This window comes from Sceloporus occidentalis, unplaced genomic scaffold (genome assembly GCF_023333645.1).
Source record: "Sceloporus occidentalis isolate IW3139 unplaced genomic scaffold, rSceOcc1.0.p SCAF_34, whole genome shotgun sequence".
Lineage (NCBI taxonomy): Eukaryota > Metazoa > Chordata > Lepidosauria > Squamata > Phrynosomatidae > Sceloporus > Sceloporus occidentalis.
In genome coordinates this window covers 8,026,179-8,291,424 of record NW_028317014.1, presented here as the reverse complement: position 1 = coordinate 8,291,424, position 265,246 = coordinate 8,026,179, and the positions used below count along the sequence as shown (strand labels likewise).

Genomic DNA, 265,246 nt, shown 5'->3' with positions numbered 1-265,246 from the left:
TACTAGAGCCTTTAAAAGAACTAGGAGATTCTTTACTCTATTTGTAACAAAGCTTTAAAACAATCCCATGTCAGTCTATTTCAAATCACCATTAAAACTTATAAATTCAATATGATATGCAATACTAACACCCAGCCAGTCACTGAATCAACACATGAATCACACGTATCAAAACACTTACCTGTGTGTATATTATACACACCTACACTCTAAAAAAAAACCTACAATCCAAAAACACACAGAAAGATAAGATCCTAATTCACTCAATCTAGATTTCCTTATCTATCACAATCAAGCGATATCACAGGTTTTCAGTTAATTTTAAGTAATCAATGTTGGCTTTAACGCTGCAGCTCATGTCCACCATATCTAGCTATATGAAAAGATCCCCCATACTTTGTACAGAACCGACCTGTTTCTTTATGGCCGTGTTTGAGGTCCTCTAAGATTCTCATTGAACAGTGCATGTTGTACAACACTGATCCTGCTTCTCAGGCAAAGATGCATAGTTCATTTGCCTGACGATCTCGGCAAACAGTTCATCCACCATTGTCTTGCTCTTGGCCGAGGTCTCCATGAACGGACAGCCCCACTCCTGTGCTAGAGATCGGCCTTCTGCTGCCATGACCTCTCTCTCAGACTCCAGATCTACCTTGTTCCCAACTAGAATGAGTGGCACCTTTTCATACCGCTTGACTCTGACTATTTGGTCCCGCATTGGCTTGATGTCCTATAAATAAATCAGAAAGTGGAAATAAATATTGTAAGTGCCAGGTATACAAAACCCACGTTGACTTATACATACAATATATACATAGCTGGAGATGAAAAAGCTGATGTGAGAGAAAAAAAACAAAAACCCTTTCCCCTTTGTTAAATACGGAACTTTGCCTCTATAAGAATCACTCATTGACACCACCCTCATTACCAGTTTTTTTTTTTTTTTACTTCAATATTAACCCCTTAATGACAAAGCCCGTACATGTACAGGCTCAAAATGCATTGTTTTCATTGTCCTTTAATGGAAAGATGTGTATGTAAACGTTTAGCCCTGCTTAATGCAAAGTTAAATTAGCAAAATGACCTCCACTTGTTTACTAAGCATTGAGGTCAAATGAGAAGCTCACTGAGGCTGGACTTTTATCACATTGTAGCCAAATTCTTACATATTTATAGGACACATTTTTATTTTATTTTAATTAATATAAGTACAAAAATGACCTATTTTCAGTAGTGCCAAATAAGAACTTTAAAACTGCTTCCTCAACTTGAGATTTGTGTTTAAATGGCACAAGTCACAACACAGATGCGGCCTAGGATACGGCATTTTTAGATTGCCAGGGACTTCGTTTCTAACACCGGGCCGACAAACTCAAATGAAGGACGCACAAACCCAGTGATCGCATTAGAAGAATACTACCACTCCTTGTGGGACGAATATCTTTTAGCTAATTAAAGAACTGGGTTATCCAACCTACCGATACACAATTAGAACAGAAGTACTGTAAATATAATGCAGTACAAACATGACAAACCTATAACGTCAAGAAAGTTTCTTCCAAGTCCTAAAATGTCATTAATTCATCTACAAAGCCTAATGTTCTTTGTCCCTTACGGTCAACAACATTTTGCTACTTAAAGTCCAGGGAGCATTTTATGTGCAGGCTGATACAATGCCTTGTCTTCTGCGCTGAATGTACGATCTCAAATCTGCAGTAATTAGCAATTAGTTCAAGGATCTCTATGGACCCCGATGCACTTACTATTTTAGTGGATAGCATTAAAGCAGATTAAAATGCATGCAAAAAACATGTGGGTCAATAACAGCTCCTAGCATTATCTGCATACATGTTTTTCCTGTTTTGCTGTAAAGGAAAACACTGGGAAAAAAAATTATAACAGGAAAAAGGGAAACTTTATGAAGGAGCCCTAGTGTCGGGTTTCTTAGAGGCTTCATTCCAGATGCTTCACCCTTTGTTTGGAAGCACTGACTGGGCAAACTCATAGCACATACCTCCTAAAACTACTATATCTTCCTCCATGTGAGTCACCATTTACCTACACGCATTCTGTCCCATAACATGTTTTAGAAGGGTGTCTACAGACTGCACCAAAAATAAGCCAACTTAGGTGGACGCCTACACATGTGCACCTGTATTAATAATCTAAACCTCATTACGTACATTGGAAACAAGCAACGTATATATATTCTGTAATAAGTTATTAAATGTCTGATTCCATTTACAACAACAAAGAATGGCTTGCAATAGAAACCCCTATTTGGCATCCAAGTGACTAACTGCTGCCGGTACCCTGTCCTGTTTCACTGGGTTCCATTCCAGTGATATGGGAGCTGCAGTGGGGATGAGCATTTAACCCAGAAACAAGGGGCAAAGCACAGGAAACAAGAATGGGAATGTTTCAGATACCTGGTGGTCCTACCTGCCTTCTGTCAGTCGGCAGCCAGAGTATGCAAACGCAGTGTATCTCACTGAAAACGCTACTGGAACCCGGGCCGATACCCAAAAAAAAGATCTGTGTTAACTACGGAGGTCTGCAGTGGCTATGGGGTCCTTGTGAGGTATACCGACATTTACTGATAGAATGCACATGCCTGTAGGTATATATTATGCATGTAGTACAGTGTGTTCCCCAACAATCCACACAAAATAGTGTATAGTATTACACATTTTGTTTCCAGTGTAGGGCTTTCACTCCAGCCATTCAGCTCATTTCATAATCTGTCCGATAGCTTTACTTGGGAGTCAAAATGTGAGGCATAAAGTTACATTCATTTACATCACACTTTGGGTTCTGCACCAGACTTACACTGTATCCATAACACCCTTAATGTTTGTCTCTAATGTATATTGGGAGTTTCCAAAGTTACATCAGGAAGAGATTCTGCTGTGTATTTTGTATATTGTTTAAGCCTGTGAAACCAGCAACACATAAAGCAATGTAATGTAATAAAGTTAGAGACTAGTTTATGGCCCACATTAAGATATGCCAAAGCACATTAATCAGAGGCTCTCCATATAAAAGAATGGTAGTGCAATATACCCAATGGCCTTACCACCATAGTAACCAATGTGACGGTGCAGCGACTAGGAACATTCCGGTGGCTGAAGAGGTGATTTGAAAACATTTAGAACTTTGTACCAGAATCTTGTTTTTGCATAACTAACAATTTAATAGTCAGAGATAAAACCCACTGGCAACGCTACACAAAATATTGTCTGCAGATCAATGCTCTTGTGTGTATGTAAATAAATAAATCACGGATTCCAGCTGTCATCAATGGCTCCAACGCACACACAAAATGTATTTGTGTCATTCAAAAAAAAAAGGCTGTTGAAAATAGCTTACACAATCCTTTGCGGTATCAGACTGACTCACCTGGAACGACTGCTGATTCACCAGACTATACACTAGGATGAACCCCTGGCCATTCTTGATGTACAGGTCCCTCATGGAGGCAAATTGTTCAGTACCCGCTGTGTCCAGGATCTCCAGGACAGAGGGTGAAGAGTCCACCTCAATCTCCTTACGGTAGAAATCCTCAATTGTAGGGTCATACTTCTCTATGAAGGTGCCTGTGACAAACTGTACAGTCAGAGCCGACTTTCCAACCCCACCGCTGCCCAACACCACCACCTTGTATTCCCTCATGGGCCCGGAAGCGTGGGCTCACACAGAACATGCACAACAGAATGGAGCGTGGAAGGTCGTTACAGCGTAGGCTTGAAGTTCAGCGTGTTCATATCCTCCTCCGAGGGTCTGCTGGCAAGACAATGTTTCTCGAGGATCTGGTGGCAGGGGAGAAACGCAGGAGGCCTGTTTCATACACGAGTGACAGGCTAGGTACTGCTGTTTCGTGTCCAGTAAAAGGGTTTGGAGATATGTCCACAGGAATCTTTCGAGGAGTCCTCCAGACCCCCACAAGATCTACTAAATAAAACAGAAGATAAGGCAAGTAAGAGGATGTCTCATAGAAATATGAACACCGCACTTTACGTTTGATTAACGCAACCTCATCGACAAAATGCCATCGGATTTATGATTCTAGAAAGAGAACGCACTGCTCTTTGACCCAGTCCCCCTGATTTTATTCACAGCTCTATTTTTGGGGTTTTTCCCCATAGGGCCATTTCAGAATTCGGTTAAAAAAACAAGAAACAAAACAGTAGTATTTCTATCATCAAGGTATTTTGGAAAAGAGATGGGCCTAGAACTTTCCTGCAGTCACCATAGATGTATCAAGCTGTCAGGCACTGCAAAAGCACCCACCTTACAGCGCCGCCAAAAGTATAACGTTATTAAGCCACCAGGCACTGGGCATATTAGCAAGCATGGCACAAGTGGGCACACACTAAGAAGTCAGTGCTCCCACAGGGAAGAGACTGGGCAGTAATGCCACCGGAATAATATACCAAAGGTGAAACCATTAAAAAAGGCCACGGAGCCCGTGTGTTATGTGACAGGATAAGGTGAGCAGCTTACAACACAGCAGAAAGCAAAGGGGGCAATAAAACGCTTCATTCCCATAAACACTCAGCTTGGGAGGGAGGCCATTACCGCCTCACAGCCCGGTGACACAAACGAAGACCTCAAAACCGCCCACAGAATTCGCTATGAAAGCTCAATAACCCTCAGCCGAGGTGTCTGCGGACGGCAATGTCTGCGCTTTCCTGGAGGGCCACACATCACTAAACCGCTATCGGCTATACCTGGGAAGCCAAGACACGATATGCCAATTCGCCGCCTCTCCCTCAGCCTTCGCCTCCGATACCGGACACTGTGCTTCGTGTCGCCTCCCTGCCTCTTCCTCACCTTGCAGCTCAGGGTGGTTCCCGGATCCACCACCGAGTCCGGAGCCTCCGGAAGGAAGTAGAAGAAAAATTCTAAAAGCGGATGAAGACAACCGGCGGCGGAAATACACATCCGGAAGTTGTTAGAAACGCTTCCGGTCCGCTGGGAGGGTGTGTAAGGGAGGGGCACGCGTTACAGTATTAAGGTTTCGGGCAGGGTTGTGTTATTGTTGTCCGGATATAAGGGCGGATTCACTAAAACAGCGGTGTCTGGAGAGAAATACATCCGTTCTAAAGAGAACTCGGGCAGGAGGTGAGAGGTGGCTCGCCTCATCCACTATGCGTTCAGAGGGTAAACCCACCGCCTCTACCATGAGGGCATCTTCGTTAAAGGGAGAGTTCGTGGAGCAGAGGAGTCCTTCGCTTCCTTTTAATAAATATGATCCTGAGCAAAGAGTGTGGCCAGCCCTGTGTCATGTATAGTTAAATGATTTAGATTTCTTCAGCCTCCTTGCCCATTGGCTTATGCATTATACACGGCCAGCTCAGCCCTTAATACTGGTGATGGCCCTCCATAGCGAACAGTAAAAAAAACTCCTGGCAGCTGCCCCTTTAGTGAACAAACCTTTATGAGCAGCACTGCTGGCCCCCACAATGCAGCGTAACACCAGTGAGATGACATTTCTCATTGTTAGTGAATAAACCCTTATAGTGCAGTGCTATGAAACATGGTGGCAGTGAATAAATCAATACATTGCTTCAGGTTTGTTTACATTAGGGAGCGGTATTCATGTGCAGAGGCAGTGATATTCGGGCCCGCTGTCTTTTTCTTGCAGCGCCCACCAGCAGACCTTTTTCCACAAAAAAAAAATTAAATGGCCGCACATCTATATTACCTCATAACATCGATATAGTGTTATGGAATTTTCCATCTTGCTAGTCCATCTTAGGCAACAAGTTAACACTACCGGTTCCACATAAAAAATACTTTGTTGCCCTGATATTCTTTACACATTTATGGCAATGAAGCGGTAGAGGCCTAAATTCTCAAATACTTTGTGTTCTTTTGTAATTTCTAAGTGCTGTATTAATGGATTACTCACTAGATCACTTCCTGCAGGTGTCAACAAGAGATACACAGTCCTGGTTACGATAATGATGCCCTGCCTGTAATCATTCATTTTCTTCAGTTACTTGTTGCCATTGTTCTTTGATATTTCATACATTTTACAGACAGTGCCACGTAAGGCGTGTTTGGCTCTTTACAAAGTCAAGCCTAAGCATTGCTTCAGACCACAAAGCGACTCTCTTTGCTTGTCGCAGCTCTACATTGTCCCCACCTGTGCCGGATTACTAAGGATCATTATTGCCTATGCTTCGGCTGCACGTTGTTATCATATGCTTTATGTAACCGTAAACGCCATAGCAGAGTTTGTTCCGCTGTTACTGTATGGCAGGATTATTACTCGCGATGCATTGTAAGACTCAAGAGTGCTAATGCATATTTAATACACTAAGTGACTGCACAAAAATCCATTACCTTTAATTATTCTTGTGGGCTAATGTTAAGCAAACCTTGTATCGATCTGTCACAGAGCTTCTTTCTCCCACATCAATCAATAGTAAAGTCAAGAGAGCCAGCCACACGACAAAAGCGTAAGAAAGCTAGATGTTTCTGAGCGGAAATCATGTTATTGTATAATCCTATTCCGTGTAAATGGGGAAATGCAATCTCAAAAGGTGTGTTCAGCTACAACACATTGATTAGCCAGCAGATGTCAGAGCAGTATGTGTAACACTTATATTCACAATGGGAAATAACCTCAAGCCCCAGCTTGTGCCAACACAAAAGCCGCCTGAGTATATGCAGCTAGCTGGCTGATCTTCTTGGGAGTTGTAGTGCAGCTGCAAGTTTATTAAACACCTTGGATAGTAAGGTAATATTTTTCTGTTGCTTGCTCTGAAATGCAGATTACATTAAAATACAGTAATTTTATATGATTTTATCTAAATACACTAATATAGGATTACTGGATGTGCGAGTAATTAAATAGGTTTGGTAATGGCTTGGGGTTAATGGGCCTTTTGTATGAACGGAAGGTTCAAACAAGTCTGGTGGCTTTCAGCTACTACTCAGAGCGATACGGGTGTTTTATGTATCACTTGTCTGTATCCGCCCTGTTTAAAAGGAGTGCATTCTTGCCTTTAAAGCTGTGTGGTTTTGACGCTCATCAAATCACTCCATCAAAGGCATGCATTATCTCGCTTAACTTGCTCAATATACGCTTTAAAGGAGTTTTGAGTCACGCTGTGACTTAAAGAGGCAAGAAAAAAATGATCAAGCACACATTGCTTTTATCAAAAGCAAAGTTTTACGAACCAAAGAGTTTGTAAGAAAAAAGCCAATCTACTTGCCTGCCAGGGCTCACCCTGCTTACCTTTTTCAGGTCTTCCAATGATCCTCGCTGTGACTGCACTTCTTGGACACAGCCAGCTCCTGTATGATCAGAAAGCAGCTTCTATAGAGAAGCCCAGGGACACGCGGAAGTGAGCCTCGGCAGGTCAACAGACACTTAAATGGACAGTCTAATGCCCCCAAACAACATGACCAAACAGCAATGCCTATTAAAAGTAAACACTTCATAAGTTACCAAATATAGAACTTACCTACTTTAATGTTACAGCGGGTTTTGGGATAGGAAAAACGAGCTGGGGGTAGGGAATATGCCAAGTGTATGGCAATTACAAGATAACACCCAACTATTATATTCATTACGGTGCATATACGGGCAATACATTTTAAGAGTTTATATATATATTATCACAGACACTTTAAGGATAGAAGCATGTTACTGGACCTAACAACTATGGATTTTATAAACTGCAGGTAAATCTGACAAATGCTGCCCACAGTATGTTGAATTTATTCACTGCATTCAGGGTTTGTGAAGGATATGTGTTTTACATACTACCGGCAGCAGTGGCCAGACCGACCGGCAACAAGTTGAAATAGGTGGCAATTTTGTAAATGACTGAGGCAGCAGCTCTACTCATTCTGTGTTTAATCAGCATTAACATGCAAATCAAACACCATGTATTGTGGAGTCAGCAGGTCATAAAAACCTGCCACATCTGAAATGAAATTCAATTACTGTTTTGCTAGCCAATCTAAGCACTGGTAGAATTAAAATCAACTCGTAAAATGTGCTATAAAATTGAGTAAAAATCCTCAAACCCGTAACATGAACATGCATTTGAACCACTCTTGTGTGATATGCTGTGTAGGGAGAGGCCATGTATGTAACAAGCACCTGGCTTTTGCTGGATAATATTAACAGACAATACCATAAACACCGTGGATGCTTCAGAGATGAGTAGAGTACAAACACAGTAACCAAGAATTTTATATACTTTATTAAAAGATCAAAAAATAAACAACAATATAGAAGAAACATACTAAAATGAGTAGCATTATGCACATTTCTAAAGCACATACAAGCACTACAGCAATATAATCTGGCAAAAAAGAGAAACTGACAAGCATTTATCATGATGGTAGCAGTTGAGGGAATGAATGTTATTACATTCTAAATCTGAAGTACACAATTGAGCTGTTTGTAAATGGTTCTTTATCACTTTCAATAAATACCCCTGGCTGTCAACCGTAAAGCGCATTTTGCTGGTGACTAGAAAACCCTTCCATGTCAGGTGGACCCATGCTATCATCTATGCTAGTGTAAGGATCAGAGCCTTGCTATAAAAAAGGATAATTCTTGTGAATTGACTATTTTGATTCTCCCACAGAACTGCTAGCATGATTGCTGAAGCCCTGCAAGTTATAAAGAAATGGCTCCACATACAAACCCATAAGAACTGTCCGTCTGTTTCCTAGAACAAGGTGCTTTTTATTATTTGCCTTGCTTTTTATATCGCAGACAGTCTACACACTTGAACACTCAGGCTGATTATAAAGTAGCATCATACGGCTTGTTCTACTGCTGTGAAGCTCTGTAATGCTTAATAGCATCAATAGGGCACTTCACACCCAAACTCCCATTAAAGACATGGGGGGGGGGGATATATTAAAAAAACAAAACAATTCTGGTGCATATTGCTTCGCACCATAATTATTTTACATATACCCTATAGTTCTTACTGGCAGACACCAATAAATAATGTATACCGCACTATTGCATCTTTTATAAGTGGCTGCTGTAACACCAATTAATAATACTGGAAGCAGCAATGGATGCATCGGTTATAATGATGCATGGCTGCACAACTCTACAGCTGTGTCGCTTAGATGCACAGTGGAGGAGGTTTACGAACGGTTAATTGGTTTAATGTTGTCTTTGATACAAATCACTCCAGTTTGCACTAATGTGTCTACAATTACCACTTAGTAAAATTACCCTAAAAAACGGAATAGCCAACTTTAGTCACACAACCAATGTGCCTTGGTAAAGTAAAGCCACTACATATTGAGTGGTGGGACATGGCCAGTGACTTTTCACTACTTTAGCCGAGTGTCCCATATTGAAAACACTAAGGCAGGTTTGTCAGGCTATGTCATACCCCCCCCCCCCCCATGTACTTATGGCTTTACTGCAATTTGATAAACATGTTTATAATCCCCTTCTGTTTCTGCAGTGAATGATACTTCTGTTGACTTCAATGCTCCTAAATACTACATGCTTTGCCCATTTTATGGTATATGTTCCATACTAACTGACCAATCATACCCTCATCTGCTAGGACACAAAGAGCCGCGGCAACAAACACTTATGGATTCCATCACTATTGTAGAGCTGTTTTTTGGTGTACAGTAGAATATCGCTAGAACCTTAGAACATCTGTGTCAGATTATCTCATTTTATTGTGAGGTTGAAAGAAAGAAAAAAAAGCCAAAGCTTTTTCAGCAATTGATGTTTTTGCGAGTCCTGAAACACAGCGAGATGTCTTTTTGAGCACAGAAAGACAGACCGTGAATATCAGTAGCAAAGGGGGTTAACCAGAAAGCATTTGGGGTAATAATAGTGCAAAATGATTGTCATGTGGAGGCTTGATAAATGGATTTTTTTTTACAACGGCAATAATTGTAAGTTAATTTTCTTAAGAGACATTTCCTGTTATCTTGGATAATTCTTTAGCATTTCTCCAACATTTTTAATGGTCAGCCGGACACCTTTGGTTTCGGGGATGTGGCTAGTGGCAGCGGTTTGACTTTTTATGCGACTTTGTGTCTCTATAGTTATTTATGTAACAGAGTAAGGCATTTAGAAAAATAAGTGTATTTATACCATGTAATTTATACACATTTCTCCCTGTTTCTATACACATTATTGTAACTATGTTTTTGTAAATAATGTTCTTAATTTAAGGGCTTATCACTCCTATTGTTTTTTTAATTGATCCGTTAAGTATACTATTTGAAGCGTTCCTATACGAAGGATGGAATGTGGAGGGATTTGGCTTTTGTTCAAGACCCAAGAGTAAGGTTTTATATAACCGGTCACTGGCCGTTTCATAGAGACCAAGGGACATTGATGGCATGTATTTAGGAAATGGGGGGGGGGGGGGGGCTCACAGTTCTGGCATGTAACAGGCAAAATCCTATTCTTTCAAGACAAAAACAGCAGCTGGGAGGTTAAACATTTGCTAAAGATTTTCACGTTGGTTCTTCCATTGTACAAATCCCTAGAATGACCTGGAACTGTATTCCTAGCAATAGAGAAGAGATCATCCATGTAAATGAAACAGATCCCACTTACAGGTAATGGTTTTTACTAAATGTAATACTAATCTGTATGTTTAGAGTCCTTTAAAGATCCTTGGTAGAAGTCTGGCATAATGGCAGATGTGCTTAGACCGCCAGCTTTTTAGATCTACCCCAGGCAGAGGCACCGCTTCAGGTTGGCTCTACCGGTGTCTGTTTTACCCGCACCTCCACTCTTCATGCCCCAACCAAAAGTATTTTAACATTGTTTTATTTTATAGCATAGGGTACAGTGGTCTTCACGCCTTGGTATGCCTGGCATGTATATATACATATCCTTTCTAGAAAACAGGATGATCTTCTTCCTCAATTTTAGAACTACAGTTTTGCAACACAGGACATTAAAAAGGCCTTTATGCAACAAATCTGGATTTACCAGACGCTGCATAGTAAGCTATGGCGAGCTACAAAGCTTTTGCAACAGCAAAGCAACAGCATGCTTTTTGATATTTTTTCCCGTTTTTAATAGTAAAACGCCTCCTTCGAAGCTTTAGTAATACCTATCTCTTTACAAACATTTCCTGTTTTTATGGATTTTTAATATTCAAAATATGTTCCAAGATATATATATATATTTTTTTTTACCGTTTATGGACTATGTACATAAGTGCAAAAGAGTTGTGTCTCACACATTCGTACACTAACTGAATCAGTTCAACTGCAGCATATTGTATCTTCAACACTGTTGAAGCACCATTTCATGTATAGGGAATAAAAAATATCCCTAATATACATATTATACATGCAGCATCTATTAGTTATAGGGCCCGAATTATGAAGAGAAGAAAAAAAAAATCAGATTATGCTATTTGCTCCAGTTAACAGGAAAAATGCATAACATGTTTTCTTCCTCAAACACAAATAAAGGCCCATTAAGATTAATTATAATCTTCTACAAAACCCCATTTAAAAAAAATAAAATAAGACTAAAACCCCTTGTCAGATCTTTTATATTGATTTTTTTCCCCCAATTGATGTATTTTTGTTGACTTCATTTAGGAAAAAGGTTTGTAAATTCATGGTACTTCAACTAGTTCCCCTTCACGGAGGATGAGTTCAATCAGCGTGTTTACACACCTCACTCAAATAAATTAGTATTAAAATATTTTGTTTTCTTTATATTGTCATTTTTTCAGACAGAATTAGAACGTACACACGAGCCAATGTAAAGATAACCTACATGAAAAATTAAGGCCTATTTGTGGAACAACCCTAACCATGTCAAATGGTTCTAGAAGCTCTAGACCCCGACTTCAAGGCCCATAATTTAACAGCCCCTACAAACTGTTACCCTAGACACCCCTTGAATAGGAGTTCAATAAAATATCACTTGAAGGTCAACACCAGGTGTGGACAAAGAGGGTCTTTTCGCTGAACCGTTCATGAAAACCGAAACCTTGAACTCAGTGAAAATCTATGTTTATGAGGAGTTGAAGGGCTGGGCATAGTTATGGACTACCTTGCAGTTTGCATGTTTGGTGCAGAGTTTTTGACCGGAAGCCATTCAATTCTTTATATGCCCAACTTGATGTTTCTCAGGAATGGCAAAAAGTGCCCTTCTTGTCTTCATCCATAATTTGTAAATGTACTATTCAATACAATTCAGAAAGACCATTCGGTTACCTCTAGCCTTATTTTGGAAGTAATCCGCTGATATTATCTAATAACGCAAACCTCTCCTGTGATGTTCTGTTTAATTCATAGGTATATCACTGGGGTGGCTTGTGGGTCTTAAAATTTATCTAACCTTGCCAAATCTATCCTATTTTCTTGTTCCAGGTAACTTGATCTCCCATTTCTGGATGTTCTGCATTTTATTACACCCAGTGCCCTGTTCCTATACGACCCACACAATTAAAGTAAAGAGCTCTGAGACAGAACCTTTTACATGAGCTGCATTAGTTGTGTGCCCTCAGTTCATGGTCAGTGGGACTAAAACTAGATCTCTGGGTCTGGAGAGTTCCTAGCTATGTGTACCTGATTGTGGTCTCCCTCCCCTTTTGGCTCCAATTCCAGGGTGCCTCAATATACACCAAAATAGTACAATTTATTCAGAGCCAAAACTGGCAATATTTCGTAAAGTAAAATTTAGCATTCTGTTAATAGAAACTTAGGGGTCTAAAAGCAGGCATTCCAATAAATCCAAAACAAGACTATAGTTGGAACCAAAGAAATCCAAAAATACTAGCTACACAGTGAACTATATACCTTCAGAATTCCGTAAAATATTTTCGTCCCTATTTTTTCTGCCCTCAAAATAGCAAACTTGGTGAATCTTGATTGAATCATACATTATAGAACACAGAGTTAGTCTACCGAGATGGAGGTGTCAGATACAACAAAATGACCCGTTCACCTGCAACAGATACTACTGGTTAAAGCCATCAGAGGTGGACGTGGAGCTGCAGGAATCTTTAAAACCGTAAAGCTATGCCATCTTTTTGATATTATCGAACTGCACATCACCAAGCTCATACTGTTACACCTCACTTAAAAGAATCACAGCTAGTGCATACAAAAGGTAGCTCATGTTGTAGTCCAGCTGCTATTGCAACAACCATTCACTATAATTATGTATCAATGAATCTAGCCTTGTAGAATTTTACATAAACATTAGATTTTGTTCTCAAACTCTTAATATAATCTACTTTAGGATCTGTTATCTACATCATGCTTCTGCGTGGATCTGTCGGTATACACACAGGGAGTTTATGTGAAATTACTTATTAAACCTTAAGATAGTGCCGCTTCTTCAACAATTCAAGAATTTCATTGGTTAATGAAACAGGTATCCAAAAGGAGTATGATTAAATATATTCTTAACAATATGCAAGTAAAAATATGCATTACTATATTACCAACATATAAATTTAATGTTTACACTTCACTTAAGGTATTAACTGACCAACGTATTAACTACATTCTGCTCTCAAGTAAAAGATACAGCTTATTTCTGAATAAAAATACATTTCCAGTTTGGAGTAAATACAGCGTTCATTCATGGAACTGGGAGAGTGGTGATGAATTGCGGTGAGTTTGATTTTTTTTTTTAAGTCACCCAACATCATTTTGCATTTTAGGGGGTCAATCTGAATACTCCTGAAGAAGGGCTCTGTTGGTCCCATATCATGCATAATTAAACCTACTAGTGTTGAGTGAATAAAATTGTATGTTTAAAAAGGTGACCAGCAATTTTTTTTCCAAATCGCTTTCATATATTATGCTTTATATTTACTGTTTTTTTCATTTGAAAAATATGTACGTATGGCTGGGGTCCTGGATAGCGTGACAACTCTTGTTTCTGGAAAGAATGTATCTGAAAAGTTGGCACTGACTTACAATGCAGAAATTCCAAAATAAATAATGGATATATTGTATATGTTTAAAATGTATGTATGTTTTCTGATATCTTACAACTGCAAGCTTAATTTGCTAAACGTCATGTTATTGGACCAAAGTCTGCTGAAATTGTCTTGTCTTGTTTAGCTCCAAAATTCTCCACTCTTGAGATTCCCCTTTGACTTCTTAAACTCGGGGAAAATTCTCCCAGTCCATTGGTAGGATTTCACTGTTGAATTACTGGGGAGAAGCCAGAAGAGCATCAACCTTGGCTGGGTTAGAGATGTTAAATCACCTACCTCCAAGATTTTGTCTTAATGCCACCCCAAATTTTAAGCGAGAATTGTTAGGGTTAAAAGAATAAATCCCTGTGTAAGAAATACAGGATACGATAAACTGTGACTAAGCAACAATGCAGCCACTGTGGGGTTTTTTTTTTTTTTTGCATGCCAGAATAATTGGTAACAAATAGTTAACAGGCTTAAGACTAGTCAGTTTTAATATCGGAGATCTTGGTATCACTGCTAATACATCCTGAGTGTCGGTGCTGAGAAGCGGAGATAAGGAAACTCCTAGCAGTGAAATATCCCGCAGAACGTGTTTTCTTTTATACAAAACAGCAAAACAATTCTCGTAAAAAGTTATACAAATTAGGAAACCTTTGGTTCTGTTGTCAAGTGTTGTCAACAGAGCCACAGTCATCAAGCTCATCTCTACTTCAAAGACCCTAAAATATGGTACGTTAAGGCCTCCGAGTCTCATTTGTAAGGCAAACAGATTTCTGTTGGAGCACGGCATAACCTTCAATATAAAAGTTTCTACTTTTTTGTCCCATCCACTGGAGGCTAAATTATATATAAGGGAACATACTGTGGATATACCAGAACAGCTGCGTAACTCAAATGTTTTAAGTGCTTTCAGCTACGTATACAAAATGAAAATGATTATTTAAGACTAGAAATGTACAAAACACGAAACACTTCCAAAAAAACCATATCTCGGTCTCTAAGAGAAAATAGCATTCTTTCCTCTCACGATCGCTATTATTGGTCATAGCAAAAAATAATGTTTTTTCAAAAATTATTTAAACTGCTTTTTTGTTTGCATAGTGATGGCAAAAGTGTCACCCTGAAGCCGTTGGTGCATTACATATCCTATGACCGCCGCCGACAATCCCAAATTTGTCTGGACAGTCTTGATAACTGGGCTTATGTTTTGGCTGTGACAAAAGTCACATTTACCGGAAACTGCCAAATGAATTGTGCACTGCTTATGACAAGATATGATGATGATAAAGAGTGTTCTGTGGGCAGAATGCCACATCAACTCAACTCACATAATGGCGTGGGCCCTCGTGTGACATCATATCCGCTTCAGTGTCCTGTTGTGGTACATTGTAAATTTGGTAAGTGTGGTATCATGATGCTTTCGTAGCCATTTGAAAATTACAGTGTCCACGGTTCATTAACAGCTGGAGGGAAACACTTTCACCATAACTTCATACCTTACAATAACATATGGGTACATGTAGAAATCAAGAAAAAAAAATACATGGCTGATTATGACATCACATTTCACAAATTAAAAAAAAAATACTGTTTCAAAACATTTTTTTTTACTCCCTCCCTCTTATTTACCTATATCATCATCCAGAAGCAGACATCTTAACCACACTTCTTATATCCTTATAAAATCATTTAGTTTTTCCCTCCTTAAGACCCGTTATATCCATGTTTCAGCTATATTGCATAATGTTTGCGTAAGGCTGAGAGAACTGGACAAACAGAAATAACTTTGGATAAATAAAAATATGACAACATAGGTTCATTAACACGGGAGATTTTTTTTTTTTTTTTTTTTTAACACATAGCACTTTTATCAGAAAACCTATACGTTTAGAGTCACCGGTTTTGTGACTATTAAGCGACTATAAATGCTCGTTAGCGGTGTTTGACACCATTTTTGTTTAAGTTTGAGCCATTACACAACCTGTATTTATAGTGCTACCTTAACAAGGCATTTTCTTTTGCCCGAATAGTTTCAAATTTGGTGAATAATTTAGTGCTTTGAGCTTTTCATTCTTATCTCAAAAAAAAAAAAAAAAAATCAAAAATAATTCTGACAGAAATATATATATAGATATATGGAAACATATCCTGTAAAGCTCCCAGCAAAGCTACCCTGAAAGTTCATCATTAAAATTCTCTCTTGAAATCATAATATTGTTGTAGGTTTTTGCAGGTTAGTGCCCCCTGAAGAAGGTCAAAGCCCCGTTTTAATCTTTGACAGGCCTAGGGGGTCTGTTTTGTTATAAAGGTGCATTCATTTGGAAAGTATCAGGGATATCCAAATTAACCTAATAATGGAATTGAAATGCGTTGAATACACACGATCATGTATAAGCCATGCCTCAGCCAGCTGCCACTGAAATTGGGACAACTCCCCCCCCCCCCCCAAAAAAAAATGTCCTCCGTCATATGCACTTTAACGCATATAATCGCCGAGTGGTTCCTTTTTTTCCCCCATTTTCTTGGTGACCCCTTGCAAATACATGGGGATTCTGCAGAATCTGCATTTGCCCCTTTCCCTGTCCTCCAGCTATTTGCTGTGCTAACAACCCCCCCTGTGTGTACACAATCATCTCCCGCTGATTTCAATGGCAGTGCTTCAAGCAGACCAAAGTGGGAACATGAAAGAAGCATTTCACCGCCACTTCTCAATAAATTCTTTTTTTCTAGGTTAAATCATTTAAATATAATAATTTAAATATCCATTCTTCTTTTGACCCAACATGATGCACTTAAAAGTACATTTTTTTAATCTATACACTTAATTCATAACCCTTCCAGAATTAAATATTTCCATGAATGAATGCACCTTTAAAACAGGAGGAATATAAAAGGCATATTCACAATACTCATCAATCTATACCTGGTCACACCAACTGGAGACCATTAACAGCCATTGTGGAATAAACCCATTACGTTACATTCTATATATACATCTCTGACAGATGTTTAATATATATATGTGTATATTTATATATATATATATATATATAAAAAGATTACAATTATGTGTCAGAATATACAAAAAAAAACAAAACTTTTTAGCACTGAAAGAAAAGATCCAACATCCTTTAAGTTCATAAAGCCATATACCGTGTGGATGCGTCGGGTCTCGTACAAACTACATCCCATTCTTAATGAGGCACTGGCACACACTGTGCAAAACTCATTTTGATAACACATCAATTTAAACAGAAAAACACTCTAATCAGTTCACTTTTTACAGAAATCGTTGCAGCATTTTGGAAAACAGGAGCCAAAGTGGATGAAAATGAAGCCTTCTTAAATTTTGAAAGTAATTCAAGTTATGTTTCTCTATGTTTACATCAGACAATTGGGGATCCCTCTGATGCAGAGCTAGTAACGTGCTGTTGAAACATAATTCTTCAGACTATCTTGTCCCCAGGCGTCGCATTGCAAACAAACAGTCATGGACCGGGCCAGCAATTACATATGTTGAAATCGTAAAAGGCATATTCATTTCTTAAATAAACGGGGGATTCACATCATGGGACAATCAGAGCAGAGAACCCGGCAGATTCAGTTACCCTTTTTATAGAAGCTCTAAAAGGAACAATGCAGTCAATACGTGCATGTATGAATACATTCATATAAACGCTGTGGGGTATGTGCTGGAGTCAAATGAAAAATGAAGCAGGGAGGAGTACAAGAAACAGAAAAATGGAACAAATATTTACAACTCTTCAATGTAATAACATAAAGAAAGGCAAGACTGGTATTCAATTCTTTCCAAGGGTTGCAATTAAGAGATGCACTTGCTTATGTCAGCATCCCAACCCTGAAACTGTTAACAAGTTTGTAGATCTCCAGATGCATTTTTAAACAGTGTTCAAGGTGGACTGCTAAGCTTGGTGGCCAGAGGACCATTAGGGCCTTGGGACATGGGCACTACGCACGCTGCATACACTGGCAGCCTTTAATGGGTCAAAGGGATGGGTTTTTGCTTGAAAGGAGCGGTTCGATGAGGAACATCAACAAACACAACATGTGGAGCTCTTTCAAGTGCAAAGTAGGAAGTGCTAAAGTCTGAAAAAAGGAAGCTGAATGGCATCGGGGGGGAAAAAAAAACTTGAAAGAGAAAAAAGGGGTTTTATGGGGATGCAGCCAAAAACACTTTATTTCTAACACCGTTGTTTTGTAAAAGTGCTGGTTGCCACATTTATATGAATCATTTAAGTTCAGCTTTTTCTTTCAGTATAAAATTATATTGAAGATAATAATAAAACTTTAGAATTATGGATTTGCAATTAATCACTTTATCTAGACACAATCCAAGACCAGGACTGAATAAGGTCTGAACTAGAAGAGCCAAATGGTTCTTATCTGCCGTCAAATTCTGTTTCTAATCCGAAAACTAAAATGATGTGTTTCGCTCATTTTTATAGATGGGTACGAATAGTCACAATAGTTATTTGTTAATTGTTACTTTAAAGAGAGCGATAGGGACTTGCCAAAGACATGGCAAGTCCCTGAAAGCATATTCCAGGCCTGTTTCCAAACCACTTTGTCTCTGTTTTTCAGAATACAAAGAATGTTAAACAAACAAAAAACGCATGTAATAATCACAATGAAAAAAGATCGTGTCAAATAATTGATAATGATACACACTTAAAATGAATTAACTATGATGTAAACAGAAACAGTAAGATAACACTTTAAACCATGAATCCATCAATAATATGCAATAATCCTCTTTAAATGGTACACACAGAATGATTACATGTGTTAAAAGTAAATGTGTTACAAAAGTCTATTATAATATCCTACGTGTATAACTGTTTTTAAGAGCTATGTTTGTATTTTTTTCTGTAGTTTTTAAACTTTTTTTTTTATTTTTTCATAGTGCCGTTTTCAGACATTCCCATTATTTAGTTTTTTTTGGTTAACATGTAGGTTGCAGCAGGCTTACTGTCGAGGTGGAAGAGGAAGCCAGGAGAGGGTATTTACAGAAAGGCCATGTATAACTTCCCATGGATAAATTCTGAAATTCCACAATTCTGCTGTTCAAAATTTCAACATGGTCTACTAGAAAGGGGAAAAGAAGAACAGAGTGAGGAACGTTAAAAAACAAACGAGAAGCTTCATGATTCAGAGAGGAAAAATAAAGGAATATACATCTGATGCTAAACTTAAATAAAAAAATACGGTACATAATTGTTTTAAAACACAAAACGGTTATTTGTTTAACGTATTTCAAGACATAAAACATCAATGTTTAAACCTCATCATTTAGATTTATCGCCTATAACACAAAGTGATATGGCTATTCTAGTATACAGTACAAAAAAAACCAAAACCCAAATGTTATTTTTTAAATTGACTTTTTACGTTCTTTCCGCCTCTTTTTGTTGTCGGAGAATCTGTACATTTCTTTCATTAATAACTGATGTCTAAGAGAATGGGGATTTCTGGTTGTCATTGGGCTACAATGCCCAACACATACCGACACTGTAAAAATGTTTGGATTACAAAACATACAAGGTTGTGTTAAAAGTGGTCTTTTTAGACCCTTATCTGTCCAGAGATGGGGCGTGGGCATGAAGAAGATTACCAAGAAAGAAGCCAAGTCATGTATGTATGCGGGGATAACGACTGCAAGCTAAACTCCTCTGCTTTAAATCTACTGTTCTGTTCTAATCGAAGCAAAACCTGTTTCATGGATTACTCATTGTGTTTGGAACGAGTTCTTTAATAGCAGGAACAGGGCACCCGGAAATGGATGGTCAACTTGTAAATAGCCACATGTTGTAATATAACAATTCCAATGTCACTCAATCAACCATGGCTGGATGATCGTCGTGGCCACAATACAATACAGACCTTAGACCACAGACAAAACATGGAGAAACTGCCAAATCAAACTTACACACCTACATTTCTTCTAAACTTTCAGATAAAACGACACTTGTGAAGAAAGTACGTTTAAGAAACATTGTAAAAATATCTGAAGTCTAAAACGTGCTACGAGGTTCACGCATGGAATGCAACATGGAGCAACACAGTATGAAAGCAACATTTTGCAGAACTGACAAATAGCCTATTTTGTAGTATTTTAATTCGGTTAGCAAAATATGAACAGAAACATTGCAGAGGTTCATAAATTCCATAGACTGATTTAATATGGATGCATTTGGGTTGAGTAAAGGTATTCTCCCTGAAAGAAAATATCTAGTAACAGTACATACACCTATTTTTTCTTTAATTTGAAAGCGAAAATATCTGTGATTCTACAGATTAGACTGAAGCTGCGTTAGGTGCGTTAAGAGGAAGCATCCTAATACGCGCGTTGTAGAGTTACTCAGTTTAAAGCTAAAGATTTAGGAAAAAGGTTGCAGCGCAGGTCATCATTTTTTAAATGAGACTCCTAACGCCAAGCAGCCTTTTCGGGCAGCTCCGTCATCCTTCTGTTCAATGAAGAACTTTGTTCTGTGACCACTATCTCCACGGAAAGCAAGGTGGAACAGCACTCAGTAGAACTCTACAACAGGTATTAAGATTTTATAATTTGATGTACATCCTCAAAAAGTGTGTTTGTAAATTGAGATGAATACTAGAAAGAAAAACTTACTGTTCTACTGGTAACAGCTGTGATACGTGTATGGTGCTATTCAGTTCATCTATTGAAAATTGGGATATCTACAGTGGGAGAGACTTAGAATTAAAACACTTCCCTGCAGGTAGTTCTACTACGGTAGTTATGCCACGCATGGATGGCTTATATTGGAGAAGTCGGCTGTACGCTACCTTTCTTATAAGTAATATAAGTTAAGGTAAATGACTGCTGGCCTTCTCTGCTTCCTTACAATTTCTAATACGGCTACAGAAAAGCATACGTTTATCGATTAACTTGATCAATAGAACTTGATCTTATCTGACATATCTTACTTTTTTGGACTTTTCAGGTACAGTAAGATTATGTCTTAAAAAGTACATTACTAAATATGTTTACATTTGTTAAATATTACACATAGGTCCGCGGAAAATAATAATTAAAATGTCCCCATATATCTTGTGTTTTGTGTCCTTAAATTTGCTGGAAAGTGACATATAGGGAAATAGTGAGCTCTATAGCAGGTAACAATTCATTGCTAAAAATATCACTGAACAATTTTCCTAAAATATTACTCTCATGTTCTGTTGGTTAAATAGTAAGTTTTCTCCAGGTGGCTTTTCTCTGTTAAGTGGGAATTGAGTAACATACAGCAATATGTAGGTTGATTTATAAAAATTATACAGAGAATAAAAACATTCTTTTCTCCCCAAATCTGCTGTTCTGTTTCTATTTAGAACATGATGGCCCTGAATGTCTGACGACACATAAAAATTGTAACTGTATCTCACGTACAAAAGGCACTGTTGCTGTATCATTACAGGATGATTTCATTTCTGTTTAGCAGAAGGAAGAAATTGCCACAAGCACGTACCATATGCATCCAAGGACAGGTATGATTTGATAATTTCAAGTGAGAATGACAATACTGGACATTCTTTATTTTGCTACCTCCAAAATAATTATATATCATGTATATATAATATAAACACATGTCTTAACTTACATTAAAAAAGTATAATTTTATATTAGGTGGCAAATGATACTACTACTTTCCCCATCCAAAGGGTGCATATGATGTTCTATTTGTACAATATGCCAGGATTCTACATATGAAATAAAGCTATTTAAAGGCCAAACCTGATTGGCTGTAGCTGTTGCAGCGAAGGGCACGCTGGTGGCAGGTGTTGTTGCTGCAGACACAGTGGTGGGCGTAGCACCGTGCATCATGGGAACTTTCAGGAGGGAACCATGGAAGCGACATACAGGAGGGTGGAGGGTTAATGGTAACCATAGCAACATACGGTGGATTGGAGGAGCGTGGTAGGTATCACAGCAGCAAGCCATGTGACATCACCATGAAGGTTACACCGGGAGCAGCATGCAATCACAGTGCAAAGCAAGACAGCGTTATCAAAAGAAAAGAAAAAAAAAAAAAAGAGAAAAAAGGGAAAAGCTAATTATAATTACGGAAACTAAAACATTTCAAAACACAGTACATTTATAAGCACAGAAATGATGTGTGTCACCCTACGATCGGGAAAATAAACATAACTGTCACTCTTTATTCCTCTGGGGAGCAAATTAAAGGGGTATTCCTCACTATACTAAAGAGAACCACCTTTTACTATTTATTGCACTATTTCTTTAAATATGGCAATGCTATTTTAATACAGATTCTACAGATGGAAAATGGCTTTATCTTAGAAACGACTTATCTGATTTATCTTTAAAGTGTGCTATCGTAAAAATGGTTTGGAAAATTAAAGCCATAGATTAATAGTGTATACAAAAGCCACAAAGTCACATTTTTTTTTAGCACTGTGTTATAGAATACTGATAAACAATTATTCACATGCGTGCTTCTTACTTATCTGCCTGCAAACAATTCAGTATGATTTATTTGGTTATCAAATATTCCACAGTGAGCTCCATTTACAATCTTATACTGTGTCGATATATAAGGACATGTACCAGCAATAATCACATTGTGGACTTCACTAAATTTAACTTGAGCCCAAATCATCTGAGACCCCCAGCACCTTGACCATGGTTTAACTCTACTAAAACATGCCTCATGGAAAGAAGTTGTTGTAAATTCCCACTAAGTATACATCTTACTTTGTACAGTAACACATATTGACACACAGCTTCACAACATAAATAATACAAATAAATACAATACACAAGCATGTCTAATTTCTTTTGAAGATTATGAGGTTAATCCAGCCTGGTGAAACTACAATACGACTTTTGCAATTATTTTCTTTTATCTATTTTTTATATGAATATTATGAATTATATAAAAATCACTTATATAGTGCCAGTAATTTACCCAGAGGTTCTTACTGTACATAAAATCAATATTTTCATGAAAAGGTTAACAATGTGGCAGTGTCATTATAGTGCGTGGGAATGTGAAGGATGTTGCTATGACAAACTATTGAGTCCTTATGTTGACCACGCACAATGATGTAGCTTAGCGTTTCAGAAAAATAGAGAATCCCCCCCCCCCCCAAACAGAGTGAGATGATAAAAAGACAGACAACAGGAACAGATAAGCTTCATTGTCAACAGTAGGTTCTGAAGCATACAAATATTCATTAATGTAACTGAAGTGTAGCAATGGGGAAAAACACAAATTCTTTTAATATACAAAATCCACTCGATTTTCAGTGATCATATTTACACAAGGAGCGAAAGTTAATGTTTTGTTTGTTTTTGGCTCTGTCCTGGTACAGTAGCCCACAATAAAAGTATCTGCTGAAATCCAGATGGCCTCGTTTTTGTATTCCAATTTGATTAACATTTTAACCTGGACTCTTATATACACTTGCACACAGCTCCGAATACTCGGGTGAGAATGGCAAGTATAATACATACTAAAGATCACCCAGGTTAGTGAATGCTGCTCTTGAATTGAAGTCTGCTGAACAGTTTACAACAAATGTGAAGACTATAAATATAACTCAAAACTCTCCAGGTTGAGCACTGCTTCCTTGGGCTGGCTCTCTCTTTCTCTGGGCAAGGCAGTGGTGTTTGGCCACACCCACTCCCCACCCATCTCCTCTTCTACTCCCAGACTAGTTGTGACTGTATGGGGCTAGCCCCGCCCATCACAAAGCCACTCCCTCATAAAGTGGTCGTGCTCTGGGAAGTTCCCAGGGATGATTATGGAGTTCATGTATACAGAGCGTTTCTAGAGCAAATGGTAAAATTGGTTCAACTGCCGTATAAAGTAAAGGAATGTGTCTGCTCATTGCTCCACTGTTACCATTTGCACCAGAATTTCTCTTTTTTTTTTTTTATATGCAGAACGTACAGTTTTACGCAGACAATACAATTCAAATAGTAGCATTACTGTTTCTCTTGAAGAAATACATTAGGAAATTGCTATCCATCTAAAACTTAACATTACTTCTTAAGTTGTGTTAAAAAATATATCTTTGTACGTCTGCAGTTGGAATACTTTTTGGTCTTTTTTTATGTGCTATATACTGTGCAATGGCAAGAAAAAGTAAGTGAACCTTTTGTCATTACCAGCATTTATGTAAAAAATTTGTAATTCGATATAATCTTCATCAAAGTTACAATAATGAACAAACACAATCTGGTTTAATTAATAACAGATTATTGTTTTCTTCTTGCCGATATTGAATACATCAAACGTTCACATTGGGGGGTAGGAAAATGTACGTGAACCCACAGACCAATCACTTCAACAAAAGCTAACTGGAGTCAGGAGTTAGCAAACCAGGAGTCTAACCAATGAAACAGGATTGGAGGTGTGTTTTAGAGCTACTTTGACGTAAAAACACTCAAACATTTTGGGTTTGCTTTTCTCAAGGAGCATCTCCTTGTGTCAACCATGCCTCCGAAAAAAATCTCAATAATTGTTGATTTGCATAAAGTTGGACAAGGTTACAAAGTAATCTCAAAGAGTTTACAGCTATCAGTCCACAGTTATACAGACTGTTTATAAATAGAGACAATTTAGTACTATACTTAAACTCTTCCTAGAAGTGGGCACAATGCAGAACGCTCAATAAGATAAAGGCTTCAAGGAATCATTGGAACAAGTTAACATCTCTGTTCATGAGTCAACCATATGCAAAAAACTGAACAGGCACTAAGTTCCTGGCAGGACACCACAGAGGAAGCCGCTGCTCTCCAAAAACACAATGCTGCATGCCTGAAGTTTGCCAAAGATCACCTTGACACTCAACAATGCTACTGGGAAAATGTTATGTGGACCGATGAAATTTTATGTCGCCATCATCAAGGGGGAAATTAAATTATCACGGTATCATACAGGACAATGTAAGGCTGTCTGCCAGCTGAAGCTCGGTAGAAGTTGTGTAATGCAGCAGGACAATGACCCTAAACATCAAAGTAAATTTCTATAGGATGGCTTAAAAAAATGAAAATCCTCAGAGCCCAGACCCTAACTTATTAGAGATCCTCAGGAATGACCTCGAGAGAGCTGTTCACACCAGACATCGTATAAGCAGTTCTGTAAAGAAGAATGGTCTAAAGTTCCTCCTGAATGTTGCGCAGGTGCGATCTGCAGCTACCGGAAGCGCTTGTTTAGGGTTATTGCTGCCAAAGTAGGTTTGACCAGTTATTAAGTACAAGGGTTCACTTACTTTTCCCCTCAGCACTGTGAACGTTTAATGGGTGGGTTTCATAAAGAAATGAAAGATTATCATTATTCGTGTGTTACTAGGTTAAGCACATTGTGCGTTTATACCTGTGACTTAGATGGAAATCAGATTACAACAGTACTTGTGATGATGCATTTAGCTATGAAAGGGTTACATTTTGCTTCCTCTTCCTTGTAATGATTGGCACTGCGAACTGTACGTCTGACACGCAGTCCTCGTCACTGAGATGAAATGCTAAACAGTGTAGTTCTTGCTTATGTTACTTGTACAGATTTACAAATCTTCACCCATGTGTACACAGACAAGTCAAAAATACATAAAAATTATTAAATAAATAAAAATGTTCTCTCAGTGTCAGGTTGTCATTTAGGATAGGTAATAAAATGCGTTAAATCAGGGCTTATGGGGAAAAATGTTTGAACGCAGTATCAGAGGTCAGATATTGATGGAATTCCTCTGACAATGTTGAACACTGGGATGTGGCGTACAAACATTGTAACCGGTTAACATCAAGAGTCTCCCAAATGAAAAACGAGAATGAGATGCGGTTGCGAAAAGATGGGGCTTTACTCGATTCCATATTCAGAGGTCCCAAATACTGACTTTTCTTCTCTATGCCACCCCATAATGGGGGGGGGGGGGGGGGAGAATACTTTGTAGCCTCTTACACAGTATTAGGTGACCTGCCATACCATGACATAACAAGGCTCCAGTAGGCTCTGGTGACTTGAGCAGGAACCAGCACAATACTGCAACCGTGTCAAGGTAGATAAAAGAATACCGTTAATATAGGACTGCCCTACGGTTGCTTTCTTCTGAAATATTTTTTGTATTACTGCTGAATGAAACCAAGTTTCTCCATTATAGCGTCTCTTACCTGTGGGGATAAATGTAGGTTGTTGTAACTGCATATTAGCTAGAGCCTGTTGGTAGTGGAAAACAGATGGGTTGAACATTGTGGTAGCTCCGTTGCTTTTTTCAAGTGCTGGCCTCTTTGGTAAAGGTTGAAGTGCTCCGGGTTGCAGCGCCTGCAATGGATTGAGAAAGAAAGCATGGAGATCTAACCAAACACAAAGAATATGCACACATCTCAAAATCCGATGTACGCAACCACCTGTGATCGAATCATTGTCCCAAGACAGGAAACAAAAGATCAGCCGAATAAGATAAATTTAAGGTAAAAACAATCACAACTGCAAGGGGGAAAAAAGGGTTACTATGAAGGAGACATCAAGAAGATTGAGCACGCACACAAGGAATTTTCCAGGTTTAAGATACAACAAGATATTGTGGGCAACGTGATTTTGACAGCAATATGAAGAAGTTTTGATGTAAATAATTCATGTTAAGATAACAAAAGAATGCCAGAATTCATTCACCTAGCGAGCAAACGTTGTTTTATTATTGCAATAAAATATGGATATAGAGATATTGGCTCAAGATATCTCATAAGCTGAAATGGACATAGGCGAGCATTCACTAAGATAGCTTGGGCAAGGCAGCAGTCGTTTCATGCAGAATGCAAACTAAATGTTGAAGATTTGCCGTTTAATGGTTTAAGCGGATTGTAGATCATAAAAATACAACCCAACTCAGGCAAGTCTGACAGAATGAAAAATGGCAATGGGAATTATGTAAAAAAAAAATAAAAAAAATAATTATATTATATTTAACCTATATTTAATGAATAATGTAATAAATTAAATCCTGTGGCCCACAACCTTACTTGTTTGCAACTCTCACATTGACAAAACTGAATTAAAGTCTGAGAAAAAGCGCAATGCTTGTGAAGAAGAAAAGGTCTCCGCCACACAGCAGTAATTGAAGCAATGGAAACTAATGCTACAGCTTAAAAAAAGAAAGAAAAAACAAAACTCCGGTTTGCAGCCCCAAAATGGTCTCGTTTCATAGCATCTATTGGTTTCTGAAGGATTTTCCGGTGCGTGCCACTGGTACGAAATTATATAAAAACGCTTGACAATTTTTTTATTTTACGAAGAGGCATTTGGAATTCTGCTTCCAATGGCAGTAGCTGTAATAAACTATAGTACTTAAGGTATACAAAATGAAGTACATTGTCAACACCATTTAAGAGGGCAGAAAATATAAGCAAATCTACAGGACAGCTGCCTGAAAAACTGTGAGTGAAAAAGTATTGGCAAACCGACACATCCTACTTGCCAATACTGCTTTGTATTACTACATGTTTTATGCATGAATTATTTAAATGGATTATTCCTTGACAGTCTGGTCTCCAATTCCTTTACACAGGGCAGAGAGATGAAATGCCTGATAATGAATATTTGGTGAACTCAATTAGAAGTTTGGCAAAAAAGCTGTTAATTACTGTATCTACCATATTAGTAAATAATAATAATATATACTGTTATCACTTAAGTAGATCTGCTAAATTGAGAGGGCAGGCAGACAGACTTGACACAGATGGGGGCTGCAAACCAAGAGTTGACATAAAATGTAAGTGAATGAGTATCAGAGGATCACATGCAAAAGCAAGGTTGAAGGTCCAAGTACCAGGTGAAGGGATGCCTTGTGGGGTCGCTTCAGTGATCTGACAGCTGGCTGACTCTTAATTAGCAGGCAGGGAGGACATGATGGCAGTGGGTCAAAAGGGATCAAGTGCAACAACAAAAACAGCAAGCAGAGGTGCGTCGTAAGGAGAGCGACAATATGTGGACAGGTGAAGAGAAGGGAAAAAAACACATTATATATCAAGAAAGACAAAGCATGCGTGTGTAATGGAAACTATAGTTATTTGAGTGTGACACAAATAATGAGGCTTAATTCATACAACCCAAAGCAGCAACCCATCCTAGTGAAATTCAGTCTCTTTTTAACATTATATAAAGTCCAGCACGTCAGGAAGCAGTTTTGTCCTGGGGCGTAAGGCTGAGAGAAATGGCTCACAACTGCTGGATTGCCATGATTTTTTTTTTCATTCTGGAATATGGCTTCTGTATATTTATATTTTCTGATAAACTGTGCATTACAAACAATAAATAAAATCTAAAAACAATGAACGTAGATGAAATCACGATTGCTGCTTTAAGGTCTCACAAAAGTAAATCAGGTTAATGAACGGCCTGTGCTGCGGAATGTGTGCGCTGCCGCCTGATGAAGGATAATGGAGATGGGGTATGGGACATGTGCTATTTTTGTTACTGTATGGCACGAACACTAGATTACCAACGAGCATTGAGGAAACATAGAAGAAAAGCCTGATCCCCTTAATTTCGAAATAGGTAATCACGACACTTTGGGGTTGAAAGAAGAGTTGTTACTCCTTGACTTCACTATACATTAGGAAGGTCCAACCTCACCGAGCTTCTGAAGCAGGAAGCTCTTGACTGGCCTTGTAGAATGTATAGATCAATCGGTGATAGTTATACAGTCTCCTCACACATTACGTGCACATTTTGCAAAGCCAGCTCAAAATGTACCTGCTGGAATGAGGTACCAGTGTTGGGCTTTCATAATGAATAGCGAAGGAGATGAAACCATAAACCTCTAACACTCAACTTTTCAGGTGCGAATCGTGTTAAATGGCACAACTGCTAAAGACTGAAGCAAAATATTAACAAAATGTCTCTGTTTTAGTTAAGCCAATAACACATGCATAAAGAACACAAACAACAATTTTATAGTATGTTAAGTATACATATAAAGGAACTTATAAAAAAAATATTAATCTTTACTGTCCACCTTTCTAGAAAAACCTACTTTATATGACCTGTCTTGTTTCTGTTCTCACTAATCTTCTTTAACTTCAGAGGAGCTGGACACATTTATATAGAGTCCTAACCCCAGCCTTGTTAAACAACCTGTCAAAGGCATAAATGCCCAGTTGTGAGAGTGCCCACAAATAAATGTATGGGGCTGGTTGTAATAGGCAGTACCTCCAAGGCATTCACCATGAGAAACAGAAATGTGTACAAAGCTCTGGGGTAAAAATAAAAGCCCAGTTGGACACCATCAAGTTTAATCATTTTATTTTCTTCCTTGTATCTACAAAAGGTAAAATAAAAGTATGTAGAAGAAAATCCCTTTTCGGTGACTGAGCATGATGGCAATTATAATCGGTGGCAGCTGCACTATGAGAATTTGCATTTCCCGCGGCCAACAACAGGTATCTTGAATCACTTTTAACGTGTCCAGAAATTGTTTCTTTGTTATGTGCTGTATCTAGAATTAGGTGTTGGTTCAAACCACCATCCTACCATCCCAGAAGGGCAAAAAGCATTTTAATTACCCTCCAGACACTTGCACAGATGCTAACAGGGTATGCCCTTACCATGGCAGCTGCAGCTGTTTGGTTCACCTGGTGCTGGGCTGCCTTTATTTTGGCTTGCAGGTGTGCTGGGGGGTGAAAGTACTTGCATTTCTCCCTAGAGCACCGGCCTTTGATGTAATCCATACAAACTGTTACAGTGTTCTCGTTCGTGTCGATCATGGCAATATCTATGGGGTGTGCGTAGCGACAATCATTCTCTCCACGAGTACAGTTGCCACGCTGGAACTCTCTGCAAACCTTAAACAGAGGTAAAAGTTGTCTGAAGCTTTTTAATACGGAATAAGAAACAAATAAACCCAATTGTGTTCTGTACATAGACTCTTTTTGTGTTTATTTCCTCCTTTTCTGTTTTTAAAGAAGTCCTCCAATCCCATTGTCATCTTAAATGTATATTGAAGTACATTTTGCATGAGCTTTGAGGCACTTCATTGCATGCAAATCGCTGAAGGCATTCTGGGTTAGAAAATGAGATTTCTGTATAATGTAAGCTCCTCCCCCCAGCTGCCCCGACCAATACCAGGGAGCATTCATCAGTGCACATGTGGCACACGCTCCTATGTTAGTCAATTAGCAGCATCCAATCACATGTAAGCTATTTCAATAGTGGTGTTTTGCTAGAATACATGCAGTATTGACGAGAAATGATTTACAATGTGAACGAGGAATGTTAGGACAAGACGTTGTAGTCTAAAACTAGAGGGTCAGATGCTTAGATGCAAAATGAAGGACCAAATGAGTTGGTCCCTGCCGCCCCCTGGGATAGATGATCGTAGGGATAAATATAAGTCCCAACACCCAAGATAGATGGTCGTAGGGATAAATATAAGTCCCGACATCTGGGATGTGCTCCCAATTACCTCCAATTTGTCAGTGCGCACAAGCTTCTGGGCCACAGAGCCTCCGGGTACTGTAACAGCTGGATTACCAGAAACCAGGACAGGCGTATTTGGTAGAAGCTCTGCAGGAACCAAACCCATCCCTGGAGAAACATGGCTCAGGTACGGGCTAAAAGCCATTGAAGGACTCGTTGCAAGAGATGGGGTCACAGAGAATGTAGTCTGTTGGCAAGAAACAAAATACCGCATTATTTCAGTTTTTCCATTAAACCCATTAATAAATGGGAATCTATATCTAGAAAACCATTACATTATTAATAAGAGATGGAAAATGGACTGCTGCAAATGTGTTATAAGCACCGTTAGTAACAAAGCTGCATCATCCAGCAACCAAAGCAATACTAAGGCAATTGGTACAGCACATAACATGTTCCATTATTATTATTATTACTATTAATCTTTTATTTCTATAGCGCCAACACTTTTCAAAGGGCTTCTTACAACACAAATTCAAAGAGTACAAACCTTTACGGCTAAATGTTTATTTTTTAAAGAATTCAACAAAAATTTTATTTTCTTATCACATATTTCAAGGGTTGATTAAAAGGCGCAGTCTAGTCTAGGTTAAAGCATATAGGAGTCAATTTGGCATGAATTCTAATGCATTTTACTGCATCCATCCTTTAGTTAATGGAGTTAGACAACGAGACTGTCTCACTTCACGTTGCCTTTATCTGCTCCTCCTGAATCCAGGAAGAGTTAACAGGAAGCATACTTAAGTTCATTTCCTGAATACGGTCGGTTCTGCTTCCACTGAAGTGTATATCGGAAGACAATCACGTGGATGCTATATGCGTTTTGTGAAAATACAGGGCTGGAATGGTCCTTTAAAGACAATTCAATAACAATGCACACTTGCACAGTATACAATTAAGGAATAATACTGCATTCTTCCACCCTAAGAAAGCGAGGAAATAGCTCATTGGCCCTCTTGCACATATTGAATTAATACATTATTTCTTATTTCTGCAGATCGCCACCAAAAAAAAACCGTTTGCTTTTTATATTACACATACAATCCATTTCCTCTCCATCTATTTAAAGTTTCGCTGTCTGTAATATCTTAATAAGCAGTACGCTGTTATGTCTCTGATTCCTAACATATGCTGCTGACTGCCAATTTTTCAGATTACAAATGTTTATGTAAATAGATTAGGAGTTGTTATATAGATACGTGTATTCCTGATTTAGCCGTGCTCGCCATAGGTAAAGGAAAATGTCCTGCTCGCTCAAAACACACAAAATGTTACTAAAATAATTCACGTGAAACCAAAAATAGGTTGCCATTTAAAGTGCACTAGTCATCATAAAATGCATTGAATAAAATGTTAACTATGCACCGTGCTAGCAAATGTATGGATTAGCTATTACCCTGAACTGATATTTTCTATGCCATCTAGATAATGGCATTGAGATATAAAAAATATTGCTGTTGGGTGAGCAGCATGCGCGCCTAGAATGCTTGTGTCTCAGAATTCATTTATTAGGACATCCAACAGATTCTGCAGATCAATGAAGCATGACCACAATCTATATAACCCATCTATCATGTGACTTAGACCGATTAAAAGCCAGCCAAGGTGATATAAGCACCAGCATGGTATAAGCTGACATTAATGGATCTTGGAAGAAACTTTAAACTTGACAATTAAATCCTCTTTTAGGCTTGTATTCTGAAGAAAACCCTTTCCTTATTGTACTAAGTACCTGAAAAACATAAGCCAAGAATGCATTGATCTGTGTGTTAGTTTAGATAAGGGTGTGAATAACCACCTGTTGTGCTTGGAATGGAGGTTCCATAAATTAATTGCATATGACCAGGTACATACTGTATTTATTAAAGGGACACTACAACCATACTTCAGGCGTATGATAAATGAATGTTTCCTTTAGGTTTTCTTGGTTTCCCCTGTAAATACATGGGGAAATTCAGCAGAATCCCTTCGTATACTTTTGCCCCCAGTCAGTTCCAGCGCTTCCACCGCGATTGTCACAAGACCTTTCCTGCAACGGATTGTCTGCTTCAAGCGATAATTGTTGGACAAGGAGCTGCAGCTTCCCCATAAGTACTCAATAGTTCACCCTAAATGTTTACTCTAACATCTCATCATCCTATCCTGAAAACCAGAGCATGGTTACACAAACGGGCTCCGAGAGGCAACAGTAGGAAGGTATCTATAGAGGGTATCTGACTGGCGCGTCCGTACCTGATGGTATGAGTTAATACTATTGAAGGATGTCACTGTGCTATCTGACACGAAGGTGCCATTCCCAAATAGCACTTTTTTCCCCATCACCGTGCTTTTTTTTGCAGTCCTTCATGTAATTAGCTACCAGACAGCATGTCTCCAAACCCCTAACATAATTAAAGTCATGTTCCCTGGGGACAACAGAACGAGAGGGCAATGTCAGATGAACAATGTCAATGTCAACGGGGGGGACAGACATCTGTACACTGTATTGGTTTAGTAAGTCTGGCCAAAAATGCATACTTCCTGAATACACATTGTAATACACCAACGATTAAATCAACATAACATGATTAGTAATCAATGTAATTATCAGAGCAATTATCATCCCTAACCTTACTATATATTTCAAGACTCCACCTTCTATTAAGTGGGAAGTCCCATCGTTATTGTTATTATTATCAGTATCATATTAAAATACATTTTATTTTTTTAAACCAGCTCTAGCTTTTGCATTTTGTAATGTTTCCGCCAGCCGCATATTAGCTATTTGTAAGTTTGTTCTCGCTCTGTTATCTTAGCCCAATCTACTAAACAAACACCCCCACTCCTTATCATATGGCTTGCGCTAAACTATAGAATGGGTCAGTCTTAATGAATCATGTTTGACAAACTGATTAATAAATAAATTATGGTGGACAGCATTCCCATAAAGAATAAGCTTGATGCGGTGCTTCAGTAGGGAAAGTCACTCAAAATATCACATGACTGATAACAACGGCCGCCTCGAGGTCTGAAGTTAAAGGAAGTTTACTGGAGCAAAATGAAGTAAAACCAAGATTTGTCAACGCGACCCTACTTTACTGAATACAGCTCTGTATTTTATCTTCAAGGAGAAAAATATTTTCCTTGAGACTTCCCCTTTAACAGTAGATAATAGAGATTCTCCAGTTCTATTCCTGAACCTCTGTATTGTTACAGGTCAACTATGTGACTATTCTAAAAAAAATTTATTAAACAGGAAATAAATTCTATTTTTTATATTGATTTATTTGCTCTTGTGGGGAGTCTGGAGACCAATCTTGGCCATCATAGAGGTATGTGGCGTATTCCCAGAGCCGCTTACAAATAGTTTAATGATGGGCTATTTGTTGTCCTGGTGCAGTTGGCTTTTATTATAAGGAGAATAGGATTTATTTGAATGCCAATCTCAGAAATGCAGAGTGATAAATTTATTCAGCCGCTGATAATTACAAACCTGCCGTACAAGTAACTTAGCACTTAGTGACATTATCTTAAATTGCTGTTTTCCCGGAGCCCTTGTTCGGGGGTCTGATGAGTTCCGAGTGCCAGTATTTAAAACTAATGGAGAGCGCGCAGAAAGGTTTGAGGTTAAATGCAATGTATGCGCCCGGTGATTCGTGTTAAGTACAGCCGTGGCAAAGAATTATTTTCCTCACTCTTATTAATTCTTCAGACGTAACCTGCCACGATTCAACGTACAACATGCAGGCCACGTAAAAAGAGATAGCAAAAGACAAAACACATTGGAGGTGTGTAGACATTTCAGGCTCGATGGGGCCAGTATACAGGGTCATATATAAATTGTATGCGGCACAAAACGAAGAGATCGTGCATTTGGAAGATTAGTTAACCCCTAGATTTTAGGGGATGGATTTTACTCTCAGCCATTTCTTAAGTCAGATTCCCCCCCATGTGCCATCAGAGGCGCGAAACGCATTAAGCTTCCGTCACCTTGACTTTTTCTTTCCAACGGATGTTCACGTGAGCGTGTTCTATACACAATAAATCTTTGAAGCAAGTAACTGCTACCTTGGCTGCACTATTTTTCTTCTGAGCAGCCTTGTTTCATTATCTGTGCTTCCTAGCATCAGACTAACGCTTCTGACCAGATCAATCTGTATCGTGCCCTATAATACTCACAAATGGAATAGTCCTCTAGGTTACTTACGATTGGTTGTAGCTGTGTGCCGGGAAGCATGAACTGCATCTGCTGCGCAAGCATGGCGGCCGCTGTCTTCTGCTGTATAAGATTGTTCCGTCCGTTGATTTCTAGCTGGGTTTTTAAGTGTGGGGGAGGATGGAGATATTTACAGTTCTCTCTTGTACACCGACCCTATAGAAACAAAAGAAAAAGATTTTAGTCTGCAAACTGAAGCATTAGGTTTCTTATAGTTAATTGAAAAATCCTTCCAAGTCAATAACACTGGCCTTGGTGGGAATATAAATTCTGCAATAAATGGCTCCTTGTAGGATACCAGTATTGTGGTCTCTTATCTTGTAGGTGTGCCACCAAATAACTGGATCAGAACTGCAACCAATTTAATGATATCCATTAAACTTGTTATCATGGTTGTTTTACACCAAGACACTGTAAATTACCGTCCTTTAGCAGTGAATACACTGCAGTACTTCATTATAGACTGAGCTGAGCTTACAATTTAGAAATAAAGGGTTTCTGAATGAATACAGCAAAAAACAGCTTTTAGCTTGGATGGTCCTCCCCAGTAACAGGTCTTGGCTGGGCTTCTTGTTAAAGCTCGAACTGTTGAGTTCAATGCCATAATTGGTTGGCATCCGAGGTTGGCTTGAATAAAGAATCCAACACTTGGATATACAATGGCACTTCTGTTTTATATATCAGTGTCCTGGAAAAGCAGCTAGAGGAACAACAGTTTAACCTTTTAAGAGCTACAGCACATCAGTTTCATCAACATCACAAGATGTTTCTATGTTTATCGGAACACAATGGATTGGCAATACAGTATTGTGTTTTAGGCGCCTGTAAAAAAAATGCTTTTAAAGAAGAATGCTTTAAAAAAAAACAAAAAACAAAACAAACAAAAAAAAACGTTAATAGTTTATTTTTTTATCATTTAACAAACTGCAAAGTGAGTGAACAGAAAAAAAATCTAAATCAATATTTGGTTTGACCACCCTTTGCCTTCAAAACATCAACAATTCTTCACTTGTCCATAAGTCAAGGATTTTGTAGGCATTCAGTTATGTGTATGATTAAACAATTTAAGAAATTGGTTGACAATCATGAAATGAAACAGAAACAGCTGTAGTATGGATAAAACTGGTTGAGGAAAAGCTAAACTCACTAACAAAGTGAGGTTGCTGAGGACCAAAAGTCATATACCATGAATAGACTGAGCACAGCAACTAGACACAAGGTGGTTATACTGCTTCAGCAAGTCTCTCCCAGGCAGAAATTTAAAGGCAAAAAAAAAAATGGTTTCCAGGTCTTCTTTCCAAGATCGGAAGATGTCCAGCAGTGCCGTAAGCTCAGCATTGGTAGCGTTTCATCCTCGGACCCAGGCATCACAATGCTTGCTGAATACCCGCAGCCACAAGCTATGCTCTTACACCTTTGTGGCTGAGTTTGTAGGCAGCGGCCGTGCGCCAACACATTGGTTACATGAGCAGAAACAAAGGTACATGGGAGGAATTTCACCGGTTTAGGCCTGTCCAGCACGTGCACAGGAAATCAAGACCATTCTGCATTAGCAGCTGGTTCAGGGTTGAGCAAGGAGGCTTCATATAGAGCTAGCCAAGTAAAAAAAAAAAAAAAAAGACAAAAAACATCACAGCTACTCCTTAAAAGAAGAGTTTCCCAAAGTTTCATGTACCACACAGGTGTGGATCTGCATACCATACTAAGCATTTTTCTTTTAACCCTGAGTTTCAAGTAGGTCATGTGACACTGAATTATAAAGAGCAGGCTTCTCCAGCCTGTGGTATGCATACCTCATAACCACATGGAACTCATCCCATCCGCCTTCAATTTAAGAGAAAGGAAGCACATAATGCTATGGGGTATACTTGATAAAACATAACTCCAATCATTCATTTTTGAAGTGTCAAATGCTTGTGTCTGTCTTCTGAACCTGATATCTTTTAAGTTTCTTTAATTTTTTTTTACCAAGCCATATATATTTCACATTTAATATGCTGCCCTACATTACATGTAATATATAAACTCACAAAAAGGAGTCACTCAGCTATACATCCTGTAATTTTTGCTCTGATGAAGACCATCCTTGCTAAAACTTTGTCATACGTTATGTTTCTCATTGCTAAACCGTTTGTGTGGTATATTTTGTTTTCTTTATCCTACTGCAATACGATTGGGACACAGGGATTGTTCCTTTGACCAGCGGCAACTAAAGTGTTTTTTTTTGTCTTAGCTTTTTTCAACAGATGTGCTTTTTCTACTCAGCTATACATCCCACATACTGCCAGGCAATAACACATAAAATGCATATGTGCTAGGAAAACGTGGCCTATTTAATGATTATACATTCAGTTACTTAGGTTAAAAAGTTGGGTAACTGTTAAGGATCTCTTCTGACCAACCCAGGAAGCTGTAAAATAGAGGGAGGTCTGGCTACTGCAAGACCTCTAATGCAGCTTTTATGTGGCCTTGCAGTGGTCCCACCTCTAACCACGCCCCTCCTGGGTGTAGCCACACCCCTGCTCACCTGAAGTCACACCCCAACCTCACAAAAAAACATTCCCCTAGAAGAGGGAGAGCTCCAAGTGGCCTAATGTGGGGAAAATCTCGTCTCACACTGTAGTGTGATGACCGTGGCTCATAACACCAGTACTGCAATGCCTATGGGGCTAACTGAAGCTAAAATTCCCACTCTCTTATCAGTATGCATTATCAAGGGCACATCCCAGTGAGCTTCCCTTGCAAGAAGGGCTAAGCTGGCCCCGTATAACGAACTTTGCATTATGCAGGACCACAACCACCATTTCTGCAGGATAGGCTTGCCGGTTTACCCTTGATGATGTATAGTGATAAAAGGCGGATGTGTTCAACTCCCGCTTTAGTGAATAGACCCCTTTGTCTAACATTGTGTGGCTTATCCAGTTTCTTTGGACAAAGTAAACCTACAAAGTTACAAGCCCCTGTAACAATGCTTAACGGATTAGGAGGTTGCATAATACTTTATTTTTATAACTCTGCCGACAAACTGTAAAATACCACTAGTCTTACTGCAGGTGGTAGATTACCTTCAGGAGTTTTTACATACCAATCTGACATAAGTGGACCTTTCACATAATTATGAAAGAAACGAAAAAATGCATAATCTAGTAGGAATCTGTTTGTATTCCTCTCACCCCACCCTTGGACATGCAGTAAAAGTGCTTTCATTGTAAAAGGTCATGAAAGACATCACATTTGGAAGAACAGCCATTCAAAGAACTTCTTGCATATAAACGTGCATTTGTCTAGCTTTATGTGGCTTGTACGCTGTTACTGATAGTGTTGTCTTCCGATTTTTATCATGCAATTCACTCGACTTTGTATTCTATGTGTAGAAATAGACAGATCAATAAAGTGATATTGAATTAGGCATGATGAGCCTTTCCAGATCTGATCGCTGAAGATGAGATCCATTTGGCCCATCTACTGTGGTCATTTTCTAGATAATGTATAGCCCTAGACTCTATTTGATTTAAACCTTTTTATATTAATTTATAAGGCAAGATGACGACCTTAACAATTTTAGTTCCATACTGTTGTGCCCCCAGGATACTGAAACAGACCGAGGGAAAGTACGCTGCAAACGTTTTCCTGAATGGTGAGCAAAGACACAACAGGATGGAACTGAACTTGTTAAGGAGATCATCTGGCAGAAGAATATAAAAAATCAAAGAGTCTAGGACTACACATTATCTAGAAAAGGACCACTGGGCCAAATGAATCTCACCTTCAGATTTGATGTTTTATATAACTTAATGCAGTTGGATCTTATGTTATCTCCAGGTGAACTATTTTTACCATGGGTGCTAGACCTGATGGACCTGGTGGCAAGACCAAGTGTAGTCTACAGAAGCCAGATCACAGTTTCAATGTATCCTTTCCAGTCTGCATAAAAACCCAATTTTAAACAGTATTGTGTCCCCACATTCTATACATATGTTGATGCCAATGGGTTTCATCACTATTTCTTCTAGAACATTTGACTGAGTTCCTCCAAAATGTACCAAGCTTAACGTCAGATATGCCTGTGGCACTTCCAGGCTGCTTAAATCAGCTAACGCATTGCTAAAACAGTGTGTGTGATCAGCTTCATGTGTATTAATACCGTATTTGCTCGATTATAAGACAAGGTTTTTTTCAGAGCAAATGCTCTGAAAAATACCCCTTGTCTTATAATCGGGGTCGTCTTATAATCAGACCTCAAATAGGTCTGACTATGAGACGACTAAGATCCAGATCCCCCGTAGCTGCAGGGGACCTGGATCCTCCTGTCTCCCCCCGCCCCACTTACCGGTACTTCTGAGTCCCCGGTGTGTAGCTGGGGCAGCGTGCCGGTGCCGGACCGGTGCGGGGAACTCTGATCTCTGACAGCCGGGGAAGGTCTGCGCGATGGACGCAGACAACCCCCCGCTGCTAGCCACACCTCCTTCCGGCTACAGCGCAAGTGCGTGGGATCTACACGCTGCCCAAGCTACATGACAGGGAAGTCAGAAGCACCGGTAAGTATGGGGGGGGGCGGGGGAGTGTTAAATGGGGGGCATAAGGCATTTCTGGAGGCAGAGTGCTCTGTGAAATGCCTTTTAACCCCCTTAATGCCACTCTGCCGTCAGAAATGCCTTTTTAACCCTCTATACGCCACTCTGCCTCCTGAATGCCTTAAACCTCCCTATATGCCACTCTTCCCCATAATATGCCTTTTAACCCCGTTAATGCCAGTGACATATAGGGGTATAAGGCATTTCTGGAGGCAGAGTGGCACATAGGGGGTCAAAAGGCATATCATGGGGCACAGTGGCATATAGGGGGTATAAGGCATTTGTGCATAACTGGGGGGCAGGTTGGAAAATAGAAGGAAATAAAACCAAAATATTTTTCTCAATCATAGCTTTTATTAAAAAGATAGTTTAGATGAATTAACATTTACTGGTAAAACTTTTTTCCTATAGGGTCGTCTTATATTCAGGCTTTTTCTTTTTTTCCCCTAAATTAATATTCAGATTTGGGGGGTCGTCTTATAATTGAGCAAATACGGTATTTATTGGTCTATATAGCGCATTCATATTCTACAGTCCTGTACAACGGTTTAAAAAAATTTCAAGTAGCGTTATCCTATAACAATTTGGACAAAAAATTAACAATGCCCTGTTGAAATGGCCATATATATATATATATATATATATATATATATAATGTTTGTGGGAAGAGCTTTTAAGGTTTTTTCACCCCCTGTCTTCAACATTTGTTTTACTCTTATTTCTCCCCATTCACGTTAATCTGGGAGTTCTGGCCTTCAGCGTGTGATATGGTGTGAAATGAATGAAACAGCTGCATTTCCCAAGGTTTGTCCCTAATGTTTGAGCAGATGGCCTGCTTACATTGCAAGTTATTATTAGACAGACTATTAGTGCTAATAAGGTCATTCCGAGTTGAATATATACACTGGCTGTCTGGGAGGGATAAGGGAAAAGAATAATTCTAGTTGATAAACGTTAATGAGAAAGATCACACCCTTTAATGAAAGATTTCATATATACGACACTGCACACATTTCTGGAATCTTCCACACGTCTTAAAGACACAGTCAACTTTTGTATGCAAGTTTTGACCCATTGGAATTCTGATATAGTGAATTTAAAGCAGAAGGAGTTCTGTCTGTATTCAATCGTCTTAAAATGACCTCTCACGTTAAGAGAGTAGATGCCTTAACTTACTTGATAAAAGAAATGTACGGTGACATGAAATATGTGGAGTTGTGAACGTAAACTTGGCCTCAACTGTACAAAGTCTCTCATGTTTTATGTTTGTTAAGCTTTGTTCCTAATATGTTTACATGTCTACAACTAGACTTTTTGTAGAACATCTGCTACCAATAGGTAGAACTATACAAACTCCCAAAGCAGCTATTGCAGGCACATCATTTCATGAGAATGTTATGATGGAGCCAACTTCCACTAGCCATGGCGCCAAAATTCTACAAAATGCCAGCTTGGAAAACTGGAATTGTAAAACTAAAACAAGTTATCTTTAGATCATAAACATAGGATCCACCTTGTCAAAGATGGAAGCACAAGGTGACAGCCTCAAGGGTTTCAGTGCACAAAGAAGTCATACGTATATTGGATTCTCCTGGTGGCAGACATAATAAAGGAACAAGTCCTCATCTGTAGGGGAAAAAGGGTGTTACGTCCTCTGAAGAACAGCCTATTAACCTAATGACATTTTAAAAACGTTGGATTACATAGAAATTCATAGCACGAATCCAGTAAAATTAATCTAGGCCGCAGCCCTGTTGACAAACCCCCTGCACTTCAAATTCATCAACTAGAACATAAATCAGAAAATGGATTTATCTGTAAGATTAATAGTCTATAACGTGCATTCATACCTGCCCACAGGTAACACTCCTGTATATGCTAATCATAATCTCCACTAAAATACTTAAATTTACCGCTAAATGTAACGGACTGTGACCAGCACTTGCAGAGTCCTCATTTAATGGGAATTCAATAATTAATATGTATGTTCAATTGTACATATATGATGCTGTGTTTTTAAACATATGACTCACACATTGCATTTATAGAGCGTCAGCAAATTCTCTAGTACTAACAAAGCTGGTCACACTTAGATAAAAAAAATGGAAGACTTATTAAGAAATATCCCTTTAATATGACAGGTTTCTCTCACTGAACTCCAATGCCTCTAGGAAATATAAATGTAAGACTTACATCTTATAGATGACCAGTAAGGTGTGTTTTCTAACCCGTGACTCACTATACAATAACAGCATCACTCAATCACTTCTCATGGAAATACAAGTCTATAAACGGAAGCCCCATGTATAAGCAGAAGTCTTGCTTCAAACTTCAACCACTCCAATCACCTTAGCTAATGATACACCTCATTACCCACGGGACATCATCAGGAAACCTAAGCTTATGTGATCCTAAGTGACAGCCCACAATTGATTTCTTTTGTGTGTAATGGATATATGAAGCAATATTAGATTTTTATATGGTGACCCAAATGGGATCCTATTTTTTTTTTTTTTGATATGCCTAAACGTTTCCAAGGTTTTTTCACACGCTCATTAGCATTCAGATCTAGGCTGCCTAGAACCAACGTGACATTGAGATGCCCACTCCTTGCTGGGGGAAACTAGTGGTGGGGCGTTCTGTCGTACAGGAAGTGAGGTCTGAGTATACTTTCTGATTCTACTTTACTGAGTAGAAAGCATCTTGACCAACAGAGATTTAAAGGGTTATTTACCATAAAACGTATATATTTGAAGGCATCTCCCCTGCATTGTTTTTGTAATTTTGCATCGATAAATCCAGCTCTACCGAGTTACAGAAAGCCTTGCAATCTAAACTATTTGTGTCTTCCTATCTTAAGGTTGATTTATATAACCACACAACAGATATAACCACCCTTATCCCACCCTATGCTTCTTTTGACTTCTGGTCATTCTGAAGGTGATAAAAGGTATAGCGCAAACTTGCCTCTCCAACACTAAAAGTTTGACAATGGCTAAAGGTTCAAAAGGAGCATCTGATTATTGTATCAGAAGAGACTGCTTGATACTACTACTTTATGATTTGCATATGCATTGGCCTGATCCATCTAGATGTTGACAGAAATTAACTGTGAAATGACAGCTTTCCCAGGGTTTCAGTGTGTCGGACACAGGGGAATATTACACCTTTAATTAAAAAAACAAAAACACCACTTAAAAAGGCTTTGTAAACAGGACACGTGCAAGAGATGGGTTGGGTATGGATCAAAGGGGCTGTAAATATTTAAAAGTTTATAGGGCTCGGTAAAACGTTGGCGAGGCCTGCATTGTATGAATAGGGGTCTTCCACAGAACCCATGAAAGCTGGAGCTCAGACACATACCTGCTCTGCCTAATGAAAAACACGTCCCTGACTGTAACAACCCGCAAGAAGCCGTCTAGAGCACAAATCTCTCTCACAAACCCTCTATGTCCTGCTTGATTTAGAGCTCATTCAGATGGTCGGAGCAAAGCGACTTTAGCAATACCAGAAAAGCCAAGCAACGGTCTGCTGTATTGATTTTTAAATGGAAGCTCTTATGACATAAAGCGCCTAAAATCACTCCCATAAAAAAGGTTAAACGTTGTAGCAAAGAAGCAGGCCTTTTCTGCGTTACATTTAGAACACGTTGGCCAACGGCTATGCGGAAATCTGGAACATACGCAGGAACGTACCAAGAAGCATGATTTCCAACCAATAACTGCGGTCAACAATATGAGGGGTATAATGTAGAGGGGTACATCGTGGGTATCGCAGTAGCTGTATTCAGATTATTACTGCTTTATTTAATATGATCAACACAATTACAGAAATGGATGAAACCTGAAACTTTCTGAACGTATGTTCTCCTGTTCCATTTAAAATTTTGCTTTGCAGTGCCAGACCACAATACCAAGTCAAATTTGTTGAGCTTACAGCAATCAGGTGAGCCATAGGGTGTGCTTTCACAACTATTAAAGTAAACATTAAATTATTAAAATGATTAAACAAAATTATGGACAGAATATTTTTTCTTATGTTTTCAGAAACATTCCATGGTTAGAAATCATTAAAAAAAATTGCAATTTCCTCTGATTATTATTCCAATACTTTAGTATAATCATTGCACAGTAAAGAATCCCACAGGTACACACTACAATCCACAGCTCCACTGGAATTGAAAGAGTTAACCGTGCGTGGCCCTTCATCGGATCCAATCAAATGGGAAAGGGAGGGGGGGGTCCGACTGAACAATGACAATGAGTGTTCTGTAAAACAATGTTACCCTATGTGGGTCTAGGCGCAGCAGTAGCTATAGCAGCTTTGAACACCACAATGGTTTTCGCCCCACAATATAAATGGACTTTATGTACTTTATTGTACAGGGAATCGTGACGAGATCTGGGCCGAGGTTAAACATTCCTGGGTGATCCTCCCAGCTTCCTGATTAAAGAAAAACAGCAGCAATTCAGGGAATAGTGAAGACCAACAATACACATTTTTTATCTTTCGTATGAAATAACAAATAAGGGGAGGAAGAGCCAGGATAGGAACGCAGGCACCGTTCACAAATATTTATTTGCAAAACATTCTTCACATATTCCTGCAGAAACAGTAAAATAGATTTTGATTGGCTCACATAGTTTTACTGAACTGTAACAGTGCCCTCCAGATCTAGTCCCCTAGATCCTCATTAAACTCCCCCCCCCCCCTAATAAAAGAAGGAAATCCCGCAGCCAGCGGCTTCCTATGGGTTTCAGTGGCATTATGGTGACCCATAGCCAACGTGAATTCTATGGTCACCGATTCTTCAGAATTCAGTGGTTTGTGGAGAAAAAAGTAAAAAAGTCAAAGAAACTACATGTCAGCTCTTTAATACAAGGGTGTTCCATCACACGTCATTCGTTTTCTGGAAATACTTTTGCCAAAATTCTGCTGATGGGATACAACTGTGATTGTTTATTCTCTCTACACATAGCCTGTGCACACATAATATATATATATATATATACCCAAACCTAGAAGTTAGTTGCATGTTGGGGTCAGATAGTATCCAAAACTAGAATCCAACATCACCTATATCACCACAAGGTGTTTGGAAGGGTTTCAGGAAAAAAAAGGCCTCTACGCTATACTCCAAACTCAACGGTCTTCAGTTTGCGAGACACCACTGGAACTTCAAACGGGATCGGGTTCTATGGTCAGATGAAACAAGAATAGAGCTTTATGGCAATAAACACCAGAGCTGGGTTTGGTGTACACAGAGAGGTAGCCACATGGTAAAATATCTCATGCCCACAGTTAAATATGGCGGTGGCTCTAATGTTTTGGGTCTGTTTTCCTGCCAGAGGACCTGGACAATTTGTTAGGATACATAATAATATATCTCTGGATGTTTTTTGTGTGTTTTCTCTTAGTCATAGCACATTTAAGAACTCTTGAAGAAAATACTTTATTTTTTTTATCATACCTGCTATGCCTACGGGTCATAAGTACAGCTCAAAGTAAACCCATTAATCTTATTTCAATTGAAATATTCAAGCCAACTCTGGACCTAAATCAAATGTTTCAAGGGTAAAGGCATGGCTTTTTCTTCCAACATGTTTTGCAATCCAAACTTTGGCAGGGTGCAATGTTTGCTCATACAATACTGGAATGAAATTGGCGTTTAGACTCCACATACTGGATCTCTGTTCAGACAAAGCTGCAGGAGCTTGCAAAGGGGTTAATAAAGCGAGTGCATTTATCTCCGCACATCCTGTTGGCAGACTACATGGGTCATAAAACATTTGTCTTTACAAACTCTTCTGAGGCTTCCGACCAGCAAAATATTTACTGCCAGACCTGCAAACAAGCCGAGATATCAGACTCTTTGTAAATAGGGGCAGGCTGGCAAACACTTTGGCAACGTGATTTTTTTCAGTGTGTGCCACCCTAGCCATTAATCTACTTTACAAGAGTTTCACACTTTTAAGCGAGCATCAACCAGTGGGAGGAACCCAGAAAGTATTGGAGCAATAAGTAATGCAACATAAAATGCTGGTACTCAAAGGGTTATTATCTCCTATTGGGAGTTATCTACTAAGTGATTCCAGCACAAAGCTGGTGCACTCTTTTTAGGGGCATTACAATGGTTGCCACAATGGTCAGATCACCTCTCAGGTGGTCGGTTTTTTTTATACAAAATCCCCGCGCCCATACATTTTACTAATCCACAGATTTAAGTACAGATATATCATCCATACTGAAGAACGCCAAGGCCAAGTTATTTCTGGATGCGTATTAGAAACCGCAAAGCTGCTAGGATTCACTTGGATCTCAACTCTCTGCCCCAAAAGAGACAGCTAATCTAGGTTTTATGCAAAATAAATACAGCAGATATTCACATAAACCATCCAATGTTTTAAATATGATTTATGTTCCAAGAACTATTTTACTTTAAGTTAACGTCATTTCCCTGTTGTGGCATAATTGGTAATCGCCCCAAGTAGGGTTTTTTGCCTACTTCTGGATCAACGTTAGAAGTGGGTATATGTGAGAGGTTGAACTTGATGGACTGAAGTCTTTTTTTTTTTTTTTTTTACTATACTATACATAACATTGTTGCCAATACGGCTAATTGGGTTCCATGTATTGGTAATACATTTTTTTCATTCTTTGAGTCTCGAAAGGTGGATGTTTGGCCCCACGTTGCTGTGGATCATGTGCAATTAGATTTCAAAACTTCCAGAGGTCTACTTATTGGCCAGTCACGGGTTAGAGAATACGACGGGCCTTTCTACTGAATAACCAAGTCAATACCCCCCCCACACACAGAACTGACACAAACCCCATCAGTTTGAACATATTACTTTCCCCTATACAATACTTTCATGTCAGCTGATCTGTTCAATAAAACGATGTTTTGCGCATTAGATACTATGTTATTGCATTTTACGTGTATCCAATGCGCTTGCGATATTAGTCAGTAACTTTTTTTGTGTTATAATCACATGAATGCGAATGCTTTTCAGGGACAATTACAATTTAATGTAAAGTGTCACAGAGGCACACACAAAGACTAGAACAAGTAAAAGGAACTTTTAAACAAAAAGAAATCAGCATGGACTCTTATCGTTAATAAGGTTGGTGGAATTTTTGCGACAGAACAGATCCAGCCAGCGGAACGTTTGCCCTTACCTTCAAGGAGTCAAAGCAGGCAATGACGCGTCCATTTTCCACGTGGCAACTCCGTGAGGGGTGGGCAAACTTGCATTCTGCGTCAGATCTCGAACAAGTGCCTCTCTGGAATTCCCGACACACTTCCAGCGTCAGCCATTTAGTGTCCCGCACCAGGGAAACATTAATAGCCATGATGTAGACAGTCTTCCCAGTTGGAAAGGAACAACCCTTTTTTTTTTTCTGTTACAATCTTTCTTTTTTTTAAAAACAAGGGATACGGGACAAAGGTGAATTCAAGTTTAAATGAATAAAATAACTCCCAAAGCTTTGGTTAAAAACAAAAAATCAGCACTTATTTTTTTTTCCTTTTTTTTTGAATGTCAAATTATTATTTGTCGAAACAGGAAACATAAAAAAGTTTTATCTAATAAATTGGAAATAAAAATAAATTTAACTATAGAGGCCAGCTCTTTAAAAAGTGCAAATGTCAAAATTCAAATGTAGTCGCTTTTTTGTGCCACTTTTAAAATCACAGGGGTGTGACACAATTCTGAGCTCACAACTTAATGGCTCCACTTAATAAAAAACAAACAAAAAAAAAAAAAAAACCACCCAATCTGCTATCGTTAGTTTATATTTTAATTTAATGTATAAAATGATGCAATATTTTATAATTTAAAAAAAAAGTTTTTTTGGGGCTATGAGTTAAAAGGAAAAATAGCTGCAATGATTTAGAGCCAATGTAAAAAGTTTTGCGATTTGCGGCTTGCAAGCTACGGGCAAACTTACAAAAAGCTAAAGGAAAAAAAAGCGAGGGAGGAGAAAACCGACCATAGGGAGAGGCAGCACTACAGAGAAATCCAAGCAGCGTTAGCTTCAGGAAAGGCACGTGTCAGCGATCTGAAAGAAGAAGGGAAAAAAAAAGAAGAACACATGAAATATATTCACGCAAAGAAACAAATGCCCTTTAACTTTTTAGAACACGCAGTTAAAACATTTTAAAAAAAAAATCAATAACGCTCTTTTGTAAAAGGAAAACCTCTAGATACTAACAGTGCAGCACAGTGCAGTCAGCCATTGTAGATTAAAAAAGGGGCATTTCCACCATGACGCTGCGCATGGTGAAACTAAGCGGCCAATTACATTTACTGTAGCTATAAAGAACTGGGCTCCTGCCCAATAGCAAAGATTGGTTCATATTGGTCTATTTTGGCAGGCAATTTTTTTTTTTTCTGGTGCCCGCTGCACGGAGCCGCCTCGGGTCTGGCATATAAAACGCGTGTTTATTAGAGCCGTTATTTTGTTAGGGTTTTCACACGGGTTGTACGAGGAAGGCACGGTGTGGCTCACACAGGACGGGAATCTCGGTAATGCCGCGAGTGTTTTAGCTGGTGGCTGGGTGCCACCGGGAAGCATACAGCTAATGCTGGCGAGATATTAACCCCGAGTCTTCCAGAGCAGCTTTACATATAGAGACATGCTTCACAGTAACCACTACCAGGATGGGTTACAAGAATGGCAGGACCAATCTTTACAGCTTCTTCAAATAAATCTACTTTAATGACTTGAAAGGGAACGAAATGTAGATTGCAAGCTTGTAAGATCAGGGCCCTCATCTCCTTCTGTCTTATTAAGCGACCTTATCACGCAGATATAAACCAGGCATTGGCACAAAATCAACATTATAACAAAGGAAAGTTTTTTCTTCCACTTAGACAAGACATTAATCTCGCTATGTAGCATGTTAAACTAATAAACCTCAGCAGATCTGCCTTTGTATTCTGAACATTCACATAAAACAACTTAGAAACTTGTGCAAAGTCATAATTATTTTTATAGCAACAGCCTATCAATGCCTGTTTTGGTGTCACATGACAATTCAGCACTCCCTAGAATAATATATGATTTAGGCAAAATTTGACACAATAAATAAAAAAAAAATTCTGGGAAAGGCGAGGACAACCAACAGTCACAGGAATGATGTCTAAATAAATTCATCATGGTAGTCCCTGCGGTAACCCTTGTTCAACTGAGCATGAGGGCAATTTTCTGAAATATGAGAAATAAAAAATAAATATAGCACAGCATAAGGAGCATAACATATTCAGATTCCTAGGTTACTGCTAAAATAATAATGACCAATACGAACACTAAACAGAGCAGGAAATCAGCACATACCCAGTGAATACAATTCCAAAAACACCTAAGGCATAAATATTGGGGATTCTGTCACACTATATGGCAATATATGGCCGTATAGAGCAATGGCGTACCCAACATTTTTGCCTTAGATAGCTGGGTTTTTTTTGTTTGTTTTTTTAAACGTATTCCCCGGTTATGTGCTGAATTCTTGCTCTTGTCTGTGAAATGAACCCTGTTATTTTTATCAAAGGAACTGCCCCCCCCCCCCTGGATTGTAAGCTTGCTAGCCAAGCCCTAATGTGTCGGTTTGTCTTAGTCTGTCAGTTCTAGTTTTGTCTGACCCTTTGAATATATGCATTGTAAGAAGCGCTGCGTAAAGTGTTGGCGCTATATAAATAAAAGATTATAATAATAATAATAATATGGAAAAAGAGGAAGTGACATCATGATTCCAAAGACAACAATGTAGTCTGCTACAGCTTGAACATCCCTAGGCCTTAAAAGAGGAAGGAGTCATTCCCTTGGCAATGTCCTAAGAGGTTCCGTTAGCAAATACCCAACACAAGCTCCGGCTCACACATGATCCCAGCTCCTTTCTCCCTGCCAAACGGGTCCAGAATTGGACCTGGTGAGGCCCCGTCCAGGCCAGCAGCGCGGGACCATGTGAGACAAGCTGGGGTTGCAGGGAGGGAGGGGGTATGGGTAAATTCAGATTTCCATGGCACTTAAGACCCGACGACACATAAAAACACGACAGTTTAGTACTTGAAGATCCAAATGAAATTTCCTAAACCGCAAAATGGCATAAAGTTAAAAACAAAAACAAAAACAGATAAAAATATATATTTGTACTCCTTGTAAAGCTACATTTATATGAATAGGAATACAGCGCTGGGACGATAGCAGCAAGGTTATTTTCTGGTTGCAAGTATTCTACGACAAAGTATTGGGCCCTGCACCTCTAGCACGTTACGTCCCGTCTGCTCACACGTTCCATTTGTCAGAATAGCCTTTCAGGGCAGCGCTTCTGTGATTGATTCCAAATAACGGGGCAGTTACATATTAACTGCCACGGCCCCGCAACTCCTCCACCCGAAAAAGCGACCTCTGGCACTAAAGCGGATTCAGACTCCGCAGACCCTAGGAGGGGGCTTAATCCAGACCTGACCCCCGATAAGGAGTGCATGGTGATTATGCCAGGCCCATTACTGTGCTAGGACCCCAAGCGGGGACCCTTGGTTATCTGTGGCTAATCCTCCTATGTCCATTCATAACAACTCCCATGTTGCTCAGTTTGCCTCCAGGCTCCTCAGAATCAGACACGTTGGCAGCACATTGAAGGCTTCCTGGCACCGTCGGCGAACGCACATACTTCACGTGTTGTTTGAGAATCCTGTTTTTATGCAAGATTACACAATACAGTGCGGAGGGATCATGGGTTCTTGGCACACATCGTCAGAATCTATGAAAAATATGCTTAACACCTTAGTAGCTGTAAAAACAAAGGCCAAAGGTATATGCCGTGTTCTCCATGTCACAGAGACGGCATGAAACTGAAATGTTACAAAAGAAAGCAACGCTTTGAAAAATACACAGCTGCCAATATTTCCACCAAAATATACCCAGCTGCCTGCACCATACGCAACAAACCTAAACAATTACTGAGAGTAATGTCAGGGCCTGAGAGTGGAGACATAATTGCAAGAACATCAGCATTATGGCCCTAATCCTGTCCTTAAAAGAATATTTAACATCTGACTCCAAACTCTGCATGTGGAAGTGTAATGCGTGTAATAATTATTATTTATTGTTTTATATAGCTCCATCAAATTCCGTAGCGCTGTACAATGGGTAGACAGGACATAACAAGTAGTATGTAACATAACAAATTGACTTAGAGACAACAGGCGAGGAGGGCCCTGCTCATACGAGCTTACAATCTAGTGTAATGAGGCCCAACTATGTCCATGTTGGCCTGAATACTCAACTATAAAATGCCTGCTTCCTCCTACAACTCCCTTTTTTACACTTATAAGTACATATTTACATCTGAGCAGACGGAAATCACATAATTTATATACCATTGCTGCCTATTAAAAAAGAAACCAAAAAGGCGAGATATCATACTGTATATCCTTTTTTTCTGGTCTGTCTTATTGTTTTGTTTCATTTTTGGTTATGACCATTGCACACAGTCATTATGAAAATTAATAACTATTGATTTACAATAAAGATTCAATTAAACAATAAACCATAGCTTTTTAGCTTAATTGCTTATTACATACACTATGACATCATTTATGGAGAACCATGAAACAGAACGTGCATTGAGAGGTCCGTGCCGAAGGAAAGGGTCTCGCCTACACAGATAACCCCTCTCCGCAAGCCTTCGTTCTGGAATAATACTGGAAGCTCAGTATAGATTTCTGATTAAGGTTAAACTGGCAGGGGGAATGTGACGGAAACTCAATGATGATGGATCTGAGACAGATGGGTGAAAGAAGGATACATCATCATGTATTTTGGGCACGATTTACAAACTCTAAAGTTTCAAAATCTGCTGTAAACACGCCTTTTCGGCACGATGACGCCGCGCCCAGCCCAAGACAATCCGCCTCGCTCATCTGCTGTTGGATGCAACAAATCTTGGGCAAAGTTCAAAATGTGGCGCAATCCCCAAGGAAACCAATGGAACATCCCTGCACTTTTACAACGAGGAGGCACATTTTTCTAATTCAGAATGGGTACATATGGGGAGATTCAGAATGCTGCTTGTCGTCGCGTGATCACATTTCTTCACTCTTGCACGTGCGGAGAAGCGCCTCTTCTTTTTCCTAGATCGGGGAAAGAATTTAGCGCGCACGTTTAATCTAAAGGGGCTTTGTTTGGTGTAGTACGCTAGCATTGGCAGTAAAGCCAGTATAAGTCCACTGCTTGACAAGGGAGCAAAGACTCGGTTCTGAGGTGCGATTGCTATCCCTTAAAGCAAAAAAAAAAAACAAGGAGGTCAATTTAGACGAATGGTGTTACATGAAGGCACATTTAATGGGGTCATGTTAGTGAGATGCTTGGGGAAAACCTGGAGACTACGGACTCTACGATGTCATGGCAAATAAAAAACGCAGGTACAACACCCAACAAAACACCATCTATAAAAAGGGTGTTGGTTAACTGACACCATTCTAAATACAAACTGGTAATAATGCGAACGTAAACGTGCAAAAACTAAATAGTCATGTAAACTATTTTTGCCCAGTTATGCACATCTCACCCCCAGCTTGCCTCTCTGTCCCAGAAATGCCTTATACCCCCTATATGCTACTCTGCCCCTATATATGCCTTATACCCTCCTATATGTCAGAGATGCCACTGTGCCCCCTTATACCTCCTATATGCCACTCTGTCCCCTTATATGCCTTATACCCCTCCTGATATGCCTTATAGTCCCATATATGCCACAGTGCCCTGATATGCCACTGTGCTCCCCTGATATGCCTTATAGCCCCCTATATGCCTTTTACCCTTGATATGCCACCATGCCCCCTGATATGCATTTTACCCTTGATATGCCTCCATGCCCCCTGATATGCCTTATAGCGCCTTCATGCCACTGTGCCCCCTGAAAAGCCTTATAGCCCCTTTATGCCACTGTGCCCCCTGATATGCCTTATAGCCCCTTTATGCCACTGTCCCCCCTGATATGCCTTATAGCCCCTTTATGCCACTGTCCCCCCTGATACCACTGTGCCCCCTGATATGTCTTATGCCCCACCGACATAAGAAAAACTGACATCGCTAAAATAGGTTTTTTATATTTATATTTATTAAATATAGACAAAAAAATACACAATACAATATAAATATATATATAAATACATGGACAATATAAACAATAAATCAAATATTACAGACATCAAAAAATAAAAAAAACACAAATTAAAGAATGCACATAGTTAATAGATCCCGCAAAAATTCTACCTGCCCCACCAAGGGTTAATATATCAACAGAAGAAACACAGGGCAAATGAGCATAAAAATAAAGATAATACTTACCCAGTGCTGCTTACTTGTCCTGTTTTTCTTCTGTTGATATATTAACCCCTGGTGGGGCAGGTGGAAGCGGCAGTGAGATGAAGTACCGGAGGTTGCGCACATCGCACACTAAAATCCAAACCCCCTGCAGCGGGACCTGGATCCTCTACAGGCCCTCCGCTTCTCCCCTCCCTCCGCTTCCGTTGGGGCTTCCATGATGGAAGCCGCACCGGAAGGTCACGTGACGCCGGGTTCAGTAATAGAAGTCCCGGCGGAAGTGGAGGGGAGAAGCGGAAGGGGAGGGGAGGGGAGAAGCGGAAGGGGAGGGGAGGGGAGAAGCGGAGGATTCCTGCGCGTTTTGCACAGACCCTCACCGGGTGGCAGAGAGGATCCAGGTCTCCTGCAGCTTTGCGGGGGGTCTGGATTCTAGAGTTATAATCCCATCTCTATTTGAGATCGGATTATAGAAGGGAGTTTTTCAGAGCATTTGCTCTGAAAAACAATTTTATAAAATCGATAAAAATCGATTCAACTAATAGATTATGAAAATCGTTGATAACGATTTTCATAATAGATTATTATCGATTTTATCGCTTCGTTGTTGCAGCCCTACATACAACCTACTGGCACAGAAGCAGACGGGGGCTCTGTTATTAATAACAATAAACATAAAGGTGTAAGCGCACAAGCCCCAATACACAACCTTACAGAAAATCTGTTTATATACTTGCATAAAATGTGGTATAGGCCTCTCTTTTAGCCCTGTAACTAGAGACGCAGAGAGATCATAGTGTAACCCATAAATGCAGTAATGATTGTAATGGGGTATAGAATAGACTCACATGGGATAGAGCCGTGAACAGGCTCTATATAAACAGCTCCGGGTCCCCACTTGGGGTGTAAACGAAAGGATGCCTTCCTTCTGAACCCACTCCAGGTAGTAAAAGGATCCACACAGCTCTGTTATTATTCACGCTCTTCGAGTGTACCCTCTTTGTTAGCAGCTACTTTCAGTATAAAACCCCACTAAGACATGCCTGCTGTACTGGCATCAGAGCCAGGCGAACAGGATAATGTGCCATATCATTGAAAGGGTCGACGCCAAGCAAATACCCTGCAGGCCACGGAGAGGGTGCATGGTCTTCCAATTTTTTTTTTATTTTTTTGTAAGTGTAAAAAGTTATTTTAAAAAGGTTTGAAATAAACACAATGACAAATACAAACTAGTGTGCAAGCAGCCTTATTACGCACCTTCTATACAGGTATGGGGGTATTGTTCTCATATAATCCTAAATCATTTGGTGAGTATCTGAAATGCATTAGATAATCTCCCAAACTACAGAACTGAAAAGCAACAAGCTAAATCCATCCACACTCGTGAAAATGAACGAAGCTCCTCTAACAAGTTAATGCAGGCGAAACAGGTGGGGCCTCCTCTTGCTTAATAATTTAAACAAGAAAATATCCAAGTAAAAAGCTTAAGTATTAAAGAAGGGGTCACTTTGAAGGTGTTACGTGGCGTTGAGAAGTACAGGTTCCCTGTTGGTCTAATGGTCTGTCAAGTATGGTCATTATCTAACATTTCAAATTAATCATATCTGCTCTGATGCAGGTTAAATAGCTGTTTAAAAGGTTAGAAAAACTTTTTTTTCCAGAAAAATACTGCTTGACTACGTGGCCAATGACTGCCTCTTAAGATTAGTGAATGAGGGTCTAGGAGTAATGGGCTTCATACGCTTTTTCATAAGGAAACCATTATATTTCTTGGTAGGGATGGCACTCAAATATTCTATGATGTTCAAGAGCTGAATAGTATGAAACATGACAGACACGTCACACTGTCAGACTACTTTCCCTCATTAACTATTTTATGTTTCAAGGGACACTGCAGTGTCCCACAGAGCCCCATAGACAATCAATTAATATGAAAGTACTTTGTAAGTACTTTCATATGTACTTAAGGAGCTTGTGTTAGAGAAAGAAGCTCCATGTCCAGATGTTCTCCACCACCGCTTAGTGGTAGGAAAGCATTTCGACTGAAATCAATGGGAGCGTCTTCCACACGGGGGTCTTTTCAGACCAGTGCTTAAGCCAGGGGTGCTCAAACTGCGGCCCTCCAGCTGCTGCAGGACTACATCTCCCATACTCCTCAGCCAGCCCCTTAGCTGAAGGAGCATTATGGGAGATGTAGTCCTGCAGCAGCTGGAGGGCCGCAGTTTGAGCATCCCTGGCTTAAGCCAACAGTAAGCACTGCAAGAGGACAGGAGCTTTTGCAAGGGGGGGGGCATTATGTAAACTTAAAGGGACCTCTCATGTAGGGTATATAATGGCTAGTGTGTCTCTTTAAAGACAAGTAATTAGTCTTTAATACTAACTAGGATAGAAATGTAATAGTCCACATCGCCCTTTGGAAACCGGCTGAAAGAATCGTACTGGCAGAGGATGTCTAGGCGAAAAAAGGTGCAACCTAAGAACGGAAACATTAGATGAGACGCGATTACAGAGAGAACATTGTGGCATCAGCCCTGCAGCTGCAAAATCAAAAAAAAATCTGATCAGGGTTTTATCTAATTTACTCTAACAATGGTTAGGAATAAATGACTAATTTCCATTCCATTATTTAAATGTCCCTGCAAGCCCACTAGTCGTTTTAAAAGTAACCAAGGTTTCGAGAAAAACACGCACAAGTACCCACAAAGAGATATAATAGTCGATTCTGGTGCAAAGCCCCACATGTTGCCTTTTCACTAGTGCAGCCAACGAAATGGTCCAATCAGAAACCCCAAGCATGTCACAAGCCACAAATTACACTATAATCATACAAAAAGTATACTTAAAAGCAGTCTTATTGCATACAGGCCAGAGGTATCCCATACACAATACATTCAGTCTCCCGGCTCAGGTTTCATAATTGTATCCATTCACTCTGTGTTTATTTGCTTAGACCTTGTTCTAGGTCTCTGTGTTCGGCTATCATGTCCGCAATGCAATTTTTTGAACCTGTCTGCACCCCACCTTCCTGTTTATTTTCTTTGCCTCTTTTGGGTAAGCTCCGTGACTCTTCATTCTCCCTGCCTTGGCTCAGGTTTATGTCTTAGCTCAGGATTAGTGTAAGACTTGCTGTGCCATGAAGTTGTAGGAAGCAAAAAGTGGACCTGTTCAAAAAGGTGTGGCTGGCACTATCCGCTGCAGGCACATGTAAAACATTATATGTACATTGTCAACGCTGGTTCCAGGGGACTCGCAATATGGCTACCCGTTTGCCATGTGCGCATTCTTAGCGCAGACAACGACATAATGGGTGTAAACTTTAATATTTGCGATATCATGTCATCTATACATGCCCTAGCTGATTGGCTAGCACGATAAATAATTATAAAGTACCCTCTACAAAGTGACACCTTGTAATTGTTCAATGACAGGTGCACCTTACCATTTCATGTTCATAAGCTTGAACGAAATCCTTATTTCAGGGCTAAGTGTAGGTTAGGAGCCAGAAGCCTGGGAACCAACTTGATAATTGCTTAAGAGCCGGAAAGAGTTGCTTATGGAGATCAATATAAAAGGGCACAAAAAACGACGAGCCAAGTCTAAAGTGTCCTTTGCTCCGTGATCATTAGCATCTTGTCTACATGTGTAGTTTCTGTTCAGTGGTGGCCAGTCTTTTACTCCCTTGCATTAAATGCCTGATACTTCCACAGCGGGCCACACAAACCCAAATCTTGCCAGTGGGTTGCCCAGCATGACCGATGACCCTTGTGGTCTCATTCAGAAAACTATTTACATGGAGACCCTGTTCTAACTACGGCATTCCATTTTACAGAGCCTTGGATAGATTTAAACCTACTTATATGGTTTTCCGTGAGCAGAAGACGCAGGAAGAGTGCGACAGCTCAGCGGAGGACAATGGCAGTCAGAGGCTCTAATGACACAGAATCTAAAAGTTAGAGGCCTTTCTGACTTCTCTGTAGGGACCGGTGACATTAACAAGTAGACCAGTAAAGTTAAATGGCAAATTTAAGCTTCAAGGGAAAAAAACCTCAAGTGCTATAAAACCGTATGATTGTAGGGAGAATTATTTTATTAATTTGACAGGGTGTACTATCTTCTCATCTGCCTATTAAAAAGTCCCTCTTGACATATGAAATTAGTCATCTACTGAAACAAGATCTCGATGAAGGACCCAAAGGACGTAAGCTTAAAGGGATAAGTTAAATTAGTGAAAAAGCTAACTTATTTTTGTTAAAGTGGCATGACTGTTATACCTGTGATGCTGACTACATGGAGGATGAGCAGAACTCTAGTTAGTATAATTGGAGCATTATATATGGATTATTAACGTCCAATTCATCCCTGCGGTTAGCAGAGAGAATACAGACAGGAAGGTTCTGCTTATTTCCTTCACCTATCCTCATGTGGATTATTGCCTGTTCTGGAAGCTGTCAATGGCTTTGACTTCATACCTTGCCCATTCTAAAATTCTTTGTGCTTAAGACAGTAATACATCTTATACATTCATTGCATAAGATTTTTACTGGAAATATATTAATCAAAATGTAAACTTGCAGGGGCTTGTGGAAGGTATTTAAAGTGACAGTAAAGGGCAAAGGCAATGGCTTCAATAGGTGGGGCGAATCCTATCTTTGTGCAACGCAAATCTGTAATGAGCAACTGTGTGATGAAGGGAATGAATGAGTATCTGTAAATGAATGAGTATGAGTGTGTGGGGAGGGTGGCATGGCATAGGGAACCTGTAATCACACTCCTATCATGCCTAGGTTTTAGCATGTGCTGGCTGCCTGGGCATGATAGGATTGTGATTGCTATTAGACATCATATGTAATATTATTGATTTGTTTGGTGTGTTAACCATTTGTATTAAAAGTAAGTAACACACCAATATTGGACCAAAAAATGCAACAATCATCATATATATATATATATATTATTGTAATTGCATTTTTTGTCCCATTTTGGTGCGTTACTTACTTTTAATAAAAGTGTGGTTATTTTTTTTATATTATTTTTAAAGGGGGGGTGTCTTTTTCAGTTTCAGCCAAGTGACTCCTGAATTTTTGGTTTCAGTCCAGAATTTTCATTTCGGTGCATCCCTCGATAAGACATGAGATGCCACATGTGTAAAAAGTATCTCAAAATTAACTGGTCAGCCAGCTTCTTAAAGACAAGCCCCAAATAATGGTCATATGTAAGATTGGGGACCCTAACCCTTTACATATTTACCATCTTTATGTAGCTGTAACAATGCAGGTCCAACCAAGCATGAACTTAAAGGTTAAAATGTATGGGAATACCGCACACACATGTACAGGAAGCCAGATCTTCATGTTTAAAAACTGCATCTTTGGCATTAGATGGAGCAGCAAGACATGGACTGCTGTATAACCTTGCAATCCAATGCATACCTGTGCCGCTTCATTCAAGATTTCAGGATCAAGTCCCTAAGCCTCTGACGAAATATCTGGTGACACACAGTAATCGTGGGAATGATGAGCATGAGCAGTGGTGTATACTAGCTTAGGCCAAATAGACTGAGGGAGGAAGGTCCTGGGTGACAAAATCAATTGCAGATTGGCTTTAAGGGATCAATCAATGGCTCAGCTATATGGAAGACCAAAAACCACCCCATTGACACTACTGAGGACTATGGCAGCTGACCAAGCACCCTAAGAAACAGAGCACCGGGATATGATATCAGCAGTAGAGACAGAGTCTTCCAAGGGACTGCTGGAGGTGCTGCCCTGGGTCAGGTCTAGGTCAGTGGCCAACATTCACTACATTCTTCAGCAACCTCATCCACAATGGGCCTGTATCCCTTATTCAAAGCCAGACCATTCTATTGCAATAATATTATTTATTTATAAGATGCTCACATATACCACATCCCTGAGGCTGCCGTACAGCAAAGCACTACACAAGATAATAGGTACACATGATAACATTTAAATATTTAAATTTTTCATACACCTTTCAGTTCTATTCTAACCTCTTAAAGTAAAAATCTATAGTGGATGGCACTGCAACAGCAAGCCACAAGCCCTTAAATGCCCCTAGGCCTTCTTTGTGTAATACATTACAAAAAAGATTGCTTGCAACATGACCCTCGCCATTCCATGTAAAGCAGGAAGAGAATGGCTACAAAGTTTCCAATCATGTGCCATAAGAAAAACAAAGTAGCACATTTATGGTCAAAAGTCTATACTATGATTGTGAGAATTGTAAATGGGAAAAAAAACATTTGTGGCAGTTTCCTTTTTTTTTTTTTTTTTTTTTTTTTTTTTTTTATTCAGAAGTACTGAGATCCCATCCTTTCCATTCAGTTTCCGGACACCAACTTGCAGAAAGATCACTTAATAAGCTCAGGCTAACCGGATAACAGACAGAGGTCAATAGATCATGGAGTGATCAAAAAGGGCTAATAGCTTTCTAACTGACATCCTTGCATTCCCACTGACTTCCCATGTCAATAACAGAACATTTCAACTCAATACAAGTATTCTCTTATTTTTTCTAAATCTATATTTTATCATTCTATCTTCAAAATAATAAACACTGTTCTAGACATCTGGAAATAAAGCAAAATATACAAATACCAACAGCCAGAGAACAGTTTCCCCAGCCTAAAAATGTATTGATCACAAACATTACTGAAAATATCATAAAATGCTTGCTTCAAAAAACTTGATAACTGATAATTGAACTGATTTACAAGTGCAGGATAAAACCAACAGACAAAAGCATTAGAATAGCGGGAAGTGGAACACAGTCACCCAGCTGTGGCCTCACTGCGCACCTCCAAAAGATTTGTGTGCGCGCGCACACACACACACACACACACACACGCTCGGCACTTCCCCTCTGCCTAAAACACATGGCTTCACTTCCTTTTTCTCAGTAATTTTGTACACAGAAAAAAATAAAAAAAATTTGTTTTAGCAGCGATGGAAATACAAGCCTTAACCCATTCCAAGCCAGAACTACCTGAAGCACAATGCATCCAATTCACAACAACACCTCTCAGTGTGTTAGCCACGAAAGTCTCCTGCACAAGAGCCTTAAATCTGCAGATATAGACCCAAGAAACAAGAGGTGCCACAACGCAACTGATTAAGAGCACATATCCATCTATTACAAGCAGTGTGGGTATAAAAAGTGTGATAAGCTGTATGGCGCCGTAAAGTCAATACTGCGCAATTTAACCCTTAGAGACCCCTCCACAATACTACAGTGTACTAGATACTGGCAGTCTCTGTTGCTTGAAGCTGACAATCACTTGCAGGTAAGCGCTCTCATCTAAATATATGGGAGTTTCTTCTGCTCAAGCAAGCAGGGGGTCTTATGTTAGCGTTAGGCTGGCTGGTGTTGAGCATACTGTAAATACGCACTGGTGAGATGGAGGAGCATGCAACCCGAGGGGCCGGGGGCACATGGATAGGGGGGATTCCGATGAATCCTTCAATGCATTTACATAGGGGAAATTAAAATGCATGTCTGGAGATTCCCGTCATGGAGGGTATAATGTACATTAAAAATCCAGCATCCATAAATACACAGACAGGGAGGGTGAGAACAGGTAGTGTAATCCCTCCTGCCAGATCACACATCAGACAGCCGATAAAAAGGTTTATATGTATCACAAGCACAAAACATCACAGTTACACAGACCCACAATGTAACGCAGCTGTCTGTCTTCATACACTGCACTGTACTTAAAGCTGCAGGCACGCGTAATTAAACACCCCACAAAAAGTGATTTGCATCGTATGTGCCTGTATTTGCCTATCCCTGGCCTGCTAACTCTCAGCATGTGTGCCCTGTTTCGATATATGCTTTTTGAAAGGGGAAAAAAAAAAGGTTCCATATGCTTTCTTATCATCCCCCACGTTCCTTCCTTCAGCAAAAGGGCACATATTTTACAAATGAAGCAGAGACCTGGTCTTAAAAGCTTGCAATCTGCTATACAAATGTACTCTCTTTCTTTCTACGGCTAACACTGTACAAAAGTGTATACTGTCAGTTAACATCATCAAAAAAAAAAAAATCCAGAAAAAAAAGGAGAGGTTCCAGTCTCTAGCATTAAACAAAATCACTGCCTGGTAACGTGGAGGCTTTCTATATGTAAGCACAGTCTATACGTGTCTCTTAGAAAGAGATTTCTATGCATGAAGGGCTGTGTCTGCGATTCCTTCGATACTAGACGCTGGCTAGACTAGTAACTTTTCTCTGTCGTTTTTACGTTTTTCAATAAAATTAACAACGCCGAGAACGTGGTGATTGAACCGGTTGCTCAAGTCATAAAATGTGTCTGTATAATGGGTTAAACCCTCCAGGCCTGACTAATAAGCATTTCTCAAGACATTTCTCTGATGCACACAGTATGTGGCGCCAGCGATGGCTCCCGCGCTCACACACGCTCACACACACACACGCAAAAAACACACGCGCACACACACGTAGTGCTACTGTACCTCATTCTCTGCGGTGCCTGAGAGCGTCTCGCTAGCCGAAGCTGCATTTTCTATGGGTTTTCAGGTTTCGAAACACAGACCCTCCATAGGCTCGTCGCACTTTAGTTTAGAGAAAATAGCTACGCCCGGGTATAAAAAGCTATCGTAATCCGAGAGGCAGCAGAAAACGAGCGGCAGTCAGGAAATCGGTCAGTCAGAAGTGCCGCCAAAAAGCAGGGCTGTTTTCTAAAGAAAGGCCCTCCCTAGTAGAGGCTGCCAATCAAGCGCGGGTCACGAGGCTGTACGCACAGACCCAATAGACTTCTTATTGACACAGCTTATGTCTGCAGCGTGCGATCCTCAGCCAGGCTTTCAAGAACATATCAAATTACACACGCTTTCCCTCGGAGCTTCACAAGGACAGCCTTAAATTGCAATCTGTCCAGCAATGCATTTTTAACATATATGTGCCCATATACAATATATACAAATACACACACACGCATAAGCAGAGAATTCAGTCTAAAATGTCCGGAGCACCCGTAGGGTTAATAAACTGAAAATGTATTAAATGAACTTGCAGAAAACTTCACAAATACCACATTAACCTTTTGAGAGCTACATGGCTGACAATACTGCAAAAAGCAGGGGGTGTCACCTTTAACGGGGGGGGGGTGATAAAAGAATTATCTGGCACAGAACAGGTTAAAATATCTATTTATTGTAAAATAATGGAGCTATTTCGTGAAAATTCCCTTATGCTTGACTCATTTTCCTTAGACAGATGGAGAGAAGGTCTCCAAAAAAAAAAAAAAAAAAAAGTCCTCTTTTGCCTGAGTCAATATTTGCTGCATCTGAAAGAAATTTCTTAGACCAGAAGGGATTTAATGATTACATTATTGTGCAGATTGGAGCGGGAGAGCTGTGAAGGCCATAGCACTTCCGTTAATGCACAGATAACGAGAAGTCAGCTCCAGTCGGCATGTGATGTATCAAGGTCATCCTGTGACTATAGCCATCTATAAATTCCTGGCATCTCGCATGTGCACAGGAACATTCAGGGTTAAATACTTAACATTGGTTTTGTGGACATTCACAGCAAAGTAAAAGCAGGACTCTACACTAGAAGGGGTTTTCAGGTAGAAGGTCAAAAAGAGCATAGCTACCAATATACATTTAATTAATACACATCCCATCTGCACTGTCATACGTGAACTGCTTATGTCATAGTGAGGTTCTCCAACATCATAGTGCTGCCACCGCGGTAGACGCTGACACTATTTGCCGCATAAATATTTAAGTGGTTATGCGGCACGCCTCGTCTGACGTAATCGGTGCCATGTCCCTATGTCCGCAAGACTTCCATTTGTGAGAACTAGCTTCAGAAATAGCAGAGGATCGTGGGTAGGAGAGTAATCGCAAGAAACATAGAAAGAAAAGAATAAAATAAAAATCTACTATTTATTAAATTTTTTTGTAAATACCCCCCCCCCCCCGCTATATATTATGGGAGGAAATCCCCTACATTACATCCCATATCAGCCTAGATCAAAGATTTAGGGGGTGGCTACAGTCAAGCAAAGGCTGGCTAGTACAGATTATATTGTGTGTATAATATATATATATATATATATATATAATGTGCAGCAGTTTATAGATATTTATGTAACAATTTTTAATGACAACATTGACATATTCGAAGTGTCATTTTCCTTCCAAAAACAAATTAATAAACGATGTGCTTTTGTTGAACGCATTACATCACAGGACAAATGACACACTTGACAACAAACAGAGAAGTGCTTTGTTATGGAGGGTCCGCAGAAGTATCTGCTTTGATAAATGAAAAGCATTGCCATGGAAACCTTGTCAAGTATTGAAAATACTGCCACGGAGAGCCGGTTAACCTTTTCTTGTACATCTTTGCTTCAAGTAAGGCGATTGTCTGGAGACCTATTGGGAATGGGTTAATGTCCTACTCCAGCTATCATATGCACTTTAACGTATATGATAGCCGTGCCCCCTTCCGAATGCATGGAGGGATTCTGTAGATCCTTTCCCCAACCCTTACCCATTTTCTAAGCATGAGATGCGTTTGACGAACATGTCTCCGTGCTTGCGATATACTTCCCACAAGTAAGCTGCAGCTAATGTGGGTCGCGAGGCTGCCCGCACAGCCTCATGATCCAGGATTGTTGGGTCACTGAGAAGCCCAGCTGCAGCTTCTTTCCCTTTTTTTCTGAGAATGCATATTAAAGTACCCCTTTAAGTAATACGCATTCTTGGCAGGGCGGATCAAGGCAGAAGATTTCTCTAAATGATTACAATGTCAATGCTCCACTTATTTAATGACAAGCAGTTATTAGACAACTACATCTAACAACCATTTGCGGAAAGGTTACTGTGCATGACAAGCACTCTCTGTAAGAAGCACACAAGGAGGATGCGAAGTTTGTTAATTAATACAAAGCACTGCTGCCAGCAGCATCATTATATGAAGACAGACTAGTTTTGCTTCAGACAATAAATAAAATCATGTGCTATTAAACAGTTTGATTTTAAAGCTGCTATGCCGTTTTCTGGAGGTAATGGGAGATGAGGAGAAAGAGCACAAAAAGAAACACGGAACCAACACGGATTTGTACTTGGCTTTTCAATGTCACCTTGGATCCATAAGATACAAACATAGAACTAGTCACCCAACAGTCTTCCTTTAGCCCCGATCATTTCATTTGGTCTGTATACTAGAGCTCTTTAACCTAGATATTGCTGCGCCCTGAATGATGGCCATTTTGTTCAGTAAGTTGCAAAACATTCAATTCTCCATGGCTGTCCTCAGCGTCTGTGTTCCAGTGTGATTTACAGCAGTAAATCCAGAGATCGCTACACTGAACGTCGCCTTTCCCAGCTGGACCTCGGACACTTAAGGGGTACCGGCCTGAGCAGGACTCGGAAGAGTCATATGCCAAGCCACATATTGGCGCAAATAAAAGACACATTTTGCTATTTTTCCTACAATATGCGACATGTATAAGGATATGTGAGACCGTTTGCCGCATCACTATTTACACAATTATGTTGCACGCTGTGTCCAACAGGCTTCCAGTTCAGAAGAACTATCGTCACAAATAGCTGAGGATCATAGAAATAAATGATACTTTAAGTTACTATTTATGAGACGTTCCGCAACAATTATTACATATATGTGTATATTCCTTTATTCCAATTACGGGACATACACGTATGGTTTGGACGTATAAATCTTTAATGTGTACTCTTTATTTTAGTTGTAGGCCTCACATCACCAGAATGAGATTATGGAATTGCACAAAATTAAGTTTTGGGGGAATTTAATAAACATTATGATTTTACGTGGTAGCCGAGAGGTGACGGTGGAGAGATAACTATGTGCAAAACTTTTCAAGGTCAAAACAATCTTCTCTCTGGTGACCTTTTAAGCAGGATTGCCCAGAGGACACAAGTTCATCCCGTGAGACTGTTTGTGAAACATCATCAGCAGCAAATGGCATGTATACAGTGAGAGAGACATTCTCCAGCTATATTAGGTGGGTTAGCAGATTCAGTAGAAGGTATAGTCCGCCATACCACTTGGTTAGAAGAATCAAAGAGGCAGTATAGGGGTTTGTATAGCTTATCTCTGTCTCATCCCAGCTCAGCTTTTGATTAGGGATCCAGACTTACAGCTTTGACGTGCATATTGTTCTGCCAGCTTCAATGCTCAACGTAGCTGCTTGAAGGAAACGCACTGGGAGTGCACCATGCTCCCCGTCGATGCTGTCAAGAACATCTAGAGAACTTAGAACCACCTCAATGTTTCTCATTTGAACAAAGCAGAGAACTTAAAAAAAGAACCGGTGTCCACAAACAAACCCCCCCCCCCCACGTCTTGAAACTTGTTCTACCGGCATATGCTTTGATACAGACTATACTGCATTATGCTCTTTATTCCGTTTTTTCCATTGTGAGGTTCTGATCCTGTGTGAAGGAGAACCGATCTTGCTAATACACAGTCTATTTTAGATTTTGCAGTGTATTTACTGTTGGACGTTATTTAACGAGCATATTTCGAGTGCCCATCCTCACTTTTCCATTTTGGATAATTTACTAGCCTATAATCTTCCTCCAGCCTCACGCATCGGTCATGATGGTTGTGGTTTACAAATATAAACCTGTGCCCGCCCCCCCCCCTTTCATATAAGTTAAGGAAGAAGAACAAAGGTCTTTTTACTATTCCACAGCTTTATTAACAGGTACCAGAGACCTACAGTTGGTATAAAAGGATTAGTTTAATAGAATGTTAAGCTCCCTGTTATTGCGTTATCTTACAGTCATAAGTGAATTTATTCTCGCTACCAGCGCAGGCAGATAATGCAGAAAATACAGATATCAACTCTCAGAGCACTGAAAGGATAAAAAAAAACAAAACAAAAAAATAAACCATATTCACCCGAATATAGGCTGCACTTTTCCCCCCCACTTTAAGTCTTTAAAGTAAGGGTTCGGCCTATAATTGGGGTTTAGCGCAGGGATGCGCAATTCGTATCGCCCGACGCCCGGGACATGCAGTTCCTGGTGCGTGTTTTTTTTAAATTTTTTTTTAATCTGCAATCAGCAGGATTAGGATGCAGATCCCCCGCAGCGCTGCAGGAGACCTGGATCCTCCTCTCTGGCAGCCAGTGGATGTCTGCGCGATGCGCATAGACAACCTCCGCTGCCCCGTTATAGAAGCTACGGCGGAAGTGCCAGCAGCAGAGGTTTGCGCACAGAGGTCAGCCAGCTGGACACCAGGGAGTCGGGGGGGGGGGGACAGAGTGGCATTATCATGGGGCATAAAGCATATCATGGGGGGCAGAGTGGCATATCAGAGGAGCAGAGGGGAATATCTATGTACTAGTGTATTTTTTCTTTAAAAATACATTTTTCTTTAAAACAGCACCAAACTTTAAGGGTGCAGCCTATGATCGAACCAATACGGTAATAATCCTTTAGAAAATGTTCACATTGACCAGGAAATCGTGCTTCTTCCCTTCACCAAACATAATTACAAAAAAGGCAGGCTTATAAAGAACACATTAAAAAAAGATCAATGGCTTGTGATTTAACCCTTTGTTGATTTGATTACAACAGCTTACATTCTAAACTAATCATTTGGGTGAGGACTGAAAGGCTCTTGTGGGCTGTGGACACATTAACTGGACATTAACACATGACAGTCATTTCTGAACAGTTCCTATGTGTCTAAAAGTAATTTTTCAAATGATTTTGATGAGCTTGCACAGGTTTTAATCAATTCAACAGAATTTCTGCAACCCGGATAACCAAATGATGACATGTGACGAGATCAATCACACGCTTGTAGTTGAAGGTACTTAAAAGTGAAAAGGGCTAAAGGCTCTGTGTAACAGAACCCAGAAAATAAAGGAAAAACATAAAAAAATCTCCAGAGTTAATATAAAAAATAACAAGCTTTATTTTGTGCTTTGAAAAGTAAAAACACTCTACCAGCAGGTTTGTTTGTTTTTTGCAACTACTTATCAAATTTCAAGGAAAGCTCAACAAAAATAAAGCAAATAAAAGTCCATATAAATTCAAATCATCTGCAAAAAAAAAAAAAAAAAAACACCCCAAGGAATCTGTAGATGCGTCCCAAAGGAACTGTTTTATCTCACAGATGCACCAATTTTTGATAAAGTGATAGAATTTGATATCTGGCTAGCATTATACTCACCTCCTTCTCGTATATCATCCTTTTAGATTGCTTACAATTTTTATCTGTGCAGAATAGCGAGTTGTTGGTTTCTATCACTTAACTAAGACCGGCATCATTCTTATATTGGAACGCCAAAATATGTCTGCACAATGAGCTGAATACGTGATTTTGGTTTTATATTTTTTGTGTTATCATACCTGGGTGCCGGTTAGCATGACATGGAGTACTCGGTTTACTCACATATATTAAGGACATGTGAAATTCCTGCAATGTTAATTTCACAGGATTTGCCTAAAATATGCTAGGGTTTTTTCCTACAAAACAACTAGCATGATTGTCATAAATATTAAAGACGCATCCTGTAAACTTTTCAGATCAGCAGACTTGGAAAATGTTTCCGTACATCAGGTAGCTATCGCTGCCAGAGGTGCAAGACATTTGATCGCGCCATCATGGAATGCATGGCTGGTTGACTCTAATTACAGGATCAAATCCCATGTTGAACATGTACAGTAATTGACTCTTATTTGATATGTAAACTGACCTTTAACCATTAGGAGTCCAGCTTCCTAATAGTGATTGCAGAGATACACCGAACCACATTATCTACATTTTTCACAACAAATACCTTGAACTTCCAACTTTTTCTACTTAAGCTTCCTTGCTACAAAAATGACATCAACCATGTAACCATGAACCAAACATAGCAAGCACCAGCTAAGTACTAGTACATACTAATCTTACTAAATCAAATTCTATTTACAGCTAAAAGAAACTTGTTTTACTGTCACATATGTTCTGGATAGAACCCCTACATGTACGCCATGGTTCACCTGAGACCTTAACATGCTGCCATCAGTGATAGACCTACCTGGGACATTGCCCTCCACCTGTAGCAGGGCTGCACCCCCAGCTACCCCATCCTCATCCTCCATCCTCACTGCTTAAGGTTGGCATATGACACGACGCAGCGACTTTTACTAAATAATATGGATGCTGTGCCTATTTGGTGTAAATGGGCCAAATAAAGAGATCTCCCTTTACAACGTCTTATTGAGCAGCAAACCATCAGAGGGCTGATCACCTGTAAGTGGGATCTGCCCCCTGGTTTTGAGAAAGATGGACTACCAGTCCAGAATATATCGATGGTTGCCATATTGCTACACGAGGATACGGACTCCACTGTGGCGATGTCACCCAAAAAGGTATAGAACGAAGAAAGCCCCAACTGATAGTCTCAGCAAAAAGTGTCTCTTAAGTCATGTAATACTACAAGAAGCAAACGTAAGTCTGTTCTATATAAGGATACACATTTTATATACATTACAGAAGGGCAAGTGAACTTGAGGGATTAACAAGTTTCCTGAACCTACATTATGATCATCCAAAAAAGTTGGTAATTTTGTTTGAATTGTCTAAACTGAGAGTTGAGTCCCTATTGCTTTCAACAGCTGCTCAACTCAAGCAAGTCTTAGGCATACTTGGGAACTCCGGGTGAAGCACCGCTTCTCCGGTTCCTTATAAAAATGAATAGCTCCCATTAATTATAATATTCTACTTAGAAAAATGGCTGCAGACGCCAGCAGAGAGCAGACATCTTGGTTTTGTTGCAAATATCATAGGAGGCAGCTCCTTGTAAACCTAGGGAAGCGTCACCAAAATGCTGGTTTTCACTTTAGTACTTTATTACCATTCTTATAACAAAAAATATAGCAATAACAAAAAAGTAGCTTTTCCGAGAAACTATATTTTTGTAGGTTACGTTCTCAAAACAGAAGAAAGCAACTGCACTGCGGTCAGAGACCCGATGTTACAAAAACCTCAACTTATTACACAGAGATCCCGAAAATAAACTTTATTATGCATAGTGATTAAATATTATTTTATTTATCTCCACCTGTACTATAGAAATAACTATTGTTTTGGGTCTTCGCGAGATATACCATTTTCCTTTTCGCTTCTTGATGTCTTTAAGACACCCCAGCACACGAGGTGTTAAAAATAAGAGGTTAAAGTAAAGGACAAAGAATTTTTTTACGGCTGTGTTTATCACAGAACAGCCAGCCTCCGGAAATAACCGTGCAATAAAGATATATCACTCTTTTACACACAGACATGTGCAAGGTGTCACTATACGATCTTTAGGTAGAGATTATAATGTGCCCGTCCCACTACTAGCCGGCAGGTGCTTCCCTGGGAGCCGCAACAATTCACATACGTAATGGGTCATATTTATAACGAGGAAATGTGGAGCACCGTTCTGAAAGTGGGACAATCTCCATGGACACCAATCAGATGCTGCCTTTGATGGTATAATATGCCTGAAGAAGAGACCTACATTGTCCTTAAAGCTTGCAATCTTCTACGCCACATATTTTCAGAAGATATAAAGAGTAACAATCAGAGATCAATACACAACTGCACAAAATCTTGGTAGCCTATCCTAAAAATCTAGGAGCCCTGGCTACCTGGCTCCTGGGATTTGTCAAGCCATGCCCATTAATGATATCAATATGCGCCCGGTACTACCCTGAACATACATGACTTAAGATAAATAAAAACTACTTTTTAATCCAAAATAAATAAAAATTAACAGGAACACAAACAACTGCAAACTGCTTGGGGTAATTTAAAGACAAACAATATCATGACTTAATAGAAATTTTTTATTTATTTTTTAGACTGGCTACTTTCGGGTTGTTAGCGATAATAGCGAGTTGTACTTCGAACTATCAGGATCCCCAAAATAAAGCCCATGTTGGTGTGCCGGCTTTCCATAAACATAACCTCATAAGTCATTGCGTATGGCTGCACCGAGAAAATACACAGTACAGCAGGCTGACAGAGGGTTAAATTTAAATTCCATATGTACCCCCGTAGAAAAGCGTACTAGACCCTATATTGGAAAGCAGAACAAACCGCACCACATGTGCAAAAACTCATCCTTCAAAAAAATATTAATAAGCTTAATGGTTTCGACGGGTTGGCCTTTAGACTCCGCTTTCCTGACCAGAAGGTGTGCAATTTACTGCGACCTCTCCGGCACACAAAGGACTTATTGTATACTTAGACCCCATCTATATAGCACTTCCGTAATAAAGATACCCTTTGCAAAGCAGCATGGCTGACATGTGTAAAAAAAATCTTTTTTTTTGTTTTGTTTTTTTAATTTCCAGGGTAACGTTTCTTCTTCTTTTATTTACTTTGAAGTCTGTCCTGTTAAGTTTATCAGCATCGATATAAATGGAGTTCTAGATAGCAAGCTCTAAGGGGCAGTGCCTGCAAAAAATGTAATAGAAAATGAATAAAATAATTGGATAAAAAGAATTAGCCGATCCCTTTCTAAATATTTATCGAACGCTTGAGAAAACCACGAAGCTTAGTTAACATGTTAAAGGCCAGAGGTGTCCTCTAGCTATCAAAGCTGAATTAACTAAACATTTTTTCCCCAGGCTTTTCGGCCCCTTATTTTTAATAAGGCGCGTGATATGACACTACGGTAGCACCTCGACACACAAAAAAGTGACACCAAACCGCAGGCTTAGAATGAATCAGCAAAGGACGGGAGACCTTAAGCAGTTCACTACCCAAGAGAGCTTTGTAAGGGGTGGCAGTCTCTCCTTAAAGCTACAGTACTGCATTTATCAACAGACGTCTATTGCATACGCTCACATATAATACACACCATTGTGCCTTGTTTTAAGTCATTTAAATGATGTCCACGATAACACGACCTGCAGCCTTATTTATATATCCGACATCAGCATTATTACTATTATTAACACTATTATTTACGCTTATGACACACACACACAGCCGGTCTGCTTGAAAGTGAATTGCAATCTATTTTATTTTTAATGTAACATTTTTTGAAAAGGTGTCAACCTCTTAAAAAAAAATAAAATAAAAAAAAAAAAAAAGTGAAACAGTTTCTTTCTGAACCTCTTTTAACCCTCAGAGCGCTAAAGGACTTTTCGGCACATTGCAATGTCCTAGATCAGCCTAAAAGGTCACCACGATCCACACTGTCTCTTTGCACCTTTTGGCTCAGCCTTCTTTATCGCTATTAGACTGTAAGCTCTTGAGCAGGGATCTCGGAAGCCTTTCTGTAAACGCATACTAATAATTGGTTTGTAAGCTCACAAGCAGAGATCTGAATTACTTTTTTTTTTCCTGCAATGTCAAATCCATAAAATCGAGCACTTAACAAACACTAATAATGCTAAAACTTATAATAAAGTAAAAAAAAGATTGCGTTAACCCTGAAGGGTGTACAGTTTATTTAACATAAAGGTTTATACTATGAGCTTTTCACATGTTCACAAAGTCAGAAGAACTGATCTAAATTAGCCTCATGTCACCATAGATTCATACGGAATACACATTTAAAGGACACTCGGCTACATTGGGGATTCTCTATAGTATTAAAAAAGAATATGCAGCCCTGCAGAAGCCTGCACCATCTGCCCCACCACTGCAAAGGCACTCACTTGACAGGCGTAAGGGGTTAATCAATGCAAGCATCACCTTAGTCAGGATCCAATGCTTTGTTTCCAGGCAGAATACAGTGCAGATGTGAGACTTGCCGTTCTGCGCATGTGCACTCCCAACTATGCACAAAAAAAAAAAAAAAAAAAAAAAAGACTGTCTATTAAGCGATTATGTAGTTTCAGTGGCTTTCCCATAAAGTTAGGACATGTACGCATTTTGATGTTTTAATTTATTAAATTTTATCAGCTGGCATCTGAAGCGTAAGCTAGTCATAGACAACACCTAATTATTACTCACGTATAAAATGAAATATTTAATATTTATAGAAGAGGGTACAAACCTTTATGCAGCTGCATATCCAATATCACTATACAAACCATTATATATATATATATATATATATATATATATATATATATATATATATATATATATATTAGTGTAAATCCAGATAATAAACCAAGTAAATGTTTTAGTGAAAAATTTTTAAAGGGCCACGACAATAACAAAAAACTAAAAGCTTTTAAATAGTTTTTTTCCTTTGCCTAAAACAATGTCGTAGGTTAAGCCGTATACATGTTAAAATCAGTGCAGTAGACGTTTTTACGGCTGCATGCGATATAATATTAATTTATAAAATAAAAACTACGCAACAACACATTCTACGGCTCGTCAAGAGAAAAAAAAAATGCAGAATATACACCCGAAAATAAAAATTAAAATTATCCGGAGGTTTCAGGATTTCAGCAGGGTATTGCCATATTGTGTGCGACATAAAAATGAGTTTAATAAATGCAGTATTTGTACCTTAACAGCACAGGACCCCGGCAAGTTGTTCTGTAAATGAGATCCTCTGTGTGCATGCAGCATGCCGCTCACACCCATCTATTAAGTGAGAGCAGTTCCCAAATAAGACAGGGGCGAGTGATAAAATAAGTACACGCCACGCTCTTAGGGGGGCAGGTTCTGAGGCAGATAATATGAAGTTAGGGAGAAGTCTTTACCGTGTGCTGTATGCTGATCCAGAAACCCAGCGGTCGCAGTGTTCAGCTGCAGAATGGCATATGGATGAAGCAGAAGAAGCACTAAGCGCCACAGACAGGGTGCTGGGTGAGGTTTTAGCATGGGTGTATAATGAATGCCGCCATTTTAAAGCCTGGCTCTTGGAATCACTAGGCATAACCACATTTAAGCACGCCCCGCGTACACAACTTCATTGCCGAGACGTGCAACTGGGATGCAGCTATTCCACAGCGGGGAGTGAGATATCAACTAAACGGGGATAAATCTGTGCTTCGGGCTGGGGAGGCGGGCCGAGCATAAATTCCAGGAGTAACGGAGTTAATCGTTTTGGTTTTTTATGTTAAACAGGTCGGTTGGGAAATTTTGCACAGCGACTTGGTAACAGCAGCAGTTTTGAAGTAGCTAAAACTGCACGTATTTCATTTCAACCGTTTCCTGTCTCCCTCTGCCTGACCGACTTGGTACAGCCCGCAAAACACAGCACCTAATGGCCTTTGGGAGCTGTGTCATACGCTGTAAGCTCTGCCTGGCTGCTGCCATGGCAACGCAGCTAAAACCTACACTTGTGCTGCACGGTACATCTGGAATTGCAATAGAAAGGGTGATTAGTGAAAATAAAGTGAAAACTGTGCATCCTCCTTATATATAAAATAATTAAAAATGATTTTTTTAAAAAAATTAACCCCTTAAGTACTTGGCCTCTAGGAACCAAAGGGTTAACCCCAAAAGTCCTTGCTTTCTTTACGACGTGAAAAAAATGTATTATGGCTTAAAATGCCATGATACCCCAGACCCAGCGGACACAGAACACACGGTGTGTCACTTTGTCCTTATTTTACCTATAAGCCCCGGGCTAGACGGGGAAAAAAGCTTTGGACTAACTGCATGACCTTTAATCATACTCTGTTACTCGTGTACAACACGGGGAGGTCATTAAATAACACATTGTAACGCTGCAATAATCTTCCAGCATCAGATCCATACAGCTTGTCATCCTGAATTTATACATAGCCAGGCGAGACATATTCTGTCGTTACAAGATAAGACGTAAACATAACTGAGAATAAAAAAATTGGTCTGCCGACTGTAACCTAGTTTACCGAAAGTAATAGGGCGCATTTGGCGCGTAGGTTGCCATCCCGCAACATGCTGCGTGTAAACAGAAAACTTTAAAAACAAATATCATGTCATCTGCACGTGAAATATTTATTTGAACGAGCGAGGAAGGTTAATTTGTATTTAAATGAAAAGTGCACATTGGAGGTTATTAATAAAGACTAATTCCAGTGTGAAGCGGTAACAGAACAACCGGCACAAAAATTCCATTTGTTTCTATGGCGATTACACCACTTTTACACAAGAACGGTTCCCTATATGTTTCACTAATCCCAAAATTTAACTTCTGCCCAAAAAAACACCCCAGCCTGGCAGAGCGCCACAATATGCTACCTGTCCACTTATCTTGTTTTTAGCAAAAATAAATACATTAAAATGTGTACCCTCAGTACACCTTCCTTTTGGCATTGGGAGTTTATTAACAATAATGTTACCATAGTCTATAGGAAGCCTATGAGCATCTACTTTTTGGGGAAGTCATATTTTCTCCATACAAGTTCAAAATTCTGTTCAAAGCCCACTTTGCAAATTAAATGTCAGCCAGGTATATGTTGTACACAACGTCCAATCCTTTTCCAGAAACAATCCTAACCATGAAAAATTATACTTCATTCATAATTTTGGCGGGATCACTTATCATGTGACGCAAAGTCAGCCACTGAAACTAAAAAAAGCTTCTTAAAAGTTCTTTCAGCAGACTGAAGCATGCAATCAACGTTAAGTGGAACAGCACCTTTAAAGCAGTATAGAAATGTACAGAAATGCCTCTATAGACCTCTAAAGGCTTCTAGAGATCACACCACACCGCGCACTGTCAGCACTAACTGGATTTATCGGGATCACCCGATCTGTAGTTTGAATAAATATTGCGTCGCAGTCACCTTGTCCCAGACACTCGTTCAATACATAAACCTGCAGATTCCACGACGCTGGGAAAATGTGTTAAATGCGGGCTAAACCACGTAATTCTACGCAGCCCAGGGATAGCCACGCGGTGTTTTTCATCCCTTTGGAGGGTGCTGGCTGAGCAGCCCTTCCCTCTACGATCTAGAACAATGCAGGTACTTCGAATCCATTACTGGCTATTTTTAGTAGCGACGGCGCGTGGTGAAAAGCTGACATACCCAAGGTCATTGGGAACGAAACACCGAACTTCCCTTTTGGATATCCCACATTAAAGCTTAGCATTTCTTCTTTACAGAGAAACACATATATAATTATGCCACAGCCGATAGATTAATGAAACCGCTAAGGGAAAAGTTTTTGGCATTTCGCAATTTATTAATACTTTACTGGAGTCCCCACACAAGGCTCCGTTATTGGGTACTTAAAGAGACCGTTTAATGTCACCGACCACCTCACTATAGAAGAATGCACATTCAAGTACTGTGTGTGCTTCACTATGCATTCTTCAAAATAAAACAGATTCCCTCCTCCTACTATTCTTGCCACCGATTGGATGCTTGAAGAAGCCAATCAGCGATTGGAACGCATTCCTACTGATTTTATTGGGAACACTCGATTCCCAGAGCCAGCGCTGGAGCTGACTTGGGGGGCTGTATCAGGTGCAGGGAGACGCATTCAGCTGAATGCAGAAGGGGGGATTCTGCAGATCCAAAACGGACAACACAGCTATGCATTAACGCGTAGAAGATGTCTGGAGTGTTCCTTTAATATATACTGTAGTCTGCAGAGCTTGTAAGCTAGTAACAATAATGCTTCACATTGCACAATAACATTTAACACTCATTGTTTTTAATAATTTTAAAGGTGAATTCATCGTATTAATTACGTGTCTTAGGCACCAACATATTACTGGGCCGCTGGCTGGTCTTGGGCTAAAAAGTTACCTGCCCTCCGCTGTAAGTGCACATCAGAAATGTATGAGATAATATCGGGGGGAAAACCGATTGAAGAACACTGTTCCTTATGCAGTGTGGCATACTATAGGACACAGTGTTAGGTCAAGATAAAAAAAACTTTTAGTTTCCACCCAAACACTGAAGTCATAAAACCAGGTTTTTTACAATGAGCTCCATTCTTAAGTAGGCTGCCAGTTGTTGTAGGTGAACCCAGCAATTATCTGACATGGCGTGCTAATTCCTCTGCTCCGATTCAATAACAACTTCTCAATAAAGCGGGTGATTGGCAACCATACCACGTGTCAGCGCTTGTAGTGACTGTGAGCAGTGTTCTCAGGATACTAGACATGTATTAGTTGTGTCTTAGTTGTCAGAGTATCCCAACTACACAGCCCTTGAAACATATTCTGAAACTTCCCGAGCAGAGTAACTTTGCCCTCGAACGCATTATTAAAGGGACAGCCCACTCCTCAAAGTGAATTACATGTTACTTCATATAGGAGTGCATGGATGCCAATCAGTTTATTGTGTGCAAATCCACGCATGCATTAGCTGGAGTTAGAAAGCAGGACCTCGTTCTCATTTTTCTTCCCACGTCTCTACATGGAATGCACTTAAATACTTAAGAAGTCAGGAGTTAAAACTGCAGCTCTCCTGCAAACACCTGCTTTTGTAAACAAACTCCACATTGTGTTTATGTTCTTTTGATAAAAGCAAAGTCTGTTTTTTGTTTTTTTTTGGGTAACTGCATTAATTTCGGTAAATAAGGTTAACGTCGCTTACAACAGACATTGGGGCTGAAATTCCAAAAGCCAATGTGGAGCGTTACCGTTCTGTCTGCCCCTCTATTGCACTGATTGTAGTAATCATTAAAAGCTTTATACCTTTGAACCTGGTCGATGTTATACACAATAAGTAGTAATTTCTTCCACTATTCAGCCTGAGCCCAATGGCAGAGGTATTTAATGACAAAGTTATCAAGGCTCAAATTTCCTCCTTATAAAACATGTTAGGGCGTATTTTCTCTCGCTAAATACATTTTTTGGCATTAGTTGCTTAAATATTTATGCTTCTGCTAGGGTACAAAACATGTACTAGGCATTTAGAAATGACCATAATGGCCTCCGGCTTCATTTAAAAATTCTGATCACATGAGAAAAAAAAAAGAGAACTCCTTCCAGAAGAACAGAATGGAATCATTTGAGGTTAATTACAGCAAAACAAAGTGGGTCTTTAGAGTAAGTAAAGTGCAGTCACGATACAGCAACCAACGAAGTCTTCTTCTGAGCGCACCTCTTTTGACCAGAACTGAACTTTAAAAATAACCCCTGATACTTGGGCAGTTGGTATATTTGAAAATAACATTTGCACAGAAAAGGGTAAGAATATGGGACAGTGCAAAGCTCTGGAAACCATACTTTTTCAGGACTTTTTCTGTACACTGCTGTAATATTTGACTTTATGAATATTAATAAAGCAGCTGGTGTGTATATATTACACAGGTAGTTCTCATGGTATGGCACCACAGAATATGCTGGGGAAAAGTAACACAACTAAAATTATCACTGCGTAAAAAACATAACATGCGTAAAAAACTTCACATGTTCCACCAAATCTATTATAGACTTAACAAAGAAGTCCATGTGGTTGATCTCCATTCTACAAAACGTACCTGATCTGTTGGCCAGAGGAAAGCCGCGGTTTCACCTCCGTGACGGGATATGCCTAGGCAGCCATGAAGCGGGTTTCCAGGGGTTATTTCTTTGAGACAACACTTCTCTGCCATTATATCGCGTTGTGTTGAATGCCATGTGTCAGCATTCAGGTTTGAGCGATCAGGCAATTCATTTTGATGGACAGACTTCTGTGGGGACAAAAGAAGCAACAGAGCTGGAAATACCTTTAGCTTTCGGTCCAACATAAAATGTGCTCAGCTAAAAAATACTTTCTAAAAGAGAAAAGTCCCCAATCTGAGGTGTCTCTCAGCACTGCGTGGGATCCTAAAGGTTGTAAGAGATTCCACAAATACCCCTCATCTTCTGGGGACAGACACTGACATAATGCCCTGGCAAACAGGAAGGACTGGCATGGTTTGAGTTGGTAACTGCTATAAATACAGAAAAAAAAAATCTATGTTCTACCCTAGAAGCATACTTACGAACTAATGTCCAATATATGGGTGGCATTGCTCATCCCCTAGCATTCACAGTGCTGAATTTAGCTATCCATGCAACGTACTTTGACATGCATTCTTCATTTGTGGGGCAGTATGGGACACCATCTTGTCCCTTTAATTGGGATCAATTACCATTATATTATATTATATTGTTATTATGATTAATATAAGGAACAACCATTAAAATAGACACAAACAAGGTTCTGGAAATGGCAATCCTCACTCTATGAGTGTTTAAACTCCACATGTAGGTCCCAATATAACATCACAATACTAATTGAGTAAAATAACCGCAGATCACCATGATGCCTAAACTCTCTGACTCCAGCTGCTGTAGGAAACTGCCCCCCAACATGCAATCTTAGACTCCAGGCTGGACGTGCATCATACCAACTGTATCTACCAGCTGCCTATAATGTGATAGAATCTTAGCAATCAAACATCAGTTCATGTTACGATTACTGCTAAACCAGTACTTTCTGTGTTTTTCTTTCTATAATTTATACCAGCCATTTCCATACTGCTTCGCAGCATTCAGGAACCAAGCCCAATTTAGTTAATCTGCCCCATTTCATTTTAATGGCTGGAATACGGTTTCATTGCAGTCATTAGACTGTTCCAATGAATTATTTACAATAAGACATTTAGAAGACCATTCCTATTTGAAAGCATTGAAACTTTGATACTGTGCCCTGCCTACTTCCAATCACTACAGCTCAATCTTCCTGGAAATACATACAAAGGATTTTCAATAGGCCATGCAGCTGTCATTTGGTTATACAGTGTGCAGGCCAGGTAATAATTCATACCAAATCACATCGAACCTGCTATAAGCAGATGGTCTCTCTGGCAGCTCTCAGCCCCCCTGTAGACAGAACCTATAACAAGTGCAGCAGCAAAGCACGTGGTCTGTATCTGTTTCTACCGGAAGTAGGGGGGGCACTTAAAGCAAAAACATCCTAAAATCAATTCAATACAAAACCCAGCTAAACACGTGCAGCATAGTTTACAAGCCAGACAGTTGCTTTCCTTTTTTATTACAACGAGTCATTATAACCAGATTAATGCCACAATCAGATATACAACAGGAAGTGTGGGACCTGTTTCCGGGTAAGCAGGGTTTAAAGGGGCTCTATAATGTCCCTGGCACCCACTATGGAAGAATATACATTAAAGTACTCTGTGAGCAAGCATGACCCCCTGTGAATACTTTAATATGCATTCTTCCCAGAAAACGTAAAGCTCTTACCTGAAATAGAAGAGGCACTGAGGCAGCCCTGTTGCAGCAGCTGCACCTCCTCCTCCATGATCCAACTGTTTTTACTGCTGATTGGTTGCTTAAAGCAGTCAATCAGCGACTGGAAAGTGATCTTATTGAGGCAGCACTTTTTGGGCCTGTCCAAAGGGGTCTGAGCAGAGCTGCATGGAGAGTTAACTGAGCCAGGCTGGAGCTGAGAGCATCACATGCAGAGAAATGTGTTTGGGAGAAGAGATCTCCTGCATGGCATTTAGATGGGGGGGATGGGTAAATACATGTGGAAATTCCCCCAAGCATTTGGCAAACAGCCCCACAAAAAATGTAAAGGGGTCATGTAGCTTTTATATACATTACATGGCTGGAGTTTCCTTTAAAGCTGGGTGGCCCAAGCTTACCCCTCACCTTGTAGCACCGGGGCAGATGCCCCTCTTGCGCCATGGCAGTTCCAGCCCTACAAATCCTCGCTGTTAATCGAGCAAATATATTGATATATTAATGCAAATACACAACTTAACGTGTAATAAGTCAACTCCATTCAGTGAGTGTGAGTCAGAAAACAAAAAGTAGAGGGGCAAAATTACAGGCCAGAAAAAAGAAAGGTAAACAACATGTAAACACATAAATGGGGACCAATGCAGGTTACTGCATAAACAGCTGTGAAATGCCTAAAAAGCTAAGTTATTGTTGTTAACAGTGAATAAATGTTTTGTGTGGAGCTTCCTGTTTAATAGATAGGAATACCGGATTGATGTACACGTTTCACTGGATCCAATTTATAATTGCATTTTTTATTTGTCCAATAACAGATGTTTGACTTTTTGTTTGGATATCCTGATCATCCTTATAGTCACTGCCAAGGTTTAGTGTAGGAATGTACACATCTCACCATATGTTCCCTAAACTAGATTTCCACAGAACTTATTACTTAAAAAGGCTAACTTAACAATAGAAACTTAGAATTTGACAGCAGATAAGAACCATTTGGCCCATCTAGTCTGCCAAAGACTCAAACTTCAATCACTCCTCATCTTAGGTTTCAGGATAGTCATATTCCATGCATGTTTAAATTCCCTTACTGTGTTAACCTCTACCACGTCTACTTGGAGGCCGTTCTATCTATCCACCACTCTCTCAGTAAAAAAAAACCTCTACATTACATTTACATCTAGGTAGAGATGGCCATCGAGTTAATACCTTAATGCGCGTGTCATTTTTCTTCTGTACTCAAACAGATGTTATTCAAAAGTGATAGGGGTTCCTAAATAAATATTAAAAGTTCTATTTTTTAGAAGAATAGGGACCACATCTTTAAACCTTTCAGTGCAAACCACACGTCCGTTACATAAACATTGTGGTCCATGCAGGAGGCAGTGGCATAAGTACAGGGGTCACAGCTGCACGGAGCCCATGCCTCTTGCTGTGGCGACCCAAGCGACCACTTGTTCCTGTCTCCCTGTGCCATTTCAAAATAGATTAGAAAGAGCCCTTCCAACTAAGATAGGTCGGAAGAGCCCTTTCTAAACTAATTTAAACTGGCACGGGGACACAGTAACGTATCAGGGATATCTGAGATAGATATATACTCAAAACACAAGATGCCATGTACACACAGATTACCAGTTTCAAGTCTTATAATAAATATAATATGGGTTAAAAAAAAAAAAAACAAGCCGATGATGGAGACATACATTTGCTTGCAGCCAAGTAAATATTAATTCAAGTAGATGCAGAAGATGGCAAGCAAAAGTATAATATTCCTCAGCAAACATAAACAGGCAAACATTCTGTAAGAGTCAGTGTCTGCATCTACAAATTTCCCTCTCGCACTCTCCCTTCCATTGGCATGCTAACCTGATCATAGAATTGGGTCGGGGCAAGGGGCTCTGCTTTGTTTCATATAGAAGCCATAGAATTGGGGGTCAAGAATCCTGGGAATAGCCTAAGTTTAAAAAAAAAAAAAAAAAAGTTTACCTTTTTTCTTTCAGCTACTTTATGGATTGTAGCTGGCATTAATAAATTATTTATTGCTCATTTTGTGCTGTTGACATTTTAGGAGGCCATTATTATCCATCCTGAAGTATACAGAACAAGGACAGAAAGCCTATGGCACCTTTTTTTTTTTTTTTTTTAATTTATGCTGTTTGTGGAATTCTTTTTTACTGAGAGACATTAATTGGATTGGGGTAAATATCTGACAACCTTTACCAAGAATTTCTTGAGTCTAAGAAATCTATGGAGTGTGTCAACTGTGAAAAACAAATCGTTCCTACTACATCTCTACCTAGTACCCTTCATTTTAAAAGCATTCCAGTTATGGGTCATCAGTTTACCCCAAGAAGGAGAAAGGAACTTTCCTAATGCGCAACATGGTATGCAGCTGATGTTAATTAATTAGTGATACATTTGCTCTGTGAGTTAGGCATTCCATTACACTAGTGTGTTGAATTTAATCCATTCATGTTATTGTTTTAATCTTAAATGTATAAATTAACAGGGGTAAGTAAACTCACTCACTACAGTCAACCGTCACGTGTATCTCTGTATTATTAGTGTTCATTTATAGTATGATAATTTTGTTGGTATTTTAATATTTGTATTTCTTCTCCAAGAGGTCAGCCCACAATCCCACATCCACCACCGGAAAGCTCAGTCTTTAGGGACCCGGCAACACTGTGGCATTTCCAATGAGCGCCAGGTGTAACCCTCATCCAAAAACAAACACATGTGGTGAGTGCCCAGGTGTACCGAACCTGCGGGCTTCTTAAAAATTTGTCAGGCGTCCTTGCATCCTCAGCGTTACGGCCAGAGGATCAAGCTATTTCTCTTACGGGTACCCATGTTAGCCAAAAAATGATGATGATGATGATGATGACGACGTACAGTTTGGTTATGCAGCGTAACAATGATCCAAACCGCACAAGCAAGTCCACCTCTAAATAGCTCAAAAAGAAATAAAATTGAGATTTTGTAGTGGCATACTCAAAGTACTGACTTGAATCCAATTGAGATGCTGTGACTTTAAAGTGGCATTTAATGCTCAAAAACCCTCCAATGTAGCTTAATTAAAAAAAAAATCCTCCACAGTGGTATAAAAGACTCAGTGCCAGCTATCACAAACATTTGACTGCAGTTATTGCTGCCAAGGGAGATGTAACCAGTTATTAGGTTTAGGGGACAATTACTTTTCTTTCAGAAATTGGGAATATGGCAAACACTTTTTTACAGCACTGTAGAAGTCTGGGCGCCATGGAAGAGGTGAGAGGGACAACGACACATTCTCCGAGGTGGGAGCTCAGTGGGGTTGTGTAGTGCAATGTTATGTGACCCTCCAATAATAGTGTGCAACTCACACTGTGTGTAAGCAGCTATGAAGATAGACAAGGTATGTGTGTCAAAGTGAGTGCGCGTAACTGTGTGTTTTAGCGTTAGTATATGTTAGTTACTGTACAAGTGTGAAGGTGCCAGTTAGTAGCCCTGCTCTTCCAAGCTTACAATCTAGACTGAGGTAGTTGGGGCTAATCTTTACCACCCCTGCTATTGTAAAATAAAGTTCTCATATTGCACAGGTACATGCTGGTCTGTAACTACTACTACTACCTGTCATATCATTTTTCCAATTAATGGGTAACTAACATTTGCCTCCCACCAGCCAACAAAGGTAGGCAAATGGGATGAGGTAAGGCGGTATTGGGGTGGGAGAGGGTAAAGGTGGGGAGGATATCTTGCCACCTCCCTGGAAAAAAATCCTGTGGCTGCCCATGATGACTGAGTTTAAGAAAGATGATGTCTGGACTCTGGAGCGTTACATGTGCAGATGAGGTTACGAGAGCAAGAGCAAATCTGTACCATTTGAGAAACCAACAGGTAAAGATACTGCCAGAAGTTCTAAAGTTACTCATCAGCGGGCCAATTAGAACATTACAGACAGGTTAAATCCTTTAAGCCAGTATTGTGTGGGAAAGAGGTGTGGTTTTATCTGGATGGCTTCCACAGAGAAACACAACTCGTTGGAGTATAAATAGTATTGATATCACTATCCCAGGTGTCTTGAACACCTGGTGTAATTCTCCCTCACCTTAATCCCAAGCAATATTGAGCTGCCCTGTGTTTTTTCAAATAGTTCCAGGTTTTTGGTTTTGTGTTGTGTGCAGACAAACGGTTTCAAACAGTTAGGAAAGCAACAGGTTTTATTCTTATTTCAAGTAATCATATCAACCCTTAAAACACTAAACAAATCCCAAAGCAAAATAGTCACTTTTATTGATCTATTTAAAAAAAAAGGAAAATAAAATGAGCACATCTTAAATTCATAATAATAAATAAAATCACATAAAACAAATCAGCAAAAGTTAGCAGTAGTGAAATTCTCAATCGATTGCATTCAGCATTCATGTCTGCAATGACTTCCTAAAAATAAAAAGTATGCAACGTTAGACACCTAGCAGTCAGATGTTCAATGCCAATGATTTTAAATGTCCCCAACACCTCTGACACATTGTGATCAGCTGGGAGAAAGATCTTAATAGACGTTAAAATACATATAAAAAAATTAGGAAATCCATTAATGTTATGATGACATCATCAAGAGTGTACTTTAGATATAAGAGAGTTTATAAGTACAGAGTTTATGAAAAACCTAAGGGCTTTTCTATTCATGTTAAACTACTTTACAATAAAGAGCAGGGCCGAATTTATAGTATTTCAAAATTTGAATCATGGTTGAACAAACATACAGTAAACATATGGTGAAAAACTCTGGTCCTTAGGGTATGAATTACCCCAGGTCAAGTGAATATCTCCAAAACAATTACACCAAATGAAAAACAAAAAGCAGACGCTGTAGATAGCTTTGAAATGTGAATTTTATTTATTTCAATCATTTTTAAGGTCCTTCTTTAATATAACCATATTCTTTTAAATTAAAATCATGAGTTGGCCCATGCACAGCCCTGAATGATAATCACAGAATGTTCAGAGACAGATGTCTTTAAAGTCCTACCAGTAAGAATGAAGTCACAACTTATCCCTAAACAAGAGAAACAGCGCCACCTATGTGTGGGTGTTGAATACAGATATCACACTCGGAAAAAGAAAATGTATTTACCAGTATAAAGAAATGCAAATATTTATAATTTAATATGTTGATAATGCTACTGCAGAACATGTTAAATATGCACCTATATAATTACGTCTATATAGTTACAAGGGTATGTAACGGTATTCTAATTACCTACGGTTCACTGCTTATGATGCAACCACTGGGTATTCTAGTTTCTAACATAATAACTAATACTTCCATGTTTCTAGATTTTTTACTGTATTGCTATATTATTGATGACCCATACTTTATTTGGTGAAAAGAACATTCTCTGACTTGAAAGCTAAGAAAAGAAAATACTTTAACATTTCCATATATAAAAAGGCAGGTACTATTGTTATCACTATATTATTTTAATATATACTGCAATGGACACAGCACTCTACATACATTCAAAGGGTCCGACAAAACTAGAACTAACAGAAAAAACATAAAACAAGAAAAGGAACCATGACAATTACACTTACTGGAATCACTATTCCAGTTCATAATTTTAAACCAATCAAAGCCAGGTAGAAATGAATGTTTTACTGCAGTTCTCATCTATAAGCGTTTCTATGAGTATCCTTTGAAACTTAAGAACAATGTGACTACAGGGGCAGATCAAATTCTGTGTCATTTCCATCATTTGGTTTTGTGCCATATGGTTTTTTTGGGCTCCTTTGCTGCTGAAACAGCATTTATGAGTTGTTTTATTATAAGTGAAAGTAGGTCACCTGCAGAAGTCCTCTATTCTACTATTGTCACTAAAGATCCATTCTTGTTCATATCATACAAAACAAATTTGAGATGCTCAACTAAAAATGGATAACAGCTTCATAGCCTGTCCTATGGTGAGTCCCTGACAGTATCTCAAGTCTTAGTTCTCTTGTGCCATTACAGAGAAAAAGCCTGCATCAACATATCAGTCTGATCCTGACCCAAGCGCAGTCCGGAACCAAAACGTGAGGCTAATTTCCCCTGCACGACCAACAAACCCAGACATACGTTTCAGCCTCCACAGGTCTAGTCAGTGGGGTAGGGTTGGTATCCCTCTAGGTCCACGTCTTGGTTGAACATTGGTTGAGCATTGAGTTGGACCTTCTTACTCTCTTGTGCCTACAGGGATACCAATGATACTCCACTGGCGAGGTCAATGCTTATCGACATTCTGTTTTTCCGAACGGTTGTTTATTGATACCATGCTTATTGAACAATAAATATTCAATAAAAAAGACTATGTCTGGGGTTGTTGGTCCTCTTGTGAAGGAGAAATTACCTCACATTTTGAGGCTCCACTTGAGGCAGCGTTAGACTGATATGTTGGTAGAAAGTTTTTCTCTCTATCAGCACAAAATAGCTAAAGCTTGCCTACTAAATATGTTTTTCTTTGATAATAAATATTTTTGGAATAACATTTATCTTCTAATACAATAAGTGTCTGTCAATATTTCACCCCACTAAATTAAATTTGGAACTTGTACTTTCACTTGCTGGTATTGACTTATACCAAGCTGAGAGAACACTTATATGTCTCATCAGTTTTCAATGCCAAATGCACAACATTTTGATCAAACTATGTAACCGCATTATAATACTAATTTTAACAATTGCCCTGTAATTCTGTTATACTCATTCCTGTATTTTCAGAATACAAACAAGACACTTTGCATTGCAGTTTTCAGCATAAGCTGATTTGTTGCATCTATGGATACAAACAAAATGGTTTTGACATATGATGAAAAAAACAGTGATGCAGGCTGTTTTTACACTATTGCCGACAACCTGAAAAATAAATATAGAACCTACCAACCATATGGTGATTGAGCACGTAGAAGCCTCTATCACAATGCAGACAATCGGACTTATATAACAGCCGGATCTCTGGTATCCAGGATGCTGGATTGGGCTAAAAGTGAGGATGGAGGTCTGGTAGTTCTCAGAGATGGAACTTTCATAATACAGAACAGAAGTGTGTCAACTTGAGAGTTATTGAGAACTTGACAGTCCCATATAAAACAGCACAGATCGGCTTTATACCAAAACAAGTGTGTATCATTTGTGCTAGAAAACAGATGTGTCCAGCGTGAACCTCTGGAGCTGATGTTGAACCAACATCTGTGATGCTTGGCCAGCCTTTGAGATCCTCCATGATATTGTTTAATATGGAGATTTTATTTTTTTAATTATTTTTGTATTTAAGTTTATTATACAAAACTGATTATGACAAAACAGACATCAACCTGTTTTAGCAGGAATACATAGATCAGTAATATTGGTAAAGATAGACGATAAGCAGTACTGCGACGCAGCGCAGGGCAATACACGTTACAGTACGACTTCAGTTTACGGAAAGCTCAGTAGAAGCAGTGTACAATTACATTCCCAGACATGGCACATATGGTTAGCACTTTAGAGGAACATAACCTGGGGAAATGGTGGGAAAACCATATATTACCATATAGTTTTCAGCTTGCAAGAAGGAGAATTTCCATTCAAGGCAAAAAAAATAAATAAATAAATAAATAGATATAGATATATACCTATATATACCATAACATATGTTATGGTGGGTAAAGGCTTGTTTTTCCCTCAGAAATCTCATGGTGCTACCACAACCACAAGGGATTCTGGGTAGGCACATGCAGATACAGCTAAAAATTATCACCTTTGTCTCTATATCCACTTTATACACAGATCCCTTGAAAGTAATCGCCTGCCGTACAAGACAGACTTTAGACACTCCTGGACAGTTTTAGTTTTTCTTCTTCTTTCTTCTTCTTTCTTCTTTCTTCTTTCTTCTTTTCCCTAATGGGACTCATCAGCATGAGGTTTTGATACTAGCTTAATATTTGAGGCTTGGGGTAACCAAGAAATACCATTACATAAGTTATGGTGGGTAAAAGTGATGGAAACCCTTCCACTTAAATTTAAGGGGTATGTAGAAGCATTACACTCATCTACAGACAAGCCAGAAGGTGCTGCCACAAGGGATTCTGGGTAGGCACATGCAAATAAGGCAAACAACTATCACCTTTGCATATATATATATATATAAATGTGTGTGTGTGTAAGGATGTTGCTTCCCTTAGGCATTAGGTAGACTAGATGGGCTTAATGGTTCTTATCAGAAACAAATTCTATGTTTGTATGTAGTGTGAGTGGGAGTATATTGATATGCTGATATACAATATGCTGATAGGGGTTCTCTAATATCGCAAGTGTGATACAAATTAAGATTTCCATAAGCAGATGCTCACTGGGGGTAAAATGCTTGGTGTAGTCTGTTCTACTTTCTTGACTAACCAAGCGTGTATTTTAGAATACTTGAGTACTTCTCACTACGTCAAATGGCAGTCTAGACTTGCCATATGGATTGCAAAGTTACTATGGAAATGCATGTCACAAAAAAGAAGCAGCAACGTTAGCAGTTAAGGTTTTAATTAATTAAAAAAAAAAAAAAAAAAAAAAACATTAAAAAGTCTCTGTAGCCTAATGGCTAAGGTGTTGGATTTGGTGTCTTGAGTTAAGGTTTTAATGAATGAGTTATTTTTTTTTTTGCTAAAGGTTATGTTTATAACTAAAATGATTAATATGTTTGTTGCATTGATTTTTTTTTTCTAAATGTCATTGTTAAATAGCAGAAAAAGAAACATGTCACCTTAGACATAAAAACTGATTCGACACAGAGTAACTGCACACATTTCATTATTCATTCTTTTTAAGTATTTGAGCCTCTTTAGATTCACAATGAAGCTCTTCTCTCGTGTAGAGCAAATATGCTGCAGGGAATTATTGGTTTTGATGCTGCTACCTCCCACACATGCCCTACGACGTTTCAACTTGGGAACCTGAATATTAGTAGGGAAGCACTTTTCGTGTTTGTGTTCGTGTTCGTGTTCGTCTTCGGGAGGGGGGGGGATCTTCGCGTTCCACAAATATTCACCTGTTCCTGTGTTCGGTTCGGGTGAATATTCGTGTACATTCTTCGTGTTCGTTTTTTTTCTTAGTTTGGCTGATGCCAGAGGAGGCCCCTCCTACTTTAATTACTTCTATGTTGCCAGGTCCAGACAGACTTTGGTAAAGATGTGTAAAGAACAAGTTGCTGCATTATGCTAGTGATATCATTAAGGTTTGGTTTATTTTGTAGTATTCAGTAGACTTGTGCATTCATCTTCGGGCGAACATGAAAAGGAACACGAAGAGTCTGTTTTTTGGTCGTTTCGATGAAACGTAGAAGAGAATACAGTGCCGGTAAAACGTAGACGAATCTTATAAAGAATCTTCGTGATCGTCTTCGTCTACTAAACCTCCCCGGTCCCTTCCCCATCTAGCCTACCTTATCTTCACGGCATCGCAGGAGTTGACGGAAGCGGAAATCCGCAGGTTCGCCGTCAATTGGTTGATGCCAGAGGAAAGACCCTGCAGGTGACCAATAGGCTCACTCGCACGGCCTTTTTAACTCCTGATTTCCGCTCCCGTTAACCCCTGCGATGCTGCGTTGGATAACGGGAGCAGAAATCCGTAGGTTAAAGGGCCATGCAAGCGACCAATAGGCTCACTCGCACGGCCCCTTATCACTAGTTGCTATGCATAATAATAATAAAATAAAAAAAAACCTGGGACCCTGCTGCAACAGTTAAATGTCCGTGCCAGCGACCAACAAAGTCACTAGTACGAACATTTAACTGAGCATAATAACTTATAACTTCGGGCAGAATGCTGCCCTCTATTGGTAAGATACATTGAGTAGCTTAATAAGTTATTATGCTACTCAATGTATCTAACCAACAGAGGGCAGCATATTGTCCGAAGATATATTAGCCATATGTGGTAGTGTGCTCATTTTCATTTATTAAATATTTAAATAAAATATATTCCCATGATCCACTGGTCTCCCCGCTGCAACAGTTAAATGTCCGCACTCACGGACATTAATTCTGTCGAACTTGCAAACTCTTTTTTTCTATTTATTTTGGGGGGGGGGGGTTTGTATTAAACTATTACACAAAAGGATCATGGGAATATATTTTATATGAATACATGCAAATGAGCACACTAGCATATATGGCTAATATATGTTCGGACAGAATGCTGCCCTCTGTTGGTTAGATACATTAAGTAGCATAATAACTTTGGATTTCAAGCATATGGAACAATGCTACTCAATATATCTAACCAATAGAGGGCAGCATTCTGTCCGAACATATATTAGCCATATGTGGCAGTGTGCTCATTTGCATTTATTCAAATAAAATATATTCCCAGTTTAATACAAAAAAACCCCAAATAAATAGAAAAAAAAGAGTTTGCACGTTCGACAGAATTAATGTCCGCGAGTGTAACTGTTGCAGCATGGAGACCAGCGGATCATGGGAATATATTTTATTTAAATAATTAATAAATGAAAATGAACACACTACCACATATGGCTAATATATCTTCGGACAGAATGCTGCCCTCTGTTGGTTTTACATTGAGTAGCATAATATTCTGCCCAAGAATATATTAGCCATATATGGTAGTGAGCTCATTGGTCGCCAGCAGGAGGCCCCCTGCTGGCAACCAATAGAGTTGCTCATACGGACATTTAAACTCCTAGCGCCAGAGCTGCTGCAGTATGCGTTAACCCCGTATTAACCTCTTAACCAGAAAAAACGAAGAATGTCCACGAATATTCGCCCGAAGAGAAGACAGGAACGGGCGAATATTAGCGAAATACGAAGATGCTAAAGACGAGCACAAAGACGAAGAGCCCCCTGGTGCCCAAGTCTAGTATTCAGTTGTGAAAAGTTACCTTATAATTCAAATCTGAAATGCAGTTGGAATGGCGCTGTCAGCAAAAACATATCACTGGTTGTGTTTTGGTGAATTTGATGGCGCTATATAAAACAATAAATAATAATCATAATGTAATGTACTGCAATAAAGAATTCTGTATTAGCAGTGTTTAAATGGCTATTAGTAAAATGCTCATGGTTTAGATATGAGTACCTGTGAGAGGAAGAAAGCTTGGTCATATGGCCTTAAGGTAAGAGCACCAGCACCCAGAGCCGTAGCTAGCTCCTTTTGCACCCGAGGCAAGAATGGAAAATTGTGCCCCCAGCTATTTTTACAGAGGCTATTTTATTTACACTGCCCTTACACACACCTGCCCATAAACACACATATACACATACACTGCCCTTATACATGGCTGCCCACACACGCTGCCTTCGCACACACCTGCCCTTACATGCACCTGCCCATTAACATGCACATACACTGCCTTCGCACACACCTGCCCATAAACCCACATATACACAAATACCGCCCTTACATACCACTGCCCATACAAACACCTGCCCATGAACACGCATAAACACACAACTGCCGACACACTGCCTTTACACACACCAGTCCATAAATACATGCACACACCTGCCCTTACATGCACCTGCCCATACACACACACCTGCCCACATACACTGTCTTTACACACATCTGCCCTTAAACACACATATACACATACACTGCCCTTACACACGACTGCCCTTACACACTGCGTTTACACACACTTGTCAATGAACGCGCATAAACACATACACTGCCCTTATACGCGACTGCCCATACACATTGCCTTTACACATACCTGCCCATTAACACACATATACACATACACTGCCTTTACACACACCTGCCCATTAACACGCATATACACACACTGCCTTTACACACACACCTGCCCATACACACACATTTACACATACAATGCCCATACACACAACTACCCACACACACTGCCTTTACATACACCAGCCCATAAAAACAGATATACACATACAATACCCATACACACACATATGCACATACACTGCCATTACTCACCCCTGCCTTTACACACACACATATGTACATATACACACCAGCTTACAAACACACAAATACTTACACTGCTCTTACACACACTCCCCATACACAAACATACACTCCCCATACACACACACAAATATATATACACGTACACTGCCCTTACACCCCCTTCCCCCATCCCTTAGCTTTCTCATCATCCATAAAATTTGGTCTGTTACTCCAGGCCTCTGCCTTAGTGCTCCTCATCACTATGCGCCGGCTATTGATACAAAGGGTGGGGATGACATCATATCCCGGAGCTCTGCATCATTTGCCGGTGCACAGTTATTAGGGAGCTCGGAAGCCAAGGTCTGAAGAGACGGACCTCCCTAATGTTGGGCCAGGTAGAGGGAGATTGCGATCTCCCCAACCAGTCCTGCAGGCTGCAGCTGCTGATCGGCCACTGTGCGCCCCCTCGCAGCGGCGCCCGAGGCGAGTGCCTCTCTTGTCTCTCCCGTCCTACAGCCCTGCCAGCACCTTTTGGCTCTTTTGTTTTTTGTCTGTCACTAGCCCCAGCCTTTTTGAGCTGATCACCAGCACATAAACACTTTATGATGCCAGCTGAAAGGCTGGTGCCTTAAAATGGCAATCTATTCTTTGTTTCTTTTTTGCTTCATATACTGTGAATCTGTATTAAGTATGTTTTTGGTTTTTTTTGTGTTTTTTTTTACTTAAAACTTTTATTTAACTAAAAGATTTTTAAGCACTAAAAATGGCCACAGTAGGCCTGAATCTCCTGAAGACTTTGCTTTATGGTAGGGGAGTCACGGTACCCTTTACAGAGAGCCCCGTTCTCAAAATGACTTTAGTCAAAAGATCTGGTCTTCTGTAGGCCTTCAGGCCTAGGAGGGAAAGAAAAAAAAAATGGGTTGTGTAGCTTTTTGGGGACTTCAATCCCCCAAGGATGAATAGAGGGGCAGGATCCAGTTCCCATTGTGGCAATTAATGGAGATTTTGGCACTGTTGTCACTGTTTTTATTCTTCATGACCTCAGAAAATGTATTGCCCTATGCTCATGTAGAGGAAGCGGATCATTCACCAAAAATAGGACAATTCTTCCTGCTTTCAGACTGTGATAGATAATGAGTAGGTTGGGTAAGCCATTTATCGCAACTAAATAAAATTGGGAAGGTGGGGTAACCAGCAAATGCTTTTCTTTTTACTTTATCTCCATCAAGATACTGTCTGGATAGCAAGTCTGTGTATTACATGCAAGCGATAGGACTTTTTGCTGTCGCACTCAGAAATCTTTTTTATTATTCTTATAATACCTGTAGAAATGGAGGAAGTATATCTGACCTTTTTCATCCTGTACAATAAAACTATGCTAGTGTTTATTATGTCAGCCAAGTGGAATACACTGAGATATGTTCGCATATCCTAATACTATTATAATTCATATGTATGCTTTGAAATGAAACATTTGCGGCCCCTTTTTTATATTTACCTTCCTTATAGATTATGCTTTTGCAAGAGCCGTGTCCTCTTCTCTGTCTGTCTGTTATTACAATTTGTTTACAATGTTTAATTAGACACCATTATTTATTGTATAATTTGTTATTGTCAAACTGTATATTGTCAATATTAATATAACAGTTTGCTTTCTCTTCACTTTCGTAACAGCGCAACAGTATCCAATGGTGCTTTATAAATAAAATGTGTCATTTGTGATCTGTGTGCCTTCAGTTCTCAACATAATTATAAAACTAATGTAAAGGTTGAAAGTTGCCGATTCTGTTTGATCTGAATGATTTTGTTATATATAGTATTAAGAAATCAGAAGACCAATTTTCTGGAAGTGTATATTAATTAAAACTTAAAAACCCAACAATTTTAAGAAACAAAGTTCTTTATTTAAATGCGTTATTGATTATTCCAATTCAGCAAGACACAGCATCATTACATGGAGTTAATCTTTTCCCCTTTGTGTACAGGTTTATCACTTCTCTATATCTGTGTCCATGCAGGGTAAGTACCAAGCCTCAGACAGCTTTCGGCATCATTCCGAATCTGTATTTGAATCTGGAATATGGCCTGCGTACCACAATTACCTATATACAGTATGGCCTTTTAAAGTAGAAATGAATAAACTCATACTGTGCACAATTACCATCCGAAAACATTATGTCAATGGCTTGCAATTTTGTCCAAAAAACAGGTCTATTATGTAATTTATGCCCATCAGTCTAAGGATTAAAAAATAAATACGATGCAAATTAGACAAATTTGTGGCAGGTGGAATAGCTGAATCAATGCAAACGCATACTGTGCCATTTTGTTTTGGTAATAACACAATTCGTGTCATGAAGTTGACACGTGACCACAAGTAATGAGCCCAGCATCAAATCACTGGAGGCATAGTGTTACGTTTAATGTCATGTGTCTCTGTAATGATGCCGTTTACAGCATCGCTAGTCAAGAGGCATGAGATTACTTACCAAATGGGGCAAACGTTTTTAGGTTTGCTGTAGCAGTCTTGCATAAAATCACACAAACAATCCTTCAAAGCGCCACATGTCCATAGCACTTAATTCAAATATATATATATAATAGATTAAGTCTCCAGAACCACTGCAGGATTTGGATGTATTGCGCATCATACAGCTCAGGACTCAGCATCATAATGAATCTTTTATTAGTGGTCTGGGTTATCATATGCAATCCCACAGAAAAGACGCTTGATTGAATCAATACCTTTCACGAATGATACAGAAGTGTGGTTATGATTTATATTATTGACTAAGGAATCTGACAGCTAACTTCACATAAATCTATGTCTCTAGTTTTGGATGCCTAACACTTTAAAGGGCAAGAAATAGAATTCTTTTTCTCGGTAACTCACTCTTGTGTAAGCAGGAACCAGCAGACCCCCACCCACATGTGTTTAGAATAAAAATAAAACTTAGAAGTTAATCTCCCCTGAATAGACAGATGGAACATCCTGAAGACAATCGCGTTGAGTACTTGATGAATATGTAAGAGTCCATTCCGAAACATGTGCTAATTGCCTTACACAGAACAGGAGATGTTTTCTAAAATAAAATACATTTTCTGACATTACTGATGGTCGGTGTCAGAGTTTCCACTGTTTGATAAGCATGTCTAGAAAAGGAGTCATTTGTTGATTTGTACAGCCTCTCACAAAGTAAATCACATTAATGTTGAAATGTCTCCATGTACAATAATTACATTTAATGCAAAGGCAACTGATAAATGTCCTTAGCTTCAAGGAGTAGATGAAGCTTAAATCTTTTGGACTAGGCCAACTATATATATTTTTCTTCTTTTCATCTTTAAAATGTCATAGTACACTTCAACTAGTGGGTTAAGATCGAAGAATCTACTACCGCCATTTTTCTACATTCTCTATGTAATCAGCGGTCGAGTTGTCTGTCTCCGCTTTGTGGTTAGCATGTTTGGCGCGGAGAATTTTGCGTTGCTCTTGGCGCTTTCGTCTGGCTTCCTGATGTTCTTTTTGTCTCATAAATTGATATCTTTGTAAGAAAAGGTCTTTTGCATATTCGTACAATTCCATGTCTAAAAAGTTCAGTGTCTCGATGCGCTTTTGTGTCTCATCGTCGATCTCTACACTCGATGCCCTTGTACTGTTAAACTGGGTGAATGGCGAGATAAAGTTCATGTTGAATGTCTTTTCAAAGAGATACTGGGTCTTCCTTTGGAATTCTGTTAGCCCAAAGAAAGCCATACGTTTAAGGTTTTCTTTGGCGCTGTCTAGGAGAACCTTGTTCCTCTGATCCTCTGGCATCACTGATAAATTATAACATCCAACCAAACTAAGGTCAGACAGCATACGGACTTGTCTGTTGTTGGCCAAGTTATAAGGGCAATCCATGAATTCCTTTAGAGAGCAGCCAGACCAATCATCTCCTGTGTAACAACTTGGAAGTTCATCAGATGTTGGTGACCTCCCATCACACACATGCAAAGAAGCCTTCCAGGTCGCCCCTCTTTGTACATGCCGCCACTCACTTAAGTATCGAGATACAGGATCACGGAGGATGGTGATGTAGTAAAAATTCCTAAAAGAAAAAAAAATAATTCAGTGTGATTTATATGCTCTATTGTCTAGGGCAACAGGGAACAAGATCAGAAAATGCCAGTTGGTGATTATATGCTCAAAATACAGAAGACAATAGTAAATAGTAAAACGTTATTATGCCTAAGTAAGCAAAACTTCAGGTGTGCAGGTTTAATTAGACACCATTATTTATTGTATAATCGAATATCTGGCTGCATCTAAAGCAAGCAGTCGGTACTAAGTAGAATGTTTTATGCCTGGTCCTTTGTGCTATGCTTTCTCATGAAATATGATCATACCCCACCTTGTATTATTAAAGCAAATAGGGAGCTTATTTTTATAAGCAACACTAAGTGTTGTCTGTAAATCACATTGCTGTAGCTAATATTCTGAGAGAAGTAGATCACATTCAGTATTTATGGAATCCCATAACAATAATTAGCATTATCCCACTTTATATGCATAGTGCCATCGGTGTAAAATAAGGCACAATTAAATAATACTTATCATTAGTAACTAATACTAACTAAAAAGTACAGTTTCTGATAAAATTAGCCTTTAATAATAATTTCAATATTAATGTTAGTGTTAATTGCATTTCTTGAAAAACCACCTTTTTACATGTGAATATAAGTAAATAACATTAGTATCTCTAAGACTCCACATAGTCGAGATACCCAACGCACATGGGTAATGCTTTGCTAACGCCTGACCACTAGATGTCACCATTGAACTTTATTTCCATCTCTAATTTACAATTCGTTCACCTATACGGCACAGTATTGAGTGGTTCTTTGTGCACCATAAGCACATTCAGTTTTTATTAAAAATGCAGGATAGGGTTATCAAGTTATAACTGGAACACCACACTTTGCGCTGTCTAAATGCATTAGGAAGGTTCCGGGCATCATTAATCTTTAAGCGCGAGGTCAAAACCCAAACCATTATTTCTAAGACAGAGCATAATTAAAATAATAATCTTCTGATTAAGCAAGAACAGCAGGAATGTGAAACCAGGCTTGGTGTAGATATTGAAATAATCTTATCGAGTTGGTAATTTTTTTGATCTGGGTTTTGACACATTGTTTTTCACGGAAAATGCCACAGTGGAAGTGGGTCCCTGAAGACTGCCTTTTGGCCACCAACCCTCCTTAAAAACTTCAGTGGGTCTCTTCTCCGTGGGGGGGCTAGATGATCCGGCTCTCGTTTGGTTTTAGTTGGGGGGTCTGAATGTTTTGCTTAGGCACCCCAAAAACTGGAAGCCGCCTGAAAATCTTCACAATTAATACAACGCACGTCCTTTTTGAACCTACTGTGTAGCAGCCATACACTGAGCCTGCTGTAACATGGAATGTGTTGAATTAAAACTGTTTTGTGGAGCACTATAAAGAATATGATTTCTAAACCCATTGTCTATAAAGCAACAAAGAAGTACAACATTGCCATAATAATGATTTGTGAGAGTTCGAGCTGCGATCCATCTTTATAAAATCCCCACTAGATGTCACCGCTCGGCTGGAAATGCAGCACAAATGGCTCGTTATATTAATATTTTCTTGCAGTGTGGCACGGAGTGGTGTACTTTCCCAGCACTGACTCACAGCACGTCACATTCATTAACCTATGGCACGGAAGAATATTTGTCTATACGTAATGCAAAAGGAGAAAAAGTTTACTTTTCTACCAATTCATTCAGGTTTCTCATTAATCGAATTTTTCTTAGCTGGGGAAAATATAGACAAAAACTACTTTTGAAATGATAAATTATGTTGTCATTATTTAAAGGCTTGATTAATGCCGTCTTTCCAGAACAAGTTAAATAAATTCATTTATCAAAACTACTTGTAACTAATGCATTTGGCAGTATTGTGCTTACAGTTAATAAATGATATTACCTCACTAAACCTGATTTCGGCGGAAAAAGGGTTATAACTAATTATTCTATAGTCAGTTAAAGGAACATTCCAGCCATCATATGTACTTTAATGCATATGATGGCTGCATGGTTCCTTTAAATGTCCGCGGCCCAATCAGCGTATAACCCAAGGCTAGTATGGACATTAAGAAAATATATCCCGCGACCCATGTTCTCTGACAGGAAGTTACTCCTAAGGAAATCAACATAATAGCTAATAAAATCCACTATGCGTCCGTCTTGAATAAAACGTGCTGCTAAGCTGCACCTAGCATGTGAGATTTACGTCTTTGTGTGCATGGAAGTCATGCGCAGACTCAAGCTGACTGGGATTTGTTCATTACCCTTCAAGTCTGTACATTATACAATGTCAGTCTGGAGCCGGTGCTTTTAAGTGAAATTTATGGCATTCTCAATGCAAATAATTTTATGGTTAGACAGATACAAAAAAATGACTATACTGGGGTAAGAATAGAAATAGAGAACCTGACGTCAGATTGACGCCTTTTTTGTTCTGCCTCTTGCAGTGTTTTTTTTTTTCATCTGTTCTTTTCTTACCTCCCTCTTTGGCAATTTCCTTTGCCCTTTTTTTCCACCTCACGTCTTACTTCTGACATCTTTTCCTCACTTTTTTCTATCTTCTTTCCTTTTTTCTTGTTTGTCTTTTACTATTCTTTCCCAACCCACACATATACACAAGCACACACATATATACACATACACACACATACATATACACACATACATACACACTTAAATATACAAATACACACGTGTACACACAAACACACACACACATATATATATATATATATATACACACACACACAGGACATACCACATCATCCTCTACTGCTGATACTGCATGCCAAGAAGTCATTTCCAGACGCACAGTGTCAGTGAGGAGGCTGACTGCCGCACGCTGCGGGACCCCATCGGAAAGCTGCTTTGCGGGACAGGTCAGAGATATGGCCCATTGGCACACTAGGGACCTGCGCCCAATGTGCTCAGCTATTAATACAGCCCCGACTCAAACCTTAATCAGTCCTTGGTCTCCTCTCAGATTCAGGATGGTTTTTATTACCCTACACACACGTTTCAATTCTCTCACCGGTTATAGACTCTACAATTTGTGATGAGAGGCTGATCCACTTGTGTAACACACGCTTAGTAAAGTAAAACTAAATCCTACATTACATTTAATCCTCTGACCCGCCAGTGTTAGACTCATCCTTTCAAATAAACTTCTCTCCTGTACTTTGTTAAAATTGCTTTTATGAGTAGACTTCAGCATGCACTATTTTTTCAATATATTTATTCCCCTTTAGGTAAATTATCTCTACTATTTGGCTTAAAGGGACTATTTTACATCATTGAAAGATGCTTATGCATAGGACCCTATGTATTTACACTGCATTAGTGCACAATGCAAATACGAGTTTCGAAATCAACTTGCAAAATTTTAAAAGTAAAAAAGAACATACTGACAATTCCCTTTTTATTTTGGGTTGGTTTATTAGGTTGTTTTATTTGGATGAGGGATCACATTGAATTGAATGTTAATCTTATAAAGAAGTGTTTTAACACACTAACTCTGCAGATTGAATTGGTCGTTAATTCAACTGCTGAGTGATAAACAGAGTTAAATATGACAATTTAGACTCGTTCCTGCCAAGTTTTAAGTCTGCAATGAACATGCCTGGCTTTTCTGACACAATTTGGCAGGGCTGTTTTCCTTAATTTAGCTGTTATATCCCGAAAATTAAACAACTAGATGGCGAAAAATGGTCTCATGCTATTTGGTAGCCAATATCCCGGGAGCACGAGAATATATCCTATTATTTTGCTTAACTTTATTGAGAACTGCTTTGGAGTGGTGCCTGCGGATTCTATGGAAATTACATCAATGCACTAATTGCTATAGTGCTGGTATTGCTAATTAGGGAGTAAGTACATATTCGCTTTCCTTATTTCCGAATAAGAGGACACCCAGAACCTGCTTCCTTCTTTCAAGCTAACAAGGCAATGGGGAAACCTCCTCCTAAAGACAACATTAAGTATATACAGATATATATATGTCTGTATGTCATATCAGAGCCTCTGTCCCCTCTGTAGTGACGATGACATTCTCTCAAAGCAGGAGCAATGAATTTCAAAAGCCTTTATCCTCAAACACTTAATGACAGTCTCCATTTAAGGGTTCTAGTTTATCCTGAGCGAGAAACCCTAAATAACAACCACTTTTAGGAAAACTAAGACCTTGTGGTTTATGTATAAAATGAGATTCTGGCACAAAGTTGAAAGGGGATTGTGTCACCATAGCATCCTATGGAATGAAACCATCCCATTGGTGTTTATGTCTCCAGGATTATAATTTCAAACTCTATGCCAGAATCACATTTTATACATTAGTTGACGGGGAAACGAGGGATAGTTGATGGGCCCTGAAAAGCTGCTCCTTTACCCAAGGCTATAGCCATGTCTGTTGTCCATAGACTATAAGAGCAAATAACGCCACCGCACAACAAGAATGCAGAACAGCCCCCTCTTATAACGCTACCATAAAGAGCGTTTTAATAGTTTGTACTCCACAAGTTTAGAAGGCAGTGTAACATGCTCTAGTTGAGACCAACACTCAATTAGTTAAAAAGTAAAGAGGGGAATAAACATGTTTAATGACAGGTTTGCTTTAAAATAAAACAGTAAATGTTGACATCTCTCCAGCAGTTCATTAAATGCCATCGAAAGCCCACCTTAGAGTGAGCAAAGCCAAAACTCTGCTATATGGTCAAGGCCAGCAAAACCTTACATTCTAAGGTCAGAATACCAATCGATGCAGAGTTAATGTAAGAAGGGAAAGAAATGCCTTTGCCAAGATCAATAATGCATATACTTTATCACAGCTTGTCCGAGTATTTAAACTTTTTCACTGGAAAGTCAGATAAGCGAAGCTCAGCACAGTTTTGATCAGTCAGGGGGTTACGATACAAAGCTGTCTCAGTTCCGCTACCATTTTCTTAAAAGTTCCGCTAGTGAAACATTGCGTGGTAGCTGTGCTGTCCAACCACCATGTGCAGGGTCGGAATGTGATAAGGCTATATTTAGAGGTAAACAAGATTATATAACTTTTTTTCAATGATGAATTCCATTTTTATAGAATTCTTATTATTGATCGGCTGGACGATCAAACAAACAAATAAATACTTTAAATTACATGCCACCTGGCAATATGGATTTGGGTTCAAGACACTCCAGCTAAAGTGTGCCAATTTTATGGAAACATATATCGCATCTATAGATCGTGAAAGCTAAATTTCTAGCAAAGGTTTAGAACAAATATTTTAGTGTGGTATAGTGAGCATTATGTCTGTGGGTGCATGGATAAGATCGCAGCCCACTGGATAGCAGACTGAAGATATAATTGTTTTCTATACATTTTAGTTAGTGATTTGGTGAGCACAGTCTATGTGTACATATGTGCTTCTATCTTAAATTAATTATTCAGGATGTATAATAAACTGTATGTTTACATTAATTTTCTACATCTCTAAGGTTCATGACTCCAAAGATAACATAATAATAGACTGAAAAAAAGGACTTAATTGTATAGGGGTTATATATACAAACTTATAGCCATAGTGATGCTGTATGCCAGGATGATAAAAACACTTCAAATTTGCATCAAAATTACACTTTTTTATACGTAATCCCCAAGTTTGTTAAATGCTAAGATATATTACCTTATCATTGATACATTACCACGGACACATATTGAAAGCTTTGAAAAGATTGTCACCGTCACTGTACATTTATAGTAGAGAGGTTTATGTCATTTGCTACATGTCTGATGTGGAATAAGTGCCGAGACCGATTACAGTGTTTAAACTGGCTTCATGTAGTTGGACGGATTATATCAGAGGGTAATGTATCCGCACAAACATGTGGCTAAGCAAATGCTTTTGTCAACCTGCTTTCAAGGCTTCCAATGCTCTTCGGTCTCAGTTAATGGCATCTGCCCATAATTATGTTAACTTTGTTATGAATGGAGGACTGAAACTATAGTAAGACACCCTACATGAAGCACGTTGTGTTCTCTGAGAGCCCTAATCCATTTGCCCTTTCCTACAAACATTCCCCACCTCTCCAGTTCTCTGTCCAAGTAATTAGCGAGTGCGCTACTGGCGTTTTGCAAGCGGCTTACTAGACATCTTTAAACGTTTGCATGCAGGAGGGGCTTGGCATAATCTACTTGGCTGTATGTGAGGACATGCGAGGTATGGTGGTAAGAAGCCAATGGACCTATTTAGATGGACAGCTGTTTCATTAAAGACTGGATACATTATTTTGTGGTGTTCCTCATTGCAGGCTCATGTTCCCCACAGAAACAATTTAACCTTTTCATCTCAATCAAGCACATGATCTGTGATTGGAGCCATGGGATTTCAATGCACATTGCGTAGCTAAAAAAAGTGATGATGTTTCAAGACAGTGTGTAAACAGGGACATCTGGCTTTATCCTTATGCGGGTGCTCTTGGCTTAGCATCCAGCTGCAATTAAGGGTGCTAAAGCGAACATGTTGCCTTTTACCAACATTTAAAAATTCATATTTGAGTAGGGTTGGCATGTCAGCTATTAGACTATAACTCTCATCATGCTTCGTTAGCAAACACAAAATAAACTGACTTCCAATGTCAACCTTGTAAATTAATAATTAATAGCTTTTCAAGAAAAGGAAAGTATCATGCTCTGTTTGACAATTACCAAACCAGCTAATTTCCCATTATTTAGATAATGATTTCATAGTACCCAGAAATTGCATTATTCCACTAAAAATATCAGGAAAATAAGCAATGTAAACAGATGATACGCAAAAACAGCAATAGCCCTAAACTAAAGGAACCCTTGGCTGACACCCAGGTTAAAGGCTTTCCCTGAGCTGATTCACCAAATACCACGTTGGTACCAGTATATAATGCATGTCCCTCAATATAAAGCACAATTACATATAATAATTACAAAATATTTCAATAAAATGAACCTTAAAAATGTTAATGGCACTAAATGACTACACAATATTGACTAAATATCACAGCAATTGGATTATTATAATACATTGCAATAGTAAAACTCAATGACTGATATAAATCACACAACTGTCTCCCCACACATGAGGATTGAGGTGTTAGGAATAGTTAAAAGAAATAATCTAAAATTAACAATTAGAAAATGAAAAAAGCCTAATGCCCATACCCTGCATCCTGAAAGAAACCATTAATTCCTTCAACTGTCGAGATCTCCACATAACCCTGGTTACAATCAAATCATCAAATAGTTCTGTCTCATTCCCTTCAACCTGCTAATAGATTATAAGCTTGCAAGACCAGGGCCATCTTCTCCTTCTATATTAGTTTTGCATTGCATGTGTCACCCTTACTGTTGATTTTGTATATTGTGAATCTTATTTTTATTGTTAATTGTCACTCTTGCCCATTGTAATAGCTCTACAGAATCTGTATTAATAGAATGGACAGGAATTCCATAATCCATTAGATAACAGGAGGTAGGTTAAGTGTTAGAATCGGAAAACAGCAGTGAGGCTGTCAAATTGGCATATGGTGCCTGAATCTGTACATTCATCTCTGCAAAGAATGGAATCACCAAATTACTACTCTTCCAATATGACATTTCTTTGGTATATCTAGCCATTATCAGTGGCATCTACCTTGGGGTAGGTGAGGGACAATGAGGGAATGCATGTTTACCCCTTCTTGAGGTGTCTTCATTTCAAATTGTTTGTTTCATAGAAACACGCCGTTCTGTTCCTTTGTAATAGAACTGAAGTCATCACAGCTGCACTTTGTCACACAAAAAGCTAAGACACTGCAGACTTCATTTGCAAAGGAATCGCTTGAAATTTGCATTAAAATTAGCTTAGTAAAATGACTATGTCCGGCTTAAACTGCTTGGAGCTTAGTGTGAATCTATGGAGAATACACTGAAGAAACAGATCTGGAGCCATCAGATCAGACCGTACTCTACTGAGCTCCGGTATCTCATAATTAATACGCTCTTGCCTAATAACACCATTTGTTAATATACCCAGAGGACATTTTCAGTGTCAGGATGAACTTGATCACTTTACTGCTGTTTTGCAAGGTCAAGCATTCATATACAGAGGTAAATGAATGAGAAATAAGAAAAAAATAAGGAAAAAATGCATTCAATGTGTATAACCACATCTCCTCTTGGGATGCTTATGGAAACTGTATACTGAAGGGCTGCATTAAGACCATGGTTGCCCTAAGGAACACATATTTTATAACTGTCTCTAATTAAAGGGGCAGTCTAATCTTTGTCCTTAATGACCTATCCTTTAAAATTAACTTGTGATGTCTATTTCTCAGTATTTGATAAACAAGAAGGGTCATTATTTAGATACCTGGGAGTTTCCCAGGTCCTGGACATCTCCCATGTGGAAAAGGATCCAGGCTAAGAGTGAGCAGGGTTTCAAATTCACCCACTCCTCATCCACAAGACCTTAGAGGGGTTGCAATAGAGGTCCAGCAATTAGTTACCATACCAATGTGTAGAATGCTGCTCCTAAGATATAAAAAGTATAACTTCTAAAGAGTTTGAGCTTTTTGGTTTACCAATGCTTACCAAGGTTTGCAAACCTACATGGAAATGTATCAATCCACAGAAGTTTTAATCAACCTACATTATAAATTGTGACGGGAACAACCTGTACCCCGACAGGGTATACCCGCCAGACGATCCTTCCTTCTCCCCATGGCCTCCAGGAACACGAAACTTCCACTGTCAGGAAGGACTAGCAACGGAGACAGCAGGAACCATAGCTCTTCGGAACCTCGGTGGCACTGTAGTATACAGATGTATAGCAATACAGTGCTTTACCGCCCTGACAAGGGCAGCACCAAGCCTTTTTTTTTTTTTTTTTTTTTTTTTTTGCAGGCCGAGGTGCATGCTCCTTGGGTGCTGTTCTGTGCCCAGGAGGGGACAGAAGCCCAGAATACTATACTGGGTTCCCTCAAGGAGAACCCAGACAAATCCCCCCCCCCCATGGTGGGACCAGATCTTCGAGTCTCACCCCGAAGGGTGAGACCCCGTTTGCCTTCAGGGCACTCCCGCAAGGGAGTAACCCCCTTTAGGCTTCACTGCCTCAAAAAAAACAGTGATCCAAAACGTGTCAAAAACGAAATCCAAAAGGTGATCGTGGCCTCGCAGTGGGTCGAAGGAACCGTGAAAATCCAAAACCAAATTAATAGACACACGTGTTACACACATAATATAAATATATGATAATATAAATTAAATAAACAGGGGTCAGTCATTCATGGCCCACCCGAGTTCAAAAATAATACCACAAAGCCAAGCCCTGATAGAAAGCTGCCTGGTGTTCAAGCTGCACATGTGTGCTGGGGCAAATGAGCACCTCAGGCTCCATGCATTCCCAGCCCTAAGGCCAGAGGATCAGTGTTTCCCCCCTCTTCCCACAGGGGTGAGCCAAAATGCCAGCAGCACCAAGCCTTAACACAATAACAAGATGAGAATCACACTAAGGTAAAACAGGAACTACTTTATTGAGGAAGCAATCACCACCAGCCTCCAAGAGCTTTTCAATAAGGTGGTGGTGAGCTACAACCAGCATGCATCACACCATATGTAAAACAATATGCAGATCATATGCAAATTAGTTATAACAGCACTCAAAAAGCACATGAACACAATCCTGCCATCAGAACCAATAATACTGGTCAGACAGGCAAGAAAACTGGGATCTAGAGAGCTCCAGCTCTCTCACTGTTGCCACCCTGTACCCCTAATCAGATACAGAGTGACTTAAACATAAATCCAAGCAAAGGATCCAGATATTGCACTGTAATTAGTGTCCACTGTCACCTGCTGGAACAGAGCCGGCCCAAGGCAAAATGCCGCCTGGGGCGAATTTTAAAATGCCGCGCCCCCCCCCCCCCTTGTACTTAGCTTTCAGCAGTCCTGCGGCGAGTCTCCCTGTTCGGTCTCGGTGCCGGCTTGTAATGCTGAGCGCCGGAAATCTTCCGGCACTCAGCATTACATGCCGGCACCGAAACCGAACAGGGAGACTCGCCGCAGAGGAGAGAGAGAGGGGCGCCGAGCGGGTACTGACAGCTTGGTAAGCTGGTCGGCGCCCCTTTCTCTCTCTTTCGCTTTAGAAGAAAAAAAAAAGGGCTTGGAGTGGCGAAGTGCCGCCCCTTCAACAGTGCCGCATGGAGCGGCTGGCCCACTCGGCTCCATTGTCGGGCCGGCCCTGTGCTGGAAGTATGTAATACAATCCAGGGGTCCACCGTCTATGATGGGAAATACAACCTCCAGCCGCCGCCCAAGTCATGGAGACTTCCGTGACATAAATTAATTTTAGTTCTTCTTAATTCATAGATCCTTTGATCTTTCCACATTGGAAATAATAGCTTATCAGCACAACCAGAACACCACTGTTTGCACATGTGAACCCACATCAATTTACCAAATGTCTCCTTAACTTTGCATAATTACACATTGTCTAGCCAAGAGTGAGAGTTGGGCCCCCCCTTTGCATTTAACAGTTTCTGTGACTAAGGTCTGTGGGTTTGCCATCATATTTTTGTACCCAAAGTAACTTAACTTAGTCATGAGTGTCTTGAGGTAATAATCCCACTACTTCCTTCTACCCCGTTATTAGGGGCTGTGGACATACTTAATATTAAATTCATGTTGGTGCCATAAGGAAACAAGCAATGCCACAAAAGAATTCAGGAACTGAGAACTCCACTGTTGTAGAAGTGATAACAAGGCATCAACTCAATCATGGGTAACCAGTGTACCAGCATGCAATGATAGATAGGTGGTCTAGAATTCCTTTTCCCAAACAGTTACATTGTATTACAAGAAGAATTGTGAGACGAGAAGGCTAGATTTAGATGAAGACCAGAGAAGAAATGCCTAAAATAGGGTCAGACAAACAAGTACAATCTGCCCATTGAAAATGCCATTTATCCAAAAAACAAGCAAGAGGCTTACCAAAACAAGACAAAGAGAAATTAGCTTTCCCAAAACTAACGTTTAATGGTGGAGAACAGTATACTGCCGTTGGAGTTTGTTTTCTTCTAACTTGCAAATGGTTAAAAATAAAAAGTATTCTATACTGTAATGGGCTTCTACTTTCATTCATGTAATGTATACAGAGCTTGTAAATGGAGCTGCCAGGTAATCAGCCAAATGGCTTTACAAAGCTGCAGCCTGGGCATTTTATCTGGCGCTGGAAGAACTTGGTACATATTCCAGCTGCTTTTGATAAATAGAGGAGGTTGGCTGGGATACACATCCCAGAATACTGCCCGAAATCATTTATTCGGGAAATGTGCTGCCATGAACTGATTTGCATTTAATGTATGGCTTGCCAGATTTGGTACAGGTCTTTTGCTAAATGGCTAAGACGGATATTTCTTTATTGCTGGAATGCATTTAAAACATGTTTTAAATTGCCAACATGATGAAGAACACACTCCATTATTTTGTAATTGATTTATTTCTATTAATCATCTATACTTATTATCAGTGTAAAGCTCCTTTTCACTAACCTTGATTTAGGCCATATGCTAAAAACACATAAATTCCTGAGGCCCTGGCTGTAAATTAGGAAGAGCTTTGGAGACATTGATTAAAGCAGGAAGAATCGAGAGAATTAATGCGAGTAAAGTCAGTGTATCCTTTATCTCTGTCACATTCACTAAATGCTCCCCTAAATAACTGTATTTAGACTACTATACACGGGTAGAAAATATACGGCTGTCTAGATTTTACACTCCAAAACCCCTCATTCTTATTCTGCCACAACACATTCAACATCCTTCTCTCTAACTGGTGCACCATAACCACCCCAGGCTGTTACTGTACATGATCCTTAGTAGGATCGACAACTTAGGGTTCCCTGACTATCATGCCTACCTACTAATGGAGTGCTGCCTGGGAATACATGTATATTAATATATATCAGATTTTTTATGCAAATGTTAATAGCCCAATGACACTACACCACCCCTGGCCTGCTTTGCCTGTTGGGAAATCAAAATGCACCTGCCGTTTCAATGCATCTATCTATGCAATACAGTAAGACATCAGCAATTTTCATTTCCAGTAATGTCTTTGAGTCGCTACAATGAAGACAAGTACAGTATTGATTGATTTATTGCAATGGGTTTTTATTTATTTCACTGCATTGTGGGGTAACCGGGCTCGTCGAGTCACGTGCACGCTGAGATTTGAAGGATCGAGCTCCATAACTGAGGGTTTGCAGAGGTGGAACCATGGTAGTTTTTCATTTTCTAAAGTCCACTCACCCTGTTCCAAGAATCTTAATGCCTCATTGACTCATAAAACAGTACATGAGATTTCATTTTTCTACACATAGTGATATATTAGGGAGACAATTTATTTTGTCAGATGAAAGTTTGCCTAGCAGAAAATGAAGGAAAAATAAATCCCATACACATCTGTCTGTCCATCTATTCGGAACAGACTACGGGTCATACAGACACCAAGTTTCACTCTTATCGCCTTTCACCCTGTCGTGCTTATGTTTCACTCACAGCAGCATTATAGTTATTTTTATTTTAGGGGATGTTTTATTTCATTTGTAACACATTTTGGATCTTTATTTTGTCAATTATTATTTATTTTCCCCACCACATACACACTAAAAGCAGTCTGACAAAGAAATAAGAGGGAGTTTGGCTATCCTTAATATTCATTTGAACACTACTATATTTATTGTATATTTAGCTATGGCTGATTTTTCCCATTTATTCCTTTAAGACGCAAAGGAGCCTGAGGGGTCTTTTTTGGAGTCCCCAAGTTAGGTCTACCTGGGTGCTACCAGGACCATTCGTTTGCACTTTTTTGTTTTTCCTGACTGTACCAGTCCACGGTTGGCTGGTGATGGCCAGATTTTTATCATACCAACCATGGACTGGAGCTGTAATGGCACCATTTTTGTTTATGCATGTGCGGTACCAGCTTAATTGAGTTAAGATGTACACACTGGAAACGACTTCAGCGGTTCTGCTCTTCAGAAAAGAAACAAGAAGATCCAGCCCTCCCTTGGTTCTGCGGGGGCGGGGGGGGGGGGGGCGCGCTAACATATGCCTTCAGGGAGTGTTGCCCCAAAAGAAGAAGGATAGGGACCCAGTGTTCCTCACACCTGGAACTCTTTATTCACAGCTGAAGTAAAGCAAATTAAATCACATCTATACCTTACTGGAACTCAAACACTTGGATAACATACCCAGGGCCGGCCCTACAAGCGTTTTTTTTTTTGTTTTTTTTGAAGCGGAGGAGAGAGAGAGGGGCACCGAGTGGTTTTCGCTTACCCGCTCGGCGCCCCTCTCTCTCTCCTCTGCGGCGAGTTTCCCTGTTCGGTCTCTGTGCCGGCTTGTAATGCAGAGCGCCGGAAGTGACGTGAATTTCCGGCGCTCAGCATTACAAGCCGGCACCGTGGCAGCACAGGGAGACTCGCCGCAGGACTGTTTAAGGGTAAGTACCGGTGGGGGGTGGGGGGGTAGATAATGCCGCCCCCCCCGGCGTCGGCGGGGGGCGGCATTTTAAACTGCGCCCCAGGCAGCGTTAAGTCTTCGGCCAGCCCTGAACATACCTCTCGCGCTTTCACAATATAAAGTAAAAACCTTAGGAAACAACTATACCAGGGGCGTCTAAGTTTTTCCTGCAGTGGTCCACTTCATCAGAATTGTATAGGTGCGAGGGCCGCACTCATTTTTCACTGTGAGAAAATATGGCCTTTAATAAAATATGCAGATTTAAATAAATTAAATGACACAAAACCTTTACTTTTCCTCTCACTGATTTCTGGGCCTAGAAAGTTTTGTGACTTCAAATGGAGGATTCTGTATAAGTAAAAATAAAATAGTTCTATTTATTTTAGGGATGCACTAAAATGAAAATTCTGCACCAAAACCGAAAATTCAGGGTTCACTTAGCCGAAACTGAAAATGACCCCCCCACACACCAAAATTGTACAAAAAAATTATATATTATGATTGTTAACAGCAATCTCAGGCATACCCAGATTCCAGCATGTACTGGTTGGCTGGCCATTGTATTTTTTGTCCAGTTTTAGTGTGTAACCACGCTTTTATTAAAAGTAACACACCACAATTGGACAAAAAAAATCAACAATATGACTTGGCATGATAGGAGTGTGATTGCTAACTGCCAACACACTCTTTTTATACCCAGCCAACCAGTAAATGCTGGAACCTAGGCATGATGGGACTGTGATTGCTGTTAGCAATCACACTCCTATCATCCCAAGTCAGCCAGTACATGCTGGTACAGGGTGGCTGTAAGTGCAGACCCCATACTGCTGGCAGCATCAATACACAAGGGGGCAGCTAGCCAGGTTTCAGCATATACTGGCTGACTTGGCATGATAGGAGTGGGATTGTTAACAGCAATCACAGTCCCATCATGCCTAGGTTCCAGCACTTACACATCCATGCTATCACACACACAAATTCATTCATTCACAGATTCATTCCCTCAATCAGACATACTCATTCAAACACCCTCCCCCACCCCCTTACCTGCTCTACAGCTCTCGATGCCGCTCACAGACTTCAGCAGGGGGCATGGCCTCCCTCGTTCTGCCCACAGAGGAGGCAGGACTGGAGCAGAGAATAGACCCTCCCACAAGTAAGCAGCAGGGCTCTTGTGATCCTGGCTACCGATCTCACGCGGGCCGCATGTTGGACGCCCCTGAACTATACAGTATGACTTGATACTTTTTGAAGATCTATGGCTCATCCCAGCTAACTCGCTAAAATCTTTGTGTAACTATCCAGATCTTTGAGTTTTCACACAGCCTTTAATGTTTTAACTTAAGACTTCATTAAGCTTAAATCCTTGGTTGCTAAAGTAAAATCTGAATTTTTACCATTCTTATTTTCTAGTGGCAAGAATGACATCATGGATCATGTTTGACATTTTCATAACTTACAAGGGCATAACAAGGCTGTTTATGGAAACATGGAGCACATTAGATTGGTAAAGCTTTGATACAAAAATCCAAATGTATGTCAAACATACTGTAAGTGCAAATAACGATGATAATATTTATATTTGAGAGTTCCTTAAAATAATTGAATGGCAACGGATTCAACTAAAACAATCTACAATGCTCAAAATCAGTCTGTTTGCTATGTATGAGAATATGTGATTCCGTTAGAATCTTGACTACTTTCTATCGATCTTTTCCCTAAGGTCTACGTTCCATTCTATAATTACTAGCATTAGTCACTTGTGTCCGAAAAGGAATTAGTCTATCACAAGCCTACATATTATGGTAGAAGCTGCACATAAGGTAGTACATGTTAATGGTTTAGATAATAATTTATCCAGAAAATCCACTTGTTCCCAGACTAGCAGTTAGTCAATTATATTTTAATAATAAATGAAAGTGGACACTTTGGTTCCACTTAAAAAGAAAAACAACATGCCCGTCTCATCTTTTCTCAAAAATGGTCTGCATGGACTAAATATGAAGACACAATCATTATCAAATGCACAACAAGTACATGCTTTCTAAACATTGTGGAAATAAATTTTACGGGCGAGCAGCACATACTTGCTAAATGCATTTCTTATTGGTATGAATAGACCCCGACCACCAGTGAGGTATTCTAGCCTAGGCTGACAGCTGGAGCCCCTCTGATGCATTACGGAAAGCCAATTGCCCCCTCTAGCGACCAGGCTTCGGATATTATAACTGGTCTAGGGGCCAGTTAAAAGGAAGAACACTGACCAGACACTGCCACTACCGCATGACCTCAAAAAGCGAAGCGCCACACTATGATGTCATATCCTGGTGCTCGGAAGGATTGAGGTGTGGTTGGGGTGGCTGCCCTGGGTTTAGGTTTAGCTGCCTAAGGATTAATCTTAGGTAACTGCCAACCGCTGTATCCTTCATCACTGTGAAAGAAGTTCAGTTTACTGCAAAGGAAGGAAAACACCCTTTAGAAGTGTATCCTGCAATAGCGTAAATGGAATAGGATTATAATGGAAGGCTTTGGAAATTAATGATTAGGAAATTAAAGTCAAAGGTCAGATGGTAAATAAGATCACGGAATTGTTTGGTTTTTAAGTGTCTCTGTCCCACCTAATGTAACATACTTTACAAGATATTTCTCTGAACAGTCAATTAAAGTCAATGTGCATGAATCACAATCACAAAATACTGAAGGATCTGTAATTGCAGCGACACATTATTTATCACCAGTAAAAACATTTTAAACAATGTTATTTTTTACGTGAAGCAATATAAGAAAAAGGTAACTTATTGCATTAGCTTTCTTTTAACAGTTTGGCTCTCACCAGCACTTGAGTTTCCTGATACAAAACGTATTGCAATAACTTAATAAACACACATTTATGGAACATGATTTATTTTTTAAGTGAAAAGCAGATTATACAAAATTCTAATAAATACTTACTGATTTGGGTTTATTCCCTAAAAAAGGGTTGAAAAATTGGAAACTACCATAAAAATATATAATTTGACGGCAGATAAGAACGAGTCGCCCTATCTAGTCTGTCAGTGTTTTTCTTGCTTTAGAGACTCAAACCAGTCCTTGTTCTCATCTTAGTTTCTGCTGGGAGGCTGTTCTACGTATTTACCACTCTCTCAATAATTTTACAGCTATTATGAAGGATGAACAATTGTTTATTCTCTTTATATAAACCCATATTATCCAAATCTGCATATAAATAAGGAAAATAGACATAACTATACAGGAAGGTATATTGGGCCTATGTGATACAGGTACACGCAGCAAACATACATGGATTAAATAATTGATAATGCATTTCAAAGCAATACAAAAGCTAAAAGGTTGGCTTTTTTTACTCAATGTGTCTTTTGAGAGATTATAAATGATATCCGCCATGTGTACGGAAAATGATTATCATTTTCCACAAACAGAAAGTCAAAATAAAAAATTGTATGGTGAAAAAAATGTTTACCTTTCTGCCTTTCACGATATTATCAGACATTACTTTCAGTAATTCAATGAAGCAAATAGTATTTCTCTATTGTAAACATGTATTCAATGAAGAAATCTGCAGAATGAGCCAAAATACAAATGCAATATGAAGAACATAATCAAGAGGCCTGGGGCGAAAAAAAAAGCATTTCCAAAATGTGGGCTTTTACCTTCAGCCCCGTCTACAGAAGAAAAGAGATTTAAAAAGAAAACAGGTTATCAACAAGACAAGCCGTGTTTTAAAAATGGCAGCTGGAATCAGAAATCATAGTACCGTGACCCAGAGGGCCGGGAAAGCAGGTATGCCCACCACCAACCCCCATAGTAGCAATGGGTCCACTAGACCAATGGAGACCCAAAGACCATGAGTGCCCAGGTAGCCCCAGGTATGACCAATTCATATTCCGTTTGGATGATATTTGCGCACCCCATTGATCTTTTCCTAACCAACATATTACCGATTTAGTAAATTGTCCAGAGCTAACAATCTCATGGGGTGGGCAGGATTGAGCATGACCAAACACCGCTCTCCTGCCCAAAGATTCAGGATAGTCCCAAGGGTAAAACCCAACAAGTCCCCCGCTAAGTATTGCACAGTGGAAATCCCCTGCTTGAATACAGGTGACTTAGTTCTGAATATCAAGTCCTTAAAGAATGAGTATGGCTGGCACACATACACCTTAACCAAATAAATATTTATATTAGTTATATAAACTAATAATCAACATTACAGGCCTGCTGCTAATCAATGAGTGCCAGTATTATCATATCTAGAACATAAAAATGGTATACCATTTATAATCTAATTAATAAAAGTACTTGGTAAACACCAGAAAACTCCCAGTTGTGTAATGTTTATATAGCTTAATATATCCATAAAAGTACAAAATGTAAAAAGTGTATGCAAATGAACAATATGATTATCACAATAATTTTTTCAGACTGATTATTCCTCGGTGTGTGGTGGTGCGTACACAATAAGGAGTGCACAATCTCGTCCCATGGCACACGGCATAATCATTTCAGCTACTGCTTATTGTACTTAATTCACAGAGATAATATAATCAGAGAGCAGGTCTCAAGTGAACACCATGAGACATACCTTTCCCACTGATCCTACCTAAATAATGAAATGGGGATTCCAATTTAATTGAACTGGATACTCAACATATAATAACCGAGACAATACATTTGAAATTGAGCACTTTGACATATAAAATTAATTTAGACAAATAATTCCTAATTATCAGTGAGAATTTCTCAAGGCTTAGGGGCATCAACCCATAAGGCCAGCAGTAAAGCCAAACAGTCTGCATTGGTTCATTAAACCAAAACTAGAGATTTTAAAGGCATATTATACATTTATAGTTGTTCTCTTCATTGGATGAACAAAAAAGACAAGTACCTTAACCTTGCAAAAACTAATTCTAATATGAAGAATGGAAGTATTTTTCAGTCTTCTCCCCAGTGTAGTATAATTTGGCCAAGGAGGTCCTTGTTGTTAACATCCCCTATGCACACATAACATAGAAATATAGAATCCAACGTCGGATAAGAACCATTTGGCCCATCTAGCCTGCTTCATTTTTCTGTATGTTAATGTAATGACTCTAGCCTTAATCAGTCCTGAATCTTAGATTCAACAGCCATATGCCCAGCCCATGCATGTTCAATGTATTAATCTACCGTTTCTCTTGTGAGGCTGTTCCACTTATCTACCATACAGTGAAGTAGTACTTCCTTACATTAGATCGAAGCCTCTGACCCCCTAAACTATAACCTCTTTTTCTAACATCTCTCCTCCTTTGAAATAAGCTCCCTTCCTACACGTTGTTAAATTCCTTTAAAGTATCCCATCCCATTAATCTATAGTATACCCCCCCTCATCTTAACTCGCCATTCTATGATGTCATATACAAGGTTCTTGCTAGACTAAAACTAAAAAGGCATGACTGTCGGGAGCCAGATGAGATCACACTGGTAGAAGAGAAATGGGTCCTGAACAGCTGCCACTTTTTGCCCTGACTGTATAGTCTGATATATTCTACTTCTATGGACCTGGAAAAGGACATGAAAATATTACGCTAATAAATGACTCTTTGTGAGCCATCGACACTTACTGAACAGTTAGTTTAAGTGATTAATGGTCATTAAAGAGGATGTCCTATTTTATTGTGCCCCTGAATGCCAGCGTCACGACACCACTCCATGCATACCATTCTCCGGCTAATGTATGATATCTCTATACAAAACAAATCATTACAGCTTCAAGACATGAGGCATTAAAGGAAGCTGCATAATATTCTCATGTCTGATTATCTTTATAATGTAAACAACTCTGATCCAATCTTACTAGTAAGGATTATTCCGCTTAAAAATGTGCGTGACATTTTAATTATCACATAGAAGGCTTGCTGCAAGCGCCGAGACAGATGGTGTCCTGAATTTTATAGCCTTGCCAGCACTTCTGAGGCAAAATTTACTGTTTACTCATCAGTAAGCTTTCAGGTCTCACACATCTTTTTTTTAGCTTTTTGGGTGACTGAGTCACAGCAGTTACAGATAATCAACTCTGATAATAAAAGGAAATCTATTAAATCTCATTACTTGTGTGAAAGGGAAAAGAAGAGTTTGATTCAGCAGGAAACATGATCTGTACTTCTCGTTTCGCTGAAGGACACATAGGGGGTTATGTACAAGGAGCAAAAGTGGAGTACTTAGCAGGAACATTCCATTGGTCGCTTTGGTGATTGCACCAATTATACCAGTTTGCATCACAATTGCACTTTATTCATAATCCACATTGTGAAGAAGTGGTGCAGAGATCAAATCATGTGACTGAGCATCACGGCTTGTATCTATATATGAATTGGATTATGGATATGGATTGATAAATAAGGTTTATACACGTTGCCTATGTATATATCTGGGAACTCTCGGGGTTCAGCCCGGAGAACTCTGGAAGAAGTGACACTTCTCCTGTTGTCTTGGTCCACACCGAATCCTCAGGGTCACGGGAGACACAAATCTTGACTTTCACTTTTTAACCAAATTTCTCAATCTGGGACCCAAAGCCCGCAAGTGCCCAGGTAGCAGGCCACAGGGGTAAATGAAGAGGTCCATAAAAAAAGTTGCCCTGACTAAATGAAGAACAAGCAGGAGTTTGGATGAATTAGGTATTAGGTCTTCCAGTAAACTACTACAGATAGCGCCTTCGCTTCCCTGTTTACTCTTGCGTGTTGGTAGATGGACACAAGAAAGCGCTGCGGAATCTGATAGCGCTATATAAAACAATAAATAATAATAATAATTGCCTGCATTATCTTTTTTGATTGTTATATTGATGATCTGAACAAAAGCCTGGATGCGCAAATTAATAATAAATGAAATGCCGCAGCCCACTTAAAACTGGAAACCAGTGATGTCACTAGTGATGTCATTTAGTGGGCAGCACCAAGGTAATTATGAGGGAGCTTTCTTTATGAGATATGACTGGGGTGGCTGCAATGCAAGAAACAGCTAATAAAAAGTAAGAGTAAAGCAGATCTATATTACAGAGCCTAGCAGGATAGCCTGGGCTACGTTCACTGTGCCCACATCTGCACAAAGCTATTATGTGCCTAAAACATGCTGTAAATTGTCTCTGCAAAATGTATATATATATGGTAATTTCCCATAACTGCGACAACTAAACCAGGGGTTTGCGTGTTGGTTAAAGCTTTATCTCATGTGGGGTCATATTTCCAAACACAGTCTTGGCTAATTTTTTATACTCTGTCATCGAAAGAAGGTTTTTCCTTCCCTGGAATGTTCGGTAAAATCAATAACGTGCGTGAATAAATGGGTCACGAAAGCAGTTTTTATCTAATTATGTAGATCCAAGTGTTGCTGGGATGGCATTAACACAGGCGTCTAGTACAAGATGCCACATATCAAGGATAAAACACATGCACAGATGGCTGAAGTTCTGCACGCTCTGATATACTGTGTACCGCGTGATGTAAAAGCTTGGCTCTTAAGTCTGTCTTAACACTAAACCCTGTGTAGCCTTCACTTGCTTGCAGACATCTTGCACAGGTAGAGGAATCCTTGATTGTGTGTATGCATGAAAGGGATTACATCTGTAATTCTGGTGCTAGAAGTAGCATAACTGTCAATATGGGAATGGCAAATGTGTTTGAAGGTGTAGGCTCTTTTGCTGTAGAAGACATCCCTCAACACAACATGTCGGGGTAATATTTACTCACTTTACACAAAGAACTTTGATACAGGTAACCAGGAATGGAAGATCCAGATCCAAACATTTGGATGATGTGTAGCTAATGAATGAATAAGAACCGGTCAAATATAGTGAGAGAACATAGGCAAGCAAGGGGTAGTCATAAGGCCATCCGGCAAACATAAGACAAGGCCTAGGATCAAAAATATGTTGAGGTCTTATCACTGGTAAAATGAATGAACATACTGGATAAACCAAAATGCCCCTTATCTGCTGTTAAATCCTGTTTCTATGATGTTTCTATGAATATGGGTATTAATGGTCTCCATAGTGCTACAGGCCCTTAAAACAGATCTGTAATTTACGCAACCCGTACATTTTTTGGTTCAGTTCATGAACAAAACCAATGTGCATAGAATGAGAGCATACGTACTTAAATGGACGCTACAGCCCTATTTTAATGTTAAATGCTTATTGGAGTCCATTTTGCTGCATGCAAATAGGTAAAAGTATTTTTTAGTTATTGGTGTCCATTGATATATTATCTCGTCTCCTCCAGCCGCCTCTATTGAAAGCAGGGAGTGTTTGTCAGTAAACGTCTTACATGCTCAGAAGAACTCACATTTTTGTCAGTTTGAGTTGCGGCAGCCACTCACAAATATGATGTTTAGCATACTTTTCATAATTATTTCAGATAGCCTATTTAAGGGTGCTTTGAGCGAGAGCGAAGAAACATCAAATGGATTAGATAATGCTAGTTGTGCCACATTGACCTCAGCTTCCCCTGGGTAAACTTTTAAACTAAATACATCCAGAACAATGACTCTGAGAATACATTAAGAACAAACTATTAAGTCATTCTGTTAAAATAATTTACTTATACCAAATGACACTGTGGGCAGTTTGTATCATTCCAACAGTATTTAGCTAAACTTTAGCTAAAGAATGTTATTAAAGTTCACATACAACACATTCCAATATAATTAGCAACGTGTTACAAATTCTTATTTCACAGCCATAACTCGGAATATACAGCTCACTAATTGCTTTAACAATGGCAAAACGGTGTCTGTTATTTTCACCAAAAAAATGCTTCCCCCCCCCCCCCAATCACACTGCTCTGGAGATCTGTCGCTTTATCCCTTCACAAGTACCAAAGATGAACATTTTAGCATGGATATAAAAGCTTAATATTTTAAACAAGTTACAATCAGCTTCAAGTTGTAATCCGAGCCATTCGTCTTTTTTTATATTGTCATAAATATCTCAAACTACACATTTAATGAAGGTTGAACGTGTTTAGGGGGGTTAGGAGGGAGAGTTTGAATAAATTTTTTTTTATACCTGCTAGTTATGGACAGAATACAATAAGCACATTTACAATACAGTTTAAATAATTTAATGTTATATACAAGTATATGAAAAAAAAAACTATCAATACTCCAATAACCATTATTTGTTTTCAACCCCTTTAGGAACAAGGCTGTTTTACATGTTTTTACACCAAAAAAAAATGTTGTGCTTATGCTACGTCCCACTAACTCATTTAATTTACCCCTACAAATAATATTGGGTGTTTTCTATACCTTTTAATGTACAGTTAGATGTTAGGGTTAGGTTACAGTTACTGTATGCAGAAAAGACTGAAAACGCTGATGGAATGGCTATATGAAAGTAAAACGTAACTTTTAATAAATACTACAGTTACTTTATAGCGTTAGTGATAAGGATGATGATAAGGTTAGGTCACTCGGTATTGATTGGTGAGACTGATCAATGATCAGTGACCTAAAGAGTCATTAATCAGTTATCGCATATCATAAGACATATTCCAAGTCATAGCCATATAGATCTAACAAGGTACATATGTAACGAGGAGCTTCTTAATGAGAGATAGCAGCGAGAGCCCAACATTTCTGTTACCCCACCGGGGAGGGGTACAACTGCTATCGTAAATATTTCTGAGATGTTAAACTTTATATATAATCAGAATGTCACTATATATATTCATATTTAATCACCATTAGATCTTTCAGGGTCCACAGGAACGAGCAATGCCTTTCAACACAATCCAGCAGTCAGGGTGTTAAGGACTTTGTCAATTTCTCGCAAACATAGCTGTGAGACAGGTCAAGCTCCCTATCAACATTGTGCAACCACATGTATTACAGCCACATGTCCTATTACTGTCTTCCGAGATTGCGTCCTTAGCCGCAGCTGCAGGCGCCTCCTAATGGAATTACATAATAACGGTATGTCATCTAAATCTGGACAAATTGGATTTACTTGTCAAGTGCCATGAAGTCAAAATGAACAGAATATCAAATATGTTATCGATAGTAAACTACAAGCCGCGTGCTTAGCATTTGCCGATGCCTCGGTACACTTTGCCAACAAACTTCGGCGAGTGACAATGTTTTACAAACTGGTAACATATCGTCAAGATGTATTCACAAAGGCTTAGAAGCAATACACAAAACTCATGAGAAGACGTCTGGATCCTCTGAAAGTAAGTCAATAACACTCTCATGAATTAAAGACTTAGTCCAATAAATGGAGTGGTAAATTACGGCTGAAATTCTACTTTTTTTGACACACGGGAAATATTTTGTTCTTTCGAAAAGTCCAAACTGCAGATTGTCAGCCAAGAACTCTACCTTTCGGTTTGACTTCACAATATAAAGTTTTATTGCCTGTCAGATATAACTCTGGATTCCAAATCACATACCACAACAATAAATACTTCATGAAGACGTACGCAGAGCCTCTGGCCCAGTCTCGATTGGGGTAAGAAAGGAAATGATTTTGTGGCAAATCGATCTGACTGTTATTAAGGACTATAATAACTACATGCGCGCAATGCTGGGGGCTTAGCCATAAGGCAGAAATGGGAAAAGGGTTAAATTATGATCAGAATACAGTGAAGCGTGACTGTTTGAGTGACCTCTAGTCACCCTGTAGGTAACTCGATATATAATGAGATTCTTATATACACATTGATGGATAATGTATAATGACCTAGTGGAAGCAGAGGGATTATATGAACATGAACAGTCCATGATTCAACCCACTCTACAAATAGGACTGTCAAAAATTGATGAAAGATAAAGGTGTAGACTTTTTTCCTTATTTATTAAGGTGCTCTTTCCTCCTCCTGGCACCCCTTTTTCATTTCATCATGGTGGTTTGGTGAGGCCATCTATCAATGTGGTGCTCTGCATGGAGGATGGACATTCACAAGACAAGGTATTCTTATTAAAAGAGAACTGTTACCAAAATGCATGATTATATAAATAAACTTATAAAAACGGTGATTGGAGAATGTACCTGTATTATACATTAACAGGTAATGGAAATGATAAAACCAATCAAAGTAATGTTCCCCCTCTTTAAAAAAAATGTAAGTGTGCGCATGGAGTGCCCGCCGCTGGAGGTGCAGGGCCGGTTGGGGAGATCATGGATCAACCCACCAACGTGCCCCCTGCTTTTTGTGGAAGGTGATTGAATTGGGCTGTTAGAATAAGTAGTAAGAAGCAAGAAGATTATTTTGGGACAAGGATATCTGCCCCACATGACACTGATCATGTTCCTTGACCTTAAAAACAAATCTGTCTAATAATGTACAACAAAACATAACGGTTATAGGTTAATACGATAAATACATCAGATGACACATAACACACAGGTCTACTTTAAGCAAACTTCAAAGGGAATATTTTAACGAATTTTAATGTTTTACAGATCAGGCAATCTCCAATGGCAATTTAGGACATGCGGCTATTTAAAAGTGTATTTAAAAAATAAATAAATCAAGAGAATCAGATGAGCCCTGGTATAATCCAGAGTAATATATTCACAAAGCAACAGATTACATAAAAAGATTCAAATGTAGCAATTAGGCCAATAAATGATTTGATGCTACATACAGTCATATTAGTATTCTCTACAGAATCAATTGCAGCTACAGAAAAAACTCATTTGGAGACAAGTGGAACCCGGCCCTCAAGTTCCCTGGCATTTCTTTTGAACTCCTTTTGTCCTCTATCCCTCTGCCCCTTTCAATTACGGCGACAGCTGACTTCTTTTCTGAACAGTGACAATGCAGACTGACCTTTAAAAGCCTCGGGGAGATATCATCAGTTTTATTATTGTTTTGTATGCATATGATTAACACAGTAAGGCCACGCTTTCAAAAGAGACTTTCCGTGGCTGCACAATAGCTTCTCATGTAATTTAATGTCTCCTTTTTGACAATCGAGAGGCCAACAATGTATTCATTTACGGTGATCTTTGGATCGCTGTGCTGCCTGGGCACATGCCATTAAACATACAAAGGATAGACAAATGGATAAAGCCCTCTGAATATCTGACTTGATCTATTTAGAACTGCTGTTTACAAAAATATATTATTTTCAAGTAAAAATAGAAGCATAGATAATTATGCTATAAGAAACCATTGTCCTGCACACAAATTATCTGCCTAAATACTCCTATCTTGTAACCGCGCTTTACAACCATACTTAATGCTAAAAATAATGTGTTCTGCACAACAGCTCTATACACGTGCCAAGTTTTAATTATCAATTAAAAAACTCTGTTACCAAAAAAAAGCATAGCTTTATCTTTATCTATATAGATGAAGGACGGAAGGCATTTACATATATCCAGTACATGCCACATGCCTTAAAGTGCCAGAGCTCATTTTACATCGCAGTCTAATACTGGTGATATGTACTGGTCTGTTCTGGCTCCTGATATTACTATCCGAAATGGAGTATTTGCCTACGGCAACACTTGATGACGTCACAAATGGGGTGAAGCCAACAAAAGTTAAATCTACACATTCGTTTGCAGTTCTGATGAAATAACTTATAATTAGTTTTTATGTTCTACATCCGAGATGTCAAGTTCAAGGCTCAAGGGATGAAATTGTGCCAGAGTTGATGGATTTTTTTTTAATTAACGTGTGATGAAACTATCAACATTGGAAGCGTGGCAAGTGTTATCCCGAAAACATTGTGTGACTGCAGCCCTGGAGAGCTAGCGTTTGACACCCCTGAAAGATCTGCTAAAACAACAGAGTCTCTTTAACTGAAACAAGTAATCTATGATGACAGAGGTTTAACTCCGGATAGTTTGAACTCTTTATATGTAAATTGACAGTTGTCCCTTAAGATTCCTCTGACCTGCAGTCTTACCCAATGTCCTCCAGCGCTTCTTTACACCCTGAACAAATTCACTAAAAGTCTTGGCGGTAGAATTGATAATAAACATACATCTGCGATATTTATATTATGTATCATGTTTATTTATAATCCCAAAACATCCTTGGCACGTGATGGCGTAGGTGCAGGCGAGAAGCTAAGATTTTATTCTTATCCATAAGCTGCACACTATGTTTTTTAATCATATAGCGTGTCGCTGGGCGTATCCAGCACTAGATCTGCCTCTGGAGTGGCAAATCAGGTGAATACTAAGCGCCGGCAGCCAGCTGGCCACTAGGCATTTGCCCGGTGTGCCAGAAGGCTAGTCCGGACCTGCTATGTTTCCAAACTTACACACAATGATTATCATGCATTCATGCAATGCAGATATGATGATAATATTGCTCCTTTAATTGCTGATGCTTGTAGAAAATGTATACTACAGAGCTGCATTAAAATCAGTCCCCATGATAGTACTTTTTCTATAAAAATGTCCCTAGTTAATAGAGCAATCCAGTCAACCTAAATACATCCCCGGGAAAAGGGAGAATGCGATCAACGTATTCTTCTCCTCTCAAAGAACACGACAAAGGGCACTGCAGTCTATGAATTACCAGACCCTTATTCCGAATGCATTGGAGTTTCCGTCCCAGAAAATTGTAGCTCCATTAAATTAACTTTACAGCATGCCGAATTAGTGTGTGGGTACTGCGAGGTTTGAAATGCTGCAATCAAGCCATAATGACTTAGATTTGATTTGTTACACTGGAGCAGATAATATGCTTCACAGATCAGAATCTATTGACATTCTTTGTTTATGCAGTTGTTATGATGAATTGTGGCTTACTTGGCACCGCGGGACAAATATTCCAAAGCAAAAGAAAACCTTTCTTGAAATATTGGCCTGGGATTGCTTTTCATATTTCCTGCTAAGAGTTTGGCTTCTGAAAGTCAGCGGCCAATCATCAATCCTACATATTTCCACACGCATAATGCATAATATAAGTCACCGCTGACCGCTAAAACACAAAGCAACACGCTGGAATCCTCAAGTGCCCTACACAACATCTATCGTATTCACTAAATCCAAGCTGGAAGGCCAGTGGATTACAACTCCCGTCAGCCTGAGCTTGCCATGCTCTATTTGGTGTTGAGGATGAAACCGTGCCCTGAGCTACTATATTAATGTCTTTTTATCCCATTATTGTAGTAAAGAGTTAAATAATACATCCCATTCAGCCAATGTTGTCTTTAGGAATGGGCATAGGAGACAGCTGCTCCAGGCCTAGGGTTACCATGTTGGCCCGCTGCATCTGCTCCTTTGGGCCTCTTCAACAGCTGTCAGGGGCATACGAAGGTTGCATGAAAGTCTTCATCCTTGCGGGACCGTCTACTGATATCAGCGGGACCGCATGTAACGCCAGCAGGACCCCTTACCAGCATCCCACATGGGCGGGCTACTGATAGCCGGAGCCATAAAGTTCCCAGGTATGAGTACCTCGGCAAGCCCTCAGGTGCCTTAATCTGGCCTTGTTGCTGGTGCTTCCAACTCTAAAATATAACTTGAAAAAATTGATGGGGGTTACATATAAAAAGTTTGTTTGGAAATAGCCTTAGCAAAATAACAACCAATGGAAAGGCCCAGTTAGCAGAATAATTCTATTGGCTGCTACTGTGATATCACTTTTCATCTTTTTGGCATTGCCCTTTCGCAGTGGAAATCCTTAAACAGTCACATATCGTGCAATAAGACCAACCATACTGCACACGCACCCTGATATGCTAATATTTTCACCTCCAGTGCATTATTGATGTGTTTTGTTTAAGTAGCTGATATACTCACAATAACCAATTGTATCATTTAATGAGCCATAATCTACGTGTGGGCAACACAATGATTTTCCTTTAACAAAAAAACTACTTTGATATAAAAAAGATTATTTTTGGTCCGAAAAACCTCAGATTTGTGTCAATTACATGACATGGTAAATGTTTGGTTAATTAACTGCAATTAGACTAAGCCTAGCAATTGTTCATTCTTCAGCTGACAGTAATTGAGCAGCAACATGCATATATCTATAGCTGTTAAGTCACATTAAGGTAAAAAATAAATAAATACAAATAAAATAAATAGACTTATATTACCAAATGCCTCCGGGTGGCATGTCGCATAATTGATAATCATTCTATTGAACCATTTTCTTTAGAAAGGTCTGGTGACGAGAAGAAGCTCTTCTTCAAAGGAATGTTAATGTTTAAAAATGAAGACATATGCTATGATATCTCATTTTCACACAACAGACTGCACGGGCGTATTTTTGGCTTAGAGATTAGTTTCTATTGGAATTTGACTTATTTCATGGATTTATTTCATCGCCAGCATGAATTTAGATTTAAAATGGAGAGAATTACATGCAAAAAAAGGCCACAGAAATCAGAATACATTTAAGTAATCAACACCACATACCACATAACAAATGGAGATGTGAGAGTCAGTGAAACCCTTCGCTTAGTCTACATATATATAGGGAATATAGTATCGAGGTCCATTAGTATTAGAGCGAAGAAGCGGATGTACTACCATACACCTCAAGTGTCTTGTTTTCCATGGGGCAGTCCAAATCTTCAGGCATTGGGGGTCATGGGCCAGTTGAAGAGATCCTTTGATCTTCCCTGACTTGCCCAGTGAGCTATGTGCTGGGATATGACATCATGTCCTGGCATTCAACTTCACTACCTCACAAGAGGTAAAGCGGGTGCCATGGCCCACTTATAGCCACTTGCACCAAAGGTGCCACAATTTGGATGCTTGAAATATTTGGAGGTATGCACTACTATATAAGTTATTGGGGTCCCCATACCCCCAAATCTATGTGTCCCTCTTTCCTCTACTGATGTCCACTTTTTCTAGGAGCTCAGAATGTTTGTACGAGTGTACATCATCCCTAAACTTCACAATAATGTGTTTATAAATGAAATAAAATGGGTTTATAGATTCAATTGTGCAAATAAGATATATTACCGATGCCTTAATCACTTTGCTATCTTAACTGCTGGAAGGTATGGGTTTCTGATGCTGGCACAAAAATAAATTATTCTGTTGGCAGTCCTGCATAAATAACAAAAATGTGTCACTCATAACCGAAATATCTGCGTATAAGAGGATCATAACTATGAATGCTCATTCTAGAGGGTGTAGCCCATCCTGGACTCAAGGAAATCAGTGTATCTTGAAGGTCTAACATTGTTATTTACGATAATAGAACACAGCGTATGTGATGAATACAATGGCATTAGCCCAAATACTATGGGCAGATTCAGATTTTGTTCATGTACATTCTATAGCATTTCAACTTGTAGGAAATTGTATCCTTTCCCACTCAAAAAGAAACACAAAGACAAATAAATGGGTCAATGAACGACAAGCCAGTCCACCCGGCCATAAACTAGCAAAGGTATATCGATAAGGAAATTCCAGATGATGATCCTGGTTACGTGGGTCTGATTAATGTAACTGAGAACGGACGATTCCTGTAATCCTTACTCTGGAATTGTCAGCCAATTCCCACCAAATGCTTTCTTTAATACCTTTGCATTCTGGTTTCAAGGTCATTTTTAAAGCATCTTGGAAGGTGGCTATTTGATCAGTTAGGAGAGAAAGCTCCCGGGAGATGGATTCAAATTGGTGAGCTATTAACAACCCTTCAACTCAAATGAATTCCTCTACAGGCACTGTAAACAAGAGAATATAGGGAGAAGGGGACCAGAAAAAGCAATATACCAGGGACGGACAAGGAGCGCATTTAGAAATTGCTTTCATTTTAACTTATCTCGGTGCCGCGGAACACTTGACATACACAGGCCAGGCTGAAATGCTCAATGAATTGGGTTTTCAGGAATTGTAACAGGAGATCTATAAAAAAACAACCTGGAAATTAATCTGCTTACTTTCCGGTCTTTAGCTGCACAAGATGACTAGAAGGACATACGAGTCTATCATATAACATACTGAGCGATGTAAGTGGCTCCTAGGAAATCAAGATACTTGTAGATAAAATAACAACATTCAGATTTTAAAAGTATGTAGAATGAAGTATACAAACATACAAAAAAAAAATCCTAATTATTTGCAACTATGAACCATCAAGGGAAAACAGGCGCCAGTTTGTTTGAACTACATAGGCCATATCTAACACCCACTGTTTTGGGGTTTAAATATGAATTTTTAGATGAAATTAAATATTTTATTATCATTATGCATTCTGATGTATATAAATACCTTTGAACTTCTAGGCTCCTAGGGATTGATGATGTAGGTGGGCGGGGATAGCCCAAAATTCCCCAGGCGGGAGGGGAAATGGGTGGGGAGTGGGCGTGCCTAAATGATGCGACGCAGAGATTCCATGCTGTGACTCGGAGAAGCGGCGCTTCACCCGGAGACTTCCTAGGTATGCTTACATATAGTGGAATCTTCAAATTCAATGCATTATACAACTCGGACCTTTTTGCAGGAAAAGCTTGCTGGGGATAGCCCTCCATATTTTATAAGTAAATTAATCAAATTAAATGTTTCACCTCTACTCACAGTTTAACAATAAACCCCAGAACGGGCCATCTGCTCTGTCTCTGAATATGTAAAATATTTAGCGCTGATCAATTACCTAGAAACCTTTTTTTCATGTTAATCATCAGAGTCACATTAAAGAAAATATTTTTGGACGCGTAAACCTTTACATGTTTTTTTTTTCACAGCTTCCTAATTTCACGAGGATTAAGTGTCGCTATTACTTTGCTACAGACAAGGCAGGAGAAGAGGAAATGCTGCAGACATTAATCTTACGCGGGTCTCACCATCCTGTGGATCTGGCAATTACTGCAAACAACACAGAATGGAGCTCAATAGCAAGTGAGTGAAAAATTGGATCTGACAGCACTAATTGAGCCCAAAGTCCCATTTACTGAAAATGATCTGGTATAATTAAAAATTCACAACTGGGGACTAGTTGTGGCGAACACTATACGTTAAGGGTTCCCTGAAATACTCCAGCAAGAGTCTCTCTGAATTGAAGGCTCGCAGACAAAACACTCTGCTCTTGAATGACAGCCTGACTCCTCTTTTCGCCATCTCGGCTGAGTGGCACTTGTCTGAGAGTATCGACTTTAAACGTGTCAATAACTAAATGCGTCTATTTTAAAACTCGCAGGGAGCGTAACAATGGAATGGCTACCCTTGAAGAATACTTGATTGACACGAGCCAGGGATTTACCGGCCAATTGCTTTTCACAACTCAATAGAGAGTGACCGCCATTGTTAATTTAACCCATTCAGCAATACTGGATTGGGCCATACACCAGCAGTATATGTGAAATAGTTAGCCTACCTGTATAGGTTAACTGTGAAGGGAGGGCCAGTATCCCTACAACAGATCTGAAATAAAAATAGCTGTGCTTAAAATGTTGTAATTTTTAAGGAAAAAGCACCTGCTCATGTGTCACCGGTCATTTTTATCTTAATTCCTACGGTAAAGTAAAAGACGTAATTATACATTCATTTTATAGAAACGGAGGATAAAATGATAAGGCTATTTATTTCTGATATAAATAAATACATGTGAACGATTAAGATCCAATGGAATCTGCTTAATTAAATCCTGTGTTCTCGAGAAATGCTAAATCTCAGAGTGAGCTCTTCAAGGGAGCTGCTTTTTAATCTCTGTCTGAAGGACACAGAAACCAGATAAGTGATAATACACCTCATGCAAGATATGAAGGTCCAAAGCTTGTAACACCGCGCGTTCAATAAGAGGGGGTTGAACACACAAAAAACATCTGTTCATAAGGAAATTGTGATATTAGGGATGAAACCAGCCTTAATATTGACTTTCATATATGTATTTAATTAATTAAATGGTATGTTGGATAATTCAGCGATAATTAAAGCATAATTCAGTATCACCGTTCTGTATTTCAATAAACTATTCATAGTGTAATAAATCCAAAGTTGGTTTGAATATTCTTTGGCGGAAGCAGGACAATTAGCTATTTGCATTTTGCCACTTATCGCCACTGAACTTGAATTTACTGATGTAAAAGTCTTTTATTTTAAAGCAAATATCCAAAACCGTGACCCTGATGAAAATGTATGTAGCTTTAATGCATGGCTTGAAGTATGCTAAAATGTATTGGTTAAAGACCATGACAGTAGGGCAAAGATGAATAAGTGAACTTATCACTGTGCTTGCGTAAGAATATTAACATTGATATTTGTTTGCAATAGACAATTACGATTGCAATATTAAAGATCACATATGTACCAAATAACACACAACAGAGCAGCTTGGATAGGTAGGTTACGGGTCTACAACTGTTGTGGGCTAAGTACCCCTTTTGGTTTAATCGTATCATCTTTTAAGCACAAAAAAAACAGTGAAAGGGGGATAAAAATGTTATAAAAAGCGATGGGGTTGTCCCTGACATAGAAAGTCTTGGTACCGCAGGCAAAAAGGAATGAATTCTTTTCGTGGAGCTTTCTATTCTATTCTAGAAAGATTCAGCTTTTGCATAGTGGGAAATTTATGAGGCTGAGTTGTTGTCATGCGTGTCCGAACTATAATTCTCATCTGAAGGATGATGCTTTGCTGTACAGCTCTGCCGAGTTAGCGTTCTGTCGATTTAATGCTCCATCGACATTGAGCTGGTCTGCCATGTTCTACTTCACATAGAAAGCGGATTTAAAAAGAGAAGATACAAATCTGGAATGCTTCTAGATTTTACCATAGATATCATTGTATATAGGATTTTTGGGATACATTGGAAAGGTTTATAGAACAGACGTACTTGGTATGTTCATACACAGCAAAATAGTGGAAAACATACTTTCTTTACTAGTGCGGGCGTTTGCAGCAATGCTTAACTTAATCAAATAGATGTTTCCAGCTTCAGTACAAGCAGGCAGCGAAGAACGTGATACAGAAGTGTAAGCGAGTAGCATCTGTATGAATTAAGATGTTTTGGGGCCCATGAAAAATGGACTACAATTTGTATTTCACTTAATTGGGGGTTAGGGGTGGGGGTAGTCCTCCTTTTGATGTGGACCACTCCAAAAAGCCAGCGCACTTAAGCTTCCAGCTACATTTCCTACATTTGGAGCAAATCAGCAGATATTCCATGGAAACCAATGTGTTTCTATGCATGGGGGTTTTGCCAAATTTAGCATTTAGCTGCCCTTGAAATTAAGACTCTTAAAATATGTCGGTGGCCATACTTATATAAGCTAATATATTTTGGTATGTGCAGGGCCACAGGATGTACATTCAAGTTTCACTGAAGCATATCAGCCTTATTGGACTGAAGCCATTCTGTGAGCACTGAAAAAGATTGCTGAATGCACAAACACCGTATCGTGCACTTTTGGGGACCTGATATATGTCTTACAGGACACTATGAATATTCCTCTAGCTGACAAGTGCGGCATAAGAACCCCAGTCAGAGGGCAGCATCCATCTCTTCAGCCCCTTAACCCCACATCTCAGCGACTTACCTGATCCATAGGAGGCCCTCCTGTAGGCTTCTAAGTTTGAATAAATTGCATAATACCTTAATACCATAAGTAGATGACCTGTATGAATGAATGAATGAATGAATGAATGGTATCATGTACCAAACATTGGTAACTCTTCCCAGATGGGTTGTGGACCAGCTTCACTGGGCAGAAGACAGACAACTCTATACCAGGGAGGTCATATTTATCCAAAGGATATTCCCACGCCAACTTGCTACCTAGAAAACAGACCAATCTCTTCTCTAGGGTATGAGTTTCGTTGGCAGGCTGCTTCCTTCCTTCTATGGCGGATAGCATCAAACCCCTGCCAATAGGATCAGCAGTGAATGGGTTACATAAAACAATTTAACAAGACACTATTAATTGGAATCTAAATGTGTACATGCATAAAAATTAATCATTCCAGATATCAGATATGAAGAGCACTTCTCTCTTCTGCCATGAGAACTTCCAAATTGATCAAGTACTTTATAATTCTTAAGCTGGCTTCTTCCCAAAATTTGCCTAGGTGCTTTTTGTTAATTAATGATTTATCAAAGATGTGGGGGGAAAAAAAGCTTTGCATAGAACACTGGGGATGATATCTAATGACTTTTAAATATGAAATATTAAGTTACATCTTTTGGCCAATGTTAAAACCAACATCAATTCTAGTCTGCTTATTTATGAACAGACACCACGAACAAAGGAAAGACATACATTTTTAGATATTTAAGGGTTCTTCTTACTAACCATTTTCAGACGCAAAGGCTGCAATAACATTCCATACAGTCTACAAATTCTATCAGCATCATAATGTGAATTGTATTTCAGTACTTCAAGTAGTTTCAAAGCTGCTCAATACAGAGAATCATATAGGCTTCGGAACCTCAGAGGTCTTTTCTTCAGATAAAAATTCCGATACTTTGAGGTAAAATGCAGATCATTGCAGAATAAAACTAAAGTAGTTTGAGTACCTTAACATGCATTCTTTGAAAACATTTTAAAAAGTAACCTAGGGAGAAGCTGCAGCTCCCCATCTCCATCATGGTTTGACACTGATTAGCCATGTGGTGGGAATCTTGTTCGCATTCACCAGTTGAGATTGGCTGAAAACATCTTATGCATGGAAAATAACTGGGTAAAATGGTAAAAACATATATGGGGATTTAACAGAAATACATTGGCAGGGGGAACTGGAGTGCATGTAACGCCTGGAGTGTCCCTTTAATGTAAGGAAGCTTTACTTCTTTGAGAGGGTGGTAGATTTATGAAATAAACTCCCTAGAGAATGGGTAGAAATTAATACAGTGAGGGAATTCAAACATGCCTTGACGGGCCATAAGGCTATTCTGAATTTAAGACAAGACCAAGGACCAACTAAGGTTTAAGTCTTTACAGCAGGAATAAAGGGCAGACTAGAAGGGAGCAAATTGTTCCTTTATGTCATCAAATTCTATGCTTTATGTCCAAAACAGTTACACAGAAAAACAAAAAAGCTGAAGCTATAGATTATTTAAATAAATCCATTTAATGATGGTGGAAGCTGTATAAAGGGCAGGATGAACTGAGTACACGTTGGAGAGTTTTCATTTTATCTTTTAGAAGTGACTAATGCTATCCAGAGACTAAAGGCTTGTGACTATACGGCCTTATGGTCAACGTGTCCCTCGGCACTTGTAAAACTTTGTTTATTAATACCATGAACAGCTTTAGGTACATTTTGGGGAAACTCTCTCTCTTTTTCACTCCATAAACATTACTTAGAAGTTTATGACTACAAAGCACTAAGGTCCCTATGAAGGAAGGACTGTCGTTAACTAAGCAGCAGTATCTGTGCATCGTTTTATTACGGCTTAGCGCCGCTGACATACGAAAGGACTTTTACATCCTGGGCTGTTCAGATAGAGCTTCAGTCTCATTTTAATCATTAGTTTGATTTTGATGATCTGTATCTCTGGGATTCTACGCATTTTTATCTTGGCTGCAGTCAACTTTTCCTTCAAAAACAACCGTGCAGCAATGTAACCTCATATGTCTGGGCTTGATAAAAATCCAATTAATAATTAGCATAATTTAGTCATGGCTTCCTTATTCCCAAATTAACGGAAAGCAATACTATTTGTATATATATATATATATATATATATATATACTCACATCCATAGACAAATAAAGAAGGCTAAATAACGGAAACCTTAAAAGAATGTGACTGCATACATATAATATCAAAGATAATCGAGAAAGATGTACCTGACCGCCTTCCTGGTTATTCTTAGCATCTTTTTAATCAAAAGGTAGGACATACTTGTTCTTAAAGAAAAAAAAATAAAGAAACTTTCTTCCAGTACTGTATATAACTTATTTTTTTCCCAGTGTGCAGTTAAGCTGTGTGAGACAGGCTAATCACACACTCCTATCATCTCTGGCAGAAAATAATTAAAACTAAAAATACCAGGGAGTGGGTGTTTGCATCTTTTAACAAAACTTTAGAAGATATGAGAATTATGAGAATTTTTTTTTATACTAAAGTGCTGAATATAAGGAAGTAAAAATACACAAATATATTAATAACTCATGATCAGAAATGTTTAACAAGTGTGTACATTATATATATATATATATGGTGCATATAGGTACATAGTTGTTTCAGTACCATTCCAGTATTCAATATAGCATTACATATCATGTACTCCTCTATTTCCTAAGCTGATATGACTTCTCCTGTTACACGTTTGGTTTATAAGCGGTTCTCCACATTTTCACATACCTTTAATGCACTTTTTTTATATAAGACGGCACACAATTCCCCAGTTCTACCAGGGCAAATAGTAAGAGGAATAGGGACAAATGAGAAACAAGTCAAAGGACCATTATAGGCCAAGTAAGGTATGGCGTTATATATATATATCTAGATAGATAGATAGATAGATAGATAGATAGATAGAGAACACTTTTCAGAGATTCCCAGACATGACAAGAAACCCACTACAGCCAGTCCCTTCTACGTACTTAAACACAACAGCTATTTTTGTATCATGGTGGCAATTTGCTCCCGAGGGTGCGGGTATCCCTGTTTATTTATCACATGTCAAAAATGACCTCAGCAGTCTTCTTGGCAAAGTTCCCTTTTATAAGCCAACTTTTCTCATGACAGTAACACGGTTTGTTATTCTATTCCCAGATGCCCCTTTTCATTAAAATTACCCCAAATTGTGTAGTGAACAGGGTACTTGTGTTGACCGGGTACCTGTAGCCATATTCAGGTCTAGAGAAAAAACACTGCTCCTGAAAAGAAGTTACTTGTCAATTCAACATCACATAAAACAAATTGGTTATGCTTTGGTCATCTGTAATGTTGGCTGATGCAGTATGCCAAGCGAGGAACCAGATAATAGCAACGTGATTCTAGCGTCCCAGGAAGACTTATTACCAGCTAAAAATGAAATGTCAGCCTTTTCTGTCTTCTCCCCTCTAAAAGTCACTCAACAGCATCACTCTCTTCGCGTCAAAAAAGAAATTAACAATTCTGCTTAAATGACTAATAATATCCAATAAAAATCGGATTCTATTTCCATCGGTTGGGTCATTAATCCATAAAAAAAAGTCAATGGAAATTTGATTATTTACAACTAATTAAAACATGACCTTTTGACCAGCTCAGAAACGTAATTTTTAATATGATCAACATTATTAGTTTTTACCCCCAGAATGCTGACGAGCTCGTAACGATGTTGCCTTCAGCGAATCAATACCAACGGAGCTATTAAACAGCATGCATGGTGAAAATTGCTTGCTACCACTCAGGTAGACTCTAAGTCACACGAAAGGGCACATAATTGAATCTTGCACCTAATTACATTTCAATCTATATACTTACATTTGAAATCATGACCGGCTTATGCAGCCCCCATACTGTGATAATGCAGGTAAAAGACCAGAATTTAGTTTAAACCTGCTGGGTTTTTTTTTTCCTGGTGGTGCGCTGAAAAAATCCATTTGCGCATTTACCCCTACAACTAAACTGATTTGTAAATCACAAATGCACATTTAACTTATTTGTACATCTTTCAAGGCACAGAAAAGAAAAAAAATACTATAGACACCAATATATAATTTCAATAATATGGGTACATATATGCTACAAAATAGTTTATCGTAACATGATAGCGGGATATCGTTTATTAAAATATATATTAGAAAATAGATATATAAATGTATATGTAAATAAATGTATATACAGTGCGCCTGTGTTCCTGACATTGTTAAAGAGGGAATACATGACACAAACTTTCAACTACACTTTTTCAAGAAAAACGTGAAAAAACACATAATTCAAAGATAAAAGAGGCCTTTCTTAAAACGAGGTCTTCCTTTCGGCAATGGAGGGGCGGAAAGGGTTGGATACCTCCATGCTAACAGGTATTTTCTGTATCTTTGTATTAGACACTCACACCGATCTTACCCTATTCTATCAGATCTTACCATGCAATTCTGTACATACCATGAACTGCGTGAATGTGCTGGGAAGCCACTTATAAGTAGACATTGACATGCCACCTACTGTCTAATGCCCCAATGCATCAAGACAGCATGATCATTACCTCCTTCACACAGGCTGCATGGCAAACGGATTGCATTATGTTGGGATGCTAACATGGGCTGTTCTGTAAGAGTCATTCATTTAAAGCTCTCGGTGATGACTATCAGAGGAAGATTAATAATCCTGCTGCCTCTTTGCATGGTTGGCTGGCGCAGAAAAGCTAAATCAGCAGATATGTGTCTTATGCTGTAGGTGAGCTCTGTCTCATCATCGAGCAGATCTTTCTCAGCACGACTATCAGGGCTATCATTTCCTCTGCAATGGTTTTTTTTTTGCTAACTCTTTAGGTACCATGAACAGGACAAGCAGGTTCTGGAATATTCTGTGATACTCTGTGTTTGCTGGATAACCATTATTACAATCAATGCCAATCTCCTGGTTAACAAACTGAGTTTCCAAAATCCTCAGTAAGCAAGTTAAAATCCCCCCCCCCCATTCTGCCTTTATACAAATTGCTACTAATCATTTCAGGAACGTAACAGCAAAAAAAAAAAAAATATCACGTAATCACTAAGTATTCACTAAAAGGGGATTTAAACAAATCACTTATCATCATGAAAGAGTTTTTTCCTGCAATATGGTCTGAGCTGGCTTATAAAGTACGTAACTAATTAGGGGGGGGGGGGGACTTCTTAAAAGTTACTTCCAGGGGTAAATTGTGATGAACAAAAATTGATATTCAAAGGCTTTTTCATGGACATCAGTTTATAACATGGCCATCACATTGATTTAAATATATATTCATGTGCCTCCAACTCAACCTTTCATGCAGAAGGACACCACTGGGGTAGGTATTTCATAATACAAAGTGGCGGTGAAATGTTCATTAGCGAATACATCTATGTAAAAAGAAGCTAAAACATAATAAAGCAGCTACAGGAACCTGCAGATACTTATAAACATTAAAATGTCCCCCAAAGTATCCCTGTCTGGGCCTTTAAACCCCCCTGTACCTCCTCTGATGCCCCTCTTTCCCTGGAGCTCAGAAAGCTTGCTACGTATGGGTATATGTAGGTTTGGATGTATTTAATGTTCATACATAAACAAGTAGCTTGCAGTACAATATTTTACAATTTTATGTACAAATCCTCATGTTATGCATAAAGATGTAAAAAACGTAAAAGCTTTTATAAACATCTATAGTATAGAATTGTAATTGCCACCAATTACTCTTGAAGTGAAGTATTAAAATCTATGCCGGTATTGTTACTTGCTACTGTCAGTTTGAGATCTGTGTCTGCATTAAAGAATGAGATCATACCTTAAATTTGTTTTATTAATCATCTTAATTCCGCAGCAGTGCTGCATCAGTCACAAAGGGTTCTAAATGTATTAAAAATGAAGTTTTACACCATTCTTTAGTGCTTGTGATCTTTATTTTTTGTTGCCCCAGTAAAACCTGATTTATTGAATCTTCTACAACATTAAACAACATAGAAAGCAAATGTCTCTGGGGAACAAATCTGTCTTGTTTCAGATCAATGTGATTTTTTACTAGCAAGCAAAAAATAAGTTACCCGATAACCGTTATATGCCTTTTAAATATATATATATTTGTAAATAATAAATAGGATACACATTTGGCTCAAGTCACCTGTTGCTGTAACTGGACCCTTTCAATGGAATTGGTGCGGTGATGTTTTCATGTATGGAACACATAAGGTTTGGAGGTTTGGCCCCAAATTCAGGCTTTGAGGAGTTATTGGACGAGTTCCAAGACTGTTAGCAAGCGCCTAAGTGCAACTCCAACGTAGACTTGCTCATGCTCATTGATTTCATCCTGGTGCATTTTTTAATTAATCTATACTAATGAACTGACTTGGCCTATGATCACGTCAAACCGGTAGTCATACAGTAGAAGCCGCTGGCATTTAAAACAAGCAGATTTGGTCCTTTTCCACCACTTAGGTTTCCATGCTCCACTTAGTTCCCAGATACAGTCAGGGCACTCAACACATAAATCAAATTATTTTTCCAAAGAATATACTAAATGGGTTCATTCATTAGACCCATAATTTCAACTATTAAATTAACTGGCTGATCAGTCCAGTAAAAATGGTATGACCCACTGTTTGGGGTTTACTTGAGCTATCGCAGAATATGCATTATTCACAACTGGATTAATCAGGCGATTAGTTACCATTAGATAATTTTCTTGTTCCTAGGTAATTATTTTAATTGAGAAGATGCTATGATCTCAGCACATTTTCTTGCTGTGATTCTAGCATAAGACAAATAATCTTCTAACATGTTGACTGCCAGTTGTTCTTCCTGATACCACCACTGTTCTGCTCCACGATAAAGATGTAGAACCTTTTCCTTTTTGTCATTTCTTGGTCATGTTAATTAATTATAAAGCGTGTGCTTAAATTACAAGATAATGAATGTTTGTGATACAGCTTCTTCTGGATGTCAAATCACTTTTCGACAGACATCAGACAAGCATACTGTCTGGGATTCCCATGACATCAGGGTAAAAACACAACACAAGGAGATTTGCTCAAGCTTGAAATTATTATTTTAATGGGCTGGGAGCGAGCATGTTCATGTAAAAAAAAATCAGGGTAAAAAAACGATTTGGAGCTGCTTTGCTCTGTGTTCACAAGAAGTTCTTGAAAGATAACCCACAATTATTTTTCAGAAAACATTTTGTTCTGCTTACAATTTCTCTACTGCTGGTTTAATTAGAATGATGTTCATTAAAATCTGATTGAAGACAATATGGAGCATGAATAGTTTTGTGTTAGGCTTGATACCTTAGTGAGAAAGCATAAATAAGGGGGCAGTTTGTTAGAATTTAGAACATAAACAGGGAAATAAGCTAAAAACTCCTTATACATCAAAGGAAGATACAGTAGCATCTCATATGGGACATCTTTATTGGGGGCGTAGTTATAATCAATCGGGGCTTGGCCAGAGGCAAGGTCAAGGGAAGGACTTACCTTACCATCTATTGATGTATTGAACCAGAACATAAGGATATGACATCATATCCAGGCACATAGTTTCAGTGTGCCACGTGGGAGCTGTCTATTTCACATGGTACATTTATTTCACTCTAACAGGGCCATGATCCTATCTGGATCATGGGCCCACATGGACCCACTCCCCTCCAAAAATGCTGTGTGTCCACAGACGTCAGTGGGACCTCCTCCCCGCATCTCACAAGGAGGAGCTCTGGATAGCTGGAGCGAGACGGTTCCGATGATCCCCACTGCCAGCAAAAGTAGGACAGTTTTGCGAGACAGAGCCTGGAAATCATCTATTGTAGTCACATAGGACTAGTAAAATTGGGATTTCTATTCACAAAGGTGCAGGGCCAAATTAAGACAATTCTACAAAATCAGGGCCCTCATGCTTTGCATTGTGGTAATAGATTCAGAACACAGAGGCAGCAATCAACATGTTTAACATCATAACGAGTGCTCTGGTTGGTATTGTAGATAGGCTAAATTAGGATGTATGGTGGGCTTGTTGGAGGAAGGTATATTGTCTGTTTATTGCTGTGCTGGGCTGTTAGTAACCAGCATGCCTCTGCTCTTAACGCTACAAGATAGATTTGGCTTCTGTGAACTAACAAGGTTAAGACAAGACTGGTATTTTTTGGCAATCCTTTCAGCGTCACGCTGAGATGAAACACTAGCTTATGAGTCTCATTATACTCTGACTGCAGTAGTGACCTTCACCATGCAGTAAAGGAAATTCAGGATTTACTGCTAGCATCGATAGAGTGATGAAGCAACTCAGGGGAAGGGCATCTAACTTTTATCCAGTCCAACAGCTCATGTACCCAGAACAACGATGGGACCGTGAGTGGCATTTGACCCCATCCCACAATTATCTATACTGTTTTAGTTTAGGGCACATTTGTTCACAAAAATAGTTTTTTTGTGTACACTATACAAAAACACATTCCTAAGTGTAGAATCAAAACAGGAACACAAACATTGGCAAATAGCTAAATATGTTGAATGTGGTATATGATATGTCATGTTCGTATTGGCAATTTCCCAGGGTAGGCTCCTAGAGAGTTCCATTTTATGGGGGAGTGGCTTCATGTAGGGGTGGGGCTAGCGACAGACATCCTTTAGTGGGGAAAACTGGATGGGGAGGAGGGGAAAATGGGTGTAGAGGAGGTGTGGTCAAATGCCACTATTCCATGTGGAGAAACAAGAAACAGACCCAGAGATCTAGGGAAGCAGGGCTTCACCAGGAGACTCCAGGTATGACTATTTATATGACAAGTCCATGTTAACATATTGCAAGCAGAGGGCAAATCTAGTACTTGCATCTGCCAATATGCATTATGTGAGGTTACATAGGGAATCCACGCTCTTACAAACACAATAAAATCATATAAATCGTGCAATCACAGGTGACCCTCCACCACCCACGGGACAATACTCCTGGGTTTATTAAAAGTGATCAACAACTTTGTCAGTTCTTATTATTGGAAATTCCCTCCCCCCACACACCCCAAGGAATGATGCACAAGATGCTTATTTTAAAATCAATATCCATTTCACGACATGCTGAGATATCTGGCCAACATTTGGTCAATATTAAATTCCAAGACGTCATTATGGGATTATGTCTGTTCTACGGAATTCTTTCTCCTGCTATTAAAAATGTATCCAGTAAAAAAACACTCGTGTTACTACAGTTTACCAGCAAATACTGAAGCCAAGTCAATTTAACATAAACAGAAAACAGGTTTTTTATAAAACAATTTAATTAAATGAAGACTAAAACTAAAAGACAACAAGCTGTCGGTCAATAGATATCTGTGTTGCAGTAGAGGTATCCAAATGTTAGCTCCACCAAGCAGCCCAAAAAAAATGCACTAGAAAAATGGCGGATGAAAATTTTTTATTTAATTTACTGAAGATAAACTCTAGAACTGTTTATAGAATTCTTAAAATAAGAATAAAATAAGGATCAGCTCCCCAAATCCAAATAATGAATAAGACATCAGCATTACAGGCAGCTACAGGAGGGACTGGTAAAACACAGCCATTAATTAACTCAATCCCAAGGTATGAGATTTCATTGAGAAGCAGGTGTCCTTTTCATTGTATATTATATTATTATACATCTGAGTCAATAAAAATGTATATCCGAAAACTTTCTCCTGGGTCTGCATTTCCATCTCTTCATTCTTTCGGTTTAAATGGAATATAATGTTTACAATGGAGTGGGTCTAAGAAAATACGCATGGACTATGAGTGCATAAAAGTTACAAGGGTTCGATTCAATAACCCGTCTAAAGCTAACCTGGTGTTAACGGTGCTGAAAAATGCGCAATTTGAAATTCAACTAACTTTCTACAATTAGTTGTTAAATCTAAACTACAACCACTAGAAAGACTACATAGAGATCAGTAGGAACTAACTTCATCTTAGTAATTGGGTCTGCAAGATATTAACAGACCTTAAAATGTTACATTTTAGAATTTCTAGGCAAAACAACAAGTAAGCCTAGAAACTTTTAGACAGAGCTAAACTCATTTAACGCATCTTAGAGGTGTAAAGCAAGGTATATTGCACATGCTCCTTTCAGTATTAGATTCTTAATTTATGTGGCAGCACTGAAATGGTTACATTTTACCTGTAGTAGAATCATTTTTCCGCCTTCATCTGGCCCTGCACAATGCATAATTTAGTGTGAAAAGAGATGCGTTGATTTTACTATACATTATACAGGGCCAGCCCAGCTCTTCCTGCAGCAGAGGCTCACTGACCCTTCATATTGAATAGGGACCGTTATAGTGATTGGTATAGAGGAGCCAACTATACATTATGTATTGGTTTGTCACACACTATGCACTGGAGCAAACGCTGAGCAAATTATTGATGTTCTTCCAACAAATGCTGATAATCCCTTATAGATTAGAACAAAGAGACTGTCTCTTTAACAAACATTCCATTGGGCTCAAGAATGGTCGACGTGAACAAAAGGAGACATCGACAGACCATTCACGTGTGTCTCATATATGACTTTCCGGCAAGCAAATATTTTTGTTTCCAAAAAGCAATGTTTATTCAATGCTAATTTGAGCAGATGAAAGAGAGGAAGGATAAAGTAAAATGAAACGGCTGGAATGGTGCCTCCCCATCGCTAATCATGGCCAACGTATTCAAAAACGTATTTAAAAAAAAAATATATATAAATGTACTTATTTATGCTGAACGGGGACGCAGCAATAGAGCTTATCAAACTGAAACGCTTTGATGTAAACCCAGAAATTAATTTTGCAGCCAAAATTGTTAAAAAGAGAGCGGCTCATTCTGGTTTGCAAGGTGCTTTCCAACAGAACCTGCCCAAAGCAATAAAACAAAAATATATGAAGTCGTCTTTTACGGCAGAAGTGTTTTCTGTGAGTACCATTTTACAGGTCTTCGCGGCGATGACTTACACAGAACATCCAATGAGTAGCACAATTTATAGTTTATGTTCAACGTGCAATAAACCTGAATTGGATTTTTTTTTAAAAAAAGGCAAAACCTTAATAGTTCAAGTTTTATAAGAACTGTTGCGATGCATTTTTTTTAATACTTACATAAAACTGGTAAATTATGTTTATGCAGCTCTGACTTCTAACCATTAAAAGGAGATTTTGCGTTTCCTAAAGTTTAAAATGATCTGACTCTGCTACTATATTTTTCTTAATGCAACCAAGGAGAAAACTAGATGTAAAGAAATATTAATGTTCAAAAAATCTAATTGTAACCTCAAAAGAATATTCCTCTCTCTTTATTGCATAATGGGGGACCTCATCATAAAGCAGAAATCCATTTAAGGTCTGTAAGAGGACCTTACAGGGCAAATCTTCACCCCATGAATAGCGCATATAACAAGAAGCTGCTTGCTACAATTCTAAGTGATGTGGTTCTATCATAAACAAAGATGGACACTGTAAAAGTATGCCAAGGAGCTATCTACGGAGGTGAACACAAATATTCCGGAAGTTTTTAAGAAGAGACAGGATTATTTCTTGTCAAGAAAGGGTTTACAAGGTTATACATTAGAGTTTAAAAGTTTTCAATACATGTTGTCATTCTCGCTGCCCTTGGACTCATGAGTGATTTTTTTCTCCCTTTTGGGCAAAATTGGCATATTTTTTAAAATTAGACTTCACCTGGACAATTTTGGATAGCTCAATAGGCCACTTGGGTTATTTCCAACCCAACACACATGCTTTTTTTTAACCCATATAACTATGCAACATTGACTTTAGATGTGTGGTCCATATGCTTCACATTTTCTAGGAGGTATGACCTAGATGTGTAATTTACATACAAGAAGTCGCTGGGAGAAACAGATTCTACCAAAATCTCTAGGGTGGCTGTATATCTAGAAAGTCTACAGGGGCGAAATGTATCTTCGACCACCCTGTCTCATTCCATTTGCAAACAATACATGTCAAAAATAAAAATACATACATAAAACATTAATTCCATATTCAAGAATAGCCAGGAATGCACATCAATGTTGTTGTATAGATCTCCTCTTTCATCTCAACATAGGAGTCAGCAAGGGTCAGACCCAAGATACATGACGTGTTGGTATCCACATTGCTAACCACAGATGAGAAGATCCAGGAGATGGATAGAAGGTAGGCACTCAACAGTAACCATACTGAGAATGACTGCATATAGGGTGCATTTGGGACAATCCATTAATAAATAGTCTTCAAAATTTGACATCATAATATACATGCATCAAACCCCAATAGAAGAACAACAGGTTTTTAGAGTCTAAAGCAATTTGTAATTTTTACTTTGCAAACCCCATAGAAGTACTAGAACTATTTATAAATAGAGAGCATTCTTCTGGGTGCGCTAATGCCCGTTTATTTGTGAGCACTGAAAAATAAATTTCTGGACATTTTGTGAAAAAATATTTTAACGCTGCATGTGAAGATGATGGCAATTTATAGCAAGAAGCAAGAAAAGTATTTGCACAGACGCTTCTTTTTACTCACCAATTGTGAAGATTTACTTACCAAATGTTAAATAATATCATTGCACCATACTGTGGATATATATTATATGAATGTACAAATTAACGTGTCTTTTAAATGAAGGTTTTCTGTAGCACATATACATATGATAGCTGAGAGCATTAAGATTTCGCAATCATTGATTAAAGAGCAAAATAAGAGGCTGCGTTTAGCAACATTTTGCTTTTTTTCCACAGACCCTCTTAATTTTTGATTGGATAAAGTATTTATTTCTCCATCCAAACTGAGACAAATTATTCTCCATCCATTCTAAGAAAACTTGCGGGACATTTGTGTTGCTATTGCCACTTGTGAGGCTGTCTGAGCTGGACATAATCAATAACAACCAACAGGAGTGATTCCCATTTAGCCCCCCTACAGTTTTAACTGTGTTAACGACCATTTGGTGAGGTCAATTAAGCTTAGCCACGCTAATTACTCACTAAAGTCAATCATGTTGCACTCCAAACAACAGATCATTATTCTATATCCTCACGCAATCATATTATTGTGCACATATTTTTGGATTTATTGGGAATTTCCACTTAAAAAATAAATAAATAAATAAATAAATGATCATTACAATAACTATAAAAAAAAGTTTCATGCCAGTTAAAACATACCGATACTTGAGCAGATCTAACATTACATGGATGGCATTGTGATGTCATAAACCTGCCCACATTATGGGGGTGGTGGCATGATGTCACCTTCTGGAATCTTCTTTCCTCATGCAGTCATCTCTTCCTCCTTCAGTAAATTCTCTATGGGGACTACAGTAACCTCCCTATACCTTTTTGCAGCAGCCAATAAACTCAGTTTTCTGTTACATCATAGTTCACATTTTAATTTATCTTAGCGGTAAATACCCATCACGCTTTTACATAATTTTGTTATTGCCCTATGTTTGTATAGAATATTTATGGACTTTTTGTTGCAGAAGTCACAAAAATAGTAACTTTACATTGTCTATGTTTCATGAACGACCATCTTCTATTTCTGAAGCTTGTTCTTCGTACCTGAAAGCCTCTTGGTGATCAGAATATAGCTCAGATTATGTCACAGGTGACACGGGCTGCAATGTAACCATGTAAATATTCCTATTTATATTTCTTATTCATAGGAAAACGGTATACCTCCTTGTGACAAATATTTCAAATGCTACTTTAAACCAGACGATATTTCATAGTCGTTTTAAGGAACAAAGAAAGAAGAAAAAAACCTTTGATACAGGCAGATCTAAGAAAGACCATTACAGAATTACTGTCCTTGCTGGCAAGGATACATCAACAGGTGCCACGCTTCTTCCTGACATTTTCTGCTATTCTAGAATTGGCCTTTTTATACTGTGCCTTCAACTGACTCTAATCAGATATGAACTCTGCAAAAAGATAAAAGCGTCCAACATCTTCTGTATCAAGACTTCAGTAATAAGCACAATACAAGGAAACATGTATTAAATGGCAACCGAAAGCAGAGCTACAGTATTTGTGTAATGAGTTCTGTCACTTACTGGACCTTTTCTTTCCTCCTCGGTAGACCTTAAGACCATCAATCTATATTTAGCTGCCTTCAGGCAAAAATTGTCTTACCGATGAATTCCTTGTTCAACAATAGCTGAAAATTGTCCACTAACCTTTGTATTGTCAGATTGAGAAAATAAAGGGGGGGGGGTCACCTATAGATCATCACTTTGTCAAACCACTAAGCGGCATTAAGTATTGCAGGTGCTTACGGTTCACAAGACAGTTTAATAAAGGGTCAAATCATCAAACCTGGCCTCAAGACTAGGTCATAGAGGTCCTAATCACTGACCTTCTATGCAATAATTTCCATGTTACTGAACACTGCTAATCTTATTTTATAGAGATGGTTTGGCTGGCAGCCACCCCCCAGTGGATCCACATTCAGTGTCTCATCCACAGAAACGTACGTTGTGGGTTTTTTGAATGACTGTTATGGACTGCGGCATTTCACATCTGTAACCAATGCCCAGCGGTCTATAGTGATGCTAACAATCACACAGTATAGGAAGAGATAGTTCAGCGTTAGGTAAAGACCAAGCAGCCCGTCTTCCACGCAGGCCCCGGAACATAGACAGAAACAATCTACAAAGTACAGAAATACCTCAAACAGATTATGGTTGTTCCTGGTGCATCAAGATTTAAAGCACAGCACAGTATGAAGACATTTATTTTAATTCGACAGGGTATAAGAGCTGAATTCCGCAAGGGTTTCAATAAGCTTTCAAGTTAATTGTCTTTACTCCATGCCAAATGCTCAGGTCTATTCTTGTTATTCTAGCCGCATTGATAAGCAATCTCTGAGGTTGTGTGGATCCCTGGGCAAATGTAAATTTTCGGGCCATCTTTACCCACCCTTAGAGCAGCTATAGCAATACTCAATAACCCAGTGAATATGTGTTTACAGCATTATCTCACTCTGGCCATGGTAGCATGAAGAATATCTACCCCGAATGTCCCGGGCAAGGCCAGGGTACAGGGCAGCTGTGAAAAAAGTAGAGAACGCCAGAGCCCTGTATCCTCTTCCCAAAAACCTCACGGCTGGTTCATTTACAGCAACATGCTGGTCGTGCCCTGTTTTCCCCTATATAAAGAACATTCCAGAACAAAAGAAAAGCACACAACGCCAATAATCGCAAGATAACGTTGAAGCCATCAAATATTACATAGCCTGGGCAACTTCTGGTCCTGAACACCGATGAAACTTGCTCTACCCCCTTAAAGTACTTTTCTAGAATTTTACTAACACCTATAGCATTTTTAAATGGAAAGACTAATACATTTCGGAGCTGTCCACAAAAAGCCTATACAGTATATCACCATAATTTGTTTCCTTCAACAAGAGCGATTTTATTTATTTTGTGATCAGTTAGCTGCTATTAACTAAAAAGACGTGTTACCGCTTCAACATTTTGGAACAGTGTCATCTATTTACTTTTTGCTTCCAACGTTAGGAAAAAAATAAATTCAGACGGCTTAATGAATCTTTCATGATATGGATAGGAAGTGCTGCTCAAAGCCAAAAAAACCCCTCCTTGATAATTAAAATATTAAACATTTATACAATTCTACAAATAAAATGTCATTCAACTGGCTGAGCTTCAGTTACTCCATCCCAGAAACAACAATTTTACCAATTACCAAACAGATGTTAGTAGGTGACAAAATGACCATATTTATATTTAAGACAAGGTGCCAACCACTATGCTAAATAATTTAGCAATAATTTCACATGAGCTATTAGCGATTATTCTAAATAATTTAGCAATCATTTTACTTTGATTACAAATTCAGCAAGGTGAGCATTTGATACCTTGCATTGTTTTTATAATGCTATTCATGACGCACGATGTTACTGAAAAAAAGATGGTTGGCTCATGGAAACAATTTTAATTAAAAAGCCCAGTATTAGTAATTTCTTAATTGTCCAGCTCTAATACTTTAGCCAAATCTACCAAGCACCCTGTCCCCTTTATCATACTGCCTGGGGTAAACAACATAGTGGCTCGGTCTTATTCAAACAGACTGACCCTCTGACTCATGACAGTCAATGGTGAAAATAATTGCATTGGATAAGCAGGACTTTATGGCATTGCCATTGCTCAGTATGACGTCTGGGCAGGGAATTTCAACCAAAATAGCGCATGACTGATAATAATGGTCTCCTCCTCCAGATAAAGGACGTTTATCGGAACAAAATACGGTATAATAAAACTAAGTTTTCATCAGTGCTAACTACATTAGTACTAACATTAGAAAATTATTATTCGAGCAAGATCTTGTTTGAAGTCTCGCACTTTTTGTTTTGTTAATTGATGTTTTAACACTAATGTTACTACATCATACTGTATGATCTTTTTTGTTTATATTTCTCTTATTTATATTGCATCTTGTTTTTTGTTGTTTTTTTTTTTATTAATTACATCATGTAACGAAAAAAACATATAAAAAATATTCATATTACTGTAATGGAATATTATAATCGAAATTACTTTGTTAAAAAGAAAAATTAAAAATATTAAAATATCTCCTAAGGCATCTGTTATGGTGCTGCTCTATCAGCATGGACACAAAGAACGTCTAGTATAAAAGGACTTAAAATGTAAGGTGACACTTTCTCACAAGTAATAGGAAGCGCACTGGATGGCTCACAGATTGAAAATGATGGATGCTGCTCACTCTCACTATAATTAAATCTCCTTTCTCAGAGAAGAACGACAATCTATGTTCAGGAAAAAATAAGAGGAAATGCTGTATCATGGAAATATAAAAGATAAACTGAATAAAAAAAGGAGGAATTGCCAGGGAGTCTGACTATAATACGGACAGACAATGCAGAGTCAAGAGATTAGTCTACAAAAATAGAGAATTATTGTTTTTTTAACATTCATAGATGTCTTTATTGTTAAACTGAATGCCCGGGAGCACATAATCCTGCTGTAGTTTAGACCCTTTGGTCACAACGGATTAACTCAGCAATTAAGGGACAGCCTTTCAAAGCTGCAGAAAGACATTAATACTTTTCCATAAAGCACAAACATTTATGTGTCGCTTCAGCTCTGATCAGACCTTAGAGCACGTATGTCCAAACTTTTTTCGAAGAGTGCCAGATTTGATGAAGCGAACATGTGCGAGGGCCGACCCTTTTACCTGACATTCTATGAACCATTAAAATTAAATGCACTTTAACTATTTTATGCAACGCTTATTGAAAACAGCATACTTTTCATTTTGTGACTTGGATGACAAATCTAAGCAGGTGTTAAATCACTCTGCCTTTAATATCAAAAAAACAGATCTATATTTGTGCAACTTATCTATACAGGACAGTAGTTTGCTGTTTATGTATTCTATGGTTACATAGTTATTGAAAATAATAGGTACTGTGTGTATCATAATCATGGTCTGTCAAGTCAGGCTTTGGTCATGTTAAACAGGAAAACATCAGAAATGGTAGTTTACATTCTATATTAACATCGACAGCGTATTCTTACCTTTTGAAGAAATCGGGCAAAGACAAAAGTGTGACAAATTCCATGGACATCACAGGAAAATGCAACGACATTCGTGAAGGAATGGAAAAGAAAAGAAAAAACAGACAGTTAACACCAATTAACATCCACTTTATCATTTTTTTTATGACATTTTTATTGTCTAATAATAATAATTATTATTATTAATATATATAAACACTTTCACACCAGCAATAAATGGATGTGATATGTTGTAAAGTGTTATAGAAATAATGGAATTCTATGTGAGACTAATTAATAATACAAATTGCACATCCCACACAGTATGTCTCACACCAGCAGGTAGAAATTTTGGTGAGCATCTTGTAATAAAATTGAGGTACTTTCAAGGTAACATCCAGAAATAAATAGTTTTCTATACCGTCATGTAAATGCAGATAAGCCACTGTATACATATCTCGTAAACACACCGTTCTGTATTTTATTCCCCCCCACTCCATTAAGGCATAGCTCAAGGCCCATTCACTCGCTTCACTCCTACAATACAGTAACTGTGATGGCAGTAAATACAGACTAAAATATTAGGTTTCCTGTATTGTTGTCAACGAATGTGGTGTTCCCACAAGACTAGGGGTAGCCTACAGGCGGGGGTATGAAACAAGGCATTACAGTACTTAGAACTGAAAGTGCGTTAGTGTTTTTGTATTATTTACATGTAATCATAGCCAATAACATCGCACAGCCTCCGGTAATTAGCCTGATTAGCATTGGCCTGGAAACCCAGTGTATCTGCAGCCCCGGAGTTTGACGTCAATGGCCTGGAGCCAGAGATTAATTGCTATGTCAAACCTGACAGAATTTTAGACATTCTCTAATTAAAATCTACTTAACCAATTATAATATCAATCATTTTCTCCAGTCTTATTCCTAATCCTCACTGTGTAGCTAAACAATGGTATTTCACAGGGGTGTAAAACGCCAGGCCTAAAGGGCTCCATTTTAGGAGCTTCCCAGTTTCAACATAGATAGCGCAATCAAAATATTTCAAATTCAGTCAACTCATATTTGGCTATTTTTTATAAAGAGTGCGCAAATGAACACTGCAATATCGTTTGTTGGCTTATAGCTTTTCTTGGTGTGTTTAGTACATTATGAGCTAAATTTACAGATTGAATTTGTCAGCTGAGCAAAAGGGGTAATATGCCCTGAAAATGCCAAAAAACACAAATATAAGTGGGTGAGCTATATATATATATATATATATATATGTCCAAAGTCCATGCTCATCCAGCTCTGCTCGTCCCTTGTAGCATTCAGTGGTTCGCCTGCCTACTTCATAATATAATAATCATATAATAATCATAATATAAACCACTTTACCTACCTGCCCACCCACTATTAATACAGTTCTAGATATTCAGAATGTTGCTTATGTTATATTTTTCATGCCAACCTGAATATGTCTGACATGAAAGAGATGAAAGTCCTTGAAACACACATAATATATACATACATGTGTTCATATGCGTAGAAAGAAACCACACTTGGGTTTTCCTAATTCTGAGTTGCAAAGTCAGCCGGGTCCCGTGGTACTCAAATGGGAAATGGAAAGAACAGACATTATTATTTTATACGTCTACAGGCACGGCTTAGGCAAATCCAAAATGATGGTTATCTGTCTTTTTACTAAGATGCTAGTACTTTTAAAACATTCCCAGAGACAGAAAAGCTTTGGGACTCCAGAAGCTGTAAAATACAAGTCCCACAGAGCGCAACCAGGCTAAACAATAACCAGAATCAAATCCAAAGGAACTGTGATGTCCGAGCCCCCAGGGTAACTACAAGAGTTGCATAAACCCCAAAGGTCGGAGGGACGGACTCTCTTTTGGACCCCAAATTTTAAATACCATACAAGGAGGCAACGGGTCAAGAAGTTCTTATATCTGATCGATTGAATATTTGTGTAGTGATTTTTTTTAAACTACGCTTAAGATCTTAAACATCTAAGTTACTCATTCAATTTAGTCCAAAATTTCAGATTCCCATAATATATATATATTATTTTTTTTTTGCAAGAAAAACACATTATTCCTTGTTTAGTTTACAACTCAGAGGGGTGCTAAAGATGCTAGCAATAAAATGCAATTTAATTCCCAGAAAATAAAATCAAAACACAAAACAGTATTCTCTTATTTGTAATGATTTCCGTTTTTAATCCTCTTTGTCTTGGTAGATAACGTGTATTAGTTATAGTGAGAATTCAAAAAAATAACGAACACTACAAAGTACAGATTTTACATGGTATGTGTTTGTAATATTCCAGATTAAAACTAATCATATGGGGAGCCCTTTTTTGCCCTGCAAAGCACAGCAATAAAAAGCCAACACAGGCTGATGTTGTATGGCTCCCCGTGCTCGCATTCGGCAGTGAAATCCATCCCGTGTATAATTAAAAAGAAAAAAAAAAAACGAGACTCGCTCTTTTGTCATTCTGAACAACCACCAGCCTTAAATATGCTCCAAGGAGTGTGGCGTGCCTTCGATAACTGCATAATTTGTGCGTGGTTCTTATAGTCCTATTAAAATTGTGTGTACAGACTTGTTTATCACACGCTTGTCGTCTTGCGTTTCTGTGGGAAGAATTAGTGTAATTGCATGCTACTAATATTACAACAAGACAGTAGGCAGTGCAACATATTTTAACATCAATAAATGATGCCATCTGCTAAGCGGGCCGAAAAGGGTACATCAAGAGGTAAACCTTAGAATAAGAAACAGCAGCCGTATACAAACGAGGGAGCGCGTGTAACATGGGTAAGGAATCAAGAAAAATGATATACCTTTCCATTAGTATATTTTATATCCTTAACGTAACGTAAGTATGAAAAAATAATAATAATAATAATAAGCGGTCCACTCTTACTCAATTGAGGGGACACAATCGCCTTTCCCCACCCCATATGTGGTGACTTGGGGGTAATAAATTGTGCCCTTTTGGGGCACATCTTTGGGGCCAGTCAAATGGGGACTTGGGGTTCAAATACATCGCTGCTCCATAGGAATACTGTGCCCATAATCTCAAGCAGAATTATGAGGATGTGGAGAATTATGTGTATAATTAATTTAAATCATTCCTGGCTTTGATATACATTCAACACTTTTTATGGTGAAAGTGCTAACAATTTATTACTTAACAAACTGGCAAAGAAGCATTTCCAGGATAAATAAAATGAAGCCAAAAATAATTTTAAAGCATAAATCATTGCGGCTCCACGTGTCATCGGACGAGTTTCTGCCTATGTTGCACTATACCTTTAACAGTGACAGCCACAACTTAAGAAGATTAATGGGCTTTTCAATAGAAGATGCCCCTTATTTTGGTGTCTTTTGCAAGGAAGTGTCTGCAAAATTTGTTTTAGTCTCCAAGGAATTTAATGTAATTAGTGATGGAAGATAGTAAAGACAAAACTATAAAAAAAACCTCAAAACAGTATACAGATATAGTATGGATCCATTTCTTACAATATATTGTAATTCCGCATTAGCGATATTCTTAACAAACAGCTATAGCAGCCAGAATACGTTTGATTTCTGCCAGCGCTGCCTGCGTAAATTGTAGTGATTAGGAAAGATGTTTTTCATCAAATGTGACAATGGGATTAATAAAAGATCTTTCCAACTAAACGATACCCTCCCTTCACCGTCCAAAGCATAACACAGGTAGTCAAAGGTGCTACAAAACAGTCTTCCAGGGCTGGCAAGCGGCCAAAAAGGTATCTGGCAAAAAGGTATCACTGCTCTAGCCAGTGGCGTCAGGACTCGGGCGGCAGGACTCGGTAGCCCCTCTGGTGGATAGCCTGGCATTCAACAGATGGCGCAGTGAGGGTGGCTGGTGGAGCTGCCCTGGGTTAGGCCTAGGGCAGTGCCAAAGGTGAATATGCCACTGGCTACAGCACAGGCATGTCCATAAAAAGGTCTCTACCTTCCACATACGTACATTTTAAATAAAACACACATTATTTAACCTAACTTTACTGTAGTGCTTACCAACAGTTGGAATCTCGTAAAAAAAAAAAACCCTTTCAAAGCTTCTTTTCCCTGCGCTACACACAATTATGCTTATATGTGAAAAAATAAGTAGAAAAAAATATTAGCAAGAAGGATATTTTTTTAAATCCCAGCTTGGTTTGCCATATCATAACTGATCATTGTATCATTAATACATTACTAAGTTAGCTAAGAACAAAGAATTGAATGCTTAATGTTTACATTTTTAAAATGTAATTACGTTTTTTTTTTTTAAATTATTTTTTTAAAAAAAATCACGTTTAAAATGTATTATTATTAATACTTTTAGAGATGCAGGAAGAGTTGGTCCCATTAATAACTGAATGCTAAGCCACGTTGATACAGCGTAAGAAGTAAAGATTGTAGCCCTCCATCATGTAGCGAGACTTCTCCATCACGCTCAGCAGTTAATTGTTTTCCAGTCACTTGGCCAATCGTAGACAGTCTCTCTTTCATTTGTGTCAATACATTCTATTTAAGTTGACTAATCAATTTAATTTCTTAGATCTAAATCTGAAGTGTTATTTATCTTTACCCTTTCCACGTACAGCACCTTCAGGTCATTTTAAATACAGCTGCTGTAATTCAATTAAAAGTGCATTAAAGCAAATTCAATTAAAAAAGAAGAAAAAAAAAGGCTCTTGGTTTCTTGTGTCGTTGCGCGTGGAAATAAAGAGATGCCCGTTGCCTTCTGGGGAAGTAATCTAGACTGGCCCTTCCACGCAGGCATTAGTTTTATGGAGCAATGCTGTACCATTCTGACATGCATTATTTATACCTTAATTACGTATCTCATGTTTGGAGCATTTTCTATGTCCATAAAAATAGGAATAATGTTTATCATAACAGCTTCTAGAACGTGCAAAGCTATTAACAATAATTTATCAGGTGTAGTAACAAACCACTATTTTGTAAAGAAAAAAAAAATATAAAAAAATGAATTCAGCAGGTTTTGGGGTATACAATTTTCAAGCTAATAAATGCATGTGTGCGCATGTATTCCATTATGTCCGGAAAAATAATTTGTATACTCCTCTAATTTTTTTTTTACTAAAACCACAAACCTGATCAGTCTGTTTTAGATCCCATTCTGTTCTTATATTTCTATGTATAATAGGCGGAAAGTGTTTTTGTACTAGAAAAGATTGGTAGAGTAGCCCCCAGCTTCCATGTGTTCTGCTAATAAATGACTGATTTATCATATACACGTGTCCAATAAAAATGACACTTAAGGCTGCAATTATTCACAATAGCTCAATAAACCGCCAACCGTAAACGTGGACCTAGAACAGGTCAGAGAGCGTTGTAGTCCCCATAAGAAGAGTTGGGACCGTCTGACTATCTGTAGCCTTTGATGTCTTTTGTACTATAATAAAGCCTTGCAGCACCACTATGACTATACTGCTCCTTCTGCTCTTTCTTTACTACTCACATAAAAGACAGGGTTTCTAATAGTCATGCCGCTAAATTGTGTTACCTTGAAGGCAACCAGCAACGCGACTGCCCCATACTGACATATACAACTTTCAGCTCTTCTGCTGCTTAGGATAATAACTCCCAAAAGGATCAATCAGGTTTTTCTTAAACCTTATAATTCTGGTTACTCTTGGGTCTTATTCAGTAACCATAGAGTTTTCAGGAGAGTTGTGGTTTCAACTTCTTCACCTCACTGAACATTATGAAGCCCCTTTCTCAGTGAGCTTCTGCTGCAGGAAGAGCTTGGCTGGACCCTGTATCATGTATAGTTAAACCAATGACACTTCTACACACCCTCGCATAACATACGTTATATGGGACCAGCTCAGCCTTTCTTTCAGGAGAATATATCCAGCGCTAGCCCTTTATAATGAATTGTGAACAACAATAATGAGTTGAAACTACAACTCTCCTACAAACTCCCTTGACCTAAATGTTATCTCTCCATCATCACCTCACAAACAGTTCTATTTTAAGCTTTCTATACTGGACTGCCTATCTTCCTAGGAAAGTTCTGTAGGGGGGCTTATAACAAATACAAATTCGAATGAGGAGAACCATCAGTAAATTCATGGAAAAACACAAAAATTAAATTGCCACCCAGGTATATATATATATATTACAACATCCAATTACTCTGGAAGTAAAACGTATCTAGGTGCAGCATGCCTTTAACACATGTTCCAATGAATACTTAATTGCTAAGCTGGACTGATTCAGAAGCCAAAGGACTGAACAGCCATTGTGTTTGTGAAATAGATTTTGTTCTGTAGACCTCATTAGGTATTTAAATACTTTAAGTACTCCTGTTTTGTGGTCATTGCCAGTCGGCTTTTGTAAAATGTCCCTTTCTTGTACAGACCTCATTTGATCCCTGCCCTTCTTCTCTATTCACAATGGCCTTTCGTGTATGCCAAATTGTTTAGGATTCTGAGACTATTTTGGTCCATACCAACTCTGCTGGAAAACGACTTCACGAATCTATTAACCTTTCCATAATGATGGTTGTAGAATAAGAGGCAGGTTATATAACTGAAAAATCCACTTAGTACTAAACTGCCAATGTGAATATCAAAGCTGTTTTATCTGCGTTGGCTCATTGTGAATCGTATCGTGGTATGTATTAATTTCAGTGCTGCCATGGTAGGGCATTGTGCAGAATTCCGTTGCTCAAAAGGTTCAGAGGTAAAACTAAACCGGCTACTTAAATAAGGCACAGTCACAGAGAAGACACCCTGCTGGTCTTGATAGCGGCACATTCAGCTTTGCAACATATGTTTATAGCAAGTAGCCCTTACAAAAATGGTCAACACAATGACCTTAACGGGCTGTCCAAATATTGTTTGCAGGGTGAAAGCCCTGAATAGCAAAAACGTCCTACACTTTATGAAAGCATAACCGCACACAAACAAAAAGAGCCATGCCGGGCCATGTGCAAATAAACGATTACAATTAATAATGGTCAATCTACATACTGGGTTTCCCAATGATGACACAGATGTCAAAGTAAAAACATTGTTTTTGGTGGAATTGTTGGAGGAGGCTGATGATATAAAACCGTCCAAAGGTTTGGACGGGGTTGTTGGGGGATACTCTTCCTGGGTCATGCACAAAGCCGTACCACATTATTAAATTACATTAACTACAGCTACCCTTTAAACTGCACCTGTTATGTAGACAATCTAGACAGCATGACTATGAACGTGTATGTCTATATGTGACAGCATGGATGTAAATGTTTAGTTGTGTGTGAGCATGGATGTGTATTTCTAAGTCTGTGTGAGAGAAAGTGTGACAGTGCATATGTGGCTTTATCTGCCCCCTTGGCCAGAAGGTGCCAGCCCTCACCTGTTTTAAAGAAGCATAGTGTAGTGTGAAGTGTAATTCATTAAGAAATACTTGACTTAAGGTTTTTTGCATATTGCATGTATGATGATAGAAATTCAGATTATTTCTGATCTGTATAACTCGTACGAATATAAGAACTATTTCACCTGTAGAGTTTAGGTGCAGATGACCCCTTGTGCGATCGTGCACCAACAGTTCTTAATAAGGAGCCATTTACATCAGACTATTCAAAAGCTCTTGATGTACGGATATAGTTAACCTCTTAAGAGCAAGGTTCTCATCTTTGCTTTAAGAGGAAGGTTATAGCTTTCCAATCAGTGGGAAAAAATCAATTCTAAAAGCTATACCGCTCACGTATAACTTACTGTGGCTAAAGTGTTCTTTGATTTTTTTTCCCACCACCTTGATTGCTTTTTAAAGTCAATTGTGGCCACTTTTGCAGCATCTGGAAAGCAATGATTTTTAGTGTAAAAGAGAGATTCTTTGTTCATCCCGTGAATACTTTTTTTTTGGTAAGGCACATCATTAAACTGTTAAGCTTCCTCTAACCACTTTCACCGGTGTGCAAGAGGGAAAATGTTGCGTGCATGGTTTTCTCAATAATATCCAAGCGAGATCTGACCCTCTTCTCTGACAATTTTTAGTGAGTTATATGGGCCAGATTTTCCAATGACAATCAATATACCTGATCAAAAAACAGAGAACCTTTGCTGATGGAGCAATCATATTGATGGGAAGGAGATTTCCATGGCCACTGCTCCAGAACTCCTTTTTATATGTATATATGGCCTGGTATCTCTTGTTTAATAACATTTAAATATTTAAATATTTAATATTTACTTTATTACCAGCATATTATTAATATCTAAACCCTATATGCAATGATTTTGTGGCTATATCTTCAGCTGCACTGGATTCACACCATAATATTCACCTGTATTCAGACCTACTAAATAAAAAACTATCGTTAAGATGGGTATGTAACCTATAGAAGAGGTGATATATATATATATATATATATATATATATATATATATATATATACACATAAGATTTTAAAGTCTTTCCCCAGACGGTGAAAAAAGAAGCGTCCTTCCTGCGCTATTCATCAGTACGTTTGGTATCATAGAGTAAAAAGATCTCTACGCTGCTTCCTAGTCTTGTCATTTCACCCTGTAGATCGGGAATAAGCTTGTTGACTTGAAGGTCAATAATTAGCTAATTAGAACATTTAAACGCAAAGAGCCTTCCTGATTGCTGCATTCTTCAAAGTTCACTTTTTCTTTTTCATCCTGAAAAGCTGGTCGTGCTAAAACAAATGGCTCAGTGAATGTTCTAGATAGAAATGAACATCAATAATAGACTTTAGGACATGAAAGGCTTGCTGATGAGGAAACACACTGATAATGGATCTGTGGGCTCCTCAGGTGTCAATAGGGCTTGTGAGAAGCTGTCGGCCTCATATCCATTGCTAAGGCATTTTGATCTCTGCGGTGGAGTTTATTTGGTCTTGAATGGTAAATGAATTCTAACTGGGAATCCATCTTAATGCCCGTCTACACTGGAACAGGAGGAAAGGATTTCTCTATTCATCACAACATTAGCAGCTGGCAGGATTTATTTTTTTCTTACCATATTCCATTTGGGAATGCAAATAAATGTTAGCGCTTTTCTGTTTACCGGAATCTCAATGTTATAAGTGGATGAAATGTTAAGCTGCTTAGGTCTGGTATATTCCTTTAAGTCCTTTTAACTTTGTACCATAACCATTAAAAGTAATATTTATTTTTTGGAATAAAAAATTGAGGTTTGATTAGGAGTGACGGGTTAGGCAGGAGTAGATTACAAGGAGATTCTGGTTGATTAACTACCATCCTGTGCCGCTGCGGGATCGTGAGAGTAGTAGTTTCTCAACGTACGGAGAGCAGGTAGCCTATTTCTTGGAGATGCGGGAGGGCAGGAAGGTGTCAGATCATTATTATTCCACACGTTCTAGGACAATCATCCCTTTGGCAAACATCCTTTACATCAGATAATTAACCCACTGCAATATTAATAACTGTAACAGTATGCCACCTGTCTCATTCTGACTACCCGTAGAATGTGCATTAATAGCCAGACTCACACGAAGCAGCAAATACAGACTGTGCCAAACCCAAATCTGCCAGTTTACTGGGTATCTTTGTAAAAATCTATAAAATGTCAGTACCCAAAAAGGTCATAAATTTGGAATTCTAACCAGGTCCAGAAATCAGCCCTTGGTTCACTGTTTAGTGCTCATCATTTCAACGTTACTCACACTAGTGGAAGCATTATGTCTGAGGCTGTTTTCTATAAAAAAGAATAAATCTAATTTGTATATTTTTTATACTGTATATACCTGGTTTGGCAGCATGAGTAACTATGGCTGTTTTTGGAATGCTACAATCTTCACTCATTTTTGTCTCGACGGGATGGCAGCCACAAAAATAACATCAGGTATTCGTACCCCACTATGGATAACGTGATACTGCGAATATTTTTTTCTATAAAGGCATAAAACAACAGTTTGTATGATAAATAAAACAATTTTATACTCGGTTGTGTAAATGAAATCTGTTATTCTAAATGTTTGGTAGGCGTCTTGGTAGCGCCTTGGCCCAGCTTTATGTACACCCCTAAAATAAAAACGTCCCCATTTTGGGCACTTCAGATGTTGGGATATGCTTCTAATATAACATAATCTTCACCTGCGCATAGTGTGTGCCCTGGCAATGTGGATTTTAATACAGGCTAGCATTATATTCTGTAAAGCGTTGCTTGCTACCCACATTGAACTGCAAACCAACTTGGCTGGGACTCATGAGATTTATAGTTCTCCATTGACTGGCCCTGGTATCTCTGCTTTTTTCTGACACTCAGTCCCTGTACTAATCCTTTTTTTTTCCAGTTTCAAAGAAAAAGATATCATCGATGCAACGCGCACACGGCTTCACCCCGGCGGGGGTAGAATGAGTAACCATCAGCCTGTTACAGCTAATTGCTGGGGGCAGAACAGGAGAGTGAGCAAGAGGCAGCAAAATCAGCAGCACCTGAGTGCAATTTCCAAACAAATGGGAGATTATGTTACCCTGCAAATTGTCATCCATCAGAAACAAGAAAGAGAGCTCACCCAAAGGAGTAAAATCAATATCTATTCACTTTAATAGCAGCAGATACATTTTCTCCGAAACAGGTCTTAATCAGGATGAACACTGGAGTATTGTGTTTACGTGGAATGTGAATCTCAGCGAGGGCCGGTGTTATCCGAAATGTCAAATTTGATTTTGCTTAAGAAAAAAAAAATCCACAGATAGAAAAAGTATTAAACCCATCTGTTTTCCGCACGGAATTCAATTAAGGGCACATACCGTCATAATATTTAATAAGCACCGGGAAAAAGCTCTAACGAGAGAGCAGGAGGCTGTGAACTATGATTATGTTCAGCTACCCTTGCCAGGAATGCTTGGTTGGCTATTGCTTTCAGAAACCACTGAGTTTCACTTTAGCATTGCCCAAGGATGGGTACAGTTTAAAATGCGAAATATGCTGCTAAATTCTGGGTATGTATGTTTGCCCCCTTTTTGTCTCTCCTTTCTATTGCGTGGCTTTTTTTATTGTACCCCTCTAATGATGCCCCATTGTGGCAGTGTGTGTCTTTCCGTGGTGGATTTTTATGCGGCTCAGGTGTGTGTCTCTTCCTCCCTGACCCCGGCCGTGGAAGCAGAATGCAGTAGAGAATGTTAACATGACAGGTTCTGTGAGTCTCATCACGCGCTAGCTTAAACTTCTAGTGCCCAAGATGAACTACATCTCTAGCACCTCTCTCCAGAATGCACGTCCTGACACTGTGACGGCCTTCCCCGGCCCAGACTGGCCATCTGACACACAAAGCGCCACACACTCACTGTGCCGGAGCGGCAGATCGGGTGCTGCGGTGTTTGGCTGGTTGTGCTCTACATGAGTAACCAGTCCGACCCTGGGCATGCCCTACTAGCTAATGTCTTTAAGCAGCCGCCTACGTCTCATATAATAAAGCTGGCCCATTTCCTTTAGAATCCGTTTGTTTGAAACATGGAGATTTTGGTATTATTACCTGGGAACATCTGGGCTCCGGCTACCGGGAGCCTACCCTTGTGGGACGCGACCAGGACTGACATCGCGGGAAAGACCACCATTTAAAGGTGAAGTGGGGTGTGTCAAGACCCCACTCCTACGACCCGGTGTTCTCAGGTATGGTAATACTGCTGCGGTTTGAAAAGTGATCTTACCGCTATAGCAACCCATGACATTTTCCCGCTGATAAACCCAAAACATTGTGCTTTATGGTGATAAGACCACTTTTCAAACGTTGCACTTGATCCACTTTTCATACATATCTCTCATTGTATGTACAATATCAATCATAAATGTATTTGATGAAACGGTTTGATGTTTTTAATGCCCTTATAATGTTATTGTTCTCATTTTAACAAACCTCTGAACCCCTATCAGGCTGGATAGAGGAATGCGTTCCTGGATCGGGATTTCAGTTTTCTGTAAATTAGTATGTTGCTAAGGCAACTTCCATTAACACGATCGTTAACATCTACCTGGCATAACCGTGAAAATACTTTGAGTCAGAGGTGCACAACTACCTATGATAATAATAATAAAAGAAATCTAAAAATGGAGCATTCGTTTTACATATCGGTGCTTACGTTAAGCAACCTGATATACGCCGAGAAGGAAAAGGTCACAGGCTTCATTATAAATGAAATGGAAAAAAGTACATTGCTCATTTAGGAATTTCTATGCCAGCTCCATCCTCATAAACACCTGGCAACCCATAAGCAGAACTATTTACAGACTCTTTTATTTTATCAGATAAGCACATAAATAACTACACAAATCTTCTTATAAGAAATGTCACTAAATAGGACATGCTTGGTGGAGAAGACTATCAAGAGATACCAGCATCCCTAGAAAATGGTTTTCTCATCTTAATACACCATAGCTAGTCAAAAACATGGAGAATATTTCAATACAACATGGGAGTTGTAGCCTATGAATAAAGAAGAAGATCAAGAAGATAGATCAAGCTCTATGTTCGATGGATAACCCACATGTCCATTTCCTTAAACCCTTTGGCTATCTATGTAGCAGCCATTGTTGGCGATATCTACCAAGGTATTTATTGCATCATTACAAACAGCTTTAGTATTGGGGGCTGTGGTCAGAGGCTCAGCTAGACTTTGTGACCCGTGGATTATTATTTTTGTATCCAAGTAAAAAAAATGTATTGAAGTTGCAGCCCTTTAGTCATAGAAAGAAAAAGAGCAAATTTGGTAAAAATGAAAAAGATGCCCTTATTGCATCTAATTTGTTTTACTAGTTACAGACTGTTTTTTGTTTTTTCTCAAATACTTCTTCAGTTTATGCTCAACTGCTGCCAGGACAGTCTACCTGCGAATAGATTTCCAGAAGAAAAAAAGAGCCATCCATAAAAATTTACCATCCGTACAAAGAAATCCAACACTGAATTAAAATGCGATTGTTAAATGAATGCAGAAATAAAAATAAAATATAACCTTGTTTAATGCATACAGAACCTTCATGAATTTCATACAGAGGTCTCTAAATACGTGCGAATCAGATTGGCTTAGTTGTGATGCGGCGTAGCGCACTTGGAAGCGTGACATGAGAAGCATACACACTAAAGTGACTTCAGAGTTAAATGAACAGGTGCATCTGAAACTCCAGCTATCCCCCGAAGACCCGAAGGACGTCACTTGGCACGCAACTCAGGGAATAAGAGGTGAATAAACAGTAAATGAAATCAGGACACAAGAGCTGAACAATGGATTTTATTCCTGTTCTAGGGTTGGCCTCCTCTGTGAGATTGCATCTAATTACGAAAACAAAGTGGGAGCACGGTGTCCCTCCTAGAAACACTTAGCACAGAAGTGCTTTGCCGTATGAGATATATATATATGTCCAAGGACAAATGACTATTTTCATGCAGTTTCCAGTATGTGGCTTTAGCTTTCTCAAAAAAAATAAAGGATCTTAATGAATGAAACAGTTCTTATGTACTGTTCTTAATCATTTCACCTCCTACACAGAAAAATTTAGAAGCAAGAAGAAGGAAGAAAATGCATTCAGTGTTCCTGAGCCATACGACCCAGTCGATGACCTGTCAGTTTTAAATGGCTTCAGAGGGACTTTGATATCACTCTTAGGCAGAGAATATCAGCTGCAGGGCTTCCCTGAACTGGAACAGGGGACAAGGTCTCTCGTGTTAGAAACACATTCTGCTCTGTATCTCCTTAACTCTGCTTCTCCATGTGGCGGAAGAGGTATTCTATTAAAAAGCTATTTGATAATAAGTAATAAGACAAATATTTAATTTGTGAGTAATAACATTCCCACCATTCCCGTACAGAAATATAAGAGCCATTTAAATATAATGACACAAATCCCATTATATATCGCTCCGTCACTGACTCCTAAAGAAACGCAAAACAGTTACGCATAAAAGGGTGCTCTAGAATGCTTTTTCTTTACCTCTAGGAAAAGGAAAGAAAAGGCAAAAAAAAACCAACCACTAAGTAGCAGCAAATCAAGATTTCTAAAACGCAACAAAACTTCAGGACAGATAACGACATCGTGTATTGTAGTTCACCTTTTCTAATTCATCGCTCTACACTGAAGACAATGTCGGATGATTGATTGGAAGTGATCACATCATCGACCAGCCAGATGGACTCCAGGATTCAAAGCAATCACTATAAATAACCAGCTAATCTAGCAGCTCTTCTGAGAATGCTTTACTGTAACACATTTCATCTAATATGATCCAAGGCTTCCTTCCCTAAAGGGCAAGAGGGGTAGGTGTCAATGGCCCAGCCAGTTGCATCATTTGAACATTAACCTAATGGAAGTGATCTATTACCAATAAGATAAATAGTCTGGTCAGGTCGTTTGAGGAGTAGACCAAGAGACCATAAAAATACATTTCCTTACATATTCTGGAAATAAACTGGACACTTAAAATGTTATACATTCTGCACAGTAACATGTGTGGAAGTTGAATTGCATTTTTAATGTATATTTCCCAAAATACCTTAGCAGTTAGAAGCTAACATAACAGGGACTATAAATATTATCGGAAATTTGTTAAACAGCTGACCTATGTAGAATGTTAAAATAATTAGTAAATTCAGATACAGAAACTGCTTTTCAGAATGTAAGATTATCAGAAATGTATATTTTTGATTCAATTATCACAATACAGGTTGTAGAACTAAACTATTATTTTAATTTATTTATGTGCCAACAAATATAAGCAGAGTCAGAAGTGGCTCATTTTTATTACTACTGCTCTATTACACATCTATAAGGGTACATTTTCCCGTGAAATCTAGACATCAAGTACTTTGTTTGGAAATGTTTAGACACTCCTGAAGATATTTAATGCACCGTGGAAAGTTGAAACAAACACCCTACACATCAATACAGTGTTGAACATACTTTATTTTTTTTTTATCTTTTATTTAATTGGAGGCTCAGTAGTTTGCTTTGATCAGATTAGAAACGCGTTGGTTTTGATGTTGAACCAGAGGACAATGGCCTTTGATTATGCCGCTAAACTTTTATGTGCATCTGTGCGGTTAGTGATGGAAAGTCTAGTTTTTAGACAGGTCATTGAATTAAGCGGCAGACCTTGGAATATAACGCACTGGAAGCTTTGTCACAGATGCAGTCATTCGTAACTGTAAAAATCATATAACTTTGGGATTTGGGTAAGTAAAAAACAAGGTATTTTGTCTATACATCTCTGAAAACAACTGAAAAAATAATGGAGTGGAAATTAAGAGAAGGCAGCTTGAGAGCTCTAAGCTACCTGTAAAACATATCAAAAAAGCTTCTGTTATTCCTTGTCTCTCTAAAATAGCCTGGTTACAAATTATATATAGAGAGAAATAAAATACGTTCTTAGGCTATAAAACAAACGGGAAGATGGGACTAGATATAGCGATATCATCATCTTATTATACTACGTGACTGACTAACACAACTGTTGCAATATACCATACGCCTTAATGACACAGGACTTTTGTTACAGACAGATACAATCTTACCATTGAAAATCCACCTGGATTGGATTGCATCACCGCAATGCTCAGGATGTGAAACCCTTCACGTTGAAAACAATTGTATTGTGCCACTCTTTAATTAAGTCCCTGTGGAACGTATAGTGTGTTTTCTACAGGGATATTGTTCTCGACTTTGTGGACTCAGAAAACATCCTGTAAACATCCGCAGTGATAAAGTCACCAGGGACCAAAGCTTGCTATGTGCAATAGGACAGAAATATTTTGGGGAGCCAAGACGGGCAATTAGTAAAAATGTTTCCGGGTACCACACGTACTCGATAGCACTGCACAACGAGGTCCCAACCAAATCAGAAGCCTGACTTTGTGAGTTTGCTGTCTTGGATTATGCAGACTTGGCAGAGCTTTATGGAACTTGTCAAATTTGTGCATTTGCCAAGATGTCTGCCAAGGTCAGCCCAAGGGCACCCAGACTACCTTCAGGTTTCACCTGTCTAGATGTGGAACTTGACAGGTTTAGAAATGATTTTAGCAAACCATTGTGTGTTAGCTAAATTAAGTTTACACAAAAAAAACCATGACCCCAATGTACCTGGACAATAATGTTTTAATTTGGAACTGAATCCCTGTTGTCCCATAAGGTTTCTGCGATGGCCTACTTCTTTAGGGCTCTCATGAAATCATATCTAAATCATTTGGCCTCAGCAGCTCACAGCAAGTCCCCCAATGACACACTGCTAAATGCCACAACCTCCATAGTAAAGCACATTGGCATGTACAATAGTAGATATGGGACATAAACCCACAATATGCTCTTAATATACTACAGAAGATCTTACAGTTTTATGGGTGTTGTTTGAGCTTAAACATAGGGTCGAGGACAATAAATTAAAATAAAGAAAATGAAAGGGTGGGAAATCATTTTTCATTGCAAGAAACGGTGGAGCAAACTCTGACTAGCAGCAGCGTATTCTGGCGAAAGTCAAAATCAAGGGCAGATTGCCATAGTGAATGATCAGGCTCCCTGGTGTCCCACTGCTGAGTGGGATGGTTACAAAAGACATCTCTGATCTCCCATTTGCACCATAGACGACTGTGGCCAACACAACCTCCATGGCATCATGCAACCTTAAGAGGCGTAGAAAAACTATAACGGTGGAAGGCTCCCACACTGATGAACAGTAAATGTTTAATTTATCCAAAGAAAATACTCACCCCCTTGTAGGGAGAACTGTGGGACCGACACAATTGAAACAATGCTTTGTCTTCTAACCAACATGCTGTAAGATTGAACCCTACCAGCAGCCGTCCATGCCATCGGGCAAGATAATGTGTAACCAGCTTCATAATCTGTAGTACTTTTAAACGTAATAATATTACAAAAATATTCCTTTATATAGTGGGTTTTTATTCTAGATTGTTTTTTGTTTTTTTTCTGTATTAATAAGGTGTTTTAATACTACGGCCCAATAGACATCCTCATGCAAATTCCCATAGTTCCAGCTTTGTGACCCGGCTCAGTTCTATACCTTAGCAAGCTGTACACAGGCAATAATAATGTCAAAAGTTTGGGCTGCACGATTCCCTTTGAAGTATATTTGTAACATAGAGGAACAGAGATGTATTTTATAAACACAAGTTATTATTATGGGTCCTCACTGGACCTCTGGTGTTTAGATGATGAAACTGGGAAGAAGAGCTGAAGCGTGAAATTGGTTTGAAATGATGAAGTGAAGATCTGTTTTTTTGTAACATCAAATCTTTTCAGCAAATACTGACAGCAGGTCTATAAAATGCCAGTGAAACCTGATCACTGGTATTGTTTTCCTGCCGTTACATTATATAGTCTCAGGTTCTGGGGTGAAGTATCTGCTCTTTATTTGATTATTACATCATTCTTACGTACTCAAACCACAGACAGTAGACAAGGCTGCCTTTGCTCGCCATTCCCAATGTGCTCATAAAATAAGCCTGGTACAGTTAATTGTGTAGGCTCCAAAACATTATTGAAAAGCCATTTAACTAATATATCATTGTACAGCGCTATGAAATATGATGGCGCTATATAAAATAGATAATATAATTTCTTCAGCCAACAAAGTCCATAAAATTCTTATTGTATTTATTTTTATTACCTAAAACAGTTTCATTTCATATACAGACAACAGACTGTAATTATGGTCTGAAGATGTCTTGAAACATCAGACTGCTACATGGGTTGGCTTTCCTGCATTTCCAAAACAACTGTGTGATTAATTTGCCTAATAATACATTATATATTTTTAGATAAATTATTTTAATCTCAATCGTGAAAAAATAAACATTGTTCAAAAAAATAAAAAAAATAAATTCATATTATTAACCTCAATAATTCATTTTTATGGTTAGGAAAACATGAAATAAATCCAAAGGCAGGTTAAGCTAGGATGAAAATTCAATGTTTTAATGAATTAACATTAAAATGTTTATTTACCTAAGTCCAGTTCTATTTCTACATGTGTAACACCTATACAATACATACTTTTTGTTGCTTTATGTTCCTGTCCGTAAATAAATCTCATATGAAAATTCTACATTAAATAACATTATTATAACAAAAGAATACATTAATGCAACTAAAATGGCTATTTGCAATTCATATTTTTTCAATTACAATATTTATTAGGAAATAAAAAGATTACCATTGAAGAGTACATAAAAATACACTCAGAGTATGAATATCAAAAGAATATTAGTATTACATTAAATATAGATGTAGTCTAATTATTTTGCTACATCTGTTTTTAAAATGCAAAACTATACTCAATGTCTTAATCGTATTATTTACACATTTATAGACATATACACAGATAAACAGTTTTGTAAAAACATTTATATACACACACACACACATATAAATAATAAATTGATACATTTGTTGAAGAATAAAAGGAAAAAATTGATGTATATTTAAAAAGCATAATAAATGATTTCTTAAAAATTGAAATGACAATAAACTTTAATGATTTATATGAGCATAACATTTTTTAATAAATGTGGATCCTTTAGGTTTCAGAGATCTCAGAGATCAAAGCAAAGTACAACATAATTTAATAAAAAAATATTTATCTATATATCTATCTATATATATATATATATATATATATATATATATATATATATATATATATATACAATTAAATACTAAGGCTGAAAAAAGACATTAATCGATCAAGTTCAACCACTCCAAGCTACAACTAATTGCACTGATACAGATGACGGCAAAAAAAAATAATAACTGCATACTCTAAATGAGGCCCAACTAATGTTTTAAATAATCACACAATTACATTTTTAGGTCTCACACTGATACTCTTTTTAATGTATTCTTCTAATTTCCAGCAGGCGCTTTACACAGCATATAGTTAATGAGTTTGAAATTAAAATGTACCCCTAAATTTACCCAATCTGACCCCAGTTAACTCATAATTAGCTTGTATATTTTTAATGGTTTATGTAAATAATATTATTATTAAATAACATTTAATATATATAATACAATGATTACTAATTGTGTGTTTTTAAGAATGCAATGGTGAGGCTTGGTAGCCATTCGATGTTTTTGACTCCAAAGGGAAGAAAGGAACCCATAATGTTACTTTGTCACAAAGGGACACTTTAGGTATGCATTCCAATTTACAGAGCTTAAATATTGTTTATATTTAGTTTAAAATGCAAGTTTGAATTTTTATATTATATATTATATATATTTTAATACATTACCAACCAGAAGATTGGTCAGGATAAAAAGAGTCTACAGACAGCTATGAAAGTGAAGACAATAAGAAAATAAAACAAGTTACTTTTTTGGAAAAAATAAATCTAGCTTTTGTTGTATGTCAATCTAGGTGACAGGCTAATTAAAAATGAGTAGCGTTCAGCTTAAATGACAGAAAATAGCACAACTGCTGGTCTTCAAAAGTGACGGGGTCATAAAGAATTCTTCGTGGGCGGAGAGGCATGTGTACGGTTTACTGATCAAGCATGAAACAACAAAAGAGGTGGAAGTAAATTACAGAGTAAATGATATATTAAGTTTCAGTGAACTAAAGCGTGTGTAGAACACGAGAAACTCTCTGATCCTTTCATTAAACAACAAAAATATATTTCATATACCATTATATGACATAGGGGTGAAAATTACTATAGGGCATGTCAACATACTTCCCAAGTGTCCCAGTTTTCAAGGGGCAGTCTTTATTTTCTTGCGGTGTGTGGTTGCATTGTGGGCAGTGGGGAACGTGGGCCAGTTGGGGATCCTCTGATTCCCCCTGACTGGCCCAGGGAGCTGTAAAATCAATGCGTGTTGGTGGGTCATTAGTCCCACGGCAGGGTAGATATTGCTCCATCCAAGCCCCCTACTGGATTCAGGTCTGCCCCCCACTAGCCATGCCTCCAATGTGGTAATCCATGCAGACTTTAGATCTTTTTGTGTAACAAACCCATGTGATATTGCTGGGTCACTGCAGCCATTCTAAACACTTTAATCCATACGATAGCGGAGATGTCCCTTTTGGTGTCTCCCTTGGAAATGTGTTGGAGGATTTTGCAGATTCACCCCTTATACAATTGCTCCCCAAGCTATTTACTGTACAGGAGATGCCAAGAGATCTCATGACACATGATGTATATACCGCCAGTCAGCTCCAGTGCTGCAGCTTCTACCTAAAGTACATATTTTATTTATGCTCTTTAATTAGTGGATTAAGTGTCCACAACTTCTGGCACAAATCTACTATGGTTGCAAGTGACCTCAGCTAGGTTTTAGCTACAAAGTTACACAGCTAAAATGGTTCATAAAGTCTTAATGCCACTTAAATATATATACACCAAAAAGACTATTTAAAACACTTTTGAATAATACCGTATTTGCTCGATTATAAGATGACCCTGATTATAAGACGACCCCCCAAAATCTGAATATATTTTATGAAAAAAAGAAAAAACCTGAATATAAGACGACCCTATAGGAAAAAAGTTTTACCAGTAAATGTTAATTCATGTAAACTATGTGAACAATTGTTTGTTAATAAAAGCTATGATTGAGAAAAATATTTTGTTTTTGTTTTTATTTCCTTTTTTTCAACCTGTTATGCACATCTGCCCCCAGGCTTGCCACTCTGCCTCAGAAATGCCTTATACCCCCTATATGCCACTGTGCCCCATGATATGCCTTTTAACCCTCTATATGCCACTGTGCCCCATGATACACCTTTTAACCCTCTATATGCCACTGTGCCCCACGATATACCTTTTACCCCTCTATATACCACTGTGCCCCATGATATGCCTTTTGACCCCCTATGTGCCACTCTGCCTCCAGAGATGCCTTATACCCCTATATGCCAATCTGGCATTTAGAGGGTTAAAGGGCATATTATGGGGCAGAGTGGCATATAGGGAGGTATATGGCATTTCAGGAGGCAGAGTGGCGTATAGAGGGTTAAAAGGCATTTCTGGAGGCAGAGTGGCATTAAGGGGGTTAAAAGGCATTTCACAGAGCACTCTGCCTCCAGAAATGCCTTATGCCCCCCATTTAACAGTCCCTCCCCCTCCAAACTTACCGGAGCTTCTGAGTCCCCGGTGCTTAGTCCAGGCAGCGTGTAGAGCTCTACGCGCTTGAGCGGAAGTTGTCTACGTGAATCACGTAGAGCTCTACACGCTGCCCGGACTAAGCACCGGGGACTCAGAAGCACCGGTAACTGGGGGGGGGCATAACACAGGAGGATCCAGGTCCCCTGCATCTGAGTCCCCGGTGCTTAGTCCGGGCAGCGTGTAGAGCTCTACGCGATTCCCGGACTAAGCACCGGGGACTCAGAAGCACCGGCAAGTTGGGGGGGGGGCATAACACAGGAGGAGGATCCAGGTCCCCTGCATCGCTGCGGGGGATCTGGATCTTAGTCTCATAGTCATACCTATTTGAGGTCTGATTATAAGACGATCCCGATTATAAGATGAGGGGTATTTTTCAGAGCATTTGCTCTGGAAAAAAACTTGTCTTATAATCAGGCAAATACGGTAGTTCAAAGAATTATTATTTATTATGAATATAGACCAAAGATGAAAGCAGAATGATAGACAATGGTGATGAACTGTACAAAGGTCCGAGCGTTGTGAATGACAATTAGTCAACATTAACCTGTCATGTATGTTTTATGTATTCAAAGCAATTTTAATTGAATTCAAAATACTATTCAGAGCAGACATAATTACAATGTAAGATGATGATGACGACGTTCATATGAATTAATGACACTGCAGAATCAAATATCAGATAATGGATCATTGGAGCAGTTAATTAACCAGCCTATGGCAGTATCTAAATCACCGAGGGACATACATAGTCAAGAAGAGCTGCCAATTTGGAATAAACTGTGACATAACATGAAAAATAGTTTTCTCACAATTGCTGACAAAGTAATCGTGTTTTGATAAAGATTCAAAAGTAAACATATGAATGCACTAGATATGAATTAGGCAATCCCCATTCCCCGTCACACACTTTTGTGCCCGTAGATATTTTTTGTCCAGACTTTCATAGGGCGACGCTCATTCCCACTGCCCTAGAACCAAACAGTGTCTGACCTTTCAAGTGCTGGGTGTTTTACAGATGACAGCTAAAATGTTTGGTTTAATAGAGGGAGAGTGGAGACACAAGAAAGAAAAAAGAGAAAGGCATGTTAAAAGATAAGAGAGAGGAGAGAAAGGAGAAGATAGAAAAAGGAGGAGAGATGAGAGAAAAGGCGCAAAGTAGAGAAGTCCCAGTCCCTGAACCTCCACCACCTCAGCGTTTTCCAGGACATAACGATGTAGATCTGGTTCTATATGAAGACCTAAAGAGCCTACAGAGTTCAGGATTTTTTTATTTTTTTTTAAATGGGGTAACATAATATATGAAGATCAGCAATATCCAAACTGGGTAACTAGGAAACCATTTTTCTGCCCATTATGAAAAACGAGCAATCACTTGCATTGCAGCTCTGTGCCAATGAAAGAATAACATATAAATCTATCATTATCTATATTAATAGTCTTTTATTTTCTTAAGCACCAAAGAGTAAATGGCAGTTGGGACCTTTTAGTCCCCACCGCTCCTCCGTACACTGGAGTAACTATACACAATATAAAAATAGCTTTCACTTCAAGCCATGATTATGGCGCTACATTTAATTAATGGCATTGGGAAAAGGGTGATAATTTGCAGAAACTTGACATTAACACTTGTAAAGGGTGTTGTTTTTTTAACCATGCTTATGCATCCCGATGGAGAACTTGAACATTATTTGTAAAACGCGTCTTCTACAGCGCCAAGTCATCCAAAGTGAGAAGAAAAAACTATAACCCACCTGTCATGTTATTCATATGGGAAAAGGCTATACGGTGTCTTTGGGGCAAAGAATATGGATGGAAGATCCCCTTCTTTCACCTGAAGTAACTCATAGAACCACCAGCTAAAACCAGGACTGTTGGGAGGTATGATGTATGGTAGGTCTGCTACCTTTATTTGCGCCTAGACTTGTGCTATATTCTAAATCTACTCCATTTTTTTATATCCTATATCTTAACCCCAGCGAGGGGTATCTTTATGGATTTTCTCCCCTCTCTAACTACATTTCCACGTTCCACACATACTTTAATGTTGTGCATGACCTCTTAACATTATTGCACGTATTTAATTAAGCTGTACGTAGTTCACATGAGCAATTCATTTAGAGTTGCTTCTCTTTAAACTGGAGGCTCTTCGGATTTACTTGGAATAACCCAAAGACAAAGCAGAGTTGTGAAGTGAACACATGTATAAAACATAAAGACTTAGTGATGATAGCAGCCAAGTTAATTGCTTGTTAATTAAAGTGTTTGCTTTAAGCTACAAAACAATCTTGTTAAAAGGGGAATATTTAGCGTGACCCCCTCCGCTTCCATACATAACAAGACTGCAAATCAGCAGTTAGGGCACAGAAGGTACTTTCATTATACCAACGTCCTAAAGAGAATAGAGCGGTCCGGGATCCCGAAACAGCAGCCATGGTGATGTGTTTGAGAAATGGGTCCTTTTCTTCTCTCGTTTCATTGTCACTCTAAAATCATCATTTTACTGCTATATTCTGGCAATTACATCTAAGGCGTGCTTCCTGCGGAATATAAAGTATTCCTTTAGGAAGAAGCGACAGAAGTTCAATTAATCAGAAATATGTATAATTGAATGTTAAAACATCAGTGAGCAGGTTGTGTGCACCATAGAAGAAATTATTGGTATAGCTATATTAAGGAACAAAGCCGAATGCTCTGCTGCACAAAAGATTCACAAAGTCATCTTTCTCCGTTTCTCTGCATTAATATTGAAGGGCAACGAGTGATTCATCGAAAGCTCTTAGCTGGCTACTTTAAGTCGGACACAGTTCTGCGGGCAGCCCGAGAGTTCCGCGATATAAAAGAACTTCTTTTTACAGTAATATATGAGTTAGCAATTTCGATAAAATACAAGGTGTATAGTAATAAAAGAGAATCTCATTACAAAAAGTTCGGATGGGAAGCGGTTTGTCTTAAGGTAGAAATTTATACCGTGAACGCTGTAATTATTCATTCACATGTCTTGCAGAAAATTCAGACAAGGTTGCCAGATGTCATAAAGTGTGCTGATCTTCTCTCAAACTTTACACATGAACTATTATTCCACTAGGAATCAAGATACTAAATCAGATATTTAACCTCATGCAATCAGAAGACTATCATCACGGCAAAGTATAGGCAAAAGCGGTGCTCTTAGACTTTTATTAACTAAGTGAAACATCTCTATAACGATCAATCAAAGAGGGCAGGGAGAGGTTTAGTTTTTCCAGCTTCTTCAGTCAGGCGGATTTAACCCTGTGTAAACCATGCGGGGTCTCTAAAACCATGTAATTCTGAAGAATTGTGGTTACGGTCATCTCAAAAGGGTTAATGTGGTCCTGGGTACACAAAAAGAAAGGATAGTGATTTAAAATGACGTTTCTGTTTCAGACAGAGGGTCGTGGGAGTGTCGGTCAGATGTACAGGACAGGTCCTAGAATGATTGTAGGATTATATTACATAGAAGTAAGATAAAACATGGTGAAAGTGGTCTGCAAGAGGGAACGGATGGCCCATAAATGATTGTTCTTTATGTGACACCAGGTAAGTGAGCAAATAATTATTCTATTGTAAGCAGGTTACTAGTACTGGGTCTGCATGGATGTGTCATGATAGGACCAAAAACATTTTTGTTCTCTATAGCATAGCACACTGTTCTATGCAATTTAGGTGAAAGGTTCCACTTTTTGACTCTAAAACATGAAAATGTTCTCAATGTTTAGATGTGTATCCTGTTCAGTTCATAAAAGCTAATAAATGACATCCAAGCAACGCAGAAGAAACAACAGAATAAGCTTTATGTCTCCCTGTAACCTCGATAAATATCCGCCATAGTATAACTCCTGGGAACAAGCGATTTGTCACCTGGAATTGCTAACAGATACTCTCCGTTCACAGTGGGGCAGTGAGTGTTCCTGCTGACATCGTGCAAACGCCGTCATTTAAAGGTGGAAATGGGCAGGGATTGGGGCGTGTGGAGTCCCCCCTCCTGCGGCCTGGAGGATTCAGATGTCAAACCCAGAGAGTTCCCAGGTATGCACATGGTCCCCTTTGTAAATGCATAGGGGGACACTGCAGAAACCCCCATATGCATTTGCACCCGGCTACTTGCCATGTAGGAGATGTGTTCAGCACACCAAACACCCACAGCTGGATGGCTCAACGCACAACACAACTGGCCACCATGTGTGCATCAACATGAGTCCGTAGGGGATCTCAATGCTACTTTTTAGGTATCAAACCAGTAAGGAGAGAGCACATTTCTTGTTAGTAAATATATATTTTCCTTGTGTATATACTTTAAATGTGCTAACAGATCTAGACAGTAAATACTTACTCTTCTCCTTAAAATTTAGAACATTCAGGTAAACAACCCAGGACTGCTTCTTACACTTGTAACGAAGCTCTAGAGTATTAGGCATTCATGCAGCTGGTGTGAAAAATAAATTGGGTAAACACAGGTTTTAAGCTACAGTGTAAATTGATCATGAAATTCAGTAATGAAGAGCCAGCAGGTATTGCAAAATATAGTCACTGATTAGTACAAAAAATACATTCTTAAAATGTATGCAAATTGTCAAATCATCAGAGAAAGGTTAAAAACTATGATAAATAGCTTGCAATAAAACCATTATGTGAACAGCAATAAATATACATATTATTATATTTGATTTATATAGTGCCAACAAATTACTGTGCATTCAAGGGGTATGACAAAAATAGAATTGACAGACTAATCATTGTAACCTTATCACCCCAGGAACCAATGGAAAAATCCAATCAGTAGGATAGCACTATTGTTTTCTCTGTTAAATGGACCACTTGTAAATCTTTGCATCACAATAACTTTGTATATGCAACCCAGTAGCACTATTCACACAATATATACCTAAAAGGTTGCAGACACTTGTTTGTTACTAATGTACCTGGGTTTGACCAGGAGTCTCAGGGTAAAACCCTACTTTCCTCAGGGGAAGGCCATGGCAACCTACATGCCCAGGTGCCATCTACTCACCAAACATTCACTGGGGGAGAGCTGTAGGTAGCCAATCCTGGGAAGGCTCCAGATGTGGTGACCAATGAACCACTAGTCAAAGCATAGATGGATCCTCAAAAGCAGTCACGATAAAGTATAATTTACCATAAATGTATTTCGATATTAAATTGGGACCAGGCCTATTTAGTGCCTCATATAATTGACTACTACGAGCAACAATGCCTTCCTTTCTTTGACCTCACAGCAGGTGGAGTTCATCTTCACAATATACTGTCCTGATATCGGAAGCTGAGAACGGAGAAACCGTGTATAATGCATTGTTGCAAAGCTCATGACAGCACAAACTTGCCAAGCTCTTTTTTTCCTAGTGTAGCTACAGCAGAGAATGTCAGACTTTACTAATTAAAGCAGAAACTTTGCTCATTATAAGCTATACTTTTCCATTATGATGATATTTTGAGGTTAGTAACGGGCAATTATCACCAATTCCGCTCCTTGGAATTTGACAGGAGGCTGCATTACTCTGCACATAGTGGCCAAGCCAAGGGCCCCCAATCTTTCATCTAACAACAGAGGCACAAAGGTCGCACCGTTATATCCAAGGTCACACCTCAGATGACAGTCTTAAAGGTGCAATTCCACCTGAATTTATTTCTTACATTTACATTTATAACTAAATGCAGCATTAAGATCTTAATTCCTAGTACTGCTGAATATAGAAACCCTTCCTCAACCTAATCATGTAACATTTTAACACACTTCAGAATTTTTCTAGGAATGCTAAGTTTGACCTGGAGTCTCTGGGTGAAGCTCTTCTTTCTTTCTCCCAGCGTTGGACCCACCTACATGATCAGCTTGCCCCACCCATCACATGGCCACTCCCCAGAAAGGGGAGAGCTCCGGGAGCCTACACTGGGAAGTTCCTAGGTATGCCTATATGTCAGGGCCGGCCCTGCTTTTGGGTTTTTCAGCAAAGCAGATAGAAAGCACAATAACTACTGATGTCTCCACCTCTATATAGGAACAGAGTCCATCATAACCATACGGAAAAAAACTATCAACTTTGTTGCTAAAGAGGGAGAAAATGTGACAATAACAATTTGTGTGAGTGTTACGTGATTTGCTGTGCCCACGAAAGCTTTAATAATGTCTTTCAGCATTTTTGCATTGTAACTGCGAATAAATTGAGCCACGGGACACTTTTTAGTGGCCATTTTGTATCTCCTGTCTATCCAGGCATGCTGAGAAGCTTTCCAGATCCTTTGTCACCTCAATAACAGGCAGTGAAAGCTCTGTCAGACAGTCCACACAACACTGAACAGATAAGTCGGTTAATTAAGTAAGCAGTGCATAGCGAGGAGAACTCGAAAGCATTTACTGACAGACAAGCAAACACAAACCTGGGGTCATTTTTTTTTCCCTTTCCTGTTTTATACTTGTTCTCAAAGTAAAATGCCTCCAAGGTGGCCGAGACATTTTAAAGTATATAAAATAGACGCAGCATTTATAACATAGCATTTTGCTGAGTGCTTCCATCATTTTGCTGTCAAAAATTGACAACCACGAACAAGTGTATTTCAATGTTTCTCCTGCTAGCTCAGGGTTAGCGTGTACTCGGTGTGACTGGCTCAGTAAGTAGCAAGAACTATGGTGACTTTGGGAATAAACAGCAAAACAGTCACACTTATTTATATCCATGGTAATCAATACAGCCATATAAGGATAATAAGGTAATAAGCAATATATGGCCATATAGTGTTGTGGAATCCCCAATATTTATGCCTCAAACAGATTGCTTTTAAATAGTATTTGTGTGGTGTGCACCAATTCCTTACTTTTTCACAGTTACTTATATGCCTTTTGTTTCAGGTGCTAAAAAATGAACTTTTTATTTTGTGTTATGCCAAAATCAATGGCTTTCATGCAGACTCTATGTATAGGACAAACACAGCAAAAACCACAGAAATCCTACATGTATATGAATCATGTAAACTATCAACATCCCCAATAATAATAATAATAATAAATAATAAAACTATAATGTCCATTGTTAAAGTGGGATTCAATGTATAAGGTTGGGATTATCAGAAAATCCTTGATAAACTCCCCTGATTCATTTGGGGAACATAAATTGGGAATATCCTGCTCCCGACATTGACTTACTGAAGGCTTAAAAGGAGGGGGAAAACCCTTATTTTGTTACTGCTAGTGAACTCAGTATTTAAGACATGAATCAGAGATAAGCTGTGGCAAAAACATGCCATGTACTCCAGAATGTTCTTGTCTGTACAATATTCTATAAAGAACAGAAATAGGAACTGCACAGCATTCTTTTTACAGTCATGGACTGGTAGTTAAGCAAACACACCACGTGTAACAATCCCTAACCTCAAGGGTGGCAACATACCCTCAAACCCCTGCAATAAGCCTTTCCATAGAATAGAGAGGGCAGTAAGTTTCGCTGGAGATAAAATCAGGTCATTCTTTAGGGAAAACAAAATATTGAGTGACACTGTCTTTCTATAAATCATTTATGGAAGAAAACCACTTCTTACCCAAGGCCACAGATTCATGTATGGTGATCCACTGGTGGTCACTCCACCTACTGCTTCAAAGCTCTTATTCTTAGAATACTCAGGGCATTTTGTGAACGGCTAAAGCCTAGGAAAAAAGCCTAGTGCATTATTTATTGGTCAATGCCTCAAAAACAAAAAAGCGAAGAATGCTCAAGGTATTTTGCCCTTCACAAACCCTTTGCCCATATCTTCATACCTTTAAGTCACAACAAAAGGGTTCTTTGTTGTAGCTCAGAAATGACTGACAGAGGAGCCGTCTTTTGTCTTGTTAAGGAAATCGTATCCTTTTACCTTCTTTCTTTGATGTTTCCTGAGATACAGATCTTCACCACAAAGCTGTGCAGACATTTTGAAATTTTTCCACCTGACAGATCTAAATAAGAAACTATGGCTGAAAAAAAATGAGTTTTTACAAGTTCTCAAATATATGCGTAAAAGGTTCCCTCCACACAGCTATTTGAATAGATCTTCCTAGTTTCCTGCGTGAATGGGAATGCAATTGTATTTCATTTCAATTCCTACAGTATGTTACTGAAGAGCAACACAATTGAAAAGTGCTTTCCCCCGGAATACATAAAATTAACAATGTAATTTCAAATATATTTCAAGTGTATTTATACATGGCATGGTTCCATACATTGGCACTGAATAACATTCACGTCATATTCCTTCCATAATATCATATGAAGATCTTGCGTTTCAAAAAATTGCTAAAGTACCAAATAATAGTAGCTCACAAATAATAACTCTTAATTGTTTTAGCAATAGGATTCCATAAAAGAGGGACTACAATAATTTCTGTGAGGGACAGGAAAGGAGAAAAGGCAGATATGTCGGCAATATGGCAGCCTCCACAGCATTTCATAGACAGATCCAGACAAAAACATTTGGTATACATATACATGATATATACGAACAAGAAAGGCCTGGCAAACGGGACCTTGACACTTTCTCAATGGGCTGCTTTGATTTACAGACTTGGGACCACTACTTGAACTTTTTTGTATTTTACTTGCAATGCCACATATGGCCACCAGGGCCATAGAGTATAGAGTAACATTGGCTTTCGTCAAAACTTACATAATGACTGGATCTGTTTTTGCTCCTGTTTTATGTGCAATTCTGTAAATATCTTGTAGCTAGGCCTGTATATTGAGCATGCTATTTTCAAAAGATGTTTTGGCTTCTTTTTTACGGCGCCATTTGGATAGCCTCACCCTGTAGGTAGAACGTTGTTACTAGCCCTATACTATATAATTGTGTAGTTACCCAGCTTAACCACGTCCATGCCATCGGCACAAAAGCTTGTGAAACATGTGAAGAAGATCTGCCGTGTGCTTCCAAGCAGGGAGCATGGAGCTGGAACACTTTACATTATTTACCAAATGGGTCACTGTTCCTTAAATATAAATATTCAATGCATCCTTATAATGAAAACTCACAAGTGACACCCAACTTATTTACAAAGTAAACACATCCATAAAGTATCATATTCAGTCCCAATTCCATACACATACCAAATTTAAATAAACAAATAGAAAAATTAGATTTAGGATAGTTGCATCCAGCAAGTAATAAATATTTCAGTTCTCATAATATTGAGGAAGAGCATCTTATCTCTTATTTTATTCAATTTTATTTATTAATTAGTATTCAGAATACCAGTTTCTTCTTGCTTTCATTTGCAATTATGAAATAGTCTCCTGTAACATTTTCAGATTTTTATTTTTTATTTTTGCTAAAATTGATATTTATGTGCGAGGAAGAACAAGTGACATACCCAGAATATGAAGTAGAAAACATATCTGTTTGTTAACTGGAATTATTTCTCTGTGGGTTGGCAGTTGGGTAATTCATAATTCAGTAAACCAGTTATTTACAGTGCAATATAGATTGGTAAATAATTCACCATACACACAATGTTTTCTGCATTTCGAGGGAATATATAACCCATTTCGCAAAGAGAAATGATAAGACTGTGCGATGGTGCCCCTCAACACCCTTTTATTCAAACGTCTTCTGTGGGATTTAAATAAACCTCAACTCACTGATGAGACATAGGAAGGCTAAAATGTACCACTGGGATCGTTGGTTCCGTGGATCAGTTCAGTGATGGAGATATTTTTCTCTGTAACAGAGCTGAGGGAGCTGACCCTAGTGCATCACAAGCTAATCCGGCTCCGTCAGACCCCAGGGGAGTCACACTACATTCCCCCATAGTGTCGAGACTGCACTGTACTGTGTCGGATATGCCCTGTACATGATCAATATGTTGTGTCCTGGAATAAACTCAACATTTCTCCTCTTTTGATCAACTTGGCCAAAGTAGATGTTGGAAACACAGCCATGCTGGTCCACCAAGCTTGTCATGGCAAAAATGAACCTTTTTGGGGAGATGGAAGGTGCCTTAGACAACAGATGCCCCACCATACACAGAAAAGAGTGCGAAAAAATGGCCAAAGACTATTCTCCAAGTGTTTGCGCTGAACTCAAAAGTTGGCAGTTTGGGTAAATCACTAATTGCCAGCTTATACTCAAGATGCAACGAGGTTTCTCAAAAGTTTGGGGGTTTATCTTGTTTTCTAAAATACCTGTTTAGCAAATACTTTTTTTTTTACGCTTTAGACATATGCATCCTATATCATGGTGAGACTCGAATGCATTAGCAGTAATGAAGGAACTACTACACATAACACTATTATACAGAATATGACATACGAGTTCCAATTAATTTTCCATCTATGAACTGTTCCTTTATAGAAAAGAATATAATTAGCATATATGCCATCAATCTGTTTGGCGGCCAAATGAGAGCTTAAGCTACTGGGTAAAATAAAAAAGGGAGAAGGAAAGAAAATTAAATATGTTCAAGTTCAAGGATTAATAGTAGAAACAAAAGACATTTTGTTTATTTAGAGCACAGAAAAATAATTGTTATATTATAACCCATTCAGGATCAGGGGTGTGTGAAACACATTGGCCTATGTTGGCGGTAAAAAGAAAAAATAGAATGTATGAGTTCCAACCGCTGTTAAAATTTAGGGCAGGATACGAGTACCTAGAACACAGACAGAACACCAAGTTTGTTAGATGCACAATGGCACCTAAACCAGGGCTGTCATTTTTCTGCAACTTACCTTTCAGTTCATAAAAAAAAAACTATGCAAAGCTCTTTAGAGCGTAAGAAGAAATATACTTGTATTTGCAAACAGAGCTAAATTGGTGGGACAGTCCTCACTTGGTGGGCAGTGGTGATCATGTGCCAGCTGGGAAGGTCCTCTGATCGCCCATGAATGGCTCATGGTGCTGTAAAATCAATGGAGGTCTGTGCTGTTGCATATGATTCGGACACCTGAAATGTTGATAGATGAGAAACCCACATTATGTGTATACCACGGGAGCAGCCATCTTCTCAGGATTTGTTTGGCTATTTTTTCCCATTTCGTTATTTCTCCCAGTTTGTAACATCTCCACCTCTGCTAAAAGCTGTGCTCGTGGCAGTCCCAATTTCAATAATGTAATTTGTTCACAAATAATGGCTCCATTATGTCTTCTATGGCCCCACGGCAGGGCATGCTACGTTGCCTTAAGACTAAGAGACCATGGAGTTTACTGATTTCTGCAAAAAGGACATCAGCAAGTAATTAATATAGCGTAACATTATATTATGCGTTACACTGAAAATTCCTTTAACACCTGTGCTTTTAGAAGAAAAAATTCTGGAATGCCCTTGGTTTTTGTACACGGTAAGTATTCTGGTTTTCCTTTTTATGGTGCCAATAATAATAAAACTGCTTGACTGGTATTATTATATTCTCCTAAACATTTAACTATATAAAAAAAAAAATACATCAGTCATTTGCAAGATATCACATAAAGAAATTGCAAGAAATGTAGCAGCCTTGTGTGCTCGCAGATCTGTTTAATTGACTTTTATTATTATTATGATCATTAATGCATTTAATTTATAGATCGCTAGCAGATTTCGGAGGGAGATTACGAAAACAAAATTAATAACATTAAAAATTCACAACACGGACACACATAAGGCATACTGGAACAGAAGGAGAAGATGGCCCTGCTCTTCGAAATTTACAGTTGATTGGCGCTAACACTTTTCTTGTCCATGTCTTGTATTTCACTAAATATAAACTCCAGTCCCTTACTTCATTTAAAGATGCTGTTCACTTAGTGAATACATTAATTGCATTCTACACCATGTTAAGCAAATACATCTTAGGAGATCTGACCTTAATGTGCAGAGTAGAATGCTTCTTATCTGCCGTCACACATAAGAAGAAGCCTTTATGGTTTCTATAATCAGAACCTATAGGTGTCTGCTTTTGTGTCACATGACAATTACGTTTCCCCAGCAAAAATTGTGAATGTGCCAAAAATGTACTTGATGAAAGCATTATTCCTGGGGGAAAAAACTGGCACTCAACAACACCAACAAATTATGTTTTTAATGCTGAATTTAGTTACAGCAGCACCTTAAAAACTTAGGAAAATGCCTAAATATAAAAATATAAAAACTATTTAAAACACCTAATACACACATAAATAATATATATCACAATATTTATGGATATATATTGTATACATTTTGTTTTTACCATATAAAACATGCTGCACACCTATACTTTATTGTATTGCATTTATATTTTATTTATTATCATGTTATTAAATTCTTATGCCCTGTGTGCACATTGTAGGGGAGTCTGACAGCACTATATAAATCAATAAATAAGAATGATTAAAATGAGCATATATCTATATCTATATATATAAATATATATAGATATAGATATATATATACTTCAGAAATCAATGCAGATATTCCCTGCTATCAGCAGACATTTTTAAACATCATTAATGGGGCAATAATTATTATCACTTCCTAGTAATGCACAGAGATGTCTCTTTAAGAAACACGGTTCTCCATTTGCTTTTTTACTTATACGGAGTGTTTCGTTGTAACATTAGAACACTGAATGGTTTTTAAGCCCGTTCCACTTGTATTGATCCTTGTCGTGAACGCTTGTCAACGCAACATAACAGCATTATACACAGCGTCTATAGCTTCAAGCTAAACTGTCAATGTCATAAAAAAAAGGACAGCCTTCAACTGAGGTAGGCTTAAAGGGATGTGTCTCTTCACAATAAGATCACCCACCTGCTATGCGATTCCTAAGGAAGCTTAATGAATATGAAACGATCAGACCCAAACACCAAAGAAAAGTAGGCCAGCTGCCGCCAGATAGAAAGCCGCCTACAGAGATGTGTCAGAGTGACAAAGGATCTCCCCAAAATGTGCCTGCTTCCCATAACGCACTTCTACAAAATAAGGTACACTATTAATAACAAATTAAGGGCAGGAGGTAGCAACACACCTACTGTTTAAACAAGAATGTTCTTTGTGACTTTACGAATCCTTTAAAATGTATTTCTGAAAAGAAAAAATAGACACAAATAAATAATCTTGCCTTTGGTAGAAGCTGCAGCTCCCCAACTGCTTCCCGAGCGTGCACATATAGGGTCTTTAGACATCCCCCAGGGACATGCGCTAAGCCTGCGCAGGAGCTGACTGGGGGTAAGTATATTATTGTCAGGAGATGCATCTCCTGCATGGCAAATAGCAGGGGGGTGGGAAACGGGGCAAATGCAATCTCGAAGGGGGGCACCAAGAAAACATATGATGGTCGGATTGGCCCTTTTAATAATGCAACATGAAAAAAGTTTCCATGTAATTTGAGTGTAATAATAGCCAACGCATTTTTCCACTTTTATTCTTAGGGGATATGGGTTTATTTTTCTTACACGGACGAGACAAATCAAGGCTGGAAGAAAATAAAACTTGGTTTGAAAAATTGTATTGCGAATTTTCACCTTTTTTGTATCCCTTTAAAATGACATTGACCTGTGCAGGTGCCGATTCCCTCCACAGCACTCGCCCCATTGAAGCCGGCAGAATTTAGGGTTATGGGACCCATTGCCGGCAGATGATATAGGTGTGTCTGTGAGTTCTGACCCCTGGGAGCGCTAATTATCACAGATAAAGAGAGAAGAGTCGGCAAGTGACAGAACATTGATTGAGCAATTAACCACCTCCATATTAAAATGGATTGAGCAACCTGTTGTTCTTTGTGACTGAATTTGGCAATTCCTCCCCGGGGACCCATTGCCCTTTCCTCCTACACCAGCCCGGGAGCTGAGGTTGTGTGATTACAAGAAATTTTCAGAGCAAGGTTATGTCTATCCTCCTGTCTACACTGGTATTCTGTATCAATGCAATGTACGTATTCATTCACAGCAGTATGTGTAGGTGAAGGAATGTGTTACTTCAGGGTGGTAATCTGCTGGCATCCAGACCTGGCATAGAGATACACATAGACACTTTATAACCAATTCAACCAAAAACTGTGCTGCGCTTTTGCAACTAAATGCAGAGCTAGAAACATCATTCCTAACACTGCTGAGTGCCCAAACCCTTCCCATATCTTATCCTTAAATCAAGTAACATTTTGCCTTTTGTATTTTTGCCAGGACCCCTTTGATTGTCAAACGACACAAAGGCAGGCACTGATAGGTTGTCGCTATAGAAAATGAAACAGCCAATTAAAAGGTTTCTGATATTTTTATGCAAGGAAAGAATAAAATGGCAGCTATGCTAAGATTTAATTGCTTAATTTCTCAAAGGGGGAAAAAAACACATTTAAACACAGAAATGGGTCCAAAAGTCCAGTGTCATTTAATGACATCACCATAAACCTCTATAAAAGCAACATCATTTCCACCTTCTTTACCTCAGCAAATACTTTGAAATAAAAATAAAGTCCACAATGTAATACATTTTATTTTTCTTTTGCCGTGTCTGGAGCCGACTTTGAATCCTTATTCCAAAAACTGTCCGAGCTGACATTTTACAGGAACTGCCATTTGATGGTTCACGGCTAAACAACAGATATATTCTAATCTAATAATACAGCCTTCCCTCGCTCACAGTACACATACTGCCATGGTAACCTTTGGCATATAACCTGATGTTGCTATGGCGATAGCAGCTACAACAGCACCCAATTTTGTTTTCCTTCAAATGTTCACTGAACATATCTAAAGGAGGAGGCATCATATTAGATCCAGTGGTTGCCCTAGGTATGACCCGGGACAACTTACCAGCCACCCATTAGCTCAGCGCCACTGTCCTCTCTAATGAGTGCCGGGATGTGACATTATGGCAGACGCTCTGCTGACCTCTGGGCCGGCTCTAGGTCGGAATACACCACAATTACATCATACACGCACTACCTTTCAAAGGTTTGGTTTGACATATGTATTCTTTCAGGGTATGGTAACAAAGAAGAGCAAAATTTTGACAGAAATGGCACGGCTGTGATATTTAAAATGACCCCAGAGTTTCATAATTTTCAGCATAAATGTGAGACTTCGTTGTTCGCTCTAACAAACATATTTAACTCTTCTCATAGGATCCTGTCACCGCTCCAGAGATGCCGGCAGTATCCTTGTCACTCACCGGATAACCTTGTCAGAGCAAAAGAAAGCTGGAAAGTGATAGTTTTGACGTCCTGTCGGATGCCTGGTGCTTTGCTATTCTCCTCATCTGATCGCAATCGCGCTGAACCTCTGTTTCTCCACACGGGAGTGTAACCGGATGCGGACAAGCCTCAGTCACGAGAGATAGCAAATTGGTTGCGATGGCAAGTGGCTTGTTCGGGTTTTTTCACTGCGTGCTTTAGAATTCCAAGATGAACCCTTCCAGCGGCTCCATCTAACGCTCAGATCATTAATAACGCAAACCAGAAGCTCTGGGGGGGGGGGTGCTCATTTCTCTATCATGGCTGACGAGAAAAAGCCAACAGCAAACAAGAACACATTTTGGGAAGAGATAAGGAGCACAGGTGTCGCCCGTGAGACAATCTAAAGCAAATATTTGAATGTATTTACCTAAGACTAATTTAGTTTACCTATATTGGTCTACCAAATGAAGGAAATTTCACTGAATATCAGGCAGGTGCAAAAAAAAGAACACAATTGCCCCAAGTAGTGTTGGATTTATGGTTTGAAGGCCCTGGGCCGCACCACAATTATGGCTTCCTATCTTTAAACCTTCTTATTGATGTCAATGGGTACAGTCCTAGTAGCCAAAACTCACAGGAACGGCGGGCTGCGGAGTGCGCCTACAGTAGTATGAAGCCTACCATGGATTATCACGCCGTCTGGAGAAGGGCACAGATATGGGGCCTGGGCACGTCTATCCCTGTTAAGGATACCAAGTAAAAATTCACTTGCAGTCTTCTAACATTTAATTCTGTAAAACATTAGCTGTGAATTATTTGAAATGATGCCAGTGAAAAATAATTTGCCCTCTCCAAATATTATTAAAATTACATCTACTCTTAGAAGCCAACTTTTTTCAACTTGAATGGATACTCCACTGTCCTAGACAGGATTTTCAACAAAGAATGCATATTAAAGTGGAAAGAAGCAAAGGGCATTCTGCTAAACCTCCCCTCCATCAATTTGCAAGGAGACACTATTCAAATTTAAAGGGACAACTCAGCTATCGTATGAATTAAAAGGCATACTAAAATATATTAAAATGCATATGATGGCCCTTTAAATATCTTAAACACAGATTAAAAAACCCAGGAGTCAGAAGACCTTTCCATACAGAGGTTTCAGTACAGACACAAATATATATTTTTTTAAAAAAATATATATATATAAAATATTTTTTAAAAATGCATATTTTAGTTGTTGCACCTACATGCATAAGAATATAGTCGCGCTTGTATCTTGTGTGTAATCTCGCACCAGTTTAGTGAAAATTGTATCAAGTGACCCTGGACACTGGAATATTTCATGCAACTCATTCTATTTTCTACTTAAAAAATACCTTTGGATTCTAAATTTGTGCATTCAGTGTAAAATTAAATAAATAATTGGGACTCATAAATCCTTGGTTTAAGTGTGTATATAATTCATTTTAAAGGCCACCAAAAATAAGTCCACAATATCTTAGCTATACTGAAAAGCAGCCGTGGCTTTATACTCATTCTTCATGATTTTTTTTTTTTACTTATTTGCTGGATTTTCATATTTGTCACGGGTGAACGGACTAGAGGAAATTTCTAACTGTGCACATATACACAATATATATAATAGTGACTTATTACTGATTTTGACAGCCTGTAATTTTTTGGGGGGAAATAGTTCTAATCCTGAGGCTGGAAGGCCACACGTGGTCCACAGCTGGTTCAATAATTACAATCCCTTATAATTCAATTTTTCTGCTCAGGATTTAGCGATTAAAAGTGAACAAACAACTGAAAATCTCACGAAGAGGAGTGATAGGTTTTGCAGCTCCAAGTCAGCATTACATAAATAGCCGAGTAATATGCGAGCTATCACCTCCCCATCATTATACGTAGATGTGCTAACACACTCCAGATTGCAATATGTTCCAGACCCCCCGAGCGCACCGATCTTATTTGTGTATGTAATAAAAATATGTGAGCTGCTGCTAGAATTAACACATAATTAAGTACTGTTAAAAGGTACGACTGGAATAAGTAAAATGTACATCTCTGCGTTTAAGTAATAACCCAGCGTTGCATATTCTTTTCCATTTTAAAGGCCATAATAATAGCAAGTTTAAATTAAGAGAAAAATAAAACTTTTTTAAAAGAAAAAAAAAATCCAAACCACTCCTTACGCGTTTTACAAAAAAGTAACAACAGTTCGACAAGTGTCAGTATGAAAATAAATAAAACCTGGCCACCCAATCCTTGATATCCAAAAGTTAGAAAGATATTTAAAAAAAAATATCTGAAAAAAAATTAATACAAGATTTCTTTTGCTTATATGTTTAACGGGTCGCTTTAACTATCCCTTTCGTTTTCTTTATTGCTACACATGACTGAGGCTGATAAAAAAAACATATTTGATAGTTCCAGGACCATGGAGAGGGATTAAACCTAATTTTCTGATCTAAACATTTAAATAAAAAAAGTGCTACAATAATGCACAAATCATGAGAACCCCAGGACCTCGAACGGCTCTTGGACTCCCATCACCACCAGGCAGCCATGTGAAGCCAGCTATAGTTTAAAAAATAAAAATAAAAAAAGAGCTTCAGGTTGTTTGGTGTTGGCATACACAGTTTTAGTACTCTTACACGGGTCAGGTTCACTTTAAACATGGCACTTCCATTATCTTTCTAACCGGCAGTATTTAATGGGCTCTTAAAAAAAGCAATCATTGCATGAAATTCTTCCAATAAAAGAAATAATGAAAAATCGATCCAGAGTACATTTGCAATAGAAAATGACACATCTCTTAGACATCAACCAGAGATTTATTTGTGCACCAAATGACGTCAGCCTCATGTTTTATGTCTATACTAGTGTTTCTCCAATATAACCTTTCGTCAGTCTTAGGCTATTTCGGGACTACAATTCCCAGAATGCTTTTTCAGTCTTTTTTTTTTTTTTTAAACAATGATAGGAACTTAAGAGGGGCCACATAAGTAGAAACCCAGATCTACACCAAATATTGTAATTTTATGTCACCAGGGGGAATAAGTCTTATATGCTATGGCATACCACTTTGTGAGTATGATTAGACTGTAAGCTCCTCTGAACAGAGACTTCAGATTTCCTTTATTAAACTAATTTACGTTTCATAATTTCCAAATAACGCATATCTTATTTCTGTAGCATTTTGAGTTCTCTTTATACTATACCACTAAGTTTCACTTGGAATGAAGAAAGCAAAAATGTATGAATCTTCTGTAGGATTTTGTTGCTCCCGAAAAAAATTGTGTCCTTCCCTTATACCTTTCACAAATGAGACTGATGAGACCTGGTATATAATAAAAATACTTTCAAATAAGTCCCATTGATTCAACTCCTTGGTAATGTAGCCATGAATTAGATAGGACTCAACAATCTTGGAGTACTTTGACGTAGTGGGGGGCAGAACAATATACAGCCCTATAGTGTGACAGAATCCCCAATATTTATGCCTTAAATAGGTGTTTTTTGAACGGTATACATTGGGCATGCGCCGAGTTCTTGCTCTGTTTTGTGTACCTATTGGTCATTTTTATTCTAGCATCAACCGGGGAATCTGAATTTTTTGGCTTTTATGCTTTCTAGGTTGTGTGCTCCTCTATTTTTGTAAATTTCTTGTGCTATCAATTAAGTGTTTTCAGGCTTAGCCTTTCACTTTTCTATTTATCATTGTAGGAGCGTGGCTAACTATCCAAGAAGATTAATACTTAAAGGGTAAGCTACCCATTAAACGCATAATATTAAATATTAAATAGAAACATTAAAAATCTGCTTTTGTGAGCAATGTAAGATTGTGAGGACCCACCAGCTGGAGCGTACACGTTCCACGCCTGTGACGTTCTCCTTGGCTACCACTGCCATATTAAAAGAATTAGAACTATTCGGCTCAGCCAAACTAATGGATGTCCGGCCATCCACTGCAGCTTTCACAGGTACACGGTAATTGTGATTTATTATCTCAATTAGAAAAGTTCATCCTTGCTCAACCTCTTGTCCAATGTGGATAACCTTTCCCAATTATTTAGACATCAAGCTTCTGGGAGCACTGGAGGGCAAGAAAGGCTTTTGCAGGGTCACAAACTTTGATTATAGGCTAGGCGCGTAACCCTTCCATGCTAGAGAGATGTGTAAATGTTTTTTTCATTCACTTGACATGTGAGGCTGCTAGATGGAATTGCCTACAAAGTGGTAACTAATCTGAAGTCTATTTTTAGACAGCCAAGCGTATCTAATGACAGAGAAACTTCGATGGAGCGAGCGGTGCAAGTTTTCCACCTGGAATATGTGACCACACAGTGATGCAGCCAAGAGAGAGGGCAAGTGGTGGGGCAAATCCTCACTGTTCACTGCTCTAGCCAACGTTTATCAAGGGAATGTATAAATGAAAATGTGAAGAACAGAGCACTATTAATGAACTGTATACAGAGATTAATTTAATCTTAAATAAAGTGTTGGAACTGTTGATTTTATTTAATGTATAAAGTTGAGAGTGCAGAGAGGCCAAAGATCTGTTTCATGTCCTCAATGTTAACGACCCTGAACCAGGTCCACCAAACAACACACATGACTACAGTGTCTACAGGGGCTTAGGTCTGTCAGGCAGTTTGAGCCAAGGTATTCTGTTCTGGCCATGTTTCTTCAAGAAGAGTCAAGACAACCCCACCGTTCCAGTGCACCTAGGAATCCACATATCTGGCATCAATGATACAGCCATCTCTGGACGCATGTAACAGCTGCAAAACACACTAATCTGAGTTAAATTTACCCTTTTGTTATTTTCCTTGGGCTGTAAGATGTATGTATCTAATATTCGTAACAAAATGTCACATAAACAGATCTCAGATCAGAATCATGGCATTGATAACAAAAACCTATGTAGCACTCATTGCCAGGTACCCTACTGATAATATGAATATGGCAGCTCCATTCAACATTGAGCAGCAGTACATAAGCACTCTGGGTATCTTCAATATCTTTGTATTTTCAGTAGAATTTCATCGATACTGTGATATTACAGGTAGGCTGTGATTAGCGTAAAGGGTTGTGATTTAGAGCCATTAGAATACGACAAGCTTGTCTCAGCTCCCAATTACAGCAGTAAAATCAAATGAAAAAAAAGTTTCCAGACTGCAAGAATCACAGCAAAACCATAAAACCATTTTTTCATACCATTATGATAGGGGTAAGTATCCTGTAGCATTCCCAGGGCTTTAAAAGGTTACAATGGCCTTTGCAAATATCACACTCTGTGGATTCTAGAGCATTCTTAATAACTTTTAGGATGCTCCGATGCCTTCTACTACATCTTAACCTTTAAAAATAATGCCTGCCCTTCATTGTCTCGCTTTAATAAGCAGTTTGTTCACCTTCCATAATTTGTGTCTTACAAAGGGTACTCTGGTTAAAAACACAGATAACAATTAAACGTATATGTAACAGTGTTATTAATTGTCAGGGGCCTGAAGAAAATGCTGATTCTTTTTTACTTTCATATCGTGCAGTCGGAGTAAAATGTGTGAATGTATCTGCTTGAAGACTGGTGTGGCATTTGAGCTCTCTTGTATTCAAGTAGGGTTCAAATTAGATATGTCTGTGGTGTGAAGCTGAAATTTTGTTGGCAGCATTTCCAGCATTATTTGTTAAATTTCCTGTCCTGAAGTCTTCACACTTCATCTCACCCATATTACAAAGGCTCCTTGAGCCAATCAACAAAAATCAGCAACTTAACTTTATGGGGAGGAACAACCATGTAGATTGGGGCAGTAACTGCCATGGGGCAAGAGGGGCAGCTGCCCCAGGCACTGCAGGGTGATGGGTGATGGGCAGCAATGCTCCTGCACCCCTTCCACAGGTGGATACGTCAGTTTGGGACGGAACCTCTGACCCAGCCTTAGGAATGCTCTTGCTGACTACAACAACATTTTTTGCTCTACAGAATGCATTGCAATTACACAATTATAAGACCGGGGGACGGGGACGGGGGGTAAATTACCTGCACCCAGTCTTTTTGCAAAATCACTTTGATGATTCATCCTAGTTGTCCATCCTAGTTTGTACTTAAAAATATATTGTGTTATTTTCTCTGTGGAGAGTTTTTGGTCACTAATACAGTGGAGATCATGTATGAAGAGCAATTCTGGTACACTGACTTTAATGCACCCCAGTATTTAATGCACCTCAGTATTTAAGTAACCTGATTGTAAAAGACTGCAGAGTTTGCTGGAGTTTTATACATAATTGATATTACCGTATTTGCTCGATTATAAGACGAGGTTTTTTCCAGAGCAAATGCTCTGAAAAATACCCGTCTTATAATCGGGGGCGTCTTATAATCAGACCTTAAATAGGTCTGACTATGACGCTAAGATCCAGATCCCCTGCAGCGATGCAGGGGACCTGGATCCTCCTGTGTTATGTCCCCCCCCAACTTACCGGTGCTTCTGAGTCCCCGCTGCTTAGTCCGGGCAGCGTGTAGAGCTCTACTCGATTCGCGTAGAGCTCTACACGCTGCCCGGACTAAGCACTGGGGACTCAGATGCAGGGGACCTGGATCCTACTGTGCTATGCCCCCCCGCCCTCAACTTACCGGGGCTTCTGAGTCCCCGGTGCTTAGTCTACATGGTGCAGCGTGTATAGCTCTAGTTGTGCACGCGAATCGCATAGAGTTCTACAAGCTGCCCGGACTAAGCACCGGGGGACTCAGAAGCTCCGGTAAGTTTGGAGGAGGGAGGGGGAGGGACTGTTAAATGGGGGGCATAAGGCATTTCTGGAGGCAGAGTGCTCTGTGAAATGCCTTTTAACCCCCATTAATGCCACTCTGCCGCCAGAAATGCCTTTTAACCCTCTATATGCCACTCTGCCTCCTGAAATGCCCTATACCTCCCTATATGCCACTCTACCCCATAATATGCCTTTTAACCCCCTAAATGCCAGAGTGGCATATAGGGGTATAAGGCATTTCTGGAGGCAGAGTGGCACATAGGGGGTCAAAAGGCATATCATGGGGCACAGTGGCATTTAGAGGGTTAAAAGGCATATCATGGGGCACAGTGGATTATATGGGGTATAAGGCATTTCTGGGGCAGAGTGGCAAGCCTGGGGGCAGATGTGCATAACTGGGGGGCAGGTTGAAAAAAAAAGGAAAGGAAAAAGCTTTTATTAACAAACAATTGTTCACATAGTTTACATGAATTAACATTTACTGGTAAAACTTTTTTCCTATAGGGTCGTCTTATATTCAGGCTTTTTCTTTTTTTTCATAAATTAATATTCAGATTTTGGGGGGTCGTCTTATAATCAGGGTCGTCTTATAATCGAGCAAATACGGTAATATACATTATTGCATCGGATTCATTTTTTGCCTATAACCAGTAGTATGAATTGATTTACATTTAAGCAGACTCGCATGACTGGTCACAGCTTCTTCCGGGACCAACTACTTTATTGGATGTTTAAAATAAGAGAAATATAATAACCTAACCTGTTTTCTATGCTTAATGTTCAGTGGCAGTTCAGATCACTTTTTTGGGCTGTACTACTGCAGAAAGGTCCATGTTGATAAAGGGCACCTCAATAGGACATGCAAGGTTAATGTTAAAGGGTGCATACATACCAAAGTTTAAGGCAGTGGCTACAGTTCCCATAATGCTCTGCTACATGCTGCATACATACGCTACCAGTGGTTCTGCAGTTATTGGTTAACCACAGCCCCTGATCTTTCATCGACTTCGAGCAGCTGGACCTTCTTTGAACTTGAAGCTCATTCATAGTTTGACCATTTCCAGCTGCTCATCCATATTTATATAAAAAGGTTCACATTTATGGGTTATTCCAACTGAACCAATCACTTGGTGTTCACCGAAAAGGGCCAAAAGGGCTTATTGTAGGAGAAAATCCCGGAGGACCCCATTAAAACCTGAAAGCTTGTAAAATCTTACAATGATTCAATCACAGAAAAGGAAACTAGGAAAGCGTAGAAAGCTCTGAAAAAGCAAAGTATTTCTGGGCAATGCTTTTAATGGTCATGACGAAGGGCACAAGGATCTCGCAGAGGGTGTTCCGCCTAAAGTCAGTAAATAAAAGCCTTCATACCTCTCCAAACCCTTTGTAAGCTGTAGTCTACTATGGTAAAAACAGATGTGTGACAAGCGCCCTTCACCAGGTAAAGTTGCGGTCCTAATGACTATGAAATGAGCACATAACACACACACACTCTGCCTTCCTGTGAGTTGATTTAATGAACGCCATCAGAAGATGGATTTCCATCACCCTCAGTCAGCCAGCTGGGAGTTGTACCTGAGCAGCAGCCCGAGTGCTGAGCATATGCCTGGTTTTAACCAAGTGACTTAAGAGTATTTCTTAACATAAGGCCAGGAATGTGTATTCTCAACTGATCACTTAGTGTTCAAACACAAACACAATGTAATGCTTGCCAGTAGCAACTCGGAATCATTGGAATCATGCTTTTGCAGACGTATCAATTATCTCCCATTCAGCAGGCCTGCAGCTAAGATCAGATGAAGTCATATTCTGCACGCTGAAATACTACATTGATATCTCTATGCTCTGCCGACTACAATCGCAGTATGATCGCTGTAGGTTTTGCTCTACATGTCGTGCTATCTATGCTCTGTCGACTCAAATTATGTTACATACTGAACTTGGTTTGATACATTGCTGTATTAGGATGTCGTTACTTTCTGTATTCCTTTCCCACTCGCAAGGTGGTTTAATGTGTATATAAGTAGAGCTCAACATGATTCTTCATATCATTTCTTTGGCTTATGACTATTTGACTTACTGCCCTTTGATTCAAGCTATTTTGATGTATGGGGACATGACATTATAAATGATAACGTGTGTGAAAACCAGAATGTCACTGAAATATAAACCCTAAAATTTAGTGTGTTATATTGATCCGTCAAGTTCAAATATATGGTCAAGTTAAGTTAAAATGTAGGTGTACTAAAATAGGAAAAAAACCTCGAAATTGTACTGTATATATCCATATACAACTTCAATATACAGATTCTGAAAGGGCGACCCCGATCACGTGTGACGAAGTTAAAGCTGCTTTAAAACTGACCCCTAAGGGGAAGTGCCCGGGTCCGGATGGCCTCACTAGTGGATATTATAGCCACTTCTTTCCAATATTGGGCACCCACTTAACAAAACTTTTTAACCTATTTGCTGACGGCCACACCCCCGACCCTCAAACCAATTTGGCACACATTGTGGTTTTACCCAAGCCGGGTAAGGACGCGGAGTGCTGAGCTAACTACCGCCCCATTTCACTTATTAACACCGACCTTAAGTTGCTGGCTAAGGTTATGGCTCTCCGCCTCCAATCATATATTCCGTCCTTGATTCACAGGGATCAGGTCGGTTTCGTCCCTGGGAGGGAGGCCAGGGATAACACCATCAGGGTTTTAAATCTCCTAACATATGCCCGTGAACACAAGTTCCCCTTTGCTTTAGTATCCATGGATGCCGAAAAGGCATTCGATAGAGTGGCCTGGCCCTTCCTTTTTCAAACCCTTGAGTCCATAGGTCTGTGCGGTAGCTTTCTTAATAAAGTCGGGGCCCTTTACTCTGCTCCTTCGGCACAAATCAAGGTTAACGGCACCCTGTCTGACAAACTGTATATTCGGAATGGTAAGCGGCAGGGCTGCCCCTTATCCCCCTTGCTGTTTATCATAATTATGGAACCTTTGGCATGTGCCCTTAGGGACAACGCCAACATCACCAGCATAACTGTAGCTAATCGTACCCACAAACTCGCAATATACGCGGTCGACATGCTCTGTATGCTTATGCGGCCTCATTCTTCTCTCACACATGTCGTTAGGGAGCTCAACACCTTTAAGGATCTCTCGAACTATAAAATAAACTTACAGAAATCAGAGATTCTGGGCGTGAATGTGCCTCACGCGCTTCAGGTGAGGCTTTCCAGCTCCTTTCCCTTTAGGTGGCAAACTTCGGCACTTAAATACCTGGGTCTGTGGCTCCCGGCGGACCTGTCCCAACTCCGTCATTTAAATTACGAGGCTTTATTAGCCTCGGTTATTGCAGACCTCCGTAGATGGGCCGTTCCTCACATCTCTTGGTTCGGTCGAATAGGGGTGCTAAAAATGAATATACTCCTGAGATTTTTATACTTACTACAGTGCCTACTCATTTTTCTCCCTAGGACATATTTAAATGCCTGTCACAGGGCATTTCGGAAATACATCCGGGGGCACTGCAATCCTCGCTTAGCATTTACGCACCTGGTTCGACCCAAGACCAGGGATGGTTTAGGTGTCCCGAATATTGAATGGTACTGGAAGGCGTCTCACTTGCGCCGCATAGTGGAGTGGTCGTTGGAGGTCCTGAAGCTATGGGTGCCTCTGGAAAACTCCTTTTTAGTACATCATATCTCGGCAGTGCCGTGGCTCTCGGACCGATTTCAGCGACTGACGATTCCCAGTCACCCTACTATTTCGGCTTCAATACGCGTCTTGAAAAGCCTTTCCTCTCGCCGCCACTTGACGACCACTCCTGGCCCTGTTTCCCCTCACGCACAACCCTGCCCTCCACCCTACTATACAGGCGGGCCTAAGGGGCTTTTGCGCACAGCTCCGCACCAAACAGGTTAGATTCCACCAGCTCCTCCAGGGCTCTGCCTTTCGTCCTCTCAGAGACCTATTCCGACAGGCCTCTCCATCCTTTCAATCTGCCTTCCTATACCATCAATTAAAGCACTACATGTCTGCCCTCTTGCCAAATGCCCTGCTCACTGGGCCACTGACTGCCTTTGAGCAATTATGTGTTTCACCTAATGAACCTGCCCACCTCTTGTCTCACATCTATACTTTACTACTTGACGTGCATTGTTCTACCAAACCGTTCTACTTTAGCCTGTGGGAGAGGGACCTCTCCATCCCGTTCTCTGACTCTGACTGGGATAAAATGCTATTGCTTGCACATAAAGGCTCCATCGCTAGCAGGATCCAGGAATGTTCCTTCAAACTGCTCTCACGCTGGTATAAGGTCCCTCTGGAATTACACCACTACTTACCCAATGTTTCGTCCTTTTGCTGGAGGTGTGGCGTAGCAGACGGTTCTTACTTACATTTATGGTGGGACTGCAAAGACATACGCCCGTTCTGGGAGACGGTGGGCGCGGTTCTCAGAGACGTTGCTGACCCCGATTTTGTCCCTTCCCCTGAGGTATTCCTCCTAAACCACACACAGTCCTCCTGCTCCTCATATAAGAAATCTCTCTCTATACACATGATTCAGGCTGCCAAGTCAATTATATCCAGATTTTGGAAGACCCCGGGTCCTCCGCCCATCAGCGCCTGGATATCCAGGGTCAACTTTATCTCCCAGCCTTCGTTTCCTTACCTCCCGCCGCCTGCTGACCTTGGGTGTCGGGCCCGCCCCCTTGGTTCTCCTCCGCTGCCACCGCCTCTATGCGTATTGCCCTCCTAGGCCCCTCAAGACCTCCCCCATCCATGTCCATCTATGGTGACAGTGTATCTGACAGTTTTGCCAGGCAGTGTGTTTTATTTTTATTTTTTCCTGGTTTATGTTTTGGTTTCTGATTTCCTGGTGTGCATCTTCGCTATGTCATACCTTTCGCCGTTCGACATCTTGCCTGCGCTTTCATTACGTTAGTTTGCGTTGCTTAAGTTGCCGGAGGCTCTGGTATGCCGTTCATATGCGACCCTGATCTGCTCTCTACTGCCGTGTTATTCTGCTCTCTGGGTCACTCATGGTAGGATTACTGATCTTGTATTACAGTGTGCATATTGTTCATTGTTTTTATGGTACTTCTGTGTGTTTTACTATGTATATTTTCAATAAAGGCGAATTGAACAATATACAGATTCTGAGACCAGCTCAACTGACATGGGTCAAAACTTAATAGCTTGCCCTACGTTGAGATGGCTCTAAATTGTTACCTTGTTATGCAATTACTGATTCAAGTGATAAGGAGACTCAAAAGTGCAAAATTTCCATTGCACAAGAGAAACAACAGCCTCAGACGCACCTTGTGGCCTTTGTATGTGAACAGAACTTGTCATTTTCAAGGCACAATGGCAAGGAACCCATTCTACACTCCTCAAGAGGCTTCAAGATAATGGCACTGGCTTAACCGAGAATGCACAATACTTATTAGCTTCTCCTAAGCGAAATGTGGTTTGAAATGTGATTACACAGTGGATTTAAAGTGGACATGTCACTTCCCAAAAACCTATAATTTTCGGCTTAGCACAAACGAGATGCATAAGTAAAGAGTTTTTACATCAACTTATTACCAATAAACCAACACGCATGTAATAGAAATCCTCCTTATATTATTAGTACCAGTATGATTATTCTTAGTTCTGAAGGCCTAATAAGGAGAGAAGACGAGGGAGACAAGTTGTGATGTAAATACGTGACACGGGAAGCAGGTTTAGCTAAGCTGAGCCACAAGCCTATATATGAAAGGCAGACCATTGCAGGGATCAAATGACCACGGGTTTGATTATTCATTATACACCATTTAAATAATTCTAAAACGCTTGTTTGTCATCCTCCTTTAGTGTTAAGGTTAAAGGCAACATGTAGCAAAATCATTTCATTTATTAATGCCTTTCTGTAAATGTGCGACAGCCTACTGCTTACCAAATTGGGATGATTTACAATGCATTTTTGATGATTAATGACTGAATTCTTAAAATCCCTCCAGATCAATGGTTCCAGCAGGGTGTTTCTGTTGAAATGATTCAGCACTCGTGGTAAGATAAAGAAGCCATTAATATTAAGCAGAAATGTTTAAACATTAGTTACTAGCCCAAAGAAAAAGGGATGATCAGCTTTAGACACTTCAAAACCTAGGCTCTAGAATTATCAAACAAGACATTTTTTACAAAAAAAGGCGAAATACGCATGGAACAGCCATTCAGCAGAAGCGGAGGAGGAGGGACACACACCTGGGAGACCAGGGAGCTCTCCCTCATCTATTGGAGTGGGTATCCATGTGTGGAAGAAGAACATGAGCAATGCTTGGCATGGAGTTAGCTATTGTGGACTACAATTCCCATGATGCTTTAAGCGTCTTTGTTGATGCCCCCTCCCTGTCTAGAAAACAGGTCTTCGGAATACACATAATCCTGTCCATCGAGAGACTTTTAAAGACAGCTATGTGAAATTATTTGGGAAAAATGTTCTGATGAGAAAAATGATGAATATATTTTTGTGGTGATAAAGCTCAGATGAGATTAACATTGGATAACAGCAAAACAAATTGATTGTGATAAGTTATTTTCCGTTTTTCATTTTTTGTCTTTCTTCTTCATTAAAAACCTGCTGGTAGGACGCAGCACGGCACCACATCAAAAGAGAAAACAAAGCCGAATAAAGAAACCTCTTCTACATGCTTTCTTTTCAGAACATAATGTGTAATACATTTCATATAGAGATTTATGATCACGAAAGAAGAAAGAAAAGAGAGAGAAAAAAAAGATTTGTATTATATTCCCCAAGGCAGAGAAGCGTATCAGTCCTTCTCTAAATGCATTAGGAATGAAAAGACATTATAGAAATCCTGCTTACAAAGAAAACAAAGAACTTTAGTATAAAGCCTCTCTCTAACAGTGCGTTCAGGAGCAACATGAATGAATTTGTGTTATTCTGCAAAATTCTCAGCATCGCTAGAAAATGACTGTGCCGGAGCATTTTTATAGAGAGTAAGGGTTTTAGAAGTGGCTGTAGAATGCCAATTGACATCCTTATGGAACAGGACACACTAAAAGGAGCTCAGAAGGTGGGAAAGGTGAAAGAGAAGCAGGGCAAGGTCTGCACATTTGCTAAATACAGCATCACTTCATTACATATTCACAATTTTAGATGTGTTACGCGCCAGCAGTAACATTTTAGGTTCAACGGGTGCTTAGCCTCAGCGACTTGTCACACGTGAATGTGAAGAACTCTTCATTGCTTTGATCCCCACCTACTCTCCTGAATGTAACACTTTTAAAATAATAAATGCAACAATGAAAACATCATTCCCAGTACTGCTGAGTTCATGTGGCCTTATCACATTTAAGTAAAATTTTACCTCCATTTGTATTTGTCATGTGAAACAAGAGCAGACGCTTATAGGCATACCTGGGAACTCGTGGGCTCTGGCTATCCAGAGCCTACCCCTTGCGGGACGTGGCCCGGACTGCCCGCTGACGTTACTGATGGTAGCTCAACACTGACAAAAGGGACCACAGGCCCTCAAGGTTTTTTAACAGGTTGAAGAATGCATATAACAGGACGAAACATTTTAACATCCGATGTTTGTTGGCGATGCTGCTTGAGACACTAAACTGTCCCTTTAAACCTTCAGAGGAACTGATAAAACAGATCTGCTAAGACTTTGTTTTACAGTATACAGCTACATCATGGATCCTACCATTAATACTTTTACTACTAGCTTGAATTGCTCTGTAGTTATCCTCATCATTTCTAACCTATCACTTTACCTTCTTGCCTTGGTATGGATCACATTAATTACAAGCTGGCAATTGACCCTGTACCTCTGCCAGCGATGACCTTGTCCTTAGAACCTCGTTCATTAGTTATTGACATTTTTAAAATCAGAGCACTTAATTATATGTCTACAGTAAGGGAAACTTGTATTTGTGCTTTATTGGCAAATGAAGCCAGCCCAGCATTCTAATTTGATGCTGACATTAAGAACACAGGTCAGGCAGCAAATTGGAAATACGGGCTAAATTAAAATGCTCATTTTTTTTCCTGCTACTTCAAGTGTAACTTAAAAATGGTTACAAAAATGTGTTTTAACAAAAAAACATTGTCTTCGCCTAAACATACTTTTTGAAATACATTTTAGCTGTTCAAGTAGATTTCAGAATATTTTTAATGCAATGAACAGTTATTAGGACCCCAGGAGCCAGACGGCATTGGCTACTAAAATGTTACTGGCTGGTCCTGCATTCTTTGAGCACTTTATGGACATACTTCTTGTCTTGAAAATCAGCTTGAATCCTAAATTGTACACTTTTTTGCCAAAACAAAATGTATATGGGCAGAAAAGATCACAGTTTGAGGACAGCATATAAAAACTAACACAAGAGCAGAAGTATGGGTATGGGATTATTGAAGGGCTAGAGGTGGTAAAGGCAACAAGGAGCAGGTATCAGTGGAGCTACGGAAAATATGGCAGGTCAGCTAAGAGGAGTGGTAGGGAGAGGGGTGGCATGGACCAGAAATATGGAACCCGGGCAGAAGCATGCAGACATGGAGAATGGTCTAGCGAAGAAAGAGGACAACAAACAGAATGGGTTCAATAGTAAGAATAACAAAAAGAGTGGCCAAGAAGAAGAGGTCCCTAAGTTGTACTGCACATAGAGGGAGAGATCATTTGGGACCAAAGACCTAGGCAGGAGTCTGATTAGGAGCATTTATAGGGTGAGGAGCCAGCTGGGAGCACAGATAGATAATGGGGTTGAACAGGAGCACATAAAAGGAGAGGAGATAACCAGGCATAATGTTAGAGGAATTGGCCAGGAGCACACATGAACCAGTCAGCAGTACTCAAAGAACAAGACTCAGCCAGAATGGCCGAAGCTCGAGGTGTTATTAAGTCCCCTGGGTGGTCCATACTAAGTGTTCTTATTTTGATCTAATTTGCTCCTTTTGGCAGGCTGGTGTTAGGCAATTTCTGTAATGCTAGCCAGATGGCTGAGGTCAGTAACAACATTCTTTATTTATTTTTTTTATCTTCCCTTATGATTGCACTTCTGTTTCTTTGCATGTATTTCACAGATTTATACCATTTTTAATTAAAATGCCTTTTGGTTGGGAAAAAAAGAAATAGGTTGAACCTCCTTCGGAGTTTGGAATAGGACCCACCTTCTATTTTTGCTCCATAAGGCTATTGTTTTCTTTGCCTTGTACCTCAGACTTAGAGAAAAGAGAAAGCTCCCAGAACATTTACGAGCTCTCTTTATTTCCTTTCCTTGTCTCCTCTGTTGGATTTATCTGACCTCCTGCTTCCCACAGTATTATTTATGTGGATCTGTGGTCGTCCCTGGGCATCATACGGGCCTCAACAAACATTATGGCACCTGAGTTTAATTTTAGGTGATTATCTGCTAAACACCTTTACTGTTAAGGGTATTTCTATGCAACTTGATACAGCCGCCCAATGCTGTTCTACTTCCAAACAGACGTCCATCCTTAGCAACAAACAGGAACTAAACCTAACCAAAGCATCACATTTCTGATTATTGTTTTCCATCAACAGCACCTTGAGAGCAGCTGCAAAATTAACCAAGTTAATTTCAGCAAAATGATCATTGACCTCTTTAAACGAAGAATCTCGAAAAACAAGACCTTGTTTTTTCAGCCAAATTGTCTCTTCTCATTTGTTTTATAAGAATAATTAGTAAATACGTTAATTATAATCACATTAGGCCCTCAGGTTTGCACTTAGAAACATACACACATTTCCATTCAATTATAATTCGATTACTGCCTGTGACTTGTGCCATGGACAACCGGCAACAAAAAAAACTATGTCTCAGCTATGCATTTCCCAGCAAAATGTGATGTGATGCTTTCTGTAACACATTAACTAATGTCCTTTATACACCAACAAACACATACAGACAAAAAACACTAATAATACTAATACTAAGAAACATAATTACAAAGTTCTATTATACAGTTTCCCTTTAAATATGACCATGGCCTGGATGTCGGTGGGTGTTCCTGCTGCGATCAGTGAGCGGTCCTGCTGCTGTCAGGCGTGTCAAGACCCTGCTTCCGTGACCCAGAGGATTCGGGTCTTGACCTGGACAACTGGAGAGGCAGTGCTCCTCCTGGAGTTCTCCAGGCCAAACCCAGAGAATTCCAAGATATGAATATGAAGCAGAAACCACTCAAAGAAGGAAGAGGAACTCATTAGCAATATAGTACAAAGAGTGAAAATGTGTGACATCAGCAGTGACCAGCCAATCCAAGCTTAGTTCATATTTGACACCATATTCCCAGGATGCTTCAAAGTCTTAAATAACCAAAGGGCATGTTACAAAATCATACCTCCAACATTTCTGGTGTCCAAATTGGTATACGTGTGCTCAACAGTGTAATTACTTTTGGCGCTGCCCAAACCCTGAGTCAGAACAGTGCCCGCTCTACAGCCACCAACTTTGTTTTAAAGGTTCACAGTGTCTATGGAGGCTATGGCGAGCAGCCTCTATTTTGTAAATGCGCGGGTTGGGGAGCTCCCTGTTACTGGGCCATGGAGCAGCACACCCTAAGCCTAGTCCAGGATATGTCACTGACTGTGTTGGAATGAGAAAGAAGTAGATGGGTCAGTGGTAGGAGTTGGCAGGGTCATTGGCATGGCCACCCACCCAATGAGGGAGCTGCAATGGAGGCCTGTGCTGTTCAAGGAAGTCCCATAAGCACCACTACCCACAAAAACAGTGAACTACACTGGACAGCAGTTCATTCAGAACGTATTAAGCATGCAACAGAATCATAGAACATTTTCTATAAAATAAAGTACTCCTACTGGTGAGGTTCAGCAGTATATAGGTTCTGGGGTACATGCAGCTGTTAATTTAGATATTAGGAATTTTATTAGTATGGTGCTTAATACTAAATCAGTGCGAAACTCTAAAGGTTTTTAATTAATTCCATAGTGGTGGGTATATTCTAGTTTAATTTTATGGTAACAGATGCACACAGAATTTATTCATTTTGTCCTTATAATTATCAGTAAACACAGGCCTGTGATAAAGTGCCTTAGGCCAACTGGATTTGTTCTTCATCACTGGTTAGTGGCCCAGTCATTCTGTAATAATATAATATTTTTTTTAGATTTTATTGCTAGACCAATTTGTTCATGCTCCTGATTTACTGAAAACAGACAACAGTGTTGAACAACTTTAACCACCTTGTTTCTCTTAAAATTTAGATTCTAAAGTCCCATTAAAACAGCCATCTTAATGTCATGTTCTAAAGATCTGCACGATTAATCCATCTCCCCATTTAAGTTGCTGATAGTTTGTGATTGGTCCTGGCAGCCTATGTAAGGGTATGGTCAGCAGAAGGGAGCTAATACTAGGTTACTAGGTGTCCACTAATGTATCCCTCAAGTGCGACGGTATATATGTATATATTTACTACCATTTAAAAGTTTGGAGTAACAAATTTCCTTGATTTTTTTTAAAGCATTTTGTCTATTAAAATAACACGAAACGGATCAGAAATAATTACTGTAGCTGGAGGCGGCTGATTTTTAATGGAATATCTACATAGGTGCACGGAGGCCCTTTATTACTCTCATTGCTCGAGTGTTCCAATGGCACGTTGTGTTGGCTAATCCAAGGTTAAAAGGCTAATTGATCATTAGAAAATCCTTTTGCAATTATGTTACAGCTAGAAATTTCCTCGTTAATGACCCCATACTTTTGTTATATACACACACAATTATAATGTGTAATGTGAAATATACTTCCACGAGAATCTTGCAAGTTATTGCTTACCACTACACCAATAAAAGATTAACACGCTCTCCAAAAACTCCATAAAAACTAACAAGATTTTAATATCGGAGTACAACGAATCGTTCTCTGCCTGAATGCTAACAGTGCACATGTTCTAACCTCAGAACTACCTTAGGGAAATCAAATGTTGAAAATAGCATTAAGTTTTACAAAGGAGAAAACAGCATCTGTTTGAAATGTCATCCAAAGGATAACACACTGAGCTTGTCATTTACTGGGCAGGTAAAGATGGAAACTGTCCATTTATTGCAACATCAACGGCTATATCTGGAATAGAAATGTGATGTACGTCCCTTGTATTTACAACATACATATATATAACTTTTAATTTACATAAATCAATGCTAAACGGTGATTTCATCCGCAATGCCATTTCAGTACAACATATGTTTGTTAATTTTAAATATGTTTAAAATAGACTAGCGTAAAAACACACTACCTACAACTATATTAATCAGCGCACATCTGTTTATTCCAACACAATGGGCAACCTCCAGTGTCAAATCCTCTGCCGAGACGCAAGGAGATGTTAGTAAATGCCTGTAAATGTTCTGGACCGGTACACCAGATCCAGTATGTAGCCCAGCACAATGTGATCCAACAGATCTTTTACACGTTATCTTAACGGAAACCAAAAGTATGTTTTATGTGCTATTCTGTTTGACTTAACTGCGATAGAATATCATCAGACTTATAAAGAGCCACTCATACTTATCCTAAAACATTCATGAAACTGACGATTGTATCAGATGCTGTATCTATTTTCTGAATAAGTTCCCGTGCATTAAACAGACATGACCCTATAAGCCAGTAGCCCTAAGTCTTTTTGACTGGATCGCCGAAGCGGAATAACAATATAAAGCTGGTACCCGCTGCAATGTGCGTTTCAGAAACAGTAAAGTCCTTACTATAAAGAGAACAGGCCAAAGCTGCGTATAAGCATGACCTCTGACCCCTGCAGACAGTCTTCTTCATTCCATTGACCAGGCTCAGATGATGTTCATTTTTTAGTCTTTTAAGGTTCAGCTTGTGCCTCAGTCTAGCCAGCTCAACCACATCTCATGAATCTATTTACCATTATAGTAAAGCCATGATCCTTCTCCTTACATAAATAACGCTGGAGCCCAAGCAGCAGTTTTATAAAAGTTTTATGCACGTTTCGTAATCTGGTAATAAGCTCATGAGTAGGCACCAGATCAACGCGTGAGTCCACTCACTGTTTCTTATCCTGTATGGGCTTTGGAGTACACTGTCCCCACTGTGAAATTATAATAAACCTTCACGACGATCTTATGAGTGCTTGTCTCATTCACCGTTTGATTATATTGGACATGGGCCGCTAAAAATCTACAGCTATGTCATCGTTGGTTTTCCTTTTAATTGCCTCTACTGGGGTGTCTCTGAGATCTTGGGGGTACTTGTCCAACCAATACCATAATACAGTAGCATACCGGGGGGGGGGGTCCACACTGGACATATGTATTAGAGTAATGTAATTAATGCTTTTCATATTGTACAGAATTTCAAACAATGTACAATGAAGCAAAAAAAACAAAAAAACTATAAAAAATATGGGCTGTATGGATTTTACTGCCCCCAAAAACACGCTGAGTGCTATTTTTAATTTCTAGCTCACTGAGCCGCCATGTTGACAGCCAAAAAGCAGTTTGAAAATCTGCTAATTGAAGCTTCAATGAAGTAAAAGAAAAGGTGAAAATAAGTTATGCTAAACTGTTATTTATATAATTAGTTTGGACTGCGAGTCAATTTTCTTTGGCAAGCGAATGCTTGGAAAACTGATTCAATAGTTCAAGCTCGGCATTACCCTACGTCTCTGCCAGAATTCAGAAAGACAATGGAAATCTACGATGATGTTCATTTTTTAGTCCTTTAAGGTTATGGTCCCCCCCCCCAACTCTGTGGAGATAATTTGTAAATTTCCATTACGATGGCATTACCTGCAGTAAAGCAGTTTAGAAGAATTATAAAATACCTCTCAGAAGAGTAAACAGTGATTGGATTGCATCATTAAGCTAAATTACATTTTATGCATCACAGTATCAATAGCAAGGAAAGACCATAAAAATAATTATTCCTGTCTTTTTTCCCCCCCTTTTTTTTTTGTTGCTATCTTTTCAAACACACAACCAATTTTCCACTAATTCTAAACAATGCAAACAAGCCTTTTCGTTAACTTATGACCAAAGACTGACAATAGTGTGTGCTAAACAAAAAACATAAAGAATCTGACAGAATATTAAAAAGCTTCAGTGTATAAGTCTATGTCGTCTTGTGGACACTTGAACGCCAAAGTAATCTTCAACGAATGTTCTTCAAGTACGTATCACCATAGCTGAAGTGGAACCACTTTATATCATTACGCTGTAACCTACATATATATATATAGCTGTCTTGTCCACAGAGTGACTTAAAGGAGAAGTCCATCCTTAATAAGTCTTATCTAAATTTTTGTAACAAACTTCCTTTATCTGTAGGCCTGGAGGCTGCCATTGTTGTCAGTCATGGGATTTTTTAGGTGACTTTCCCACACTGACATACCTGGGAACTGTCTGGGTTTGGCCCGGAAAACTCACGCTCCCTGCTCATTTCCCCTTTAAATGGGGGTGTTTCTGGCAATATGAGCAGGAGTGCCCACTGACGTCGACAGGAATGCCCACTAACATCAGCGGGACCGTCCACCGCCAGTGGGTAGTCTTGGCCGCGTCTCGCAAGGGTAGGCTCAGGGTAACCAGAGCCCACAAGTTTCCAGGTATGCATATTAAGCTGATTCTTGATGGCAATGCTAATGAAGTCCGTGCTTCCATAGACTTTCATTAGTCAGAGTAACAGAGAGCCATTCCATTGTTTAACATAGGCAGAATGATAAGGCATTTGTCTAGTAGATTGGGCTAAGATAACAGAGTAAAAATGAAAACATCACCATTTTTGAAAACGTATTTTTTCTTTCTGATACATTATTTAAAAAATTGTAGAAATAAGTTTTTAAGGCTTTGGAAGATGTTTTATGTCACCGCTTTTCAACAGGCATCTTTCTGACGACTTCTAACTAGCTCTCAAGTGATTTGCATACTTCACTCAAGAGAAGGTTGTTGATATGGGTTTACTAACTAGGTTTGTATCCGTCAGCCGTAAAATTATTTTCCTTCTTTTTTTATAGTCCCTAAAATACTTACATTTCTTACATTTTTGTAGCAGCTCCCAAAATGAACAATTACAAGTAGCTCACATTGAAGTAACAGTATTTACAACAATTATATAGTGGCAATCATTTATAAAAATATTTTTGGCTTCCTGAAGGAAATCAGATATTTTTTTCAGGCCAGCAGAGACAAAATTCCAGGGATAAATTTTTAAATATTTATTTTAATTTATTTTGTTTATTTTCAGCACTTTTTATGCATAGTTTCACAATATGGTTTGTGCGTAGCGCTTGTTCTCATGGAATTTGCTCTTCAAGTAGCAAAACATTCTGATGCTTACACAAGGCAACTGGCCAAACACAAAACAGAAGAGGCAAAAAATGGCTCAACAACTAAAAAAATATTAGGTGGGGGGCAGGGTGTTGGAAAACCATCATATGTAATATAATGCCCCCCCCCATATGTCTGCATGAACAGAAAGCACTCAATGGGAACACATTATTGCAGTGATTGGCTGTTTTGGATTTTTTTTACACATAAAGATTGCGTATTATAGTATTTACAATTAAATGTAATCCGCATGGCGGGGCTATGGGACGATGTCCCTTTAACATTTCAGAATGAAAAATGGAAAAGCAGATTATGTTTTAATGAGATTATTCAGACTGATTACATATCCTGTAAGATCATTAGGCAGTAAAAAAATGTTGTTTTGCCAGACAGGCTAGGTGCATGTATAAAAGCACTGAGAGCAACATTTTGGCCCGAGGGTTCGCAGTTGGACAGCCTGGATTTGGCCATCAGTACCATCCCAATCACCGCCACCCGTATCACTTTGCTGTTGTTGATGTTAAACTAAATCCAATTACAATGCAAGCAGCAAAACACTTCTCTTCAGTACCGGGCAAAGGATCATTTGTATGGCGCGCAATTATCTTCCACTCATATCAAAACACAAATGACTTGTTCACGTCAACCTTTGATTTGGAAATGTTATAAAGCAAACGGTAGGTTTTCTATCTCTGTAGCTGTATTCTCACGAAATGAACCAAAGGGAGGAAAAAAATCACAATATATATTACAGTCTTGGAAGAACCTGTTAAGAGTATTGATTTTTGCATTAATCAAAATGAGTAACTGGGAATTAAACAGAATATAACACAAGCCAGAGCAGCACGGAAAAAATATTTGGATTTGTTATCCACCCCTATGTAACCAATTAACTGCAACTCTCACAATCCTCAGGGACTCTGGCATATTGCAGCCATATTCCAATAGGTAGAGACTTACAGGTTAAATACGATAAATAAATATATATTTTTGACTGTTAATTGTCCCCGACGGCCCCAGTAAAGAAGAATCCATGTTAAAGTACTTCAATATGCATTCTTTAAAGAGACTTGACTTGAGGTGGCAGCTGCAGGTATAGAGCTGCTCACTTCCTCTGTGGTCTGATGATCCTTGCCCCAGATTGGCTGCTGGAAGCAGCCAATCGGTGGCAGGAAAGCGCTCCCACTGAAATCAACGCTTGACTGGTGGTAGGTATATCAGCAGAAGTGTTTGGTCAAATATATCTCCAGCGGAGAAAATATCTGTAGATCCAATCACCTTCTCCTGTGCTTGGAAGCCATAGTAGAATTCTCCTTGACAAATTGCTTGTAATTTTAAATCGTTGTGTCTAGCTACGTATTACATAAATGAAAGTCCCTTTTAGACATATGCAAATTTTGACTCAATAGTACATTGATTCCCTGATCCCTTCTTGCTCTACAAGAGAAGATATCATTGATTAGAGACCTTTCATCTGCTATACTGTAAGTCGGTATTTTGTGGCATCATTTTTTTTTTAGCTTCTTGTAACACATGCAAGCTGGTCTTCAGAAAGACGAAACAAAACGTACTTGAACAAATTTTTATTTATTTAAATTTTTAATAAGCACTCAATGTTTTTGAGCATCAAAGATAATCTGAAAAAGAAAATAAAAAAGGGTATTTATGTCTCGCAGATTCAGGCTGGCACTAATAAATTACAAAAAAAAGAAGAAATTAAAGATTTACATTAATAAACAATACAACGTTCTAAGGTTAAAGAGAAGAACAAATGGTAATTGGTTTCATGTTCCGTAAAATATTTACTGAGTCTTCCGAGTGTATTTCTAACCAGTCAAAACAGCAATCGTGGAAATTTTTATAAGCCTGCGATAATAAATACTGCAAGTGTAGCGGATTACTTCTCGATTAGGCCTGGGTAAGAAAAATACATCTTTGCAAATGATATTAATAGATCAGGTGTGTGTCGTTGATGTAACGCAGAACAGATGTTAGCTCCGGAGTGAAATATGGAACAACGGCACGCAGGTACAAAGGCTAACGGGATATTAAGCACATTCAATTTTGACTGCATTGCGTACATAATCCTGCACAAGTGTTATTATGTACAAATGAATACGTTCCCCTTTTAAATATCTCAATCCATTGTTTCCAATACAAAGCTTGGAGTCTGAAATATTTTCTAAAAGGAAATGCTTTATTATGCACACTGTATAAAGGAAAACGTGCCACGTTTAATAAATGACTGAGGCTATATACGGTATATATATATATATATATGACTGAGGCTATATACGGTATATATATATATATGACTGAGGCTATATACGGTATATATATATATACTGTATATCTGCAACAGAAAAACCACAACACACCCAGGTAAAGGTTAAAGGACAATGTCAAAGGAGCAGTATATGCGAAATACAGCACATATATGTGCGTGTGCTTATGTTACGTGTGCTATGACATTTTTTTGGTTATTAGGCCATAGTCTGCTGTGGCCACCGTGTCCCCTGTATATAAATGTATTATTATTACCTTTTATTTATTAAGCGCCAACAAATTACGAAGCTCTGTACAAACTAGCCTTATGGAGTGGTGGGCTTATGTGGGCCTTGCTCGAGAGCTTACAATCTAAGGGAATATAATAGTAGACACCTCCCTTGAGAAAGGAGATCTGCATGGAGCATCGGTATGTGTCCGCGTGTATTTTTACTTTAAAAAAATTCGGTATAAGCTTTCTGATTAGCTTAGATAGGTGTTCTAGGTCTTTCTCTTTCATGATAAATGTATATTTTTGAACTGATTGAGAAACTGTTCCTTTATGTCATTTGCACCCTTTACTTTTTGGACTACCTGTGGCCTACTTTTGTTATGTGTGACCTTCTGGTAATTACCTAATTTCTGTGAAATTACATAGTTACCTGGATTTCTTCCATTCTCCTGACTGCTGACTTTCCGTTGCACTTGTTCATTAAATGACAGACTGCATTCACAAAGAAAACAGCGAAACGTGCATTAAAATGTATTCCGGTGGAAAGTTTGAAAAGTGGTTGCCATGTTAATAAGACCCCTTTTCAAACATTGTACCAAAATCCCCCTAATATTCATAGCGGCCGGTTTCTGATTTGACATGGTCGACAAGAATATGAAACATAGCAAAAAAATAAATAAAAAGTCAAAGGTAGCTTCATTGCCACTCGGCACCCGCAACGTTAATTCGGTGACGAGACATAGGCCAGAGTTGGCACAAAATCCTTAATAATTCATTAGACATCCTAGATCTTCTCACGTCTTTCCTACAAACATTTGCTGTATAAACCAGATTAAAATACCCAATTATTTCAATTTTTGTTCTTTGCCCTTCTCTCTCTTTTTTTTTTTTTAAGTAATTCTGCAACAATCCACAGCAGTTAATTTGAGCAGATTCTGCGGCGAAGTGCCATCTCCATCATTACAGTTGCTGCAGAAAGTATATTAATGCAAGGGATTGCACACTAAGGTCTAATCCATTTGATGTAAATCAATGCATTGCACATTTAAATGGCTCTGCTTTGCTTCAGAAAAGTACATTGAAGTGATTCATTAGCCACTGAGCTGCTCACGAGAAATAGAGCAATTCTCTTAGGCATGGCGCTGCATCTCCGCTAGTCACATTTAAACAGCAATCAGATCTACTAATAAGTCCTTTTTCTGGCATTTATATCATTGAGGTACATGATTCTTGACAATCCTGATTATATTAATGAGGGAGAAATTCATTCGGGGTGATCTAAGTACAGACGTAAAGCAGGAGTTAGCAGATATACTAATGCCATAACCCAGCGCCATTAGTAAAAGCACTTAACTAGTATTTGGCAATACAGCAAATCAAACCCTTCATAAAAAAAAATCAGGCATGTCGATCATGGAGTCATGGAGTGAGTTCGTGAATTACAGACTCCAATAATGAGAAAATCACTATACGGAATATGAGCGGTGATCTTAGCAAATGCTAGGTCATGGCTGCCAGATGGATTTCTCGACGTTATTAACGTTAAACGATTCCAACCAATTTGGTTCCACAAATGGACAATGCCACAAAAATGGTGAGTGCTAATTTTTTCTGTTCTTGTGCATAATTAGAGAGTTATTCGGTACGTGGCCAGCAACAACAACAAGAACATACAAAAGAAAAGACGCACAGCTGTATATAAGAGAGGAGATTTAAATAGACATGCTTGGTTACCATATTGAGTTGATTATATAGAATACTACATTATTCACGTTTAAGATTGTTCCACTATTCAGTTGTAGAGTAAATCAGGTAATGCAGGTGGTGGCTATCTTAGGTCTAACTCAGGGCCATTCCGACAGCCACTCCCCAGGATCTTCCACACGACACGCATGTTCTGAGCGATGTGACATGATGCCCAGTCACTATCACACTGAAGGACAGATTTCTATTCATTAAGGGCCATTCCAGGAAGCCTGATCATCAGAATAAGTGAGCAAATCCCATTTGACCTTAATAATAAAAGTATCTGTTTTATTATTTTGTGATTTATTTGCAAAAAAGACTTCACCTAAACAGGTGTGACTGAGGATGATGCAAGTTGTAATCCATTAACAGCTGTGTGGCCCACTAGCCACTAGCTAGCCAGACTCCATGCGGCAAGTGCGCCGATTGATTTCACTCTGAGATATTTTTTGCCACTGATTGGCTGCTTCACGCAGCCAATCAATAGCAAGGAATGTCAGACCACAGAGGATGCAAACAGCTGAAACAACAAAGCTACAACTTCTAGGTCAGATAAGTGCTTTATTATTATTATTTTAGTACTTTAATATGCATTCTTCTTTAATGGGTCTGTCCCTTTAACCGATGGTAAATGGTTTAGATCCCAGTCACTAGAATTAGTAATTTTCTTTAAATACATGACTTACTAGGGTCCCTTTTTTAGATCGTTACTTTAGTTCAATTCTTTTTAAATAACATTTTAAAAATAAAGTCTTTAGGAAAATGGCAAAAACATTGAAATATTATAATCTCACGAATCGTGTTTTAAAATGTAAATGTTGTTGTTTTTTTTTAATTCTTTTTTATTCAGTTTTTCACAATTTTAATACAATCACATGAAACAAAGGTCACATAGGAAGCCGAAGAGAAAACCAGCAGATAATTTCCGCAGAACAGTCCTACAGCTTCCAAATAGAAACATTCTTTACAAAAGCAACACCCCCCCCCTTCAACACCCCACTACCCCCCCAACTCCCCCCCAAAAAATAATATTTAAATAGAATCAAAGTAAGTAGAACTCTCAACATGTCAGAAATCAGTGAAATGTCAGACCCGGAGTAATTAGGGAACAGTAAAAATTCTGATCGGTACGTTGACTTTAATTTGTTGAGTGTAAATGTAGTTTTAATATTTGTATAGTATGATGATATATTTCACAATAGCCCGTTTCTGGTAATAATACATACGTAAATACCTTTGAGTGCCCTTTTAATTGTGCATTACTCTTGGTCATTTTTGTGAACAGAAGGCAGGTGCGACGAAGGAATGAACAGAATGATTGTATTAGGTATGCAAACCTGATTGATCTGAAGTCAGTAATCATTATCTATACTTATTGTCAGCAAACTCTTTGGGAGTTAATAGGATAAAGTGTATATTATTGAGTTAACCCTAGCAGAGCCGGTATAGTGTTTTTTTGTTTTTTTTTTATGATTGAAGATATACAGTATATTGATACTAAGATTTATTTTTGCACACACTTGAAAAGCCACATTGCAGTTGAATCCCTGAATACTCTGCTTTCTGGTGGAGGAGATAACTTCAGTGGTTCCCACGGTTGTAGGGGGAAGGAGAAGATACAGCCCTTCTGGCGGCCCTTTGGCCAGGGAAAAAAGGGTTGCATGTGGCCCTACACTAGCAGTTGGTCACCCACAAATTTTCAATTACCGACAGCTTAAGCATTGCTCGTCGGGCCCTTCACGATGCATCTTTTCTATGTGTCTCAAGCTAAAAGGCTTATGTGGTCACCCCAGCCTCATCCTCCACATTCATCTGCACTCATCCCACCAGCCAATCTCACAAAAATAAGATCATAAAAAAAACCTCTTCATACACACAAAACTGTGTAACGGCTTCAAATCGCCATGAGTTATGGGTTGGGGTTTGGTGCCCGTCTGTGACAGTCCATTCCTTCCAGCGGTGATATTCATGTAACTGGGGCAGATTGTCATTCTGATGAGACCCCTACCGTATGCGAGTCACGTAGTGCTGTTAATGCAAAGAACTGATCCTCTTGAAAACTGTGTGCTAAGTGCAGTAAAATGAAGCCACTTAATTACATATAGAAACACACGCGCGCGCCGCTGTGCCAATGTTAAGACAACAGAGTTCTCCCTTCCCAGCCTCAGAAATAATGAAGATTCAGAAGGATAGCCTCATAAATTCACCGGCCTGAAATGAACTCACACAAGGTGCGAGCAAATCATTAAAGGTGTTAATTAAACTCACTGCCGGATGGGCCTTTAAAGCTTCTACCAAAAAGCCCCCTCTAGCAGTGAAAGGGTACCCCTCGCAACAACCTGTTACATAAACTGCCCAGTCACAAATCATTTAACCCATTTTCATTTCAAATTGGTACTGATGACCTTCTCAGTATGTGCAATGAAGCAGGGATATTATGGGGACTGACCTGAGATAAAGACAGCATAATGTACTAAGTGTGAAAAATGACAGAGAACTATAATATTAGCCATTAGTCAGCATTAGAGCTTCTGTCCCATCAGTTCTGCTGAATTTAACACTTTTGCAACTAAATGCAGCTTTACAAAATATCATTAGATATTAGATTGAATGTCCAGACGGTTCTCAGAAATAACGCTTCAATCAGGTAAAATTAGGTCTCGTCTACAATTTTAACGGGGAGACATTTGTCACACGGCACAAAAGTGGGCACGGAAAGTAAAACAGTGGAACAGCACCTTTAATAGACCAAGAAAGTTTCAGAGGTTCCATGTGTACACCTTAAAGCAAACTAATAGAGCACTCAAAGTAATAGTAATAATAATAATAATAATTATTATTATTATTATTGTGATAATAATTAAAACAAATGTGAACATCTATTCACAGGGCTCCTTCTTTATATTTAAAGTCCAATGGTTTATGAAATACGAACAAAATAATTCACCTCTCGGCAATCTTCCAAACAGTACCAGTAGTAGAAGTGTTTTACTAATGCTGTGGAAGGCGTTTCTGACCATAATACCTGAAAAGTACTAAATACTAAGATAACTTAGGATCGATATCCCATCTTGGCTGTTTTTAAATCAATTATATATAATTATTTGCTATTTATATAGCGCCAATAATTTCCGCAGCTCTTCTTACAGTCCATGCGTTCGAAGGAAAGGGTCTGACCAAACTAGAAGCGACAGACTAAGATGAGCCGGTACATTAGGGAAAGAGCGCTCGGCTCGCAAGCTCACATTCTAGAGAATAAATACACACATACACGCACACACACACATGTACAGTATAACACTCCACGATAAGTAATCATATCCAGAATGTTTATATTTATAACACCAGACATTTTAAATTTTAGAATGTTATTTTTATAGTATAATATTCACATGCGATTAAAAAATCCAGTTAACGTTTCCTAAATCCCCTACTTTCAAATCGTTCTGCAACGGTTTATTGTGAAATTTGGGGTCAAATAAAGTGAAAGATTTAGTATATATATATATATATATTAATACATTTTATAATAGTTTTATACATTTTTGACTCCAACCTCTTGGGAGATTCTGCACTTAGAGCCTACAAACACTTCCAGTTTTCCCATGGTCTTGACTTCATACATGTGCGTATTCTTGGCCTGCTGTGGGTCACGTTAAGGGCCTCATGAATCCCAAGAGCTAGGTAGCCAAAACTCCTAAAATTGGCTGACTGGAGCTTACATTTTTTTATAATACACCCGTCTCTATGGAGGCATCCTAGCCTTGGCTCTTAAAAAATAAAGCTGGCTCCTAAGAATGTTCTCCCTTGCTCCTGAATTCCTCAATACTAGCATGTGCCTGTGTGAAGCGATGAGCTCTTTGTTCAGTGTTTGCCACGAGCCCCGCTGGCGTGTGGAACGTAGTCTACACATCATTATATGAAGTTGCCTCCTGCACCGAGGATGCTGAGCGTATGTTAACACACCAGCGCAGGCGGCTTCCAGCCAAACACCTTTAATCGGCTAAATACGTTGTGTTAGAACTTCATATTCCAGACAAATACATTTACAGTGAAAGATGAAATATTTATTACCTCTGGTGTTAATTAGCTCAAAAGATAAAACAAAATCTACTATACATTGCATTTTCTTGTTCTTTAAAGCCTAAACAATGCAAAAAATTACATCAGTAATCCAAATTTTCCTGATTTTTTTCATACTAACCTGCCAGTTACATGCCGGCAGTGAAATGGTTCTAAGTGCTTTCACATCCTTAGAGTGACAAGCTTGAGTAATGTATTAAAATCCTTTCCAGCAATGAACGGGTTAAGCCACAATTTGTAACCTGTCTGCCCTAGCCCAAGATATGCGAGTCTGTAATTAGATCCTAAAATCTATTTTATATATCAAAGCCGGAGTTATGAAATTGTCTAACTACGTAGGTAGACTGATCATTAGTGCATGAGCAACATCATTAAGTATTTGCATTAAACATATGTTTTGCCATTCCCCCCATCCACACTCTGTGCCTGCACAGCTGCATGGCTTATATATGTGCTATATAAAATAAAATGTAATTATTAAAAATAAAAAAACATTGTTTCAGTGAATAAAAACATATTTCATAAAATATTATTATTATTATGATTATTATTAATTTCAGTTGTATAAGAGGCTTCAAGTTTGAGGATGGGTTGCTCTCATTTCTACACCAGTTACCTGCCAATTAGAAGAAGGCCTTGGACATTATACCATGTATCATTCACCCACCCAATAAATTAAAAAAACACTATATTTTTGACTGATGACATCATATTTCCATAAATGTTACCTGCAGATATATACCAAGAAAGCATTACTGACTTAAATGATGTAGCTAAAATTAATATAAAACATACAGTATCAGCATATTATATCACTAGTTGGTGTAATACAATGTAACAGGCTTCTTCATTCACAGGAATTAACATATGTTATCAAAATATTTGAATTACATTTTTTTTTCTCAGATTATGTTGTCAAGATTCCACAGCTCTGAACAAAGGGATTTATCTCTAATAATAACCTATTAAAAGACCGATTTAAGGTATGGATAGTTCTGCTCATTAGAATTCACAACCTAATTTACAATCTTCTCCAGTCCACCAAGTGATGAGTTTCAGGAACGGTTCTACCAAAAGCCATTCTTATGGATTATAATTATCACACCTTCAGCAATAACAGATTTTATTACATATATTTGGGGATTAAATATTTTTCATGATGGACCAATAGTTTATATACAACACAAATTCCTTCTCTAGACTGTAAGCTCTGTAGACCAAGGTCTTTATCCCCCGGGTGTCTGCACATACTGTACCTCCCAAATACTATTTTGTGATGTTAACTGGAACCCCAGGAGCACATTTTTTGGTGTGATAACAATAGACATTGAATATGTAAGATTTTTACTAAACCTTCTAGGGCTGAAAGGGGTTAAATTCTCAGAACATCAGTATAGTCCTCTTGGTGTAAGAAGCTGCCAGAACCTGGACCGAACCCCTTGCAGCAGGGGCAAAGAAGCAGGGGTGAGAAGGCTGAAGAAGGAGTCACTCACCTCAGGGGTCTCATCTTCATCTCCTTCTTATTGTCCACCACCGCTGGGACACAGTTCGTCAGCTCTGTCCAGTCTGCATGAAGCCCACAACTCCATCCAGTAGAGAACCTGGAGAAGAGCCAGGTCTCCTTTTTGCCTGGTCTATGGCAAGTGCACTTCTTCTGGCCGGCTTTGCACTCGCAAGGTTGCTCCAGTTGGATGTTCCTGACCAGGTGGCGACCAAACGTGGTCCCCCCTGTCTTCTGGATGTGAAGGAACACGATCAGATCATCTCCCTTGATATTGAAGTCCACCTTCCTCATCAGGTCCTCCGCCGTGAAATTGAATTTGGGGATGAATTTGGCTGGGCTCTCATCTTCAGCCCTGTAGGGGTCCACCAAAGACGAGCTAAAGGCTTGCAACCTGAGCAGCTGGCACTCCGTGCCCGGGCACACATACTGCAAGACGATCACGGCGAACAGAAAGACCATTACCAGGGCCAGCAGCAGCTTGTTGGATTTATCATCCATGTTCTGGGTGAACCTTGAGATCCAAGATCATTACGACAAAGCCTGGTTATTACATGGGGGGTCTGTGAACATGAAGAAGGGGGGTCTGCTTTACAGCTCCGTAACGACACACTGATTCCTGTTCCCTTTCTTCCCGGCAGTCCAAGCGATCAGTCCCCTACAATAACACACACAGAGCGCTCCGCTCCTCCCACTCCTCCCTCTCCCACCTCCATACCTCCGCAGGACACGCCCTCTTCGCACTGTTCTTTATTCTTATTCCTCCAAGCTGGGAAGACCCCTCCTTAGTGCCGCCCCCGAACCCTACAGAAAGCCGGCCCCGAACCCTACAGAAAGCCGGACCCTACAGAAAGCGGGACCCTACAGAAAGCCGGACCCTACAGAAAGCCGGCAGCTGTGTGTAAAGGTGTCATAAACGAGGCTTTATTAAAGAATGTAAATATAGATGGAGAACAGACTGCATGTAAAGGGAATGATGTATGAACATGCACACATGTATGTACAGTGCAGAAGCTACACTTCAGATCTCTGATGATGAAGTTTTACATTAAAAGCCCGTCATATCCAGCCCGTTGGCTTCACTTATGTCATTACGCGGCCACCAGCCTTAAAGCTGCAGGATCACCCCATTATCCCAAATCCTGCAATGGGCCCAACCCCAGCGAGCTTCTGCTGCATAAAGAACCCGGCTGGGCCCCGTATAATGTATAGTTACATTATACTTTCATGCATTATACAGGACCAGCTCAGAGAAACACAACTCTCCTGACAACTCTGTCTTTACATTTACCATTTGATGACAGATAAGAACCATTCGGCCCTTTTTCCCTGAGGTGAAGACTCAGACCTTAATCCGTTCTTTGTCTTAATCCGTTCTTTGTCTATCCTGTGTTTGTTTAGATTCCCAAGGTTTATTAGCCTCTACCTCCTCTGCTTGGAAGCTGCTCCATTTATCTGCCACCCCGTTATTAGTGAATAAACCCCATTGTGTTAGGCTAATGACTCTGTCGCATCCCCCTCCCCATCTAGCTGTGTTTATTTTGGACATGCAAAGCAAGTGATCTCCATTAAGCTGCTCAACCTCCCCTTTTGTGTGAAGTCAATGAATTGTCTGACCCATTTTCCTGCCGTTTACTTTTAAGTTGCTTCCGTTATCATCGTTAATCTCTATACACAAAGGCGACAAGTTAATCTCCTGTCACCATCAGCTAGCTTCCCCTCATAAAAGGACAGATTGCTGAGATTCATGAGAGTTGTAGTTTCACAGCAGCTGATGTTTTGCTATCCCTGCTGCAAGCGCCGGGCTCTGCTGATGTAGGAGACGTCAGGAACTCACGCCTAGAACTGAAAAGAAAAAAATGGCTCTCCTATATTTTTTGGGGGTATTTCAGGAACATCCTGAGTGTTAAATCTCTAAAATGGGATTTTTTTGCCCTTTTTTTCCCAATTAGATGATGTCTGAGAATCGGAGCTGAGCAACAGCTGGAAGAAGGGCTACCTGGTCAGTTTCCCTTCTGCGGTGTAACCGACGCGTCTGCTGCTTGCGAGGCCACAATGCAGCTTTTGAATTTAGAGGTCATTGAATAATTTGGAGATCGGAGTCCGGTATCAGGATAAGACTGGGTGATAACGCCGCGCTGACTCCAACCAAACGGAGAGGAGTTCTATTGTTTAAAAGGCTGTCATTCTGTGTACAGAGTTGAAGTGAGGACAATACGTCTTAAAACAATGGATCAAGGAATTTATACATAAGCTATTTATTAATATGGGTAATTTACATAGTTGCCAACAGTCTCAATTTGTTCAGGCAGAGGTGTACTGCTGGCCAGCTGTTCCAACCAGAATTGGTGAATACCTTGAAATGCCATTGCCTGGGCATGTCACTTTACTACTCATGATGTGAATGCCAGGGCCGAATCCGGAGACTGACTTCGGAAGAGGCACTCACGCCAACACACACGCTAACAAACACGCACACAGACACGCAACACTAACACACATACCCAGATGCTCACAGTAACACAACCAGACACACTTCCACACACAGACACTTAACACTAACACACATGTATACACACTAACACCCCCTCCAAACTAACACAACCAGACATACTAAAATAACCAGACATACTAACACAACCAGACATACTAACATAACCAGACATACTAACACAACCAGACAGACTAACACAACCAGACATACTAACATAACCAGACATACTAACACAACCAGACATACCAACATAACCAGACATACTAACACAACCAGACATACTAACACAACCAGACATACTAACACAACCAGACATACTAACATAACCAGACATACTAACACAACCAGACATACTAACATAACCAGACATACTAACACAACCAGACATACCAACATAACCAGACATACTAACACAACCAGACATACTAACATAACCAGACATACTAACACAACCAGACATACTAACATAACCAGACATACTAACACAACCAGACATACCAACATAACCAGACATACTAACACAACCAGACATACTAACATAACCAGACACACTAACACCACCAGACATACCAACATAACCAGACATACTAACACAACCAGACATACTACCACAACCAGACATACTAACACAAACAGACATACTAACACAACCAGACATAGACACACCCTTATCCACAAACTTATACCCCCAAAGACACATGTTCACACACTAAAATGCACTTTTACTAACATACCTAGACACACACACACTAACACCCCCAAGCAAAGACACATGTTCACACACTAACATACCCAGGCACACAAACGCAACTCATTTACCCTGCAAAGCCTCAGCCCATCTTTGAAGCAGCTCGCCCGGCTCACAAAGTGACCTTGCAAGCATAATATCAAAATAGCATGCCACCCGACAACAGAAAGAAAAATATTGCCGAGTATACCTTTATTTACATTGAGGTACCAGCAATGCGGTACATACAGAACATCCAATGTATATGATTATTGTTAGAAAGTGTGGAAACCCTAACGATGAGGCTCATAAAAGCTTACAGACAATCAGACAAGTCAGCCAGCGGAGCATCGCAAATAAGATTAACCAAAGCAAGGAGTCTAAAGCTAAAAAATATTACCGTATTTAATGAAGTAGTCGATATGGATCTGCAGTACTTACATGGAGGGCAAAGACTCATCAAAATGTAATGCAAACATTGTTATATTCTTATTAATCACATAAATAGACATTCACATCATTTTACATGGTATTTTAAAATGATATTTAAAGCCATGATATGTAAATGAAATGCATGAATTCTTTCTAAATAATCATATCTGTGACTCTCCGTGACAAACACGTGAAATCCATCCCTTTTATTTAAAGGAAAAAAAGATGGGGATTGACAAGTGTCTTTGATATCGTGACCGCAGAGATGCCCTATAGTAACGTAACCTTACATGTTTTAGCTGTGCCAGATTAAAGACATCAATCCTTCAGAAAACAGAGATTTGTATTACTGATCTTAAAAGCTTCTATATTCTGTAGCATATATATATATATATATTTATATATTGATATTTATTGATCCAGTGAAAGGAAGCCAAATATTGCCCAGAGTTTCCAGACAATCTTTAAAGGCAATGGAGCACTGGGCCAGCCTGTGTTTGTACCGCTAAAGATACCTGGGAACATTCAGGGCTTTTACCCCAATTTTATTCTCAGGGTGAACTGACGGATTTCCATTGCACTGATTTAATAATACTTTAACATCCCTGTTAGTGCTTTTCTCACTGGTGTATTACAAAAGAAATCCCTGCTTGAATACAGGTGATAGTTCTGAATATCATTACCACCTAACATGTCCTGTGATTGCCATTCAGAATACTTGTATGGCAAAACTACTTTCTGCCCTATCTAGGAGCAGGCTGGCCAAAGGGGCAATTGCCTGCTGGGCTGGTCCAAAATTCTACAAACAGGGCCTGTACAACAGGGCAGCTATTAAAAAAGGCTCCTAACATGGTAAGGGGTGAGAGGGTAAGGGATGGAGAATGTATGTATGTATGTGTGTGTTAGCATGATTGTGTATGTGTAAGTGTGTGTTAGCATGGAAGTATGTGTTAGTATGGGAGAGGGGATTGAGGGGCTGATGGAGTTACTCTGGTTTACCTGCCCCTCTTGTCAGAAGGTCCCTTAGCAAGAGTATTGTCTATCTGTGACATTTGTCAAAAAGCCACCCTAAAGTCCACGATAACGTAAAGATTACGTTTGGCTTCTTGACGTGGTTTTAAGGGTGGTCTCTGTCTAGGTGGATGATCAATTTAGTTCCAAGTACAGGATTTCGCTAAAATGAAAACCTGTACTGAAAAGAAACCTGTCCCATACCGTTACAATGTATTTTCTTTTAACTTGAACATCATTTGCAAAGCATTGATTTCATTTACAAAAGTTCAAGAGCAGGGTCATTTAGTGAGCTAGACCCGTCAATGTATCAGAATTAACCCTGCATGGGAGGTGAGGGGTGGGCTCTCTATGGATCTGATACATCCAAGGTCACCTGAATGATAATAAGGATTACTGGGGCCATGCCTTTTGCATCCTGTATGAATGGATTGATAAAGAAAGAAAGAAAAAAAATGTGATTGCTTGCATTTAACCCATAAAGGACTGATTGAAAAAGAAATGCTGTTATAACATGGTCAGTATCCGAATGAGGCTGAACCTGGTAGTATGCTTGTAGCTCTCATCTAAGTAGTGTCTAGCGAAATGCAAATCCAAACTCGGGTTGGGAGACGTTCCTCAAATTATTTCCATGTCTGCTGTCTCATCGTACGTGGCATGTGCAGAATGCACTCATGTGGTGTCCCAATATCAGAGGTGCCTGTACATTTTGTTTTCATAAAATTATTGGTGTCATCTTGTGTCATTCCTATTGAAATCGTTCTCAGCGCTTTGTACATACGTGATCTCATGAGACCCCTCTGAAACTCCTGCACAAGTCAGTGCTGGAGTGCTGCCCCCTGCAGTATGTACGATGCAGTCATGGAGGAAGGCAATCCAATATTGTAAAAGTTACATCTGTCCTGGTTGGTATGGTCACCCTAGTGATGAGTATAGGACACGTACGTAGCGGCAAGCAAGACATGCGTTTGGCCAAACGCGCATCCTGCAACCCAAGGAGCTGTGCTGCGGGGAAAGAGGCAAGATTTTGCTGAATCCTTCCATGCATTTGAAAACGCTAATTTAAAGGCGGCACTCATCTGTCACGTTATGTTATGGCTGGAGTGTCCCTTTAATGTTTCTTCCTTCTGTGTCCTCTTGGAATGCTTTGTGCACAGGCTGCAGCGCTACAATTTCACTACCTACTGGAGTTCACTCGATGGAACACATCAGGAGATGCACATCTTTGTCACGCTTTGCATATAACAGAAGCCGCCTCACTCAGCATTCTACAGGCAGCTCTGGAAGGAGACAAAGACGGCAGCACCAACGGCCCACAGAATACCGCAACACATTTGCTTCAGGCAAAAGAAGCCAGTCTCCTAAAACTGACATCAGACTGAAGATCTGTGCCTAGCGAGCGCTTCCAGAATACAGCTAACATGAAATGGCTTTACCATGGAAGCAGTTAAGACATAGCATTAAAGTCATGCTCACTGGCATTACATATAAATTATTTAAGTTGCTTATTCCCATCGTATGTAATGGGTTTCCTGCACATCTGGTTTGGAGCTTATTATTAACCCCACTACAACGGTTTCATTTCAGTGGTAGGACTCCAAAGCCTCCGTGTATCCATATCTGGATCCTTTCTAAATGATCTGACCATAGGCTCTTCAATTATTAATGCATTAACCCCTACACTTTGAAAATGATAACATTAGCGCATGTGTGGATGTGGACAGAGTAACTTTTATATCTTGGAAATCTCCAGGCCTGCCGTAGAGTCTCAGGGTGAAGTGCTTTCTTCTTTCTCTGCCCATAAGTGCAAGTAACCCCACCCCATGGTTGGTTATTCCTGCCCCTTTATGAAGCCGCTCCCACAGAAGAGGAAGCTCTCCCTTAAGGCTATGCTGGGAAGCTCCCGGGTATGCCGGTATTTAGTCCCCCTAATAACTACTAACGTGAGTTATCCGAGTTGACTTTGGTCCCTAATCTTTGGCACTTATGTTGAAAATCCGTGGTAAAACCGTAGGAGAGATTTATACAATCTGATTTTTCCGGGACAATCTGTTTATCCCAGCTCCAAGTACAGGTATGGTTTTGGGATAGCATGTTCATTATAGCTCTATACATTCTCAGTACTTAACACTGCATAAGCAGATGTAGTTTTGGAGCAGAAAGCGAAGCTGGTGGTCACTTTGCCTTATGTGGTCAAAGTCACCGCACATCCAAGTTGGTAACAAGTAGATGGTAATACCAGTCCGGGGACTTGGTAGTGGTTTTGATGCCTCTAGGCAACTTTCTTTTGCGCCTTATGGGATATTTGGCAGAGCTCTCTAACATACACTGATATAGAGCTGGTTTTACATTACAGGAGCCCCCAGGATCGTAGAGATATGATCTCAAAAAGTGATTTTTGTCACTTAGTATTTATGGAGATCAGACATAAATGAGAACATGAATTACATCCGTGCAATACAGAGAAAGAAAACAAACATAAAAAAATAAACAGAAAGTGATTTTTAACATTAGCTGAAATGGCTGGGCATATGAAAACAGTATGTTTCAAACAGATAGCATTGGCAGGAGTGGACACGGCTACCATTAAGCTGCTCTCCTCTTGGTCCATTAAAAAGGCTACTTGGATACACGTCTTCTCTTCCTTGTGGAAAGTCCAGTTCTGTATGTGCAAGCAGATGCTCAAAGACATTATAGGTTGTTTGCAGACTAATTGTCCCTGTAATGTGATGATAACGATGCGCTTGCAGGACAGGACAATGACATTGGAAACCTACAGACAGGGCCGGCCCGACAATGGAGCCGAGTGGGGCAACCGCTCCAGGCGGCACTTTTGAAGGGGGACGGAGGGAGAGGAAGGGTAGACAAGGGGGGGGGCGGCATTTTAAAATTCGCCCCAGGCGGCATTTTGCCTTGGGCCGGCCCTGCCTACAGATATAACCTAAAGCAATTCATTGAAATGCATGTTAATGGAGGTATCCTCATTAATCTGTAATGCCTTTTATGGGGCGAGCATGTTTAAAAGCTACATAAGCATTCAGGACCCCTGAGGTTTTTTAAATTAGCCCCCTTTATCTGGTGACATACAAAAAATGCCATGCATCAGACCAGAGCATCAAATTGCTTAAGTGTCTCCACTTAAAGGAACCATATGGTCCACCTGTTTGCGATGGCAGGTTCATGACATCCGACCCATCAAGTCAACTACTTTTTGTAAGACATACTGTAGGACTTTGTCTTGTATTTAATTCACTAAAACCAATACGATCATTTTTTCTTCACCAATATTAATGGGGGAGATTCCTCTATGACATTTAAACATAATAAAAGTGCTATATTTTTAAAGACTAAAGGATCCCAATATGTACTATTTGGAGGAAAGAAGAGAGAGGGGAGATGCGATAAAAACATTAAAATACTTAAAGGGTTTTAGCAAAGTACCGGAGGAAAACTTGTTTCAAAGGAGGAGAAATGTTAGACCAACAGGTCATAATCTAAAACTAGAGGGTCAGGCTTAGATGTAATATAAAGACATTTTTGTTTTATTGTGAGGGTGGTAGATAAATGGAACAGGCTCCAGGCTCAAGTGGTAGAATTGAATACAGTGAGGGAATTTAAACACGCATATTATAGGAATAAAGCTATCCTAAATTCAAGATAAAATCAAGGACTGATTAAGGTCAGAATATGGAAAAATGGGTAGACTAGACAGGCCGAATGGTTCTTATCTGCTGTCAAATTCTATGTTTCATATTTTTAATGTATTTCTTTAATGTACATGAGACCAATCAAAGCCATGCTTGATTTATGACATGTTTGATGCCAGCTACTTGTTAGCATGCGCCAAAGTTTCAGCCTCTCCTTATTGTAAAAATGCCCCGCGATTATTGCCGGTTCATCTAACACAACATTGTTTTTCAATATCTACAGAGTGTTAAAGATATTTACTGCCCTTGCACTGTCTGAAGCTGGCAGTTAATGAGAAAAGCCTCAAGTCATCGAAGCAGCAAACCTTGCAAAAAAAAAATGCAGGCCTTATGGGACCTTGTAGCCTAAGGTGATAAACTATTTCTGTTCATCGTTAGGCATTTCATGTAACATTCCTTGTTGTTTGTTTACAACACCCATGCCCTCCTCTTTTCTTGGCATTGAAGCTTCCTCTAGGCCACAATGGCGTTTTCCAAGTCAATGACTGCAGAAAATGTAATGATCTCATTTTGATTTGATACTGAGAGGTCACCAAGTAATATTCATGGAAGTTCACTGTGGTCATGGCAGGAAAATGATGAGGTTTTTTTTTCTTTGAAATTTAGTTTATGTGGTTTTGTTTCTTTTTTTTTTTTTTTGCAGTTGAAAGTATTATAGATATCTATAAATCAAGGTTGACCACATTTGTACTGTCGATTTTTTGCCATTCCAACACTTTAGTTTTAAATGAATAACAGCAATTACATATACATAGATGTTTTGTTTTCACTGTATGTTTCTAGCTTTTGGTGACACCTTCGCGGTTTCACCAATGATTTATTTTTCCCCTCAGTAACTCATACTATTATATACATATCAACAGTTTGAGGTCCCAAATACTGGCTCTCCTGGACAACATCTAAACAAACTGTGGTGGTTATGTTATGTATGTTTTGGCATTTCATGGGGGGCATGGATGTACCTCAGATGGGGTATGTTATGATACCACCACACTGCAATGGCACCCATTGATGGCATCACTGATACATACTATCGGTGGTAAAGAGAATGTTGGCAAGTATACTTATTACTTTATCTTCATTGGAAAACTTTGCAGAGCTCTTAGGACAATGGGCTGTCACCTTATCCTTAGCCATTTCCTAGACAATCTTTGAAGAAGATCCTGGGGATGTGGTCAGGTGCTTGGTTTTATAATTGACCTAAAATAATGCTGTTTCATTGGAGAGAAAGGCAAGATAAATAAATGACATGTGAGAGGAGAGGAGACAAGAAAAGAGGAGACACAAAAGAAACAAAGAAATGAAAGAAGAGAAACGAGGGGGATAAGGGAAAGGAAGAATGAGAGGAGATGGAAGACTAGGGAGGAATGTGAGAAAGAAAAAGAAAAGAAGGATATAGGACAAGAGGGTGGGACAAGAGAAAAGAAGAAAAGAGAGAAAATAAAGAGGTGAGGAGAGACGACTGAGCCACAAACACACTAACTCTATCCCACTGACACACTAATGTACACACCCAGACACCCACACTAACACAGCCAGACACTCACACTAATGCACACATAATAATGTGAGAAGATTATTCAGTTATTGTGTGTCTATCTTGGTGCCAGTTAGGAAGTGCCTGATTACCCGGAATTATTCCCATTTAGGAGATGACAATCATTTTTGCCAGGACGTTGCATCACACATGATATTTTAAGGCAGAATGGAACAGGCTGACCCTGAACACATACATATTTACCTAGATGCAAAACATCAATCTTAATATTTCAGAAAATGAAAAGTAGTTGTCACTTACCCTACCAAAAAACACAAATGTTGGATGTAAGTGTTGTTTTCATGACCCCTGCTTCTATTTTCTGACCTTGAGCCATTACTATTATCATTCAACCATTTTAACATCTCTTGCTTACCAACGGAAGATGTGCTCATAAGACACGTGTATTAATAGTTACTTTAAAACCGAGACAATTATTTGAATTTCTGATTATGTAAAGGTTCATAATAAGATTAGCCAATCTGACCTGCTAGTGGCCATGTGATGATTGGAGGTGATAGCCACACAGCTTATCTCTATTATGCAGCCGTGTCCCCCAGCTGGAAGGCTGGATAGCTAGAATTTTAATTAAAAAACAATACTAGTAATAAGTACAGAAGGTCTTTTTAGAAGGGATTTTTATGACAACCTTTTTGGAAATGATTGCGCTAGAAGCAGATGTTACTTTCCCCAAATCCTACATATTATACATTAAATGGTATAGTGTAACAGTGTTTACAGATAAGCAATATATATGAAATGAAAACCATGTATCCTAACACCCTGTTCTTAGAATCATTCCCATTGTTATCTCTCCCTTATTGTTAAGTTGCTGATTGGTTCAGCCAGCCGGTGTAAGGATGAGGAGAAGCAAAGGAACCCCAAGCCAAGAAACTGGGTGTGTTAAGTTTGCCAATGTTTTGCCTCGGATTTTACCTCTGTTTGTGTTAAAACGATCATACATGATGTACATACCTGGGAACTTGTTGGCTCCGGCATCCTGGAGCCTCCCCTTATGGGACGCAGCCAGGACTTCCCGCTGATGTCAGAGTGCGGTCCCACCGTCGTCAGTGAGCAGTCCCACCAACATTGCAGGGAACACCGCCATCTAAAGTGAAACTGAGTGGGGAGTGGGGCATGTCAGGAACCCACTGCTATGACCCGGAGGATTCCGGTGTCGTCCCGGGGGAACCAGAGAAGTGGCAATTCTCCTGTAATCTCTGTGCGAAACCCGGAGAGTTCCCAGGTACGCTTATGTAATCTGTCCCAGGGAGCCCCCTAAACAATCAATGCATATGAAAGTACTTTATAAAGTGGCAAGATTTTTTACTTATATAAGGAGAAGCTGTAGAGCTGCAGCTTCCTACCATGCTGATGCTTTGTGCCACTGATTGGCTGCTTCGATCAATGGGATCAGTGCGCATGCTCATGGAGGTCTCAATTGCCGAACCACCGCTGGAGCTGATTGGCAGTAAGCGTATCACATGACAAGAGATTTGTTCAGCTGAGCACGTCTTCTGCACAAACAAGAGCTGGAGGTGAAAGCATATGGGCGATTTTGCAGGATCCCCCCATGCCTTTGCAAGGTGAACACCACGTTCATTTAAAGGGTGTTTCTTTAACCATTTTATATGACATAAAAAAGTAATAATTCAGTGGAGATAAACAGCATCTTTAAAACCTCTTAAGCTTAGTAGCAGCCCACGCTGGAAAAATTAATGACATTATTCAACTTACGCACTCCCCACTCAATTTTGACACAAAATAAAGTACCGTATTTTTCGCTCCATAAGACGCAGTTTTTTTCCTCCCAAAGTAGGATGAAAAATCAGCCGCGTCTTATGGAGCGAAGATGCATGCAGGCAGGCAGGCAGGCAGGCAGGGAGGGGGGGCAACGATATACCGTATTTATCGGCGTATAACACGCACTTTTTTAACTAAAATCCGGAGCTTAAACCCTACCTGCGTGTTATACGCCGATAAATCCGGGGTCGCAACTGAGGCAGGCGGCGGCGGCCGCCAGCAGAGGAGTCCTGGATTTCTGCCAGTCAGGGGGGCCCAAGGGGTGCCGAGCGGTTGCTGAAGACAACCGCTCGGCAACTCTCGGGCCCCTCTGCCTGACAGATATACAGGAATCCTTTGCTGGCGGCAGCCGCCGCCACCGCCGCCTGCCTCAGCGCTTCAACTCCTGTGTTGGAAGCGTTTGTCTCGGGTGCCGGCGCTTTACGCTGGGCGCCGGCATATGACGTCAGACGCCGGCGCTCAGCAGTGAAGCGCCGGCACCCGAGACAAACGCCTCACGCTTCCAACACAGGAGTTTAAGGTAAGTGACCGGGGCGGGGGGGGGGAGATCCTGAGAAGGGGGGGTTAGGGAGTTAGAGGGGAGATCCTGAGAAGGGGGGGTTAGGGAGTTAGAGGGGAGATACTGAGAAGGGGGGTTAGGGAGGGAGGTCTTACTGTGTGTGTCTTACTGTGTTTGTGTGTGTGTGTCTTACTGTGTGTGTGTCTTACTGTGTGTGTGTGTCTTACTGTGTGTGTGTGTCTTACTGTGTGTGTGTGTGTGTGTGTGTGTCTCACTGTGTCTGTGTGTGTCTTACTGTGTGTGTCTTACTGTGTTCATAGCTTATTCAGTTATTGTAATAAATATTTTAGCCCATTTTTTAGCTCAAAATATTTTTTCCTTTTTTTTCTCCTCTAAAATCTAGGTGCGTCTTATCAGCAGGTGCGTCTTATAGAGCGAAAAATACGGTACTTTAATTTTTTTACGCAGCATCAGTCTATCTAAAATGTTAGTACGCTTATGGTGCATGCTGTCTAATGTATAACAATTAATTACTGCCCTGCCTTTCTCAAACACAGTATCATCTTTTATTTTCATGTAATTCTAAGTAAAACTGCTTTTTGCCGTAATGTTTCATTTCAGTGAATAATTAGCTATTTTATCTAAACAGAGGTGTGTTCTGTCAAGGGTCGCCAGCTTGTAATGTTCTCAATGTTCTATAGTTCATGGATAATAGGACAAAAAGCCAGAGACAAATTAGGGGGTCACAGGGCCATCATTATACGACACGCATACCGGAATAACTTTCTTTTATGTCATTATACTAAGTCACAATTACTTTGTGTGACATGGAGAGGGAACGAGGACAGAACACAAAAGCCCCATGGGCCGCTCTGAATGAAAATTTTTGAGCTACTAGTTTAAGGAGTTTTTGTATGTTTTAATTGGAATTACACTTTTAGCCACCAGGTATAAAGGACTTTAGGCAGAATTTACATATCGACGGATACTTTTTTTGCTTCTGTCACATAGAAACAGAATTTGACGGCACATAAGAACCATTTGGCACATGTAATTTCCGGAATTAAAGGCTTAGATCGAATCAGTCCTTGCTTCTGTCTTTGATTCAGGATAGCCATATGCCTAACACATGAATTTTTTTATTTTTTTACTGTATTAGCCTCTACCACTGATGGGAGACGGTTCCATTTATCTACCACTCTCTCAGTAAAGTAAACTTCCCTTACATTACTATTATTCTAATCCTCTGACCCTCTAATTTTAGACATACGACATTTCTTTCATTATTTCAAGATCTATAGAGGTGTTTTCAGCAGGGCTAAATCATGACCATTGAGATTCTTGCGTGTTTTGGGCTACCTTATTAATGAGCCACTTAGGTGGACTTTAATGGACGTGAATGTTACCAGCCATCCCCTGAGTGTGACTAGCAGTACATTGAACTGAATCTTAAAATGCTTTATGGTGCACAAGGCTACATTCACATATCCGACGATTCTTCTCACCAAAAATCCTGACTGCAACAAGTTTTTTTGTTTTTTTTAACAAAATCACCCACAAATATTGAAAATAAATGAAAGAATCAACCAGCCTTCGAATCAATGACTGGATTAATAAATAAATAAAAGTATAGAGTTAGAATAGTTAGCTATATAAATCCATGCATTCGCTATACTTCTGTATTATCGGTAATAGATCAGCCTTAATAAGACTGACATTAATTTTACAACTGTTGTTCTGCTATTTAATATGTTGATTGTATCTGTCTGTAATCGTAATTTTGCCATGTTCTTCTTTCTTGATAAATACATGCTGCAGCTACCGACATCCAAAATGTCATGCGTTATAGTCTCTTAATTTATGGGGAGGCAGAGAAGTCAGAGGGGATGTGAAATTCACTCTGCCTGCGTCATGTATTATAAATGTATTTAATTATCCCCCCCCCTATCTTTGCAGCAACTACAGATCACTTTCTACGAGGTGGAAAAAGAATTTCACCCAATTGCATGAACATCATGATCCTCCAGTGATGATTATGATGATGTCATACTTCCCCCATCATCAGTTAGCTGGTCATGCTATATTACATCAAATGTATTTATAGAGTGCAAGCAGATTCCCAGGAGCTAAAACTATTCAAATTGACAATTGGACAACAGAATTAACACATGTTACGACACACTGGTACAGAAGGAGGAGACGGTCCTGCTATTGTTAGCGTACAATATGTGACAAAGCCTATTAGTATTAACACATGGGAGTTTGAAGTAAATAAGACTTCTATAGATTTTTGTAATGAATTCATTTGGATGCCCATGTAGTGAATTAACACATTGAGTCATTGTGCTTTGTCATTGCTTTAAGGGTTAACAATTAAGAGACTATAACGCATGACATTTTGGATGTCAGTAGCTGCAGCATGTATTTATCAAGAATCTTCACCACAAAACGTCAGGAGTCATTAAGATGCATGTATGGAATCTACAGCATTAATGCTTCCCCCTGCTAGTTACACGGAAGCATGAAGCATACTGCTGTACACTCACCTGTTGTCTCTGTAAGTCAATTTGTTATGTTACATACTACTTGTTGTGTCCTGTCCACCCATTGTACAGCGCTACGGAATTTGATGGCGCTATATAAAACAATAAATAATAATAATATATTTATTTTATTATTATATATATATATTTTTTTTTTTACTATACTAGATGCTTAACATGTGAGCTTTTTTCAGATCTGAGCGTCAATTATAATTATAGAAGACCTGATATGTGAGCAGGTCGTAGATCACAAACTGAATACTTAAATAGGAACTATCTCCATCACAGCTTTCAGCATAAATTCATTAATTTATTAAATTCAATTAATGACGTTAAATTAATATTATTTTTTTGACTAAGGCCCATCTGATTCTGAGAAACATATACAAGTTTGAATTTAAATTTACGCCATACATGTGCTAAAAGAAACATACATACATACATACATTAAATACATTGGATTCCAAAGTTGTAACATGAATTTAAAGATTCTCACCAGTTCAGTAGTAAAATAGACTGTGTGCAAGGTTACCCTTCCTGTCCCTGTCATTTCTTGGATTAAATATTATTCTTCCTCAAGGATATGCAAAAAAAGTGGAATAAAGAGAGATTTTGTAAACAGTGAAAAGTTGCTGAGATTTCTTACAGGTGAAGAATCCTATTTTACTCGATGGAATCTCATTTGCAATAGATGTGCGTTTTTATTGTTAATTTATTTATTTTGGCTTTATTTTATGAATGCTTGCTGCAGAAATAAAAATAAAAATGAGCAATTGGTCATTTCTGATTGCATTATGAAATGAAGTAACACATCTAATTTGGAGAACAATGCACTCGACTCCTGCCAGATGACATCCCAGTTGCTCTGCGTGACAGATGGCTGCATTTATGTGGATTCGGGGATCCTTTTTGCTAATGTAATTTTCTATTATGCATTTCCATGGCCTAATAAATTTCACCTATGTTTGGAGCTCTCTTAGGGTAATGAAACGAAGGCCCCTGTTGCTGCGTTTGGAGACTGGATAGATGTGAGACGTAAGCCTCAGCGTCTGCCCGTGTAATAGGGATGACCGTAGGTAAGTAGTACGTTCGCTCCTTGCGTGGAACCAATGTGGCTTTTAGGTTCTTTAGGTGACATACTTTAGCTCTAAAGCTTTTGAGTATATTAACATTCATAGGATATTGCATTAAAATGCTACAATGGCAAAAAAAAAAAGCGAAGCCCAGTAGTCGTATACCAACTCTATCTTAGACAACAGATAATAGGCTGCAGGGGTCTCTGTTACTCCGGTGGTTGTCATCGTACGTGTTTGTCGGTGTCTCTCCGGATGGTAGGGTTTTATGTGTCCGTCTTCTTTAAAGGGAAGCAGATTTACTTGGATTGTGCACAGGGAATACAGCGCTGTGATATCGTGCTCTAATGGGAAGCCCTGGTCGCCTGGGTTATGGTGACTCACAAATGGCCAAGACTTTAATATACACCAATGTCCAGAAATACAACAAAGGGTTGATGAGATCACTGGCATTCGCCATTAATCTAGGACACTTATGAAAATGTCAATCAGCTTGGGAACTCGCTTATCCCAACAGGATGCATTTTTCATAAATGTCATGCAGGAAAAGGGAGGTCTGCTCGTCTTACCAATGATTAATGGATTCTGAGGTTTTAAAGTGGATAAGAAAATGGGCACAATATATGAACCAACTGGTTCTTATGTACCATTAAGTTATATGTTTCTATTACTGTATGAAATGATGCCACATATTAGTAACTCTAGAATAATGTCTTAAGCTTGTAGAAACCAATACCATAGCACTGTACATTCCAATGGGGTTTGCAACATCAAATGGTTTCGTTGAATTTGTACTAAAAATAGATAAAAGGTTGTTACAGAGCCGCAAATCCAGGCACAGATGTCTACAAATCCATTAGTACGACATTGTCCAGAGATAACAAGACTCCAGTGGAAAAAAAAAGCTGGGACAAACAAAAAGATTCTATAAGACTCTTGGAAACTATTACAATTTAACTTTTCTTTGGACTGAGCTTTCAAAGTTCTCAGAGGCGCCAACATAATGCTAAAAGTCAGGCCATAGGGATCCCAGGGCAAATAGACATCCTCAGTCTTAATTCAACAGTGCATATAGTTTCCAGGATGAGACTGAAAGAGCCATTGTGTGTATCATAAGCATGTAGTATGATACGTCACATGATCAGGTTATGATTTGTATGCCAGCCAACCATGGAATCTAGTACTAAAGGCATCACATTCCATAATATCTGTTACAATCAGTGGCGTACCTACCGGGGTCGCAGGGGTCGCGACTGCGACCGGGCCCCGGCGGCAGGGGGGCCCAAGCCAAGGGGCCGCCCAATACCTTTTTATGTTTTTTTTTTTTTTTTTTAAATAAGGCAAGCCGCGCCACGGAGCTGGCGACGGCCGCCCAATCATTGATGCAGCGTGAGGGGCGAAAGCTCCGCCCCCTCACGCTCAGAGTGTAGGATCACCGGATCACATAGAGCATGAGGGGTGAAAGCTCCGCCCCCTCATACAGACTGCAGGAGCACTGGATCGTGCCACAAGAGCTGCATGAGGGCTGAAAGCTCCGCCCCATCACACAGACTGCTGGAGCTGGAGCTATCACTCCATCAGCACTTCATCAGGGCCCCAAAGTGGAAGGAATAGGGAGGTCGGTACAATAATGTATTTTAAAAAAAAAATATTGTATATGGCATTTAATTATTATTTCATTATTATTTCAATTATAAACATAAAAATAAATATATGTGTGTCTGTGGAGGGGGACAAAATGCATAAAGTTTTTTTTTTCTTAAAAAAATGGAGATTTCTAGATTTATTTTTATATAGATATACATATATAAACACATATATAGATTAGACACACAAGTTCAGCTCCCCAGTGTCACCTTTGTCCCCATCCAGCCAGGCACAGGATGGGCTGTTTGGGGACAAAGATGGCAAACCCTACGTGTGTTATCTGGGTGCTGGTCAGGTTCTATGTGGGCAGTGTGGAGGCCAGGGCTGGTTTTGGGGTGCAACCTGTGATCAATGCCTATAATTTAGGGGGTTTTAAATATACCTTTAATGCAGAGTTTTTATGTGAATTCTATTTGATCTATATCTGCAATGCTGGGTTTGTGTGTTATTCTGTTGATCTATATCTGCTATGCTATGTTTCCATACATTATTTATGTATTCAAAGAAAAAGGGGCGCATGTACAAAAGGGGCCCTATGTACATGCGCCCCTTTTTCTTTGATTATGTCCTTTGTACATGCGCCCCTTTTTCTTTGATTTCGCCCTATGTACATGCGCCCCTTTTTCTTTGATTACGTCTGGTCTTGAACATCCTGAGGAGTGTTTTGTCAGGTTGCTGCAGTGCATTGCTTGAGGAGTCTTGTTTATTATTATTTTTACTTTTAATTTTCACTTTTTAATTTGAACACATATCACGTGATAGAGTGATCTATATTTCTTAAGCATTATTTATGTATACCTGTAAATACAGGGTTTTTATGTCTTATTCAGTTGATCTATACATGAACGTACTGTTTACATGTGTTGTTTATTTGATCTATACATGAACTACAGAGAGTAAGCAAGAGAGGTATGGTTTAGTTAATGAGGGACAAGGGGACTCTGGGGATGATTACGGGGGAGAGTACCATGGTCAGGGTCAGAAGGAGGGAAGACTGCACCCTAATGTTTTTTTACTTTCTGTAGGAATAAATAGAACTGTGTAATTTTTATTTATCCAGAGATAAAACGCCATTTCTGAATTTGTAGTCACTTCAGTGGACAAAACATTCTAGGCCCTGAAATCAGTGAGAAGAAAGGTAAAGGTTTTATGTTATTTACTCTATTTCAATCTGCATATTTTATTAAAAATTATTAGTGGCACTAAATTGTGGCTTCGGATGTAACATGACTTTTTTAGTGTATTGATGTACTCCCAATCCCATCACAAAAGATTCTATCTCATACATCTGCTGAGCTCTGAGGTCATCTTTATCTAGCATACATGGATGGTGAGGAGTTAATATTCTGTCTATTCCCTGCTATTTATTTTGGCCTTTTAACACTTTTGGTTCCTGTCTAACATTGCCATAATTGCCATGAATTTCTCTTGGTTTTCTTATAGAAATATACATCATTGACAATCACTTCACTAAATGTATAAAACAGGTTGATTAATGGTTGTCCTTTATATTTGCAGAACCACACCATCAATGGCTGTTACGTGTCACCTTTTACCTGTCCTGAATGCTGCATTGTTGAAGATAAAGTAAGTTGAAAAAATTTACAGATATTATTCGATATGTAATTTGTTAAAAAAAAAATTGTTGGGTAAAAATCATGTTTTTTGGGGGGGGGTGAGGGGGTGGGGGGGCCCTTAAAAGATTCTCGCACCCGGGCCCTGAGGCGTCTAGTTACACCCCTGGTTACAATATTATAAAAGAAGTCAATGCAGACAACTTCCATTTGACCTAAACCCTGCCCAAGTTGTGTCCAGACCTGTTTCTTCATTGGAGGGCACCTTGCATATGCAGTTGCTGTTGTGCGCATGAATAATTGCATTCATGCATGTACATATCATACATATCATGTGTAAAATGTGTAAAATGTAGATATCAGCAATAGCAATCCTGCCAATTAAGTAGAAACCCAGACCTTTTAAGGATATTATAGTGGGCATGTTTCATTAACAGGGTAACTCGGGTTTATTGTGTGTAAGACTCAAAATATGGATGAAACGTCTCAAGTTTTAATTATTGATTGTTTTGCCCCAATTATTTTCCTCTATTTGCGTTGCTTCAGGAAGGATTAATAAACATTGACTTTTAAGAGTGTAACTCACTGGATTAATGTGAGCGTTTATAGGTTGAAAACAGATGCGACTTAGTGGCAATTTTATTTAAATGCAACCAAATGGATTTCGGAGGGGACAGATATGCACAAAGAAAGATATCCTTTTTTACATCAGGAGTGACGGGAATAACTCCTTTCAACATTTTAATGTTAGGAATATCATTATGTGTTCGGAAATAAAAATAAAAAAAAAGTAGTTGTTGAACATCTATTTCAAAAGGAGTCAGGTTTTACATAATGGTAATTAAAGCAAGAATCCTGCTGGCACGGCTGGTAGTATATATGCAAAGCAATGATCAGACTGCTTTAGTTATTCAGCTGCCGTCTGTGGCTTGAATTAAAAGGTCGTTCTACACGCAGCAGAATGTGTTGTAAATTCTGTAGCTGGATCCTGTGTCCATTTCAGATTAGAATCTTACAGCGACCCTATTCACAGAATAAAGCTATCATTTTACAGAAGCGAACCAAAATAATTCTAAATGTATCACGCACCTGTCTTTTACACACTTCTGTTTGATATATACCTGTAGCAGTTGGCAGTTAGCCAGCATTGGGAAGCCAGAGCACTCTTCATTTCAGCATTTAATTGTTTGAGGTTTAGATGTAATTTAGGAACGTTTTATTTACCAAGAGGGTGATCGATACTTTGGAGCAGCCTTCTAGCAGAAGTGGTAGAGGCTAATATAGTTAGAGAAATAAAACATGCATGGGAAAGACATAAAACCTTCCGCAATCTAAGACAAGATACAATACTAATTAAGGTTTTCCCTGTAATAAGTTGTCCATATTTACTTTTCTTTTTGTGATCCATCCCTAGGTTCCCACATTAGGGAAATTCCACAAGTGCTCATGTGCAATAAAATAATTAGGGGTCTGTAAGTGGGGCTGTTTTTCCTTAAATTCCCCATACTACAATTCATTTTAATTCAGTCTCTTATCAAAAATGAAACCCAAGCCAACTCACTTCATAGCTTCAGCTGGGGAAACAACATAAGCCCCTTCACTGGAACACATCTAACTATTCTTCACTTACAGCGCATAACCTTTAATCTCCTATTTTAAAAGGCTTAACTTTAATATTTGATCTTGTTGAGGACAGCCAGGTCAGTGAACCTTGAGAAGTGAATCTCGTTACCTACTTTTACCGTCTGCGGTAAGTGAAAATGCAAAATATTAATTATAGAATGACTTTCTTTACCGTATAGGGTTACCAGAAACGGACACGAATACTGTACTATATATATACAGTATATATACATTTTGCCTACATGGTCTGTTTTAAATCCAAAACATTGACAATGAGAAAACGGTCCTATATTCAATTTAAAATATTTTGATAAACAATGTATACGTCTTGAACAAAAAAGAACCACCTATCCTAGGGGATATATGATATATTAGTCTATATTAAAACTTTAATTTCTAACAATCCACATATCATACTAGGTTCTTTATTTTGTTTTTTTTTTTATTTCCCTTCAACACTTCCCTGAAGAAGTGGTAGAAGCTAATACAGGGAGGAAATTAAAACACACATGGGACAGGCATAAAGCTATCCTGACTATGGGATCAGACCAAGGAATGATTGCGGTTTGAGTCCTTATATCAGGAAATTTGGTATTAAATTATAGAGCAAAAGGATTAGTGAACTTCAACCATGTCAATCCTTTATTCCTGCTATTTTAAGGAAAATCATGTGCGTTGAATGTTTTTTGGAGTTGCTAACTAATAAATCAGTCATACCAACCTGTCCCCTTTTAAAGACAGAAATTAGGCTGTGTTCAATGTCGGAAATATATCTGTCGCAAACAATTAGATACCGATCCTCTCGTAGACAATTTTGCAATTGAAAAATCAGTTACAAACAATGAAACACTTTATCTTAATTTTATAATGAATTCAGCCCAATCATATTTTCCATTGCAACCTATCAGGGACTGTTATTTAATTACTTATGATATATTTATCTCCATTATTGAATCCATCTTAGCATGTCTTATTCACTAAACCAGATGAGTTGCAGTCAAATAGAATTTCATTTCATCACATTATGTGTTCTTTGAGGAGAGGGAATTCTGCCATTCTTACAGGACACACACAATTTTTTATGCAAATTTGTGCTATTCCTTTTAATAAACCAAAAAAAAAACCCACTATAAAGAAAATTTTTAAAACAATGTATTTTTCAATATATTTATAATGACAGGTTGCAACGTTGGATTCCTTGAAAGGTATGTTAAGCAAAAAGAGAATGAACAGAAATTATTCTGTGACGTTTCTAGCAACAGTTTCTTTACAAGCCATCCTATAAAAATGGGGATATCTATGTCTTATGTATGTCATTGTTTTTGTTAAAGAAAAAGGAAAACTCTTTCTAATAAAAAGTATTTAAAAAAAAAATAGGGATATCTGGTTACCAGGATTTAGGACTTTGCTACACCAGATGGAAATGCTCTATTAAAATAAGAGAGAGGCATATATTCTACTTGGGGTATCATCAAGGACCTGTTCGAGGACATCCTGCAGTTTGCTGGAAGGCCTCTAGGGGTCTTGGGCAGAAAAGCTTACGATCAACGTTTCTACAGGCAATAGACATGTTGTGTCTGTGTGTGCATATTGTTTGTCTCATTTAGCAAGCTGAGAAAATTCCACACAAAACTATGTTCACAAAACAGAAAACACAACCTTTTTATAATTACTGCATCAACAACTGGCTTAGGTTTTTCTTGTGTGACTGAATTAGCAACCTAGTGATTTGACATGATCTTTTTGTGAACAGTCGCTTCAATCCTATTTGTGTCTGAAGATAATTTAAGTAAAAGTTTTAGTTACTGTGGTTACAATTTCTGAGGCTTAAAAGCTTGTTATTGTAATTACTTTAAAGATGATATTTAATAAGTAAATCGTATAAGGAGAATACTTGGCTTATCCTGCTTCATTACTAGGAAACAATCCACTAACAGGGTATTCCCGAAACTTAATTGGGGCACGACCCTAATTCTAATATCATATATTTTTAAGATTGACTTAATAGGTTTTTATGAGGTTATTATACAAGGGCACACAGTAGTTTTTGTCTTATATTTAAGATGATTTGTACTCACTTTAGTACAGAGTACATGCATGGCTAATGTTTTTTCATAGTTCTAGTTATTTTGGTTATATGATAATTTTCCCACAATGACCATTGTTACCATCTTTCTTTTCTAGTCCATATTTTGACTTTTCTTGTCAAAATATGATGCTAAATTGTGCTGTTTATGGATTTATATGCATCTGAATAAGTTATACGCCACACAGCTTGCATACATGGATGCCCACCTTCATATATGGCCAACATGATGGTCTCTAGGAGGCTGAAAACGGGGTGAATAGAAGGGAGATGAGTTTGGGAAGGGAACGTTTTGTGATAAGTGATCACTGAATATAGGTAAAATGGCTCTCTAGTCTAGAGAGTTGTGGTCAAGTGAACGAAAAACCTGCAGAAGAGATGGTTCTAGTGACCCTGCTGTAAGGTTGCAGTCATTGTCTGCTTCTCGAGATATATTTTACTTTAAAATGAAGTATCTTCAAACAGTAGCATCAATAGACAAACACAAAGCAAAAACTCGAAAGAAGATTTTGTATATGAATTATATGGTGCCCCTTTATATGCAACATATCCTTTGTGTAACATCAAACCAATCAAAATGCGAATGACTTCTATGAAGGATTTACCACCGGCTTGTAGATACGAGGTTTGCCGCTTTAAAACAACTTAATAATACATTTCAAAAATGCCGAAATCTACAACTTATGAGTATGTGACTTATAACTTTAATGCAGGATAAAAGAAGAAATATATAAATAAATATATAAGCTTACCCATCTGTCATATTCATCTGTACAAGTTCCACTGGTTGATTTTTGCTCATTAAGATGAACCATAAGCAATATTATTTTTACCTTCAGGGCTTTGCTGAAATACGATTTCTTTAGCGTTCAGTTTGACAGATCTGGCAAAAAATATGTTTCTGCTATAATATTCCTCAGAGTATGGACTTTAGCTGACCTTACATTCTTGCTTAAAAGAACAATATCAATAAACAATCTGTTTTGTTTTTACAATTTTATATCTTCCTGTTGTACAAAAATATTGACTTTAACATAATCAATTCATTAAAAGACCATTTGAGCTTTGTGAGATATGGATATTTCTTTCGGTATACTGTGCTGTGTATAGCTTCTCATTGTCAAACAGTAATTCTATACACTATACACAAAACTGTAATTCTAGCCACCGTTCATTCTCTGCTCCTTAAAGCGGAAGTGATGTGCATAAAACCATTGACTTGCATAAACTTAACTGCAGGAGAATCAATTGCAAAAACAACCAACTCTTGGATTCACAAACTCACAAGTTGCTTGCGGGTTCCAACTTGCATATGTTTTTCTTCCATCCTTGGTACTCTAGCAATAAACAAAAAAGTTACGTGAAAGTAAAAATGCCTGGATGCCATATTAACCAAGGGGTGGACAACAACATGCACTCCATGTGAGAGGGGGTAATAAGTAATACCTTTGTGGGTTATGAAGCCAACGCCTCATCGCCACTCTGTGCTCAGTGGGATGGGGTGGAATCCAGGATCATGATTAAACCAGTAGGAGTCATAGAGCAAATCCTACCTCTCTCCACAATGCGTGGTGGGATGGAAGGGTTAAAAATTCATCAAATACCCAAGGGGCATAGAGCTCTTTAGGAGCAGAATGGGAAATCCTATCTGCTATTCCAATTAGTTATTTGACTTTAACAACTCCATCCCAATGGGCAGGAGATTGGGGGCATAGGTAGGATCTATGTCATTCAATATGCATGCCCTTACCTGCCAGTCACAAAAGATGTACTCACATCTGCTGTCAAGCAATTGGTATATAAGTTAATATACAAGTTACTTTGCGAGTATTAAACAAATTGAAAAGATGCTTGGGAATGGGATATATTAGTGCAGACGTGTGACAACATTTCAACCCGCACAGGGGTTTTTATCAAGGCTTGTCATCAGACCAGGCAACGTTCTTCCAGTCTTTTATTGTCCAATGTTGGTGAGCCTCTGCGAATCGTAGCCTCAGTTTCCTGTTCTTACCCGACAGGAGCGGCATTCGGTGTGGTCTTCTGCTGCTGTAGCCCATCTGCTTCAAGGTTTGACGTGTTGTGTATTCAGAGATGGTATTCTGCATGCCTTGGTTGTAATGAGTGGTTATTTGAGTTGCTGTTGCCTTTCTGTCATCTTGAACCAGTCTGCCCATTCTCTTCTGACCTCTGACATCAACAAGGCATTTTCGTCCACACAACTGGATATTTTTTCTTTTTCGGACCATTCTCTGTAAACCCTACAGATGGTTGTGCGTGAAAATCCCAGTAGATCAGCACTTTCTGAAATACTCAGACCGGCTCATCTGGTATCAACAACCATGCCACGTTCGAAGTCACTTAAATCTTCTTTCTTCCCCATTCTGATTCGGTTTGAACTTCAGCAAGTTGGCCAGTGAGTGTAAGCGTTTTTAAGTAAGTCTTACTTAGCCTTTAGTTTTTTCCTTTTTTGGTATTGCACACAATCATTTTACGACACTAATATCCTAGAACATACAATATCAGAGTCTGCATGGTGATTTTGGAGACTAAAGTCATTTTGATTAACTTCCTTTAATTTTTAAATGAAACAAATTTCAACAAAAACATTACCACATACAGTCATTACTTTTCAATCAATGTAATTAAATTTTTCCACTAATGACCAGAGAAATGAAAATTGGTTGTGTAGCCATTTGTATATTGTTACACGAAATCAATTTATTGAATAAAAATGTACAATTTGTGTTACAAAATCAATTTTTGAAGCACAAAACTAATGTGATCATAAATGTGATTTCGTATCATAAAAAAGCTCCTAACTTAGAAGTTAGAAGTCATTTTTTTGTGGCCAGAAATTCCCATTGTTTAGCATATAAAGAACATATTTTGGTTTCCTGGTGTAACAAGTACCGCGGCCAGTGATATGTCCACATATCTCCCACCTTCTCAGTACATTAAAATAACACTATGGTTTCTGAAAGCTCTCGAACGGTTTCAGAGTACTGTAAATAATATAAGCTGCACCCGGTAATTGATGGATACATGTGGCAACGTGATTGCAGAAAAGTCAGGATTTATATTATTAATTCAGCCGATACATGAGCAAGTCTGGTAAATACTGGACAATTCACATTATGTCATACCAACCTGCACCAGAAGGCACACTGTTTCTTTATGGTCTTAATGGATTACAAGGTATGCAAAGGCTCGTGAAGATCAATAACCCTGACAAAGGTCTTATTATGTCGGGTGGATTGGTCTCAGGGGGTTGTTGTCTAATCGCTTCAGTAATTGCTGTTTTGATGACTGTGTTATTTTGTTTGTATGGTCACAGGTTTACATGATATCATAAACTGTCACTCTTTGCAATTACATCTAAAGAAAATGACTGTAACCTATATGATTAAATTGACTTTTACTGATTGGGGCCACGGTCTTTATTGTTCTACCATGTTGGCCATCAGGTTATCTTTAGGAAAAATAAACTGGGCATGGGTATCAACTGATTGACATCAAGGTGGTTCTCTACAAACTAGCTGGAGGTTCATGTGTGCCCAACAGGTTGTATCAGACCTTATAGCGCACAGGAGAACAGCGAGCAAGCCTAACACCATGCAATTGTATGATATAATATGTATAGTTCTATTATATGTAGAATATAGGTGGGTGACCAAATCTCATATGAAAATAAAAATTGTTTATACACACTAAAAGTTGTGTGAGATAGGTAAGAGAGAAGCCAGAATGCTAACTCAATCTGTGCCAAGATATACGGCAGGCTGTCTACGTTTATACCTTAGCCTGGGCCGGTGCATTTCACCGAGAAAGCAGCTTCATGTACATAGTATACATACACAAAAAGGTAAAGTGACCTGCCCTCTGCTGATCCCCTCAGGAGAATCTCCCATTTTACCTCACGTGGGACATCCCAGAGAAAATCCGCCGCTTCTCTCGGTCAACTGGGGAACCTTCGGGTCACAGGAGTGGAATTGCTGCATGCACAACTACCAGTCCCATCAACCAAAGTGTGTGCCACGACGTCAGCGGGACCATCCACCAACGTCAACGGGATCTATCCCACAAGTGAGGGCTCTGAGTATCCGAAACCAGAAAGTTCCCAGGTATCAGACCAGCCCTGCCCATAAAGACAGTTTAGATATGAGGCTAATTTCCTCTGCACAATAACCTCAGATATACTCGATTGATTTTATTCAAGGACATAACATATGCAAGGTAGACTGTGACACAGCACAGAATACATACATTGGTAGCATGATTAAGTATGTTCAGGCATAGTATATATAGTATAGTCAGTAATTGAACCTGCACACCAGAGACATCGATCAATCACGCAGTCATGGGAAACAAAGATGACAGAGTAATCATGACAGCAAAAACACTTAACAGTTTCAACGGTAGAAAAAGTGGTTTTGTGGAATGATGCCTGAGGATGAAGAGGGTATAAAAAAGGTCCAATGCATCCTTAACACAACACATTAGGCACCCGGCTTTATCAATGGCACCCTCTGTGTGAGTTCCTGGAAAAGGTCCATACAAAATACAGAAGATTTCTCAGAGACAAACTTTGTCTTTTGTTTTTTTTCCGAGGGATTCCAACAAAGTCTGTGCAACAGGACACTGCCAGAACAGATGGAATTAAGCCTCCTCCATCTCAATGCACTATGGGCAGTGTTTGAAAATGTACAGCCCTCTAGTAGAAATACATGTCCTTAGGGGAGGGCTCCCTGAATAGCCATCCATGCCATGTGTTTGGGTCTATTGGTTAGCCTGCTCAATGCCACGTTAGTAGTCCAAACAGCCTCTGCTATGCCATTAGGGAGACCTGGAATCTACTTCATAACGATGTTATGTTGGTGCGATAAGCTTATGGATCACCATAAGTCCAGCTAGTGTTTCCTCAAAACCATTCTAACATCTTTGGTAGGCCGGCCACTCCTGGGAAGGTTCACCGCTGTTCAAGATTTTCCCTGTTTGTCGATAATGGGTCTCACCGTTGTTCGCTGTTCATCCCAGAGCCTTAAAATGGCTTTGCAATCCTTTCCAGACTGATAGACGGCAGTGACTTTGTTTCTCAGCCGTTCTTTAACTTCTTTAGCTGTTGGCACCATGTGCTGCTTTTTGAGACCTTTTAGGCTTTTTCACTTTGCAAGACAGGCTCTTTTAATTGAAGTTTACATTCAGCAGGGCTGGCAGTAATCACGCCTGGGTGTGTCTGGTGAAATTGAACTCGATTATTATTTGCATTTGGAAATTTGTTGAGTTAGTAACTACGGGGACAATTACTTTTTCACATAGGGCTGCATAAGGTTTTTTTTTTTAAAGAATGTATGTGTATATATATATATATATATATATATATATATATATCACCCTAAATAAAATATATCACAGCCTTACACAAATAAAAATCTAAATAAAAAAAAATTGCATTTCCATTACTAAATGTAAGATGATTCCCTAGACCTGTTTACATTTCAGGAGCAGCAGATGTCTGCCTAACAAGGACATTGTCTGTTTGTAGGCTTGTCATATAAAATATTAACTGATTTATGATCGTAATTTCTTCCACCCCTTGATATTAGACTCCATGGATTTATAGAACAAGTTACAAGCATGAAATCGATTGCCGTTTTAGTGTTTCTCCTTCAGAGCCTTATTCAGAACAAAAAAAAAGAAGCTGACAATACTTTGTAATTGGTACCTAGATTTGGCATATGAAAAATGAAAATGCCTTTTAAATTATAGCACTTGCTGTCTGGTTTGCAACCATTACAATTTTATATCAAATTCACATGAAACAATTCTATAGCTCATAATGAATTTTAACAGACAATGGGGAAAATGCCTATTCAATCTTTTTTTTTGTTCCCGTTATGTATGCTTTAGACTGCAAAGTCCCTGATTAGTTAAATGTCATACATTTCTGTCGGATGGTGACACTGTAGTCTAAAAATAGCCTAGTCAGAGGACTTGAATATACATGATAAAGCTCAGAAAAAGAGTCCAATCGATTGAAGAAAATTCTGCATTATACAGTAGAACCAAGCATTGAAACTAATGTAACAAAGCAAAAACTACCCATCCACATCTTAAAAGCTTTACGCAGCTAGTGGGATTGTTGCTAACATCAACCTATTTAGAAATCCACTTCCATAAAGAGAGATCTTGTTTTTGCAGATGCCATATATAGTTTGGAAGAAACTGGACATCTAAGTGGTGCAATTTGTCAAAAATATATCTGCAATTTATAATGTATCCACTTATGTGTGTTTGGAGCCACCACATTAAGCCAATCACTAGTGGTATCTCTGTGAGGGGGCACACAAGTCCGCATATTGATGGCAGCTGGTAAGAACACCAAGTATCTTCAGACTCTTCTATGCCTGTTTGGCTTCATGGTGGTGGGTGATGGAATTATTTTTTGTTATGCCATATTTTGTGGAGGAGCCTAAGTCCTCCAAGAGTGGGGTTTTTTGCTGCCATCACCTCTTGAAGTTCCCTTCATCAGAGGGAGACCTTGAATATCTTGCTTTTGCTATGGATGGGAAGAAGGGACCAGATTCCCCCAAAGGGATTCCCCCAAGAGAAGATTGGAGACCAGCATCGACTGTGATCTGAAAGGACACCTTTTCTTTATCGCATGACACCTTGGGCTTCAAGAAAAAAAATAATCTGATATATTCAAAAATAACAGCCTTCCACCTCCCATACTGAATGGTAAAATTATTCGAAGTTTCTAGTATGGCAGCCTATCAATTTTAAAGCTAGGATTAATGCAATTGTTTTCAGTAGAGGTAGCTGGGAGATGAAGTTAAATGAGACAGAAGTCTAATTTTCCAACTCCAGGAATGCCTGCACTGGTTTGTGTGCCGTGAAATGCACTGGAATCCACACATTTCAAATGAAAATGGGTCTGGAGTGCACATTTAAATAGATTCGCTGTAATTAGCTATTTCTGCTGTCACCTCTTCAGTTGATGTCTGCACCACATTACAAGGCCCGCCATGCCTTTAAGACACAGAGCGCGGGGATACAACGCCAAATTCTAATGTTACTGCAGTCTGAGTTGGCACAGCCTCCATAGCGTACATGGACAGGTTGGGGAGATTGAAGATCGGGTAAAACCGACCCAGTGGGACAGTCTGCCCCTTCGTTTGGCAGCAGACAGACTGCCACCCCCTGGACCGGCCATCCTAAGTCAGGTTACCCCACTGGATCTATCTATGTATCTATCTAGATTATTGATTGTATTTTTACTTCTCTTGCAGAAAGCATTTTCAATCTTTGTGAAGAATAACATGAAAAAAATAACCGTAGAAAGAAGATGAAATGTATTCTTTAGCTTGGCTTCAAGTTTAATGAATTTGTTCTTCTCAATTCCTCCGCTCCTCGGGAGGATTGCCTGTGCGTTTTGTAATGTGCGCTGCTGAAAATGCCACATGCTAAGAATCATTATTTGAGTCATGGATAATAAACTGATTCAGTAGGAAATAATTTCTCCTGATTGATATATTAGCTGGTCTGCACCAAAGGAGTTCTTAATAAAATGGGTCTTCCCAGGTGCAAGACCTGCAGAATGAGGATAAAATAATTGCATTATAAGTAATGGAAATCACTGTAGCCCCCTTTCTACCATGCTTCTACGGGGTCATTCTCGTTATAGATTTTTTTATAGCCGTTATCTGTCTACCTTGTTAAGCCTTTTAAATTTCTCTCTGTCACCAGTCAACCTTTGATCTCAGCTACTACATCAAGAGCCTGGTACTGAGGCGCCTCTTATTTTTCAAAAAAGAAAGCCACGTGGCTTATTTTTCACCTGTTTTTGAACCTATATTGAAGCTTTAGATATAAATCCTTCAATCCCTTGAACCCTATTATAGTCACATTGCCTATATATAATATAATATCAAGTCAACACCAGAGTCTCCTTAAGGTAGACTAACTGTCCGCCTAGGGAGAAAGCTTTTTTTGCCTTTGTTTTTGTGTTTTCTTTTGCAAGGGTTTGGTTTTAAAAGATTTGGGAGAGGCATTATGGTGTCCTAGCGCAGTTGCCAGGTTTAATCCAGTTTGATTGTTTAAGGATGTTTTGTTCATGATACTACCTATGAAGCTGTAAAATATATATAGAACGGACGGGCTGGAAACACAAGTAACTGGAAAAAAATTATATAAAATATATAATACCTTAATTATATACCTTATTGGAATTATATTAAAATGAATGCTCCATAAAAGCAGGGGCGGGCTGGGCCGGGGGGCAGGGGGGCAATTGCCCCCCAGGCCGCCCTAAATCCGGGCCGGTGGGCCGGACGGACGACCAGCAGACGAGCATTCAATGCGGCTGCGGCCGCAAAGTTAAAAACTAAGCGGCCGCGAGCAGGATTGAATGCGGCCGTCATGCGTACCTGGCGGGGGGGGGAGGGGGCGGTCCGCCCCGGCTGCCGCTCATCTGAGGGGTGCCACCATGCCGGCACGCCTTCAGAAACGATGCGCGCGGCAACTGTGGCTGTGCGCCGGGACTTGATGTCAAATCCCGGCGCACAACACTGAAGCCACGCCCACCGTCTTCCGCGCTCAGTGCACCGGAAGGACAGGAAGAAGAAGAAGAAGAAGAAGAAGAGGAAGAGGAGGAAAAGTGAGAGTGAAAGAAGAAAAGGTAGGAGAGAGTGGATTAGTAAGTGTGTGAGAGTGATGGGTGTTATGCTGAATGTAAGTGTGTGAGAGTGATGGGTGTTATGCTGAATGTAAGTGTGTGAGAGTGATGGGTGTTATGCTGAATGTAAGTGTGTGAGAGTGATGGGTGTTATGCTGAATGTAAGTGTGTGAGAGTGATGGGTGTTATGCTGAATGTAAGTGTGTGAAAGTGATGGGTGTTATGCTGAATGTGAGTGTGTGAGAGTGATGGGTGTTATGCTGAATGTCAGTGTGTGAGAGTGATGGGTGTTATGCTGAATGTGATTGTGTGAGAGTGATGGGTGTTATGCTGAATGTAAGTGTGTGAGAGTGATGGGTGTTATGCTGAATGTAAGTGTGTGAGAGTGATGGTTGTTATGCTGAATGTTTGTGAATGAGGGTTTCAGATAGCATGGATGTGTAAGTGTTGGGGGATAGCTTGGCATAGGGAGTCTGTAATCACATCCCTTTCATGCCCAGATTCCAGCATGTAGTGGCTGCCTAGGCATGATAGGAGTGTGATTGCTGTTATAAATAATTTTTTGGTCCAACTTCGGTGTGTTAACACTTTTATTGACAGTATTAATATATATATATAATTGCAAACAGCAATCACACTCCTATCATGCTAAGTCAGCCAGCACATGCTAGAACCTGGGCATGATAAGATTGTGATTGTTGTTATATATATGTGTATATATATATATGTATATATATATATATGTGTATATATATATATATATATGTATATATATATATATATATATATATATATATATGTTAATATTGTTGTTGATTTTTTGTCTAATTTTGGTGTTACTTTTAATAAAGTATTTTAAAGGTATTTTTTTGGTTTTTTTTTTTCAGTTTTGGCCAAGTGAATGCTGAATTTTTAGTTTCAGTCCAGAATTTTCATTTTGGTGCATCCCTACTATATACTATGCCAGTCACTAAAGTGGTAAGCCTACACCACATCAATGTTTGGCTTAGTATATAGTGATAGGGGTTGTCAGTGTCTGGCTCAATGTGGTGGTGCTGCGTAATTCCTAAGTATATGATAACAATTTTGCTGTACCCCTGTCAATGTTTGCCTAACCATACAAACTATGCAGTTTTAAAGTGTGTGTGTGTGTGTGTGTGTGTGGGGGTGCCACATACAGGGTCTGCCACAGGTGCCAAATACTCTAGGTACGCCCCTGTATCATGCGGCTGTCAGACCCAACGGCCATGCCTCAGCTCCTCTTCCCACGTCTTAAAAGGGGTGTGATGAAGAGCTGAGGCATGCGGTGCGTGCACGCCGGCCAATTTAATTTCATTAGGCGCTGGTGGAGTGACTGCCGCACGACGGCCACTTTCAATGTCGCTCGCAGCCGCTTTGATGGTGCAATGGGCCAGTTGACTAGACTTGCCCCCCAGGCCTTAGGCTGCCAGCCCTCCCCTGCATAAAAGCACTAACTAATGAAAGAAAAATAAAACCTTTACCATATGCACTAGCACACACACATGCACACACACACATTATAACACATTCATACATTCACTGTAACAAACACACTTACACACACACACTCACATTAACACACACTTACACAAAAACATACTCACTGGATCATACCTCCTGCACACGTCATCGCATATCATCACATCCTTACCTTGCCTGGAGCATTTTCTTATAGCTGCTCACACACTGCGCGAGCAACTAAGCTATTACCATGGGTTCATTTAACATAGAAACATAGAAACCATTCGGCTCCTCTAGTCTGCCCAACCACTGAATACATGGCCTTATCTTATATCGGTCTTAGCCTTATGCCTATCCCTTGCTTACTTTAATCCTTCACTGTATTAACATCTACCACTTCTACTGGAAGGCTATTCAATGCATTAACTACCCTTTTAGTAAAGTAATATTTCCTGATATTACTTTTAAACCTTTGCCCCTCTAGTTTAAGACTATGTAGTCTTGTTGTGGTAGTATTTCTTCCTGTAATCTATGAACCATTTTAGTAGCCCTTCTCGGAACTTTCTCCAACATATCTAAATCCTTCTGGAGATCCGGTCTCCAGTACTGTACACAATACTCCAAGTGAGGTCTCACCAGCGCTCTGTACAACTTTCTACTGCTAATAACGCTCCCTATACAACCAAACCTTCTGCTAGCATTAACGTTGCGTTACCTGCCTCTGCGAGCGGGCCAGTCCAAGCTGTGGCTGTATGAATTTGAATTTTGTTTGTATTGGCCATGGACTTTTTGTAATCCATAAAATTATATCTACTCAAAGTAGTTTTCCCGAAATATTTCAGATGGAGTGAGAAATCGTGAGAAAGTGACTACTTTTACAATAATGGTGGGTTGAGTAACATAAAGAGAAGAGAAGAAAGGGAACGCTTTGCTGGGTGAATGGAGGAAATGGTAAAAAAGAAGGTCTTGAGTGGGAGAGTAAGTGAAAAGTATGTTGGGGATCGAAACAAAACATGGACTTTTAGAAATGTTGGAGGAAACAAGGAATGCGCAGGAAATAAAGAGGAAAACAAAAAGTGCTGACGAACAGATCGGAGAACAAGTAGACACACTAGGGAGAAAAGAGGTATCCTAAATGTTTATTTTTACAGAAAATACAATTAATAATTATTTGTTACTAAAAAAAAATAACACAATTTAAAATCCATTGTAAACCTCAATGACCTTGAGATCTATTCCAATTAACTATTTCTCTCCCACAGCTGCATCTTTTACATTGCCCAGGGTAATCTGTTTTTCCATTACCTGTGCATTGATGTTAATGCTTCAGACATGTAATTTTTCCATCAGTCACAACGGCAGACTTTTCCTAGCCCAGAGGGACTATTCATGGATAATTGTCAGTAAGGTGAAGAGAAAATGAACAAAAAAATCAGACGCTTGTTAAAATGAGTCCTGAAAAGCTGTAGAGAGGATAATCACCATCTTCAGCCAAAGGGGATAATAGCTGATTCATGAAAAGCTCAGATCCTGACTGCTCTACGGTGTCTGAAAATGTCTGACTTCTTTTCAGAGAATGATTCTCCTTCTGTGTGAATTGTTCAAGGACTCACATATTTTCACAGAATGAATCCCATCTCACGTGAAGGATTGGTAATTTTGCTAGTGGTATGGTTGTGGGGCTGGTAAGTTTGTTGTGGACAGTTCACTTTGGGAAGTCAATGTGACTTTAGTTGCTTAATTAGTTCCTTTAATTACGTTTCTGTTGTAGAAAACCTACTACAAGTTTGTAATATTGTAGCTACTTAAATACAACTTTTTGACACAGTGACATAATGGAGGGAGCTCTGTGTAGGAGCTTTTCCAAAAGGCTGGACCTTCTGAGCTTCCAGCAGATTCAGCCATGGTGTATACATGTGTTTGCTTTAGATGTTGGAGTACACCTGAGCATGGAGTTCACCTGAGATGCAGCTTGGATCATTTAACTGCATCATTTTCCCACTAGCTCTCTTCATTTGGTTAGCGGATGGGAGATGGTACTGCATTCACAGACATTGACAGCTTAGTGTTGGTTTACTGTTGGAAAACTGACCTATTTCCAGTTTCCTTTGGATCAGACAAGGATGTCCTCTTTCCCTTCTTCTTGTTGTCTGTTGCATAGAGTTCTTCATGGATTGCATCAGACAGAACCCTGAGATAAGAGGGATCACCACACCAGGAGGAAGATAAAGACCTCGCTCGACATGGACTGCCAGTAGATAAGAGTGCTCATCCACACGTGCAAGAACTTCGGCAAAGCCCCCAGGCCAGCCCACCCCTGAATGGACAGGGTAGGCAGCCTACTGGAAGGTCATATACACAACACCACCCCATTCTTAGGTGCAATTCCTGCCACATTGCCACTATTTTTCTGCTCCTGGAACTGTTAAATGTTTTTACTGTATGTTATAATAACTGTTGATTTGTTGTATTGATTGTTGCTGTTTCTATTATTGACCATGCTCAAATGCTATCATTGTTTGTTCTTGATTATGCTGCTGATATTGTGTTGTCTATGATGCGTTGCCTGGTATATAATGTAAGTTCTGTTCTTAAATAAACTCAATCAAGTGGCAGCATAATTAAAACATCAAATGGCAATTTCGTAGCTATTTTATTGTATTTAATTCTTATTTTTTATTTGGCATTCATATCAAAATGACACATTAGATCTTATTTTTATTTACCAGTTTTATGTAATATGTTCTACTTTTATGTGTTATCTTAAAAGCAGCCACAAGAGTGCATGCCTGAAAATATCGTCTCATCAGAAGAGAAAGTGAATATATATGTAATGATATATAGTCTACTATATTATGTGAGAAGGCCTTGCTTACTTTACATCCGGTCTTATGAAAATATCTGTAATTTTCCATACTCTATGTATTCCCACAGGCTGCCGTAATGCCTTGTTGTCACTCTCTTACCAAAACATTAAATATCTGCATGTGCACACAAAATAATTAACCTCTTTGAAGCGTGCTTTAAGATTTTAATATTCCATTGCAAGGTCAACTATTCACCCAAAGCACAATTTTGCTGGCAAGCTTTAAAAAATATTTTTTACATTAAAGTTAACAGGCTCATTTTTTAAAGACATTAAGAGGGATGAAAATGGAAAGAAACAAGCTTGTGGTTATAGACAGGAGGAGACAACAACTCAGGGACTTTGGCATCAGTGTTCATCAGAGCCAAAGACACTATCGAGAACATCCCGACGCCACAGCCAAGACTGTCTGGGCTAACGTGTCGTCGAGCAGGCTAACCAACAGGCATAAAGACATGGCATGGATGGCCATTCAGGGAGGCCTCCCCCTAAGGACATTTATGCATGCCAGGGGGCTGTGCAGATATAGACACTGCCCACAGTGCATTGTGGAGGAGGAGACTTCCCTTCACTTGTTCTGGCAGTGCCCGTTTGCACAGGCTTTGTTCAGAGCCCTGGAGCTGGATCTCAAGGACTCTATCGAGAGAAAGTACCTGTCCTACCATTCGGTACTTTACAGACTTTTTCCAGGAACACACACGGAGAGCGCCATTGAGGATGCTTGGCGTCTCATGTGCTGTGTAAAGGACGCTCTATGGTTTGCCAGGAACCGCCTGGTGCTGAGGAGGGAGCAGGTCACAGTCCGTGACTGCCGCAGGCTTATCCACAGCCTTCTGAGAGACTACTCTCTCAAGGACAGTCTAGAGGCTGAAGACTAGCCCCATTCTCCTCGGCCCCCTTTCACCCCATTTTCCCCAGGTTATGTTCCACTAAAGTGCTAACCATATGTGCCATGTCTGGGAATGTAATTGTACACTGCTTCTACTGAGCTTTCCCTAAACTGAAGTCGTACTGTAACGTGTATTGCCCTGCGCTGCGTCGCAGTACTGCTTATCGTCTATCTGTACCAATATTACTGATCTATGTATTCCTGCTAAAACAGGTTGATGTCTGTTTTGTCATAATCAGTTTTGTATAATAAACTTAAATACAAAAAAAAATAAAAAATGATTTGGTTACTATTCAAGAGGGGACCACTGGGTCCTGGCCTTCTGGATGGTCCCCCAGAGCAGTTCATGGGGGACCGCTGGGCCCTGGCTTTCTGGCAGGATCTGGGCGGTCCCCCCACAGAAGTTCAAGGGGGAACTGCTGGGCTCTGGCCTTCTGGCAGGATCTGGGCAGTCCCCCACAGAAGTTCAAGGGGGACCGCTGGGCTCTGGCCTTCTGGCGTGACCTGGATGGTTCCCCACAGAAGTTCAAGGGGGAACCGCTGGGCCCTGTCTTTCTGGCAGAATCTGGTTGGTCCCCCCACAGAAGTTCAATGGGGAACTGCTGGGCTCTGGCCTTCTGGCAGGATCTGGGTGGTCTCTCATAGAAGCTCAAGGGGGAACCACTGGGCCCTGGCCTTCTGGCAGGATCTGGGTGGTTCCCCACAGCAGTTCAAGGGGGACCGCTGGGCCCTGGCTTTCTGGCAGAATCTGGGTGGCCCCCCACAGAAGTTCAAGGGGGACCGCTGGGCCCTGGCCTTCTGGCGGGATTCGGATGGTCCCCCGTAGAAGCTCAAGGGAGACCGCCGGGCCCTGGCCTTCTGGCGGGATCAAGGCGGTCCCCCACAGAAAGAAAATGACTTGGCTACTATTAACATTATCACTCAAAACATCTTCATGCATAAGCAGAGCAGAGTTCAAGGGATCCCGAAAGAAGATGCAACCTTGGCGTGTGTCACTTACTGGTGAGGGGTTGACTGCACTGGTAAGAGCACTGAATGGACTCTTGCCTGCACTTTTTATTATTTTTTTCCGCTTGTGCCAGCCTTTTGGCTTTACAGCCAGTGGCTGGGAAATATCTCACTTCTGTCTCCTATCCTGTAAATTTCAAATGTCTGAAGTGAGAGTTTGTTGTTACCATCGTAACAAAACACACATCGTTCACACAAAAAATGTCTTTAAAGTGCACATTAATGGGATGTTTTTCTATTTCTTCATAGGGTCAGTCAATCACGCTCAATGTAATTTTGCTGAAATAATTAAAGTATTCACCCTTTTTCCTTTTTTTGGATTAGGAAGACCCAGGAAATTAACAAAACTGTAGTGGTCTGTTGTGATTAACCCACAGGGTAGAATGAACATCATCAGCATCAACTGGTGGGAAAGTATTGAAGAGCTGTGCATGCCCTTTCGACATTGATGGGACAGATAAACCTCACAGCAAATATACATATTGTATGCTATTACGGGGGTGTGAGGCTAACTTGTTACCCAATTAGGGCCCATTGAAATCTAAATTTGGCTTTGAGGTTATCGTTCATTGATAACTTTTCCAACTGTCCGTGCAAATGCAGCGCATATCAAGGTGTAATATTGCTCCGTGTTTCTTAGCGGAAAACCTTTAAAAAATTCAAGTCTAAAACTATAGTTTTCCCTTACTTAAAGAAGAGATTTTGGTATTTTATTAGCCCTAAATATCTTTTCCTACTTCCCCACACAGGCGGATTTGTAGATCGAATATAGTGTCAGGTTATACCCAATAAGTATGAATGCATCTTATCTCCGTTCTCCTGGTTAGTTCATTATTGGGTTTCTAGTATGGAGTGAATTTCAAGAAAGGAGACCTTTCTGTCAAAGAAGAAAAAACCCTATGGAGTGTGAAACTCATGCAGGGTAATTCATTTTGACTTGTCTGTTGAGGAATGTAGGTTATTCTGATTTTTTTCTGGCTGCATCAGCCTGCCGTCTTTAAAGTGCTTTTAAGGAATAATAGGACCACTTAGGGATTTCTTGATTCATTCTCATAATTGCATACCTGCCAACTAACTTTAGGTCAAAAGCGCTTTATTGATCTATGCTTTCTGAAAGGTCTTATCCTTTTCTTGCAGTTGGTAATGTGAACCCACTGTTAGATTGTTAATATAGGTGTGACCTAGAATTTTGTTGTTAGAACGAAAGCAAGCCTTTGAGTTTTCAATTTATGTAATTCAATATGGATTCCAAACAGCTTGAAATTCAATATACATTAAATGTGATTTCATTGTAGCCAGGAAACACACAATATTAAGGGAAATATCTATATTGTAACATTCTTTTAAATATAGGTTTCCAATATAATGTTCCATTTCCTTAAAGAGAAAAACTTTATAGCTTTCCTTCCAGCAACTTTATAGTGTAATTTTCATAGACGGGAATTATTAGGGAATAAGATAGTTGTAAGTTGTGTTTTTCCATTCAAAACTAATTGGTGGCCTAGCGGCGAGTGAACAAGTGAAAATAAGAGCTGAACTAAAACTGCCCTGTCTCGTTTTCGTTTTGCACACATTCAATGAACATCAGTGATTAATAAAGGGTTATGTTTACAGTTTTTTTTATACATATATGTTATCTGACACAATATGGCATTTAATAATTATTAATAAATTAAGCACTGTTGGTACCTCATGTCGGAAGTAAGGTTCTCAATAGCCCATTAGGTAATTCGGAGTATTATTAACTAGGTCCATAGCATGGAAGTTTGCAGCTTGGACTTGGACAGTATGAATAAAAGGTTTTGCGCGGATACCGGCTTTTCCTCTGACTTACATTACATGCACTCTGGATAAGATGTAGAAAAATGCAGTCCCTAGGAGTTAATGAGATTTTTCAATCCAGACTTGGAAACAATATTGATTTTAGGAGACTGTAGAGGGATTTCAAAAAATAAAGTTATGATTGTATTCTAGGTTAAGTAAGGCTAGCTATGAGCTATAGATATTGTGTTGTAGTGTGACATTTATGAAATTAAATAGCTCGGTTGAATAAAAAGTATCTCTGCAATGGACAAGGTAAACAAAAATATTAATAATATTACCAAAGTGGAAAGTGGCATTGATTTTATATAATAAAATAAACTAGCCAAGAAAAACACAAAAAATATAATAATGTTCTGAACAATATATAAAATAATTTAAAATGTTTCCCTTTCAGGTTCTTGGTAAATACATTTCTTGAGTAGTTAATATATATGATTGTCTCTGAAAAAAAGTATACGTGATGGAGAAAGAAGGAGATGGGGCATCATTTAAGTCACACTGTTGGTAGTTGAGTCCCAAGACATTAAGGAAAAGCCATGGGTTGGACATCAATACAAAGGGTACTACAGGGTACTAAAAACTTGATTTTTGTGAGAAATTGTGTTTCATGTGTTATGGGATGTGTAAAGTATGTGCATGATCTTCTTTATTGTGTAGGGTGTACTTATGATTAAGTTGAAACTATGTGTGGGTTAACCGCTCAGATCTTGTCTGTCTAAAAATACTCCTAGGTAAAGAGACAGGAGCAAACAGAGAGGACTATAGATTCACTCATACACAAATTGGGTGGAGAGGACATCACAGGAAGCTCTGCCATTTTGGCGGAAGTTTACACAGCGTTATCTAAGGGCAAAATGGCGGAGCTTCCTGGGAAGTTCTCTACCCTGACCCTCCAATCAGTATAGCAAAGGATCACCGGAGCTGCTTAAAAATGTGAACTCCACTCTGTAGGTAGCACCAATACATATACAAAAAGCTCTCAATGAGAGGGACAGGTGAAACAGAGGAGTAGGTACTCACTGGATACAAATGTATCGCCCTCAATCATGAGAAGAAAGTAGAAACATCAGCCAGGATAGTGGTCAAAGCAGTTCTTTTCTTTATTTTTCCAGGGAGCTGTGTGTAGCCCAAAAAGAAGATTGGGGACCTGATTTCAATCCATAACGGAAACTCAAAGCTACGTTGTGCTTCAGGGAAAAACATACGACTAAAACATTCTGTAGATGGAATGCTCAGTTCATGTACTTTCATGTACTTATGGTGTCTTCACTGTCCACTCAGAATCTGTGCCTTCTGTGGGCATTTGAAGCTTTGAAGCAGGCAATGATTTACCACTCTTGCAGTTTAAGAATTGAAATCTAAGAAGAAATAAGTCTATTCAAGAGTTAAGAAGTTTTGCCTCTGTGCAGTCAGTTAGGTTGAAGAAGAAAGCTAAAAATTAAAGGTGGATTATCAACCATGCAGATCCTTTTAGGTTTAGCAGATACCTGGTTAACCTCATCAAAAAATAAAAGTTACATTTAAATATTATTTTATAGAACAGATCCTGTCATGCGGATTTGTGAAATGTCAATCTGACCTGGAGGAAGTTACCAGAAATTCTGTCAATTAGAGACTCCACCAGTCACTATCTCTTTATAACCATAAGAAGGTTTCAAGCCGATCTGTCACTTTTCCTAAATTCTGCATTTTACCATTCAATACATCAAATAAATCCAAATAACTGTGGTTTAGGATTTAAATGTGCAATGCATCTTTACTAAAAAACCCAGTTAATGTGAATGCCAAGTGAGCAGCCACCGTAAATTACTTTTATTAGGATGAACATGATTTCCCCCCCATTTTTTTTTATTGGTTCAGGAAATCTTTGTAAGGGTGTCCAGAGAAAGAAGACAACCTCAAGCCGGAACACTGATCAGACAAAACTGGCCTTTCCACTCTTAAAAACAGATTATAACTTCTATGTGATTAACATTTAAACTAAATATCTCCAACAAATATATTGACTGTCAAATAACAAGCTATGGGTTCTTTCAATTAAATTTAAATTGATGCTAAAACCTGGGATGGTAGCAGTTCCCCTTTTGGTATTCTGGGGCCACATACGTGTATTTGTCTGCCCAGTGATTAATATTCTGCACCAGCCGTCCTCTCCTCCACGCCGCTGTGGTAATTTGAGCAGGAACTGAAATTGTCTCTCTTGATGAGATCACAAATGTCCTTGAGGAATGGGCTGTCCAATTCAAGCAGTTAATGCTAAAGTCACTATTTCGCGCTAAAGGTTTGTTCTGATATCTTTATTGAATAGCTAGGTGCAGGGTCACGGTGAAACGCAAAGTGCACAGAATACATGATAAGCCATCTCTCCAATCAATGAAACTCCATAGTAGAATGGACCACAAGGGTCATTGATGAACTACAGTTTCCATGCACCCTATCTAGCTCTATTCCTTGCCTTTGGAATATGTTGACTTATAGTAGTTTGGCATTTTCCTAGCTTGCCCCTGTGGTTTACCCCGGACAGGCTAAACCTCTTTGACCAAAGTTGCAAAACTTAATCCTCAACACGTCACCAAACAGACCATTCAGTCATAAAATCTTTGAGTTTGTCATAGGGTTTAAGTATTTATATCTTTGGTGGCTGTTACAAACTAAGCGCATCAATTCTAATTAGGACTACATGTGAATGAAAAGAAGTTTGATTTTAAACACAGGGGCATATAATAAAGGGACCTTCCATTATTTCCTATATTTGTCGATGACAATCTTTGGGAATGTCATTCCCAGCTTACTGCTGGGAAATATGTACCTAATCTCTCTTAGTCCTCATACGCTGACACAGCCATAGACCTTTGATGCAGGTAATTCTTCCTACTGTTGAAAAGAAATAAATCATCAGACTGTTCGAATAAAAAGCTTAAGTTCCTTTTTTATCAGATCTTATTCGAGAAGTTAGATTTTTCTTTATATTACCTGTTCATGATATCATTAAAGTAATACAAATGTCTTTCTCATACAAAAAAGAAGCATATTCTGCATGCATCCACTCTGATAGGTGAAAGCTATATGTGATACATAAAGAGTTATAGCAACGTAATGCTCATTTTACAACAAATGTGACCTTAAGGGGATAAACACAATCATTTTAACCAAACGCAGGAGAGAAAGTAAATGGTTTATTAGTGTACGCGTACATGTGTGCAAAATGCCTAATGCACAGAATTCCTGAATTGTGTAGGGAGGTTCATGTTTTTCTAAATATATATTTATTGTGATTAATCACTGCAAAAAGGAAATAGTGAGTGCTCGCTCACCACTGCTAGCAATCTGTTATCCTAATTCACAGCTCAGTAGCTGGCAAGTACAGGTCGTCAGGTCAAGGTCAGGTTCTTAGTGATTGACAAAGAAAGTTAATTTTCCTTTTTATAGAACAGTGTTAACCACCTGTGTGCCAGAAGCATGACCAATGCTTGCTTGGTAGGGGTTTGGTTCACTCGTCTCTCTAACATTCTTACTGAGAGTTAAATACACTAATTGGTACTTTTAGATATGTTTATATAAAAACTCACCTATATGCTATATGCTCACACGCTTACACATACACATCCATGCTCATACACACTTATACATACACATCCATGCACACATACATAGACATATTCATTTTAACACACACTTATATGTACATTCTAGCATACATACATAATACATACATTTATACATAAATCACTCAGTCACTCACTCTCTCTTTTCTGCCCCCTACAATGACATATTAAATACATTTTAACTATTTTAATTCTTTCCAATAAACCTCTCTGGCAAAACATTAAATATAAAGTATGTTAAACAAAAGTAAAACTGCATGATCAAAGCCAGTTGTGCAATCGCTTTGTGAAGGTGTTTAACCATGGTTGGACATAGTTACTGTAATTTCCCAGAAGCATAGCAATTGTTTTCTTTAAGGACATCCTGGAATTATCATCCAAAAAATTATAATAAAAAATAGATTAGATTTATTACGTAGGTAGATCTTTATTTCCTGGAGAAGCATGCTAAAAATATGGCTTTTATCATACTTATAAGAGAAGGGGGGCAAAATATAATTAATTACACCCTGAAACATTGTACTGATTGAATCCTTGACCTCAACACTTGTAAGGTCATGAAGTAATAGATTAGTGCAGCGTAGAATATCAGCAATGGCGTTTGCAATAGGAAGCTCATTATATGAGATGTCAGGTCATGTAAATCAAAGGAAACAAATACAAACATCCATCAGAAAAATGCAGATGGTGATTACTGGCAGCAGAGAGAGCTTTTCGGATAGGGATAAATGTATTCCATCTGATAGTGGTGTGCTTGCCATATAACCCCAAGGGTTACACAAATAAGCATATCCTCTGATGCACATATTGGGGTTTAAGTGTTTCCCCCTCACAGGAAGCAAATTAACTAGAAATGCTATTATCAAGTAAATTTCATACAATTGAAATAGAAATTATTACTAAAGATTTTTTTTACAGATAAAGAAACTTCTGGTTGGTCACTGACCAATGAGCAGCTCTCTACCTTTCCCAATTGGAGTCTGTATTTTCAAGTATAAATGTCCGGCTTTCTTCTATATCAGAAGTTTTGTGTGTACACGTGTACACTAAAACACTTAACAGTTCAGGTTGGTGTGACCCTGCTACCTTCTGAAATATTTTATTCTACAAAATCTTTCATACATAGAAAATATATTTTAAATAGAAAATGTCAAGAAAATATGAGTCAGGAAGGTTTCATTAAAAATATCCATGTCTTTCCCAAGCCACACAGCATTTAATTTCAAGGAAAAGCAGAATGTATCCAAGTACAATGAGTATTTTTAATACTACCCCCAATTGTATGTACAATATTTCACACCCAATAAGATTTTATAGCCAGCCAAGTTCTGGTGCTAGTTCAGTATTCAGTTTCATCTCTGGCATTGCAAAGTGACCTTTCACCATGAGGAAACATCTTTGCATTATTCATCAAACATATAAAACCACTTCTAAAACCATTGTGTAATAGCAGCAAGGGCTCACATGAAAGATGCAATTTTCTAAACCGAGAAACAGATCATGTGAAATATCTCAAGTACAGAAGCATTGTAAGAAATAAATAAAAACATAGCTTTGGACCCAAATCTTCTGTCCCTCTCCCCTTCTTCGTGTTTCTTTTGTAGAATCTCAGAGTGCGTTCTTCCAACGCTAAGGATCTGATGGCGTATTATGGACACTACTGGCACTGGTGAGAGAAAGCAGGCACCAAGAACTGACCAGCCAAGGGAAATGTGAAACTGCCTTTTTACTCAAATACGTAAGGAAATTATTGTGTAATCCTCACTTTTCAGAAAAGGAAGGTTTACTGGTTCTTTAACTATCATCACCATTAGAGAAATATTTTGCTGCGTTATTCCTGAAAACTACTGAGCAATGTATAGCCTGGTGTCTCATTGTACAATCTTATGAACTCATATAGAGAGGCTTGTAAATCTTTTCTTTAAATGAGAACTGCTGCCATAACAGTTTTTCCCATACTGAATTTATCTGATAAAACTATATATATATATATATATATATATATATATATATATATATATATATATATAGTTTATAGTATATAAACCCATCAAATATATATATATACCCAGAATCCCTTGTTGTCACTCTCTTACCAAAACATTAAATATCTGCATGTGCACACAAAATGATTAACCTCTTTGAAGCGTGCTTTAAGATTTTAATATTCCATTGCAAGGTCAACTATTCACCCAAAGCACAATTTTAATGGCAAGCTTTAAAAATATTTTTTACATTAAAGTTAACAGGCTCATTTTTTAAAGACATTAAGAGGGATGAAAATGGAAAGAAAAAAAAACTTGTGGTTACAACTCAGGGACTTTGGCATCAATATTCAAATACTTTTATTAAAGTTTTTTCTAAAAACATTTTTGTGATACAAAATTATACATAGTAAATACAAAAGCAGACTTGAATTAAACAGCCTTCTTTTTTCAACAGGTGGAATCCTTTGTTTGGAAACAGAGTAAAATGTAAAGGCAATGCAGTCTTTTGGATCCTCTCCTTGAAGGGAAGTACTTCCTAACCAAAAGCCAAGCACCACTCATAGACAACTCATTTCATCCTTCATGAGACTCGTCAGCATGAGGTTGTGATGCTGGCTTAATACATGAAGCTTGGGGTAGCCAAGAAATACCATTACATAAGTTATGGTGGGTAAAAGGTGATGGAAAACCTCATGCATGAGTGGTGATCTGGCTACTGCACCTCTTACCTGAGTTTTGTCTAAAGGCTGTCTTTTACAGTGGGCAATCACTTTCAAGGGATCCATGTATAAAGTGGATATAGAGGCAAAAGGTGATTATTGTTAACCTTATTTGCATGCGCCTACCCAGAAGCCCTTGTGGTTGTGGCAGCACCATGAGATTTCTGAGGGAAAAACAAGCCCTCTGACTTGGATTTTTGGGGGGCTGTGCCCTTTGGACACACTTATGACTTATGCGGCAGTTAAGCGTGCCTCTGTGATTGGCAAAGCCATTTATGATCCATTTAAGTCAAACAAAAAAGCTAAGATAATTCTAAAACGAGAATAAGTATTTGTTGTATCAAATACTGTGTTCGGTATAAAAAAAGGAATAGTTTATATTTAAATTTCTACTTTTTTCTGCTGAAACAATTATATGAACTTTGACTCCTTCCCACATAACAAAAGACTGTTTTTTTTCCTGTAAGTTCAGTGAGATGGAAAATGTAATGAATCTTGCCCGCTGCACATCTCCAGGGATTTTCATGAACTTTCTGTGATTTCACCCAGAAAGTTCTCTCTTACATTATTAACTTGATGATTTTTGCAATTCTGCACTTTCATATTTCTGTTCCACTCCTGCACAATGAAAGTGACCCTGGGTTTACCAAATTATTTAAACAAGGAAAACAAAAAAACATAAACTGTTACATCCATAATATCTCCTAGGGACAGAATAACTGTACTCCATGACTTTTACATGTCCTGCTAGATCCATCACCTGTAAACATTTTGTCTAGCCTAAATTAACAATAGACCCAATTATTAGTAATGGATTTTTACTGATTAATAAAACATTAAGTTTCATGATACTCCTAACCCTTTTGCCAAAGGATCAAGTATTTCCCATTAATACAAAAATATTACACTGGCTTATCCCATTGTACAACGCTAGTTTTCCTATTTTTTCCTGATATAAAGACTCAGACCTTAATCACTCCTTGGTCTTGCCTTGGAGTCAGGATTACTTTAATGCCTATCCAATGCATGTTAAAATGTCCTTGCTGTGTTAAGCTCTATCACTGTCTATACTCTCTGTAAAAACTTGCTTACATTACATCTAAGCCACTGTCCTTTGTTACATCTCTTTAAGTACTTATTTTTAACTATCACATCTGCAAACCATTCCCAATTTTACTAGCCCTCCTATGAACGCTCTCCGGTATGTCCGTGTTCTTCTACAAATGGGGTCTCCACAACTGTTCACAATACTCAAGATGAGGTCTTACCAAAAGACTGTCCTTTGTGCCACATATAGAAATAATAAAAAAAAACCATAATAAAGACCTGTTCCTTTTCTTCATAACTCTCTGAAAAGAAGTTTGGCGTAATGGACAACTCTCAACTTAGATGTTCAGTGAATCTATCTCTTTCTTTCTTCACTGGGGAAGGGTGACAGACAATAGGATCAGATCTTAAGCCTTTTTCTGTAGACACAAACCCACCTTTCCCAAGATAAAATCATTGTTTGGGAGAAAAAAAACCCACTAGGAATTGGCAAACTAGCCCATCTAGTCATGTAAAGACTCAGACCTTAATCAGTCCATGGTCTTGTCTTAAATTCAGGATAGAAAACATACATATAGTTTTATTGTCCGGTATATCCACTGTCATTTTTTTCTTAAAGACTGGGGTAGCATTTCCTATGCAAAAAACTCTAGTCACACGGTTTGGTTTTTTTTGAAGCCCAAGTACCCAAAGTAAGGCCACAATGGTAATTATTTAAAGATATGACATCATGGCCCGGCGACCACACACTGCCGGGCAGTACTGAAAGAGAGGTCTGTAGGAATACCTTTATTTTGGGCTGCTTGGAGGGAGATCCATGATCTCCCCAAACAGCCCGTTCCTCCTGTGATGGGCAGTCCAGTCTAATTCTGGAGAGAACCGGCACAAATTGTACAGACACCTTGCTGACCCCGACCCTTCCTGCAGAAAGAATATCAGGGATGTTCCCTCATTCTGCACAGTGACTTAAAGTGAAACCATGACTCTCGTGCAAATGCTCTCGCCAACACTCACTCCTTAGTTTTTAGAGCACATTTATTCTGGCAAACACAGAAAGTGTTTACGGCATGGAGAATCTAATCGAACTTGGCAGCACTCAATATCCTGTTCATAATGGCTTGATGTGTAAACTGATAAAACAAGAAATAAATGTGATTTCAGTTTGCAGACTGCTTTAAGAAGGGAAGATATATGTCAAATAAACCAAATGAGTAAGATTAACATAGGGAATTTATGGTAACCTCTATACGCTACTCAACATTGCTTAGGTACATTATCCATCTCAGAAAGGGTTAATAATATAATGAAGGCAGCGTAAGTAAAGACTGGGGCTGAACACATATTTGCATAGAAAAAGCACTATTCAATTTTCTAAAGCTTGGGAAGCTGCAGCTGGATTTGAGTCCCCCTGGCAAAGGGCAGGGCAAGTTACACCTCGGACCAACATGGCCTGGGAGGACTTCGGCATCAGGAGTCAAAGGTCCGTAAGAGCCACTCTATTCGTTGCCGCCAGAGGGCTTGTCTGGCCTCAGCAAATGAAGAGCAGCTGCTCTTTATTGGTTGATGCCAGAGGAGGCCCCTGCTGGTGACCAATAGAGTCTCTTTTAAAGACCTTTAAAATTCTGGCGCCAAAGCTGCTGTGTACTGTTACCGCTTTAACCCTGTATTAACCACTGCTAGCAAACCGTCAGAAAACAAAGAGAGAAAATAAACATAAAGAATGTACGCAAATATTCACCAGAAACAAACACGAGAACGGGCAAATTTCATGGAATACAAAGACAAAGACTTGCCCCGGCGCCCAAGTAAAAAGTCATGTAGACCCACATATTATTGTCCATTTCCTTGACTTTGTATTCCTTGAAACAAGTAGGGTCAAGGTGATAGGTTGCTGGCTGAATACAATTAGAGTGTAAGCTTTAAAGACAATGCAGGTCTCTTCTTGAAGCATGTCTTTCTGTTCCCTGAAAATAAAAACATTTTCTTCATCCTTGGCTGCTGTGTTTCCAGCCATCGGTTCCCAAAGATCTCTTCTCTCTGCTGAGTTGCACAGTACTGGCATATTTAGAATGATAATTGATTTTGATGTTGTTAATCCTTGGTATTGCTGTACGGTTATGTTATTTTATTGTTGCTGGTAAATACTTCACTGAAACGTCTGCTGTTCCAGTCTTTGTACTAAACTGTGCCCTGAATTACTTTTATTGCTCACAAAAAAACATGAGGGAGGTGTTTCTTGGAGCAAAGTAACTGTTGAGATATAATATCACACAGACTATGGCCAGTAAATCACATTTTTACCACTAATGTTGCTGCAAGTCTGGGAAAGAATAGTTTACAAAGAGTCAGTAATTTGTGTCTGAAAGCTCCACGTCTTTATTTGTTCTGTCTTCCAAAAATGTATTTACATGATCCAGTCTGTATTGCTTGGAATTTGTTTTCATGTAATGTTATTCAATTTTATTGCAAGTATATTACTTTAAATCTAAATGTGTCTTCAGTACTTAATGCTGTAATACTGTTTACAATGTAGAACATCTGAAGGTACTATACAGTCCATCCACCCCACTTACCGGACACGTGCACGGCCATTGGAGAGGTTCCAACCCTTAATACAAAACATCAAAATGAACGAAAAGAGCAATCACTCTGTTCTGGAGAAGGTCAAAGTTTTATGGTCAACACATTTGACCATATTCATGATTTTCATTTATTTTGTGCTGAGCAGACCTGAGCAAAATGAGCCATTTATAGTTGTTTTATATTAAAAAAATATGTATATTTTTGTGGTAATCTGGCAAGTTTCCTTTAAAAAAAATATATAAAATATACATATAGTGAAAAGTGTTAGGAGTAAATGGACATTCCTTTATCAACCAAGGGTTATGAATTGCTCAGTAAGGAGAGTGATCTACATAAATAATTACTGCCATTAAACACAATTATAGTGAATTGCCATTAAAGATCTGTAACAGCTAGCACCGCTTAGTGCAGGTTTAATCAAATGCAAAAATAATCAGCATATGAAAGTCTTTTGTTAATGTGTAAATCATACTGGGTTCTTGGCTTAAGCGTGGAGTCTCAGACATAAACATTAATAATGAGAAGTGACATTGTTAGCAGCTGTCAATTGTTTAATTCTTTGTTCAAGTAAACCATTTTCATTAGTTTTTGAATCTCAATGTAAAGGTAGCCAATTCCCCCATAACCACTTATATTGCGCAATGTTTTTGAAAATATGTACAAATGAGTCTGGCTTAACAAAGGCAAGACTTATTGGCATGTTCCTTTGGCCTTCATGTGAATTGTTATAAATTATCAACGTGGGTCTAAGTCTATACTAGCTTTTTAGCATATTTCAACATCTAAGGAAGAAATCTTTGAAGTCCCAAAAGCTTACTTGACACCATACAGTTGTGTGAAAAGGAAAGTACATCCTCTTTGAATTCCTCTAAGGAATCTTTTCCTTAGCAGGTCTAGCAATTAGGTAAATACAGCCTCAGATGAACAACACATGACATACTACACAGTGTCATTATTTATTTAACAAAAGTAAAGCCAAAATGGAGAAGCCATGTGTGAAAAACTAAGTACACCCTTACTGCTTTCATAGAAATTTAGATGCTAAGTAGCAGACAGGTGCTGCTAATCAAATGCCCTTTATTAATTGATCATCAGCAAGGTGTATGTTAACACAATGCCATGGAAGAACAACATCAGCAATTGTATTAAAGCAGCAATACCAATACAGCTATGAATGCATTCCTGAATGTGATCTAAATTGTAAATTTACTTTACGACATCAACCCCCAAAAAGAAAATATACTATTTCATTGCATTCTTGAATTTAGGCTTTCTGGTGTTACAGTATCTTGACCCTTGAAAAGCAAGTACCGGTACTTACTGGTACTAAAATTTGATAGAAGAAATGAAGGAATATTTGTTGACTTTTCTTTATTTCAGCAAGCCACGAG

The 265,246-nt window shown here is 39.0% G+C and overlaps 3 protein-coding genes across 3 annotated transcripts; all 3 read right to left on the bottom strand.

Moving 5' to 3' along the window:
• Positions 1-451: 451 nt before the first annotated feature.
• Positions 452-3,672, bottom strand: LOC149298218 (ras-related protein Rap-2c-like). Its single transcript, XM_089487597.1, has 2 exons — positions 3,400-3,672; positions 452-730 (listed from the first exon to the last, which is right to left on the bottom strand). The coding sequence occupies exons 1-2, from the start codon at positions 3,670-3,672 to the stop codon at positions 452-454; spliced, it is 552 nt and encodes a 183-aa protein (XP_089343723.1).
• Positions 3,673-20,579: 16,907 nt separating this feature from the next.
• LOC149298217 (muscleblind-like protein 2) lies at positions 20,580-46,531 on the bottom strand. Its single transcript, XM_089487666.1, has 8 exons — positions 46,358-46,531; positions 34,596-34,760; positions 30,396-30,596; positions 29,539-29,775; positions 27,762-27,815; positions 26,107-26,257; positions 21,706-21,800; positions 20,580-20,651 (listed from the first exon to the last, which is right to left on the bottom strand). Exons 1-8 carry the CDS (start codon positions 46,529-46,531, stop codon positions 20,580-20,582), a joined length of 1,149 nt encoding a protein of 382 aa, XP_089343792.1.
• Positions 46,532-93,946: 47,415 nt separating this feature from the next.
• On the bottom strand, positions 93,947-214,915 carry HS6ST2 (heparan sulfate 6-O-sulfotransferase 2). Its single transcript, XM_089487759.1, has 2 exons — positions 214,407-214,915; positions 93,947-94,643 (listed from the first exon to the last, which is right to left on the bottom strand). Exons 1-2 carry the CDS (start codon positions 214,913-214,915, stop codon positions 93,947-93,949), a joined length of 1,206 nt encoding a protein of 401 aa, XP_089343885.1.
• Between the last annotated feature and the right edge of the window lie 50,331 nt (positions 214,916-265,246).

Coding starts and splice junctions, on each gene's coding strand:
- HS6ST2 (XM_089487759.1), bottom strand. CDS start 214,915: ATGGATGATAAATCCAACAAGCTGCTGCTGGCCCTGGTAATGGTCTTT. Junction 94,644..214,406: donor ATGAAGATGAGACCCCTGAG/GTGAGTGACTCC, acceptor TTTTTCTTTTAG/GAATTTTTACTACATCACCA.
- LOC149298218 (XM_089487597.1), bottom strand. CDS start 3,672: ATGAGGGAATACAAGGTGGTGGTGTTGGGCAGCGGTGGGGTTGGAAAG. Junction 731..3,399: donor TGAATCAGCAGTCGTTCCAG/GTGAGTCAGTCT, acceptor ATTTATTTATAG/GACATCAAGCCAATGCGGGA.
- LOC149298217 (XM_089487666.1), bottom strand. CDS start 46,531: ATGGCTATTAATGTTTCCCTGGTGCGGGACACTAAATGGCTGACGCTG. Junction 27,816..29,538: donor AAACAGCTGCAGCTGCCATG/GTAAGGGCATAC, acceptor CTGCTAATTAAG/AGTCAGCCAGCTGTCAGATC. Junction 21,801..26,106: donor ACCTACATTTATCCCCACAG/GTAAGAGACGCT, acceptor CCCTCCTGAAAG/TTCCCATGATGCACGGTGCT.